At 47.7% G+C, this 286,236-nt stretch overlaps 3 protein-coding genes and 2 long non-coding RNA genes across 7 annotated transcripts; 2 read left to right on the forward strand and 3 right to left on the reverse strand.

Annotated features, from left to right (window-relative positions):
* Positions 1–3,444: 3,444 nt before the first annotated feature.
* Positions 3,445–161,135, reverse strand: ITPR1 (inositol 1,4,5-trisphosphate receptor type 1). The gene is made up of 61 exons (XM_053989142.1): positions 161,060–161,135; positions 153,064–153,171; positions 149,378–149,448; positions 121,266–121,381; positions 117,778–117,864; positions 116,920–117,078; positions 115,987–116,085; positions 115,383–115,466; positions 115,154–115,300; positions 113,854–113,949; positions 112,786–112,830; positions 109,804–109,955; positions 108,830–108,929; positions 108,232–108,392; positions 107,361–107,502; positions 106,719–106,877; positions 105,976–106,148; positions 105,606–105,725; positions 104,342–104,536; positions 100,355–100,606; positions 97,560–97,701; positions 96,445–96,598; positions 95,440–95,627; positions 93,748–93,886; positions 93,513–93,571; positions 92,975–93,136; positions 92,704–92,874; positions 91,714–91,779; positions 90,868–91,005; positions 89,249–89,374; positions 88,690–88,890; positions 86,871–87,122; positions 86,213–86,338; positions 85,410–85,538; positions 82,392–82,512; positions 81,133–81,317; positions 80,121–80,269; positions 79,149–79,260; positions 75,401–75,427; positions 64,662–64,697; positions 63,098–63,148; positions 59,720–59,852; positions 58,590–58,780; positions 44,895–45,075; positions 44,047–44,300; positions 40,019–40,219; positions 38,782–38,892; positions 37,392–37,487; positions 36,819–36,941; positions 35,737–35,841; positions 34,617–34,809; positions 31,816–31,938; positions 28,925–29,100; positions 28,093–28,257; positions 26,185–26,380; positions 25,562–25,663; positions 23,469–23,608; positions 21,887–22,052; positions 20,692–20,852; positions 9,534–9,695; positions 3,445–4,820 (listed from the first exon to the last, which is right to left on the reverse strand). Exons 1-61 carry the CDS (start codon positions 161,083–161,085, stop codon positions 4,731–4,733), a joined length of 8,295 nt encoding a protein of 2,764 aa, XP_053845117.1. The 5' UTR covers positions 161,086–161,135; the 3' UTR covers positions 3,445–4,730.
* Positions 161,136–170,359: 9,224 nt separating this feature from the next.
* Positions 170,360–172,064, reverse strand: LOC128814011 (uncharacterized). The gene is made up of 2 exons (XR_008439249.1): positions 171,874–172,064; positions 170,360–171,756 (listed from the first exon to the last, which is right to left on the reverse strand). It is a non-coding gene; the product is annotated as an uncharacterized LOC128814011 (long non-coding RNA).
* An 838-nt stretch (positions 172,065–172,902) lies between these two features.
* On the forward strand, positions 172,903–195,444 carry SUMF1 (sulfatase modifying factor 1). 2 transcript variants are annotated; one of them, XM_053989284.1, is made up of 9 exons: positions 172,903–173,124; positions 175,150–175,323; positions 176,997–177,071; positions 185,338–185,420; positions 187,905–188,027; positions 188,554–188,668; positions 189,479–189,592; positions 193,135–193,194; positions 194,602–195,444. In XM_053989284.1, the coding sequence occupies exons 1-9, from the start codon at positions 172,903–172,905 to the stop codon at positions 194,710–194,712; spliced, it is 1,077 nt and encodes a 358-aa protein (XP_053845259.1). In that variant the 3' UTR covers positions 194,713–195,444. The 2 variants fall into 2 exon arrangements, 1 of the variants encoding a protein (XP_053845259.1); XR_008439201.1 differs by lacking the exon at positions 194,602–195,444 and adding an exon at positions 190,044–190,170 and having other exon boundaries at positions 172,922–173,124; positions 193,135–193,200.
* Positions 195,445–198,429: 2,985 nt separating this feature from the next.
* LOC128813868 (histone-lysine N-methyltransferase SETMAR) lies at positions 198,430–202,789 on the reverse strand. Of its 2 annotated transcripts, XM_053989286.1 has the most exons (3): positions 202,302–202,789; positions 200,951–201,092; positions 198,430–199,664 (listed from the first exon to the last, which is right to left on the reverse strand). In XM_053989286.1, the coding sequence occupies exons 2-3, from the start codon at positions 201,026–201,028 to the stop codon at positions 198,876–198,878; spliced, it is 867 nt and encodes a 288-aa protein (XP_053845261.1). In that variant the 5' UTR covers positions 201,029–201,092; positions 202,302–202,789; the 3' UTR covers positions 198,430–198,875. The 2 variants fall into 2 exon arrangements, with proteins under 2 accessions (XP_053845261.1, XP_053845260.1); XM_053989285.1 differs by lacking the exon at positions 202,302–202,789 and having other exon boundaries at positions 200,951–201,221.
* LOC128813869 (uncharacterized) lies at positions 202,561–203,442 on the forward strand. The gene is made up of 2 exons (XR_008439202.1): positions 202,561–202,650; positions 202,783–203,442. It is a non-coding gene; the product is annotated as an uncharacterized LOC128813869 (long non-coding RNA).
* The last annotated feature ends 82,794 nt before the right edge of the window (positions 203,443–286,236 follow it).

Below are 286,236 nucleotides of genomic sequence, written 5' to 3' on the forward strand. Positions count from 1 at the left end.
CCTCTGTTTGTGTCGGTTTAGAAGAAAAAAAGCGTGTCCAAGCTACGTGCTGACAAGACTTGGCGATTCTGGATGGCAGGAGGGGTACGAGGCTCAGCGCAGCGAGTACTGGAAAGATATTTGTCACTGCAGATTCTGCTTGTCATATGCAGAGATGACATGCAGATCTCCCTCTGACAGATTGATAGTCATTCCGAGATGCATCCACCCACAAAAACCACAGACATGCTGCTTGACTCAAATCTTGACTTTAACCACAACTTTGTGATGCAAAACTGGTGGAGTTTTTGGTACTTTTTGTTAAAAATGAAATCTTTATAGGGGTTTTCCAGCATCCTTGCTAGTTACTAAAAACAAACCAACATCAGCCTACTGGATGGGACAGCTCAGTTTACTCGTGGGTGGTTTTGACATTCAGCTCATTAACATGTTTAGTCTGAAAGAATGTTGGAAAGGTAGTAAATAAAAAATCGAATGGAGAAATACAGCATCTCTCCAGAAGTTACTCCTTATGTTGCAGTGACAATGCCAGTTTCACTTAGAAGGAATATTTGTCCTGATTTCACTCCAAATACCCACAGCTCGTCGTGAGCGAGCTCAAAGCCTGGTCAGTGTGTTTGTAGAAGTAAATGCACCGTGCTGAGCGTAAAGGTTACGCTCTGTGCTGGCCGGGGCCAGGAAGTTCACAGCTTCACGGAACTTCCAGCGCGGCGTGGGAGAACCTGGGCACGCTGGCCCACAGCCAGGGAGTCTCCCAGGGAAACGGGGAGCCACCCCAGTCCGTCAGCGTGAACTTTGCGTCCCCAGGTAGGGAAGGCACTTGACGTGGAACTGGCTTTGGCTGTTCTGGCACGGGGTGGCTCCACAGGCGTCCCCTGCGACCTCCTGTGCACTCCTGCCTCAAGCTCTGGGATGGCCCTGTGGAGCAGGGACGTTGGACCAGGTGATTCCTTCCCACCTGACGCATTCTGGGACTGGACGTGTGCCTGGAATTGCAGCCAGTGGGTCTGAGAGTGCAGAGAGCACACATGGCAGTGTCTTCAGCTGCTTATGTTGGAAAGGGGAAAGGGAAAGTACTCCAAATAAGTTTCTCTTGTTCGGAAACACAATGGGCAATTTAAAACCCCTATTAGGCATGTGTGTAGGAGCATTTCCCATCCGGGGAGACCAGGGGGATTGCTATGGAGCTGTATTATGACTTCCCTGATATCAATCAAGCCCCCATTATGTAATGAGGTCTCCATCATGCGCGCCCCAGTGCGAGGCCCCGCCGCGAGCTCCGAGGCTGCAATCCCAGCTCCTTTGTCCTGCCCTCTGCCAATTTGCTGCAAAATTGAGGATGAGGCTTGAATTTGCCATTGTGGTGGTGCTGGGGCCGTGGCTGTGCTTTCAGAGCAGTTATTTGCATTGCCTTGATTAGCATGTCACCTGCTTCATTAGCGGAGAAAAGGCTCCTCCACGCACTCAGCCAGTCATGCAAATTGAGGAATGCACGGAGATCCTTCCCCTCTAGGACTTTCCATTATTAGCAAAATTGGTAGATTTGGTTTGTTCCTTCCTCCTCAGAAGGTCACTTTTGATTTCCACCTCCAAATGGAAGATCTTATTTAAGAGACAAAGTAATTGTGGTCCCAAACTTTTAACATCCAGCAGTGCTGTTTAATGAAACCTGATGCCAAAGGAAAACCCAGGTGTGTGCAAGGCAGGTGGAACCTCCCTGGTTTCAATCTAATCCTTAAACCAACAGCCATCTGTCTGTCACCCAATCATTAATTTTACTGGATGTCAGCAATGTGTTTTTAGAGCAAAAAAGCTCCCTCCTGTGCAGGACCTAAACTTACGTTACAGATACCTCTCAGGTTTTGGAGGATTTTTTTCACTTGAGAGTCCAACAATTGTGAATAAAGCTTTTTGTGATGTCAGAGATACTCCGTTTTTGTGGAAAAGAGTACCCCAAATGGGGAAATTAAACAGATCCCTCACAGAGCTTTTCTTTGAGATCACAAAGTTGCCATGGGGCCCCAGATCTCAGTCCAGAATGGGAAAGTCCTAACACAGATTTGATGTCGGAACCTGCAGGGACAGAACCACCAGCAGCCCCAGCAGGGTTTTCACCATTCCCTGTCTCTGCTGGCACAGCCAGAAAGAAAAATGTAAAAATGCTTAGGAAACCCAAGAATGAAAGAAGAAAAAAGGAAAAATGTGATGGTCATGCACGAAATGTCACTGCAGAAATGAATCTGCAGACATGAATGACCTGTTTGTGGGCTGAGGGGAGGAACAGAGTCACCTTCCTCTGCTGACCAGCTGACACAGCCTCTGCTCAGGCTGGGGACACAGCGTGACCTCCTGAGCCATCTGTGCCACCCCTGGAACCACCCACCCGCCCACACAACTGCATCCCCGCTGCCGGGGTGGTGGCTGTGCTCTGCTTCTCTTGCTGCAGCTGCACCCGAGGGAGAGAACCTCCCTTTTTGCATCTCCCCACAGCTCCTGGGAAGGCAGAGCCGCAGCGAGAGGCCCGGGTTCCACCCCGCTGGTTTCACACGGATCACAGAGCAGAGCAGGGCTGTGCCAGTGCTGAGGCGCTCGGTGGTTCTGCCTTTTTAAGGTAAAGATGAAGCAACAGCACACATCCTCAGGGGTGCCCTCTCAGGCTGTGCTCAGCCGCCTCCCTCTCACCTGACTGGCAGAGGCTCTGGGAAGGCTGACAAATTTGTGTGTCTGCTTATCCCTGGATGGCAGGAGGGGAAGGAGTGAGTCAGGTACGTGTCTCTGCTGCTCAGGGAAAATGAAATCCTGCTCCTCCACCGCGCCACGCCGGCGGCAGCCGCAGCGCCGCGCTCCCTCTGCACACGCCTAGCTGCAGAGGGGAAGACAGATTTGCCAGGAGATATATATGGAAATACATGTGATTAAGGAGTCACAATCTCACCGATAAATCTGGCTGGGAGACTGCCCTCCTTCCTCCCTCCCCCTCGGGTGCCCTCCCGCTGAGCTCTCCTGATGACCTGAGCTAGGGGCACCCACCTCAGACAGTTGTGTGCACTCACCAGATTAAAGATGATTAATTGTACCAGGTAGTTCCTGCTACATCTTAATCAAATACACATAATCAGCAACGCTCCTGTGCGCACGATACTTGGAGCTGGAAGGGTTTTTAACTCTCACATGCTCCAATGACAGCCACAAACCTAAACTATCAGTGGGGAGAGTGTGAAGTATCCCAACCCAGAGTGACCACAGGTGAAGATCCCTGGGTGCCAATGCCTCTCAGTGCTGGAGGAGGTTTTAAAAAAATCAACCTCTGGCCCTCTGGGTACTGGGAAAAGTCCCATCCTTACCTGCCAGGCCTCTGTGATGCCACATCCCAGGATATGTGGGTGTGACAGAACTGTCACACAGCACCTTGGAGGGGACACAAACCACCAGCAGCCTCTGACCGTAGAGTATTTTGCATCATTTATTTAAATACCTATATTTATGCATTTACAAATTTTCATAGCTCTGTCTGTAGCTTTTTTTCTTTTTTTTTTTTTTTCCTTTTGTAGACAGTATTGCAGAGAATTCAGCTTCTGTAAAATGAGGTCCATGTATAAAACTATGCAGCGGATTGGAGGAAAAAACCCAACCAAACAACAACCCAACAAGTTTCCTTTCACACTCTGGAGAATCAGAAACCAAAGAAAGTGGCCGAATGAAAGGGGGCAGGGAGAGGAAAGGGTGGGACAGAGCAGCCTCAAACCAGTGGCTCTCACACAAGCATTACACACATCAGTGCTCAGCTACAGGACACGTTTCAGTCGGTGCAGTGCCTGTTTGCTAAAGCTTTAGCAGGCACATAGGTCTCTAATGAAAAAATAGAAGGAGAGGATCCCACACACTGAGAATGCAAAGCCTGGACAGCCTCGGCTCGGTCCTGGGAGACTGCACCGACTCGCCAGCAGTGCATCCTCATTCCAAACTTCATTTTGCATAAAAAGTTCCCTTTAAGAAATCTTAGCATTTAAAAAACCCGGTGTCTGAGCTCTTCTAGCCTCAGTACTCTAAAGAAATCTCTTGAAAAATACCTCCTGCTTTCCTCACTCGGAAGCTTCAAAATAAGGTTTTGCTTTAATCGATATCAATTGAACAGCTCACGGAGTCCCAGCATCATCCCTGGGAGGAAGAGGCAACAAATATGGCATTGCAAGATATTTACACACATGGTACAAAAATGTCCAAGGGTATGAAAAAATCACCAGTTACACAATTTTGCAGCAGCCTCATTTACACCTGTAATTTTATACCATTTATTACATTGTACTAACACACCAGATCCAAAGATGTGCACTCCCTTTAGGACATTCAGGAGTTCCAAATATATTGTGATTGCATAATTCATATTGCACAATTGTATAAAAACATAAATACTAGCTATTCTATTCTTTTTTTCTTTTAAATACAAAATACATGTCACATAGTCAAATAATCTTTTCAAGTGCAATTCAGGTGCTCTCTTAAGTCCTTCCAAGGAAAAGGCAATTTTGATAGTTTTGGCACAAAGTTTAACCTCTGTCCCGTGCCAACAGTTCTAATCACAATCCACGCGCCCCCAGCTTGATAAGAGTAGCAGTCATATACATCTAAGTATAAAACCAGGGTATGTACAGGATGCACAGAAGGTTCAGGGAGCAGCCTCCGGGCTGGGGATGTCTGGGGTGTCCCGGAGGGGCCGTGACCCTCCCAGCTCAGGCTGGTTGCTGCTGCAGGTTCACATTCATGGGCGGGGGGTGTCCAAGGAGACCGATGCGCTGCTTCTGCTTCCTCTGCTCTGTCATCTGGAAAATTAACAAGTTTGCTCATTAGGCCTCGGCGCTTCCTGTGCGTCAGCTCGCCCAAGGGCCTGTTGTGCTTGGCGTTTGCAGCGGAGCACTGGCTACAACCAGCGCCTGCTCCCGGGGCAGGGGGTGACTCCAGCCCTGGCATGGCCACGAGCCCGTCTGTGTGCCCGGACACTGCCGTGCCAGGGACAGCTCGGCAGAGCCCGGCAGACAGCGGGAATCGGAGCGGGGAGCAGCCTGCAGAAACCTCCCCTGTCGGGAATTCTCTGTAACCCGTCCAGCAGAGGGGGCGGAAAAAGGGGCGAGCCCTGCAGTCAGGCTGGGAATACCCTTGCCTTTGCTGGAAAACACTGAGCACTCCCCGCTCATCCCCAGTGAGCCAACAGCCCTCCCCATCTGCCAAGGCAGGACTTAACCACCTCACTGCCACATATCCCAAACTTCAGCATCCCCCATCTGCTTCCCACTCACTGAATAACGTTCTCCTGATCGGTGAACCGTGAACGGCAAGTGGATCACTGTTATTACTGATATTGAGAAATGGCCACAATCCAACGGCTCCACTCTGCTTTTTTAAAACTGTGAGAGGTTTCTGACAAGTTACATAAGCCACGTAAGGAATGACTCTGGCTGGGCAGGGTCTCGGGAGCCAGCAGCTGGATCCCACAGCTCCTGGCGCGTTGTGGCTGCAGAGGAGCTGACACATAGGATGGCTCACAGGGAATGCCAGGACAGTGCCTCATCCCTGCCCCACCGAGGGCACCTGGGCTCCCCCAAGAGCCCCCACAGCCTCAGGGTCAGCACACCATGATCCACACTCCCATCCTGCTCCTGCTGCTCCTTCCAGCTACAGCCACCATTTAACTTCTCCAGTTTTTGCTGTTTAATGACAAATGCCAGCCAGTGTCACTGCTTGTGGCAGCAACCCCAGGTGAAGGGAGGTGGCGTGTACATGTTGGGTTCATTTGTAACACACTTGGGATCATGGAATTGTTGAAGTTGGAAAAGACCTCCAAGATCAAATCCAACAGTCAAGCCAGCCCCACCACCATGGTCAGCACTAAAGCACTTGAGTGCATCTGTTTAAAACCCCAGTTCCAGTGCTGATGGAGTTTCCCAGCTGGGGCAGGGCCAGTGGCTGACCTCGGGTCTGGAGTTCTCTGTGGGGAATGGGATTGCTCCAAACAGGCAGTGCTGGGCAGCCTCCACAAGGCTCCTCTGCTGCACACCCCACACCTTGCTGTGTGCCCAGTGGCACTCCTGCAACCACCAGGAAAAGGGCTGAAACACCATAATTCCTCTTGAAACCGTAATTAACCTTGACCTGAGCCCAGCACCTTGCTCACTGCCTGGCCCAAGGGGAGGCAGAGCTGCTGTTTTCCCTCTCCCCAGGGCTGAGAGCAGCCTCCCGAGGCCAGGGAACACCTCCTGCTCCTCTGCACGGCTGCTGGAATTCTCTCCACAAAGAGCTTCTAACGCTTCACAGGGAATGGGAGCAGGAGGAGAGGGGTCTTCCCAGAGCTCTCTGAACACGCACACAACCCACTCCCTGCTGAACCTGAGTGTTAAACTGCTGCTAAGATAACCCACAAGTGGAAATGCAGAGAGGCCACAAGGACTTGGCTTAAAAATGCCCCTTTACATTAATTATCTTCCCTGAGCAAACCGAGAGTCACGATTTCACACTGCCAGTAAACTGATTCAGAGGACACATGGAATAAAAATGGAAAGAAAGAGGAACAATGAAAAGGGACTGTAGGAGATATTTTTCAGGCTGTGTAGAAAAGGGATGGTGCTTTAAAAAAAGGGAAAAATAAAGCAACCGACCATAAATAAGAGGGAGAAATGCAATTTTAGTGTCAATGCAGAACATTATTAATCCTGCATTACGCTTAATGCTGTGTGGAGGGCACAGGACTGCAGGAGGGAGCAACTTATTGCCACCACATTTTCTGGAGAGTGAATCTCCTGCAAAAGCTTTCCAGTGACAGCACACCTGGGCTAACAGGCCATAAAAGCCAGGCACAGCGAATCCCCAGGGAGCTGCCAGGCCCTGGAATTGTGCTGACAGGACCCAAACACTGCCCCCAGGGGTTCAGCTGAGCCAGGCCTGACAGAGGCAGCCTGGCTCCAAAGGTTATGGTGAGTTGGAGTCACCTCCAGGAGCAGGGCACCAGCTGGGGCAGGAGCAGGATCCCTGCTGGACACAGCACCTGCCCCTGGGGCTGCTGGCACTGAGTCACCCTGAGCCACACCTGGAGCCCAGGGGGGCTGTCCCAGCCAGGGCCGGTGCCCGTGCTCAGTGACACCGAAGGAGGGGCTGGGAAGGATTTCTGGGTGATTACATCTAATCCCCTGCTGCTGCAGACAATTATGGTGTAATCTTTTCACACAGAATTAAAGTGATCAGGATTTTAATGGCTCTTGGTGCACTTTGGGGAAGGAGGCGGGCTGGAACTCGGCTTCTAATAATTAGAGTCTCCAGAAACCTAACGAGCTTGAAGAGCAAATGAATGAGAGGTTTTCCCTTTATTTAATTACAAGAAAATAAATACAAATAAAAATTCCCTGAGTTAGTTTCTTTCCTGGAGACAGTTCCTGATCGGGAGGAGGAATATACTGGCTTTGTCACATAATTGGAGCATCCTGCATCTTCAGCAGGGCTCTCAATAATGGTACTTAGGGGAATTCCTAAAAGCTATCACCACACTAATGAAGCTGGTTTCCTCTCTTGCTTTTACAGTCAAATAGCTCTCTAAAAGCTAAACCCTTCATTCTTATTTTCACAAAGAGCAAGGAGAGGTTTTAGTGCTTGGTCAGCCAAGAGGGCTGCAAGCTTCAGAAAGAAATGTGTCGTGAGGCTGTGGCCAGTGGGGAGGCTCCTGTGCCTGCAGAGCACTTGGAGAGAGAGCCTTCAGCAGGGAGACACAGGACACATGGGGCAGGAAAATTGTTTCCAGGCAAAACAGCCAAACCACTGCCCGGCAAGAATTAAAGCCCAGACAAAAGAGCAACTGCCTCTGCCCTCCATCCTCAGACCAGCTGGAGCAAGGGGCTCTGTGGCACCGTGCCTGAGAACTAATTACAGCCCGGGGCAGCGAGGTTGTCACTCCCTGTCCCCCACATTAATCCCTTCCTTGTGCTCCACAGGGTGCTCGGGACAGGGCCCAGCTCCAGCCCGAGTGCAGAGCGTGATCGGAAGGAAGGAGCTGATCTCGGGCAGTGCTGGCTGCCAGGGCCTCCTGACAGAGGAGTGGCTCATGGAGACACCCAGCCAGCCCAGCAGAGATGGGCAGCAGGGATGGCATTGGTGTTGGGAGAGGAACTGACCCAGAGCTGCTGGGCCATTCCTGCCCCGGGCAGCTCCATCCACCACCCAGGTGCAAGTCAGCAATTCATCTTAGCCAGTGCCAATACCTACATCAATTCACTAATTGAACCATCTGGCTCAGGTTATTAATGCACAGAGATAAGCAGCCACCACATACAGCTCCTGCCAGCACAGGCAGCCGTGCTTTCCCTGTTCCCTCCAGTTAGGCTGGAATCCCCAGGGACAACACCAGCTAAAGCCCTGCTGCCTCTGTCTTTCACAAAGCCATCGCTGGGGCTGGGCTGGGCACCAGCCCCCCGATGTCCTCAAGCCCAGCCAAGGCAGAAGCCACCCAGCTCTGGCTGCAGAGAAGCTGCTGCACCAGAAAAACCCTGCGAGGTCTGCGGAGCGCTCGCCGCTTCGCAGCAGCAGCGTGTGGTGCAGGGCAAACCCTCCTGGGGGTGTGTGAGCTGCAGGCTGAGGGTGGCAGCAGCCAAATCACATCTGCACAGCAGCACAGCCGCAGCACGGAGGGACCAGCACCACCAGTAACCACTCGAGTGCTCCTCCAGTTTCTCGGTGGGTTTTGAGGTGCACACGGTGACACAGCCCTTGTGTCAGTGTCACACCCTCTGGCTGACAGGATCGCGCTCAGCTCTTCGGGCTAAAACCCCAAACAACAACACCACCACCACACACAGGCTCCCTGCACCAGCCAGGAATGATTCAAGTTAACTCTGGTGATTTTTTTAACACAAGTTTTCCCTTTCTGATGTGGCCACTCTGGAACTCTCCAGCTGGGTCAGCACCAGGCAGGTCAGCTGGAGCATGGGGCTCTGGGGGGACATTTGGATTGTTCACTTCTTTCCTAACCACGAGTCACTCTGGGGAAGCTCTCCCTGGGGTCGGGAGAAGCTGTGGAGCTGCAGAAGCCCAGCTGCAGGCGGGGCTGGCAGGAGCCTGTGCTGCCCATCACGGTGTGTGGCTGTGGCAAGCACATTTCTCTCTCTCTCAGGATTTTTTATTGAGGTGCACAGAGAGAAATGAAAGAGAAAACAATTTCTATTTCTGCTCCTTGTTTTTCTCTTGTGGAATGTGTTTGGAGAATTGTTTACCCAGAGTGAGTGCTTGGTTGGATCATGGTGGATTGTTTGGGCCTGATGGCCAAGTGGATCTACCTGTGTCTAAACTCTGGAGAACAGGGTCACGAGCTGTGAGTAGTGAGATATGATAGTTAGAGAAAGTAGCATGTAGTATTTAGTATCCTCTTTTATATAGCATATTAATGTATTATAACATAATTATAATAAAGAAATCATTCAACCTTCTGAAATGGAGGTAGACATCATCATTCTTCCCATTGGGTTCGCCGACATCTACAACATGTGGCCGCTCCTTACCTGATCCTTGAGCTCTGAGAGCTGCCCAGAGAGGTTGGTCACGAGCTTCATGGTGGACTCCAACTTCTCCTGCAGGTTCCTCAGCTCGTTCTGCTCTCCCTCCGAGTCGCTGCTGACCAGTGACATGGCCCTCATCCGGGGGAACCAGTCCAGGTTTCTCTCCTGAGGATCACACACCAGGGCACAATTAGCGTTTGCCATGTGAAAACCTGCCCCCAGAGCACAGCACAGAGCTCTACAGCCACGGGACATCCCTCGGATGCAGCAGCTCTGTGCTTATCTGTAGTTATCTGCATTTGCATCTCACTGGAAAGTTTGCAAAGTGCCAGCCCGAGGCACTGCTGGGAACTGGGGCTGCTCACTGTGGCTTTCCTCCCCAGCTACTCATTGTCCCCAGCCCTTGCTCCCTCACATACACCTCAGGATAAATGCACAAACACTGGACATTAAACCAGCCCAGATTTCACGTCTGGGCAAACATTTCCCAGTGCTAGAAATCCACTGCCATCTTACAATCTTCTGATTTGTGTTTGAGGAAGATTTTCTGCTTTTTTGGTCAGGCAAAGCTTGGCTGTGCTCTCTGATAAAAGAAACCAAGTTCTGGAAATGCTTCCATAGCTGAAATGCTTCCCTTTTTAATGAAAAAGATCATATTTTAACTGTCTGGTTCAGGCTAAAATGAGGGACAGATACATTACAATGCACTGCCTGTAGAGTTTTCCTTGAACCATAGAAAGTCTCTCATAGCCCATGTTTAAGTGTCAGTCAGGAATGTCACTGGACACACACTCAGGCTGAGGAGCCTGTACAGAGTCGCACAGGCACTCGTGTACTCGCCAGAGATGTTAAAAATAAAGGCAGGAGCGGAACAGAAAGCCACAAAAGAGGAGGAGGGGTGCACCCCACGTCCTGACACCTTACAGTTCAACATCAAACTGGTTTCCCATCCAGTCTGGTTCTCCTCCCACGCTGGAGATGTGCTCTGAAATGGAAGCTGAGATCAGGGTGTGTGTGCTCTCACAGGTGACACAGCTGGGGAGGTTTGAACACAGCAGGCACAGTGAAGGATGACTGCATTAACACCAAGGGATGCTGTTAATCAGAAATCAATCAGCACTGCTGATTAACAGTGACCAGAGCTCACCCCACTGGCTGGCCAGGCTCTTCTCTGGGCTCCCAGCTTGTTTTTGCAGCACTGCAAACTCCTGGCTTTTTGTCATTCCCTGCCTAAATCTCCAGCTCCAACCCCTTCCCTCCATGCTCCCCCTCATTCCCAGGAGCATCCATCCTGCTTAATCAGGGCTGTGCACCTCTACAGAGAGCTCCAGTCACATCCTCTCTGCAATTCAGATGCGATGCCAAGACTCATCAGCTTAAATTAGCTGCTTCTGATGTGCCTGGAGTTTCCTTTTGCCAGGATGAGAAGGCAGAAAGCAGGCCCTTTCCCATGCAGGCACCACAGCATTCCCACGTGATGCAGAACTGCCAGGAAGGCTGTTTGCTCCTGATCTCTGTTTACAGGGCAGATGGTTTCTGCTAATAAAAAGGGGGGAAAAAAATCATCTATGTACAAAAAAAAATATGCCTTTACCAAGACAAGTGCCAAAATATTTTGGACTTTAGGAAACGCCAGTCCCACAATTAAGGTTTAATAGTAGGAACAGGCAGCACTGCACTGTGTTCTTCCAGCTGTAGTAAAAGCCTCATTAGGGAGGAGGGGGCAGCTCAACATTTGCGCTCAGGTCCAGCATCTCCCACCCAGGGAATACCAACTACACCAACTGCACTTCCCCCTGCTCCTCCAGGGAAGAAACAAGGGCAGAGGACGAGGAAAATTAGAGTGAAATGCAATTTATATTGGCAGAATTGCCTGGACCCTCAGGCTCATGTCCTGAGGTTTCTAGGCAGACACAAGAGCCCCGAAGCTCCTGCCTGCCCCTTTCTTGCTCCAGAAATATTGTCCTTGTTCCCAAAAACCTTCCTAAGGCCATCCCCAGAGCGTTCCCAGGCCCCATCCTTGAGAAGGATGAAAGGGATGAGGGAAGCACCAACTTTCCCTACCTGCAGTGTTTCATAACAAATACCCCAAGCACTTTCCAACATTACTCTGCAATTCTGGCCAGCGCTGCAGCTGCTGCAGAGGCTGTGACTTGATCTTTCCAGGCCCGGAAGGTGAAATCAAACAGCACCCACAGCTTCTGCAGCCTCCTCAGAGCTTCCAAACTCGCTGGGTTTCTGAAAGCCCCAGCCCTCAAAGTCAGTAAATCTTGGCTTTGATTTGAATAAAACCAACAAAGCACCTCTGGTTCTCATGTCAAGGCTGAAAGATCAAAACCAAACCGTGCTTCACATGAACTCCACAGGCTGGGGCTGGGGAAGGCTGAGGACAAGGACACACAGCCCCTGGGTGCCTCTGAGCTGGGGGCCAGGGCTCACAGTTCAGCTGGACCTGGCAATGCCCTGCTAAGTGCTGACCCACCTGGAAAGGGTTAACAGGCACCTGGAAACTCCCTGTGCAGGGAGAACCTCAGGGAAGGACCTGGACATCCCCTGGCCACCCTGACTGGGCTGTGCTGATCTGCCTCCCCATTCCCACGGCTGGTTGGCACCACCCAAGGCCAGGATTTATCTGGACATGTCCAACTGCCACCCAGACAAGGGGGTGAGCACCCAAAGAGGCTGGGAAAGCACGGGGACAGAGGTGCAGAGAGGACAGAGGGGAGCTGCCAGCACAGCAGGACACAGCTCTGCCTTGTGCACACACTCTTCATCCTGGATTTCACTGGAAACCTCGAGCCTGTTCTTCAGCCTCCCCCAGCCCTGCAGAGAGGAGCAGACACAGCCCGTCCCCGTCCCTGCTGGGAGTGTGGGGGTGTTTTCTTTCAAATAAATAAATATTTAAGCAGAGCCAGCACCAACGGAACGGAGCAGGAATGCTGAAAGGTCAGGGGATGGTGATCCTGCTGGGCCAGCCTGGCTCCCAGCACTGCCACTCAGGGGTCAATAAAAGATTTATATCTCCATGATCCAGTTTCTGCTGAACTTCAGCTCAGCCCTGGGATGCCTTTAAAGATAAGGCCTCACGTCTGTCTTGGGGCTTTGGAGGTGTTTGAGAGGCACTGAGTGAGCCTGGAGAGGGGAGGCTGCCCGTGCTCCTGTGCAGCTGCTGGCACCCACACACCGATGCCCTTTGCACCCTCTGCCCTGGGATGCACTCTGCTCCTCATTCCCAGGATCCTGGGGTGCACTCTGCTCCTCATTCCCAGGATCCTGGGGTGCACTCTGCTCCACATTCCCAGGATCCCAGGGTGCTCTCAGCTCCTTGCTGTTCCCAGGATCCCGGGATGCTCTCAGCTCCCCTTCCCAGGATCCTGGGGTGCTCTCAGCTCCCTGTTCCTAGGATCCTGGGGTACATTTGGCTCCCTGTTCCCAGGATCCTAGGGTACATTTGGCTCCCTGTTCCCAGGATCCTGGGGTGCTCTCAGCTCCCCTTCCCAGGATCCCGGGGTACATTTGGCTCCCTGTTCCCAGGATCCTGGGGTACATTTGGCTCCCTGTTCCCAGGATCCTGGGGTGTCCTCAGCTCCCTGTTCCCAGGATCCCAGGGTGCTCTCAGCTCCCTGTTCCCAGGATCCTGGGGTACATTTGGCTCTCTGTTCCCAGGATCCCGGGGTGCCCTCAGCTCCCCACTCCCAGCACGGGCACAGCCGCCGTGCTCAGCAGCCGGAGCGAGCGCAGCCGCCGCCGGAAGGTGGCTGACCACAAGGGCTGGGTTTCGGGTTGCAGCTCTTTTCTAGGTAAAGTTGGAAAAGTCCCTGTTGTAAGACAAGCACCAGCGAGTCTCACCCACGGGGGGGAGGGTGCTGACCATCCCTGCTGGAAAGGCAGAGGAAGCTGCACACGCCATTCATTCTGAGAAGCGCCGGCTCCTCCCGGCTTCTGCCGAAGAGTTGGTTCTGAGAAAAGGCTGAGAGGTGACCTCAGCACGAGCTGTGCCAGGAGAGGCATCAGCTCTGCTCCTCCTGGGTCCCCATGGAGCCTGTGCCTCAGCGTTACAGGGTGCTGAAGGGCCAATTCAACCCTCTCCAAAATAAATCCCTACAGCTGCCATCAAAGGGCTGCCCAGCAGCATCATTTACAGAATCACGGAATTATTTTGCTTGGAAAAACCTCCATGATCACCAAGTCCAAGCTGTGCCCCATCCCCACCTTGTCACCCAGCCCAGGGCACTGAGTGCCACGTCCAGTTGTTTCTTGAACACAAGCAGGGAAAGGCAGCAGCAGCAAATTTCAGTTTCTGTCATGGGAAGTTAAAAATCAGACCCACACAGCTACAAAAGAGCTCTGTGAAGCACTCTGAAAACGCATCTGTTTGTTTGTGGTGAGATGGGACTCCTCTTGGGTCTTTCTTGAGCTTCCTGGAAAAATCCCCACATCAGGTTCTCTCTCTGCTGCAAAGGGCTCACCATCACTTCTTCCACACCGAGCTGCACTTCTCCCCTGCATAAAAAGCAGCACTTGATGGTGTCTCCCCCTCTCCACACTCAGAACATTCTCACCTCCTCACACGCCCCGTGCTGTCCCACAGGAGGCTGACAACACAAGGTTTAGGGTGCAATAACCTCCTTGTCTCTGTTAAATACCCAAGTGGTGCTTGGGCTGGCGCAGAGCAGGGAACCCAGAACACAGACACCATTCCCAGAGGTTGGGGATGAGCGTGGCCCTACACCCTGAGACAGCTCTGCTGTGGGTGACTCGCTGGAGCCCAGCCAGGCACCACCCAGCCCGATGGACTGTGTAGGATGGGGTTCCTGAAGGCCACGTCCAGCCTCCCGACAGGACAGAGCCATCTCTCCACACCAACCTCCCCCGGGCTGTCGTGATGCCACTGAAGTAGGGCACGTTACGCCTCCACAGCTGGGCAGGACAAGCAATTCCCCAGCAGAGGCTGAGCTCCACAGCTGGTGGCAGTGGCTGCTGTCACCACATCCTCTTGCACAAGCGTCCGTCCGAGCGCCCGCGGGGTCAGGGCGGTGACTCAGGGCCGGCCTCGCCCCAGCCCTGGGCCACCTCCTCGGCACACTCGGCCCCACGGGGCTCTCTGGTCCCAGCAGTTTGTGTTCCCAGCGCCTCACCCCACGGTTTCCAGGCAGGAGCCTTCCCCCTCTGCCAGGGCGCTGGCGCTGCTCCAGGAGCAGGACACGGCACCCACCCTGGCAGCTCTTTGGGATCCACCCAAAGCCAGCACGTTATGCAAACATCCCAGAGCTGGCCCGAAGCCTTTCCTTCTGCTTTCATCCACCCAGGCCTTGCTCACACACACGCTCAGCCCAAGGGAAACCTTCGCCCGGTCAGCTGGGATGCCAGCCCGAGATTCCCAGCATGGACACCAGGTGCTTTATCAGGGAAGATCAAGCACTGGGCCATGTGGGGTTACTGCCAGCAGCAGGAGGGTTTGCTGCAGCCCACACCATGGGGCAGCCAGCTCACACACTCCAGAGAATCCCAGAATGGGTTGGGTTGGAAGGGATCTTAAAGCTCATCTTGTTCCACCCCCTACCATGGGCAGGGACACCTTCCACTGTCCCAGGCTGCTCCACGCCCTGTCCAGCCTGGCCTTGGGCACTGCCAGGGATGGGGAAGCCACAGCTGCTCTGGGCACCCTGGGAAGATGAGGTTGACCATTCCTTTCTCCCAGTGCAGCTCCTGGTTTGCACCAAGGGTGGAACAAGTTCCTGCCCTGCGTGAGCACAAAGCTCAGCCCGTGCCTATGACACAGTGTTTCCAGCAGCCCAGGGCCTGCTGCCAAACACTCTGGGCTCTTCCAAGCCTCTGCCATGATTTCTTCTTTAACCCTGTAATTATATTGGCTAACTCTGGGCCAGCTATCTCAAGATGCAGCTTGTTGGGAAGTTACCACCAAACAAAGCACTGTCAGCTCCAGGTCACATCCTGACCTCCTTGGTCTTCCTCCTCCTCCTCCTCTCCCAGCCTGCACCAGTATCACGGTGACTGGTAGCCCCAAAACCCCAATTTCCTCATCTGTAACCCAGTCATTTGCACGGGCTGCTCGCTCCTGTGTCTGCAGCTGGTTTGCTCAATATTGATATGACAAATCTCTCCTATTTGACTCTGCCTGAAGTACAGGATTTCCAGGCACAAATGACAGATGAACATAACCACGTTTCCAGCACTTTCTCAGGCTGTAATTTCACGTACATATGTCTTTCACCAGTGCTGGAATCATTAAGGGCCTTTTGGAATGCTTTGGGTTGGAAGTATCATGGACTGCCCCTTGTCATTCCTGGGGGTGCTGCCGTGCAAAGCCAGTCTTGGCCATCTCCAGCTGAACTGGGTTTCATGGAGAACCTGGGACACGGCCACTCCTCAAAGCCATTACCACTGGTGAATGCCACGTTCCTGCTGGGTTTCAGAGCACGGTGACTGTCCCTGCTGGGTGACTCCTTGGGAAAGGCTTCAAGTCACACTTGCACTTCTGAAAGGATGCAATTTAAAAGCCTGACACTGATGGAATCTCGTCTTCACTTATCAGGAGGCTGTGCCTTGGCAGCAGTCACTCAAGCCCAGAATCAGAAATGCTTTCCTTTACAGGACAGAGCTCAGGACACCAAGGAAAAAGCCCAATAATATACGTAAACCCCCAAGATTGTACACAGAGGTTAGCTAAGGTACAAAGGGAAATCTATAGCCTTCATTTCTATTCCAAATTCCTTTAAGGATACCTGTGCCATCACTCCTATTTGTAAATGGTTCCTTTTCAATGACAACACAATCCAGATTTGGAACTCGGTGCCCTCGATCATGGGAACTTGGGCAACTGTGGCACCTCTGCCTCATTTCTGTAATAAAGGTTGGTAATGACACAGATCCTGCTTGGATTCAAAACAGGGGGGAACTGCAGGAGCTAGTTAGGAAGCTCCCTGCTAACAACTTTTCCAAAGCAGCCTCTATTTTTTGCTGAGCACATCTGCATGCACAGCCCCTGACGGCCGTGGCTCGTGCCCACGCTGCTCGAGGGGCAGAGCAGGGGATGCAGGAGTCGGGCATGCAAATATTTGTCTGTGCTGTGACAGCCCATGCAGCTGCCTGCAGACAGCTTAGGAATGCACACAAACCCCGGGTGCCTGTGTGGTTTTCTCCTTACCGAGCTGCAGAGTGAGAGCTTTTACATGTTCTAAATGCCTGCACACAGCTGGCTGTGGCAGAGCCCTGCCAAGGCCCCGGTGACAGCTGAGCTGGCAGGGCTGCTGTGCTGCCCAGGCTGCCACAGCAACTGCAGGCAAAGGACAGAACTCCAGGAGGAATTCTCAAGCCAGGATGGGAAGATAAGACATTTAAATGAACTAATCTGCAGGGAGTTGCACGGAGTTCACATGAGTCATTTGGGTGTGGATGTCAATGTCTGGCCAAGGCGATAAGTGGATCCCCCCACCTCCCACACACAGGGTGTTATTCAGACATCACCTGATCTTCCTGGTGACTGCAGAGCCTCCGGAACCGGGGCTTTTGTTCCTGGGAATCACGGGAGGCACCCTCAGCATCCTTCCCCATGAACCCTGCTCCGAGCACGGACCCAGCCCCTCTCTCTGCAGTGCCCCTGTGCAGGATGGGGCAGACACATCCCTGCTCCAGCCAGGAGAGCTGCACAAACACCAGGAGCTGAAGATCATCTCTGCTCAGAGAGATGTTTCCTCACATCCACAGCACTGTCGGAGCCATTCCACTGATATTAAGGCGGTGGCTCAGGGATGCACTGCCAAGGGCAGCTGCTCCATGCCAGGCTGCTGAAATGCATTTGCCATCTCCTGGCACCCATGAGGCTGCCAGGGCAGGGTGGCTCAGGGCAGCAGTGGGGTGTGCACAGCCTCAGCTTCCCCCAGCCCATCCCCTGAGCATCTGCAGCGATTCCCAGCGAGGATTCCTGAGATACCCCGAGTTTTACATCAGCTGTGGCAGCAGGCACACGCTCCCCTCGCTGATGAAAGGGAACATTATCCCTGTTTACAGCGGGAGGAATTCCAGCCTCTATCAGCAGCCTGGACCTGCAGCTACAAGCCCAGGGCAGCCTGGCCCTGCATGGGGCTCAACCAAACCAGTCCAGATCCCAGAGCCACCAACAGCCCCAGACTGGTCCCAGAACAGGGTTTTGGGAGGGAGTGAGAGTCACAGCAGCACTGTCGGAACAGTTTAATAGATTTTACTTGACAGAATCCCAGACTGGTTTGAGTTAAAGCTCATCTCATTGGGCAGGGACAGCTCCCACTAGCCCAGCTGCTGAGGTCACATCACTGCTGGGTTTTTTTTAATGTTGATTTTTTGATCAGTCCTCAGTGCCCTGAACTCAACTCTGTTTCCAAGTGTACCTGTTGACTTCTTTCCTCGTGATGTGTTTGAACTTAGTGAGTTTCTGTCTGTGAAGAAATACAAAATTCACCAAGGAATTGTAGTTAATAATTCATTTTCAAGGCTACAATTTCTTTTAATGTGGGGCCAGGATTGTGAAGGGTGCAGGATGAATGCTATGGGCCAGATCCAGCTCTGCCATACCCAATACAGTGGGAATCCTCAAAACTGCCTTTCTACACACATTATTTTTAGACAAGAAAGCATCAAAATGCAAGATCACTCTTAAAAGTGCCTGAATATTCACTAACTGCATAAATGAAATTATCTAGGATTCTTTTGATACCACAATGCTTAAAATATCTTTAAAGCACTGTACAAGCAGCACTGGAAGCAGCTCACAAACTGTCAGTGGATATAATTTAAGTGTCCTAAATTCTTTATTTTTCTTTTCTTTACTGTTCTGTAGCATCGGAACAACCCACAAACACTAAATGGCAAAGGCAATTTTTTAAAACTGTATTTTCTTAATTTTTTTTTTTCTTTCATTTACCGAGGGGCAGAAATCCAAGAGTTTTCTGAACCAGTATTTTGCTGGGAGTCAGAGCGCAGGTGAAACGTTTGAGGTGTGTTCTGCCACCACAGTGGGACTTGGAGCACATGATGCTTCCTACCCCAACTCCTAAAAATGGGTACAAGCAGCAGCTGAACGCTGGTCCCACGCACAGCCCGGGGAGGACGTGCCCCATCTCTTGTCACTATCCAAGATGTTACAGTGCCACCTTCAGTCTGAAATACGGGAGGAAAATCCCTTTAAAAGCCAGCCATGCCCCAAGGAGGCTTCCCAGGAGAGGCTGGTGGCTGCCACAGGAACGAGAAGGCAGCACCTCCACAGTGAATCTCTGCCTTGGCACTCATGGAATTAATTTAATTTAAAGCTGTCCTTGGTCTGTCTCTCTGCATTCATGGGACTGTGCCCTGAGAGGTTGAGGAGTCCCCATCTCTGGAAGTGCCCAAGGCCAGGTTGGAGCAGCCTGGGACAGTGGGAGGTGTCCCTGCCACAGCAGGGGTGTCACTGGGTGGGATTTAAGGCCCCTCTGACCCAAACCAATCTGGGATTCTATGAACACAGAAAGCTTGGGGAACAGATGAACCAGGCCCCACCCAAATAATCCCTAAAAACGCCTTGAACAGGAAAAAAGCCCCACTTCTGACTCCTACAGCAGCATTTAAAACAGGTCTGGTAGAGAAACAGATTCATCATGTTTTACACCCAGATTTTAGGGCAGAAAAGGAAGTTCTAATGTTAAAGGACACTGGGAAGAAATTGATTTTCAGAGTAAACTTTGCCAAATGGCTCCTCAGAATACTTGGACTGCAGAGGAATCCAGAGTCAGGGCACAGCAGCCTGAGCCTGGGGCAGGGTGGTGACAGAGCACTGAGGTGAAATCCACATTTCCTGCCTGTTCCACACTCCTGCAGTTACACCCCACATTCATCAGCCCTCACTGAGACCTGCTCTTAGATCTTCATTTAAAACTGGCTCATGAAATGCAAAACCCCACCAACTACAGACACACTCCAAAGCTCTACCTAGAGCACATGGTTACATAAAATTGCATCTGCATGAGACACTCTGGCTATGCATAATTTATCCCTACTCCCATCCACACACAGTAATTAGCCCTTGCTGACACTTAATGAATGGGAATTCTCATAAAGGTTCTCCAGTTTTTGTGCTTCATGCAAACATATTCAGTGACTAATTTTTGCTTCTTATCTAATTTGAACCGTTCATCTGAAATAATGAATTGGTTGCCAACTGAAACTTTCTTTAAACTGGTTTTAACAACAACAAAAACACAGCACAAAACCATCCTTTAGAAGCAAAAGCACAACACAAAATTGTCTTTTAGAAGCAAAAACCCTTCAGAAGTGCAGTGCTTCCCCCCTGAAGTCATGCGTGCTGCGGGGGGATAAAGGAAGGGAGCAAAATAATCAGCCAGACTGGAAAGCAGCAGTGATGCACTTGGTTATCTCACTGTGCTAATCCTCCATCAGGTGACTGCTCACAAGGTTTCTTTAAGCCCTCATTACTGAGGTAGAAATCCAGAAGCAGGACGGACACTTTGGTGACCCCAAAATAACACGTTTGACCTCGGAGAGGGCTCGGGGGGATTTTCAGAGCCACCCCGAGGGAGGTGGCACCTCACAGATGTGCTGGGAGGGGAGGCAGCAAAGTGTTCTTCTCTAAAGAAATCACACTGAAATTCTATAAATCAAACAGCTTTTGCTCCCCAGCCAGAAGACACAAATTAGTGACTGGGCTTCGGATGTAATTCCAGGAGCTCTGAACCTGCAGCTTGGCAGAGATGAGGCTTTTAATTCTCTCATTAAAAGCCCTTCCAATTGAGTAGACATTAATTGTAGTTTTTCACAATAATAGGCTCAAATCATATGACAACAAATCCTACAAGTCAGTTGGAGATATTTATACCAGGACAAGTTATAACCTGTTGGTTGTGCTTCAGATACTTCCACCAGCTTGAAAATACTCTCCTTAAATGTGAATTTAAGGCAGAACAGCTTCTGTTCTCCTGATCCAAGCCACGGGGAGTACCTGGCTGTCACCACTCACTGTCACCTACTCCAGCACACACACAGAAGGCTCTGGAGGCTGGGAAGTCCCAGGTACATTTACAAAATAAATTAAATGCTATACAGAGCACTGTACCAAATATTCCACTGGATTGATCTAATCTAGGAAAAAAAAAAATCAAAACTCCAAACTCACCTTGATCATTTCTGCCACGTAACTCTCTGGTCCTGTGTATTCTGTGGAATCTTTGACTTTCACTAAGACAATAAAGCACAAATAGTGCCACATGTTGTGCTCTTCCTTAATGTGCTCTTCAAAGGTGACTGTCTTGTTGTCAAACTTATCTCTCTCCAAACCTGCGAGAGGACACAGGGAGAACCCTGAGTGTTTGCCAGCTGGGGACCAGGAAAATCAGCTTGAGGACAAAACTGATTTCTAAAGTCTGCTGCACTTCTGCAAGTCACAGTCATTCTGGAATGGACACTGAGTATCAGGATAAAACGTGACAAACACCCAGGAAGAGGAGGGAGAAGAGAAGGGAGAGGAGAGAAGAGAAGGGAGAGAAGGGAGAGAAGAGAAGGGAGAGAAGAGAAGGGAGAGAAGAGAAGGGAGAGAAGAGAAGGGAGAGAAGAGAAGGGAGAGAAGAGAAGGGAGAGAAGAGAAGGGAGAGAAGAGAAGGGAGAGAAGAGAAGGGAGAGAAGAGAAGGGAGAGAAGAGAAGGGAGAGAAGAGAAGGGAGAGAAGAGAAGGGAGAAAGAAAAGAAAGAGAAGAAAAAAAGACCAGATGAGAAAGAGAAGAAGAAAAAGAGGAGGAAGAGAAGGAAGAGAAAGAGTAAAGTGTAACGAGTACTGCTTATATTTATTATACATAACAGAATAAAATTGGTTAAAAAAGGCAACAACCCTGTAGCAAGCAGTTTGTTGGATTTCATAACACATCTCCTATTTTTGGGCAAACTGATAGCAAAAGCAACGTTTGCTCTGCAGCAAATTTCCAAAGGTTATCCCGTCAGGCTGTGTGTTATGCAACATGGCAGGACCATGTCAGTCAACCACAGCACCTCCACTCCCAACCTCCTGGTGGGAAAAGCTTCCACAGGCATGCTTGGAAGAAATGACTGCTCATAAAAATCTCTCCTGTTCCCATAGGAAACTGTTCTTCGAGGCAGAGGAGAAGCAAGAACTGAAGTCTTGAGGAAAAATGGTATCCTGAGCATTCCCCATCTGGTCCTGCTGCCAAGCTGCAGTGCACGTGGTGCCCAGGAACATGAACTGGCTGAGGAATGCAAGGAGGAACAGCCAGCAATTCAAGGCTTTTTTCCTCTGAGCTTGCAGCTATCCCTGGCTTACCCAGAGTAACCCCTTCCTGTTAAGTGTGTCTCCACACTTACCACAGATAAAGCAAGTTGTTTTTAAAATTTCTTCTTTCTTCTGTTTTTCGCTCCTTAAATCAGCAAAAGTGTCAATGATCACCCCAAAGATCAGGTTCAGGACAATGATGATGACCATGAAGAAGAACAACAGATCATAGATCACTCTAGCAGCAAAGAGAGGTTCCTGCAAGAAACATTTTGGAATTATTAACAGCCCAGTTAGGTGCACATCTCAGCCTCATTACCACCCTGCCCCACACCCCTTTGCCTGAGATTCTCCACTGCTGATGCTCTCCAAGGGGAACTCACAATTCAAAACATTAAATGAAACTAAAATGCAAAAATCACTGAAAGAAAAGTCAAGTTAGTCAGCTGCCACTGTGGGATCTCTGCAGAGCTGCTCTTCCTGTGTCCAAGACTTTGGACTTCTCTCACTTTCACAAGAGAAAAAAAACTCTTCTCTCCCACACTGAAATTTGTTCTCTCCCCTCCCTGAAGCCCTTCCAAATGATACCCTAATATTAATCTGCAGTATAGCAACAGAGGATCAGTGTGGACCATAAAGTTTTTTACTGGAATTTAATACCATTAATTGCATTTAACAGCCATGTAAGCTGGACTATCGAGTACAGATTCCACATTTACTGTAGGCCTGAATATCAAAATATCCAACCCCCATTTTCACAATCATCCTACCAGTCAAGTGCCAAACTTATTAAGAATTAAGTAATTTTGAAAGCTAAGTTTTAGAAAAAAGCTTTGAAATGTCAGGTAAAACAGAAAAGCACGGCTCCCTAGGTGGCTTTGGGAGTGACAGCCTGAGCCTCAGATCACAGAACCACCACAGAATGGTAAAAAGGTGGGAAGGGACCTTAAATCCCACCCAGTGCCACCCCTACCATGGCAGGGACACCTCCCACTGTCCCAGCTGCTCCCAGCCCCAGTGTCCAACCTGGCCCTGGGCACTGCCAGGGATCCAGGGGCAGCCCCAGCTGCTCTGGGCACCTGTGCCAGGGCTGCCCACCCTCACAGGGAACAATTTCTTCCTAAATGATGGACACAAAAGCTTAAACAGCAGTCAGACAGGGAGCCAGAGGGGTGTTATGGAAAATTCCTGCTGCTTAGCCTGGTCCTCACTCTGCTGGCAGCTCCAAACCACATCATCCTTCCTCCCCCACACTCCCACCAGCCCAGCCTGGTCCCTGTCCTTCCTTCCCTCCCATTTGACACGTTAGCTCTCCCTAGGGATGCTCCCACAAAAGCTGGTGCCACTGGCATCCGCCAGCCACCACAGCATTTTCCTGAGCCACCTCACGCTCCTCCCTCACTGATCTGAACTCATCTCCTTCCTTCAGCTCCTCAGCTCCCAGCTCAGCCTCTTGGCTCCCCCATCCCTGCTCTTCTGGCCCCACTCTGGCCATCCCACAGCTCTGAAAGCCTGGGAGGAGTGGCTGGTGCTCAGTGCGGCCCCCAGGGATGTCACCCCAGCAGCAGAGCGTCCCTCTGCGTGTCTGGAGAAGTGCACACACACCCTCCCCAGCAGAGCAGATCCCAGCCCTGCTCAGCAGCACTCCTCCACCCCCAGCCAGTGGTAATTTACCTCTTTGGAAGGTTTCCTGAGCACATCACCTACTCCACCCCCGCTCCTGAGCCCGTGACTCAGAACAGTAACAATGCACATCAGCAGCGTCTCGCACGTATGCTCCTTGTTCTCTTCCTCCATCTCCTCAGTGAGCAGCTCTGGGAACACAGCAAGCAAAGACACGTTTCACAGCCAAGATTAGCTCTAAATCCTCCTCTCCATTCTTTGCTGGGTGTGCTCTCTCCCCCCCTCAGACTGCCAGCCTGTGCTGCAAATCCCTGTAGGTTCATTCCCCAAATAATCACAGAACAGTGTGGGCTGGGGGGACCTCTGCAGATCACCCATCCAACCCCTGCCCAGGCAGGGTCACCTGGAGCAGGGACACGGCCAGGTGGGTTTGGGATGGCCCCAGAGACACTCCATGATTCCCTGGGCAGCTGCTCCAGGGCTCTGCCCCCTCCATGGACAGCAGCTCTTCCTCATGCTGAGGCAGAACCTATTTTAGTTAATGGCCACTGCTCCTTGTCCTGTCACTGGCAACCACTGGGAAGGGTCTGAAGCCATCCTCTGACACCCCTTGGGGATATTGTATGGATTGATGGGATCCCCTCTCCCTCTTCTTTGGACTAAACAGGCCCTGAACAGTCTCTCCCCATAAGGGAGATGCTCCAGACCCCTCCTCATCCTTCCCTGGAGCCTCTCCAGAGCCACCCTGGGAGCAGATCTCCTCGCTGCCCTCCTCTCCCCACCACCAGTTTTCTTTTGTGCCTGAACTGCTGCCTGTGCCTGGGTGCAATATCTTTCCCTCCCTGCTCGCATGCACAGCTCAGCTCACCAGATGCCTGTTTATACAGAACCCGAGCTTTTTGACAGCTCAGAGGACAAAGTGTTGCCTCTTCCACTCTCCCCTGGTGCCTGACAGATTGCACAGCCTTTGGGCTGCACTCAAAATGGCAACTTCCACTCGGAGCTTTCAAATGGCTAAAAGATCAGTGCTTGTGGAAACAGCACACCTCTTCTGACCTCCTCTTCGCTCGGCTCAAGGCTCCAACTTCACTGCTTCGCTTGCAGAGCTGCTAAAATCCACTCCCTAACCTCACACGCCCCCCCCCTGTACCCATTAAACATCTCACGGCTTTCATTTCATCACAAAAATGCTCACGAGCAGATCCCACCTTCCCACAGCCAGCCCTGGAGAGGCCCCAGTCCCTGTGCAGCCCTGAGATAACCAAAACCCCACAGCAGTGGCCAAATATGGGGCACCATGAGCACCCCTGACCACACAAGACCCTGGCACTGGGCTGGTTATTTGTGATACAAAAACATCCCTGAGGTTTCCTTCCTGCAGCCAGAAAGAAGGAGCTGAAAGAAGCAGCTTTTCCTGCAGCAAGGCTGAATTTTACTGTCTCAGAGAGGACCCCTGAGCAAAGCAGAGCCCTCTCCTCCTGTGAGCAGGGGCTGGTGGCCATCACTGACCTTTGATGGCCATGCAAGAGCCGCCCTTCCCAGAGAAACTGGGATGTTCTGTCTGCCCCTCCCAGCCAGCACCATAAATCTCCCACATGGAAATTACATTTTCTAGAAATAAAACTGGAATATTTCAATACCCAGGTAATATCTCACTTTCTTGATCTCCAAACCCCCCAAACCTACCCTCGTCTACTTAATCCACCGAGCACTTCCTGCCATGATATTAAAACAGTTTCCTTAGTTTGAGATAGAACAACGCTGCCAATAAACCATATTTCACAGGGCATTATCCTCTGAGATCACATTTAATAGCCTCATGTTTTAAAATAATAAACTTTGCAAAGACGCAAACTGCATCTCTTCCTTCTGCAATTGATGCAGAAAATTAAAGAGTATGGCAGTGTTTTATGAAGTCTGGTTTAGTTGTAAGTTTCTCTGCTTTAGTCACTTCATGTAACAGATGTTATTTGTGCTGCTGGCCTAAATTAATCCTATTTCAAGTTAATCTCGTGATAGCTTTGTTCTCAAATTTATTGCATAGGATTTTCTAAAGGAGTTCTTTTAATTGAAGGTGATTAACTAAAAAAAAAAAAAGAGTGAAAACTCAGGGTGTGAGTTAGGAATCCCAGAGAGGTACTTACGGTCGGAGGGAATGATGGAGGAGCAGTTGTCACTGCTCCCAGCCTTGCACACGTCTGAGTAGAGGAACTCGCCAGTCATGGTCTCACCTGGCTCTGTGCGATCTGAAACCACAAAATGCTGCATCAAAGGATGCTTCAACACCTTGCAAGGTGACTCCTCGGGTATTAGGGCTCCCCATCATACTCAGTGTGCAATTACAAGGCATTCAGAGCAGTATCTTACCCTAGAGATTTCAGCAGTGCACAGTTACTTCCCGATTTACACATTCCATGGCTTTCAATTCAACCACAAAAGCATTTTTATTTCACAGAATCCCAGATTCACTGAGGTTGGAAAAGACCTTCAAGATTCTTCACTTAGTGGCTGATGCCCCACTTTGTCCCCAGCCCAGAGCACTCAGTGCCATGCCCTTGGACACCTCCAGGGATGGGCACTCCAAACCTCCCTGGGCAGCCCCTTCCAAGGCCTGAGCACCCTTTTCCATGGAGAAATTCCTCCTGCTGTCCAGCCTGAGCCTCCCCTGGCAGAGCTGGAGCCCTTTCCCCGTGTCCTGTCCATGCCCTGGGGAACAAGAGCCCGTTATCTCTGCAACACAACCCTGCAACAAGCTGCTGGCACTGACCTGGCAGCAGGGTCTCGTTGGGGAGCTTGTCCACCTCCAGGATGAAGTCATCCTTGAAGAAGAGGTAGCCCACGATGGAGAACAGGTAGACCAGGATGAGGGCCAGCACGGCCGTCAGGATGATGGAGCGCCCGTTGCGGGTGACGCTCTTGATGACGTTGAGCAGCGTCTCCTCCCGGTACACCAGGTCAAAGAGCTGGGGACAGCCAACAACAGCACATGGAGCACCAGTGTGGGTATTCTCAGCTCAGTCAGAGAGAAAGAGAAAGGTTTTCTAACCAGGCAGGAGCCTGGGAAACAGTTGGGAAAGAATGTAAATAATTCTCTAATCTATCTTGTTGTTCACATTGTTTATAGATATGTTCTGCCTGTGCATCATTCACTGCCCACCAATGGTGTGGGGTGTTTTTACTCTAAGACCAATGAAATTAGTCTTCTCGATGTTCTCTATATATAGAGCGGTGCATTTGAAATAAATCAGTGGTAGATTTGAAATACATTTGAATAAATAATTCTCTAATCTACCTTGTTATTCACATTGTTTATAGATATGTTCTGCCTGTGCATCATTCACTGCACACCAATGGTGTGGGGTGTTTTTACTCTAAGACCAATGAAATTAGTCTGCACGATGTTCTCTATGTATAGAGTGGTATATTTGAAATAAATCAGAGCTCATTTTCTTTGCCTCCTGATCTGGAGCTCTCTGTTCCCGTCCTGCTCGACGGTGTCACACCAGCAGCACTGTGCCACCGTGCCCTGGGCCGTGCACTCAGGAGCAGCAGGAGCTGAGGCAGCTGTGCCCTCCTCTGCAGCAGCCCCTCCTGCCGCGGGCAGGTGCTCCTGCCTCAGTGCTAGACACACACCAAGCTGCCAGCACAGACTGCTAGCTGGTTTTTGTAGTATTATCTACCCCCTCACAGCCTCCAGACAGCTCACTTCAATTTGCTGTTTTCTTTAAAACTTAATTTATTGAGCATTTCGTTAAATAAGCAATGCTTTTCCCCCAAAATGTGTGTTTAGATTTCTCTGCTGATGCTTCCTTCATTTTTCACTGGGTCTGGGACAACCCACAGCAGAGCCCAGGCAGGTTGTGGCTATGCTGGTGGATCACAGGACAGGTATTTGTTAAACTGGACCTCCATGAACACAGCAAATAACCAGCTCAGGTACCAGAGGATGTGGCAAACACTGATCAGAGCCACAAAGACAGCCTGTTGTGAATGGGATTTCAGCTTTGCTTCAACAGTGACACATCTCCACCACCACTGCTTCAGTGTTATTCTAGAAGCATTGTGCTGTGCAAGGTGAATCCCACCCCAGACAGAGGGAACACGTGTGCCAGGATCCCTGTCCATCCCTGAGGGCTGGAGCCTGGACAGAGCCATGGGGACACTCCAAAGTCACCCCGCTGCTCAGAAAGCACAGACACTGTGTTAGAGTTATTGATGACAACACAGCAAAGCATCACAGCCCCTCTCATTCTACCCCATGGCAGGGACACCTTCACTGTCCCAGGCTGCTCCCAGCCCTGTCCAGCCTGGCCTTGGGCACTGCCAGGGATCCAGGGGCAGCCCCAGCTGCTCTGGGCACCTGTGCCAGGGCCTGCTCACCCTCAGAGGGAAGAATTTCTTCCTCAAATCTCATCTAAACCTCTCTTCTTTTGGTTTAAAACCATCCCCCCATGTCCTCTCCCTGTCTGTCTGTGCAAGAAGTCACCCAGCAGCAGAAGGGATGTGGCAGGAGTCCTGCTGTCTCCCACAGTAACTAAAGAAAAGCCCCAGTCTGTGGCTCTTCCCAGTGTCTGTTCAACGGTTTCCCAGCAGAAAAGCAGAAATTTTCCTGGCTATGCCCAAGATGGGACTTCACAAACAGAGCAGATGTTCTGAGGGCCAAGCCAACACCCACCAAGAGGCTGTAAAAGAACTCGTGCACGAAGAGCCCCAGGGCACAGATCAGCAGGTACAGCAGGTGATAGAGGAACTCCACGTCCATGATCATGGCCTTGTATCCTCGCGTGAAGGTTCCGCAGTTACCCACGAAACTCATCAGGAAAATGATTTTATTACAAACCTAAGGAAAGATCAACCATAAATTAGATACAATAGCAGGGAAAAGAGACTGTTTTTTCAAGCTGGAGGTAGCTTGGCACCTTGCTGGGCAATCCCTGCCAAGGCCTGACCACCTTTCATGAAGAAATTCCTGCTGGTGTCCACCCTGAGCCTCCCCAGCCCAGCCTGGGGCCGTTCCCTCTCCTCCTGTCCCTGGGAGCAGAGCCTGACCCCCCTGGCTGTCCCCTCCTGGCAGGAGCTGTGCAGAGCCACAAGGTCCCCCTGAACTCCTTTTCTCCAGGCTGAGCCCCTTCCCAGCTCCTCCAGCTGCTCCCCATCAGACTCACAACGCATCATTTAGTGAGCCTCACACAACCCCACAAAAACCGAGGCACTTTGGGTGAATAACCTCGTGCTTTAGGTCACAGACTCCTCCCCGTGCCTGTCTGAGGTTGGAGCTGTTCCTACACTGAGCAAAACCTCAGAGCTCTGTCTGGCAGCCTGGGGGAAGCAGGATTAAAGGAACAACTCAGAGCACCCCCGTGAGGAGCAGCCCAAGGAGGGAATTACTCCTCCCACCAGTCCCACCACCGTGTCCCAGGCTACTTCTGCTCCACGTCTTCACACCCAGCTAAGGAACCCTTACACAGGGGGCAAGAGGAGGTCAGAAAAGCCCCCTGGGTTCTTACATTGAACGCTCCCAGAAGGAACAAGGTGGGCTGCAAGCCCACGGAGAAGATGAGCCGCAGGATGGTGGAGGCGATCAGGGCCCGGATGCCGTGGGGCTTGGGCAGGGCGATGACGATGGCCAGGGAGATGAGCATGGCTGTCCACAGCAAGCCAGACAAGTGGGGCTCCAGCGTGCCTGGGCAGAGGCAAAACAGAGCCATTCCTGCACAACCAAACCGAGCAGACCAGTGCCATTTGTTCCGTGCTGGAGCATCACCCAGCCCACAGCCTCCAGCAGGCTTTAATCACCAGCTCCTTCCTAAATCATCCTGCAGGTGTTAAGTGCTACAGCATCTTCATTTTGGTGCTCACACCTGAGTGCTGAGGGCCCTTTGCAGCCCCTGCTGCTGTGCAGAGGCAGTGCCTGGGCAGGTGAGGACACTCCCACTGATGTGCTTTAGGTCAGACCCTCGCTCCCATTTTTGGCACCTCTGGCTATTTCTGGGTCTATTTAGACTGTCCCCTGAGACTGGCTGCTTACACAACACTGAGCCCGTGTAGCTAAAAATACACTTCTCTGAAAGAGCCATAAAAAAGATCCAGCCCAAAACACTCCGATTTATGCAAAATGTGAGACACCTCTTTCTCAAAGCTGACTTAAATTTTTTTTGTCTTCAAGCAACTGGTTCCTCAACCAACAAAAAAGCAAGATCCCCCAAATTTCACAGCACTCTGCAGCCCTTCTGCAAGCACATTCTCACAGAACTTGTGTCTGACTGGCAAGATCCTCACTCAGGGCTTTCTCCCCCTGCTCCCAAATTCAGGCAGCTTAGGAAATATTACTCTCATCTGACTACCACGAGCAGCCATTTAATCTTGTTCCAAATCACTGCAGATGAATAAAGACAGAAGAGGATGGATGGAAATTAAAAGTTAATAAGCATAAAGTTGAACAGCTGTTTTGGCTGCCTGTTTGGGCTCCTGGAGCTGTCACACAGCACAAGGTGCAGAGCTGGGAATGGAGTCACTGGGTGGGAACAAGCAACAGCACGGGGAGGGACAGAGGAAATGTGCAGCAGCTCATTTAGGAACGGCTTATCTAAAATCTAAAAAAGATTTATTGGGAATATATTTGCTTTCAGGAGTTGCAGCAGCTCCCAGCAGGCCTGGAGAAACACCTGGAGTGAGTGAGGTCCTCGGGTGCTGCCTGGAACACCCACCTGGGCCCAGCCCAGAACCCCAGGCTGCCCAGCAGCACCAGGAGGGCACTGCCAGGACCTCACGGGACCCAGCTGTGCCACCTCAGGGCAGAGCAGGGCCCTCCCAGGGCAGGGAGGCTGGCAGCAGCATCCCTGTCCTGGCACACGGAGCTAAGGGTGGTCACTGCTCAACTGCTGCACCCAGCCTGACCCCAAAGCCTTGCTGGGAGCACGGGGACTCCCTGCACAGCCACAGGCAGGAGGAACACGCAGCCAGCACGAAGTGCTGCCTGTCTCTGGAATTCTCACCATTCCAGTACCGAATTCCAGGCATCCAGTTTTGTTTCTGCTCCTCAAGTCAGAAGTTTTACAGCTTCTGCTACTGTCAGATGCTCGTCAGCTGCTCAGTTCACCGTGTCTGAGCAATTCAAGACACTGACAACTTCCCCCAAACAGTCTGTTTGGAAGAGTGGTTTTTTTTTTTTTTTAAGCTAAATATAAGATACACATGTATTTATTTATTTTACTTTTTGGTTTCCAACTAGGAGAGGAAGAGCTTTTATCAAAATGTTACCTGATAAATAAAGAATTTCGAATATGTAGGGTAGGGCATCTTCAAAATGCCAAACAATTCCCCCCACAGTCTTGCAGTTTGTAATCTCAGGGAACTCATTTAACCAGCAGCTTTCCTGGCAGCCATAAATTCAGAGCTTTTAACTTGGGATCTTTGCAACTAGAGACAGAAATTCAGTTGCTCTTTGGGCTCCTTAGAACCCTCCAGCCAGGATCTGAGCTGTCCCCACTCTGCTGACACTGGGTGTGACACTGAGGAGCAGCAGCTGCAGCCACAGCCTGGCAGTCCTGATGGCAGAAGGTAAAACTGTTCTGTTCCCCCTCTCAGGAGCTCTGGAATTTGGTCTAAAACATTCCTCTGACAGGCTTTTTCAAGATGCACCCAGGGAAAAGGCTCCTACCCAGACATTCACATCGTTCTGCAAGCGATGCATGTGATGCTGCTGAGAACATCCCTGCGGATTCCCCGGGGCTGCAGCCCTGGGGAGAGGCTGGATCTGCTCAGAGCTCACTGAGCTGCCTCTGAGAGCCACCACGGACCTGCCACTGCTCAATCCCACGGTGCTATCCCAAAATTCGAGGTGGGAACGTGGCACCCTGCTCCCCGTGGGGATCCTCTGCTCCCCACACCCCTGGGGCAGGCAGTGCTGCCAATGGGCTCCTCTCCCTCATCCTCCACGGATTCCTGCTGCTCACTGCCCCCCTGCCAAGGCAGGATAATGTCTCCCACCCCCAGCACTCAGAGGCCTCCTGGAGCACCAGGAAAAGTGTGTGGAAAATGCCATTAATAAACTGCAAGCTCAAGGAAAACAACGCATTCAACATTTCGCCTATTTTTAGCTCAATCCTTAATTACAGGACTTTAAACTGAAGTAGAACAGTCAAGCAATTAAAGGTGGATGTTTATGTCAGGTAATTTTTTCCCCTAGGAAAAAGCATGGCTCTACATTTTCCTTAAAAGTGCCTCAAGAAAGAGTAAGAGAACAGCACAATTTAAAACAAGGCAATGTAAAAAGCCAAATTCTGTTCTCCTACCGCCACTGATGCAAACAGCAGTGCACAGACACGGGTGGGGAGAGCAGAATTTGGCTCATTACACCTTATTTGTTCACGTGGTTTTTTAGGTTGAATATCAGTACCTCCTCGGATTCCCTTGAATGGGTAGAAAAATGCCACGAGCAGGTTCATGAGCACAGCCAGGTTAAAGGAAATGCTGCTCCAGAAGGACATGTTCCGAGCACACCAGTACAGGAAGGGCTGAGCTGAAAGAGAGAAAATGATTTCTTTTTAATGGAGAGTTGAGTAAAAATAAGAGGTGCCTATTAAAAAAAAAAAATCACCACTAAAACAAGTTTGTTTCCAGTTTGCCCAAAAGCACAGCATCAAAAGTAATAATATTCATGGCTTATTCTGAAGTTTTTTAATTATCCTTCATCTTGGGGGCACTTCAAGTTTCCTAGATAGTGTTTTAAGGCAAAGGATCCCTGTTTCAAACATGGTGCAGCAGCAGCAGCACGAGAACAAGCTGTGAAACTGCAGAGATCAAGCACTTGAGGCCTCCCCTAAAAATATACTTTGTACTCAGAGTCACACCAAGAGCAATTTGGAGGGGGAAAACGAGCTGCAGCCCCATCCCTCTGTGTTCTGCTGCTGCCAGCAGCTCACCTGCACCACACAGTGCCACCTGCAAATCCATTTTCTGCTGAGAACAGCCCAAAATAGCCCCAGAACAAGCAGGGGGTGAAGCTCCCTGGCCTTCCCCCTGCCCTGGGGGCAAAGGACTCAGCACATCTGCAGAGAGCTCCATGTACAATCCAACAGCACATTTAAATCTTTAATGTTACCCAGAAATACTTCTCAAAAGTACTCCTAATTCTAATAATCCCTGCAGCCAGAACCAAGAGGCAGAAAGCAGAAAGATTCCTTTGCTGAAGTGGTCTTGAACCCCATGAAAGCTGCCTTGCAGTAATTCCCTCTGCATCCTGGCAAAATCCCCCTGATTTTAGCTCCTGCAGGCTTAGTGCACAGCAAATTGTGTCCTCCTGAAATCTAGAGTAGAGAAAAAAATCCACTAAAAAGAGGGAAAGTACTGTTTTGCCCTGGTGGAAGGAGGCAGCTTGTTTAGGTATCAGGGAGCAAAGAAAAAGCTCTCAGTAAAATTGAGGAGCAAGCTGAAAATGCAGACTTTGGGCTGAAGGGCAATTTATAACATGCACCAGTTCTGAGCCTTGCAGCAGCCACCACCTTTCTCCAGAAAATCCCCTCCTCTAACACCCCCAGCTAACAAAGGGGTAAAGAATTCCACAATATCTCAATGTTTTCTATTTCCTTTTAACTGGAAGAATGTGCAACCAGGTTTAATTAATTTATATGGCATTATGTAAGGGTGATTATAAAGGTCCAGGCTTAACTTTAAACCTTCCTTTGGTGATGGACACTGACTCTCTGTCTGTGTGATGCATCTGCCAGGCTTTGGCAGCTCATTTCTGTTCTTAATTAACAATTAAGAGATTTCTGGTGCTCAGATTATGGGCCAGCACCATGAGCTGAAGGGAGAAGTACACAGGTCTTTATTTTAGAAGTCTTTTGGAGGGTTGAATAGACTCTAACTGGCATCACGTGAGCACACACAGCACTGCCAGAGGTCACAGCTCCAACACAAACTACTGAAAATGTGAGAAACAACTCTGCAAACGCAAAAAAATCACCCAGAGGCCAGACAAGACCTGGATATTAGAGACAGAATAAATGATTCCAGGTTTTTAAAGGAAAAAAAAGAAATATTCTCCACTTCTACAGGTGGATCTTGGCTAATTTGTGGTCTGTTGTTAATGATGGATGCCTTCACAGCTTGCTTGGAGACAGCCTCGAAGACAAACTGACTCAAACAACAACAACAACAACAAAAAAAAAAAAAAAAAAAAAAAACCCAGAATATATGGATGCTGTTGAAGTTGCAATTTGTTTATGATGTCACACTCCTGCATTCCTTGCAGAGCTCTGTGATTTTTGGAAGCAGTCCCACACCTGCCCCAAGAGGGGGTTCCAGACAGGTCCTGCTCTTGCACTAAAAGCTGGAGTGGAGCTGATGCAGGGCAGGGGAGCAGCAGTGCTATCAGAGGGCAGGGGCTGAGTCCAGCAGGAGGGAGCTGCCTTATCTCCCCTTTCACAGGGTCACTGCTGGTCAGATCTCAGCACTGCCCACTGAGCCCCAGCTGCACATTCAGCCTTCAGCAGAACAAAAGTATTCAGCAAGAAGGTTTACTGGGGGACATGGTGGCACTGTGTGAATTAAAGTACCATTTTTGAGGGATTTCCCAGCTGCCAGTGGGAACCTCAGAGGGAAAATCAGTGCTTGAAAACACCTGTGTTCAGACATTTTAGCATCACAGGGATGGAAGGGACTTATCAACCTGTCAGCCAGTCTACTTGCCAAAAAAGGATGAATTCTACTTTACAATTACTCAGAAATCCATCTTTAACTTGTTCTTGAAACATCTCCATTCCTAGAGATGCCCTAAGTCCACAGCATCGTTATGGTTGGAAAAGGCCTTTACAATCACCAAGTCCAACCTTGCTGCATTCCCCTGCTTTACTCCCCCTGCATCCAGCACAGGCCACTGCTCTCTTCAGCTGGTTCCTCCCCTTTCTCCTCATCTCAGCTACACCTCCACACATTTGTTCCTTCCTGCTGGATCTCAGAAAGGACGTCCTGTGCTGCTCCTTCCCACCCTGCCCTGGCTCCCCTCCAGAGGGTCCCTGTTGCTCCAGCATTCAGCCTGCCTTTATCCCAGCAGCTGCCACCTGCAGAGGAGCAGCTCTGGCACACCATTATCGGGGTTGCTGCCACGCTGGGGAACCACCTGCTGCCCAGCCAAGGTTTCAAACCCCAAAATCCCCACCTGAGCGCTCCGCCCCACGTGGAGCAGCACTGACCCACCTCGCAGTTTCTTCTGCCAGTTCATCTCATTGAAGAGGTCCTCAGACTTGAGGAAGAAGTCGTTGATCTTGCTGCCCTGCTCGTCCCTCTCCGTGGTGTAGTAGATGCGCAGCTTGGACTCCTTGGTGAGGAACTCGCAGATGCTGGGCACGGGGAACACGATCTGCTCCATGGTGCGGTCCGACCTGACAATCTGCACAGCAGCCTCATCAGTCCTTCCCACTTCTAAATGCTTTTATTTCTTGGTTTTCTGCCTGCTTTGCTCTCCCTTTCAAACCAGCTACATGCAGACGCGCTTGCAAAGAACAGCAGCTCGACACAGATTTCATTTGATTTACCTTTCAGAGCAGGGCTACATTCAGCTCCAGAATTGTAATTTCTATGCTGTGGTCTTATGCTGGCAGTACTGGTCTTAGCTGGGATTTCCATGGGGCCCAGAGAATGTCACATCAAAGCTGGGATGCAGTTCAGAGCAATGTGGTGGCCCAATTCAAGAACGCTGGCAAATTTGAGCCAAATTTGGGCAAGTACAAGGAATAACAGTGATATCTGTATTGCTTATAAGAGAGTTTTGGGAAGTCACAGAACCATGGACTGGTTTGGATTGGAAGGACCTTAAAGCCCATCCAGTGCCACCCTTGCCATGACAGGGACACCTCCCACTGTCCCCCAAGCCCCAGTGTCCAACCTGGCCTGGGACACTGCCAGGGATCCAGGGGCAGCCACAGCTCCTCCAGGAAATCTCCGTTATCTGTGAACATTTTACTTTTACAAAGCTCTAAGATGGCACATGAGGCCAAACTGTCATTTGAATCCAGAAAGAGTGGCAAAAAGCTATCACAAACTTTCTGGATTCAGCAACAGCACCGGCCAAAATGTAACAGAAGCGAAGCCACACTTCCTGCTGCCAAGAGAGCTCTGCTCAGCTCCATCCCCGAGCCCACACATGACAGCTCAGGAATAGCTCCCCCCTGCCACTGCCAGGGAATTAAATAAATAACTCTCCCTGTATGCTCTGTACCAGAGACAACAGTCCACACACAGGCAGGCAGAGCCATGGCAGCACCACGAAAATGCCCCCAGGGCTGCCCTCCCTGTGCTCAGCCCTGGGGTTCCCTACCTCGATCTGCGCCGTGTGCTTGGCGTAGAACTCCAGCGCCTCGTCCCCCTCGATCTGACCCCCTGGCTTCAGCATGTTCTGCAGCTCTTTGTTGTGACGAGCCAACTAAAATAAAGGAATGCACAGGGAGTGGGAGACACCAGATGTCTCTCTGTGATATTAAATTTCTGATTTTTGGCATAAAAAAAGAAATAGTACGCAGTCAGCTGCTAGGAAAGGGCAAAGTTGACAGAAGGCTTGTTCTGTTCCAACCAGACACCCTGCAGCTCTATTTTGGGAGCAAGTCAGAATGATTCAAATATGTATTTCTTTAATGCCAGTGTTGTACTCCTCTTTTCCTCATCCTCTCCCACCCTTTGCCTGGAATCTTTCTGATCCCACAGAAATTCACATTCGGTCTGTCCTTCTACACCACCCTAACCCAAAGGTGTGCCCATCACCCAAGATCCAGGCAGGGACAAAGAGAAAAATCTGCATCAACTGAGCAGCAGATGTACAGAGCACTGCTCCAAAAATGCTGCTGGATGCTCCAAATTCACCCTGCAGCACAGTGAGGGTCTGTCTGCTCAGATGCTGGAGGAACAAGAAGTCTCTAATGCAGTGAGAGATGTAGCACCAATATATTAAGTAGATTTAGATATAGTTTTCTCCCCTTTGGTTTTTTACCTCTCAAATACACATTGTATCAGGACAATGGCTCTGCTTGGCTCCAGCAGAGAGAGAATGTGGCAAGGACCGAGATTTCTGATTACACTTTAATTGATCTGTGAGTAGAATTTCTTTGGGAGTATAAAGTAACCTTTGATACAGCTGAAAAATAATACACTGCTGCTCAGTGCTGCCAAGAATTGAGCCACGTGTCCTCAGGAACTCAGTCCAGAGCCTGCCTGCTTCCCACGATAAAAGAAAATTCCCAAAATTTTCTTGTATTATACTATTTTTGTTTCTGATTAAAATTAGGATTTGCTCTGATAACAAGAGTATGTGCAGTGAGCCTGCCTCAGAGATGAGCCATGAAAACAGTTCCAGGGAAAAGCAGACTCTGGCTTTTCCCAGTTTGTGGCTCGTGGTGGAAACTCTACCTGATGAGCCAAGATATAAATGTTGTGTCCCACGTTCCTGGGAGACGCCGCGACATCTTCCCCGTTCTCTCCATCCTCAAACTCCACTTCTCCCTGCAGATAAGCCTTCTTGATCACTTCCACCTGGAGAAGGAGGCAGGCAAGGAGAGGAGGCTCAGGCAAAGGGTGGAAGCTGCTGAGGGCAGCACACGCTCGGCGCTCCCCCGGACGGGAACGGAGCACAGCTGGGACATTCAAAGGGAGCTCAGTGGGTTTCCCAACACCCAGGATCAACTGAACTCAGCTTCAGCCCAGCTCACTGCCTCAACAAACTGAAGGTGACGTGTTCCAGGCCACCCTCTCTGCACCTGTGTCACGTTCTGAGCCCGGCTCCAGCGCAGCCCTGCGGACGAGTCAGTGGTGCTCGGGCTGTGCTTCGCATCTCCTGCTTGAGCTTTCACCAGTTCGTTCATGAACCAGCCCCAAAACCCTGCTAGGGCTCACTGGACAGCTCTGGGGCCACAAGGGATTGTCACTTCTCTGTCTCCTGTGCAAGTGAAGAGTCAGGAGCCGGGGAGGGAGCCCAGGACTCACCAGCTCCTTGGGCCTCATGTTGTAGAGGATCCTCTCCGCGTTCTCACTGTCGTGCCTGCTCTCCATGATGGCCAGGAGCAGCTTGGAAGCGTTGTTCTGAGGGCAGGGAAAAGCAATGGAATCACTGCCAGGAGCCAAAAAAATGAGGGTCCCCAGCCTGGGTGGCACCACTCTGCTGCCAGGAGGGCTTCAGGGACACGGGTCCCAGGGCAGCAGCCACTGCAGGCAGAGTGTGCCAGCCACCCACCCCAGGGCTCTCTCAGCCTCACCTCACCAAGCCCTCCCTCTCCTCTCATTACTGACCTACACAACTTAACAGGATTTTTTAGCAGTTCATTCCCCAAATCCTACTTATTGAAACACATCCAATTAACCCCAGCCAAGGTTTAAATTTCTGAAAATGCTGCTGTTTCATGCTCGTGTTGTTTTGTTTTGATTTAAGGATACTGCAGTATCACCACAAGCTCTGAGCTCCCAAATGGTGCAGCTCAGCTCTGCTGAAGATGCTGCTGATTAAATCAAGGGACAGCCAGGGCTGAAGACACAGATGTGCTTTGCTGCTTTTAACTGAAATCACTCTGCAGTCTGCTCACGCCAGGGAACACAGGGAGGAAATGGGAAACTACCACAAGGCACCAGACTACTTTAATACGAACAATTAAGATTAAAATCCATCATGCCTGACAATAAAACCCAATAAAAGTATTTAATTTTGAAGTATAATGCTAATCGAGTCTAAAAGCATTTTTTATTTACAATAATAAAAAACCCACATTACCCATAATAATGGTGTGAGTCGGCAACGGAAATCAAGGAGACACTGCAGTGTCACTCAGGGCAATAAGTCAGAAAGGAAATATTTCTCAAGCACAGGCTGAAGCAAGAGTGCTCTGAGACTGCTGTTGCTAGAGGGGAACCTGCTCGAGTGTTTTTGTGTTTTGAAACCAGCAGCAGGGCTAATTATTTCAGCATTAATATGGACAGCCATAAAGAATTGTTGATTCAATGTCAACCTATTAAACAACACCAATAAAGTGTTAGGAAAGTAGTTGCAACATGAGAAATTTCACTTCCACTGTCCACGTAAAAGCTCAGCAACAACAGAACAGGTTTCATCAGCTTTAGGTTTTTTTACAGGAAGTGATTTTAGGATTCCTCAGCATATTCTGACTGCCTGCATCCCCCAGCTGAGAACTGGTGGCTCCAAGTCATCATTTCAAAGACGAAATACCTGTGACAAAGAATCTTTGGGCACTGCCTGTAGCTCAGTGATGTATACAGTTTTTGGGCACTGATGAATGTTGGGATATAACAAGCACCCAGATAATTTTAACAGTAAAATCATGTTTTATCCCACTGTCAGCGTGCCTCGCACAGAGCATTCACTTGCCTTCAGCTCCAACACGAGGTCCATCCTCTTCTTTCCCAGAGGGTTGATGTCATTGAGAATTAACGCCGTGATGATGTCAATGCCGTTGGACTCGTGGGTAGCAATGCAGTTCTGTCCAAAGAAAAGTCATCAGGCTTCACTAATTACCTGTACTACAAACACAGCCCGGGCTGGTGACCCCTCCAGAGCAGCAGAGTCCCCTCTGTCATCACCTCCTGGGCTGCCCGAGCTGGAAAACTGCACAGACAGCTCCAGGCAGTGCAACAACAAAAGATTCAAGGCATTTTGTTCCAAGCTTTTCCTCTCCTCAGCCATGGTCCTACTGGAGCCCCTGGCCTCAGGAAGCATGGAGAACCATGCTGATAAATGAAGCATTTCCATGCCAAAGTGTGCAGGCTGGAGGAACAGTGTTTTACTGAGATTAGGGAGAGTTTTCTTTATTATAAACATGCCAATCAACACCTACTTCAGTGCTGTCTGCACAAAAAAAGGGAATTTCCATAACCTCCTGCCTACCCTTCAGCCCTGCTCTTGGAATGCCCTGTACCTAAAATGTACAAACAGCAGCTTGCTGGCTTCAAAATCCAGAGAGAGCCCTGCTCTGTCACTGAACTCCACACTGAGAACACCTAAAGGTTTTTAATCCACCTGATCCAGAGAGCAGAGGGACACTGACAATTCTCCCTGGCATGCACAGCCTCACACATCCTCTTGCAGAGACAAGAAGTGCAGAAAGGTCATATTCCAGGCTTTCAGGACAATATTATGGTCCAATTAATAAGGAAATGGAGAGAATAAGCAGAAACTGGCACAGGGTGCCCAGAGCAGCTGGGGCTGCCCCTGGATCCCTGGCAGTGCCCAAGGCTGGTTGGACACTGGGGCTGGACCTGGGACAGTGGGAGGTGTCCCTGCCATGGCAGGGGTGGCACGGGGTGGGATTTAAGGCCCCTCCCAACCCAACCCATTCTGGGATTTTATGAAGTACAGCAATTCCCCACTCTCCCTACCCAGTCTACTGAAACAGATCTTAGCAAAGCAGAAATATTTCTACTGCTTTGAGTGCTTCGACTCCTCAGAGGGGGCCCTAAGACAAGTTGATTATGAGGAGTTTATAAAGGAAAAAATCCTCCAACCTGGGGGGGAAATGAAGTGGGCAGTGTTGTAAGACAACAGCAGGCTAGCAGAGCTGGGGCCTGGGGAGAAAGGGGGGTGCATTTCCCAGCTCTGGGATCATTACCTGGTTCTCATGGCAGGGCCCCTGACAGTACTCAGTCAAACTTTCCAGCGTCTGGTTGATCAGTGCCACGTTCTTCTCGTTTATATACAGACCCAGAAGTCCAAGTCCCCCAGTTGTGCTCCCACAGATGCAGTCCAGGAACTGCAGTGTCTCACACACCAGGTTGTAGTTTGTCTTGTTGTTCTGGCAGCGCAGGAAATTCTGTGAGGAGAGTGTCAAAGCCATGAGGGAGGGGAAAAACCATGCAAAATGCTCTTTGGCTGATAGTATTTATTAAGTTCATCCATCCCCAATTCCACTGCATGCTGGATTGCTCTGGCTCACTGTACAAGCACTTTAAGCCTCTTTCCAGGGCTTATTTGCAATGTGCTGCTCTCTCCTGAGCAGCTCGTTGGCCTCACGCTGTACAGCAGTGAACAGAGTGCATCCCATAAACAGAGAGATCCATCAGAGCCTGACACACCCAGCACGGAACAGGCACTCTGGGAAGCTCTCTGGAGCCTGGAAGCTTCACTCCACCTGCTGCACTTCCCTCCAAGCATCACTCAAGGCTCCCTCCTCCCAGACCTCTCTTGATTCCCTGGCTGGGGCCTCACAGCAGCTCCACCTGCACAAGAGGGACCTGAGTGCACACCTTGAAGGAAGGTTCCTTAAAATGGAATTCTCCCCACTGCATTTCTTTCCATGTAATTATTGTGATTCCTGCTTGAAGCTGCTGATTAGGAGCAGCTCCTCTAATGAAAAGCCAGATTTGCCACCGTGGATTTAACAGCTTTCTGCTCTCCTATATTCCAAATGAAGAAAAGCACCAAACCCACCCAAAACTGAAGGACAACTAATGAAAATCCCCCAGTGACTCAGATGCTGTTTGCCAGTGCATTCCCAGCAGTGCTGCAAATATTAGCAGCCACTACCACTTGCTTTTCCCTGAAGTTTCAGCAGGAAAACTCTTACTTAGCTTAATTCTAGCAGGTAACAACAATTCCAGAGTGAAAAAGCCCTCAGAGGAACTGGAGCCATGGAGTATGGAAGCAGCAGGGTCTTTCCTGCCAGCCCAGAGAGCAGCACTGGTCCCTGGCTGTCTCTGCCTGAGTCAGACTAATGAGTCTTTCAAGGCAAACAGAGAGAAATTGCAGATTCAATGGAAGGCGAAGCTAAAAAAGGAAAACGCTGTCTATGAATGCAGACTAAAGGTGACAGTGATTCAGCACATTTCAGCTGATTGCTCATTTAGTATCCTGACTCCTGATTACCTTGTCAGAATGTAAAAAAGGTTGATCCTACGGAAATCGGAGCTCGTGTCTTCCCTCCAGGAAAAAAAAGCAAAATGAAAGGATAATACCCGAAGTGAGGGAGTAAAATGCTCCCTGGCTGCTGCACAGCATTTATTCTGATTGCAGCTAAGCTTGTACCTGAGCTCCTTGATCCACAGTCAGTAAGGAGAGAAGAGGAATGAGGCACAAGACACTGTTAGGTTGAAACAAGGGGAAGGGAAAAAATTGTACAAAACAAACCCCTGCCGCACTGTGAGAAACTGCCCCAGGGAGTGTCTGCTGCTGTCTCAGCCAGGACAGAGGGAACTCTTCATTTTCAGTCACCCAGAGCACCTCACAGTGGGAACACAGCTCTTCAGTGCTGAGTGTGCCACTCCACTGCTCCCCGTGGGAATGACCCTGCACCCAGAACCAGCAGCCACAGGCAGATCCAGCTGGAACACGTGGGAAGCCTGCATCCACCCGCTCATCCCAGTCCTTGCATTCATCTGGAGAAGGTACTGCAGCTCCTCCAGCCCCGTGGGGGGCTGTGGAGCAGCATCCACACGGAGCAAACTGGGGCTCTGTCTGGGAAGGGAAGGGCTGCCTGATGCAGAGGGCACAGCACTGCAGCTGCCTGAGCACCCAGAGCCTTCCTCCTCCTCCTCCTCCTCCCTGAAGCACAGGAGCTCCTCCAGCATGACTGGCACTGCCCTGTGCTTGCCCATCAGCTCCCACAGCTGCCAACAGCCTGGAAAGGCTCGGTGTGGCCAGCACACACCTGCAGCAGGCAGGTGATCCCAACTCACTTCCCATTCAAATGTAATGTGCAGTTCTGGGAGACACTCAGCTTCCCGGGGAGCCCTTCCCTGCTCCTTTAGGCAGCGACTGCAGGGAGTTTCTCTTGGCACTTTGCAGGGAGCTCAGTTACACGTACCAGCTGCAGACACCAAGATTTTGGAGGATCAGACACTTCTGCCTTCCCTTTGGGGCTGAGAGAAGCACAAACCTCGAGGCAGGCAGGCAGCAAGAGGATTACGCTGGAAAAGCTGTTCTACCTTTTTTTTTTTTTTCTTTTTTCTGTTACAAAAAGAAATCCCTTTTTCTCTCAGAGCTGACTACAACTACCTGCTGTTTGGGAAATGGAATTGTTCAGGACGGGGAAGAGCTCAGGCCAAGTTTCTGCACTGGCTGGAATTCAAGCGTGCTCCTATAGCTGCACTGGCGGATCCTGTGCGTGCGGTTTGGAGCCGCGCCACGGGAACCGACACCGCCAGCGGCAGGAAAATCCTCTGACAGAACACACATCAAAGGGCTCTTTTTCGTTAAAATGAGAGAAAGGCTGATGTATGTAACCTGGGCACTCAGAGATGCTCCCGGAAGGTTTCCGTGCAGCTGGGATCCCACGTGCTGCCGGGGCATTCCCGCTCAGAGGAAGCGACTTGGCAGCTCTGCAAAGCTCTCACGCAGGGTCCCACGCTCCTGCTGGCCACGGAACAATGGGCAATCACGGCAATTATTGCTCTTTATGAGGGCACTTAGCACATTGTACAGCGCCTCACCAGCTCCTCGATCCCGACACGGCAGCACTGAACAAAAATCATCTGAATTGCAGCTCCATTGTAAGGGGGAACCTGCTCTGGGCTCCCTGGAATTCTACGAACACGTCCCAGGGCAGCACAGGACACCGAGGCTGCCAGGACCTTGGGACACGGCCAACTCCAACCCCTGTCACGAGGCAGCTGGAGCAGAGCCTGGCCCGTCCTCTCCACATCCCCCATCGGGTGTTTGCACACATGGGGGAGAGACCCTGAGCCTTCTCCTCTCCAGCCTGACCTCTCCCAGCTCCCCCTGCCTCTCCTTGCCCATCAGATGCTCCAGTCCCATGGTCATCTCTGAGACTCCCTGCTGGACTTGGTAACCCAGGTCTGGAGCCAGAATTCCACATGGAGCCTGGGGCACCCAGCTTGTTTAGGTGCATGTCCAGCTTGTTCAGATGTTTCCCATCCCAATTCCCCACCAAGGGTAGGACTCCCTTGCTCCAGACCTCACCAGGGTCTCAGGGATGTAGGGCTGGTGAAGGCCAGTCCTACCAGTAAGGGGCAAAGTGAAGGTGGCACTGAGCTCCCTGACCTTCTCCATGTGCTCTGTCACCAGGGGCTGTGCCCATTCTGCACCTCTGCCTATCTCCCCCTCTGGATACAACCTAGAAATCCTTCTCATTGCCCTCCGTGTCCCTCAGCAGATTCACCTCCAGCTGAGGCTTTCCTAACAGCTTCACCACGTGTTCAACTCTAGCTAGGTACATGGACAGAGCCAAGAAAATCCAGGAGAACCTGGTTACTGGAAAGTTAAGCTGAAGGCTGATGGAATCAAAGTCCCAACACCCTCTTCATTTTCCTACATGATCTTTCTCTCTTTCTTTTTTTCTCTTTCTTTCCCTCCTCTTTCAAAAACAAATCAGTAACTTCACAGTACAACACCTGCTTGCTTTCAACATATACTTTTTAAAAGCCCCAAGAAGTGTTGACCCCACCACCTTTAATGTATGTACCTTTCAAAGACCACTGGATAACTGGATTTGCTCGTATCAGCCCAGCAAGGTATAACAAGGTATAAGTACTTTTTTTTTTTTTTTTTTGGATTAACGTCAAGACCAAAGAGAATAATTGGTCACATAATCCATTTAAAAAAGGCCTGGGATTAGGGATAATGGTGTGGCAGCAGTGAGTGCACAAGGCACCCTGAGCACAGCTGCCCGGAACCAGGCGGTACCTGCAAGTCCCGGTTGTGGTTTTCACAGAGCAGCTGCAGGAAGCGCAGGATGGGCTGCATGATGGAGATGACAGCGCTCATCTCCAGCTCATCTTTGCTCTTGTCTGCTGCAGCCTGGGCTCCCTCCCCTGCTGAGTAGTGCTCCTCGGGGTCGGCCTCTCGCCGGTACGTGGTGTACGCCTTCCGCGTGGCCGCAGACGCCTCCAGCAGCTGGTCCCGCACCTCCTCTGTGATCTGGGTCATGGGCTCCCTCACTACAACACACCAGGACACAACTTCCTTATGAAAGCTGGATAAGGAGGGCCAGGAAGCCTGTCCACACGTTCCCCTGGCAGCTTCACCCAGCTGTTGAGCAGCAGCTCTTTGGTGAGTACGTTTAGCGTAGGAAGGGGCTCGTGCCACACTCTGCACCTCGTACACCAGCCACAGCAGGGTTACACTTCTGGGGATTAACTGGTTAGGGAACACACATCTAGCACTAGCAGGAGTTATGGTAAAAGGACCTGCTTCAGAACAAAATTGGGATTTCTTCACTTATTGTCAGAGAAGGCACTGACCACAACCCACGGCCTGGGGTTGTTCTTATGGATCAGATTTGGGCAGCTTGCCATGAGACAAGGCAGCAGAGTCTCAGCTCAGAAAGGCTTTTCCTCATTTCAATAGCACTCATTGAAAAACCTCACAAATGGATGAAGATGGGATGAAGCTCTTGAAATCCTGAGCCAGGGCACCACTGACCTCTGAACTTTGCTCTGTGGGATCAGAGATCAGAGCATTATTGCATCAACCAAAATGAGGTCAAAACACAAACTCCCTGTCACTTCAGATGGGGAATGACTGGGGATTACCTCTTTTCCTGTTGGGGACATCTCTGTCCGAGTCTTCATCTTTCTTTTTGTTTCCTAAGTCACTGGTGTTGACTGTGACAGTTGCCTTGATTTCTTGCTGTGCCACTTTCATGCGGTCATAAAAAACCTTAAAGAACTTCTCAGATTTCTTATCTTCCGTCAGTCGGCAGAAGAAGGAATGCTACAAGAGAAAAGGAACAGCATCTGTAGCTCCACACACAGGTCTGAGTCCAGACAATTCCACCTTCCTGCACTGGTGTGGTATCCTGCAGGACTGGGAGCTTCATTAGTTGTCAGTAAGCTGAAACTCACAGCAATGGAAACTCGTAGTTTATTGTGAGGCAGCCCCAGTGGCTCAGCTTGGTTAAGCCCCTCATTAACAACTTCAAATGCAGATTTAAAGAGAAGTGAGGGCAATAAATCACACCAGGCTGATACAATTGGGTAGCACACCTCACTCTCAACAAGGGAGATATGGTAAGTACCAGGAATTAAGGTAAGGAGAAGGGAATTCCCTGTAATTTGATTATCAGTGCAGAAACAAAAGGGTATGGACAAAATATAGAAGAAGAACTGTCCTGCCTTCCTACCCTCAAATCCAAGGGACTGTGACTCACAACACACAAAGCCAATGTTAATCACAGTCCAAAAATGTACAAACAGGGTGATCCCATGAGGGACATCTCGTGCTGAGTTTCCCCTGCCCTGCCTGCAGCCAGCTCCTTAAAACTCTTTTTAGTTCCCACTCCAATATATCTTTAAGTGACAGAAAAACTCAAAGCAACTGACTACTTTTAAGAAGGTTTGTTACTCTTCTTCTGCACATATGTGCACAGAGACAGAAAGTTCTCCCTAAAATCGAGGAGAATACAAATCATGTACAGGTCAAGAAGGAGCCAGCACAGTGAGTGATCAGACAACTCCTGATGAAACCAATATGCTGTTACATAAATCAGGACCAGAGCTTAAACACGACTGAAGGATGAACTTGTAAGTGGGTCACCTTATGCAGAGCATTATGAAATTAGTTAGCATTCTGCAGCGGCTCGCCATCCAACAGCTTTACATGATGAATAGGAATGAAGCCTGATTTATTGAAAAAACAAATTAAAATGGGAACAGCAATATATCCTGCCCGCTCCGCTGCGGAGCACACGGGGCCGTGGCTGCTGCTGCCTTTGATCACTCCCCAGCAGCTGCACGGAGAATGCACAGAGTGACTTTGAACACTCCCAGAGCTGTGCCTTTCCTTACAGACAGAGCAGCAGTGTGGCTATTTAAAGAACGTGGTCAATATTCACGAGATATCCCTCCCACCACTGCAATACCTGCCCTTAGCACTTCAGGTAAACTCTGAAGATTGTGTTTATTGCTGGTGAACCCGGGACAGACATCCCAAATCCAGCCATGCCAGTAGCCCCTCCTGACACCCACCCAGAGGGTCCAGCAAAGCAGAGGTGTCAGAGCACTGCAGGCCATGCCCTCTGCCCCAACACTGCTGGGCCTGTGATGTGCCCAGGGTGACCTGGGTGCCCAGTTCATTTATTAATATTGGTACAGTAAAAATAAAATATCTAATCCAAAACTTTCTATCAACAATTTGAATGTTTTCTCATATTGTTTTCCCATGGCTTTAAACTGAATGAGGGCTGACTTAGATTAGATATATTCAAGAAATTCTTCCCTGTGAAGGGGGCGAGGCTGACCAACAACCCCTCAATAACTGGGTGGTTGAGGCAGCCAAGCCTGAAAGAACTCTGTGACTTGGTGGCTACAAGGACAGAGAGAGGAAGAGTTTGTATCTAAGGATATCTTAGAAATTTCACTCTACAGAGACTACAAATAGTAACAACAACAATAATTTACACACAGACCAGCAGAAACCACGGGCTCTAGAAAGGCCAAACAGTTTCCAAAAAATCTGGTTGTCAGGCAGCGATGGCCATGACCCAGCTGTCACATCTGCAGAGCCCAGACAGGAGGAATTTCCCTGTGATGAAGCTGTACTGAAGGAAAAGCCTTTTTCTGATGAACCACACCAAAGAAATACCTTTTATGAGAGTAATTACGTCTTGCTGACAGACTTGATTTTTGTCGTCTTTTCAAGCTTCTTAACTGAGTTTCCACTGCACTTCAGAGAAAAAAACCCAAATGAAAGGAGCATTTCCAGTAAAGCTTTTTGTGCATGCTGCACATACACTGAAGGGGTGTCACCAAATGATTGTTTCAGTTTAGGTCAGGATGCCTAACACCTTCACACATATGAATCAACCACATGCCAGCTCCCAAAGATACTGTATTTTAAGAGGTGTGATCTTGCAAGTTGCGCTTGAGCAGGTAACGGGTGGTGATAATTATGACAGAAATCCTAAAATCTTATTTACAGATATAGCCTCAAAGGAGAAAGTGGAGAAATCTCCCTTTTTAAAACGGAAATCGAGTGGCCATTTTAGAGCACCGTCTGCTGGGGTCCTGGCTTGTGTACAGACACCATGGAACCACAGGCTGCTGAAAGAGCAAGTGTGGAGGAACAGCCAACCTCCACACTCCTGTGATTTTGAGGAACAGAGCTTTAAACACAGCCCTGACACTGCAGCATCTGACACCAGCCATCCCTGAGGATCCACTCACCATCGCACTGGGGTCTGGGAGCTCCTAAGAACCGACTGCAGGCAGGGAACTGTGTCCCATAACAAACCAGCAGGGTGTCTGGCTGTCCCAGCAGGGAAAAGCTGTCTGAGAGGTGCTGGAGACACAGCTCCATCTGGTACTGGAGACACGGCAGTGAAGGCCAGAGAGGGATTTGTGACAAGGGCATGGAGGGACAGGACAAGGGGAATGGCTTCCCACTGCCAGAGGGCAGGGTAAGATGGGGTTTTGGGATGAAATTCTTCCCTCTGAGGGTGGGGAGGCTCTGGCACAGGTGCCCAGAGAAACTGTGGCTACCCCTGGATCCCTGGAAGTGTCCAAGGCCACGCTGGAGCACTCTGGGTTAGTGGAAGGTGTCCCTGCCTATGTCAGAGAATTGGAAGTAAATGACATTTAAGGTCCCTTCCAACCCAAAGCATTCTGGCATTCACACATTGTGAAACAGCATTTTATGTCAACCCTGCATTGTTAATGTCTGTTAAGTCATTGCCCCTGCACAGGGGTTTGCCCCAGGAACTCAGGCTCAGCAAAGAGCTTTACAAGTGCCCCCAGCCCAGGGAAGCCCAGCAGATCTCCCGAGCACAGCAACCGCGACAGCGCCGAGATAATGGGCTGGTTTAATTAATTAATTACACAGCCTCGGAAGGAAACACAGCCCCACCCCATGTGAGCAGCACGAGTGTCTGGCAGGACAGATACTCACTGGGAGCAAGGACATCACCACAGAGCTCTGCATCATTTCTAAGGAGGGAGCAGCCACCTCCTGCACACGTTCACGCTTTCAAGGGGATGGAAGGAGAGCCCAGCACAGGCATCACATCTGCAGAGCAGCTCCTCCTGACATCCAGATTACAGCACCACAGAGCAGATCAACTGATGACACCAGCTACCTGGAGGAATAACTTCCTTTCCTCTCCATCACCCAGCTGTGTTCCTCAGGGATTCCAGCCAGAAGCCTCATGCACAGCAGGACATCCCCCTTACACCTCTGCCCCTCCAGTGCATCCCCTCTGGGCCAAAGGAGCTCAGTAAGCAAACCCCATCACTACCCATGACTTTATCTCCTGGCCCACACCACAAGTGGCAGAAGAAGAGCTGCAAATCCACAGATGGATTTCTCTGGAAAAGAAACCAAAGGTCAAGTTCCAGTGGCAGGACCTTGACCTGCTACAGCCCTGCCCACCCTGGAGCAGCAGCAGCCCCTCGAGCTCCCTCACCGACTCTGCCTGTGTTTCCTGTGGGTTTTTTTGAGAAAAGAATCCTGTCTTTCTTGAGCAAGTGTCAGAGATGATGAACTACGTCTGTCTATGGTCTGTGCCAGTGGTTAACAACTGTTAGAAACATGTGGTTAAGCTCTTTTTCATGCCACTAACTTCCAGTCACTGATGTTTTTTTAAGTCTGTGTCTCTTCTGTAGTTATTCCCAGGAACTTGGTCTCCTCTTCCCTTCTGACTATTTACATACTCTGTGAAATGTTTACCTAATGTTTCGTGCTAAACTGAAAATACCATTTTTGCTTGCTGACTTTTTATTCAGCATTAATCTAATTTTCTGTGGTGGGTATTTTTTGGCATGTTCTTAAATATTGCAAATCATTAACAAGCTGGATTGCAGAACCACATTAAAAAAAATAAATCACCAAAGAATGGGCACATTTCCTGGCATTAGCATTTAATTCTAAGACCTTTGACATATATAATATACACAATTTCTAATGATGAGTGGAAGAGAAGCTCAGCTAACTCCCCAGCAGTTGAGGGGGGCAGGATTATGGAGGCAGGATAACCACAGGGCAGGGACAAATGCTCCTTAACGTGTCTCTCATAGCAGCAGTCAGTAACAAATTGGATTTTAGCCAGCAGAACTGACATCTGTCCTGTGGAGAGTGAAACCACACAGCACAGCAGTCTGGTACCTTTGTGTAAGGTGTACAGAGGACAGACCCAGGTAACTAATCCACTCTAAATGTAACTAATCCACAGTGAATTTAATGATGAGTGAGCTTGTGCCCAGTGTAGGATTGTTAAATGGGGGAAAAAAAAAAACCCAAACAGGCAGCAGCTGAAGGCAGCTGATTTCCAGCTCTTACCTCTGAAAGCCTTGCCAGTTTGGGCTGTGTGTGCTGCCCCCTTTACTGGGAACACCTTTCCCCACCCTGTCACCTGGCTCTGCCCCCACGTCACGACTGTTCTGCCAGCCAAGGAAAGGAACAACAGTTGGATTGCTTCTCGTGGAACAGCTCGACTTTCCACCCCAGACTCGCTCCAGGCTGGGCTGTCTGACTGATCCTGGGAGAAGCAGCAGCAAAACCCAGCAGTTTTAAGCAAAACGCTGGGTTTAAGCAGGCTCTGCTCAGCTGTGCTTGCTCCCCACGAGGGGTGGCCTGGCCCGAGGCAGCCTTGGCTGCGGGAGCCACTCCGAGGTTGCCGTCAGCCCACGGAGCTCGGAGCGTTCCCGGGGCCGCACCCTCCCTTGGATGTTTCATCAGCCACCAAGCCCTGCCAGACCATCCCAACTCATCCCAAAGAATTCCCCAGCAAAACAAGCTTTTGATTACCAAGAAACCAGGGAAAGCAAAGCCCCAGCAAACACCCCAGCAGTTAAAGCAAACTGCTTTAACTGTCGTGTCCTTCCCCGTTTCCCTAATGCCAGTGAACAGAAAATACCCCGTGAACTTGGCGAGCCAGGGAGATTGCAGAGAGGAAAGTCCCTGCAGAAGGAGAAGAAAGCTCAGTGATCTGGCTTCAACTCAGGACATTTTATTCCAACACTAGAGAGAAATCATTGCAGGGACCTCAGCTCGCTCGGGTTATCCAGCCAGGCTGCCAGCACCAACTAATGCAAAACTTGTGTGCTACTTCATCTCTGCAGGAAGCTTGCCACCCCCAGACGACTTCTCAGAGCTGGACTACTTCAAACAAGCCACATTTTAAGGAGAACTGCACTAACACAAGAACTGAATTAAGCACAAGTGCCAACCCTCTACATTCTGCCTAAACATATTGCGAGGGCTTCCACTGCAGAGAATTCCAACCTAACTCTGCTTTCGGTCCCTCCTCATTTATTTATTTTAAATATCACTAATCTCTCTCTCTCTCTCAATCTCTCGTACGTCCTGGCTCGCTGGAGATCCATCACTTTGGGCATGAGTGATGGATATCATTAGTCTTGCATAGCTTAAGGAAATGGCAGCTGAAATATTTCACACTGAACATACTTCACAGTTTGAAATAAACCCATAAGGAAAATCTGCCAGAACACCTCAATTGCCTGTTTTTTTTTTTGCAAACTGTAAAATAAACTTTGTCCTGAAAGCAGAAGGAGGACTTCCCAGCTCTATTTTCCACAAATAAGACAAACTCTCCCTGCCACGGGCATCCACTCTCCACCCTGCACAGCTCTGCTCTTTGCTGGGGGTTCTACCCACTTATGGGAGAATGTTTTTTGGGGGTGATGAGTGTACAGAGCCTGACCTGTGGAAATGCTTGCCTGTCCCTACCAGCTTTAAATGAGACCAGCAGCACAACAACACCAAGAGCCTGCACGTTCTCCTACTGCAACACACAAAAATCTTGTTGCAACTTAAAGACATTTCACAGAGGAAAGCAAGAACAAACCTCACACAGAGACAGCTCCCTCACACCCTCCAGAGCCAGTAGGAGCCCTTGGAAGGATGAGGTGACACTGGTGGAGGCACAGTGGGGGAACAACAGGCACAAACATCACTGTGGGGTCTGGGCTCACAGATGGCCTCGGGAGCTTGGGAGACTCAGGGTCTGCCCTGCTGTCAGCACGGAGCTGATTTGGGTTCCCTGTGGGAGCACATGGAGCTGGGTCACTCAGCTCAGCCACGGCAGGAGCGTGGATCCCAAATCTCATGGCAGGAGCATGGATCCCATTCCCCAGAGGAGAATCATGGATCCCATATCCCATGGCAGGAGTGTGGATCCCGTTCCCCAGAGGAGAATCATGGATCCCATATCCCATGGCAGAATCATAGATCCCATTCCCCATGGCAGGAGCATGGATCCCATTCCCCAGAGGAGAATCATGGATCCCATTCCCCAGAGGAGAATCATGGATCCCACATCCCATGGCAGGAGCATGGATCCCATATCCCATGGCAGGAGTGTGGATCCCATTCCCCACCAAACCAGCAAGTGCTGCGTAGGTGTGAGAAACAAGGAAGTCTGCAGACTCCCCAAAAGAAAAAAAAAAAAAAGTGTAAGATCTCCTTGAGAGACAGAGGAATTAAAGAAAACCATAGCAACAAGTCAGTCCACCTACCCAAACCACCCACCCACCACCAGTTTCATTTGCTGACGCACTTCAAAAACAAGCTGGCTCCTACCCGCTCTGGAAGGTGAGCAAGCCCTGAGAGCTCATTAAATTCCCTTCTCAGCTACTCTTGTGTGCCTGCAGCTAGTGAGCAAGTGGGATATAAATAGAAGTTATATAACAGCGCTTTGTTGATTCCTGTGCTTACCAAAAAAAAAGGCAGCATGACCTTGTTTTGCTGAATAGCTTTGCCTCTGCCTGCTCCGGGAGGACTTTAATCCTGCTAGGGATCATCTAGAAAGTTTATGTTGGACCTGGATCCCATGGAGAGGAATTGGGAGAATTGCCTCCCTGCTCGCTCCTTGCAGGACCAGGATCCCAGTGGAATGCTGAGAGGATTGCCACACAGGAGGTGGTACCCAACCATGAACACCACGAGGCCACCAAGGCACAGCTGAACCCTGAGGTAGAGCCTCTTCTTTTTTTCCACCTACACTGCTCAACTGCACAGATGGGCACCTCAGAATCCAGCAGGAAACTTCCCTTTGGGAAGAAAAGACTGGAGGATGTTCTGCTCCAGGAATTCTGATGGCCCAAACATAGCTCAGGAAGCAGCAGGAGCTGCAGCTCAGGTGCAAAGACGAGGTGCTGTCGTTGCCACCTCACCTCATCCACCCTCAGTCTCACCTGTGCATCCCAGCGCCCCGAATGGAAACGGAATCTCCCCTGCAGGAAGGATTCCTCACACTGCATGATCAGGGGGCTGGGGTTGTTTTGAACATGGTGGCATCCAACAGCTGAGGGACACTGAGGCTTCACCATGCTAAATACATTAAAATAAACGAGGAGAAGATGGGTGTGCTCCCACAGGCTTGGCAGCCCCGTCTCCTTACGTGCTGGGGAGCATCAGAAGATCAGGACAGAGGTTCCTCGTGGCTACTGCAGGGCCTGTGCCTTCTCTGGAAGGCAACTCCACTGTCAAGGAGGTCAGGATTTGCACAAGGTTTCCTTTTGGAGGGGGCTCTTCCAGAAAAGGGCAAGATTTCTGCCCACAGTTGATGATGCAGGTCCTTATCAACTTTTTTTTAATGTCATGCTCATGACGTAATCATAATTTTAAAAAGGTGTATTTTACCTTGAGAAAAAACACATTAAAACAGCGAAAGACACAGGCAGGTGATTGCTTAACACGTGCCAAGAGTCTGCTGGTTGTGCACTGGTTTCCTAAACAGGTATCACTAAAACAATATTTAAAAAGATAAAACATCCTGTATCACAGAATTCTGTTCGAAACAAACAGAAAAATTAAGACTTGTTTTATCAATGATCAAAAGTTTGCAAGTGCTACTTAGAGAAGTTTAGTGACCCAAAGACATTCTTGCCTCTGCAGCCTTTGCCATCGCATGCAATTGTCTGTGCTCACTGATATCTATGACTGCTGCAAATCTCGCAAGAAATAAAGCCGATTTTAAGAGTCCAAACCACAAATTAAAGCACTATTGTGTCACTAAGCCAACATTTTACCCCACCAGTACTCCTGTAATGTTTTGCAGAGTTTCCCCCCTGTTTTGCAGGGCAGTTGCAGCCACATAAAAAAAGAAACTGTGTTCCTCCAAATAGGACATTCTGGTCACAGTATTTCACAGCCAGTGCCACAGTGAGCTCAAGGATACATTTGTCTTGAAGTCTCTGCTCTCTCAATGCCAAGGGCTGTGGCTGACCAGCACCAGTGGCTGGTACCCCCCAGCTCTGGGCTTCCCTGGGTCCCCCCAAGTGCCAGAAACACAAAACTGGCTAGCTCTGGATTCAATTCCTTTTGTGCATCAATCCTGCAGTTATGTAACAACTGTCAATCACCTCTGGACAGTCGGAGGCACAGAAAAGGAGACCACAATTCACCCTGGGGGAGCCTCCTCACTGGTGGCACGAGCAGAAATGTTGAGAAAACGTCAACTGAGTCCAAGTATGGAGCAAGACCGGGTTGGGATGGGAGAGTTGTGTGAGCCCAGGCCAGAACTTCCTACCAAGCCTCGCTGATGAGGAGCTGGCTGCTGAGATTTCTGTGTCCATGGCACCTGCTCCAGGGACAGCACAGCCACAGCCCCCAGCCCCAGGGGGCACTCAAGGGAGGGCACAGGGATCCTCAACCAACGAGCTCTGGAAGGTCAAACAGCTCGAAGCCACAAGCTTTTTGCACTGTCACATCCCAAAGGAGCCTGGTGAGCTCCAAGCCACCACTCCACACGGCACGGATTCCCTCTGGCTGTGCTGTGATGGAGGCACAACTCTCCAGGTCATCACCACCAGCTCATCGGTGCTGTCTCGAGCCAGGGTGGCCCCTGGTCCTCATCCCCCTCCTCAGCTGCTTGGGGACAGAGAGGGCTGTGCAGCACATCCCACCATCATCCTCTGCAAAGAGCAGCAACTCTGCTCAGATGCCTTAAAGCCAGGAGCAAATCCCACTTCCTGAAAAAAACAAAAAATCACCTTTTCCTTGCGTGCCAGCTCCCACCACCCCACCCTCTGCGACTGCAGCCCACCTAGGGGACAGCAGTGGGCAAAGGGGAACTGAGGCACCAGCACTCTCTGAAGTGGCGGAGGTGCATTGTGTCACCTCGGGGCAGCGCTTAAGAACTGCCTGGAACAACCAATGCCATCAACCTCATCTTACCTCCCCCTGCTGAAAGCACCAACATGCGCGTGTGGGTAATTTGTCACGCAAGCTGACTTTTGAGAAGATCCCTAATTAAAGGAGCAGAGTCTCCGTGGAGAGGTGTTACGTAAGGGACTTTACTTGCCATTAACTTCCACCGACCAAGGAAACCCGAAACCCGGCGGAGGTGAGGCGGAGTAAGGGCACACGGAATTTTTATTTAGCAGATGAGAGGGTCCTCAGCAATTTCCTGCACTGTCACTCACTCGCTGTACCAGAGGAAAGCCTGGCCGTGCTGCCACCAGTGTTCATCCCTGCCCCAGGGGACACACTGCACCCACCAGAGCATGCCTTGCTCTGGAGAAGGGAGCCCGAGGCAGCACCAGGACAGCAGCCAGGCACTGGCACCGGGGAGCAGGGCAGGCTCAGCCCTCACCCTCTGGAGCAGAGCGTGGGGCACCCCCAGGGCTGCTCAGAACTGCTGAGCCGGCGCTCCCCGGGGGGATGCTCGGGGTTACATAAATTAATAAAGGGGTTGATGCAATTTGCAGCTCAGTGAGTTGCAGCATTTGTCAAGTTAATTTGTTGTCTGGTGCTGACCCCGTGGTTCCACCTCTGCTTCTGTCTCTGTGCAAACCAGGGCAGGCTTCCCACTGAAACCCAGGGCTCCTGCTGAGCTGGAGTGACAGCCACCACAAGGTCACCACCATCCTGCTCCCAGAGACCCTGACGGCGTTTCTAAGTTAATTCCAAAAGCTAAAGCCCAGAAAGTTTCCACCCAGAGAGCTGGAAGCGGGGCAAAGACCTTCCCAGAAGAGCTAATTTGCCACATTCACATTCACCCCTGCAGCAAAACACGGAGCAGCGTGGGATTCAGGGTGCCACACACCACCAGCTCAGCCTCCTTCCTGAGGTGAACCAGGAGCCTTTTCTCTTGTCCTGCTTCTCCCCCACATTCATTTTCCTAACAATACAATAAAAAGCCCTCCTACCAATTACAATAAGGAACGTTTCGAGATTTGCTTTTCTGCTGGAGTTGGCAACCACCTACTTTGCCTACCCTTAATACTGGCCCTGCCTGCACCTAATGAAACAGCAACACCTACTGCAGTTATCCCTTCCCAGCATCATGGGGATCTGCTCTCCCACTGAAGCTCATGGGAGTTACCTGGGAACTCCCATTATTAACCATATTACAATCATCATGTGCAAGTTCCTGTGTGTTGGTACAAACCTTCTCCTGCACTTCAGGCGGAATCAATTTCCCGTGTGAAAACCTGGAGTTAAGAAAATGCCGTGCAGGGGTGACACATTTCTGGCTTTGCTGCCAAAGAGCCTTTTTTACATAACCTGTCCCTATCCCACCACTTTCCTATTCTCAAAGGCCTGTAGATAGAGGCAATTGAAGTTCAGTAGAAATTATTCAAACTGAGGACAGAACAAGCTTGTTTAGAGCACTATCAATCAACAGCTGCTAATAATAACAAAAAAAATTGTGAAATGAAGATAACCTCTGTTAGACCTTAAAGACAAAGCTGGCTGGTTTGGCTAGGTGAACTTTGCCAATGACAAATGCATCTGATGCAAAATGAATATTAGTCCAGAGACTGGGGATGACTCTTCCACTGGCACTTACTGGAAGCTGCAGAAGAACTGCAGAAAATCCACTCTGCAGAGGTTGCCAAGCCCTACCTACCCACTCTGCAAAACTTACCAAAGAACATTAGAGAAAGACTGGGAGAAAACACAAGGAAAGTACCAGGTTAATTTTCCCAAGTGCATCTTGTTTCCATAAGCAGCCAAATCTTGCAGCGTGCTTTGTAAAAATGAATTCCTGCTAAGGGGAGACCATCACTTTGCTGCACTCAGTAAATCTTCACTGTGTCACAGCCAAAGGCTGCTGTACAAAACCAATCAGCTTTGCAGATTAGCAATTACCCACACAGCTCTCCTGAACAGCTGGGCTGCACCCAGGGCCCTCTGCACTGTGAGCCATTCTTCCTACACGGAGACAGCAGAGCTCGATGACACGAGTTCACTGTCCCAGGATACCAGTTTAACCTGGCCATCACATCACTCAGCAATTACCCTGGGAGATACAGCCCTGAAATAATGATTTTACTAAAGAGCAAGCCTCCACCTTCGCTTTGATTCCCAGTGTGGAGCCAGCTGTTCTGCCAGAAGTTAAGCTTTGTGGTTGGTGTTTTCCCCATTGGAGTTGTCCTGACTTGGCTCTCTCCAGCCCTCCTGAGAGCTCAGAGTGCTGAGGATGTGCTGTTCCTGCCTGCCACTGACAGCATCCCTTGGGCCCCCATGTGCTGGAGCCACTGCAAGGCACCAGAAAAACTCTCCTCCTACCACCAGGAGTTTAACCAACGTGGAAGAAATCCACAGAACACATCCATGCACTGATTATGCTCCTTTTTTGCCTTTTGCTACAAAGTCCATGGAGTGTTGCAGCGCGGAGTATCCACATCCCAACGGCTCCACGGGATATTTTCAATAACATCCCATTGGTGCTTTGCATGTGTGAGTAAGAGCTGCTGGGTGTGTCCGAGCCCTCAGAGCTCACAGCATTAGCTGTAGGCATCACAAGTCATTTGGTTCCTAAAACACTCTGTACTTTAAAGCAGCCCACACTCCAGCAGAGCCCCCTCCCAGCCCGGCCCGCCGGAGCACGCACCCAGGACTGCTGGCTGCCCGTCCTACAGACACCTGCCAAGCACTTATTCCTGAGTGGGAAAGGATGGAAAACAGCCACCCTGGGTTGTGGGAGCACATCTGCAGAGGCTGGAGGGCAGCAGGACCTGGCAGCAGCGCACGGTGTGGGGCTGAAGCACCTCTGCCCTGAGAGCCATCCATCGCTCCTGACCGCAGGGCTGTTCCACAGCCCAGCTCCCGGTTACAGACAGCAAATGCAAACTGAACCACCTCCCTTTGGGCAAAAAGGTGTCTTGGGAGGTGGACTGCACACTTTCCTGTTGGTTTTCAGTAGGTGAGCTGAGGAGTCTGCTTCCAACACGGATTTGGGCACTGTGGGAAGTGACTCTGCTCAATCCTTTAGCACTGAGGTCCAGCACAAGCAAAGGACCTCTCCACATCAGGCTGGAGCAGTTTGTTTTTCCTTCCAGCATGACAGTGTGAGGTTACCTGAGGCTCCCTGAGAGCTCTAAGGATGAAAGCTCAGCTTCCTTTACATTAGAGAAGAGCAGGAAATTTAAAGGAGTGACTGTCCCCCAGGAATGTTAATCCTGTCATTGCAGTTTAAGGTGACACAGGATTTTCAACACTCAATTCCCACTTGATCTTTTGCAAAGAAGTCTCATTCCAGAGCTTATATACAGGGGATTAATGAGGGTACTGATTAGAGACAGAGTGAAGGAGCCCAGAGACATTCCCTGTCCTCTCAAGGGAAGTTTGCTTTGAACACAGGAGGTGCTGCTGTAGGGATCTAGTGTGTGTTTCAACCACAACAATCAGTTACAACTGGTCAGGACTCAGCCCCAGAGACAGACTGCAAACACAACACGTGCAGAGCTAAACAAATAACAGATCACAGATTCAATCATCTTTGTGAGCAAGTTTTGCTGTCGTAAGGTTTTACTTTCCCTGCGGAAGAACATAAGGGCTCGCTGGTGTGTGATCATCAATCCACACCAGGGACAATTTTCTTTTAGGGGAATCTAATCCCTACTGAAAACACAGAAAGGAAGAACAGGGAGATTGCTGGAAATGGTGGTGGTCTGGAGTTTACCATACACTTATTTCAAATTCCAGACTGAAATTTAACAGCTCACCGTAAAAGTCGCTGAACATGTTACAGTTGCTTAAGTTATTTGTAAGAGCAGTCAATAACTTCCCTACAAAGCTGTTTTATTACACATTCCTCTCTATTGCCCTGGGAAAACACCTCACATACCCAGTGCCCGTGCAAACATTCAGTAAGTTGACTTTTGCATGGCAGACATTAATATTTCCCTTAATTACAGGTCAAAGATCATTCAGATCATTTCCCCTCCCGCCTCCTTAACCCTCTCAAATTTCCTGGATTTCATGAAAACATTTCCCTTCCCGACACAGTTCAGTCACAAGATGGGAGTTTTCCATTTCCCTACCTGTATCGTGGTGTTCCCACCTTCCAGCAGGGCAATGGCCAGCAGGATGCTCTCGTGGAAGACTCTGTCACTGGTGGCATTCATGATGAGATCTATGACCAGGTTGGAAGCACCTTCTTTATCCAGGTGGCACTGGACATCTGCCAGGCTCATCTCCCCTCGGCTCACTGAGCTCGACCCAGAGCTTCCTCCTGGAAAGGTGGTCAGGAGAAACAGGTTGGCACTGACCCCGTGGGGATGGCAAGGCCAGGTGGACAGGGCTTGGAGCAACCTGAGACAGTGGAAGGGGTCCCTGCTCATGGCAGGGGGTGGAGCAGGATGAGTTTTAAACTCCCTTTCAACCCAACCCATTCTGTGATTCCATTAGTGACTTTTTTAGCAACGGCCTCAAATGAAATAAACTTCACTGTACAACTGACTTCAAATGGAATTTTTGCCCATCCTACCCCACAATCTCTGCAATACCACGAAATGGTTTTCTTTCAGAAATGGTTAATAATCTGACATCCTAATGGGCACATCTCCTAGATATTATTGCAAATATTAAATAGATCAGGATTTCTAAGCGCACGCACTCAAAGCAATGTCACAAACCTCAAGCCATCCCAAGGCAGTCGCTGAAACGTACAAAGAGCTCTGTCTGCTACTTTTGCTCTCAACTGCAGTCACCCACGTGGATGGTTTTACTTTTTTTGGGAGCTCATAGACAAAACCATGTGGGAAAACATCTTGATTTGAGCCATGGGGTGCTGACTGGTCAGGAATACACATCCCCAGGGCAGGGGAAGGGATGAGTGTTGTTTTGATTTTTTAAGATTTTCTAAAACCTTTTAAGTTTACATTTTCGTAATGAACTTTTTCATACAACTTATGGTAAATAACTTATTGTTTTACATTCCTCTACAGAGGAAGAAAAATTCAATAAACTAGTAATTTATCCAGTACCATCAGAGAACTAACACTTTCACCCTCCAATCCACCATCGCCTTTAGAAAACTACAGACGCTGAAGTCAAAAATAAACTTACCCCTTTATTTTTTTTTTTTTTTTTTTTTTTACTTCCACAAGAACAAAAACATACATCGTGTTTTCTCAAGCCCTAGGTAACAGGTGAGCAGAGCGTGTCCTACCTCCCGGGCCGGCCTTGCCGGGGCCGCCGGCGGACAGGGGCCCGTTGCCGAAGGCGGTGAGGCTCTCGCGCCGGCCGGCCGCGCGCACGTTGCCGTAGTAGCGGTTCACCAAAACCTGCCTCAGGGCCTCGCCCTGGATGCAAAGAGCACAAGGAGATCACGATGGTTGCTCCGTGAACAAGCCAACAACCCACGTTCATTGGTGCTGCTACCAGTACCCTTCTTGCGGTGAGGGAGCAGGGAATGAAACCCTGGAGAGGTGGAGAAATCCACCGAGCAGCCCCTGATGTGCTGGGACACTGCAGGGGTCTCATGGGGCTCAATGAGATTATGGGCTCCCCCATGCAGCACAGAGACAGCTGCAGTTCAGGTTTTGTGTACAGCTTTCTAGACAGATTTAATTTTCTCAGAGGTTCGTTTTAATTAAGTTCTATTGCCTCGGTCTTAAATGCAAAGGAGTTGCATCTGTGCAGCACCAACACAAAACCAAGATGGATTAGAGGAACACCAGAAATGGTTTTAAGAACAATTTAATCTCCTCACACCTCTCCTGTTTTGCCATCCCACCAACCCTGCAGGGCTGCGTCCCTCCACCTGACGCGATCCATCAGCCGCGAGCGGAAACCCGAGCGATCCCGCTGGATCCCGGCTCTTTGTTCCCTGCTGGCAGCTGCCCGAGTCACGCCAGCCCTCCCAGCCCAACAGCCAGCACTGCACGGGGCAGGTCCTCGCATAACCCCAAATCCCGGAGCTCCGGCACGGCCCCAGCGCCAGCCAGCGGGGATCCAACACCCGCAGGTGGAACGCCGCCCCACTGCCGTCACTTCAGCCTCCGCAGGAATTCCCTGGGATCTGGGGAGCTGGGCAAAGCTGGCAGCACTGCCAGCACGCAGGGATTAAGGGATTTTGGTAAGGTCTTTGTGCACGCAGGAGACCTGGGGATTATTGTCACCGGGAGCTCCTGCCCTGCTAATGGCAGCGTGGTTACAGCAGCACCGTCCCGGGACAGTGCTGCAGAGGGGAGGGAAGGGCTTTTCTGGGGATTCAGGGGAAAAAAAATATACCTAGTAAAAAATAATTTCATATTAAAAATATGTCCAATGAACTAAAGCATCTTATCTTTAATTCCATTGACAAAACATGTGCTTATTGATTTTCAGTTATAGTTCAAATTAAATTGTTTGTCTGACTATAGATTCTGTTTGTCTGACTATAGATTCAAGGTGTAATTTAATAATTAGCTGTCATAAAAGTGAAGTCTTACTTTCTAAACTTTCACGGAGGCCTTCAAAACACAAGTAAATGGAACAACATAAATGTGCATTAATTAGCTTGCACAGAACTCCAGCACTGCTGCAGTCCCACTGATTTTATACACAGCTGGCACTCAAAAAAGTCACTTCAAGAGATCCTTATACCCCAAAAGAAAAAAAAAAAAGACAAAAACCTGTCTGATAATCAAGTTCTTTACCAAATTTCAGAAATCACTTCCACACATGCCTGAGCTGGTGAGGGATCTCTGCCCTCCCCACAGGGCTGGGGCTCAAGTCAGGGCTCCCACTGCCACCCTGTCACCACAATCCAGCAGCTCAGAAATGGTTCCTGTGGAGTCTCAGTGTGAAAGCTGCAGCACGGGAGCTGCATTTCATGGGATCAGATGGGAGGGAGCAAGCGTCAGGGAACAAAATAAACACAAGGTCAGTGTTCCAACCAGCTGCTTCCAAAAGCTCCCAAGCAACTGAAAAAAAGGAAAACTCCTGTGGAAGCAGCAGTAGGAGGAGATGAGCACTTCTCCAAGGGGCATACGCTTCCCATCACCGCTTGGGCCGAGGAGTGAACATGTGGGAGAGGCAAGAGACAGCTCAGGAGCTCCAGCAAACCTGTCCTGGAGGAGCTCCTGCGACTGACAGAGACATGAGAGTGTTTAGTACACGAGGCAGTGCTTTATCCACCTCCCTGCCCCCAGTCTGGCAGGTGAGGGAGGCTACGTGACAGAACAAGGCCAAGCCAAACCAAAAAAAAAAAACAAAAAAACCCTGAACTACATCTTCCTTGTACATGGGCACTGATTGGAAAGGCAGCTTGACACCCAGATGGGCCCTAGGACACACATGGCTACAAGGGAGCTCTCACATCACCTTTTTCCTCGTCTGTTGAACTAACTGGCAGCCATCCTGTCAAATGGCATTTAAACCAGGGATTTTTACTACTTACTACAAAGATAACACATATCCAAGCCTGGAGAACAGCTGCTAGCAAACTCCACCTTGCCTGAATTCAGGAGGGCAACTAAAGCTCTTGGAGCTGCCCCTAGATTCTCCTTCTGGAGTGGGAGGTGGCTTCTATTCCATGGTCAAAATAGTTGGAGTGAGTGGAAACCTGACCAGGACAGGCACCTCTGGTGTCTGTAGGTGTTGTGTATCCAAAACAAGACAGATCACCAGAAAATACAGCAGGAACAAGTATCAAGCAGTTGTTTCTAGTCAGAGTGTGCTGATCCAGTCACCAGCATTTCAAACTCTAACTGGGAAGAAAAGCTCTGGTTCCTACAAGTTTATCCAAACCGTGGTTTGGATGGTACCAGCTAACAAAATATGAGTATGTGATCAAAGCAGAAGGGATAAAAAAAATAAGTGGTATTTAAGAAATGTTCTAATTAATTCAGCTGCAATGCTTGGCTCCAGAACAGTTCTTTAACCATCCTGTTAGTGCTGTGCACCACTTTGACGAGGGCAGTGTGCAAACAAATAGCAGATGTTTGGCAGTAACCAGAAAAATCAAATATGGTACCTAGGAAAAAACCCAACAGCGTCCACTTTCATCTGCATTCACGCCAGGTAAAGTAAGAGTAAGTCACACAGAAACATCACTGTCCATGCATCAGCAATGCAGATGCAACACACAACTCTAAGTGACATCAGAAAACCTGTTAGAAGCTTTAAAACAGAGCATCTTCAATATTTTAGAGTGAAGCAGTTTTAAGTTGCTGCTGTTGTGTTCCCAAGAGCAGAAGAAATGGAGAAAGGGACCAGCAATGCTGATTTTGCAGCTTGGCTGGCTAGAAAGGGGTGCTGTGGCCAGGAGCCAGCTCCAGGAGCACTGATGAACGTCACTTCCCAACGGAGTGATCAGCACCCACGGGGAAGGTTTTGACAGTGGGAATGGACCAGACCAGGACCTGAGCTCGATTCGGAGCAGCCAACCACTCGTCCCTTCCATGTAACCCCAGAGAAGGGGCTCCAGCACCTCACTCTGTCAGTGTGGCTCATTTTTTGGATTTTCCAGCCAGCATTTAACCCCACAAGTTTCTTACATGACTTGCTATTCACAAGGGAAAAGGAGAGATGAGTTCTGAACGTGCTTGACTGCTGTACGTACCCTTCTATGATCCTCCAGTTGCCTCTGTGGTAGAGTTTGATCAAGCTCCTGCTGTGCGTGCAGAAAGTTCATTTTAAAGCAGAACAACACTCAAGAGAGACCAACATCTCGGCACTCACGGGGGATACTGGGGGAGTCACAGCTGGATGCGAGGGGGGAGATGAGGGAGATGGACTGACAAGCCATCAAAACAGGACACCTGCCCTCTGCCAGCCCTGGCCCCTGTGCTCTGCCACCCTCACACACCCCCCTGGCATGCAGGTGTGCCAGCAGTGTTGGGGAAGCAAGGCGTGTGTCTGGTGCCACAGCTCCCAGGGACACACACGGCTCTGGGGGGCTCAGCCCACGCATGCCCATGCACAGACACACAGGAACACCCCCCCAGCCCGCTGGACACACACCGCGGGGGCGAGGGACTCCAACACACCCCACCGTGGTCACTGAAACTCATTTGAGACCGGGGAGGGCTTCTGGCCCAGCCTGGGGGGCTCCCTTGCAATGGCCAGGAGGGCAGTGGGGAGGCACCGAACTGCCCCTTGGCACGGGCACGTCTCCAAATCAAATCTCTCTCACTTTAGATATTCGTTTCCAGGAATGCGACTTCCACTTTGCAAAGCTGAAGCACGTTGGGGTTTTGCTGCTTTAAAGCATCTGAAAAGGTGTAGAGTAACAGCGCCATACAGGGACCAGGAAAACCAGGAGCCATCTCCCACACATCTCAAATCCATTTGATGACCACTCAAGAGTTTCAGGTTACATTTAAACACTATTCCACAAAAGTTACAAATACAAAGGCCTAAGGCATCACAAACACTTCTTTTTCTACATCATCTCACATTTATAAAAACTTCACAGCTCAGAGAATCAACACTCTCCCAGATTTAAACTTCATGTTGTTTCATTTAGGTTTGCACTGATTTGGCACCCAGTTGTACAATCTACCAATGCCATGTCCAGATGTCCCATGAATTTCAAAGGAATTTAAGATTTGATAAATTTTCCTGCCTTCTTTTTGGCAAATAATCTGCTTCATGCACATAAAGGACACATTTCTACATAGCCAATTCCCTCAGAACCAGTGGCCTTGACAATGTGCAGTGACCCTGAGCTTGTCCACTGGGCATTTTAAATGGGACACCAATGGCTCTGGAGTTACGAAGCTTCCACTAAGAACTTCTGCCACCTCCCTTTCCTTAAAGTATTGAAGTTTTTAAGTATGTGAGGCAAAGGGAAAACCAAATTCTGCATTAGGAGCCAAAATGAAATCTCATTTTGCCAATGTAGGAAAATTTGAGAGGAGACTTTGCCCAGTGCCACCCTTAAAGAATAAAGGAAATGGCTGAAAGGAACACACTTAGGATTAGCTTACACATTTTTTTATATTTTCAGACTACCACACTAATGGTGTATTGGATTAAGGCACTTTAACAAATCTACTTATTTCCACTGTCTAACACCACGCAGGAACACACATTCCACAGGGGTTTTTACCAACAAGACACTCCACTAGGACTACTGAAACACCAATATTTGTGTGCTGTACAAATATAGGTGGCTGACACACCTCTACAGGGCTCTCCGTTTCTGGAGCTTGCGGCAGCTAGTTGAAAGTAAAATGCAGAAAAATTAGTCATTCCTCCAGAATCCTTCATCCCAACAGCAATCCAGTGGTCAACAGCGAGGGGAAGGGAGCTGGCAAAGCACTTGACTTCAGCTGAATCACCACAAATGGATTATAGCTGTAATTACTGTTTACACTCTCCCACCCTGCTCCTAAAAGGGCCACATTTGGCAAATTTCGTGGGTATCCTTTGAACACCCCAAACTGCTTTGCATGAACTCAGAGGCACAAGCAAAAAAATGTAGTTGCAGGTGCCCAGAGCACTTTTGGGGACCACACCCCCAGGATCTGTCACTGGAATGCTGCACATCCACCCCAGTGGGGAGGAGAAGGAAGCCAGGGAAGCATATCACAAAGGCAGCAGCCTTATAATTTTAGCTTAAAAAAATGTATTCTGTGGATTCTCATCTATAAACATACTTTTCTCAAGATAAAAGATACACGACACAGCACCAAACAGGAGCAACGAAATAAGGGCCTGAATGGTGACAGCTTTTCAAATTTAAAATGCTGATCTTCAACTGAAACAGATGAAGACAAGTAACTTTTATCTAGTCAAGCACAGACACACAACAGAGAGCTGAACATTCAAACTCAACTGCCGACTTAATTGTGGGGAAATCGCTGTAACTTCTCAGGAGCAGACTCCAGGAAATAACACTCTCACAATCCTGTAACCCCAGTGAGCCAGGCACTCCTGGCCACGTCTGCCACAGGGACAGACAGACCAAGGCAGCACAGACTGGGGGAGCACCCAGCAAAGGCAGAGGGAGGCCACAGATGCAGCAGGAGGAATAATGAGACTCCACTTCCCAGGAAGGAGCTCTGGGAGTGAGCACTTCCCCTGCAGGGGCTCCTTGGCCAAGAAAAAGACCCTTCTCCAGTCTCCTCCCAAGGGACTTTGCTCCTGGCCAGCTCCCATGGCCTTTGGTGGTGGCTTCCTTGCATTGTCACCGCTCCTGGACACGTCTCAAGCATGCAACCCCCTTGTGTGGCCAAGTGGAAGCAGGGAGGGTTTAACCCAGAGCAGCACAAGTGAACAGGAAGCAGCTCGTTCCTGCAGAGGAACACACCGTCCTGCCCTGCCCTGCCCTGCCTGCTCCCAGGCTGCAGCCCCGACAGCTCACGGGGAGCCTGGGCACATTGTCCCCACTGCACAACTGTGGCAAGCACATTTCTCACTCTCTCAGGATTTTTTATTGAGGTGCACAGAGAGAAATGAAAGAGAAAACAATTTCTATTTCTGCTCTTTGTTTTTCTCTTGTGGAATGTGTTTGGAGAATTGTTTACCCAGAGTGAGCGCTTGGTTGGATCATGGTGGATTGTTTGGGCCTGATGGCCAATTGGATCTACCTGTGTCTAAACTCTGGAGAACAGGGTCACGAGTTGTGAGGAGTGAGATATGATAGTTAGAGAAAGTAGCATGTAGTATTTAGTATCCTCTTTTATATAACATATTAATGTATTATAACATAATTATAATAAAGCAATCATTCAGCCTTCTGAAATGGAGTTAGACATCATCATTCTTCCCATTGGGTTTGCCGACATCTACAACACACAACCTGCCTGGGGCACGGGAAACATCCCTGCCTTCCCCAGGAGCCAACAGCAGCAAGGAAACCAGGCCTGTTCCCCTGCAGGGGAAATGAGGTCCCTTCCTCCTGGGGAGGGGACACTGAAGCTGACAGGTCAAGTGGACACGACTGCTGGACTCAGGATTCCAAACAAAAGTTTCCTTCTGGGCACTGGTACAGGTTTCCCAGAGGAACTGTGGATTTTCCATCCCTTAAAATGTCCAAGGCCAGGCTGGATGGAGCTCTGAGCAGCCTGGGACAGTGGAAGGTGTCCCTGCCCATGGCAGGGGTGGCACTGGATGAGCTTTAAGGTCCCTCCCAACCCAAACCAATCTGGGATTCCTGGGCTGATACCTTGACCCCATTTCAACCAAACATGCATTTACATTTTGGGGCTGAACAGCAGCACAGATGAAGAATCACATAAAATTGATAGTTTGCTCCTTCCCAAGCTAAAATTACAAATTCCAGCTCACAAATTCCTGTGCCCTCCCTCTGTGGCACAGACAGCAGATCAGAGCCAGCCCCACACACTGACCTGGGAGCAAAACCACTGCCCTGGGCAATGCCCACGTGGATCACCCACAGCAGCACAGCCCTCAGCCATCTTCCAGCAAGAATATAAACTCCAAATCCTGAAATTGTTATTCTTTGAGTCAAAATGGGGTCAAATAGCAAAGAATTATTGAGCTCTTGTTGCTGTGCTACACTTTGCACTCTCCTGTGTGTGCTGCAACAGCAAAACACCCCCTTATGCTTTACAAGGATTAAACAGGGTGGTAGAGCAGCCCAAAGCAGTAACTTTCCAAGATTTCTTGCGCCTCCATATATTTCAGCTCTCCAGCTGTAAGAAAGGGATGGTTTGGAGGGCAGAGGCAGGTTTGTGGAATACCAAACACAGCCAGGTGATTAGCAGGACACAGTGGACAGCTTTGAAACTGGAACCCAGTGGGTGGCCGGGTCAGAGTCCAACATCTGTGCTTTTCACAAGCAGTAGGGGAAGGTCCTTTCAACTTGCTGAGCAAAACCCTCTCTTCCTTTGAAGTTTCCACTCCCCCAAGGCTGGCCAATAAAGCACTCCTCACGAGCCATGACTGGAGATGCACAATCTCTGACCCTCTGGTGACCGGAGCGCTTCCAGCATCCACTTCCCCAGCAGAGGCCACGTGTGCTTCCCAGAACAGACTGTCTGACTCAAGAGTGCACGTATGGCCCTCAAAAACCACCAGAGCACGTGACAGCTCCAGGGTGAATTCACTGCATCTCAGTTCCTGAGATACAGATGAGCTCCCCACCCTTTCCCTTTACAGTCTGGAGGAGTTCTTCAAAGTTTTAGTCTCATTTGCTTTCAAAATAACAATCACAATGAAAGTTGCTGAATCCTTCCTTCACAGAAAATTCAAGCTGTGATAGAGTAGAAAAGGTCTGAGGAAAAGCAGAAGGATTTTCATTCAAGTTTGAAGCATCAGAATTGCTTTTCTCCACTATTTTTACCCAACTGTGCAGTGAACACCCAGACCACGGAGCAGTGAAAAGGCCTGAAATGCATTTAAAAAGGCTGGTGGAGACTCCAGTTCACAGACTGGGGCTGCTCCAGAGAGTGGCTTCAGCAGAACAGGCTGGAAAACACCTCCCATTTTAATTAATGAGAGGGAAATAATCTGATCAGCAAACTCACATTTGTGTGACCACACATTCAAAAACCTGGTCCTCTTCAGCCTCACCAGACTTTGGAATTTTGACAAAATAATGGACAAACCAGCATAATTCCAAGCACCAATCTCCTACACTCCAGGCTGCCCCAGAGCCCAAAGGACTGAGAGGTGACAAACCTCAGCCTGCTGAACTGATGACATTTTCCAAACCTCCAGACAATTCCTTCAGGTCTCTCCAAACATCCTCTCTCCTGTCCTGGGAGGTCCCTGAGCTCAACACTGAGCACTCTGAGGAAGCTGAGCCAAACTCCGTGGATTTGGCTCCGTGGACAGACAGTGGTGAGGAGCAGGATGCCCTGGGCTGTGCAGGAAGTCGGGTTCCATCACTGAGAGATCCCTTCTGGTCCCGAAATCTGTGAATTCAGGAGCTGACCCAACTCCATGCATATGGCATCTCATTACCGGGGTGGCACGGGGAGACGTTTGGCAGAGAGGAGGAAATAAAAAGGGAAAACACAACTGCAGAGTCAGCCAAATTGCACATTAAGCTTTTGATAGCCAGGTTGTACATCCAGATGCGAGGAACTAGAGTGAACATCTCAGATAAATATTATTCTGAAGCCTCTGCCTCAGCTCCTGTATTGCCATCTCCAGTAGGAGCTGGAATTCCAGTGGGAATGGCTGTTCAGATTGAATCCTGCAAGTCCCTTTCCACTTTTTCCTCCTTTCTCTGAACTTCTCTGCTCTTCCCTTTGAAATACCATCAGCTCTTCCTTGAAAGGCACACAGCAAAAGCATCACCTTGTCTGATTCGTGGCAACAGACTAGAGCACAAATTATGTTGCTGTCCTTCATAAGTCTTAAAAATACCACAGAACTCTGTGCAGCCTCCTTGCCAAGTCCCCTTTGTAAAGCCAACACTGTTACCTTGTGGAGCTGAGGAGAAATTTGGATAGGGAATTTCTAGCCCCTGCAGATGATCTGTAGGTGTTTGTCAAACAAGCATTTGACTTGTTATGGAGAAGTTTCAGGGCAGAGGGGAATAACTGGGACCCAGGAGCACTGAACTGCTTTGACAAACTTCCCACGTTCCATTTCCCCCTGCACAGACGTTGCCTTTTCAGGGATGGAGGATCTCAGACCTGCCTAAACCAGGCAGCAGCAGGAGATGTGGGGCAGCACCTTCTTCTGGCACAGGTCCCCCAGAAGGCACGGGGGATTTTGGGGGGCAGGGGCAGCCCCCAGCCCTGGCCCTGTCACACAGCCAGGCAGGGACAGACTGAACATCCTCCCTCTTCTCAGGGATCTGTGCACTGCCAGGCGAGGAGGTGGCAGATCTGCCACAAGTGCCTGCGCTCCAAGATCACCAAGATCTACCTAGGGGAATGCCTTCCCTCATTTTCCAGAGTTTTCAGTGGAGAAATCATGTTTTAACTCGGGCTGGGACTTTCCAGGAGCTGGATCTCTCAGTCTCTGCCCTTCAGCGGGACTGCAGCCACTTCCTCCTCTTTAAATCCTTGATCTTGCAGGACTTCTACTGAATCCAGTAAGAACTACCTTCACAACACATTTGACAGCAGCAGTTTTAATCAGCAGTAAGATGGTATAACTACTATTTTCTTGGTGACAAGTAACTGTAAGAAATGTTCCAGGCTCCTTTTCCAAGGAGCTCACCGATTCCAGTCCGTGTTAAAAAAAAAAAAAAAAAAAAAAGCCCTGTCCAAAGATTGCAGGATTTCTCAAGGGGAAAAAAATATAAGGCAGCCCACAAAAATTTATGAGTGCCTGCATTTCCTCTGCTTGAGACATAACAAGTGAAGCACTGTCTAAGTGCAAAATACACAAGAGAAATGACTGCAGAGTAAGATCTCTACAAGGAAAATAATTTCCAAGTGCAGATTTCCAGCTCTGAAGAGGTTAATACATTTCCTAACTCCAATCAAAAATGCATAAAACAGCACATATTTTGCACCTTAGCCATTGGAATTTCAGTTTATCATAGATAAATAGCAGGGAAAAGGTTAATTCAGGCAACCCCTCTGAACCAGCATTTTCAGTTCCCTTTTCACCTACTTGAAACCTCAAGACTAATGCGAAGAGATGAAAAAACCCCAAACCTAAACTCTACTGAGTGGGTCTGCAAGTGCATTTTACTGGATGGAGCTGCCTGTAGATGTATCAGCTGCATAAAGAAGTGTCACTACTGAAAAAAAACAGATAAAACACCAACACAACCCTAAGAAAATAACTAAATAACTACAAGGGAAACTCCGGGCCGGATTTGGTTGGGTGCTTGCTGGCCCATACCCCAGCCCTGAGGGCTGGGGGAGCAGCAGCAGAACACCCCCATTTCACCCTGGAAAACAAAACAGAGCTGCAGTGGTGTGGGGTCAGGCTGGGGGAACACAGCACCCCCATTTCACCCCAGGAATTTAAACAGAGCTGCAGTGGTGTGGGGTCAGGCTGGGGGAGCAGCACAGCACCCCCATTTCACCCCGGGAATTTAAACAGACCTGCAGTGGTGTGGGGTCAGGCTGGGGGAGCAGAGCACCCCCATTTCAGTGTGGAAATTTCAACAGAGCTGCAGTGGTGTGGGGTCAGGCTGGGGGGAAGCAGAGCACCCCCATTTCACCCTGGAAAACAAAACAGAGCTGCAGTGGTGTGGGTCAGGCTGGGGGGAAGCAGAGCACCCCCATTTCACCCCGGGAATTTAAACAGAGCTGCAGTGGTGTGGGTCAGGCTGGGGGAACACAGCACCCCCATTTCACCCCGGGAATTTAAACAGAGCTGCAGTGGTGTGGGTCAGGCTGGGGGAGCAGAGCACCCCCGTTTCACCCCGGGAATTTAAACAGAGCTGCAGTGGTGTGGGTCAGACTGGGGGGAAGCAGAGCACCCCCATTTCACCCTGGGAATTTAAACAGAGCTGCAGTGGTGTGGGGTCAGGCTGGGGGAGCAGCACAGCACCCCCATTTCACCCTGGAAAACAAAACAGAGCTGCAGTGGTGTGGGTCAGACTGGGGCGAAGCAGAGCACCCCCATTTCAGTGTGGAAATTTAAACAGAGCTGCAGTGGTGTGGGGTCAGGCTGGGGAAGCAGAGCACCTCCATTTCACCCCAGGAATTTAAACAGAGCTGCAGTGGTGTGGGGTCAGGCTGGGGAGCAGCAGCCCAGCCCCAGCTCAGGGCTACCAGCACAGGCTGCGGGCCAGCCCCGGTGCCTGTAAACATCCCCACCGCCTTTATTGGCAATTACTGCTGAAGGTCACACATCAGCAGCGGGCCTAAATTCCAGGAAAAAAAGCTCTTCTTATGTAACTGCTGCCTGAATGTTGGCAGGTGCCCAGCGGAACAGCTCACTGCAATGTGGCTGGGAGGGGAAAAAGGAATATATAAAAAAAAAAAAAAAAAAAAAAAGCAAAGTAGGCCATCTCACAGCGCGATCGGCATCCTGCGCGTGCCACCTGCAGGTCAGCACCAGCGGGGCCCGGCCTGGCAGGCCACCAGAGATCCCTGGCTCCTCCAGGACGGGTGTGTTTCAGTAGCCAGGACTGGCACTGCGGGTGGAAACTGGGCCACGGTGTCCCCAGAGGGCAGCGCTGGCCGGGGAGGATGGGCAGGAAGGTCCTGTCCCAGCGCCCCGCAGGAGCAGGAGGGAGCCGTGCTGGGCTGGCCTGGAGCGCAGGGAGCCCACGGTGCAGCTCAGCATGCAGCAGCAGATCTGCATTTGCATCACGCCCGCACTTCTCAGTGGGCTGAGGACTGCATTAACAGCAAATTAAGCTGTTGTGTCGAATGACAAGCAGGGTTTAGCTCTTGCTGTTGTGTGGAGATTCACACTTGGTGGCACTCGGGAAGAATTCACCTCGGCCCTGAAGCTCTTCCCTGAGACAGCAGCACAGGCTCCATCAGGATTAGAGCAGCTCCAGCCCAGGAAGGAGGCCACCAAGAGAGACTCAGCCCAAGGGCTTTTCGGGACAATGCCCTGCCTTGGGGTTTTGGCTTTATCACCTGAGACATGTCAAACACACCCTGCTGAGCCCTTCAGCTCCTGCTCCCACCCCATGCTCCAGGAGAGGCAAAGAGCAGCCACAGCACAGCCCAAAGGCCAAACTCTGCACTCACAGCTCCCCAAAACCAGGAGAAAACCAACACAACCCCAAAAACCAGGAGAGAGCCAACACAACCCCAAAAACCAGGAGAGAACCAACCAACCCCAAAAACCAGGAGAGAACCAACACAACCCCAAAAACCAGGAGAGAACCAACACAACCCCAAAAACCAGGAGAGAACCAACCAACCCCAAAACTAGGAGAGAACCAACACAACCCCAAAAACCAGGAGAGAACCAACACAACCCCAAAAACCAGGAGAGAACCAACCAACCCCCAAAACCAGGAGAGAACCAACACAACCCCAAAACCAGGAGAGAACCAACACAACCTCAAAAACCAGGAGAGAATCAACCAACCCCAAAACCAGGAGAGAACCAACATAACCCCAAAAACCAGGAGATAACCAACACAACCCCAAAAACCAGGAGAGAACCAACCAACCCCAAAACCAGGAGAGAACCAACCCAACCCCAAAAACCAGGAGAGAACCAACCAACCCCAAAACTAGGAGAGAACCAACCCAACCCCAAAAACCAGGAGAGAACCAACCAACCCCAAAACTAGGAGAGAACCAACACAACCCCAAAAACCAGGAGAGAACCAACCAACCCTAAAACTAGGAGAGAACCAACACAACCCCAAAAACCAGGAGAGAACCAACACAACCCCAAAAACCAGGAGAGAACCAACCAACCCCAAAACCAGGAGAGAACCAACCCAACCCCAAAAACCAGGAGAGAACCAACACAACTGTGGTGGGACACAGTTCCTCATGGTTTGGGTTTTCTATCAATGCTCCACTACTCCTCCTTGGAAAACTGCAGCTCCTCCCTGTCCCCCCTTTCCAGCACAAAGGGAATTGCACATAAACCCCCAATGAAAGTGTGAGTTGGGACAACAGCACCACCTCTGCTGTTCCCTTCCACTCCACTTCTCCAGCACCCAAAGCCCTCCAGCTTAGCCCAAAATTGTCTGGGGCTGGTGCCAACCCCACACTCAGGGCATTTCCTACCACTGGGTGAATTCCAGCATTATTCACCCACTTCCAAAGGACACTCCCTTCTTCACTCACAAATACATTAAAGAGGGTCTGTCATGACTTTCTACCATGGCTTTCACTAACAAACACATGGATCTCCTGGCATTTTTAACAACCCACTGCTCGCCGGGATTACCTTGCAGGACACAACTAAGATAACTCAACCTACATAAAAAAACACCATGAAATCAACAGTTACTTCAGTGGAGCTCCCCGAGGGAACAAGGAGCATTTCAGCTGATCCAAACAATTAAAGTGTGCACAGTTTTGACAGAAAAGCAAGCTAATAATTTTACTAATAATGCAGAGTTTTGTACTCTTTGCCCTAAATGGTTACACTTCCAGGGCTGACCGGGGAGAAAAAAGGAAACCAGAAAACCCCAGGATTTCTGAGACTTGCCAGTGGCTCCAGCTCCATCTGAATCCCTTTCCCTGTGCAGCCAGTGCTCAGTGCTGATGGTTATACACACACCTGCTCCTTCCCTGCACTTGCTCCATTAAGGAGCAATAAAATTCCTCCTTTGCAGCCTCCAGACCAAATCCTAAATTGCTCTGCACGCTCTGGCTGATTTACTGCAGGCAAAGACAGCACATCACAGCTAGAAACCAAAGGGGAAAGAGTTTCACATTATGACTTAATTTGCAATTAAACAATTCAACTTTCTCTCTGAAGTTTCTCCAAGCTAAAATTATACATATACACAAGTGCTATTCTGGGAAGCTGCAGCAGCACATCATCCAAATGACCTGGCCTGGTAAAAACATTTCTGTGCTACAGGTTAACTTCTGGAAACCAGAGGAGGCTGCTGGTGTGTATGCCCCAGGTTAAAAGGGGGGAAAAATTGGGTTTACTAACAAAAAAAAGAGAAACAGACAGCAGAGCACCTCTGGAACACCAGAGGTGTGTGTGGAGCTTGGAGACACACCTGAGATCTCATCCCAGCACAGTTCAGAGGTGATGGCAGGGCAGTAAATGAACTTGTGCAACAAGAAATTTGTCTTTTAGGTCAAAATCAGACTCTGGGCAGAAAGCTGTGATGGAAAACCAGTTCTTAGGGAAGGGACCTTCAGCTCCAGCCCTAAAAGCCCCTCCTGAACAGAAAACATCCTCCAGGCCAGCCCTGGGTATGTGCACAGTATTTGTCCACTTTAGTGACAAATAGTTTGGCTTTCAAATCCACTTCACCAGGCAAGGTCCCCAAATATTTCATTTTCAGAATGAAGTTTACCCAGTGAATCCAGGTGATTAACATCAAAATTAGCAAGTCACACCATAAATTGCTTTCTGTAGATTTCATGACCTACTCCACTAAATAAAGGTCAGAAATGCTTTAGACATTTTAAGTGGTTGAGCTTTGTTCCAAATAAAAGGCTGGCTTGGGAGAGAACACAGGAAACAAAGCACTGAGAGGAAAATATTTCTTCTTTCCGTGGTATTTCAGTAAAATAAGGTGCCAGTCAATCACTTTCTCAGTATTATACATTTATGCAAATTCCACACCCACACCAGGGTTTTTTTGAGCTGATGAGGAAGTTGCACAGCAGAGGCAGCTCAGCTCAGCTGCCTCCACCCTGCACTGCTGCCCCGACCAGACACTCGGCTTGTCAGAGTCCTTGGAAAACTCCACGTCAGTTAAACTCCAAGTTTTCCCTCAAAGAGGGTTTTTCACGCAGAAAGAGCTTCCCAAGTCACAGATTCCTCAGGGTTACACACCAACCACCCCCTGGCCTCGCACGCAAAGCCCACTGAGGCACAGCAAGGGCACTGCAGTGCTCTCACGAGCTGCAGGACTGTCACTTTTCCCTTTTTGGGAAAAACAGCAGCACCATTTCTGCACCAGGACCTGCCCCTCCCCAGTCCCACCTGCACCCACCTTCCTCCAGCTCCTGCATGGACACCACTAAAGCTCACTATTTAGCTTTCTAAATAAGAAGAAATAACCCCTTCACATATGACACAGGAATGGTGGCCAAGTGCTAAATGCTGACTGCTTAGAGCAGTTCATCCTCCAGATCTGATCCTAAACTTCCCAGGATCTACCCTGGCACCAGCTGATTGCAGACTACCAAAAATGATACGATAACTCCATTTGGATTAATATTCCAAGAAATGACATATGGAATTAGTTATGGTAACTGTTCCCAGGATAGACACACAGCAGACTGAAAACTCCACTAATTCACTGACACAGGCACACACATCAGAACGCTCAGTGCTGCAGAGACAGGACAGATCACAGGGCTACTGGTAAAACAAACACCATAGAAACAACACCGGGGAAAAGAAATAAAATTAAAACCTCAGCATTATCCAATTCAATGGTAATCTGCCGGGAAAGAAAGAAGGGGAAGAATTGAAAGCAAGGATTAGTAAGAGAAATGAAACATAAATTTCATGTAAGGATCTTATAAATCATTTAACACTTTAATGCTGCAATCCAACATTATTTCTGCAGTGGGCACGAGGAACATCTGCCAGCGCCGGGTTAGGGAACAGACACTGCTGGGAAGGCTGTGCCAGGCAGCTTGGGAGGCAGGATGTACCCTGGCTTTGTTCCTGTGCCAGGGACAAACCATGTGGGCTGGCTGACCCAGAGCCAAGGACTTCACCCTTGGGCACGGGAGTGTCACGAGCCCTGAGCAGCAGCAGCAGCAGCACAGGGGCTGCATTTCCACTCGGGGAGGAAAAATGGAGCTTTCCAAACGAGTCCTGCAGAGCTGAGGCGAGTCAGCTGGTAGGCACCCGGAGAGACGTGCATGAATGACATGTTTCAGCACAGTGAAAAGCTTGGGTCTAGCCTACACTGTCAGTGTAGTGCAGTTTTGTGCCTATTAAATACTCCACAGTATGCTCCCCGTCACTGAGCCATCCTGAGCGCGTGCCAAGCGAGGAGTCTTCAGCAATATGGGAAAATCTGAGCCTTCCCACAGGCTCCTGTACATCTGTGCTCTGCCCACGGGTTCTGCTCGCTGCTGAGGAGCCCCAGCTGTGGGAGCCAGCCCTGGGTGACAGGAGCCCCGTGTCCCCCTGCACTGCCCACCCTCCTCAGGGCCACGGGCCAGCAGGGTGAGGTGTCCTGTGGGCTGGCAGGGTCAGCAGGACGAGGAGGAGCCCATCCTGATGTAAGTCAGGCTGCCCCAGAGAGCACCACGTGGTGCTGCAGCAGAACTGGACATGGGTGTGGAGGGACAGCTGAGAGCCCTGGCAGAGGGACAGGACAGGGACTGACAGCCCTGCACTGCCAGAGGTTCTCAGGAAGGAATGCTTCCCTGTCAAGGTGGGGAGGCCCTGGCACAGGTTGCCCAGAGAGAGGAGGGATGGTGTGGCAGGTACATTCTGTTCTCTTTCAGAGTTTTTTTTATAGAGGAGCACAGAGAGAAGAAAGAGAAAACAATTTCTATTTCTGCTCCTTGTTTTCCCCATGTGTAATGTGTTTGGAGAATTGTTTACCTGGGGTGATTGCTTGGTTGGATTCTGGTGAGGATTGTTTGAGCCTGATGGCCAATCCAACCCACCTGTGGCTGGGCTCTCAGAGAGGGGCACGAGTTAATTAAAAAAAAGTAGGTTTGTGGTTTTAGTATCTCCTTTAAATAGTATATGAATGGATTATAGCATAGTTATAATAAAGAAATCATTCAGCCTTCTGAGCTGGAGTCACACATCAGCATTTCTTCCCCCCGGGCTCACCTGCATGTACAATAGGATGGCTGCCCCATCCCTGGAAGGGTTCAAGGCCAGGCTGGGCTATGGAAGGGGTCCTTGCCCAAGGCAGGGAGGGAACTGGGTCATCTTTAAGATCCCCTGCAAGCCAAGCCCTCCCAAGGCTCTGTGAGGTCAGTAAGCTGCTCACAAGGGCACCTCCATGGATGGAAGCACCTCTAGGTAGGGACTCCAGGATTTACAGCGGGGTTTTCACAATTCAAAAGGGGTTTTTCCTTCTCTTTTTTTTTTTTTTTTTTTTTTGTTATACTACAGGATGATTTTAAAAACAAAAGGTGCTGCCTTTTAGGTGGTGACTAAATTCAGTTCTCTGAGTCACAAGGGAGAATAAATCCCACTGCAGTGCTCACAGCCAGACAGTAAAAGCTGTTCTACTACTACTCACAGTCTATCTGTGAGAAATCAGCTGCTTCTTCCGACTCGGAAATCACTTCACAGGCAGGCATATCCTGACTCCTTATGTAACTGAGCTACTGCTTCAGAAATTAACGCTTCTGCCACACTTGGAAGATTTTTTAGCATCTTGTGGGGTTCTCCGTGGTCTGAATGGTGCAAGGTATGTTAACTGCAGCTTCTAGAAATACTGCTTCATCCAAGTTAGCTGAATGAAGTCTAAGAAACTCCTAGAAATTGATTTCCATTTTGGAAAATCTCTCAGTGGCAAATTACGTTTAAGGAAAACTCTGAAAGCTCTGATTTGGGTTTCACTGGTGTCTAGCATATACAATATGCATCACACACTGCTTTTAGTGCTTAAGGTGACCTTGGGCAGTGGCTCCTGGCTGTTTCAACAGGAGAGGACACACTGGTCTGCTAGAGAAGGGCAAGATGTGATCTATGGCTACACGGAGTCTGCTACACCCCCAGTGCTGAACATCAGGAAATACCAGCAGCCACTGGAGGATCACCAGTCCCACTCCTTTCCCAGGAGCAGAATGGCCACAGCCAGCCCCTTCCAGCTGGGATGTCTGAGAAGGGACCTTGAGGAGAGGACAGAAGGTGATGCCCCAGCACAGGGCATTGACCTGCAGGACTGTCACTGTCCTCTGTCCACTTGGGCAAGCTGGCACCTGCAGTTGTGCCCTTCCCTGCTCCCTCCCCATCCCACAGGGATGTGCTGCTTTCCTGCAGCTGGCCAGGGAACTCCCTCAAGCCCGTGAATTCCCTCAAAGCCACTGCTGCTGCACAGGGAGACAGTCCCAGGCTGGAGCTGGGCTGGGCTGGCAGCACTGGAAGAGCCTTCCTGGCAGGGCAGGGAGCACAGCCCTGGCCATCCCTACCCTGAGGGCATTTTCCTGGGAGTCTCCTCTCCCTGGCACTGCCTGTGCTGCCCGGGTGTGCTGGGAGCAGCCCACACGTGCACACCCACGTGTGCCAGGCTGCCCTGGCACCACCTGGTCCTGCTCCTGCTTCCCAGTGATGCTCCCAGCTGGCCAGGATGCTGCAGGTTCCTCTGCCTGTGGAGCATCTCCCTCCCTGGCAGCTGCTACAGACGATTCCTGCTGCTCTGAAACTCTGATCTCTGAAGTTTTTGCCCTTTTTGAGCATGAGGCAACAGCTCCAAACCCATTTGTGGGGGAGAACTGGACTGAGACACCACCTGCTCCTGGGCAGGGCCTGCCAGGGGCACAGCACAGCCTCCCCCATCCCCACTCCCAGCTGCTCCCCAGCCCCTTCACTGCAGGCTGTGTTCCTCTGCACCACTGGGTGAGGCATGGGAAGAACCTCAGCTGGTCAGAATTCCAGGAGAATCTCCCAGTCCCAGTCTCAGCTGACTGTAACCACTTCTGGAAGCACAAACAGATGGGTGCATACACACTCTCCTGATGGAAATAAAGAATAGGTCTGTACCTACAGGAAAATGTTCCTCTCAACCAGTCAAGGGCTGTATGTAGGAAAGGGAAAGAAGAAACATGGGTGGGTGTACAGAGTTTCCATCTATAAACCACAACCAGATTACTCAATTGTACACAAATTCAAATTAACTACAAAACACCCTCTTGTTGCAAGGTTACGTGACCTGAAGAGTCACCTAGACCCGGGAAGCAGATAAAGATGTTACAGCCTTCAGAAAAAGGTAACAAAATTGGTATTTTAGAGTGCCAGTAACTGCAGGGATTAGACTTAAACTTGCCAATCTCAAGAAGAAAAGCAACAGAAACAAGCTTAACTTCAAATATGATTTGAAAGGTATTAGTTGACTAAAAATGTTTTGTCCCTGCTCCAGCCTAGAAGTGCTTACACATACAAAACAGCTTGAAAAAGCAGTTTTATTTTCCTTTACTGACTAAAGCCAGTGTTTAACAGAATGATGGACTGTACCTTACCTTTTCTCCATAGCCTCTATCTTTGGTCATCATTTCCCTGAGCGTCTGTAATACCTTAATGCACAGTTTCTCCTCATTCTCCTCCAGCAGCTGTTTTGTGTGCTTAATTAACCTGAAAAAAAGCCATCAATCAGGTTAGTGCAAATATTCTAAAAATGGGGTAAGATACATGTGCTTATCTTCACTGGTTTATGCTGCAAACAAGGTTTATCAACATACTGCTACAAACCATTTTGGAGCCTTCTCTCCACAGCAACACCTGACAGCTTCCAGGGGGAGCTGTGGGCAGGAAAAGAGCCAAAAAATCCCTCTGGCTGCAGGCAGCAAGGAGTCAGTGGGATCAGGTCCTCCAGAACAACCAGTTAACAGTAAGAAATCTATTCCACTCAGTTAAAAAACAGACTGAGAGCCCTGGGGAGGCACAATCCCAAATCTATCCCACCCAGCACTTGGCACTAACTCAGTGCCCAGCTTCCACAACCTCTGTACAGAGCCCACCCCTCCAGGAGGTGATGGGAGATGCTGGATCTGCTCTGAATTGCCCTCTAAATGCCCTTGTAATCTTCCCCTTTCCTTCCCTCTAGCTGTGGTGATGCCCATGACAACAGCTGATCCTGAGGTATTCACCCAGCACCTCAGGAACATTCCTGGGGTGAAGGCACATATCCATAACTGGATCAGCTCAAAATGTAACTCATTTATACAACTGCTCAGGATGTTTGCATCCTGCAGCAAACAGACATTTTTAAGCATTGGTTGGGAGAACATATCAACCAGCCTTTCCCCTTTCCCAGAAGCAGTTTTTCTTCCCCACCAAGGACAAACTGCCTTGACCATATTGCAAAAAACTGATTTTTACATGTATTTCAGAGGATGTCAAGTATTTATCAATCTGGGCAAGAGGGTTTCATTCCACAGGGCAAGGGAAGACTGGGAAAAAGCAAAACAGGCCAGACCTCTAAGACAACTTACTTGCAAATGAAACCTCCACTTTCACATTTCCTCCTGGCATCCGTGTTCTCAGGGAAGAGCAGCTCAGGCCTGTGGAGCACATCCACCAGCACTGACAGCTCTGCCTGGACCAGAGGGCGCAGGCGATCCTCCAGGGCTGACACTATGTCCTAGGAAACAGCCACAGCCAGGTTCAGACAAACATCAACGTCACACACACACATTTAGAGCTGAAGTCCTTACTGGTGGATGAGGGACAGGACAATTAGGTCTGTCCTGCCTGAATGAATTAAAAAGACCTCAGGGTTTGGGTCAGGTGAGGTTTTCAGTTTTGCTGTGCCCCTCTGTCGGAACCCAAGGTGTCCCTCAGACACTCTTGGATGTTCCGGGTCCAGGGCAGAAGCCTCTGAGACCCTGGCAGGCAGCCAGAAACCCCTGTGGTTTTAAATTTGACCCATGGAACAATTTACCAACTTTGCAGGAAGAACAAGAAATCACAAAAGTTTAGATATTATAATAGAAGTAATCACAAAGTGAAAGGAAGGATTTTTGAGTGCTGTACAGGGGGGTTTAGGCCTTGTACAGAGGGGTCTGAGTTTTGTACATGGGGGTCAGAGGTTCTAAGATGGAGGGATTTGGGTGTGCCCTGTCCTCCTTCTTTCTCCTCCTATCCCCATGTTCTTGGTGGTGTTGGCACTCCCAGATTGGTTTAGAGTAGAAAGCCACTGTTCAATATAGGTGATAGGCATTGGGGAAAAACTATAAACATTTAATAGGTAATGTGTGATATAAAAGATGGCACCAGCCCTTGGGCAGGGGAGACGCAGAGGGAGAAGGAGTCAGGGAGAATGCCAGGGAGTCTGTGTGCCTTGAGATAACGTGCAATAAACTGCCTTGAGACCACACGACTGAAGACTGCTGAGTCTTTCTTTGAAGGCACGGGTTGGAGGAGAGACTTTACCACCACCCGGGGTCACCCCAGTCTGGGGAGATTCCGACACCCCTGCAGGGGGCAGGGGGGCTGTGCAGTCACCTGTAACCTCTCGATGATGTTCCTGTAGTCCCTGGAGGCGGCGAGCACCGAGTCCCTGCGCGCGGCGTTCCGCGCCGTCATCCGCCAGTTCATGGCAGTCTTCTGCACGATGTTGTGGGACTTCAGGAACAGGTTGTTCACCTGGCTGTCCAAGTCCACGGGAATGGCAATCGCTCGGCTTTTGGCTGCAACAAGCCAAATCAGTGGGAGCTGAGACCCTGAGCCCATGAACCAGCACAAAGGTCCATGCAGTCCCTTCCTTCCACAAATTCTCCTTCCCAGGCTGAGAGCAAACAGCCTCAAGTTGCACCAGGGAAGGTTTAGATTAGACATTGGGAAATCAGGACATCAGCAATATTTTCTTTTTTTCCCAGAAAGGGTTGTAAAGCATTAGAAAGGGCTGCCTAGAGAGGTGGTCAAAAAACATTTGTATGTGTCACTTGAGTTCGTGTTTTACTGGCGACCACACTGGTGGTGCTGGGCTGGCAGCTGGACTTGACAAACCATAAGAGATCTTTTCCAACCTTAAGCATTCCAGGAGTCTTTGAGTGCATTTTAAAGAGGGCAGTTCTCAGTCCCCGTGCAGGGTCAGGCCTGGGCAGGATTACATCTAGAGGCTTCCACACCTCAGAGCTGTTACTGTTGTTAGAAGTGTGGGAGTAGGAATCTGTGCCTAAACACACACCCCCAAAAAGCTCGTGCTGGCACACGTGGACACACGGCAGCAGAACTTGACCCCAAATCCAGTACAAGCTACTCTTGTGGACACTGAAAGCGGAGCAAACTTATGGGCAGGAGTGGCATTTCCAGCTGCACCAGGGAAGGGTCAGGATGGACAGCAGGAGGAATTTCTCCATGGAAAGGGTGCTCAGGCACTGGAACTGCCCAGGGAGGTTTGGAGTGCCCATCCCTGCAGGTGTCCAAGGAAGGGCTGGAGGTGGCACTCAGAGATCTGGGCTGGGGACAAGGTGGGCATCGGGCACAGCTGGGACGGCTTTGCCAGTCTCAGCAATTCCATGAAAACCATCAACAGGACTGCAGGGATCTCTGAGGTTAGACAGAGCAAGCACTTCAGGTGACAGTGACAACACCCAGTGCTGAACCACGATGATCTGTCAGCCTAAGCCTGGACTATGAGTTACCCCAGGTGGCACCTGCAGGACACAAACCGCGCCGTCCCTGCGGCAGGACGACACACCAGCAGCCAGCCCTGGATGGCCCCACTGGAGCAGGCAGCTCTGCTCACCCCCTCTCCTTACCTACGTCAGAGAGCACCCGGATGCAGCTCTCCACAGAGGCCTTCTGGCTGGGCATGAGCCAGGTGCAGTGGTACACCCTGAACACCCCCTGCAGCAGCTGCACGAACACGGGCTGCCGAGTCTGCAAGGCAAGCAGAGCACAGTCACAGCCTCGCCCCAGAGCAGGGCTGAGCTGGTCCCAGCCCCAGCTGGCACTCTCCAGCCCCTTCCAGCTGGTCTGCAGCACTTGTTGGGCAACTCCCCGTGGTGGAGGGTATCTACCATGGGATCAGCAGCTGGATGGGAAGGGTGGGAACCAGTGCTGGAAGGGAAACATGAAACAGGAGCTTCTGCAGCAGAAAGCCCTGGTAATTGAGGCCTGACTAAGCAAAGGAAGTGAGCAGTCACCTTCATCTGTTTTATCAGAGCTATCAGCAACCCTGGCACACAGATTCCTCTTTTAGTGTTGACCAGCAGCTGACTCAAGAGGCCACAGGTAAATGGGCTTGGCTGTGTGACAGCAGAGCTCCAGAGTTGGGAACTCACCATTGCCAGCATTATTAGCTGGAATCCCCTTCACCAGGAAAGCAGCCGTGTGTTATTTGGAACACAGGCAGTGGTGAGTGGCAAACACTGCAGCTGCTACGGATCAGCCAAAATCAAGGTGTGGTTTCACCCCTGAATTTCACAAGGTGATCTTCCACTACAGACAGGTGAGCTGCTCCAACACACCCAAGCCCATGAGCTCTGTTCCTTCACCTTTGCAGCTGCCCAACAATAGTGACCAAAACTCCATTTGGTTTTGTACAGTGATTACTTAGTAGAACATATTACAACCTATTAGAGGAAATAGCATTTTAAATATTTCAAGCTGAGATGGAATACCCTGTTTTCACTAGCTATAGAATGTTTCTATCAGCTACAGGAACTACACCACAGTGCAAACACCACAGGACTTAGGAACCAGGGAAAAAAATACCTCATTTATTCTGGCCAACAGTAAAGCCTGTTTGCAAGAAAAAAGTGGAGTTAGAGTAAAAAGCCAAATCTATTAGCTAATTAAATCTATTAGATTAAGTAAATAAAACACCATTACAAAATGTACAAGAGGAGAACCAAAATTCAAGCCCCCAGAATTGCTAAGAGGCAAATACCCATTATCCTTTCTGGAAATAAGCCAAACACCAAAGACCATGGCAAACAACAGCATTCACCCAGGGCCCTGAAAATACCTGCATGTTTGGATTTAAACCACCCACGCATTCCTTTCAGTTCATGTCTCAAGACTTTCTGGTCTTAAAAACCCTTTAAGATGTTTCATTTGCTTAAACAAGGTCAATAAATGAAATAAGAAATTTACTCCACGTCCCTCATGTCTCCTACTGCATTTGGGAAGGGAAACCTTGGGCAGCAACAACTTTGGAGGCAAACAGGCTGAACAATGTTTGTTAAAGAGAAGCTGTGGGCAGCTGTCCTTTGCCAAGAGATTTGTGTTCTCCTAATTTTATGCGACTTGAACCACATGATGGATGGACAAGGTGTTCCCTGAACTAGCAAGGCTGACTCAGGGCAGGAGGAATTTCAGTCAAACAAGCCCTGACATGAAGGAGCAGGAGGCAAGAGGAGGCTGGCTGGGATGAGAAGGTGCAGCAGGAAGGGCAGGGAGGGGCTGAACCCAGAGCAGAGTGGCCACATCCCTTGCCTACAGAGATCAGCCCACCTGCAGCACCTCAGGGGGGAGGAAATCCCACCTGGAGCAGGGATGGACACCGGGCAGGTGGGACAACAGCCTGTGCTCCTGGTGGGGGAGAATCCCTGGGTATAGACAAGAGTATTGACAGGCAGGAAAAGGGAGAGAAACCACTTTTAACTTGGAGATGCAGAAGAAAGATGAATCTAGGACGAGGCAGATCTATCAACTGAGATGGGAAAAGAGGTGAACCAAGTGACTTCATCTTGCTAGACAGAGGGGGAGATTGAGAAACTAAAGAAAAACTGCTGATATAACATTAACAGATGGCTAAAATAAGATGGCAAGATGTGCATTCAAATGCTGCATCTCAGAGATGACAAGTGAGAGCAGGGCAGCTCAGGTACACGGCTCGGAGGGAAGGGCAGAGCCTGGGGACAAGGCCACAGTCTCCATTTCTCACTTCTTTGATGAGCACAGAAGGTGATGGGCAACAGCAACCGAAGCCACCTGGGGAGCAAATCAGCTGCTGCACTGCTCACTCAGGTGAGGTCAGAGACAGGCAGGGGTAGGACTGGATGAGCTTTGAGAGCTGGAGATTGCACTGCAAACACCTGCCTTGGGCACTACCAGGTTGCATCAAGTTTCAACAGCTGCCCCCTCAACCTCCTGCCAGAGCTGCCAGACACCTGACCACTCCACCCACACCCTCCCAGAAAGTTATTTATGCATGAAGAACAGTGTTATCTCTGTGCAAATATAAATATTAGGGCAACATCCTGACTGTGCTGCTCTGCTGTACCAATCTCTCCTTCACAAGTGTTCCAAGCTCCTCCTTCACATTTCCCCAACTTCTGAACTAGGCAAAAATCTACTCAGTGAGACACATGAGAGCTTCTGGATTTTTGTTCTGAATCCTTTTTTTTTTTAAAGGGCAATTAGAATCTTTCTGTAAAATATTCTGTCCTTAGTCAGTCACCCTTGCTCCCTCTGTGGTGTCTGTGGCAAGGGGCTGGATGAGATGGGCTTTAAGGTCCCTTCCAACACAAACCATTCTGGAATTCAATCAAACACAAGAACTCTCTACAAAAGACCTTGGTGGTAGCACAGAGTTGAATCCACTGATGAATTAGTGTGACACCTGAGCTTTTCTAGAAGAACATTTCTACTGTGACCTACGTGTTTTTCCATTTCTACAGCAAAAAGACCAGCCTGGTCACCAAGAACTGCGACCTATTTGCTCCCCGATGACACCACCCTGTGTTTTGCACTGTAAACGGCACCGGAGTGGAAGGAACACAAGTGCCCTGGCAGTGCTCTCCCTGCTGTGTCCCTGTGCACTTGCCCACCTGCAGGGTGGTGCTCTGGTCGGAGAAGGGGGAGCTGAAGAAGGTGGTGACGATGCTCATGACGATCTCGGTCACGTACTTCTCCAGGACGGAGTCCGCGTGCTTCCTGTCGCTGGTGTTGTTGCAGGCCTGCAGCACAAACCAGAGCAGGGTCAGGGGCAGCTCACCAAGCTGAGACTGGAGTGCCTCAGTCTCAGAGTGGAGCCACTCTGGGGCTCTGCATCTCCAGCCCACGCCAGAGCAGAGCCAGTGCTGCTCCTGCTTTGTGCTGGCCCAGAGCACGGCTGGGGGAGGGAAAAAACCACAGTGTCCTGGAGGAAGGCAAGAGCAGGATGGGGAGGACTGAGGTGTCATGCTTTCGTATGGGGAAATACTTGGAATCCCAGGCAAAAAGCCATATGGCCAAATAAACACCAAGCCTGGAAAACAATCTGTCCTGACCTGCCAAAAAACGCTGAGTGCTGCTCAGGAAGGAGCTCAGTGAGGCTGGCCAGAATAAGCAGGCCAGGTGGCAGGACAGAAAAGGAGCTGGACAAAGGAGCAGGGTGTGGAACCTCACTGAGCTTTGGTTTGGGCTTGGATTTTTTTCTTTTAAAAAGGAAAATATGAATGTGTTCCATGGAATATGACTAATGAAATCCACAGGCACAAGGAAAAGGAGGCACATATTTGCAGGAACAGAGCATTCAGGGTACTTATTGCCTTGATGCACTGGGATCTCTCATCCTTACTGCTCTGGAATAAAGAGGTTTTTAAACCTTTAAACGCTTTCTGAATTCAGTTCCTTGGTGCAGATACATTACCCGACAGATGTCAACCAGGAAGTTCTCAAACAGCTTCCACATGTGATTACTGGTGTAAATCTCTTTCATTTCTACTTCTGTGTCCACATAGCAGTGATTCAAGAAGTTGATGTATGCTATTTTGACCTAAAAGTAGGGAAAATAATTCATAAAGAATAAGAACCTGAATGGTGGCATGAATGAATATCATGTCATATTAAAAGTGCTACACAGATCTTTTGGAATTCTACTTCTTCCTTTCACTTAAACACTGGTGAAATTTAATGCCATGAATAGCAAGACACCATCCAATAAAAAACCACCAGGATTACTGCAGACAAAACGTCAGCATAATAATAATTTCCAGTTCTGCAGAACCATCTGTTCAAGGTTAGCAGCACATCCATAAACCTCTCTGCCTCAGGAACCCTATAAAATAACCAAGTACAGCATCACATTCCCACTTTCAGGGTAAGGAGGAAATATAAAAGGATTTAACTTGACTATCCAGGTTGGCTGGGAGTGCCAACAGCAGCAGCAGGGGAGGATTCATTTCCCAGCTCGCTGCCCACCTGCAGCAACCCCCTTGCCAGGCCAGACCCAGCAGCATCAACCCTCTCTCACCCAAACCCCAGCACATTTCAAACACAAACAGCCCAGCTCTCCTCTAAGCCCTCACCTCAGGTATGCAATCCTCGTGGGTCACCACCCTGACAATGTCATCCAGAGGGAGGAGGGAGTTGCATTTGATTTCTGTGTAGACGTTTTTGCCCTCTGTGCACACAGCCAGCAGCTCCACCAGGTGGATGTGGTACATCAGGGGGCTGTTCTCATCCATCCGGTCCCTCTCCGACCTCATCATCTGCACCAGGGTCTGGAAGGAGGCTCTGTCGTTGTAGAACACCAGCACATCTTCCCCTGCATTCACCAGCTGTGGGGCAAGGAGAACATTCCATCAGCAGAGCCAAGCCTGGCATCCCCCCACAGCATCCCCCTCGCTGGGGGCTGTCCCACTGCTGCTCCCCAGCCCCTCAGGGACACAGGAGGGCATTTCCCATTTAACTGACCACTTCTGAACCACTGAGGAAATTCACAGCCAGTCCAGCTGCCTGCTAGCCAGAAGCTGTGCCGAGAAGTTTGTGACTTTCCATTTCACATCTGCCACCCCAGGTGACTTCCTAAGGCAGCTGTGGACAGCCCTGTGCTGGTGGAGAGCTGCCCAGAGATGGGAGGACTGCAGGGCTCACTCCTTCCACCCTTCCCAACAAACACCAGCCATTTTCCAAGGCCAGGGAGTGACACATCAAGTCACTGAAGATTTCCCATCAGCTTCACATTTGACACCTGGCTGGCCACAATTTCAGAGCAGCTCAGACCTCCTGGAACTCCAGGAAGGGAAGGAGAGGGAGCAAACTGAGCCCTGGTTCAGGCTGGGCACTGCTGAGCACACAGCTGGAGGGATCCAGGGCTGTCCTCCCACAGGGTTTGGGAAAAACAGCAGGGTAACATGTAGAAAAAAAAAACCCAGGGCAGCTGCTGACCTTGGGGGAGCCCCTTGCTGAGCACCTCATACTCAACCAAGTGTTGAGAAGCTCATGGAGCTGGTTTTGAGCTGAACAACAAAATACGAAAGATTTTTGATCCACCCATCAGGACTGATGCTCAAAAGCCAGATTGGACAAATCTGATCCTGGGGCTCCCCCTGCTGAGGAGGCCAAAACATTCCATCAGATGTGCAGATCTGCCAAACACATCCCATCCAGTATCTCCTTAAAGGCATTAATTCATCCTTCTCTTACCCCTCTCTTTTATCCTGGCTTCCCAGTTTCCTCAAGCCAATCCTCATCTTCCTCCCCTTCACAATTGAACAGCTGAGTAAACACATCTTGCTAAGACTGTTTGGCAAGGGCTTGGAGAGTCAGGACAAAGGGGGATGGCTTCAAATTGAGAGCAGGTTTAGATGGCAGGAAAAATACAGGTGGTGAGGGCCTGGCACAGTTACCCAGAGAAGCTGGGGCTGCCCCATTCCTGGAAGTGCCCAAGGCCAGATTGGATGGGGCTTGGAGCATCCTGGGATAGTGGAAGGTGATTCTCTGGTGGTTCTTAGATTTCATAAAAAAAACTCCCATCAAAATGTTATCATGGTGAAATTCTCCTTCTGCTTTAGTGATCTTGAAATTAAACTACTTTTCTCCAAGCCAATTTTGCTAGACAAAGGCACCCTTGCTTCATAACCCCACCTACATGCTGCTGGGTACAGGCCTGGGAAGTAACTCGTGCCATTAACAACCAACCCCTCGTTACACCTGTGAGTCAGGAGCTCAGAAAGCTTTTGGTCACAAAAAGCCTGAGCTTCCTGGGAGCTGTAATGCTCTTTTTGCATGGTGAGAGCTGTCAGCTTCTTGGCAGTCCCCGAAGCGAGAGGATCAATTTGTCATGTTCACCAACTGCTATGTGCAAACTTCTGTTCAGACCCTGCAAATCTCTGCAGCTCTCACCTCAGCCATTACCATATCTTGGCATTTCTTAATGAATTTCCCCTCTGCCTTGACGATGGTCTGCAGGAACTTGATGTACTGAACGTTCCTGCCGTGCGTCTCGATGCAGTGGACAAAGTGCTGAACCACGCGCTCGTTGATCTCGCTGCAGAGCTGGAAGTTGTTCATGAAAATGTGCTGCATTGTCACTGCTTCCAGGATCTGATGGAGGGCATGAAAGGGAGCAAGAGATCAGAAAATCAACAATCCACCACATCCCCACTGGGCTTAGGGTAAAGCCAACACTCCTGCAAGCTGAAGGGAACTTTGCTGAGGACCTCAGCTTTCAACACCACTGCTCCTATCTCAGCCTATTTTTCACTCCAGCCTCTTGAACTTTCTACACTGAAACTGCCCTAAACAAACATCTTGCCAACTTTTGAGGCTTTAGAATGAAAACAAAATGTGACCTCTTCAACCACTCTTGCAACAGAATAGCCCCAGAGGTATCACCAAGGACAGTTCAGTCCTTTCTCTCGCTAGAACAAAAAAATAAATCATGGCCTGAGGTTATTCTTACCCCTGGGTTAAGGAACAGGTTTATGTGCTTGTGCAGCAAGGCCTGGTTCTGTTGGTTCCCAGCACAGAAGTTCTGCAGGAACTCGTGTGCAAGCTTCATTATCTCCTGCATCCTCGTGTCTTCAGCCTGGCATTGCATGACAAAGAAGAAGGGGTTAAAAAGAATCCAAAGGTTCACCTTGAGGTGAGCACAGGATGAGCCACAGCTCCAGCAAGGGAACTGTCACGTCTCTCACACCCTGAAGGAAAACAAACCTCCACCCAGTTCACAGACGTTTGGGATGAGCTGGGCCAGCTCCACGCTTCCAAAGAGCGTCAAAAATAAAGCCCATAATAGAAATTACAGTGGTTTATTCTCTAAAAGTGCCTATTCCACAGCCAGGCCTGCCAGCAACGTGCTTTAGTCACTTCTACTCCTCTGAACATCCCAGCCCCTTGGCCAAACCACACATCATCACCTCGGGGCTGCCCAGGAAAGCTGCCACGTCCGCTGCCGCGCCTTCCCGCAGCCACGGACGGGGAAGCTCGTGGCAAGGCAGGGATGGAAAGTTGCTTTTGCACCAGCTCAGCCCCATTTATCTTTACTGGAACCTCCACGCTCCTTGCAGCCTGCCAAGCACCGCTGAGGAACCGGTGCCCTTCCTCTGACGTCAGCGTGGATTCCCAACCCGCCGACGGCGGGAGCCGCACGTTGCAAAGTTACTGTCTGTTTTTATTTTAAGGAATTTCGGATCTTTCCAAGGGTGAAACCCCTTCCACACTGCCTGTCTGATGCACATTCACACGTAGGGGAAAGAAAGGTGATGAGAAGGTGCTGAAGGATGTTTCTGCTGCCAATTTTTTAGCAAAATATGACGCAACAAACCGCGAGAATCAACATTAATCAAAGCTACTGTGTAGAATTACTGGTTCTCAGCAACCTGATGAGTTTGGAACAGAGGACAGCAGAGTGACCAGGAAACTGTGAAGAGGTGCCTCACCTCTGTACTGATAAATACCTGTCACCTGTGATTAATGAGCAGCCAAGGTGATGACCTTGGGGTGTGCTGTGTCAGCACAGCCCGGTGCTCTGCAGGCTCACAGGCACAACCCAGGCCCAGTGGGTCCAACCCGCACAGCTGCCGAGTGTTAGCCCTGATTAGGCTAATTAGGAGCACCACACCTCACCTGGAGAGCCAGTGGGTATTTATTCACCTCTAAGGGGGAGTTGAGGACTCTACAGCTGGGGGAGGGTCTGTATCTACTGCTCATAAAACCCCTGGGGGACCAGGCACCCTCCCTTCCCTCCTTGTTCCCAGGATGGTGCTCACACAGCTGCCTCACAAGGAGGGTCTTGCTTCCATCAACACAGCTTAACCTCAAGGCAGCACCTGCCTCACATGAAAAGCACAGAGCTGAGCCTTAATTCTGAAGAACAACGTGTGAATATTTCTTCAGGCAATCTCTATATTCACAGGCTTCAGATAAACAGTTTGCCCGAGCTCCTTATGTCCGAGAGTGGGCATTCTACAGACTATGAGGCTACATAAACCAGCCTCTGTGCATCCAATCTACAGGGAGGAGGTTCAGGAAGATTCAGAGGAGGCGTGAAAAGCCTGTCATCGTGACACAAAGCCCCACCTTCTCGTAAGGGATCTGCAGCAGCTCCAGCACCACGGCGTGAGCTCCCATGTTCCTCAGGAGTCGCTGCTGCTGCTTCCTGCTCTTCCTCACCGAGGCCCCCTCCTGCACGCAGAGCTTGCTGAGCCGCAGCAGGATCTGCAGGAGACACTGGCCTTAGAGCCCCAACTCTGGCTTTTCTTCCAGAGAACGCCAGGTCCCGGAGAGCAGCAACAGGGACCAACTCATCTGCACGGAGCAGAGCGGCTCCGGGCAGCCCCTCGTGGCCCAGGCTCCATCCGTGGCATCTGACTAGGGCTGCTGGACTTGGATGATCCTTGTGGGTCCCTTCCACCTCAGGATACTCTACAATTCTGAGACTCTATGCTCCTGCAGAACTCAGCCATGTCAAGTGAACCCAACATCAAGCTCCACAGCAGAGCCACAGACACACCTTCAGCTCACACCACACCAGCACCACAGCACGTTCTTCACCTGCTATTTTCTACATTAAATTTCAACAGCACAGTGGCTTTGAGTGCAAGGTACTCAGGACAGGGCAAATTAAATGGCTTCTCCCCTTGCTTACTGCCTTTGTAGTCCTTAACAATAAAAATATTGTGTTACCATTGAAACAGCAGCCAACGTCGCGTTTGTCACTAATCCGTTCTTAAGGAAAGAATACACACGTCGTGCTTATTCTATCCTGGCTCCTCATTCAAGTTGGGATTTGTTATTACTCAGCAAATAGTTTCCACAATGGCAGAGTGACTCAGACTTTCCTGGGTGCCTCCCTCTGACTGCAGCTCTCCAGAGCTCTGTTACTCATTTACACTTCCAGTGAACTATCAAGAAGCAAAGTTTTACCTCTTTTACTACCCGGTAGTTGTAGCTGCTAGTACTTTCAGGCTTTTGAGACTTGCTGTGACCTTCCTGAGGATAAAATCAGACAATTTATTAGTAGCTTATACTACTGTCTACATGAAGGCTAAAATTACCGTTCTAGGATAGCGCCCGCTCTCCTCCTGGGAAGGACTGTCATCCTCCAGCTGACAGCCTCAGAAAAATACATACAATTATCCTGTCAAGTCACATTGACCTCTAGGACACAAAATAAGGTGAAGGAGGGATGATTTCAGAGGCAGCAACCTCCCATCCTTTGCCTGTCACATTCTGTCTCTAATCAAGTCTCCCCTCAGAAAAAAAACCCTTCCTTTCTCTCCCTCTCTATTGTTATTAAACTGTCGCTGCACAAATACCAAGAGATTCCTCACAGCAATGTGTACAAGAAAAGCAACAAGTGGATTACTTGCATTTACTTCCAGCAATAAACGTTCCTAAACCAGGGACTGCTTCTTGGATCCCCTCATCCAGTCTTCCCTATTTGATTGCAAATTATATGGATGCAAAAGATGCTCAGAGAGTTCTAAGCCAGATGTGCACGTGGGGAAAATCCTGTGTTATCAGGTGGAGATAAAGCACAGTTCTCTGCTGTCATTTAATCAAGTGCCATGACTCGAAATGCATCACCTGAGCAGTTCACAGCTCTGCCCTTACCTTACACTTGAGGTACTTTTGATTGCACAAATCCCTTGCCATCGGTCAGTGCTGAAGTGACACAGCTGGGGAGCCAGAGCAAACCCAAACCAGCCCTGTCAGACCCTAAAGGCAACACCTCAGGGGCTGCTACTGGGCATCACCTGGCTCAAGTTCTCCTCTCATTCCTGCCTCAACCTGAAAGCAGTAGAGAGAACCTCACCCAGGCAGTGTGCTGGGAAGATGGGCCTTGTCACAGCTCTGACAGCAGCTACACCCTCCAAATACCCCCCCAAATTCACACAAGCACAACCCAATTACCTCTTTCTTCTTGTGCTCGTTTTCACCTGGCACACTGTCCATGGCCTCATCAGGACCTTGGCCTTTGTACACCCAGAGCTCAGATTTCTCCACTATTGACCTCAGCTGGTCCAAATCTTGTTTGATCTGCTTGTAGTTGTCAACATCTTGGCTGGTAACGAGCAGTTGAACCTTGAAGGGAGGCAAAGCCATTAGTTGCACAAGAAGGGCTGGGCTCAGCTGCCATAAATGCATTCAGATGAGGAATAACCCTCTCCAGACACACAGGTACCTGCTTGAAAGCCTGAAGGACCTCTTGTCTCTGGCTGAAGTGCCTGAAGAGCAGCTGCAGTGCACCAGACACCAGGGGAGGGTAATCGTGCATCGTTAAATGCAGCAGGACCCGGAGGAAAGTCCTGCCCCCGTGATCATCCAAATCCAGAGGGGTGTTCTCCTCACTGGAAACACAGCAGGAGTTAACCAGCACATTAGGCTGAGGGTCCCAGCAGCTTCTAAGTCCTCTTAGCAGTGGCAGAAAACCTTTTTTTCTTACTTTTAAATAAGGGGGAAATTGGATTGAGATTTCATTGCAGCATCAAGCTGAGATGCAATAATCCTGCACCTTGGCTTTCACCCACAGCACAGAGCCCTCCCCTGATGATCCTTCTGGCTGAAGAACCCCAGAACTGCTCCTTATCTCTGCATCCAAATGGACCCTACTCTGAGCTGCATCAAGGCCACTTTAGGAAAATGAAGCCTTCTCCCAGTCCCCACTCCTTGGGAGCCCTCCAGCCCGGAACTTCCCTCGATTAGCACCTGTGAAGAGATACTTTCCTTCCACCAAAGATCCCCTCAGCTTGTTCTTCAATGTGTTCAAAGTCCAGGGCTCCTGAGAAAAAAAAACAAGACAAATACACGAGGCCAGAGTGGCAGCAAAGCTGTTTTTCCATCTTAAAAACACTTCAAACAGCAAATGGGGAGCTGAAACAATCAATCCATTAGCCCCTTGAAGAGTCCAGAGTCTTCCCTAAGCCACACAGCCTCATTCCTTGCCAAATCACCCACCTGGTACATTAGCTGGCATTTCCTGACTACTGCTTCCAGTGGGGGATTCGGACATCTGGGCATTGCTTTCATCAAATTCATGCTTAAATATACAAAGCAGGCAGGAGATCCTGTAGTCCAACCGCACGTTCAGAATAAACTGATGACACAGAAGTAGGAAAAATGTTGAAATTATCTGTGTGTTTCCACCACATCTACAATTCACACAAAGCACAGCTACCAAAGTGCAACATGAGCAGAGCAGAGATGTGGATTTAACCTGGAAGAGTTACCCAGAGTGGTGAGGGGCTGGCACAGGGTGCCCAGAGCAGCTGTGGCTGCCCCTAGACCTCTGGAAGTGCCCATGGCCAGGATGGATGGAGCTTGGAGCACCCTGGAAGGTGTCCCTGCACATGGCAGGGAGTGGAACTGGATGAGCTTCAAGGTCCTTTTCAACACAAACCATCCTGGAGTTCCATCTTTCCAAGATATGCAAATGCCTCCTTCAAAACCCCCAGAATTCAGTAATATTTTCCAGGGATTTCAACGAGCATGATACACATAATAAATACTGATGACTAAAGCATTTTGGCAGGGTTTTGGTGCCTCGTTCCTGTGTGATGCTGGCATCCTCACCCCGGCCCCCAGGAAAGGAAAGCAGCGTTTCCACCTCCACCCTGCACACGTGCTGCTGCTCTCCCGGGGCGCTGGGACACAGGAGCAGGATGTGAGCTGCCAGGAGCCAGGCTGTGCCACACAGGTCACCACTTCAGCTGGGCTGGACCAGCTGGTGCCACAGAAACCTCCAGCCTAGCAGAGACCACCTTCTCCACGGTCTTGCTCTTGAGGAAGGAGCTACAAAGCCAAGAACACTCGGAGTTCTCGCAGCTTTCGGGGAGAATGTTGAATGCCAGGTTGGATGGCCCCTGGTGGCAGGGAATACTGGCACACTGAAATATCCCCCTGCACATGCCAGGCCACGAGACAAGCTCTGCCTTGGGCTAAAATAAGCAATCTTGCAAGGAAGCAATGGAGCCTCCCCTGTGCTGCACCTGCTGCTGAGGGAAGGGCAGAGCTTCCCACGGGGCACGGGGAAGGAACACCAGGGCTCTCCTGCTGCTCTCCTGCCTTTGCCCAGCAGGCTCTGGCAGCATTCGGGCCCCCAGGGCCTTGCTGATGAAGCAACTGAGCACAAAGAGGACTCCCACACCCAGAGAGGGAAGATGCATCTCAGTGCAATTAATTCTCAGTCAATAACAAGTTAAAAACGTGTGCATCCCAAAGACTTTGGGGTGAGCAAGTGAGAAAACCAGAGAAGGAGGAGAGAGAGAGGCTGGCTGTGCATGCTGAAAATACATGTCAGGCTGATGGCTCTGCCAAGAGCAGTCTTGAGATCTCCCCATTCCTCAGGGCACTTGAGATGGCCCTACAGACTCAGAGAAATTGGGAAGACAACAGGGTGGAAAACAACAGCTCTGCCTCAAGCCAGATACTCACAAATCACTGCTAAACACACAAATGTCTACTGCAAACTTTTTTCTAATAAATTCTTTCAATAACGGCACAATATTGTCACAAACAAGTTGAGAGCCCTGTGCCTGACAAGGTCACCCTGGCAATACTTTCTAAGTTTGAGAGTCAGAAGTACATTAAGAGGCAGCAGGACACAATTAATGCTGGAGGACAGCACGAGGAGCTGCATCCACGTGGTACCTGCAGTATCTCGATGATCTTGAGCTTGGTGTCCATGACCAGGATGTCCTCCTTCTCCGGCTCGCTCTGCTTGACATTCCCCTCGGGGGCAGCTGCCAGGGGAGTCATGGGCAGGAACCCCCCGCCCCTGAGCACCACCTGGGTCATCAGCTCCCCCACGCCGTGGATGGACCTCATCACATTGCTCCCTTCAGAGAGGAAACACCTAGGGTTAGCGTGCTGCAATGGGACTGCGCTAACAGGGCAAGGGCCGGCCACGTCCTGCAAAGGGAAATTGTCTCAACATCACACATCCACACCCTGGGGACAGGGGAAGCCCACAGAAGCACTGCAGTGCTTGGAGAAGCCCCCTGCCCTCTCCCATCACGGGCACCACTCAGCTCTACTGCATGGACAGAAAGATTTCCAAGCACAGCATCACTGGCCAGGGAGGGAGGGGACTGTCCTGCTCTGCTCGGGGGCAGCCTCACCTCCAGTCCTGGAGGCAGTTTTGGGGGCCAAAATATAAGATCTAAAGATGTTAGAAAGCACCTAAAGGAGGCTACAAAGATGGGGAAGGGACTAGAGGAGAAGTGATACGAGGAGCAGCTGAGATCTCTTGGTCTGTTCAGATGGGGCAGAGCACACTGAGGTCAGACCTCACTGGGGCTGCAGCTCCCATCTCTGCTCTGGGACAGGGACAGCACCCAGGGAAGGGCTGGAGCTGGGCCAGGGCAGCTCAGGCTGCAGCTCAGGAAAAGGTTCATCCCCAGAGGGTGCTGGCACTACCCAGGCTCCCCAGGAATGGGCACAGCCCCAGAGCTCCAGGAGCCTTTGGACAGCGCTCCAGGGATCCCAGGGTGGGATTTGGGGAGTCTGGGCAGGGCCAGGGGCTGGGCTGGGGGATCCTGGTGGGTCCCTCCCAGCTCAGGATGTTGTGTGACTTCATTGTTCCACCCCACAGTGACATTTTGAGATGAACCAGAGCCACCCAAGACCTTTCTGTCCTCCACCTTCCAGCCTTACCTTTACTTTCCTCGCCTTTTGCCATCTTGGTAATAGGGAAGATGGTAGTGATGTGCACACAGTCTAATATAGCAAGGAGGATTTTGGTTAGTCTGAGGAGGTCACAGAAGTTGTAGAAACCAAAATATATCAGATTTCTGGCTAAGTTAACAACCTACCAAAATAACAATAAAAAGCCTGATTAATACTAAACATTTTGCTATCACAGTCAAGTTGTCTTAACACAGTGACAAGATCAAGAACCTGGCTGAGGGTCATATTTATCACAATATCTGGGAATTCTGCAACACTGTCTAGTTCTACATCACAGCAGAAAGTTTTCTACTTGCCTACAAATACTCCATTGCTTGCAGTTAATGAATGTCTGTGTCTGCAACTGATATTCTAGAGCTACAAAATCAAATTGTACTTGTCTCATTATAAAACAGGGCAAGACTAGAGGGAAGGTACAGATAATTTTTATCATTGTCTTTCAAAAAAGATTATCAGACCCATAAAGCTGAGCTTTGTAACTTCCAAGCTATAAAGTTTCCCCACAAGTCCACCCCATAAAGACCCACATAAAAATATCACATACAGGGCAAATATTTAATGTAGCCCCCATTATTAGAAGTATATGACATCAACTGTATTTTTTACAGAATATCACGGCTTTTCTTAAATTAATGGTTATTTGTTGCATGGATTTGCTACATTTTATTTGCACAGACTATTTTAACAGGTCAGTAAGTCACAGGACACTTTTTCCTCTTGGTGAACCATCACTATAAGCTCTGGAGACTCTCTGTGCATGCAAAGAGTGCTTAATTTTTGAGATATTTATTCCAGTAAAGCCTGGTTTTGCAATAACACTGAGAGCCCAGAGAGTAAACAAGGCTGCTGCAAACTTCAGATATAAACTGACATGCTTTAATTGTATTTTTAGAACCATCACTGCAAACTCACAAACTTCACTGGGGTTACTTGCAGGAGCAGAAAGGAGCCAGCTGAGGCTCAGCAATCACTAATTACTCTCACTAATTACTTGCCAAACTACCTGGTGCTGAAAAAATAGCCAACATTCCACCAAAAAAAAAAAAAAAAAGAACAGGATAAAATCAGAACTGGATAACTACCTCAAAAGTGAGTTTATTTTTCTCTTTATCAGAGAAAGGGAACCTCTGACACACCACATCTCTTAAATATTCCTCTACAAATTCCATTGTTTGTGCAAATCTCTCCTTAATTTCATCTTTGGAAGTTCCACTGCTATCATAGCTGAAGAGGGGAAAAAAAAGAACAAAACAAAAAAGAAAACAAAACAAAACTTAGCATGCAAATACACAGGGCTCTTTTCCCCCCAGTACAAATTTTCATTGGTTTGTCAAAATCTAAGAGAAGCTAAAGGCTGGTAAATAATTTATCCAAACGAGGGAGTCAGGACACTGACACCAGAATTTCCTGGCTTTTGTTGATTTATCCCATATGCTCATTAGTAACTATTTTAAAACATCTGAGAAAAACAAAAAAAATATAATTTTGTCCCAAAAACCAGAAAAAGCAACCCTCATTCTTTGAGTGGAAACAATGACAAGTGATGTGCAGCACTGAGGAGAATGGGTGGCCAAGAGAAGCTGAGTGGGGGCCGTATTTTTCCTCCAAATAAAACCAATACATATGCAAAGCAGATATTAATTTTTAATATAAACTCTAGGGTTTTTTTCTCAGGATGTGCAGAGTGACTTTGAGAAGGACAATCCCACCACCTCCCACAAAATACTTCTGCTTCCTGTTTGATCACTTATCACTGGTGAGCTTCTGCCAGAGCTAAAACCATTTGGTTTTATATTTCAGCCTTGAAATTTGATTTATTATTTACTGCATCTCTCTCAGCAGAGAAAATCAGGCTGGCAAGGAGGAAAATACAAGAAACCACTGAACACCAGCATTAACATTGACAAGACTTAAATTCCTAAGATGTAACTTCAATATTAGATGTTCATTTTCTCCAACTGAAAAAAAAATGAGCTCTGATCAGCTGAGCACTATAAAAATTTGGAATTATTAATTACAGAGTTAATACCAGTGGTTAAGAAACCATGTGCCTGCTCCAGCTGTGGCTTTGTGTAGGTTTTTGAGCACTGTGCCAGAGGATTTTCCACTGGATGTTCAGGACCTAGTCCTCGTTTGAGCATCTTCCCCCTTGCTCCTGCTGGTGGTGGTGAGCTCCCATAAGGACAACCTGTCCTGAGGGGAGCACACTCAGAGGAAATGGAATCAAATCCGGGAGTTTCAGAGAGATTTTAGTGAAAATGTCTTCAATGGAACAGGGGGCCCGGGGCAGTGGTGGGAGCACCATCCCTGAAGATGTGTGGACATCCAAAGATGTGTGGATGTGGCACTTGGGGACACGGCTCAGTGCTGAGCGCTGGACTCGAGCTCAAAGGGCTTTTCCAAGCTTAACAGTTCTGTGGTTCTCCAACCAAAAGAGGCAGGAGGAGAGGTGAATCCCCCCTGCTCTGCCCAGCTCCACATCACATTGCCCAGACACACTGTGACCACTGAGCTCACCCCACACACAGGGAGCTTATTCAATTCTCACCAACACGCCATGGGGTGTTTGATTTATTTACAAACACCAACTCTATAAACAACCCATGACTTCAGGGCTGGTGTTGCCTTAAAACCCCGCAGCTGTTGCATATGGTAAAACCTTACAAAAAGAAAAAAAAAGCCTTGTAAAGTCCTGGCTCAGGCCTGGTGCTTGGGCTAAGCACAGCTGATGGCTGGGCTGAGCAGGATCTGTGAGAATCAGCCTGCACATCAGCCTGTCCGTGAGAACCAACCCACACCTGGGAGAGGAGGGACTGGTACCCACGGGAAGCATCTTTTACCCAGGAGACAAGAACACAAACACCTTCAGAGAAGAAAGTCTTTGGCGAGCTCTACAAACTACTAACCAATGAACTGAGCAGCAACAAGTCACCAACGCATTAGAATTAAACATGGTACGTTCAGATAAAACACGATACCTTCAGTAATCCACACAACCACGAGCTGTGACGAGCAAAGAAATAAGAATTAAACAAGAAGCTTTCAGAAACCCATACAACCATGAGCTGTGACGAGCAAAGAAATAAGAATTAAACAAGAAGCTTTCAGAAACCCATACAGCCACGAGCTGTGACGAGCAAAGAAATACGAATTAAACAGGATGCTTTCAGTAACCCATACAACTATGAGCTGTGATGAGCAAAGAAATAAGAATTAAACAGGATGCCTTCAGTAACCCATACAACTATGAGCTGCAACGAGCAAAGAAATAAGAATTAAACACAACACCTTCAGAAACCCATACAACCATGAGCTGTGATGAGCAAAGAAATACGAATTAAACAGGATGCCTTCAGAAACCCACGCAGCCACGAGCTGCGACGAGCAAAGAAATAAGAATTAAACAGGATGCTTTCAGTAACCCATACAACTATGAGCTGCGACGAGCAAAGAAATAAGAATTAAACGCGATGCTTTCAGAAACCCATACAGCCACGAGCTGCGACGAGCAAAGAAATAAGAATTAAACACAACACCTTCAGTAACCCATACAACCATGAGCTGCGACGAGCAAAGAAATAAGAATTAAACAGGATGCTTTCAGTAACCCATACAACCACGAGCTGTGACGAGCAAAGAAATAAGAATTAAACGCAATGCTTTCAGAAACCCATACAGCCACGAGCTGCGACGAGCAAAGGAATAAGAATTAAACACAACACCTTCAGTAACCCATACAACCATGAGCTGCGACGAGCAAAGAAATAAGAATTTAACAGGATGCCTTCAGAAACCCCCACAGCCACGAGCTGCGGAGACCAAGGGCGGGTGAGAAGGCGCCCCGTGCACCTCGGCCCTGCCCCGGCGCGGCACTCACTCGTCGATGGCGATCTCGGAGGGGATCTCGGACCAGAGGCGGGCGTACTTGACGGGGGTCACCTGCTCCTGGGGGTCCCTGTCCACGTGCATGTGCAGCATCAGGCGGCAGAAGGAGGCGCGCAGGTCGTAGGGCAGGTTCTCGTCGGCCATGCAGCGCAGGATCAGGTCCACGTCCAGCTGCCCCGAGATCTCGTTGATGGCCAGGTACTGGCGGTCCAGGCACATTCGAGCAAAGAGGTTCAGCTGGTATCTTCAGGGGGAAACAGGAGAAAAAGAAGAAATTACATGATTTAACTTAATGTGGGCTTGAGGATTACGATTTGATTTCCTGTGTAAAGTATTCACAGGAAATTAAATATACTATTAACTATACTGAGTATATAAGTATATATATACTATATATGTGTATATATATATTCTATTTATAAGTATATATATACTATAGTATATATATATATACTATATATATATACTATAGTATATATATACTATATATAGTATACTATATATACTATAGTATATATATATACTATTAAATATACTATTAACTATACTAAGTATATAAGTATATATATTATATATAAGTGTATATAAATACTATATATAAGTATATATATACTATAGTATATATAGTATATATATACTATATATAGTATACACATATATAGTATACTATATATAGTATAGTGTATATATATATATACACTATTAAATATACTATTAACTAAGTATATAAGTATATATATACTATAGTATATACCTACTAAGTATATTAAATATACTTCAACTAATGGTTAAAGTACTATACAATGTACTTTAACCATTAGAAACAAAGCATATATAACTATATCTAAAGTATACTTTATGCACATAAAATATACATAAAGCAAAGAGGTTCAGCTGGTATCTTTGGGGGGAAAAGGAAAAAAAAAAGAAAATTATATGCATTAATTTTTGTAGGGTTGAATATCACCATTTAATTTCCTATGTAAAGTATATATAGCTAGATATACAATGTACTTTAACCATTAGAAACAAAGCATATATAACTATATCTAAAGTATACTTTATGTATATTAAAATAATATAAGCAAATATATATATATAAAAGCAAAAAAAAATATATAAAGCAAAGAGGTTCAGCTGGTATCTTCAGGGAGAAGATGGGAAAAAAATAATTATATGCATTAATTTATGTAGGCTTGAAGATTATGGTTTAATTTCCTGTGTAAAATATAGATAAATATATATATACAATGTACTTTAACCATTAGAAACAACAAATATACAAATATACATATATAAATACATATAAAGTATACTTTATATACATAAACATATATATAAAGCATATATATAAAGCAAAGAGGTTCAGCTGATACCTTCAGGGGAAAACAGGAAAAAAAAGAAAAAATTATATAATTTAATTTATGTAGGTTTAAAGATTGAGTTAATTTCCTGTGTTAAGTATATATAAATATATGTACAATGTGCTTTAACCATTAGAAACAAAGCATATATAAATATATAAAAATAAGCATATATAAATATATATAAAGTATACTTTATATACTTAAAAATATATATAAAGCAAAGAGGTTCAGCTGGTATCTTCAGGGTGAAAAAAGAAAAAAAGAAATTCTATGATCTCATTTATATGGGCCTGAAGCTTTAATTTCCTGTGTACTGTAAAGTATATATAAATATATAGACAATATACTTTAACCATTAGATACAAAGCATATACATAAATAAAGCATACTTTATATACATAAATATATATATATATAAAGCAAAGAGGTTCAGCTGATATCTTCAGGGGGAAACAGGAAAAAAAGAAGAAATTATATTATTTAATTTATAAATTATATAAGCTTGAATATTATGATTTAATTTCCTGTGTAAAGTATATATAAATATATGTACAATGTGCTTTAACCATTAGAAACAAAGCATCTATAAATATATATAAAGTATACTTTATATACATTTTAAAAGTGTATGTATAAAGCAAAGAGGTTCAGCTGCTATCTTCAGGGAGAAAAAGGAAAAAAAGAAATTCTATGATTTCATTTATGTGGGATTGAAGCTTTAATTTCCTGAGTACTGTAAAGTATATATAAATATATATACAATGTACTTTATACATTAGATACAAAGCATATATAAATACATATAAAGTACACTTTATATACATAATATATATAAAGCATATATATAAAACAAAGCATACAAAATATAAAGCATATATATAAAGTATATATAAATGTATTTAAAGTATACTACAAATATACTGATACACCCTTGTGTATTAAGAGAAATAACATTACATTGTCTAGTAATGCAGCTCCATCCTTACTGTGGAAAGAATAAAGCACTCAAACACAAGCAAACAGTGGAACAACAGAATAAGTTAAGCAGCATAGAATAAATAACACAGAATCACTGATTAAATATCATAAAATGACTGAAGGCACTTTAAAGATGACCCTGTTTCACCTCCCACTGTCCCAGGCTGCTCCCAGCCCTGTCCAGCCCAGCTTTGGGCACTGCCAGGGATGCAGGGGCAGCCCCAGCTGCTCTGGGCACCTGTGCCAGGGCTGCCCACCCTGCCAGGGAGCAATAAATAATGTTTTTTTATGAAAGCTGCAGCAGAATGCAAACAACACTTGAGGCAACCCAGCCTAAACACTCAAAGGCTTCCTGCAGATGCTGCAGCCACGCTTGCCCCTGAGGCAGCGACACGGATGGGTGCACTCATCCAGAATTAGGCTCCTGATGAAACAACTACTGAGCTCTGCTCCCTTCAGTGAGAGAATTGGTAGGGAAAAACTGAACTGCAGTCCCGAGCTTTTCAGTCCAGAGTGACAACTCGCCCTCGGCCATAAAGCACGTGCCCACAGGCTGCTGCTCAGTACTGGCAAGTGTGAGGCTTCCCAAAGAAAGGAAGATTTAACTGAAAGCAGATTCCTTTCATTTTTAGTACTCCTCATGGAATTTAACCAAGCCATAGCCTAAGCCCTTCTTTTAAGCATGTTTGAGGTATAATGTAGACTAAAAAATAATCAACACTACCACTGTTATACCAATATATATACACACACCAAAATTTATCAATTCTACTTAAAACCAAGCAAAATACCTACTTTGAAAGCAAGTATGTTTTAAAAAACTTTTATCTAAGAGGTCTCCTTTTGAGCTCCAAGAGGCTCAAATAAAACCAGGTATTAGGAATTCTGCTGCAAGGATCATTTCAACGAAAGAAACAATTCAAAATAAAATGGTTATTTAAACAAATAATCTAGTTGTGCTTTCTGCACTGCCACAACTGAGTCTGTCAAATGACTCTCAGGGGTTTATAACCCAGACACAGGAATTTGGTCTGGGCTGAAACCTGACCTGACTATGCCAAGAACTCGGTGTCTTGTCAAGTCATCTGGAAACCTCACCCGTGTCAGAGCTGCCCAAAGCACAGCTGGGCCGTGCAAACAGCTCTGCACACCCTCCACACCCAGCCTGGGGCACCAACACAACTTCACGCTGGTGCTGCTGGGAATACAGGACCACTGAAGGTGTGGAGAGAAAGCAGGAGGCACAGACAACAGCAGTGACTTCTTGCAGACCAAAAGCAAAGCCATCTACACACCCAAATCCTGCAATCCCCAAGTGCTCCCTGAGCACAGGGAACCCAGTGGTCACCTGCAGGGGATTTTCCAACATCCACCAGCAGGAAACCAAGCCCAAAGCGCTTGGGAAATGCAACACACTCAAAGCCTGAACTACTTTTTAAAAATCAGTTTAAACTGGCTCATGTCAATACCCAGACTCCTCACCACGAATAACTTTGTGCTTTCAGCTCTCACTTCTGAGAGACTTGACCCTCCCTCTCTGAAGGCTGTTTTGAGCACGGAACAGGAGCACAGCCTGTGCACGCAGGCCTGCCCAGGCAGCCCTGCTGAGCCCTGAGCTGCCCTGTGCTGTTCACCTGTAGTAGCTGAGCACGTCCCGGTCCTCCTTCTGCCCCTCCTTGGCGTCCTGGGCCAGCTCTCGGATGCTCTTGCTGCGGATCTCCTTGCTGCTGTCCCTCCAGAACAGCCACACTTCCTCCTCGTCCTCGCCAACTTCCAAGGCGTTTTCTCCACTCGACACTTCCTCGAATTCGAAGCGTGAGAGCACCAGCCTGCCAGGAGAAAGGGAGGTTACATTCCAGACCCACATGCATCCTTCACATCTCTTTTAAGACACTTGCTAAAATGTATCTTGCCCTTTCAGCAGTAGCATTTTACTACACCAAATCACTGGGGTGTATTACTAAAAGCATTATAAGCTTTCCATTCAACCTTAAAAAGATGAACATTTTGGCTCCTTTCAAGTGAAAAAGATGAAGAAACAAGGAAGTTAAAAGACACATAATAATGGACCTTCAAAACCTTCTATACAGGAGAACTGATTCAAAGATCATTCAGCAGACCAGGAAAAGATATGGGAAAGAAAAAATTGATTCATTCTGTATTGCATAAATGCCAAATGGATCAGAACTTCTTTCTGCTTATGTGATGAAGTAAGTAGAAATAAATCAGCTACCAATACTAAAAAGGCTTCCAGCAAAGAAAATATCAACACCTGAAAAAAACCCAAATTAAATGCTCAAGGACAAATAAGTGATGCACCAATATTAAGAGCTCATGGAAATAAATACAACCTTTATGATTTCATGGCAAGAATTAAATGTGGAAGTATACTCTCAGCCATTTGTGTTTTAAATACTACCTGCTTCCCCTTTGCAGTATTTTGATAATGGTTATCTATTCCCTAGTACAGATATTGAATAAAGCCATCTTTACAAACAGGATTTGGTGCCTGCTATGAGGCCTCAGCGATGGCAGAGGAGAGCTGGAGACCCAGACCCCACCTCAGTGGGAGGAAAGGTGAGCAGAGCTGGAGCAGCTTCAGCTCTGCTGCCAGCTGAGCTCCCTCAGAGCTGGGGGAGGAGCAGAGCAGGAGCCTGCACACCTCCCTGCAAAGTCTGTGTGCTTTGGATAAACGGGAGACACCTGACAGGTCTCTGCCTGCGGGGCTGAGGATGCACCTGGCACACACCTGCTGTCCCCAGCCCTGCTCCCTGCGCTTGAAGAGGATCCCACATTTAACTCCCTGCTGCCCTGGGACGTGCCAGCAGCCTGCTCAGCTTTGCACCACCTTCCTTCTGCTTCACACCAGGAGAACCATCTTGCAAGGCACGAACTTACTTGGTTTCAATGAGAATGTCTGCGTTGGCTGGGTTCAGCACGGCCTTACAAATCAGCTCCTGTGTCACGGGAATAGACTTGTTCATGGAAACGCACAGATCCGAGAGGTAATCCAAAAACCTGTCGGAAAGCACGAGCCAAGAGGGTATCAATCACTGTTGAGATCTAGACTGAAGCAACCTACATTTCAGGAAGCAAACATTCAGAACTCCACTTGAACAGTGCAGAGCAGGACTTGCTGCCCGAGGGGACGGCAGGGCGAGTGCCAGAACACAGTGAACTGGCTGTGCTTCCTCCTGAGCAAGCTGGCAGGTACAGACTTTTCCCAGAAGGAGAAGGGTAATTACATATTCAGAAATGCAGCTCTCACCTGGGCTCCCTATTTTTCCTCACGAGACTCACAAAGGTGTCAATCTCAGCAGCTGTGATGTGCTTCTCCAGGAGCTTGCGGTTGTTATGGAGCAGGGCTGTGATGGTGTCCTCAGCCAAGACATCGTAGCCAATCTGCTTCTGCATGAAGCCAAACTGCTTGGCAATGTATTCCTTCAAAACACACAGGCAAGGAGGAAGGGGGTGTAATTAGCCCTCAGAATTTGAAATAATAACGGCAGACAAGGTGGATGTTTGTCAATACCGACACTCCAAGGAGCAAGTTGGGTTAGATCCAAATTCTTTGTGTGAAAGAAAGCAAACAATGACAGACAACCTTAATGCCTCCATCCCTCCCCTCCCTCCTGGGCTAGACAGCAGCAAGACATTTATACTTATCTGACAGGACCTTGATTTTAATACATGGCAACAAAAACTGAACAGCCTTAATTTACAGGGCAGCTTTCAATGGAGCCTGTAGTCAGCAAGAGTGAACAGTCTCATAATTCTCCTCTGTGGGACAGTTAGAAATTTTGTTGTTTTCTTAAATTCCACTTAGAACCAGTGCTAATTACATTATAGTCTCTGACAGATAAAAAACAGAATGAAACTGAGCAATCCCAAAACCTCTTGCTGACTGTGCAGCCACAGCAGAGCAGGGTTTACTTTACGGGATAAAGCTTTTTTTTTTTTAATTTCAGCAGAGGAACCACGCCAGTGCCATTGATCAGAGGTATTTCCAACCTGATTTTTCCTGTAGTCCTGCTGGGAGTGCCTGAGCACCCTGTAGCAGAGCCTGCAGATGTGCCTGAAGGGCGCGTGGCGCTGGTCCCCCAGCTCCTCCAGCCGCAGCATCGGCCCGTCCCCGCTGTCCGTGAAGGGTGCTTGCAACAGCTTGAAAATCTACAGATTTGGTAAAAAACACAGACACGGCCCCATGAGGCACTGCCTTCTTCTGTCAAAGCTCTGTGCCTTTGTATTTCGAAAGGTACATCAGAAACACGCTGCAGTCACCAAGGTTCTTGGCCATGGAGCAGCCCGGACAGAAGAAGCTGATCACCCTTATTCAACACCATCTGCTGGAATTTCTAGTTCCAGCAATGGTGAGCCTACAGCCCACTGCCCAGAGCCTGCTGAAAACTGGAAACTCAAAGGACCTTTTGGTCCCAATAATTTGAGACTGAAGTTTCACAGAGGCACAGAACAGCTTGGGATGGAAGGGACCCCAAAGATGATCTTGTTCCAACCCTCTGCCACACGCAGGGACACCTCCCACCAGGCCAGGCTGCTCCAAGCCCAGCCCAGCCTGGCCAGGTTCTCTGTTACCAGGTTCTTTTTTCCAAGAACTCTTCTCATAGGCAGAGCTCAGAGAAAACCCCAGCCTACCTGCTTTAGAATATTCTGCTCCCTCATCAGCTTTTGCCGTTCTCTGTTAGGTTTAGAAAACACCACCTCAAGGACGTCCTGGCCAGAATTAGTTCCACCAGTAACAAAGTAGACCAAATCCTCCAACAGTTTGGTAACAGATCTACGGAAAAGCCAGAAGCTGTTAACATGAGAACACAAATTCTCTGTGCTAAAAGAGCAGTGCCAGGGTAAGTTTACACAGATTTCTAAATGCTAAGTGAAAAACGAACAGCATTTAGAGACTGGATAAAGCTCAGAAGTTTGCACTAGAACTTAAAATTAGAAACTAATGCTCCCCCATTGCTGCAGCCTCACTGTCCAACAGCTAAACCAGAGCAGCAGCAAGGCAAGAAAATCCCTTTAGGACAACTCTACACTTGCCAAGTTCTATTTGGCACTTCTTTCAATTGCCACAAACCATAAATCAGGTGATAATCTCTGCCAAGGCCAAATACAAGGCACTGGCTATGGAAGCACAGGGGCCCTGGTGTGACACAGCCACCCCGTGCTCTTTTTGTGTGGCCACATTTTCACAGCACGGTCAGAGGATCTGCAGCCAGTCACATGTTCAGTCCTCACAAGATGGATTAGGAATTCCCACACTCCATTTGCAGAGGTATGCTGGGGATTAGTCCCCCAAAGCTCGCTACATTTCTCATGCTCTCACTTCACAGAGGACAAGGAGGGCTGGACAATCCAGGCCCGAAAACCTCCATTATGGACACAACATCAAATCTCATCAAGGAGGAAACCAAACCCTCTTCTATAGCTTACTCTGATAAAACTGTCAAAGAAACAGTTACTGGCTACAGGAAACAACATTATCTGATCCCAATTCTGGTTTCCTTACCTTCTTTCATTCTGGGTTATTGTTCCCTTTTCCAGCTTGCCAGCAATGGAACCTAAAACTTTACTTGCATCATTTGCAAAATCCAAGTCCCGAACCTCTGCAGGCGAGACTGGCACTATAGCAAAAGCTTCTTTGTCCTCCTTCACTGGAGAGGTCCCAATCTGAAACGCAGAGAAGCTTTATCAGCAAACCCAAAGGCAGGAACAAAGCAGTGGCTCACACTCGGTGATAATGAAACAGAAAAGCCACACTGTGCTTCGGCAGCACGGGAGCACTGCTGAACCCAAACTCTGGGAACACTGTGCAAGCTCAAAGCTGTCCCTAAATTCAAAGGAGCAGCAGGTGAGAAGGCAAAATGTTGCTGCAGCCAGTGGAAAAAACACCCTGCTCCTGATGACTGTTGTGGAGCAGAAGCTGAACAGTGTAACTAGAAAGCTACCATGAAACTGAGCCATTAAGAGCAAATATTTTGCACAGGCACTGTTCATTACTGTCACATGCTCGGTGTGTGACAGGCTCAGGGAGAGAAACTCCTGCCAACACTTCTGTGGAAGTAGAGGAATCAAAGGGTGTGCTTACACAAAGTAACAGAGCTTACTTTCAGCATCACGGGTTTCTCCTCTTCTTTATCAATAGGGATGTTGGTGCTGTGAACCCAGGTGTTGGTGCAGAGGTGCCTGAGCCTCACGTAGGAGTTCCTGAAAGAAAGTCAGGAGTGCCCCAGCATGAGTCAGCTTCCCAGCTGGGAAGACTTTGCATTGCTGGGATTTTGAGATGCTGGCAGGAACAAGTGGAAAAGAAGTGTCATCTCTGTCCACACTGCATACCACAACTGGAACAACATTCTAAATGCCTTAGCTCACTCTGAATTCACCTGAGGAAGGCTTCTTCTGTAATGAAAGAGATTCTGCTCTGAAACAGAACCACAGCCACTCTGAGCTGCTGTAACTCAGCTGCTGCACAGCAACAATCTAAACCTCTTGCCATCCTCACCTTTCCACTGCTATGAGCTGCCAGCTTCTCCCCTTACCTCTGGGGTTTTCAGCCCAGAACTCCCTGATACTCCAAAATATGGGTACCTGCTGATTTAGGGAGCTGCTGAATAGATGGAACCAACTTGCTGTGCTTTCTCAGTGGGAACAGCAGCAAAGTGTGCAGAATGTGGCACTTGGAAGGGTGCAGCAGCTTTTCAACAGCAAGAGGGGCCACATGGACAGTAAAGAACACACAAACAACAGAAAATCCAGTGCTGAATAGCTGGTGTGACATCCTGACACAATGCAGACAGGTCACAGGAATGAATGCCTTGATAGGACACACAAGGCTTTTAGTCTCAGGTCATTCCTGGCAAGGAAGTCACTTAGGAAGTCACTCAGTCTCAATTTTCCCCATCTGTAAAACGGTGTTCTCTCACTTATACCTCAATTGTAAAGCACTCAAGCCAAGCTTCAGGCATTTTCTAATTATTTATCCATTCATTAGAGGAGGAACCTGATTCCAAAGCATAAAAGGAAGGCAGTCTGGGGCAGCTGTACTCGAAAAACCCACAGAACCCCTCAGAGGTCGCCGTACCTGGGGACGAGGCTGTCTCCTCCCCGCAGGGTGGTGGGGTCCAGCTCGAAGATGGAGGAGATGTCGTTGCCCTCGGGCACGGACACCAGGGAATAAGCCATCTTCTCCTGGGCCCCCCGGCCCCGCCGCGCCGCCTCCTGCTCGGGGTCCAGCTGTGGAGAAAGCCCAGAGCCTCAGGGCAGCCCTGCAGAGGCACCCACGCAGCCCCAGACACACGGGGGAGGCACTCTGGACATGGGGCTGGGCTGCAGGACACCAGGAACACAGACAGCACTCCTTGCTTCCCCCGGGCTAACTCCTGAGTGCCAGCACAGGAACTCCCCCTCCACACAAAATTCACGTCTCACAGACAGTGCCAGAAGAGACAAACCCCCCCCCAGCCATTCCCCTCACACACACTGGGAGCTCTGACTGGCTTCTGATAACACACATCAGCTGAGATCCCCAATCCTCACACCACCAGCTCTCCAAACATACCCCACACATGGCAATTATCCCTCTAACCACGTCATTAATGAGCTGAAAATATAAAAACCCGGCCACATCATGTACCAACAACCTTGCTGGGAAATAATCAGCTTCAGCAGCAAAAATGGGACCCACATCCATCAATCCCAGGCAAGAGAAACAAAAAGCCAATCAAGGAGTTGGAAGTCCTGCTGCTCACACTACAGCCTGTGCTGCTCTCAAGCACAAAAATGTGTTCCAAAGGCCATGGCAGCAGAAGGATCTTTATTCCCAAAGTTCCAGCAAATCCCCAGCCTCCTCCAGCAAAGTAAAGATAAACCCCCAGGGCTTCAGATGAAAGGACAAAAGGGAAGGAAAAAACAAAGATGAACTGAGGAAAAGGAACAACAACTTTCTGCAGATCTTTTCCTGGGGAACTCCCAGCTGCTTGCTGTCCTGGCACGCAGGAACCAGCTGTCCGTGCACAACCACCTAAATCCTGGCTGCAATTTTCAAGGTGACCAAGAATCCAATTTCTCAGCTTCTCTGTGATGGTGGCACCCAAGGGTGTCAGCACGCAGGCACCTGCCTGTCAAAGTCCTGCTGTAAGGCACTGCCATCCTGGAGCAGATGGAAAAGGTATCCAGTGTTGCTTGTGCCTCAGGATACTCCCAAGTTAACATATTTGCAGTCAATGAACTTGGCTGCAAAGCAGTGACATTTAAAGTCTGATTTTGTACATGGGAACAGGCAGTTATCTGTGTGGAACAGAAATACACTTTGGGAGTGTGCCTTCAAGGGAAGGAGCAACTCTACACTCAGAGTCCATCTGGAGAGAAATTCTGGGAGAAATTCGCTCACTTGGAATGAATTCTCTGAATTTCAGCTGTCTCCTTCATCCCCCCCAGCAAGGGGAGGGAACACAGTGAGGGGTACAGCTGCTCTGCACTCACAGCCTGTCCCCTGGGAGACAATTGGTCACTTCTTCAAAGTGGGGGCAAAGCTGAACACGAGCAGTAAAGCAGAAAGCAGGAAATGGGGCAATTCAGGGAGCACTGAAATTCCACCCCAAAGGTGACAAGAGCAGCCCTCTCTGCTGCTGGAAGGGGGAGCTGGCACCTCACCCATGCCCATGGAAACCCTTCCTGCACAGCTCTCTGAGGGACAAGGAGAAAGCAGCAACAGAACCACTGAGCTGTGCACAGAAACCCTGCAGGCAGCTCGCGCTTGGACCACGCTGGAGTTTGGATAAAGTCGGATAAAGCAGCCTACACCCTCCTGTCACCAGTGAATGATAAACGATGTGGCAATTTCCTGTCAGAGCTGAATTATGTGCTCCTGGTCCTGTTCTTGCTGGTCTGTTTTTGCCATCTAGTGGTAAAAGAGACAGAGCAGGGAAAAACCAGAGAGCTGAGACACTGCGTGCATGTTATCCATGCACATGTCAGCAGGACACATCCCAGGAGCTGGGTGTCTACCCAAAGCCCCTCAACACTGATAAACCATCAAAAAATTAACCCAGCAAAACACCTCAGTACTGGATTCCCCCCACACCCCAGGCAATAGCTATGGGTGGGGTTTGTTCAGGTTTTTTTTGCCATGTTTACTGCAGTCAAGCTGCCAAATGCCACCAAGAAGTAATCAGGAAAACAGCTCAGTATCTGAGGGCGAGGGAAGCATTTTAATGGCCAGGCTGTAATGAAAAATCCTTTTAGGAGGAAAAATGCACCCTGCAGGATTTCCAAGCAGCACATCCATCTCTTAAGGACGGAAGGAATAGCTCTTTGTCATACCCAAATGGTGCAAATACTCCATAATACAGGATAAATGACCAAGAAAGCTGCATAAGCCTATGATCAAATGCAATTAAATAAATAAAATCCACAATGCAAAGTGCTGTTCCAGTTTTCTCTGTTTTCAACTCCTGAAGAAAATGCTGTTCCCTCTGACACCCAAGACAAGCTTCTGTCAATACAGAGCACCACACACTCAATCTCTGACACAGCAACATTTACTGACAGCACAGACTGGCTCCCACAGGAAAACCAGAGGAATGGCACTGGAATCTCCCTCCCCCTGCCATTCCTGCTCGGTTATCCTGCTTCCCTGAGACAAGGTACAATAACAGCAGATTTGCTGTTTAACACAGAGGTCAGACAGGCACAGCACTGGGGGACATTCCCTCAGGGACAAGTCCCATCTGGTGTCACCTTGAGCAACTCGATTTCCAGCCCACGGCAGGACAGTGCTCCAAGGAAGCAAAGGTTGAGGAAAACAGGAAGACAGAAAAAGATGCCACAAAGGGAGGAGCTGAGGGGGGTTCAGGTAATGTGTTAATTCAGTTCCAAGTGGGTTGTTCTGCACTAAGGTGTCAACACCCACTCCTTGGACAGGCCTTAAAAGCCTCCAGAGCATTCTCAGGTTTTTAGTTTCTTCACTAAAGCCTGGACCAGCTGTGCACCGGCCAGGGCAGCCCTGGGGCTGTGCCAAGCCCTCCTCAGACAGGGGCAGGACCATTCCCTTGCCTATACTTACTGAGGATTGACACTCCAGGTCATCTTCCTCATAGTCAGGGTTTACCTGATGGAACAGAATCACAGGCACGTCAAAACTCCAGCACAGCTGCAAGTGGCAAACAGCCTGAGCATCACCTGAACTCTCGTGGTCACCAGTGCCCTGCACTGCTCCAGCCATGCAGGGCACACTGCCCACACCCAGCACGGCTCACCAGGCTGCAAATCAGTTAAATAACCTGCAAACAGGCAGGGAGATTCATCTCCTTCAGGAGAATCACTACAGGAGCAAGAGTAGAGAGTTAACCAGTTCATGCTTTCTTTTTGTTGTTTAAATTCCAAGTGGAATTTCCAGCTAGAAACTACTGGCTTGGAGAAATCTTTTAGAACAAACATTATTCTAACCAGGGATCAGGTGAGCAATCTCCTCTGGGATATTCTTGCATGATCTAATAGCATGTTTTTGTTTTGGCTGATTAGAAAACCCAAGATTTACTGGAAAAGCTCTACACTGGATTACTACTGAAAAGGATTTGCTGTGTGCATGTGACAAAATGCTTCTGGTTTTCCAATCTGCTTATCAGAGGAATATAAAATGAGATATTTAATCTGGACTTTTCTCTATCTGCAGTTCTTACAGACTGAAGTCAGTGTTTTAATTTTATACTCAGTTCTATGATTCTGCTCAAAAATCAGTGATTCAAGAGAAATTACCAACACTTGCATTCATTTTCCCCCAAAGGCTCTCAGTCATTTACCATTTATTCATCAGTCAATAAAGTCACATTGATTCCAGTGCCCACATGACAGGATACTATTTAGTGCCTATTCTTTGCAGGAGAAGTTCTTGACTTTAGAATTCACACAAAAAGTGTAATCAGCTCATGACTACCCCCAAACCACGATATTCTTTCAGCTCTTTCATCTTATCTCCTACATTTAGCATCTGTTTTTGTATTAATCCAAATGACCACTCTGCTCCCCTCCCCGTGTCCGGTTTCAGGGTGGGAAATGACAGATTTTTGAGAAGGTGTCAAAGGAGGAGAACACAGTGCAGGGGCAGGCAGAGGTGCCAGCCCAGCCCACGTACCTCTGCTGCCAGGTAGTGCCCCGTGGCCAGGTGCTTGAACCTGAAGAGGCTGTTCCAGTAGCCAGCTCCCCCCCGGCAGGGATCGTGCTGCACCACCTGCAGGGACAGGGAGCACACCTGGAATGCAGCACAGACCCCCCCTGCCCGGCAGCACCTGCCTCATTTCATGGGCAGGGAAGAGCAAACACAACCAGGGGCTGAGAAGAGACAAAGCCACCTTTTATCTGTCGCCAGGACTGTGCAGGGAATGCTCTGAGCTGGCTGGGAATAGTTCACCTCAGTTTGTGAATGAATTAAAGAAGGTGCTAAGTGCATGTGTTGCCAGGTCAAAAACCCCTAGAAAAGGCAACAAATCCATTACCCTATGGCTGTAACTAAATTTTTGGCTGTTTAAAGTGGATGAGAGAAGACACCTGGAAATACTTCAAATGCAACAATGCTGTACAAAAGAATGAATATTTATATTTAGTGACAAAGTGGGGCAAGCAGAGCCTCCAACACCTGTAATCCCCCCATACTGGCTGCTCTGTGGGTACATCTGACTCCTAAAGAAAACTCACCACAGCTGACCTATTCCTTTCAGGGAAGAACTCTCTCACCTGTCCAGGTAACACGCATGGAGAGTTACCACAGACTGATAACATGTCAAAGTAATGCTAATTACAGGCAGACTTTCATCTGAAATACAGGAGAAGCTGAATGTCACAGCAGATATTTCTGGAAAAGGAATATAAAGACACCTATCCACCATTACAATTTATTTTTTGATTCTTATATGCACTTCGTAATTGAATCAGATTTAAAAATCATAAACCAACGCTAATAATACCAACAGATTGAGGCTATTTTCAGAAGCCACTGATGGCCAAGGTGTTAGTCACTCTGTTTAAAAGCCAAGTGAATTTAAAAAGCCAGTTCAGACAGACTAGCAAGGGGCTGCAGCCTCCTATCAGATGAGGATAGACATAATCACATTATTCCACACCAAAAATAGAGCCTTCAGTACACTCAGCAGGACAGTGGAAATTTTAAGCTGTTGTTAAACTTCAGTGGGTGGTAGGAGAATGACTCCATTGATGTGTCTCTGTGCTCTTTTCCTGAACTGTAAAGCACCTGAACTGGAGAGCTCTGTGCTGCACCATCAGAGAGCAGAGCTCCTGTGTGACTGTGCACAGCAAGTGAAGCCATTTCAATTTCGACCTGTAACACCAGGAAAACTTCACCTAAAACGAGAAACCCAGACAGAATGCTCCTGAACAGGAGGAGGAATTGTTCCCACCAGCCTGGGTGCAGTCCTTACCTCCACCTCCCACAGGGCTTTGGAGCTGGTGGCAGACGTGGCCGACTGCCTGCCCGTGGTCCTGAGGAACACGTGCTGCTTCTTCCTGTGCTCGTCACACGTCAGGAACTTCTCCTGCTCGGCGTGGAACAGCCTCACCACGTCCCCCTGGCAAAGGCAGGCAGCAGGGTCAGCAGGGGCAGTGCCCAGCAGGGCCCCAGCTGCATTCAGCCACAGCTCTGCCTCTCACCCCCTTGAGGATGTCGTCCTTGTTGTCGCTCCATTTCATGAAGAGCACGATTTTCCAGCTGGTGTTGCAGTTCACTGAGTTGACCTAGAAGGAGAACGAGACCATCAGTCCCACTGTCCTGTGCCTGCACAAGATCCTGCCACGAGCAACTGTCTGATTTTTTTAGACAATTTTCACCAGAACACTGCGGGCCTGGCTGCATTGCTCTGGAGAAGCAAAGTCTTTTCTGTATCTGCTCCAGAAGAAGGAATTCCAGAGCTGACTTGCTTGGAAGCCACTTGTTACACATCTGTGCTGGTAGATTATTTAACTTTCTTCACAGTGACTAGTATGGGGCACATCACTGTGCCACAACTCCTGATTCTGAAGGAACAACTCGCTTTTAGCCAGCCATGCAGAAGAGATCAAAGTCAAACCTCTGCCAGCACCCAAGAGAAAGCAGAGCTCCAAGACTTTTAAGTCACTGATCACCAGGATAACCATTCCTAATAAGCAGTGCCATGGGTACCAACCAACTTGCTGAATTCCAAACCATGTACAAACAGCTAAGCTGAAGCACAGAGAGGTTTGTACAGCTGCTCCAGCTGTGCCAAAGTCCCCTTACCTCATTGCATCCCGGATTATCCACAAGCTGATGGCTACTGGCATGGAGAGGCTGGCCAGCATTGACAGGATTCAGGACTACTTTGTCTCCAATGACAACCTGCAGAGAAGTGCAGCATCAGACAAATTTGCACCCTGAGAAAGTTCTTTTCCTACCTTTTTTTTTTTTAAATGGGAGCCATGGGAAGAAATCACTTTTTTGCAGTCTGGAGAGATGCCAGTCTGAGTATTCCACCAGGATTCTGTTTGGCTCAGAATTCAGCTCACTAAACTCAGTGACTGAGGCAAAAACCCCTATGCTACTGGACTCAGAGCCTCTCAGAAGAAGCAGTCTGAGTTCTGGTACAACGGGGCTACAGGATAAATGATGGCTGATGGATAAATTCACCATGTTATGTGACAAATACACCTGGCCTGAACCCCAGAGCACACTGAAGCTTATGACCTCCTGGTTTTAGGAAGATTCCATGCCCAAGTGACTCAGCTGTTGCAAAGGAAGGGATGAAAATGGCAATGCATTTAAAGATTTCCCATGAGCAGGAGCATTTCACTTCCTTATTACCTCACTCCTCATATCCAAAGTGATGACGAATTTTGATTCTAAGCTGACAACACTGAAAACCAAGATGCTAATTATTCCTTCCAAACCTCCTGAAGGTTCCTGAACACTTCCTACCATTTTGAATTGAGCAGGAATTGTGCAAGGCCAGCCTAATTAGGTCCCTTATTCCCTCCAATGTTAGATCATTCCACGTTTCCAAAATGCAAGTTACCATAGCAATTTTCCTCCCCCTCATGACAGCATAGCAAAAAGGTTGTTCCTGCACCATCATCACGCCCTGGGAGACGTGTGCATTGCATTAATTGCAAGACAGGCCTCCCAAGTGCAGGCTGTGCCCAAGGGATGTGTGAGGACCCTGCTGCCAGCACTTACACTGTCGCCGATGGAGCGCAGTTTGTAGAAGGGCTGGATGTAGAACCAGGAGCCTTCATTTCCAGCTTCGTCCAAGGTCACCCTCATTGCATTCTTCTCTAGCAGAGCTGGAAGCCTCTTATTTACTGTTAAGTATTTGTTACTTTTTAAGTGAAGCAGCTAGAATAAGAATCAGAGTTCAGTTCTAAGAATGCTCCTCTTCCTCCCCTCAACAACCCGAGCGTGCATGAGACAACTGCAATGCGACACAGGAGTGCAGGCTGAATTATGTACAAACTCTGATGGGCCCAGGCACAACTGCACTCACACGCAGAGACACAGAACAAAACACCTCCAGTTCACCCAGCTGCCCCCTTGCCCAGCTAGGACAAGCACATGGAGATGCCCTCATCGCTCTACAACCACCTCTTCAAAAAAACCCAGGAGCAAAACTCGTGAAATGTTGGGGACTAAGTGGCTCTTGCTTTGCTTGGTCTCATCTAACAAAAAATTGTCACTATTTCTATTGATTTTCTTCTCTGTGTCAGTTTATGATTTGTGTCAGCATTTCACTGTGAGAGGATATTTGGTGTTGTGCATGTGCCACTCCCAACAACTCTAAATGAGGGCTCTAACAAGGATTTCTGAAGAAAACAATCAATGGTGACCTCAAAACTGAGCACAATTAACCCATGATAAAACACTGATCTCATCACAGATGTAACACCCAGGCCCTGCTTCCCAGGATCCCACTTCAGAGCATGGTGAAACCTGGCAAAACTACAGACTCCTGATCATCAATTCCAGAAATCTGAAGTCCACTGAGCAGGGAATTTTCAATTAAACCCTCTCCAGCTTGCACAGATGTTCACAGCCTACCTGGATGACATTCCCATACTGGATGACTGTTCCCAGCAGTTTTCTGTTTTCAGTTTCGTTCTGTTTCTTTTCCAAATCTGCTGCATGCTGAAATTAAAGGAGAACAGTTCAATTGCTGAGTGTTTTAGAAAAGGGGTTTTATGAAACTCCCTTTTCTTCAAGATTATTTCAAAGGACTGGAAAAACAGCGAGCATCTGAAAGAGCCTAATTTCCTCTTTTTCCAGCTTCCAACAGTGTAATTTCCAATTCCCTTTTTCAACTGTTTGGGGAGATAGACACACATCATTTAAGTAACCCATAATTTGGATACAATTGGACAAAATTCTGGAATACAACATGAGATAAAAAGCTCAGACAAGATAGAAGGCAGATACCTAGCAGGGGGGAAAGGTGAAAAAGGGATGGGTAACAACGCCAGCTAGTAATTATATTTTCCTTTCTACTGACTTCTACAAAAATTGAATGAAAGAACCTCAGCTTTGATTCTTTATTTTCCTTTGCCTATAGAGGCTCCACGCCCTCTGCAGCTCTGGATTGGAGAGTTCCCCACTCCCCACGCCTGGGCTTGTGCTCCCTGAGGTGATGGATCCTCTGGGCCACAGCTGAGCATTCCTGCACCACACTGACAGGGAAAAGAAAGGGGAAACCCTTGCAAAATTGAATTATTATAAGGACACAAAGCCCTAATTAAGAATTAACAATGAGCCTCTTGCCACTGTTGTTTTAAACGTGAGCTACTTGGCCCAGGCTGTTTTTAAACAATTTCATTTGGTAAAGAACTTCTTCACTTCACAGGAAAGATGATGTTTTGAATTAAAAACAAATCTGGTATTTGCTTTAGCTGCTATCTGGAGATGGAGAGCAATTTAAAATTGGACTTTTGAGGAGGCTGAGCATCAAGGATTATGGTTTGGTTCTCAGGTCTCAAGGACTGTGGTGGGTCCAGGTTTCTCTTGGAGGAGAAAAGTGCCCACAGTTCCTCACTACAGTGAGGTGAAGTAGCAGGACAAAGTGAAGTACCAGTACTCACTCAAAATGTGCTATTTTCAGATGCTGTGCTAGGTATGAAAACTGGCTTCTTACTCCTGGAGAACCTGAGATACAGCTGCTCTTTCAAATCCAAAATGGTATTCAGTCATGCAGTGCAACACCATTTTCTCTGTATTACTAAAATACAACTTTTTTGCTTGACTTGCAAGTACTCTGTCAAGAAAAGGTTTCTTCAAGACACCAGAGCCCTCCCAAATAACAGCAACCACAGCCAAGACTGACCTGCCCCACTGGGTGCCACATTTATTATAAAAAAAAACCCAATTTTTTTTTCTGTGAAAGTCCAGCTAGGACTTAGGATGTACTTTAAAAGCACTCCCCAAACCTGACAGTCACTCCAGGAGAACCACTTTTCTGGCCACTAGATGTCAGCTCCTCAAGCAGCTCGGATGCTGCGACCAGAGAGAGACAAGTGTCCCAGATTTGAAATCCCTTAAATGGCATTAACTTAAAATAACCTGACCTCAGCATGGAGCGCCCCATGGCAGACAATAAATTCCACCAGCAGACAAACAGAAGCCAAAAAAGGCAAGTGATGATGATGAACACATCTTGCATCATCAGCTGCGTTGGAAATGCAATGCTCTGATAAAGAAATCTCATCCTGGGCAGAGCTCACAGCTGTGAGCACAGGCACAGGGGTTTCCAGCACTCCGTGGGCCAGCAAGTGGGAAAGGTGACACATGGACACACAGGGCTGGCAGGAGGAAGTTCTGATACAGAGATGTCCATGGGACACAATTATTTTCAAGCCCCAGATCACTGCACACCTGATTCAGCCCATCAGACTTCATGTCCAAGTGATGCAGGTTGAATAAACCCCAATAAAACTGTAAGGAGCTCAGATCCTTCCTCCAAATCAAGCAGGTCTTGGAGGGACATTTCTGTGCAAACATTACTGGGCTCAGGCTACTCCTGGGAAAATCTCAGCCTGGAAAAATCTCATCCTGTATTTCCAGGACCCTGGCAGAACAGGGTCAAGTGTCAGATGAGCAGGGACAGGTCCCAAACACCTGCACTGGGATGTACTTAGGGAAGGGGAGACAACTCCACATGAGAATGCAATCCAGGGCAATGCCAAAGCCTTTTTCTTCTACATGTTCCAGTACTTAGACTCCAATTTCCATTAAAGCCCAGGATCTCTCCCTTTTCCTGATACACCAAGCAGCCAACCCCAGAACCACCATCACTCTAAACCTGCTGCCACAGCCTGCTTCCCTTATCAACATGAGAAACACGGCCCAGGTGAGGGAGCTTTGTGCTACCAAAATAGCTTTGTCCCTGCCAAGCTGATACTTTTGGGTTATAAATACATTTCTTGGAGCAGAAGGAGTCCACCAGTGGGTCTTTGTGAAGTGCAGAGCGAGGCAGCCATATGGCAATCAGCAAGTGACACTCTCCTACGGGGCCATTTCGTATTCCAGGCTACAATGAGCTTAATATAGGCTTAAAGAACCTAAAAATATTTAGAATTGTAATTTTGACATGAAGTACTCCAGCTATGTAATTTTAACATAAACACTGAGTTTATTTAACTCTAAAGTCAACAGATGGTATTTAAGTTAAGTTGGCTTTTTTTTATATAGGAGCTCTAAAAACAGCAATCAACTGCCTTACTGAGTTTTCAGCTGCTGAATGTCAACATTTTACCCAGAAAATATTAAATACTGCAAGCTAATAAGGAAGGAGAGGCTGTCTGGCCTTATAATTACTCTTAATTGCCCATCAACCTTTCCATACATCAACAGCAAGTGATGTTTGTTTGAGCAGTCCCAATAGATTGATCAGACCAGCAGCTCCTGGTTTCCCATGCTGGGGGCTGAGAATCCTCTGTGCAATTGTTTCAAGGGTCCCTTTTTTATGCTTTTAACACCCAAAATGCTCCCCTGGAGCACCATTATCTCCACCACAGGTTAAAGACAAGAGCTCCCAGGCCTACCCCAGTATCATGGACACAGCACTGGGGGACACAGACCTTGAGCAGGAACAGGAGGGGGTTCTGCCCACTTTCTGTGGCACAGACAGAACCCAGGGAACGGCTGGAGCTGCACCAGGGCAGGTTTAGGATGGGTTTTTGGGAAAGGTACATCCCCAGAGGGTGCTGGGCACTGCCCAGGCTCCCCAGAGAATGGGCACAGCCACGAGGCTGCCAGAGCATTGGACAACACTCCTGGGGACAGGGTGGGATTGTGGGGGTGTCTGTGCAGGGCCAGGGAGCTGGGAGGATCCCTGTGGGCCCCTCCCAACTCAGCTTATTCTGTGATTTTGCCATAAATCAGAGGACTGAGGACTTGGAGTGAACGTCTCCAAAGGAATCTTGCGCGCTGATTTATTTCCCCGTACACTCGGTGTCTCCTCGTTAACTGTGCCAAGCTGGCTGGAAATCCTTGTTTAGAGCAGGATGGGTGTGAGGAGGGCCCTGCAGAGGGATACTCACGTGCAGCTTGTTGAGCAGCACAGCATCTGTGGTGCTGTTGGCTCCTGGCTTCGCCGCCTTCCAGAACTGCTTCTGCGCCGAGTAGCGGTTCATGGGACATAGCTTGAACAGGCAATCTGGAAAAACATGCAACAAACACAGGCATGGCTTCAGCCAGTCATAATCATCTGGAGTCTTGCTGCTGACGCTCTCCAACTATTCCAGCGGCAAGGAAAGCTTTGTAAACAAATTCCAAAAAGCTCCTGATCAGACGAATGCTTTTCTGAGCAACAGGAATGCTGCCCCATGCATGATAAAAACTAACTGCTGCTGCCAACATCTGATGCAAGACCAGAAAATTTATAACTTGTCCCAGTCAAAAACGGTACCAGACTAAAATGGGAACATGTTCCGTGTGCTTTCCCAGGCAAACAGACTTGGTTTCTGCACTTTCAGCTTGGAGGTTTTGTACTTCAGCAGGTAAACTCTGTCAGGATGGGGGCTTTTTGCTTTGGATTTTTTCACTGCTGCGGTTGTCAGTTTAGTCCTTAAATCAAATCCCTTCTATTACTAGGGAAAACAGGGCAAAAAATAGGAGAAACTCCTCACCTAATGAAGTGGCAGCAGCATAAAATACCCTCAAAAAACAGCCTGCACAAGCACAGACATTCAAGGCATGGCTTGAGGTAACATCAAACCCCTCAGGGTGTCAGGTTCTATACCCAGTGCAGCAACACAGTTTATTTAACATTCTGCCTGGCTAAAGTCAGGAATCACAGCTCATTAGTCTTATTAAAAATACATTTCTGTATCAGAGATGCTAACTTATCAGTAATAAACCCACATGAGCTGCAGTGACTGTTTTTCCTCCTGTCGTCGCTAAGCAACGGAACACGCAAAAAAATAAATTCAGCTATTCAAAGGCAGCGCCTAAAGTAGCAGCTCAGAAGTTCAAACAAAGTGCCAGAAGAGCCAGGAGGCTGTTCCCAGCCTCTCTGGCAGCAGAGTGGACATCAGGCTTCAGGCTCCTCGTTCACACGGCCTTTCTCCAGGCTCCTGGTGATCCCTACAGCCAAGCACCACAATTTGGGAAGCAGCCAAGGTGGGGAGAAACCCACCTGGGGTTTATCCTCAGTGCCTGAAAAGCAGAGCTGCTTGTTCATGGATATTCTGGATGCACATCAACCAGAAAGGGAGACATCCCATGCTGGAGACAGGTCATGGCAGCTCAACTTCAGCATGAAGTTGCTGAAGGGGCTGAGAAAGACCTTGGTACTTTCACCTCTGGATGCTGTTTGAGATGGACAACGTCACTCTTCTCATGCCTCTCCTCCAATCCATCCCCAGAGCACACCAGGCATCATCAAACACCTTTCACAGAAGGGCAAAGAATCCCAGAATGGTTTGGATTGGAAGGACCTTAGAGATGATCCCATTCCAGCCTGGTGTACCAGCCCAGGACCCCAAAAAGAGATCCAGGAGGAGCTGGGTACGGCACTGCGGCCCTCTGACAGTGCCACTGGGGAAGGACAGGGCTCAGGGCACGAGGAGGGAGACTGAGCTGCATCTCTGCAGAAGCACTCAGCTCCACTTCATCCCCACTGCCAGCCTGGGGCTGCTGAGCCACCAGGAAAAGTGCAAACCACACTTCGCAGGTTTGCGCTCTTCACCACTTTTTCCATTTCCATCAGGATGATTCAGAGAGATTGACAGCACAGCAGAGATTCAAAAAGCCACTGCGGGCTGGCACTTGGAGCTAAGACTCTGCATTGTAAGCAACACACCAGTTATAAAATTTTCTATTTTTGCTTAAACCATCAGTTCACACAATGACAGCAATTAACACACAGAACTGCAGAGAAGAATTAATTGTATGCTAGATTTAGTCACAGTGCACTTCTTTCCATCCTTTTCAGTCAAGAAAGTTGTCAAGTTAGGCTTAACTTCCAAATTGTTAACTGCAAGTAACCCCCTCTCCTGCCTGAAGCACCCAGAGAGGGCTGCAAGAGTTTGACCTTGTCCAATGCAAGAAGGGAAGGCATAACATGTTTTCCTTAGGTTTTCTCCCTAGAAACAAAGCTACAGCTCTAAAACAAACAATGAGAAGCACCTGATATATTTATTTTCTAGTATTTGTTCAATGAAATCTATTTCTGAAGTGCTTGAGAAGTTCAACTTTGCCTTATTCGCCTTCATATGGCCACCAAATGTATTTCGCCACAGGTTAAATTACAAGAACTGTATGGCCAGAAGGCTTTTAGCTCTCCAGACCCCGCTGCCTTGGATGTTTACAAAGTCAAGGATGTGCTGGCTGAGCACCATCGTGGTCACTGATCTGTAACCCATAGTCCTGATGACTGTGCAAGATAAACCCGTGCTTGTCAGACACCATCCTTATGGAAGTTAGCTCTATTTCTACAACAGGAGCCAAAAATCCAAAGCCAAAAATGAAAAGTCAAGCCAAAGCAGCCCAAAGCATCAGCTCTCTGCTCCACTCAGTGATTCAAGCAGCTTTAGCCACATAGGAAAGGTGATAAATAAAGCAATTACTGCACAGTAACGACATCTTTTTATAGACTGTTTGTTGCATATTAACCAGGAAGGAATGCATTTTCCTTTCAGATCTTCATGATACGCAGTGAAAAATGGCAGAATTGCACAATGAGGTAGTATAAAAATAAAATACTACGTCACTGTTGATGAAATGATGATACATCAAGCCCGAGCACCCAACAAAGGTCCTGCAGGAAAAAGGGATTGCATAATCCTACACCACCCCATCAGGATGATGAATGCTACACGGGCACGCATTAAATGTGCATTTCAACGCTTCCCAGCTAAATCCTGCTCTTCCGTCAGCGACTGCTCTGCACGGAACGAAGCGAGGCTGCAACTGCACCACGCGAGAGATGAACGCTCTCACTGGTGGGACATCCACAGCCCACGTGGGCCTCTGCCACCTGCAGCTCCCCGAAATATCACAGCGAGGATTGGTTACCCTCTGCATGCACCAGCAGCACAGGGGAGTTGGCAAAAGGATCCTGGGAAGGGTAGAAACCCCCGTGTTCCAAAGTATTTTGGGGTTCAAGGAAGAGGGAAGCTTGCCAGCAATGTTATTCCAACTGCCTGTTCCTTCTACCCCATGCTTTTCACTTGCTCTTCTCTCTTCTACATTCCCTTCTTGACTGTGCTCCTTCCCAAGCCAGAAGATTCCAAACTTCCAACCCTTCCCTCCGGTCCAAGCCCAAGCAGCCACATCTCAAATGCCCAACTTTTGCTCTCACAGCACAATGAACAACCTGACAAAGACAGCTTTTTCTTTTTCTTACAATGGATTCCACCACATGGGAATTTAAAGTCACATTTAGGTAGTGCATTAATAAGATTATGTGAGAATATAATGAAAGACTTGTCCAAAATTGCAAATTTGCAAAAAGGTTAGAGAGGCTGAAATGATAGGAGAAGGGAGTTGAGTATTTCAGAGCCCACTCAAGACATCATCACCTTTTTCACACAGAACTGCCTAGAAATACCAAAGTCAAACATTCTCATGCAATTCCAGTCTCCCCTTCAGAGGCTTTTCCCACTGTTTTGGGCATTAAATGTTGCCACTATGTCAGCTCTACCCCTGTTCTGTGAGGACAGCTCAGAAAGCTCCTGAGCACACACTGCTGACACCCAAAGGTCAAATGCCTTTCAGGGAAGGGCAAAGATTCATGGAACCATGGAATGTTTTGGAGTGGAAGGGACCTCAGAGCTCATCCAGTGCCACCCCTGCCATGGCAGGGACACCTCCCACTGTCCCAGGCTGCTCCAAGCCCCAGTGTCCAGCCTGGCCTAGGGCACTGCCAGGGATCCAGGGGCAGCCCCAGCTGCTCTGGGCACCCTGTGCCAGGGCTGCCCACCCTGCCAGGGAAGAATTTCACCCCAATCTCCCATCCAGCCCTGCCCTCTGGCAGTGGGAGCCATTCCCTGGGTCCTGTCCCTCCTTGCCCTTGCAGTCTCTCCCCTGTCTTTTCTGTAGCTCCTTGAGGCACCACCCTGGCTGCTGCCAGAGCTCAGCTCAGTTTTGGGGGCCCCAGCCCATTTCCCTCCCCCTGCCCTTCTCCAGCACACCCGTTCCAGAAAGATCTGGAAGCAGCTTCAGCTCCAGCCAGGCTGGTTGTGCAATCCACCACTTATCATTTTTTCCAACTGCCTATTTTAAGCGCTTAGGAGAAGGTCTTCACCAACTTTCCTGCAGTTGGAGAGAGCAGGAATCAAATACTTCATTGGCAACAAAAAGGTGCGTCGTTATTTCGGGTTTGAAACCCAGACTCTCCAAGATGCCAACTGGAGAAAGGTAAGAACCAAGAGAAATTACTCCCCCTCACAAAAATCATAGTTTAGGTTGCTTTCAAATGAGGGAAATCTTATAAAGATGAAGATCTTTAAATAAGTCACTTACAAATCCACTGAATATTTAGCACCAACACAGCTGTTTCTTCATTACTTGGAAAAACCAAACTCATTTTTGCACAGCAAAACTAAAATTAAAAGAAAACCAGCAATTCCCTGCTGAAATTTAGCATTTTCTCTTCAGATTTTTCTATACTTAGATACCTGATATTTTCCCTAGGCCAAAGCCTGCTCACAGGAGAGAATAAACACACTGATAGTGTCTTTTCTTTTAAATATGAAAGAATAGAAGCAATGAAGAAACAACGTAGCTGGCAATGATGGACATACTGTAAACAGAAGTTGTTGACTTTGTATTTATGAAATTGCACAGCTTTAATACACTCACAAGGATGGTATTGCTCCACAAGATGACGAGTTTAAAGACAAAATGAAGACCTCTCTTGTGCTCAAATGTAGTATTTTCACACAGGAGACTTAGAGAATAACACAAAATGCATGTATTCAATCACAGACAAGTTTCACCTTTTCAGAAACCCTTGGATTACTCCATCATCTATTTTATACTTGTTCCCTCTGAGATTTAAAATTAATAGATGACAGCCTAAGAGGTTCAAAGAATATAGAACAAAAGCAGCTACAGAACTGTGTTGATTATTAATCATTCCTGCATTTCCAAGAAGAGGGAGAAAAAAAGAACCTGATCCTACTGAAATGACTCTCTTTGTGATGAGAAGACATCCTTTCATTTTCAGTCGGCAGTGATCAAGCTCTGCTGGGAGCACAGGGATTTTGTGGTCCCAAAGGAGCTCCAGCCATCCACAGCTCCACCCCAGCAAGAAACCAAACCTGGACCCTGCACATTCAGCCTGGTGGAAGAGCTCAGCTGAATTCCAACCTCGTGCTGCCATTCCACAGGTGGGGAAAGTGAAGCACAGGTGAGCAGGGCACTGGTATGGAACAGGGAAATCTGGGGCTGCCCCTGGATCCCTGGAAGTGTCCAAGGCCAGGCTGCACAGGGCTTGGAGCAGCCTGGGACAGCGGAAAGCATTCCTGGATGGCAGAGCTTTAAGGTCCCTTCCAACCCAACCCATGCTGGGATTCAATCCCAAGCCCAAAAATCCTGTAGCAATCACACCCCTCTGCAAAGCAGCCCAATCACTCAGGAGTCAAATCCTGAACTAATTACATGACAGAATTTATTAGCGGTCTCTGCTGTGCTGACGTCTGTTACCTCCCTGCTTTGTGCTCCTGCATCTTGTGTTTCAAGGGCTTTCAACACTTGGCTTTTTAAAGCAGAATAAAGGGGGAAAATCACCCTTGCAACCAACATTTAAATTGAGAGCGTGCACGATTTGTGATCTAAATATATTTTAATTTTTATGTTAAAATAACCACCCTCAACTCCCATCTGCAAGACATGAGGGTAACCACCCTCTTGCTATTATATTCATTTATGCAAAGCCCTACCAGTGTGAATTGCTGCTTCATTTGTTCAAGCTGTAGCAACACAGGAAATAATGTAATTGTTATTAACTTGGAGCTGAGGTATCAAAGCAAAAGGAGAAGACTGAGCAGAGATTTCAGAGAGAGAAAAATTATCCACCTGAGAGCTGGACGCTGAATATCAATGTATGCTAAAGCTGACCTGAGAAATGCACCTTTAAGTAAACACCTTGTGTTCCAAAGAGTTCAGAACACACCAGTGTTTGTTTTATTTCTACACGTAACCTCTTTGGTCTCCTTCAAAAAGAAAACTGCTACTCGAAAAGAGAGAAATATTTAGACACTGGATATACAGGCAGTTCCAAAAGGAAACATTTGCAGGAAAGACCAGATGCTTTTTTCTATCTCTGGTACTGAGGGAAGATGCTGCGTGAAAACACAGAGCCAGAAGGGAGAGCAGCACAAGTAGAAAGGAAAAAAACCCTAAACCCCACTGATTTAACTACAACATACCCCATCTGACATCCATTCAGGCTAAAAAACCAAGAAAACCATTCCTCTCCTTGCCATCACAATGGATGACGTGTCCCTGGATGGGCAGCGCTGGCTACAAGAGATCTGAGATGGCAAAAGAGAGCAAGTTCCCTCAGAGAAAGCTGCCAAGGACACAGTGAATGCACCAGGAATCCCTGCAAGCTTTAAGGTACAGCCTCATTCATGGACACAATGGGTAACTTCAACCAGGAGAAGCTACTTAAGAATAATCTCTTTATAAAGCATCAAAGCACCTTGATGGCTCCTGGCTAATAACAGATACAAGTCAGGAAAAAAAAAAAAATCTCTTCATGTTGAGGAGAGGGAAAAAGAGAGGAAAAAAACCTCAAGTGAGGGGTTCAGAGCTGCACACATCAATGTGAGCTAACCCAGGATCCCAAGGAAGCTGCTGGTCCCACTGAGGGTTTCTGTGTCTTACCTCAGCTCCAGCTCTGGTCCAGCATGAAGAGAAACCCTGAACAAGAGGTCACCTGGACAAACTGAAAGGCCATCCCTTTCTCTCCCTCACAAGCACTGAAAATCAATTTTTACACACAAGGAGAAGGATTTCTATGAAGGGAATTCAGCAAACTAGTGTCATAGGAGTTGCAGAAGCAGTTTGAACTAAACTGTTGTGGCTCCAGCCTTTGTCCCAGCCTGAGAGCTGGATCCTTGACCCAGGAAGCCATTCCCAATCCCCATTTCAATAGTTTCCATGACAAATCTCCCTGTGAGACACCAACACAATTCTCAGGACAGGAACCCTGTGACATTCCCTCCTCAAAATCTTTGGGTCTTTTCAGTCTACATTTCACCCTGGCAGTAAACCAAAGCATATTTATTTTCTGGCCGAATTTCATTTAATTTTGGCTGCTCACCCCTTGGATTTCACTCTCACATTTGCTTCTTCACTTGCTCCTGCTTTTCCGGATGAAAGTTCCTGCTGAAAACAGGGCAGGAAGTGGGGGCAGGAGGCAGGGAAAGCTTGGACTGTCTGAGCACAGGAAGAACAAGGAAGATCAAATTTCAAACCCCCTCTGGAAGCGTCAGTGTTGACCAGCATGGAAAGAATACTGTCGTGCTATTAGACAGAGCTGACTGAACAGCATAATAAAAGTCACTTCTATTTAAAAACATTTCGTGTGTGTTTCTCAAGGAATGAACCACCACAGCATCACGCAAGAGAAAAGGCAAAATTTTTAGCTGTTCGATAAAGCAACTCCATTTTCAGCTCTTAAATGGATTTGGCTTAAAGAAAAACTGCATTGCCAAAAAAAGATGGAGGGAGATTAAATAAATATTTGATAATATCATTGAGGTCTTGCTTGGAAGAATGGAAGAAATAATAAAATTGAATTTAGTGCTTCAATTTTTTCAATTTTGCGCTAATGAAGCGCTTGGGATCCCTTGCCTGCATTGCTTATTTGTTTCTTTCCTTCTGCACCAGGTGCTGCCCTCCTGAACTGGCCCACTGCCTCCTGCAGAATTCCAAACGCAGGTCCCCAGGGCTGGCAGCCCCTTGGAGAGCTTCCTCAGCTCATCCCTCCCTTCCAAGGGCAGGATCAGCTCCATTCCTGGCCTAGCACCCAAAGGGATCCCTTCCAGCACTCCACTATTCCTGTATCCAACCCATTCATTTTTACAGTTTTCATGCCATGATTTTCTTCCCTCCCCACATGGACCTGGCAGAAGAGAACTTCTCCCTCTCCCAGCAGTATCTGCAGGCTCCTCTGTCCCACAGTTACTGAGATGCAAGACTGGCCAGGGGCGTTCCTGCCCGTTTCCCTCCTGGATTATCTCTCATACCTTTCTGGAAGTACAAGGAACTTCACTTGAGGCTCTGTCAGAAAGCAAAACTGGAAAAAAAAATAATTACTATTTTTTAGCAATGCTTCTTTTTCTGTATTTTTCAAGGCACTTTTTGTCACAGCACAGCACTGACAACTCCTTTCCTAACCACAGTTCCCACACCACGGATCCTTTCCTATCTCACTGCCACATACCCACCCTCCTCCTCTCTGGGTGCAGCCAACTGAGAGCAGTCTTTGACAGATTCTGAGAGAATTCCCGAGCTGGTGTCTCCTCTGCAGAGCTCACAGAGCACAGCCAGCTGTGACCAACACTGTGGGCAGACATGGGCAGCACCCAGGAGGTTTGAGCTGCCACAGATGCTCAGCCTTCCAGAAACTGGCTTAGTAAAGCAGAGATAAATGCAAAAAAAAAAAAAAAAAAAAAAAAAAAAACAGGCCTGCCTTAACTCTAGGAAACAACAGCCTGGAGCTGAGCAGAGTCCTGCTGCCCAGCTGTGCTGCACTCCCAGGCAAACCCAGCAACACACCCCTGCCCACATCTGTTCTGAGTCTGGAAGTTTGATTCCTTGCTTTCTGTTGCCGGGCTTGAGTCTTTCACCTCCCAAAGGCCTCTCCCTTCCCTCCACTCTAAACAGTCCCCATCCTTTTTGGCAGGGGCCCAGAGATGCTCTGCTGAGCCCTATCAAGTGATGCAGCTCAATCTGTCCAAGCTCGCTCCGGCGCTGGGCGCCGCTCCCCCTCCCGGGAACACAGCACGGAAAACGCCAACAAATCACACAGCTAATTAAAATCTGGCCTCCAGAACGTAATCCTGGCGCTGAAGGATGCACTCTGGAAGTCATTTTAATAAGCAGGTTATGCTGACAAGGTGTATATACCCCGTAAACACAAGTGCTGCCATATATTGGCTCTGCAGCAGCTAAGCAGAAAGTAAAACAGCCAAGCACTTCTGAAAAGCACAATATTCCAGTCTGACAGCACTTAAGAGTTAAGCTGTGCCAGCACCGCTGCTGAAACACAATCCACGGCTTCAGAGATCAAAAACGAAAGTGGAAAATAGTCCCTAAACTGGTAAAACAGCCTCTTCCAGGCCAGGCTTGGGAGCTGTGCGCTACCAAATAAGGGAAGCGAGCGGCGGGAGCCAAGGCAGCAGAGCCACGCTGGATCCGGCAGCGCAGACAGCTGGGGCTGAGGGATGGATGGGAAGCAGCCAGCCCCGCTGGGCTGCACTGCAGATGGGAAGAACAAATGTTCCGTGGCCCTGGGCGGAAGCAGAGCCTGCCAGGACAGGCTGCAGGCGTTCACCCCGCTGGCAGCACATCCCCAGGGGTCCGTGGGGCTGCCAGCAAACACACACCCCAGAGACTGCAGGAGAGACACCCATGGGGCACCTGCCACCTCCTGAAGCACCTGAGAGCCACAGAACCACCTGGAAGAGACCTCTGAGATCATCGAGTCCAACCCAGCCCTGACACCTCAACCCTGGCACCCAGTGCCACATCCAGGCTTCGTTGAACACACCCAGGGATGGTGACTGCACCACCTCCCCGGGCAGCCATCCCAGAACTTCATCACTCTTTCCATGAAGAACTTTTTTCTAACATCTAACCCAAATTTCCCTTGGTGCAGATTAAGACAAAGCCTGCAAGGAAAATCCCAGATCCTGGGGATGGCTCTGTGTGTCCCACAGGGATGCACTTCATGGAGCTGCCCAAGTGCTTCCACACAAGCACAAACACGGAGCTGCTAAAGAGAAACTGCTCATTTTTCAACTTTAGCTGAGCTGTTGTTTTCCTCTCTCTTTTTTAAACGCATGGATGTAATTCAATTTATTTTTGCCAGCTCTACTAGCAAAAGAAGCAGAACATGCTATCATCCATCTCAGGGATGTTTCATACACGCTCCCAGTGTGAGCCTTCTGCAGAAATAAACACTCTGTTAACTTGGTGTCTATTTTCCAACAGACAGAGCAGCTTCTCTGGCTCCTTGGTTTATCACAGCTGAGGAGAACAGGCTGTAAGAGCCCACAGGAACACCAAAACTTCACAGGATAAGCCCAGGAGTTAAAACACACCTGCAAAGAAAACCACAAGTTTCACTTCTTTAACTCCGTGTGCGACTACAAAGCAAAGAAGTCTTGGTTTAGGTGCTGACAATGCCTCCCTTATTGCCCTGAAATCCTGGAGACAAAAACACCCAGCAAAAAGAAAATCCTGTGTGTGTGCCTGAGAACTCCACAGAAAAGAAATGCATTCAAGCTGCTTTGTGCTACAGCTATTTAAAAACTTCCTTTTCCTCAAAGAACAATAATTAGGTATTTTCAGTGTTTTCAGCCATCTTTCAAGCTGCCTTACTGACACAATGATAACACATGAATCAGTGAGGGAGAACGCTGGATTCAGAAGTGATGGATGGGCTGGGAGAATTATTAAATAACACCAGCTGCACCACTGAAAGCATCCTACACTTACATCCACCCAGAGTCAGCAAAGAGTCGTCTTGGCTCACAAATACCACCCCTGTCAGTAGCCTCAAAGCAGAAATAACCTTCCAAGTTCAGAAAAATGAACTGAAATCTTCTTTGAGCACTGTCTGTTCCTCTCCGTTCTCTTCCTTCATTTGTTTCAATCACTGTCTTGACTTCCAATTATTAACTGTATCATAATTGCATTAGAACTGTTTTCTGGTTGTGTCAGGTGGTCCAGTCTCTGCTTCCAGATCTACACCAGTTTTGTGCCTTGCTTTGCAGGATTTCAGGTTTCAGATTAATTTAATCAGTTTTCGGATGGATTCTTCCTTTTCTGCACAAAATCCTGGCATTCAGAAACAGCAGAAGCAACCAAAAAAAATCTGATTCTATTGCACAGATTTGATAATATCCATTTACAACTGCGGGTCTGCAGAGCAGGACAGAGCCACAGAGCAGGAGGTGAAACCCTCTGGTGGGGACATCCTGAAATGGTGACATGAGCCACACTCAGATTTAGTCCCACAGAAGGACCCAGCCCTGGTGGTTCCACAGCCAGGCTGGAGCATTCCAAAAGCTCCTGGAGCCCTCTCTGGCTCGGCTGTAAATTGAGGAGGAGTTCTCAGAACTTCAGCACACCTGAGCAGTGCCACTTGCTGGTTCCAGCCCCTAAAATCCAGCCCTGGCACCCTCGGCTCCAGGAGGGCTCAGTGCCCCTCACAGCTCTCCCACAGAGGTTTAAAACAATTCTTCCCAGATTTATGACCCCAGAGGAAAACTGCAGCAGCACGAGGCAGCACCGGACTGTGCTACTCACCTGCAGACCACAGGAATAATTTTTACCCACAACAATTCCAACCTTTGGAAAAAACAACATTCTCAACTTCTTAATCCAACAAGCAACTCCCACATGATAAACCAGACACAAGTTATGAAATCTGGATTGCAAGTGTCCTTGGTATTAGAGATGCTCAAAAAAAAAACCCCAAGATTCAGAAATAACTGTTTCAGCAAATCCCAAATGAAACCCAGGCAACTGATGTTATCCAAAGGCTCCATCATGCAAAGTGCAAACTGTCCTGATGAAATATCTGAACCTTATTCAAGATAAATGGCACAAAAAGAATAAAAATTCCCCTCAAAACATCTGAGCATAAGGAAGTTATTAAAAAAACCCCAGAAAAACTACATGAAAAAGATGTGAAAGCTGATTATCTGCAGTTTCCTGAGCTTTTCAATCTGGATGAGCACTTGGGACTTTCCACGTGTATTTCCCATTTTACTGAGCTGCTGTGAAGAGGACACCACAAGGAGAAACGAGGTAAATTTGTCTGCCAAGTCTCTGGACTTTTAAAAGGTGAACTTTACAATACCAATCATGCCTTCTCTTTGCTCAATGAAAGCATTCCAGAAGTCTGGCACTAAATCCATTATTTTTTATTAACAAGCACTTATGATACTACACGTGAGTGAGATGAAAAACTTCTTCAAGCAAGGATTATGGGTCTAAACCGAAGATATTGGCTGTCACAAACTCAGTGAACTGTATTTCCACCATGTCCAGCTCTTGCAGAAACAGAGAACCATTAATGCACACAAGTGTCACTGGTGCCCCGTGGCAGCGCTTCCACCGTGCAGATTTCCCCTCCTGCTCATTCAAAAAGCTTTGAAGGCTTTGGTGAAGCCATTGCAAGCGTGGTTAAAAACGTGACAAAAACTCCGTATTTGAGGAGAAACTGATGAGCTGCTGGAGAATCACGCGCACTGCAGAGCAGCTGCTGAGCCAAATCACTTCCCTGACGCCGAGAGAATAATTCCTGTATTTTCACAGGGCAATACTGAGGCTGGAAGTGTGACAGCAGCTCAGAGCAGGGACAGAACACGCTGCACACAGGGATGGAACGGGTTTGCTACTCCAGCCCTGAAGTGCACTACTACAGACACTGCCAAGTGTTACAGTTTCCATGCACATTATCTCCATCTCTTTGATATAACATGTCTGGAAAGTTGTCATCAGCTTGCCCACACTCTCAGACACTGTGTCCCACGTCTGGGGACACGAATGACCGCTAAATTGGGAAAGCTTCCAGCCTGCACTCCTGGGCTGCTCGTGGATTCTGAGTGACTTCAAACACCCCAACCCCACCCCAGAGAACAAGATTTTCTTACCAAACATCCCCGCGTGGTATTTTCCTAATAAATACACCCAAACAGCTGCTGAGTACAAGCCTTAAGCCATATGCCTGTTACATACACAAATCAACTTTTTCACTAAAAATATTTAAACTGAAGCTGTTGACAAACCCCCTGTGACGGAGCAGATGGATCTGTCAGTTCACCATCAGAACACCCTTTTGCTAGATTAAAAATTCGCAGAGGACTTTCTTTCAAAGCAACAGATTAAAAATTCGCAGAGGACTTTCAAAGAAACAACAGAGTTGTTCTGCACATCCTTGAAGGGGCAGAATCACGGAATGAACCAGGCTGGAAAAGACCTTTGAGATCAAGCCCAACCTCTGAGCAGACACCTCCTCATCAATTAAACCCTGGCACTGAGTCAGGGTCTTTTAAAATCAGTTTAAATCGTCCAGTCTCTTCTTAAATGGGTTTAAACAGTGCAGAAATGCACACAGGGTGGGCATGGAACGTGACTAAACCCAAAGGTCCACGAAGGCCACCATGCCCATGAGGCCATCACCTCCTCCCTCCGGAGCAGGGCAGGGAAAGCCACTTGGCTCACGTGGGAGCTCCGTCCTCGCCCACAACCCACGGAGCTCTCCCCGAGGGATGCACAGAGCTCTGGACAGCACGAGTTCCCAGGACTGCCTGCAAGAGCAGCCTTGCTGGAGGATCCTCCCCCGCTGCCCTCCGGCAGCTGCTCCTGCCTACTCCCACCCCACGCTCTCCTCCATGGCAACCCTTCCTGCACGGGGGGGGAAATTTGGGGGAGAGAACCACAGCAGAGCCAGGGCAGCACCCCAGCAGCTCAGCCCCGGTGTGAATTCCAGCCAGAGGTGGCACTGGCAGCCCCAACAGCCCCAGCTGGCAGCTGGTGGTGGCACCCAGCACAGCAAGCCCTCCCAGGAGCCTGTCAGAGCTCCACCACGGGCGGATGAAGAATTCCTGTGGATCCGTGTCTGAGGAAAAGGCTGCTCCACTGGACAGCTTCCCTTCCCAGCCATCACAGCTATCCAGCCCCTATCGTCTGTTCCTGCCATCCTCGGGAGTGTTAAGCAGGGATAAAAAGGTTACTGCAGCCCCACCACAGCCACGTGGCTCCTTCCTGGACACTCCACTAGCTCTGGTTTGTGTGTGCTTACACGGGATCTGCTCAGAAATTCCCTCTGGTACATTCAGGAGCTCTCACTAGGTCGCCTGGCTGCTTCAGCAAGAGCTCTGTCCAGAACCAACTCTCTCCACAGCATTCCCAAAGAGCTCGAGGCCATACAACAGCACAGGGCAAATCTCACTCCCAAGAACATTTAGTGTTGTACAGAGGAACTCAGCATTATCTGGAACAAAAATCTAGGTAAGCGCACCTTTACACTTGCAAAATAATAATATTTATAAACAAACGTTCTCCTTTCCACTTACCAATATCAGGGCACTATGCCTTTACACTTTAAAAATCTAAATATTGGCAGCGTGGTTGAAATTAGCACAGTGCACAAGATACTGCCAGTGAATTATCCACCAATAAAAACAACGTTTGGAGGCGGGAGAAACTCTGGGAGCTTCCACCACGCGCCACAGAACAGATATTCAAAGTAGCTGAGTCACTGTGGTTTTCTGAAATGAGCCTCCAACCAGGACTTGAAGGAAGGAACATTAAGTGACAGGCACTTCAAAATCTGTCAGATAAAAGTTTTTCTTTTTAAGTTCCTAAGTTTCTCCGTCTAAGGCTGCAGCTTCTTTACTTCACACTTTTTTTCCCTTTTATTTTTAGTTTTTGAATACTTTGATATCTAGCTCCCAACACAATGTTTAACTTCAATCCTGCATTAAACATCAGAGCAAGGACTTCTAAAAACCCAGAGCAGACAGGCAAACCCAGCAAAGGCACAAGAAAGAGCAGCAAGTGTAAACAGTGCAAACACCTGGAGGGAACAGAAGGTACAGCAAGATGGAATTAATTCAGTGTGAGATGCAGAGGGCTCCCCTCAATCCCTTCCTGGTTTTAGGCAGGAATAAACCTTGGTGAAGGATCACGAAGATCCTCAGGACAGCACTAATCTATGCAGCCAGCAGGTATGAAAATAACACTGGAAGCTCAAAGAAAGGAATTTCTGCTCAAAAATCCCCTGTCCCTGGAAATGGTCTGAAAACAAGAACCCATGTTTATATATTTTTTTTTCCCCAAAGAACTTTGTTTTTTCTCTGAGGTTTTGGGATGTGCTTCTTTTTTTCTGCTGAATTTCAGAAAATGAAAAACTTGGATATTTTCATATCTTTTCTCAGTAAGGGATTCATGGAGAAGCTGGAAGAACAGAATATTTTCTCCTGCTCTATTCTGAACATTGCTTTACTCATTAGTGGGAAGAGTAAGAACTCCATGTGGACTCCACATCTCAAAACCTTGCTAAGATTTTTCCTCCCATCTTTACACAACCCCCCCCTCTCCATTTAGTGGGTGCACAGGCAGCACAGGGAACTGTGACACCCCTCTGGAAACACATCCTGAATCAGCTCAGCCTCAGCACAGCTGCAGGGCTTCCCCTCAATCAAACACCACATAAAGGCACAGATTAAATCACATTCCTTTACAGCTCTCCCTGCTACTCCTCTGCCTTCAAGGTCCTCCCAGTATTGCTCAGCACTGAGCACTGGGAACACTGAGCAGCTGTGGTGATGCCTTCTGATCTTTCAAGGTAACTGCACCTAAATACTAAAAAATAAACACAAAAACACATCCTTCCCAGTTATTTTTGCATCAGATAAAAACTACAAATTAAATGTCAACCGTGATATTCAGATTAAAAGGAGCTGCTGTGAAGTATTAGTGGATATTCAGAGCATAAGCTGCTACAATTGAACAAAAAATCATCTCTATATGTTGTACTCTTTTCTCCCACAATGTTTATTTGTTTCTACATACATATTGAAATATATACATGAACCTGTAAGGAGACTGCAATACAAATAAGCTGCTAAAGCCCAGAGTTCTCTGCAGGCAAATTCTGATCCCAGTGCAGAATTGTCATCTGTCAAGTTGCCCAAATCGTCTCAGAACACAAAAACTTGCAGCATATGACAGGCTGCATATGGAAAAAATTATATTTGGGATTAAATCTTATAGATCATATTTGAAGGATCTTCTCCTCATTGTCATTTTTCATGACCAAGGCCATCTGCCTGGCAGGGAGTGGGAGGAAAAATTCTTCACTTATTTTAAAGCTTGTCAATGCCAACCAAGAACGTTATTTGTAAAATCTATATTGCCTTCAGCTTTACCTCCAGTCCCCAAGGCAGGAGCTCAGGGTGCTGCCATCCCTACTTACTGTGGATGCACTTTGCAGCAGGGAAGGATTATTCTCCCTACAGAGCCACCACCCCATAACACTGCAAAATGCTCCCAGAGCAAACACACAATTCTCATTTCCCAGGAAAACGTGGTGCTCGAGTCACTCTTACAGAACCTCAATTTCTGATCAGTTTTTGTGGCAATCACCTAAACAGGGGACGTGATTTGCTTTTCAACCAACAAGGAAAACGCACTTCTGAAGGTCAGAGCAAAGTAAGTCAACACTACCCCCTGTGAAGTTGCACTAAAGGCTCCAAAAAGCCTCTTTGCTCAATCCTGGAGTTAAGACATGAGCAAGAAGTCAAAGGCACCTGGATGCATTTGCCATAAAAATCCAGTTAAATGCAGATGCAAATGCTGTGGTTGAGAAAGGCTGTGCTGGAGCCATTTGTGATCACAGATGCACCACTTGGTGCTGGTAAATCAAAGCTGGGAGTCTGGAGCATTTGCCAGATCAGCACTGCAATTCCTGCTTTTGGGAGGAGTTTGGGAAAGCACCAAAGTCAACACCCAGCTCAGCCCTCCCTGGTCCTGTCCCCCCCTTCAGAGGAGACTGAACTCTTCCTCTCCACACTGCTACTGGCCACACTCTAATAATGCTGAGATTTATTCTTATTCCTCTTTCTCTGACAATAAAATGCAGCTTCATGGCAGCTGAGGGCTGGAATGCCCAACCCAAAGCAGCCCCTTTGGACTGGCTCCCAGAGGTTTGGGCCACCACCAGCCCAAACCTCTGCCCTGGTGCTGCTCAAAGCCAACTGGTGCTGGCTGGAGATCACGTGCTGCTCCAAAGGGAGGGAAAGCATTTTTGCAGCTCTAGCTCAGACTTTTTTCCTTTTCAGGATGGCTGCTCCCTCATCCAGCTCCCTCACTTCCTCATGCCTGCACGTTCTGTGTTTATTTTTTCCTTGTATAATTTTTAACCTCGACAAATGAAAGGGTTGGCATTCACTAAACACAAGGTCTAAGTGCTACCAGATTGCTGCTGCATAGCAGAGCTCTCTGTATCCTCAATAAAACCCAGCTCAGGCATCATTTGCTCTGGTTCAGGCAGGGGAGGATCCTGTGGCAGTGTTTTCAGCACTGTCATGGTTTCTCTGCTGTCAGCAGAGCTTGCAGGAGAGTTCTTCCTCTGAGCACCTCACTGAGAGCTACAGAAAGGCTCTTCCACCGCAACACAAGGAGTTCTGTTTTCACTGAACTTCTGTCCATTACATAACCAAAACAGATGATAATTGCCAACACTGAGGGCTCAGTGCTGACTGTTTTCACAAATTAGGAATGAAGAAGTGTTAGCCCTAGCACACAAGTCCCTCGAGCTCCTCTCTGACTGAATAGTTGTTCATCAGAATAAAATTTTCAAGGAACACTGCAGTCAGTGTCAGTCTGCAATGGCTATTCTGGTGTTTCCACACTCATGTGAGACATAAGGCTTCTTTTACACATTTGTCAGGGGCCACTAAAGCCAATCCAGGATTTTTGCAGCTCCCTACCCCCAGCCAGCCAGCTGCCAAGCAAGGAAACAAACAGTTTATTCCTAAAGATCCAGTCAGGTGCTTTTCAAGACTGACCTCCAAGCAGCAAATTCCTCTCTGGATGGCAAAAACACGCAGAGCAGTTTTCAGAGACAAGAACCTTCACCAACAGCTCACTTGTTTCCTGGAGTTTGGATCACAAACTTTCAAGTCAGACTGGAGGTTTCTATACACTCAGGCCCCAAATCACCAGGAGCTTGACAGATCAGCACTGGCACCTGGATCTCCACCCAGCAATGTGAAGAATGCAGCTGGAGGTGCTGGAGGACAGGGATCACACTCAGGTGTTGACACATTAAGTGCCACACTTCATGCTGAAGGATGAACCCAGATCCTGCAAGGAGAAGGGCAGAATATTCCATCTCCAGCAGTGTGGGAAGGGAGGGAGATGCATGTGAGTGGCACAGGGTGTTTGCTCAGGACACCTGGCAAGGTCTGCCTGCCACCACAGCACATTTTCATGGCTGGCTCTGCTGGCAGCCTCACCACTTTCCTTCTGACTGCTCTCAAACACAAGCACTCGCAGCTGTACCTCCCTGAGACACCACCACTGCAGTCAGGACTCCTGCTCAGTGAGAAACAGGCTGCCCAGAAAATCAGAAGTGAAATTATTTAACTTCTGGGTTGGGTTCCTCTTGGACTAATGACTTCTATGTGGCACTTGGATACAGCACCTGTAGGGCCTCCTTGATATGGGTACTTTGCATATTTATCCCTTGTCTTCTTAAGTAAATAACCTGGACTGAAAATATTTTTGAACTGTAACTCATTTTGAAGTATAAAGCCTTATTTTTTAAATAAAAGAATTGAAGTTTTTCCTATAATTTCCTGCTACCGCAAGGAGCACAGAACTTCATTGTGCCCTAAAAGCAAGAGAAGGAAGAGGACACAAAACAGACTGAAGAGTTTGGCACGGATGAGCTCCCCAGGGTGTCACAGGGCATTCACCTGCTCCTCTGAACAACCAAACACCTCATGACCACAGCAAATCAAGGGATGAGAGGAAACCCAACCTGGCCACAGAGGCATGTCAAGGGGAAAAAGCTTGAGAGGCCAGATGTGGCTCCCTAAAGCTTTCTGGGGAAGGCAGACCTAAAAACAGAACTCCTGAAGCGTCAACACGCAAATCTGGATGTGGCTTGGATGATCCAGGAGCACGGATCACACCTTCCCTGTGTGCTCATCAGGAATCATCAAGCCAAGGGGAGCCAAGAGGCTGAGCCCTGCAAGTGTCAGCACTCCCCAGCTGCAAACGCTTTTCTGAACCAAACCTGAGTGCATTTGGCAGCAAACGTTTGTGCTCCCACACACCCAGCACAGCACAGCCCACAGCTGAGTCCTGGGATTGTCTTCAAGGGAACTACAGCTGCTTTTGGCTGACTACCAGCACTTTTAACCTCAGCCACAAAGCCCTGCCACAAGAGGTGATGGTCCACTGGCAACTGTAACTCACTGGCTAGCAAATTCCAAAAGCCCCCACCAAATTGGGAAGCATCATTTAGATGATCCTTGTCTAAAAAGCTTTTCCCCGTGTGTCTTGGTGTCTCAAGCACCCAACAGCAGGTGAACACAGCTCCAAAGAACTCCAAACAGAAGTGAAGAACAGACAGCCCACCCAGCCTCCCACCCTTGCCTATTTTGTATTTTTTATATTTATACCCAAATAACCAACTTGCACATAATAGAACAAGAATTCATCACAGCTCCTTGTACTGCAAAGAAACAAATCTTTGGCTCCAGGTTACCACAGCTGGATAAAATCTCACCCAGGGCCAGGTCAGTGAGCCTGGGCACAATAAATGCACTCTCAGAGAGGTGTTCTGGACTGCCAGCAGGATTTTACATCCCACACTTTACCTGAGGCTTTCCCTTCAGGCTCTCGGCACTTTAGATAATGAATGTACAGCTCAAGATGTTCCCAGTACCTGGGAGACCTCTGTCCTCACACACAGGGTTTTTTTCCACACAATTGCTGACATTATCCATCTGTCTGTGTCCTTCGAAACGGGTGAGACTCCTTCCCCTGCAGAGCAGAGGCTGTGCTGGCAGCAGACACAGCACCCAGCCTGAGGTTTACCTGAAGGTCCTCTGCAAGTGCTTGGCATTGATGAGACTCCCCAGCACCTCCGCCCTGCCAGCTCTCAGAACAGACTCAGTCTCTCAAAAGGAACAGAGCAAAACCAATGGGGTGCACAGAAGAACACACTTTACTACTCTAAATATTAAGTGAACCACAAATTTTAATAGCTTTGCTATATTAAAAGATAGGCACCAGTGTCACCCCACCCCCACAATTCATCAAGGCATTTCACTCCCTTGGGCTCTTGTGACTAAGTATAATATTTCATTAAATATCCTGTTCATACTGGCTTATGTACTAGGGAACACACTAATTTTAGAAAACTGATTAGCTAGTTCTTTCTAACCGAATGTTATTGTAGCTAAGGTCAGATTTTGCACTGAAACTATGGCAACAAAGCCACAGTATTCTTTTGTCTACAAGGTTGGGACCAGGTTTATTAACAGAACTGCTCTACTTAATAGCTCAGCATTGCTTTTTGGCAACCCCTTCCTCAATCCTACCTGAAATACCCTGAGCTTTCCACAGGGAAAAGGCTCAGACCTGCAGGAGTTGAGAAAGAATAAGTGCTCAAAAGAGCATTTTGCTTATTTCTCCAGTTCTGGGCACAGTCAACCCCCCTTGTCCCACACAGGGACACCCAAGTGCACAGATCAAACTTCTCCCCAGGAGAGAGATAATAATAAATTAAATCCCCTCTCCTTCCTCTGCTGTACCTGAACCAACAGATTGGGTTTCACACAGCGTTCCAGTTATGCAAATTAATGGCACCTTCTGTTTCAAAGGGGCTTTGCTCTGCCTTCTTCTCCATGCAAAACATCCCAGAGGAAAGCACTTGGAGGCCACAAGTTGGCAGGCAGCTGTTTGGCCACAGGACTCCAGGACAGAGCAGCAGGGAAACACAGCCCAGGCAGTCTCTGTGCTCACAGAGCCAGCTCCTCCTCTGTCCCCAGCTGTCACACCGAGCTGGACTGTGCCACACAGACCCTTCCCATCCATCTCAGCACCCCATCAGTGGGACACAGAAAAAATCCCAGCCCCTTAATGAAGCCAGTGATTGCTCAGCCAGTCATTTATCTCTGCTAAGCACATCAACACAGAATCCCTGTGGCAGGCACATTCTTCTCTCTCTCAGGATTTTTTCATAGAGGAGCACAGAGAGAAGAAAGAGAAAACAATTTCTATTTCTGCTCCTTGTTTTTCCCATGTGGAATGTGTTTGGAGAATTGTTTACCTGGGGTGATTGCTTGGTTGGATTCTGGTGAGGATTGTTTGAGCCTGATGGCCAATCCAACCCAACCCAACCCAATCCAATCCAATCCAATCCAACCCACCTGTGGCTGCACTCTCAGAGAGGGGCACGAGTTGTGAGATCGATATGGGAGTTAGAAAAGTAGGTTTGTAGTTTTAGTATCTCCTTTAAATAGTATATTAATGTATTATAGCATAGTTATAATAAAGAAATCATTCAGCCTTCTGAGCTGGAGTCACACATCAGCATTTCTTCCCACTGGGCTCACCTGCATTTACAATAAATCCCTGAAGGTTTTGGGTTGGGAGGGACCTTAAAGCTCATCTCATTCCCAGCCTGCCATGGCAGGGACACCTCCCACTGCCCCAGTCACTGCCAGCCCTGTCCAACCTGGCCTGGGACACTGCCAGGGCAGGCACAGCTCCTCTGGCTAACAAAGCACCACAGAGTCAGGATGTCTTTGGGGTATCCTGGTCCTCCAGCACAAATAATTTCCCACAAACTAGAATGAACCCTAAGATATGGGTTCATTCCTTGTCTGGCTTCACAGGCCAGTAAGGAACCACTGCAAGAGATGTGGGAAATGAAATAAAAACAGCTTTCCAATTCACCCTCCACTATAAAAAACCCAACCAACCTTGCCATTGATTCCTGCATCCCCCCAATCAGGGCGTCCCAAGCCTTAGCAGATATAAAGCAAACTTGTCTGCATGGAAAAGCAACACTTCCAACTTCCCAGCATTTTTTTTTTTAAATATCTAAATGCTGCAGTGACAATTGTCCCCAACATCTGCTTGCATGTAGGCTGCAGTGGGCTAAAGTTTCACAATTCAGAGACAGGATTCAGGATTTCTTCATCTTATAAAGGGCAGCAAATTCAAATGCATACAAGTTGGCAGTTTTCTAGAACAGCTCTATAAATACTGAAAGATTCCTCATCAAGGCAGCAAAATGTATTTCAGATTTAACTACATCCTAATTCAGCAAGACTGAAAGATTTTTTTTTTACTCAAAATGCTCAATGCTTCAATTTTGAATTAAAAAAATTATAGGCACAACAACAGACTGTATTTTTATCATTTTTCTCTTCCATCAAACAACTTAACTTATTTTGATTTTACACTTCTTGTTTTGATTTTATCCTGTTTGAAAAGGGGGTGAGAGGCATCTTTTTCTTTTTATGGTGTTTGCTGTAGAACAGAAGTTGTTTGGTAGGTATTCACTATTATGCTCCACTTTCTACTTCTGATATTCAGCACGGGCATTTTAATCTGATTTGGACATCTCAAAATTGGAAAGGAGTTTCTATTGCAAGTGATGGATGTCTCTGCAAGAAGGCTTTGGCCTCAGCACTCAGGCACTCCCCAAAGTTCTGCTTCCTGCACGACAAACAAATCCTGCTATTTGAACTGCTACTATCAGAGGGGGAACAAAAAGCCATATTTAGACTCTAGTTTAAATATTTCTTAAAGGAATCCAGGCACTTTAATTAATGCATCCAAGCATTTCAGCAGCATAAGAAACTCCATGTTCAGAAGGAAAAGAAGCCCAGACCTGGCTGTGCAGCTCAGGTCTATCCCATGCTCTTCACCATCACTCCAGCTCAAACCTCTGCAGAACACCCACTCCAACACAGCTGAGAGAGGCAAACAATTCAGGCTATTTCACATCCAAGTTTTAAAAGCTGATATCATCCCCTCCACCACAGCAGAGCAGGAAAAGTGTGCGTGGAGAGCACCAGGCTGCCCACAGGAGCCTCAGGCTGATCCTGATCCCACAGAAAACTCCTGCTGAACACAGGGATTGGCACTGAATCACCCAAAGGGCACTACCTGCTGCTCATACTCCTCCAAAACCAACAGGCAGAGAGACCTGGTTATTTTTTCTTAGCTTGTTTTTTAATTTTTAGAAGTGTTTGGGGAAATTATGTCTGTGACCCTCCAGCTGAAAGAATCCCTAATCTCAGCCCTGATGCCAAAGCATAAACAAGCTTGCCCTGGCTAAATAAGGGTAAATAATGTGTATGTGTGCAACAGAATTCCAGAGCCTCCAGCAGACCTGCATGAATCACAGATTTCCTTCATATTTTTTCCTTCATATGGAGTTCCCTTCATGTAACACAAAGCAGGAGTGGGGAGGCTTCAGATCAGCGATAGCACAGCTACAAAGGACAAAATAAAAAATATTTCTGCCGGGGAGAAGCACCTTGACTTCATCAGTGCTGAGCACAGGCATAACTCGAGAACATCCATCACAGCTGTGGATATTGGGAAGGAATTGTTGCCTGGGAGGGTGAGAGGCCCTGGCAGAGGTGCCCAGAGCAGCTGGGGCTGCCCCTGGATCCCTGGCAGTGCCCAAGGCCAGGTTGGACACTGGGACTGGGAGCACCTGGGACAGTGGGAGGTGTCCCTGCCCTGGCAGGGGTGGCACTGGATGAAATATAAGGTCTCTTCCAACCCGAGCCATTCCATGATCCATGGTAAATACAGCTTTTATCCCCATATCATTATAAATTAAAGCTGCCTGGGGAGTTCCTCCTGCTGCAGCCCCGAGGCTGAGCCCCCAGGGCTGGCCCCCAACACCTGCAGAGGCAGCAGCCACAGGAGCACGGCGTGGATTAGGATCAAGAGAACAAACAGAATTTGAACTACTCCTCTTCTGCTTCGCCATGAGGGTATTTTAAGTCTAAGATATGGGTTCATTCCTTGAACATCTTGCCAAAAAAAGAGTGTTGCCCAGCAACTACTAAAACAATGTTCTGGAAGGAGGGAGCTGCTGGACAAATTAACCCAGTGAGTGCCCTTTCAGCCAGAGTTTCCAGCAGCTATTGCAGAGCTGCTGGAAGGCTGGCAGGCAGCTCTGCATCCCAAATAAAGAGCTGCAAGGAATTTCCTGAGAAGCCTGTCAGACAGACTGTTCTGCTGTAGTAGCAGCGTCTTGCATTAAAACAAACACGTTTGGCTTCGCGCGGGGCCGCGCTCCAGCACGAGCGAACACAAATGAACCTCGGCGAACGCGCGGTCCAGCTCACTGAGAGCACAGACCAGCAGCTCCAGCCCCAAAGCAGCAGCCCCGGGCTCTGCTGCAGCTCCAGCACCACGGCAGGGCTGCGTTTCACTGCGGGAATAAGGATCTCTGTGTTGTGAATGATCTCCAGCGGAACACGGGGCTTCAGCCCAGCTCACGCTTCCCACATCAGTCCATGCACGTTAAAAGGAAATGCATTTACAGCCACTCTTCAGCCGCACAGTCACACTCAAAGATGGCAATTAGTGCTTAATAAAAACATCAGATGTCTTTTCTGTTTCAAAAAGTGCAGATAACTAAGGGAATGTCACACTTTCTTTTTTTGGAGATTCATACAAGTAGGATTTCTTCCAGGAGTCTCATCTGTACACAGTACATTTACAACACTTAAGTAAAAAAAACTCTTTTGCATATTAACATTATTAACAAAAAAACACCCTAATGAATGCACTCTTCAGTCTTCACATTTTGAAAAGCAGTTTTAGAGGACTTTTGAATTGTTTGGAGCTGGACACACGAAGGGCCAGAGAAATGCTGTACTTGAAAAAAACCCAAACACACCCAAACCACTGTATTTAAAGTGGACATAGAAAGCCAGAATTAAAAAAAAAAAAATCCACTGAAATATTAGACCATAATTGCCATACAACCTCAAACCACTGACCACAGGTGCTAAATAATTCTGCTTGGGATGGAAAATAGTAAGAAAAAGAATCAGCCTTCACACCTTCCAGTGATCAAATGAATATTTTAAGATTTTAATGACCTAGGGGCACCACAGCATTTAACATGTGAAATAAATGCAGGTAAATACTCACAGGAGTGAGTGTGCTGCACTACCTTCCTCTGGAGCTCTTTCCAACTTCAGCACTTCACTTTTTTTTCCATCTAATAACCCTGGAATTCTTTTTTAACCATCTCATTTAGACTTTTACTCCACTCTCCAACTCTGAACATCACCCCCCCCAACTCTCAGCTGCCTCTTGCACCTCACCCTCTCCAGGGCTCCCCCACCACCAGCTCCATCTGTGAGTCAATTTTCCCCACAACTTCTGTCAACAAAGGCAGTCCTGGTGTCCCCAGGATCCCTCTGCTCCTTCCCTGCTGTCCCACCACGCTCACATCCCCATTCCCCCCGCTGCCTCCAAGCCAGTCCTTCCCCAAGCAGTGAATTCCCAGCACACAAACCCCACCTCAGCTGGGAAGGGGCTGCTTTTAGGAGCACATTGCTCAGGCAGGGCTATTTTCACACCACCAGCAGGTTACCAGTGTTCAGTGACAGAATATACTCACACTGAAGCACTGCTGCCAAATCCCTCTCTGCAGGCACAGGGATGGTGCACACACACCCCCCCACTCTGTGCACAGCAGCTCTGCTCCATTTCAAGGGTCTCAAGTAGAAAGAAAATCCTCCCCCCCCCCTCTGGAGCAGGGTCTTGCTGCTGCCACCAGATGCAAGGGATTAAATGTAGCCTTGGCAACATGACTTTTTACAACCTGAAGCACCTGTGGTTAGGGGAAAAAGCAGGGTGGATTCATTCTGCCACTGGATAGACAGGCTTGAGTTTCACACTGAATTTTCTTGGAGTCATCTGTGCATATCTAAGCAGTCCATCTTGCTTCTAGAGATCTCCCCTCACGTTGATTAAGCATGAAATTTGTATTTACAACAGTTTTACACCTGCCCACGGAAGACAGATCTGCTCTAAGAAGCTCCAAATGAAACTTCTCAAAAAATGGTACCAAAAAGAAGATCCCCAGGCCTGGCCAAAGGTGAGAGGCTCAGTGTCCCTCCCAGGAGGGGACTGACCTGCACCTGGACACCTTGGAGCACAGGGACATAAACCAGGTCACACAACCACAGAAGTGTTTTCCCAGTCCTCTGTAAGGGCAGAATCCAAGTCACTTCCATTTGATTCATTTTCTTCTTGCTCCGAGAAGATTTTTGAACATTCCTTCATAACCACCAGTGCCCGACCCCACTCCTCAGGCCTGCAGCTGCTGTGATGACCAGCATGATTCACAGGATGGTTTGGGCTGGAAGGGACCTCAAAACTCATCCCATGCCACCCCCTGCCATGGCAGGGACACCTTCCCCCATCCCAGGCTGCTCCAAGCCCCACCCAACTGCTGCATAAAAATGGAGTATTTTCCATTTCTGGTGAAGATGAGGTGATAAACTCCACTATTACTTCTTCTGAACATATTTACCACAGAAAGCATTTTATCTCAGACTACACTCACCAAGTATGTGTATAAATAAGAGAAAAGCCTGCTAAAATTTTATGACTTTTGTTGCCATTTAACATTAAGCATAAACCTCCCCATGAAAGCTTCACTGAAGTAACTACAAAGGTTGGAAAAGGTTCACACCATTCTTTCTCCCTGTATAAATTATAAGTAATATGAGAACATTTACAATGTCTAACCACGGTGTTTTATGTCAGACAAATGTCTCTCTGTACTTGCAGTTCCTAAACTGTGCTAGCAAGAATTGCCTTTTTCTCATTCTTTCCTCTCTCTCTGTCTCTCCCTCCACCTCCTTCTGCACCCAGCAGTCTCAGTCAAACCTGCCTTTATTCTTCCACATGATTTTAGCATCAAGAATGCCTCAAAAGTCAAGGCTCTGCTCCACATAACATTGTTCTTTCTTGGAGACCTTACCACTGAATGCTGAAACTTCCCCAGGTTGCCTCTTTAGTGTTTCAATTATCAGCTCTTCAGTTTTCCAGGAAAAAGGGAGAGAAACCAACAAGAGCTCACAGATTTCAGCAATATTTTAAAAGGAGAGCTTCATTATATGCGACATCATGTCATGGCAAAAAAAAAAAACCCAAAACCACCCAAATTACAGCAAGCAAAACTAGCAGTACAGACTGTACATGATTTTCAAGGGCAATCACCTGCAGTTCTGACCAAACCTGAATAGAATTTTGGTGATTCTGAGACCCTGATAAAGGCAAAGCATAACCAAGGAAAAAAGATTCATCCAAAGAAACAAGACACACAGTTGCTGCTACACCTGAAACGATAAAATCCAGACCAAAATTGTAGAATATTTGGCTGAGTTATCCTCTGGGTAAAAGATGCTGAGAAAAAGAATTCAAGATCTTTGCAAACAAAATCCCAGCGAGTGCTTCCCTTCCTGTTTGAGGCCTTTCTTGCACAAGTCAGTCCTGGCCAAACTGAAAAGCTGAGCACTAATTTCTTATCATTGAGCATAAGTTTCCTGGCAGAATGAAAGCAAAGCCCAAGGTAGCTCATGTCAAATTAGGTCAGGCAACAATAGTTGTGGCAAACACTTGCTCCTTTTTATTTTCCTCTTCCCTGAGGTTTGGTACTGGGTAATTAGAAAGAATGTGTGATAGAATGGAGAAAAAGAAATGAAATTCCCAGGGATTGCGAACATTTGGACAGATCTGAAAGGCAAACAACTGACAACATCAACCCCATCCCCTCACGAAGCTTTCTTCATTCCTGGCTCTGGCTGGGACAGAGTTAGTTTTCCTTGCAGTAGCTGGTAGAGCCACATTTTGGATTTGTGCTGGCAGCTGTTGCTAACACAGGCACGTTTCAGTTACTGCTGAGCAGATCTTTGCTCCTCACCTCCCCTGCGAGGGCTGGGGGTGCAAGAGGAGCTGGGGGGCACAGCCAAGCCCAGACCCTGGGCATCACATCAGGACACAGAGCTGGGAGTGCCTGTAGAGGTGGCATTTGTCTTGGCCCAACACCTGCCTGCCCATGGGAAATGGGGAATCAATTCACTCTTCTGCTTTGCTGCTGCAGGAAGCTTTTCCTTTATCTACCAAACTGCTCTATCTGAACACTCTTCCCCTCCCAATTCATCCCCCATCCCACTGGGTGGGGCTGACTCAGGTTAGACCACCACAGTCCCACAGACATTCAACACACACATTTTTGCTTGTGAGCTGTCATTCATGGAAGAAGATGACACTAAAATATGCTCCAGAAAGCAGGGAGGTCAGAAACTGTTACACATCACCGCACAAAACGAAGAACCATTTCCAAGCAGAAGGGCAAGGAGCTGTCTGACCAACTTACCTCTGAATTTTTTGGGTGGGTTGTTAAGATCACCTGCTTCTGGCTGTACAACACACCGATCATCCACAAGGCTGCAAAGAAATGAGCAGTGAAGTGAGATTCCATCCCCCTGCAGCCCCTTCCATCCTCGCCAACAAAACCAAAGTCGTTCACTCGCAATATTTCATCCGAGTGGCCACTTCAGCAGAAGACATTCCCCAAATGCCAACTTATGCCAGATCTCTCCAAGAAGCATGCAGCTAATTTTTACTGTTGCCCAGAGCTATGCTCCTGGTAGGTGGGACAATAAATAAGTCATTGCTCCTGTGTTCTGCATCATCCTTATGTCCCCTGCTCAAGGTGCAGACAGAACAGCCCATATTCTAGGGAGGTGACAGACAGCCTCAGGACAGCTCCTGCCTCTTGGACAGATTTGAGTCACGCTGCAAATGTGTTTATATGAATAGAGAACAGGAAAATATGACAGCTATGCAAACTGGACACCGACCCTGTGGCCCCTCAAGTATCAAGAAATGGCAGGGACGGTCACTGCCACAATAAAAACTGACTCCTGAGAGAAAAGAAGGCACAAATGTACCCTCCTGCTCAGCAGCCAAACACGAGGTGAGTTGAGGGATTGAGCCAACCTCCTCCTGTTCTGCCAGGAAGAGAGGGAGCTGGACAAGCAAAGCCAAGAGATTCCAAGAGGGAATGCCAGGACAGAGCTGCCTGTCCCTGCACAACCCCCACAGGGTCAGGTGAAATCCCACAGAATAAAAGGGAATACTTAGGAAGCCCTTTGTTCCCACTGCTCTGCCTGAGCAGCTTTGGATCAAGGTGGAATTGGGCTTTTCCCAAGCACTGCGTCCAAACTGGAAAATTGCACCTGCAACCAAACCCTTTGGGGTTTGATTTGATCCTAAATGACTCAATTTGGCCCCTTACAACCAATCTGTCAAAGAGGCTTTCTACACAAACGTAGAAAGTAAAACTCCAAGGTCAAAGGTTTGAGAGGTCCATTCTCATGCAGAATCAACTTGAGGAAGACTGAGACCTAGAATATGAGAGTTGTTCCTTGCAGAGGCTGCTCACATGCAGGGAGCATCTGGAGACAACAATTAGAGAAAATAAGGAAGTGCATGAAAATTAAGAGATCAGAGAAACTAAGAGGGCTCAACAGTTTTATGCATCTAAAATTTGCGTATGCAAACATTCAGAGTGAATTGCTTTTTCCCCATGGATTTTCTCCCTACTCAGTACTGTATATATATATAGGTGCTCCAACATGAATGGTATTAACATTAGAGCTGAAGCACCTGCTTCTGGTGAACAAAGGGCCAAAAATATCAAGGAAATAGGTTACTCTGATCATCCCATACAGATAATCTCAGTGCAACATATCCCTCTCATCTGAGATTAAGTTGAAAAAAATGAGGAACTTCCCAAACTGGTAAGAGGAAAATTTTACAGGGTGAGAAACACGGAAGAGGATATATTGTACACCAGTAATCATCATGATGACAGCACTGAGTTTGGGAAACAGCAAGAGTAAAGCTCTGATTAAGCAACATGTCATAGGAATATTCAATAGGAAGACTCTTCAGAGATTTAGGACAGCATTAGAATGTAGAGTGGGATCTGCTCCTCAACCTTCAGGAAGCACATAACAAGTCATTACACATCGTTATGACATCAGACTGTCAGAACTCCACATGGGCTGGAGGACAATTACACCAAATCTTTCCTTTGCTGCTTTAATTTTCTCCAGGACAAAGACTAAATTAAATATGGGACAAAACTAATTTGATTACAAAGGCTTATTAAGATGATAACGCATTTCATGTTTCACATAGCAATTAGGATTTCTGGCTCAAATTAGGCTCAGAGATACGTGGCCATTACAGAATGCAGTTACCTTAAAACAGCACTAACCAAATCAAAGAGGAGGCTCCAACACTGAGGGGTCTTTAGGCCTGCCATGAGAACATCTCATCAAGCCTAGGAAATACACGTGCTTGGGGCCTGTCATGTCCACAAGGACTACCCATGGTGAAAAACATCAGCAATGCCATCAGAAGCCACAGCCACTGCGTACTGTTCATCATGCACCGCGTGGGATTCCACATGGCATAACAACTTTCTACTTGGTCTGGAGTCATTTACTGCCAAACTCGCTTCAGGACTGGCAGGAGAAACGATAGGCAGATGTAGAGGATAATTCATGTTGCCAGTGTTCAGCAGATAGTATTTGGCCCGTTACACAGCTGATCCAGGGCTGCAGAGTGCACGTGTCATATTTGACGAGGACCTGGGAAATTTGTCAAATACATTTGCCAAATACTATTCGACCAACCCTACTTACTACATCCCCTGCTTTTATCATACCTTCTCTCCTTTCTGGCAGCATCCCATATTTTCTTCTCTTTCCTATAATAGATCATGGTGCATCTTCAGTGTCTGCTTCCTTCTCTGCCCCCTTATTTTCCAGAATCCTAATAGCTAGAGGACTAAACCTACAAGTTAGTTTGGAGTCACTCAGGTGAGATTCCAGCCCATCGCCTCCTGCCGAGGCACTTACCAGGATGCTGACTCTGTACCCTGCTTGGGAGCTCCATCTGGACTGTAGGCATCAAAAAAATGTGCTGTGACTGTACCCACCCTGAGCCCCTTAGGGCTACTGGAAATGAGGAAGAGCAGGTTGTGTGTGTGCCCCTCGTTGGGCACAGCCCCATGTGCCACACGCTGCTCCCACCCATGGCAACAGGGGCCAGAGGTGCTCCTGGAGCTTCTCACCCTGCAAGGGGCTCCTCCCCAAGCAGCACCCAGCTCCTGATGTTTGCAGAGGTTCCTCCTCAGCAGGATCAAACATTCCCTGGCCCTCCTCAGAGCTGCCTTCCAATCCCATGGCCCTGCTCTGCCAGCTGGTGCTTTTTCCACGTGAAAAAGTTTTTTCTTTTTTTTTTGGGTTAAGGAGTAGCATTCACTTCTCCCAGCTCCAGAGCACCCGCCCGTGTCCTTGTGGAAGGCAGCACAAAGGGGCTCTGTGGGAAGCACAGGGGGCAGGAGCTGGCACAACACAGCTCCCACTGCAGCTCCAGAGTCTGGCAAAGCACAAGGGTCAAAACATCTTCTCCTTTGATAGGAGAAAAACTATTTTGTTTGTAGGAGAAACCTCAAATTAAACCTCAATTTTAAGGCCAAACTAGCTGTAGTGGTGAGTTACTGGTATTTAAGCCACTTGGCTCGGGGATTTGATTTATTTTTTTGTTAGATATATATCATTTTTACACTATTTCCATTGCCTATGCTACATCCTTTGTGCAGTCAGCAGAGTGCACTGGGGTCTGTTCATCCCTGACTGGGGGAAGGAGCAGGGAGGGACAGACGGGACACACGGACAGACACGGGACAGACAACAACATGAAAATCATTGGATTGCATTCATTCCCCTCCAGCCCTTCACCTGACCAGGTTCTTCCTCCCCACCAAGGACATAAAACTGCACCACAGCCACGGATACACTCTCCAGCCTCCCAAAATCTACCTTGCCATATTCACTTTAGGCCATTTTTAAATTCAGGGCCAAATCTATCCATAAAGCTCCCTTGCTTTAGCCAGCATTCCCTGGGATCAGGCTCAGGAGAGCTAGCTGAGCTCTGCTAGTCCTTCTTACGGTGTTTTTAATACAAAAGAACAGCTGTTCTTACCCCAAAGTGCTAATAAATCCATTTGTTGAGCCCTCTGCATAGAGAGAACAAATATCTCCAATATGAAGGAAGCTCGACATCTTGTCAGTCATCTCTGGCTTACTGCCCCTGGAAGAAAGAATAAAGAATAAAGCACAACATTAATCAGGCAGAATTCTTTGGTGCAGCTACCAGAGGTTACAGCAACAGAAGCCTTTGCCTTTGATTGCTGGTTTGTTTGAAAAACCGAGCAAGTTCTCGCAGAGGAACTTCAGGTATCAAAGAAAACCCAGCAGGCCAGAGTGCTTGCTTGGAAAAATAAACCAGGGAAAAACAAGCAGCTACTGGCATCCCATTCCACGTGGGACTGTTTCACAGGCAGGCATTCATCCCAGAGGATGCTGGATTTCAGTGCAGCTGCACCAACCCATTCCATCCCACCTGCCAGAGGGAGAAGGGGAGAGGGGACTGCTTCAGTTAGAGCCATATTTGTATCTAAATTATGCTTCTTTGCCACAATTCAAGGCAGGTTTAAACATCCTTTAAAGGTTCTCCTTTGTGCTGGAATGGTGCTCCTGAGAAATTCAAAATATTGACTGGATTCATGGCAACATTTTTGGACAAAATTTTGACACGACACCAGCAGCCTCCTGCTTAGACCTGCAGTCCCAAAACCAGAATTAGGTGAAGACCCACTCAGCAAGCCTGACAACAGATTTTGCATGTTAAAACAAAGATTAATGTTTTTCCCAAGTCAAATGCTTTATCAGGAAACCAAATCCCTGTGAAATCAGTAATACTTCAATCCTGGGTTTAAAATACATGGCTTAATGTAACACTGAGGAGACAGACACTGAGTGTTGCCAACTTCAGCTGTATTAAGAACTTGATTTTCTCTAAAGCCCCAAGTCCAAATGACACAGAATCCACCTGTCATTTCAATAAATATAGAAAAAAAAATTGAGTTTCAATCTGTCACAGCAACAAAGAGCCAACACGAGCCCGGATAAAAAACCCAACGGAACAGATTTTCAAAGACCTCTTTCCCAAGCCTGTTTACTGGTTTCCTGGAGATCCTCCCAAGCCCTGCTTTTTGATCACCGAGTTCAAAAGGCCCAAGCAGCTCCTGTGCTTGAGGTTACAAAGAGCAGGAGCACCAAGGCTCTTCCAAGCTGCTCCTCCTGGCAGCCAGCACTGCCCAGGGCCACGCTCCCACAGCTGAGGAAAAAAGAACTCAAAACACCTCCTCCGTCTCTCTCCATCACACCCAAAGAGGTTCTCAACGGTCTCGGAGCAGAAGAAGTGAGCAGCAGGAAATTCTGCTTATTCTAGAGCACAGCCCTGCCTGTAGAGGGATAAATATCCCCTTTCCCTGGACATTATCTTGTTTACCAAAAGCATAAGGATCAGGTTGTTAGGCAAGCTTGGAGCTCAACAAGGACAAATTCATGGAGTCCTAAAAGGTGATGTTTGCAGCTCTGAAAGGGCAATAAAAACCTGAAGCTACACTTTTCTTCTGAAAAGCTCCCCCTCCTCACTCTCAAAGGACCTGTGCTGCTGGGAATACCAACAACAACTTTCATTATTATTAAATCAAAGCACACCACAGACATTTTACCCCCACAAATCTGTGTCACAGGCACAATGAAAAGCAAATCCAGGAAAACCAAGAGATAACAGGCCAGGCTGACAGGTAAAGGGGTCTCAGCTCCTCTGGAATCAAATCTGGGTGCACACAAAACCAAACCCTTGGGCTCCAGGCTGCTTGTTAAATGCCAAGTCCTTCAGCCACTGCATGTTGCACAGTCTGATCCCGTTCTTTCTTGAAAAGTGGACAGAAAAACACTGCTACCTATTTTAAGATCTGTGCCAAGAAACATACAGAAATATGCAGAGTGACTGAATTAGCAGCACTGGAAATACAACTTTCCCCATTTCCTGACTTGGATGTTAAACTACCAACTTCAGACTGAAAAACTTTTCATCCCTCAAAATGAGGCTCAGCCCTTAATTAGGACAGCCCAAAGTAAAAGCTGTCTAAGCCAACAAAACCCACAGATACACCCAAATTAACCCTTTCCACCTGGCATTAAGGTTTCCTTTCCAGGCTGATGGGGGGATTACTTTTTCCTCACAAGAGGCAGATGTTCACCACAGCTGTTCCCAAGGGAATGTGAAAGTCAAAATTACTGACTTCCATCAGAGATTTTTTCTTGTCAGGGAAAAAAAAATATCTCAGACCATTGCCCAAAACCAGGCTCAGGGATGGGCATGCAAATTCCTGCATCACTTTCCAGGATACAACCTCAATTCTCTCACATTTTCTTCACCGAGGAAGACCCCACCATACCATGAAATTGTAGCTCTGACATATGGTGATAGTGTAACTCCTGAAAAAAGCTCCTCTGCAATTTACTGACAATTCCACTAATAAAATTATCAGCTTTACCCAGAACCATCACAGAGTTCTGGAGATCAGAAAGGTGTCAGGTTAAGCCTGGCAGCAGTTCAGTGAATTGAACAGCTGAGCTCTTCACCAGATCATCCTCAGAATTCCTGGCTGAGCTTGCAAAGGCATCCCTGCAGAGCTGGGGTTGGGGTGCAGCCTGGAACCCCAGCCTGTGCTGCTCCCTCCCAGGAGAGCTGTGCTCCTCACAACTCCAGCTTGGCCGGAGTCAGGCTTTACAAAGGGCTGATCTGGCTACAACAACCTTCTTTCCCAAGGCTTAATCACCACGTAAATCCTCACTGCCCCTTCTCTGGGATTGCTGAATACTTTTCTAACAGCCATCAGTGCGATGTCATCTCCAACACACCAGGAGATGTTCCACCACCTCGGGAAGCAGGGAGCCAAATCCCACCGGGGTGAGCCTCTTATAAAATACTGATTTATCCTCAAGCTTCCCCACAGTCAAATTGAACACTGGCTACCTCTATTTTTTAATAGCCAAAACCAGTCCCACTGACACCTCTATTTTTTAATAGCCAAAACCAGTCCCACTGACACCTCTCCCTCCAAATGCTGCTGCTCAGCTTGGCCAGGGCTCAGGACCTCGCTGGACTGGCAGATGGAGAAAGGGACTCAGTGACCCCACAGGCCTCCCCACTCAGGAGGGAACAGAGTCATTGCTACACTGAGTGAGCTTCAAAGCTTTTCACAGTCTCCTCACAAGGGACGAACAAAACCACTCCAGCTACTGGCATCACATGCTGAATGATCAGCCACCTCAAATGGAGCTTTTTCCTACCTCTGACAACTGGGAAATGTGGAAGCAAAAAAGTGGAACTGGAAAGTTTTTAAGAGCAAAGTTCCCAGGTACCCAGTTTGAAAACCTTTTCCTAAAAGATGCTGTCAACAACAGCTGACCACGCTAATCCTCCCAAAATCAGACCTCTGTGGGGGTCATTTTTGATTATTTTCTCCAGCAGGACAAGCCAGAAGCGGAGGCAGTAAAAATCTGTCAGCCTTGGCACATTTATCCCGAGTTCACAGCACAGGGAGGCCACAGGGACTGAGGAGAGCAGTTCTGCTCCTGGGCACGTCACTCAGAGCATCCGTGGGCGTCCCCCTGGCTGTGGAGGGGACACTGCCCTCCCCAGGGCACTGACCACAGACAGGGACCACCATCAGAACTCCCTGGAAGTGCAGGACAGGATTTTCACACCCTGCCAGTACCTGGCTCTCCTGGGTACAGCACGATCACGCTGCTGGAAAGGCAATTGTGCTCCACAGACAAATATAACCATTACCCCACTGTTTATTTATTTGAGATACGCCAGTGCCAAGAGCAACTGATTTATACTAGATGAGGGGACGGCCCTAAGAGAACATTTGCAGTTATTCTGTGCATAATCCCAGTTTTAATGGCACTCTCACAGCCCTGCAAGAGGGGATTCCTGCAGGAAATTCATCCTGTTCCAGCTGAAACACGGCAGCGTTACCCAGGGAGCGCTGTCCTCCTCTTCCCCTTAAACACTGCAGGAAAACAAGATTCCCTCTAGGTAAACTCACTTTAAAAAAAAAAAAAAAAATCAAAGATGAAGCACTGATAAGCATGGCATTATCTAGCAAAAATGAAGGCAGGTTTTTCCAAGCAGCTTAACTCAGGTGGCAACCCAAGCTGTAAAAATAATGTTCTTTTCCCACTTTAACAGACAGAAGGACTTGCCAGGCTACAAAAGAAACGTGAACTAAAAGTGGGCTGTACATGGAGAAGTTAACTATATTTGCCCACAGACATCAAAAAATTGCTGAGATATGAACACATTCTGCAGTATTTTTTTAAGCCCTGAAATCCTGAATCTTTAAAATTCTGTTGGTGACTGTTTCCTCATGTCTATATCAAAGTGTCTCAGTATGTTTAACTATATACAGTTTATCTGCACAGGAAGACAAAAATCAAGTTTCTGTTTAAGAAACTGACTAAAATAAATTCTGCTGGATTTCATGTGAATTTCAAGAAACTGACCTACAAGTTTTTCTGCCAGCTCTGCTCTATGGGGCTGGATCTGAACATGCATTAGCTAATTTCAGGCAGAGAATTAAAGCCAGGCAAACCTGCTATTCAGCCCAGGAGTTTCAGCACTTTCCCCCCTGTTCTGGCGAGCACAAATCTGCACCACACCAGCACGAGTTTCATCTTCTGACTGAACAGAAAGTGACCCAGCTAAGGGTTCAGTTCTGATTATCTCCTAGTCCAGATTATTTTGTGTGTACCTTCAAAACAAGCTGCTCTTCCTACAGTGAAAAGGACTGCACAGAACCGGTTCTGAAAGGCAAAGGAAGGGTTTGGACAAGCCCTTGATCACGGTTTGTCCCCAAAGGCAAGGAGAAGCTCTGCAGACCCAGAAGGGTTCCCACCAGCTCTGTTGGATTTTAGGGCACAAACAGAGCATATGCTCAACCTAATGGCCTTGAATAAGCCAGGATAAGCTTAATATAGTCCCTGAAATTCAATCCTTTTTCTCATGAAAACACACTTCATACCGGCAGTTAAAGCAGGATTAACGGTGAAAACACCACGGAACCAAACCGACTGCTAACATCAAACACCTAATGAGGCAGCTGCCTTTTGAAACGCTCAGAATGGGAAATGCAACCGCTTTGCAAACATTCCACGCTAATTTCTCCCATCACTCATCTCACTAAGTTGCTAAGTTAGAAAAAACAGGTTCCAAGAGCGACGCTGGGAGTTTGCTTTCCTTGAAGAGCAGAGTCAAGGCCCCGTTTGAAGTCCCTCCTCACAGGGACTGTCTGTGACAACATCCCTGCCCTCTCATTCCTCATCTCGAGCATTTCTGAAAAGGCTTTTGCAAAGAATTCAAAGCTACTTCCCTGATTGCATGTCTCGCACGTCTGCTTTGTGTGGGATTTTAATTCTTTACCCCACGACTGCAAATCCTGTTTGTAAAATAAACCAAGCCCAAGTGTGTCTTATTGCTGACTGCTTGATTCCCAGCAACTGGGATACAAATTATTGTGTCTTTCTAAAAGATGCTTCTAATGATGCTCGTTTATTGCAAGAAAAAAAGCTCCTTGCTGGGCCCTGCAGTCCCAGGATGCACTCAGGTCTCCACTGGCAGATTTGCATCGTGGTTTAATGCTCAATTCAATAAACACTGGCAATTTTATATGTGCTGGTACCAAAACTGGAGCAGCACTTCATCAAAGTCTTTTTCACTATCTCGGTTGTTTAAGAATAGAATCTCAGACTGTACTTAAGTGTTTCAACTTCATTACTGCCGACAGGAAATTCCAGAGTGAAAGTTTAATTCTCTTTCAGTTTTTGACAGAAGCAAGACCAGAGTTTAAGGGTAGAGAGACAACAAAGAAGCAAACACAAAGAACTGCTTAATGGCATAAGCAGAATCATCCAGAAATTAACAGATCTGAGAACCTCCAAGACCAGGTAAGCCTGTGTTTGAATTAAATGGAATCGGGTCATTAATATTGGTAAATCAGGCCAAGCAAGTTAACATTTTTTTAAATGCGACCAAACACTGTATTATCCTGAAAATCCAGTGCTTAGATAATCTGGTAAATCCAAATTTTACAACATTACTTGGCTGAAAATTTGGTCCTACAGACTAATCAAGATTTCATGTGTTTTTCTGGATAACACCCACAGAGCATTCTGTATTTTCACAGGTGCAGCTAACTTGAAAATCTGAACCCAAACCTGATGTTTCTCATTCAGTAAAAAAAGGAAGGCTTCCTCCCTGAGGACGCCAGGAAAGATTCCTAAGAATCCCATTAGAACAGCCGAAGAAGGGAGGAAGTGCTTTATTTAAAAGCTCACCCAGTGAATAATCACCGTGCTGGGGCTGAGGACAGAGCTCTGTCATCTGCAAAGCTTCTGCCTTAGCAAATGTGAAAGGAGCTCTTTGCACTCGCCAGGGAAAGGCAAATAAAGGGATTTTGGGATGTGGAGCGGGCCATGTCCTGAACGCCAGGATCCTCTCACCTGCAGTGGGACCCAGCACGGGGACAGCGCTGGGAGGGCTCAGCACTGCTCATTTTATGCACATGGAGCTCCATTTCAGAGATTACCCTTTTAAAAAAAAAAACAAACCTATCAGTGCAGTACATCTATCTACCACAGGATCTTGTTTTCCCTTCAGCTGCACCCTTTCATGTCCAGGGGGCTGCTATCTGCCACACATGGGCGGCTGATGAGCCGTTAGATTAAGGAGGAGAAATGCACTTTCGCAGACCAAGTATTTCTCCTCCTGACGCTTAAAATGCAGCAGATTTTTTTTTTTCCGTCCAATTTCCAGGCTGAACAGGCAAGATGGAGGCTGGGGAAGAGGGGAAGGAGGGAGCAGCACAGCACTGTGACTTTCTCAAGGGCATGCAGCAGGTCAGACTCGGGGCCCAGATCTGAATCCAGGTCTCCCAAATCCCCATCCACCAGCACACACTCCCCTCTGCTCCCAGGGGGGAGATCAGACTCGCTGCACATCTAATCAAGCACACGCTTCCCCTTCCTCTAAAAATAAGTAGGAAGAGGAGTGTAAATTCACACAGCAAGATGAGAGGGCCGAGTTAATGACATTCTATTCATACTATTTGCCACTCCACAGATAAACAGATTTTTTTTATCATATCAGTGACAAAGTTATTCCGAAGTTACTATTTCATAGGTGCAACGGCAGTTTAAGAAAACAGATAAAGCAACTCATTTCAGTAACTTTAGCCTCAATAAAACCTCAGTACAGGAAAGCAAATGTGCACAATGTTCTTTTCTCCTTAGAAAGGGCGCTTGCTTTTTTTTTTTTTTTTAATTATTTGCCCAGTGCAACCAAACAAGCTAGATACAGAAAATTCAAGTCAAAAGCATTGAAGTTCCCCTCTGACAGCAATCCCTTACACAGCAGCCACTGACTGAGGTAAGAAACATGACTGACAGGTCCTATTGACAGCCATCTGCAGACAGCTGGAAAAAGAAACTCTATTAGACACACACTGTCAGGGGAAAAAGAACATTTCTTTTGTTCCAAACCAAGTATGACCTGACAGCATCTTCTTAATCCCGTTAAAAGTAAGGAGCACTTGCTGAAGCTGATACTTCCTGAAGTCCATCCTTGCTGGCTCCAGCCCTGCTGGGAGGAGGCAGCCTGGACGTCAGCCTCTGGACGAGGCCCCGACGAGCACACAATGTTTTCCAGCGTATTTCTATCAGGAGAGAGCTGGAACGCGCCGAAAGGACCAGGACAACCAATGTCGTGGGGAAAGAGAGCAAGCCTGGTTTATTACACCAGCTGGAGTTTGGCCAAGGAACAAGGATGGCCAGGGAAGAAGAGGGTACGGAACAGTCCCAAGGGCACTTTGTGCGGCCAGGTACCTGCTGAGGGCTCACCACAGCAGGGGCTGCTTCCTGCACCCCGCATCAACCCTCGGCACCCTTCAGCAAACCCAACGCTCCCTGAACTCAGCAGCCTCCATCCCCCTGCAGCTGCTCATGCCCTCTGTCCCCAGTGCCCGTCCCCGCCGCCCTGGCCCCGTCCAGCACCGCACCTCGGCGGGGGCTCCCTCTCCTCCATGGCGGGCCCGCTGTCGGTCTCCAGGGCTGGGCTTGGCAGGGTGTCCCCCCGGCACACCTGGGTCCCCTCTGGCAGAGAAGCCAAGGCCTGTGTCCCGCTGGGCAGCCCCTGCAGGCTCCGAGGGCTGTGCTGTCCCCGAGGCAGGACCCTCCCGGACACCTCCGCTGGCTCGCGGCTCTCTGGATAAAACCTCAGCGCCCGGGACAACCAGCCCAAGAGGAGGAGCCACTGCCAGCACATGATGAGCACGTGTGGAGAGCCACTGGTGGCCAAGGGACCTACTTCGAGCTCCAAAGCCCCGATGGGCCGGGCTGCGTTACAGATGAGGGCTCCAGTTCCCAGGCTGGCTCGTACCTGTTGGCCTCCCAACTGTAATTTTCCAGAAGGCAAAGGTTCAAAACACTGAACCACCCACGAGCATTAGCATCTGAATCTACTGAACACTTCAGAGAGGAGCAGCCAAGGATCGCGGAGTTATTTTAATCCGACGTTCTCAATTAACCCTTCGGATCAAGCGCCATCAGCCAGCTGAGGTCGGTGCCTGCATCTGTGGCCATGTGCTTCTCCTTGGAGCAGGAGGCAGATGGGACAGAGCTGGACTGCAAACAAAGCTTTCTTCTTCACAGCTCCTTGGCACATTTCTGAATTTCTGAAGAAGTGGACAGGGTAGGCCAAGGCACAAAAGAAATGTTTATACAAGTTTCATGCAAAACTGCTACTAAACAATTGCATAAAATAAAAAACAAAGCACAGCCTTTGAGCAGCGGCCATTTTTTGGCCTACTATGATCAGAAATGTCTTCCATGTGCATGCTCAGAGATTATCATCTTCTGACCACAGAAGATCATGCACCAGATGAGCAGAGGATGAACTGCCTGTGTCCACTGTGACACTGGCTTCAACCAACCAAGCCTCCTCCCTTAGAGCTCAGCATCACATTACTCCAGAAGCAGAGGCATTACCTAACATCCTAGGCCAGAAACATCTGGCATTTCCATTTCTCAGAGCTATTCCCCCTCCTTTGATCACAGAGTCACAGACTGGCTTGGCTTGAAAAGGACCTGGAAGGTCACCTCGTTCCACTCCCTTCCACTAGGCCAGGTTTCTCCAAACCCTGTCCAGCGTGGCCAAGGACACCTCCAGGGAAGATCATCAGTGAGATATGAACACTCAGCTTCCTCCAGCACTCTTCACGTTGGCGTTCTGGCACGTGAGGATGCAATCAACATTGCCACAAGCCACAAATCCCCAAGTACCACAGCCTTCCACGCACATTTCCAACCCATTTTCTCTCCAGAGGGTTAACTTAGGTATCAGCTGACATTTTATTCTCCACAGAATGCTGCTAGGAAGTTCTGATCCAAGTTTTGACAACCAAAACCACAAGCATGAAAATGAAACTCCTCTGAGTTCGGAATCCACAGCTGAATGTTGCAGCTTTCCTCGCTTGAATTACAGTTCCTCTAGTTTCTATTTCATCTTTTTCACAGAATACAATCCCAGAATGGTTTGTGTTGGAAGGAACACCTTTATGTTGAGCAGGGACACCTTCCACTACCCCACATTGCTCCAAGCCCTGTCCAGCCTGGCCTTGGACACTTCCAGGGATGAAGCAGCCACGGCTTTTCTCAGCAAATTTGGTCCCATAAACCACAAGCGCCCTGAAGACCTGGAAATGGACTTTCTCAACAAGTACAGCACAGGCAAGAATCACACAAGGAGCCTCCGGATGCCTCTGCCAATCTAACAAGTACTTGCAGCACCCTGGAAAGAGGGATCTGCCTCCATCCCCAGCCACTGCCTGCTCGTGCCAAGACACAGAACGAGGCAATAATTGCTGTAGTCCTTTTGTAGCGTCCGTGGGGAGCAGAAATTGGACAGGAATATCGAGCCAGATCAAAGCTCGTGCAGTTCTGGCATCCAGCCTCGTGCAGCAGCCTCCAGGAGAGGCTCGGCAGAAGGGCACACACCTGGAACAGCCACGGGCACAGCCAGCAGCCGGCCCTGCAGCACAGGGACACTCTCTACTGCTCTTCCAGCCTCTAAAGCAGCACCTGTCCCCACCCAGCACAGGCCACTGGATGCAACTGGGCAGCTTTTGACACCCCAGATTTTGATCACCACACACCAACAGCACAAGGAAAGGCGCCAGGCCACCCAAGCACCTTCACTTTCTGTTGCTATCTTAGCAGAAGAAACTAATTTGGGACATACAGGAATGCAGATCCTTAGGAATCGGGATTTACACCGCAGTCTCATTGTGGCAGAGATGTTACATTTACATAACCTTCTAGCAGCACATGATTTTCTGCCTCTAAACCCTTTGGCCTCCATAAGCTGCTTTGCTGAGGCCGCCTTCCCTCACACTCACCCACGGGCGAGCCAGCAGCTCGTCTACCAGCTACTACAGAGCCACTACCCTCATCCCACCTCCCACGGGAGCCTGAGATTCCTCCTGGCTTTAAGACAATCCTACAACTACAACTATCTTGTATTTCTGGGGTAATAATGTCTCAAAGACTCCCAGTACAATTTGCAAGTTGACAAGTCAGGTATTCCAAAGGAGTCTGCTGTGCACTGGGGAACCACCAGAGCCAGGATCACAGGATCATGGAAGCTGGAGAAGACCTTCCAGGTATTGAGGTGAACTGATAGCACGGTGCCCACCCAATCATGTCAGGAAGAGCCACATCTGCTCAATCTTTGAACACCTGCAGGGATGGGAACCTCACTGCTTCCCCAGGCAGCCCATTTCAGTGTTTGATTACCCTTTCAAGTGAAGGTATTTTTCCTAATATTTAACCTCAGCCTCTCTGGCCCAGCCTGGGGCCTTTCCCTCTCCTCCTGTCCCTGTTCCCTGGAAGCAGAGCCTGACCCCCCTGGCTGTCCCCTCCTGGCAGGAGCTGTGCAGAGCCACAAGGTCCCCCTGAGCTCCTTTTCTCCAGGCTGAGCCCCCTCCCAGCTGCTCCTGGTGCTCCTGACCCTTCCCAGCTCCATTCCCATCTCTGGACACTTCAATGACACTTCCCAGCTCCAACCCCTCAATGTTTTTCTTGCACTGAGGGTCCCAGAGCTGCCCCAAGGCTGGAGGTGCCCCAGCAGTGCCCAGGTCAGGGACAGGCACTGCCCTGGTGCTGGTGCCACACCAGTGCTGGGACAGCTCAGGTGGCATTGGTCTCTTGCCTGCCTGGGCACAAACGAGCCCAGGTGGCCAAGAGCAGCTACACCTGCTCCAAGAGCTCATCAGAACAAGCAGCAGCTGCTCTTGTGATGGCTCCAGTTCAAGGGCAGGTACCAGACAAGGGCTCAGGATATCTGGGATCTGCTTTAATCCTGCTTGACAGCACTGAACAAGAAGTTCCACCTCAATGCTGTCCATTTCAGCGATTTACCAGGAGAGACCAGCTCATCTGACAAGAGGCAGCCAAAAGGAGCTTCTGCTTCCAGAACACACTTCTGGACCATCCCAATTTGACCATCCCCTGGGGTTGTTCCCTTTTCTATGGCACACATGAAGTACTGGAGGAGCTGGATTCCCAAAATTCACCCCAAACCTGCCATCCCTGCAGGTGCCCTGTTCTCTTGCTCGCCACGCTGTCAGGGACATTCAGTGCTGTCCTTACCAGAGGAGTTACTACAGAATCAGAGCAAGACCTCACACCACACAGCAACACGCTGTGGTTTGCAACTCTCCCTCTAGGCTGCAACAGCCTCGCTTGTGAGCTGCCAGGACTTGAGATTATTTCTTCATTTCAACTCAATTCGTGCATTTTCTAGACTACACCACACCAAAAGGTTTGTTGAGAGAACATGAGAGGATTGGTGCTGCTGTGGATAAGGTCATGTTACAGAACCACTGAGGTTGGAAAAGAATCCCAGGATCATCGAGTCCAAGCTGTGCCCAATCCTCCCCTTGGTCCCGAGCACTGAGAGCCACATCCAAGTGTTGCTTGGACACCTCCAGGGATGGGGATTCCACAGCCTCCCTGGGCAGCCCCTGCCAATGCCTGACAGCCCTTTCAGTGAGAATTCCTCCCAAAATTACACTTCTCATTTACAACCAGAGATCACAACTGTCCCCTACAGCCCCTCCACTCTGTTCATCAGTCCCAGGACAGTTCCATTCATCCAAACCTGCAGCTCCACCAACCACCACCAAAGAAATAAACCGAATGCTCCCCCTCCTGTGCTCTTCTCTAAGGCCTCCTCCACCCTCCAACGATGGTGTCAGGATTAGCACATCTCACAAAAACCATTTCCCCGAGCTAAGCCCCACCCCATGATTGCAAAGGCAAACCAAACTTACTCCTGTTTGTTTACTTCCTAATTTATGAAACCTGGTAAGAGGAAACTATTTTCAAGGCTTAATCAACACTGCAAAACAAGCAGATGGGGGAAAAAAACCTCATCTAAGCAAACACTTTAATCTTGGGGAAATAAGGTATTTTAACAAGAAAAACCCCTGTTATTGACAAACAATGTTTTCTGTTAAAGAAAACATTCGAAATAATCAGCTCAGCTTGTTTTGAAACACACTGGAACTGTGGTTTTGTTTTCACAGCGATTCCTTGTTTTGGTTTAGGCACACTGAGCACTGCAGCTTCGCACCAGCTCAAGCTGCTGAGTCCCACAGTGCTCAATTCCCACGTTTGTTTCACCAAGTGTCCTGTTAGCCCTGATTTTCTGGCCTGATGGATGCCACCAGCCTTCCCCACTCACTGAACAGCCAGTGCTGGGCAGCCAAAGCTCTGCTCCAGCCTGCAGTGCTGTTCCTGCTTACACCAGCACAACCACCAGGCACTCAGACCATGGAACACTTGCTGTGTGAGGAAAGTGGTGTAAATCAAGGTACAAAAAAGAAACCAATGAGAAATCCAGCGCCTGGTAGCCCATTAAGGCGGCCACAGAGGAAGCACTGAGGGGAAGGAAGGGATGTTGGCCTCACATGGCATCCCACACTGCCACAGCTGAGCCCTGCAAGGAAAGCAGCTCCAGCACGGGCCTCTGGCCTGGGCTCAGAGTCAGCCAACCCTCTGGCTCAACGCGCCTGGAAGTCCTGGGATAGCAGGCTAATTTCTGAGCCCAGGAAAACAACCTCAAAGGCAAACAACTAAACACACTCTAAGAAATAAAACACGTGCACAGGTACCGACCCTCACTAATAAACAAAGCCAGCGGCTCCCAGCACGCACTACTCCCCACACGACTTGCAGTCACTAAATCTTCATCAGGCAAAGATCTGGATTGTATTAGCCGCGTTCTCCCTTCCTGATTTGCGAGCAGCAGGACCGCAGCCCAATCCATCCTGCGGCTGAGCAGGCACAGAACCGTGGCACGGCAATAAATTCAACTCAAGCCTTTCACCTGTTGGAGTCCTTTCAGACGAACTCCTGGCAGCCAGAGCGAACCCACCTGGGGCAGGGAGGGGAAGGGCTGCGCCAGCCGCAGCCGGTCCCGCCGCACGGAGCATTTCTCCCTGCGGGGAAAAGCCCGCACGGCGAGCCCGTGCCCCGCCGCAGGAGCCCCCAACAACCCGCGGGAGTCGGGCGCTCGGCACGAAGCCGTGAAGCCGCTGGGGACTGTGGCAAATCCCACGTACACGGCATGGGGAATGCACATGTGCCCCCACCCCTTCCCCCGCCGAGGTCCAGTTATTGTAGTCCAGGAAACGGCCAAATATTTGGCCTGTCGGGCCAGTCACCGGGACCCTCCGAACCATCCACCCACGGCTGCCCGCTTTTTGACCATTTAAGAGGAAGATCGCCCACAGCCAAGTCCCCACCGGCGCTCACAAGTGTTTACATAACACAAACATCCCTCGCAGCCGAGCCCCGAGCACGGGGGCAAAAACACGGGGAAAGTTGGAGCGGACGCGCCGCTCCGCTGCCGAGCCCGCGCTGCTCCAGGGGACGGGACCCCGCTCCGGCAGCGCTGCAGGACCCGCCGGGACGGCGGAGGGGTCTCCGCCCGGTCCTGCGAGGGCTGCGGCGGCCGGGCATCCCCGCCGAGCACGGGAATGCATCCCTGCACAGCAGCGGGCTGCATTCCCGGGTATCCCCGCCTAGCAACGGGCTGCATCCCCGGGTATCCCCGCCCAGCACCAAGCTGCATCCCTCGGGCTGCGGGACGGGGCTGCCCCGACGGTCACTCACCGCCTCCCTGCCTGCCCAGCCGTGCCCGCTCTCTCCCGGCCGTACCTGGCTGCGGAGGCGGCGGGGCGGGCTATGGACAGCTCGGCAGCTCCATTTCGGCGGCGCTCCCGGTCCCGCTCCCGGAGGCTGCGCCCGCCGCCGCCTTAGCCGCGCGTCCACATGGTCACTGCGCTCCGCGCCCGCCGCCGCGCCTTAAATAACCCAGGAGGCACGCCGGGTAACCGAGTCCTGCCGCCGCCGCAACGCCGCGGGGGCGCGTCCCGCAGGACTACAGCTCCCGGCGTGCCCCGCGCCGCGCTCCGGGCGGGGGCAGCGGACAGCGGAGACCCACCGGGTCCGTGCGGTCAGGGACGGGGATGGACCCCCGGGTCCGTGCGGTCACTGCTGGGGATGGACCCCCGTGTCTGTGCGGTCAGGGACGGGGATGGACCCCCGGGTCCGTGCGGTCACTGCTGGGGATGGACCCTCGGGTCCGTGCGGTCAGGGACGGGGATGGACCCCCGGGTCCGTGCGGTAACTGCTGGGGATGGACCCCCGTGTCTGTTCGGTCAGTGACAGGGATGACCCCCGGGTCCGTGCGGTCAGTGACGGGGATGGACCCTCGGGTCTGTTCGGTCACTGCTGGGGATGGACCCTCGGGTCCGTGCGGTCACTGCTGGGGATGGACCCCCGGGTCCGTGCGGTCACTGGGGGGGGTGGACCCCCGTGTCTGTTCGGTCAGTGACGGGGATGATTCCCGGTTCCGTGCGTTCAGTGACGGGGATGGACCCCCGGGTCCGTGCGGTCAGTGACAGGGATGGACCCCCGGGTCCGTGCGGTCACTGCTGGGGATGGACCCCCGGTTCCGTGCGGTCAGGGACGGGGATGGACCCCCGTGTCTGTTCGGTCAGTGACGGGGATGACCCCCGGGTCCGTGCGGTCAGTGAGAGGGGCGAACACCCCCCGGCTGGGGACGCGGATGTGTTTTGGTCCCGGGGGCTCCGCACGGAGCCCTGGAGCGGGCAGGGGGTGAGCGTACGGGAGTAGCGGGCACAGAGGCTGGGAGAGTAAACACTGGGTAAACACTGAGTAAAGCAGGAGCCAGCGCTGTTTGTGGAGCGCAGAATAGCGGGGAGGTGAGGGCTGAGGTGAGCACCTGCCTGCACAGGTGCTGTCACCTGTGCCGTGACTCAGGTGCGAGCCCTTGGCTGGGCAGAGTCACGGCTGCTCTGCCGGAGCGGCTCCAAACTCTGGAAATAGCGAGTGTCACTGGAGTTCTTCACTAAAATTACAGCATGGGGGTATCACTTATGAAGTACCACAACTTCAACCAGAATGACCAGCAGCGAATAAAAAATAGCAACATTTCATTTATTGTATTATGTAATTATTTGTCCTTAAATATTAGCCAAGGTTATTCCCCACAGTTCCAGCCTAATTTTCCTGCCCTCTGTGGCTGGCTGGCAGCAGCCAGAGCCATGGCTGGGTGCAATGTTTGCCTGCAGAACAACTGTATCGCTTTAACTGGGATTTAGGGGAAGGAAACTGTTCCCTCGGCTCACTCTCACGCACGCCCACCTGCTGCCGTGGGTAACAGGTAGGAATGGTGGCCAGCTCCTCGCTTGTCTCCCTCTCTACAGCAGCAGGATAACGCTGGTGAATGGGAACAAGCCCAGATTAGCCAGTTTGGCATCCACATAACTTCCCCTGCACTGGCTCTCCATTAAAAATACCTCCAGAGGAGTCATAGCTGTGGAGCAAGGATATGCAGAAGCTGAAGGCTGTGACTCAGGAACTGAAGTGAAGGTCAGAGAACAGAGTTTTATGGGTTTCCTACAGGGCTGCAATACTACAAGCCATTACTCATCAGGAATTTGGCAGAGTAGCGGTGCCTAATATCATTAGATAATCCTAATGAATTCTTGTGTAATCAAATCTAATCTCTGGATGGCTTCAGCAGGCGGAGGCTGTGAGTGGCTCCAAGGCAGTGACAGAAGGGCTGTCACCAGAGCCAGGGGCAGAGCTTTGCCTGCTGAGCACCTTGAGCAGCTCTGCAAACAGTGTGCCTTAAAATAGCTCCAGCACTGAGGCATAAATCCGAGCAGCAGCACTGGGGGAGAACACTGAATGAGCTGCCCAGGGGGGGAACGGAGGCTGCCCCTCTGGAGGCATTCCTCTCCCAAATGCCAAATCCCAAAGGGCACATTTTTGCTTGGGCTACGTTTGATTCTGGGTCTTGGTCAGTTCTTCAAAGGCTGAGGAGCTCACAGCATCCCAGAATGGTCCGAGTTGCTCCAAGCCCCATCCAACCTGGTCTTGGACACTTCCAGGGATGAGGCAGCCACAGCTGCTCTCACTGGGCACCTTGTGCCAGGGTCTCCCCACCCTCACAGGGAGCCATTTCTTCCTGATATCCAACCTAAACCTATTCTCTGTCAGCTGGAATCCATTCCCGCTTGTCCTGTCATTACATGCTCTGATGGCCCCTCACCAATTTTTGGGCCTTCAGCCAAAAATAGTGACCAAGCTCTGCGAAGAACTTGCTAGATTTTGAAAGGGTGCTGGCAAAGACAAGATCATCGTGGAAGTTTCCAATGCAGGAGAACGTTTCCATTTGTCTTTAGGAACTTGCTCTGGGATGCTGCTGCAGGCACAGAGAGTTCATGGGGTTCCTATAATCTTACAGCATTGAAAAGAGGTAAAATTGTAGAGCAGGGTGAGAGTGGGAAAGGTCACCTTGGGAAGGACCAGAGTATCCCCTTAAGGGATTTTCCCTGACAATGGGACCTACAGGAGGCAGCCCTGAGATGGGAACAGAGTCCTGTTCACTCAGTAGCAAATGAGGGCTGGGCTTGGGGCCCACACACCCCCAGAGGGTCAGGGGAATGAACTCAAGAATTCAGAAAGGAAATAGTGAAAAAACACTACTTGGTAGGTATCACTTCAGCCCTGGGAGCTGCACTATGAATGTTTGGCCCAATTTCACATGTGGTTTCAGTCACAGGAAAACAACTTGTGAGGGATTTTTATATCTTGCTATGGGAGTACTTTGTTCTTTTTCTCATTTTCAAACCTTTTTCTGCTCCACTCCTACTTTATTTTTAGCAATTATGGAAATTCAGCACTGATGAAAGATGTTAAAATGAAGTTTGAAGTCTTTTATTTGCTTTTTATTTCGATTGCCTTGTTTTACGTTGACAAATTTACAACTAACCATTGGCTTCCCTGGACAGTTTTGGAAACATTGCACCTCCAGCCTGCGGGGTGGATTTGCACGGGTTTTGTCTCTGCTGTTTTGGTTTTGTCTCTTTTGTCAGCTGCAGGTCAACAGCCCTGGAAGAAAAAGGAGAGCGGAAGATATTCCAGGACTCTGAGGATCAATCTGTCTCCTCTTGCTCATGGCTGGTCTTCACAATGGGGAAGATGATCCCAGAAGTTCCCCGTGCTTAGGGAGATCCATGCAGGCACTCAGGGATGAAAAGCACTCCTGACAAATGCTGGAACACCTCAGCCTCTCAGTGAAGTGCTGGAAAATCTCTCATTCCCATCACATTTTAATAACAGCAAGATCAGAAGCGTGGGGACTCGGTGTGAGGAGAGAAAAAAACTAAAGCTGAGCACAAAATGATCCACAGCAGCAGAAGTTCTCCAAGTCCTCAGGATCTCAGACTGAAGTTGGATGTTGCTCAGAAGCAAACTGTAATTATTTCATCTGTTCTCCGGGGAGAGTAAGGAATATGAACCCTCCTGATGGAACTACACAAATGATGCACACCAGAATTCCAGGGAAACGAGCCATGAGAACGAGTGGGCAGGATACACTAGAGAGCTGTCCCAGCTCGTTGGAAATCAGCTGATTTTCCTGAATTCCAGCACCACACAGCCAGAATCCCAGGGCTTTATTAAGGGGAGCTTATCCTGGCAGAGTGTTTTCAGTTCTAGAAGCCTGTAGAATTTCTGCTCTCGCTTCAGTGAATTGTGTTGGGAAATATTTAGCAGGAGAAAAGTTGGATTTAACTCTCATTTCCGTGGCCATTCATTCCTTAACAAAGGGCAAAGATCACTGCATCAACGCTAAAGGAATATTTCCATTTTCCAACCCCAAAACAGCGAGGGTTGGTTGTATAATTAAGTTTGGAGTCATTTGTTTCCCTGCACTCTGATGCTTTTCTGGAGCCCATCACAAGGCAAAAGGACCTAATGATGGCTAATTGGAATTCGAATTCAATTGGAATTGGAATTCCCTGTGGGGCCTCCCAGCACTGCCATTTTACACACAGCAAAACTTCACAGAGCAAACACATTCGAGTGCAGCTCCTTCCAGCGCTCACACACACCAAACCATAAACCCCCTCCTTCACTCATGCTTCTCTTTGCTGCCAGTATGAGCCAAAATGATATTGAGTATTTTGAATTAGCATCCCGCAGGATGAGTAAAGATCTATTTCAGCGTGGGGGATGATGTTCCGTTGACAGTTCTGAACAGAAGCTCCCACAAGAAAGTGAAGATTTTACAGAATCTCCCAACAGCTACAGTGAACTGCGGGGAAAAATGAAGAACACAGAGTTGTGAGTTCCCTGCTGGACAGCGGGAATCCCAAAGCACCCTTCCAGGAAAGGGCCTGGCACCACGCTCTTGGCGCCCCTTGTGAGACACCTGTATGGCCATTTGAGGTGCTTTATGGACGGGTGACATTCCCGTGGGCACTTGAGGTGTTTACGTGGATTGCGGAGTTCCCCGCTCGCTGCTCTCTGCACCGGCGAGGCCTCAGCGGAGCGCTGCTCCAGAGCCTCCAAAAACGCACACAGCTCTGCAGGGAGCCGGGTGGATGGGGACGGGGGGACAGCGGGGACAGGGGGGGACAGAGGGGTCAGGGGGGTCAGGGGGGACATGAGGGGACAGGGGGGATAGTGGGGTTATGAGGGGACAGAGGGGTCAGGGGGACACGAGGGGACAGGAGGGATAGTGGGGTTATGAGGGGACAGAGGGGGACATGAGGGGACAGAGGGATAGTGGGGTCACGAGGGGACAGAAGGGATAGTGGGGTTATGAAGGGACAGAGGGGGACGGGGGGGACAGTGGGGTCAGGGGGGGACACGAGGGGAGAGGAGGGATAGTGGGGTTACGAGGGGACAGGGGGGGACATGAGGGGACAGGAGGGATAGTGGGGTTATGAGGGGACAGAGTGGGACAGTGGGGACAGAGGGGGACAGTGGGGTCGGGGGGGACACGAGGGGAGAGGAGGGATAGTGGGGTTACGAGGGGACAGGGGGGGACAGTGGTTGATGCGTTGATGTCCCTGGACATGAGGGGACAGGAAGGATAGTGGGGTTACGAGGGGACAGAGGGGGACAGTGGGGTCGGGGGGGACACGAGGGGACAGAGGAATAGTGGGGTCACGAGGGGACAGAGGGGACACGAAGGGACAGGTGGGATAGTGGGGTCACGAGGGGACAGAGGGGTCGGGGGGGACAGAGGGGTCAGGGGGGACACGAGGGGACAGGAGGGATAGTGGGGTTACGAGGGGACGGGGGGGACATGAGGGATAGTGGGGTTACGAGGGGACAGTGGGGTCGGGGGGGACACGAGGGGACAGCCCCGGTCCCTCCCCTCAGGGCGCGGCGCGGCCCCTTTAAGACGCCCCCGGTCACGTGACCGCGCGCGGCACGTGCCCCCGCCGCCAACATGGCCGCGCCCAGCCGGCCGTGGCGCTGCCTCCTCCCGCTGCTGCTGCTGGCAGTGCGAGTGGGAACGGGCATGGGAACGGGAACGGCGGCGGCCGCCGGGACCCCCGGCACCGCGGGCTGCGGCTGCGGCGCCGGCCGGGCCGCCGGGGACGGGCGGGAGGCGGCGGCGCGGCGCTACTCGGCGGCGGCGGGCAGCGGGCGGAGCGCCGGGCGCGGGCCGGTGAGCGGCGGGGCTCCCACCACCCGAGGGACCGGGCCGGGCCGTGGGGCGGCCCCGGCGGAGCACGGCCTCCTCCGGGATAACGCAACAGCCGGGGAACTGCTGTGGGGAAACTTAAGTTAAATTATAGGCGGGTGGGCCGGACCCCTGAGGAACTGGGCCTGGGCGCGGGTGCTGCTTCTGGCCCCATCTCGCTCTTGCCTCGCGGAGAGAGCAGGAAAAATGAGGGACTTCCTCTCCTGCTGCCTCTGTTGTGATGCTGGGGAGCTGCGTCAGCTTGGGAAAACCTGTGTGCGACAGGCAGTGTGGGAACCTGCTTCACAAATTGGAGAATATTTAGAGAGTTTGAATTGAATGATCCCCGTTGTGCTGGGGATCCATGTCACTGATGGTTTTTTTGTGTGACAAACCTGGGCAGTTCACTGTGGGTCTGGAGGATGAAAATGTCCTCTGACCCTCTGTGCAGCTGGCAGCTCCAGCAGTAGGTAATGAAAGCTAATTCCTGCTGGTTTAAGTTGTGCTCACGGCGTAACTTTATGATGCTCAGCTAAAAAAGATCTTTACCAGCTGAGAAGTGAGAGAAGAATTGGCCTCTGCATCACCCACAAACAGGTTTATTTATTTCTAGCATGGTTTTAGAACTGGGGAGCCAGCAAGAGTTAATTTGGCACATGGTTTTAGCCCAGTGAGCTCTGAGCCTGGCTTGGAAACCTCTTCAGGGAGATGTTTCAGCTCCTGAGGGTTGAGGAGAGATTAGGAGGGAGGAAGTGGTGCAACTTTGCACCACTTGGTCATTTCCTAAGTCCTAAAAAATGTAAGCAAGTTTATCCTGAAGCCCTTTTATGGAGTCAGTTTCAGTCAGTCTGTAAGAGCTCTGATTCTCCTCAGTGGAGAAAGTTACGAGGACACAGCCAGCCTCAGATGTGGGTAGCCTGAAGGAGAAGCTGTTTGTAGCACTTTTTACGGGCCAGTGACAAGTTGTGTGAATTTTAGGTGTTGCTGGGAGAGCTCCAAGCAGGAGAGATCTACAGTGGAGAAGAAACACGGAAATGGGATGAGTAAGGTGATGCCAAATACTCACTCCCCTGCCCTGAAGAGCCAGGAGAGGTGCTGGGAACTCATTTTCTGCTCCTTTGCTGCCCTGGCAGTGGTGTAACTGCAGGAAGAACAGCAAAGTGTAACACGTGAAACGTGGCATGTTTCTCCTCACGAGAGCACAAGCATGACCCAGAGTTCATGTGAGAACTGGGGATTTGTTCCCAACTGCAGTTCTGCTTGCTGTTTCCCCAAATGGGCTGGGCAGAGTGCTGTTTCAAAATCACCTGCACAGATGAGGAGCAGGAGGAGTAAAAGCAGTGAAACGGAGATTTTTAGAGTTAGGTTAACAAAATGAATTGAGCATTTATAATTTAGCTTGTAGAGTTATGTGTTGAATTTTAACCTTTTACTTAAGAAACCTCTGCCTGGTACAAAGGGCATAGGAAAATGCAAATTTCTAGAGCTTCTTGCATAAAGAACAATACCAGAAGAGGCAAAGAACCCAGGTAAAGAAGCTCCTCTGTCTCCAAGCCCATCAGGACTGACAGACGTACTCAGATAAGCACCAAAGGACCAAAAGCGCACGCGCAGAGAGGAAAAGTTCAAAATCTCAGCCATGAGGAAGACCACAATCTTCAGCCTCAGGACCACCAAAGACCCCTGTATGACCACCACAGCAAACCAGGCGTGCCCAGAAGGGCGTGGACTCATTTAGTGTGAGAGGCGAGGACAGGCGGGGCCAGGGGTTGAATATGCATGAAAAAGTTGTGCAGTGTATTACATATGGAACATCTTTGGGAATAAAGGTGTGGGTCAGACTGAGGCTTGGGGCACAAGTTTTGGAGAGCTCTCACTTGTGCTGGGTGCTGATGTACACACCCACTTCATAACTACCCCAGGTTGTGGAGTCGATTTATTTATCCCGGGTATCGCTTCAGCAGCCTCAGTGGCTCACTGTGCCTCCCCTCTGGGGTGTTTGCTGTGCAGATGGTGCTGATCCCGGGAGGGGTGTTCACCATGGGCACCCAGGAGCCTGAGATCCAGCAGGATGGAGAGGGCCCTGCCCGCAGAGTCCACCTGGGCAGCTTCCTCATGGACCAGTACGAGGTCAGCAACCAGGACTTCGAGAGCTTTGTCAGTGCCACGGGCTACGTCACTGAGGTGAGGCACCAGGGCTCCTCTCAGCTGGAAAATCCCAGCTGGAAAGCATTGGCTGCTCACAATACCTGTCTGGGATTTGCACACTCCAGTATTTCTGAGGGAGGTGGTGGGGAGGAGGAATTGTCTGGTCTTGCTGTGGCTGAAAGGACAGTCAGGTGTTGTTGTTGTTGTTGTGTTTAATAATTGCCACCTGAACTCACATCTGTCCTGCAGCCTGGGTGATGCCAGCAGGTCTCTGCAGGGCTTTTTGGGGTGGTTTCCTTGGGGTTTTTTGATGTTTGGGTCCTGGAGCTCTTGGTACCAGTACAACCAGGTTAGATTTTCCTTGTCTTAGAGAAACCTGGAGAAGGGATTTAACAAACTGAGATGGACTCTGCAGGCTGGCTCAGCACAGCTCCTTGCTGGTGACAGAGAGCCCTGTGCCTAAGGAGGAGACAACAGCAACTGCACTGATAATTGTGTGCCTGTTGCTGGGAACAATGGACTAAGAATATGTTGAGGTTGCTCCCAGAAAGGAGCCACCCGTGCCTGGAGCTCAGATCCCTCCTGACAGCTGACTGTTCCTACACAGCTTTGACAAAGCCCTGACAGCCCTTTTAGGCAAATGAAAGCCTGAGTAATGAGCAGGTCTCAAAGGAGGCACTTTGCTGAATTCACTTGATCAACTGGTTCTCATTTGGAAGGCAGGATCCTCTGGCTGGATGAAGAGCTTCTTTTGTCTACTAGTTCTGTTTCTTAGCTTGATAATTATGAAAAAAGGTGGTTAAACTATTTTGAGTTGGAACAAAACTTGCTTGTAGCAAACAGCAGCTGGGATGAGCACGTGTGTGGTGGGTTCAGTGTGGCATCACAGAATATCCTCAGCTGGAAGGGACCACAGGGGTCATCAACTCCAACCCTCTGCACAGACACCCTAGGAGTCCCACCCTGTGCCTGAGAGCGTTATCCAAAAATTCCTGGAGCCCTGGCAGGTAGAACTGCATCATGTGGGGCCTGTGGCAGACTCCATGGCTCAGCTGCTGTCATTGAGTGCTCCACTTACACCTCCTCCCTCTTTTTTTCTCTTGGTATAATGTGGTGGGATTGGTGGAAATTATTTGTATTTTTTATTCTTTTGGATTGTTATAATGCTAGATAGGAGGACTGAGTTACTTTTAGCTCTTTATTGTTGTAGCTTTATTGTTGTAGCAGCGATTTAAAACATGGTACCAGTGAGGATGGAGCAGTAAGTGACAAGGCTCAAATCTTTTATTGTATTTCCCAAAGGAAAAATAAGAGGAATGAAACATGCCCTTTCATATTAGACTGATGACTGTAGCATTTGAAAGCAGTTGGGACAATCAGAACTGCATTTTTAATTAATAAAAATAAAAACATGTGCAGAAGCTCAGTGAGCTGCCATCTGCCCAGTGGCTGCTGAACAAAAACAACATCCAGAGGAAAAAATAATTTCTTTTCTGTTCCAAAACAGCTTCCTTGAAAGAGAACTCATATTCACTATTAGAATTTGTTTGGTCAAAGGTTGGACTTGATGGTCTTGGAGGTTTTTTCCACCTTAATGGTTCTCTGAATTTTCTTATCCTTGATAAAACGAAGCTGTAAATGTTGAGTGTGGTTCCAAGAATAGCATTCCTTTGATGACATAATGCTTGAATCCTTTGTTCTTTCCACAGGCAGAGAAGTTTGGTGACTCTTTTGTGTTTGAGGGGATGCTGAGTGAAGCAGTGAAGGCTGACATCCACCAAGCAGTGAGTAGCACAGCAGGGGGAAACTCCCTGAGCAATCCCTGGGCTCTGCTGGCAATCACAGCAGGGAAAACTGAACTCTGTGATGTCCCCAAAACCAGGTGCACAAAAGGGGATTATGGAAAAGTGTTTGGCCAGGAATCATGGGCTGAAGTGGGGAGGATTTGCAATCTGTTCTCTGTCTTTTTTCTTTAAAAAAACAATTAAAAGCATCAATTCCTGATGAGGAAAAATTGGTATCAACCCCTTGCTACCTGAGAAGTTCAGGCTGAGTCTGTAAGATCCTTATGTTGTGAATGGCTGGAGTTTATGATGTTTCCTCCTCTCTAGAGGATCCTGTGTTCATTTGCTGCTTTTCCAGCTCCCCTCATCCCCCTGGGCGTCCTGGGAGGGGCAGTGCTGACCCCTCTGGAGCTGATCCAGTTTTCCTGTTGAGTGAAAGTCAATATTGGTCTAAAAAGAAAGAAAGTTCTGTAATAAATCTTCCCTGCCCTCCCTTTCCTCTTTTTTTTTTTGTTGTGAATGTGTTGCTGAGCCTTCCTCAGGCTTCATTTGCCTCCTCCTTAACAGGTCAGGTCCTCTTTGCAGCTCTTGGCAGATAAGCAGATTGTGTCCTGTCATCTCCTGGATGAGTTGATCTGCTCTGAGCACAGGTTTGGACAAAATCACCTCCTGAGTCCCCTCCTGTCAGAATTATCCTCAGCTCTGATGGGGCACAGCTTGATTTTTGTGTTCAAGGGGCAGCCTGAGAGATGTGAGGTTTCAGGAAGCCCTGTGTGAGTGTGTGCTCTGAGGGACTGGCAAAGAACGTGGGATTTGGGTTCCTGCTGCCAGGGAAGGAAGATTACAAGTGCAGTTTGTAATCTTTTAATTCAGGACTAGCATTTGTGCACTGGGAGAGATAAGGCTAAAATTGCAGTTCCCACCACTAGCATAACTGATGCTAAATCCATCCATGGATTTGTTCTGCCTTCATAAAAATAATAAAAAATACAAATTAAAAAAAAAAAAGAATGGCTCATCCCATCTTCCCAACAGTCAACATTGAAGAAATTCCTTTTCCTGTGTAGCTCTGTGTTGCAGATCCCTAAATCAGTTTCTGTGTTTTAAAACAAACAAAGAAACCCCAAGAATGCTGCTGTAAGCTCAGCCTTGGCAATTTTGTAAACACAGAGTGTTGGGAGCCACTTTCCTGAGCATGTCAGCCAAATTTCCAAGTGTTGGCTGCAGTGCTCACAGGACAAGTGTTATGCCAGAGGCCTGGGATGGAGCCCAAACTGGTCTTTTTTGGCTGCTGCTTTATGAAGGTTTTCTGGAGTTGTTGAAAGTAAACTTGCTGTTAAAAGTCCTTTCAAACCTTCTTCAATCATAACAATCAGATGAATAGCAGAAATAAGATATAAATATTGGTGTGTTACTGGCACTGAAAATCCCTCCAACCAACCAGTGGGAGAAAGGATTGTGGTTTTCCTGTGCCTCGGGGGCTCAGGGGTGTTTTGACAAGGATTTTCTCCAGGTGAAGCACAGGGATGTGAAATGTGAATGTGAATATAGGGGAAGAGCAACAGGAATGTAAATTTTTAAAGCAGTATTTCACATGCTGTGGAATAACTGGGGAAAGGTGAAAGTGGAGGTACCAAACAAAATAATTTATAAATGATGAGCTGGGTGTGTCTCTTGGGGGTTTTGCTCTGTTTGGCCACTGTGTCTTCTCCAGTTCTCAGAGCAGATTTATCAGAGCCTCAAAGCCACTGGCTGAGGGCAGAGCTGGGGCTGGTGGCAGCTCTGAGCAGTGACCCAGCTGAGCTCACAGGGTGATTGTTGGAGCTCTGGGTGTGCCTTTCCTGGAGGTGAGGTGGGCTCCCAGATAGCCACTGACAGGAATGTGGGCTGGCCTCAGCCTCTGGAAGGGAAGCAGTAAAAAGGGGTGTAGCAGCCAAGCATGGAATTGTTGCAGATTTCTGGGAACTCAGGCTTTAGTTTTGGCCTCCAAGTTTGTGGTGGTCACGTGGCAGAGGGAGGATTTAGTGCTGTGCCAGATGAGGGTGTTGCTGATGGAGCAGGGGAGGGCTCCTTCAAATGGAAAAGGATTTTGTAGGATGAGGGGGGAAGGTCCTTTGAAGCTGAAATTATTTGTGTGGGCTTAAAAAATTATGAGAGTTTCACATCTTCAATTTTGCACATGCAGCCTGGAGAGGAGAAGGCTCTGGATAGACCTTGGAGCCCACTCCTGGGCCTAAAGGGGCTCTAGAAGAGGGGGAAGAGGACTTTGGAAAGGGCCAGGACAAGGGGAATGGCTTCCCACTGCCAGAGGGCAGGGCTGGATGGGAGATTGGGCAGGAATTGTTCCCTGGCAGGGTGGGCAGCCCTGGCACAGGTGCCCAGAGCAGCTGGGGCTGCCCCTGGATCCCTGGCAGTGCCCAAGGCCAGGCTGGACACTGGGGCTGGGAGCACCTGGGGCAGTGGGAGGTGTCCCTGCCATGGCAGGGGTGGCTCTGGAGGGGCTTTAGGGTCCCTTCCAACTCAAACCATTCCATAATTGCATTTTCTTCTGCTCTTGCCAAGCCCTGCAGGAGTGTCCTTGCTGTCCTGGTACCATGGAGAAGGGAACCAGGATGGCACAACAGGAGTGCAGCCTCAGTCTTTGCTCACTGGAGAGTAGTGGGGACATTGTTATTCTTGGCTTGTGGAAGCAGAAGCTCCCAGAAAAATTAATTTTTGCTTCATCACCAGATAAATTCTGCACTGAAGAGCCTGAGAGCATACAAATGTGTGTGCTGCCTTTGTCTGTGAGGGTATGGAATTTTGGGTCTGGAATGCAGTGGAATTGGCTCACTGGCAGCTCAAGCAAACACTGAGTTCTGGCCAATCCAGAACTGTGGGATGCTACTTTCATCCCTGCTTGTATGGAAATCTCTGCAATTTGGAGCTGTGCAATTTGCCTATTTCACAATCACCCCAAACTGAAACATTTTGCATTTCAGCTGAACATCTCAAAGCTGAGAGGAGCCCTGGTTGCAGGTGGGACAGCAGTGCCAGTGTGGGCAGGGTGAGCTGTTCTTGCAGTGCTTCAGCTACTCCCTGCAAGGAGCTGGAAGATGGAGCTGTTGAACTGTTCCTCTGTGGGCTTTTGTGCTCTACTCCCACTGCTGGGATAAAGAAGGATGTGCAGGAATTCTCCCTGGGAATTGCCAGGAACATTAGCCCGTGGTTATCAGAGCTGCAGGGTAAAGCAGGGCATGGTTTGTGCCTCAGGATAAATCTGTGCACATCCTTTCCTTACAGCTCATGTGCACTTGGTTATTGGAAAAAATGCCCAGTTGGAGTGCAGATTGGGATGTTGGCTGGAAATTAGACTTCCAGAGGTGTCTGCCTTCACCAGGAGTATCAGTTCCTCAAAAGAAGCTTCTTCTGATTCCAAAACTTGCACTTAATGAATCTGACTGGATTTTAGCATCACGTATTTGTGGTTGTTTTTCTTGGAGGATTGACAGGGCTGTGAAGTTTTACCCTGTCTGAACTGAAGTTCAGTGACCTTTCCTTATGCAAAGAAAAGGTCCCTTCATAAAAGTGCTTGTTTCCAATCAAGTCTGAAATATTTTTGCAGTTGATGACTTATAAAGCAAAATCAAATATGTGTTAAAGCTGCTGCCTTTCCTTGGTGTGCAGTTTCAAACTGCTGTAAAATACTGGATTTTAAGGCAGATAATATTCAATATTAAACAAACCCCCTTGTTGCTTCCATTCCTGAGCTCGTGAGGGAGGCCATTAACATTAGAAATTAAGAGTGAGAACAGATTCTTCTGTAATTAGAGCTTTGGGGGAGCTGGGACTTTTAATTGATAGAATAAATAGCATGGGAATTGCAGGAGCTGGCAAAATCAGGTATTCACAGAATCCCAGGCTGGCTGGGCTTGGAAGGGACCTCTGGAGATGCTCTAGTCCAGCCCCTGATGCAGGTGTGAGCTACCTGCTGGACAAATCCTCTGCTACCTGCTGGAGAAATCCTCTGCTACCTGTGAGTTTGGGGTTGTGTGGGGCAGAATTTCCCAGTCCTGGCTCAGTCCTTGTCCATAATTACAGCAGGTTTGTTCTCTGTGGGGACAATGAAGTGGATCCATTGCACAGTAATTATTTTTATTTCTTAAACTTCTCACGCTACTAAAAATGTTCCATTTTCTGTCTGCCTCTTTCTTCAGTAGTTCATTAATCAGTGCTCAAGGTTTAGGATCTGGCTTAGAGGAGGAAGAACTGTCAGAGATTTATGTGTATCTGCCTTACATGGATAAAATAAAACCTCATCCAAAAATCACGTTCTTTACTGAATAACAAATTTTTTTCTCATGTCCTACCAATGTTAGCAAGATACTTTTTCATATTAAAGATGTACAGAGCTCAACACCATCTGATTGAAACAAGTGGTAACCTATTAAGTGAGCTTCTGAACTGGAGTGGTTTTTTTTTAAGAACCCACCACCTAATAAATGATTCTTAAAGTGGTTTCCAGACTTGGGCTGCTTTTCACTCAGAATCTCTTTTCACACAGTTAATTCTGAAGTTCTTCATCTGCGGTCACTTTTGGTTTTTTTTCCAGCTGTTTATCCTGATCTGGTGTAAGGCTTTTAAAATATTTTTATTAAAATAGCATTAGAATGCTGTAGCACAAAAAAAGCTGATGTTTGGTGCTGTATGACTGGACAGCAGCATGAATTTGTCATCATCTTGTGGGCCTGCCTTAAGGTTAAGATCCACAGCTTTGTTATTTCAGGGGACTTGCTACTTGATGGAAATGCTGGAGCACGAGCCAAGATGAGCTACTCTGTTGAGTTTATTTTTGGTAGTTTTTCGGGTACATAAATCTGATTTGAATTTGAGATTTGCTCAAGTCAGGGTTGTTTTTCTCGAACGTGGCCTGTGACATGTTAGTGCAAGACAAATAAATGCTTTTATGGCTATGGGCTGAGTGGCTTTGGGGTAGTTTTTAGGGGTATTTTTAGGTGGTTTTTAGGGGTTGCTGCAGCGTCAGCAACAGGGTAATGCTGACAAAGAAACTCACATGGTGATGATCCCCACTCTTAATTTTTTTTTTCTACATAGATTTAGGAAGGAATTTTCTTCAAGGTAATTGTGAAGTAGTTTAAAAATCTTGACATTGTGAGGTAATGGAGCAATTAAAGCTGGGCTGTCCCAGCCTGCTTGGAAAGGAGAATGGAATACTTAGGAGGAGAGTTTTCTGCGGGCTGTTAGTGGGAGTTCAGGCTCCAGCTCTGCAAATTGCTCCGCCCCGGTGCAAAGCTCGTGGGCTGGAATTAATTGTTCGAGTTCTTCCCAGTGTTAGCACACTGGGCTCTATTTTCACAGTTCTCTGGGTCTGTAAGAAGCAGAAGAGGGAGTTGTTAAGGTTTAATCCTGGAGGGGAGAGCTGGATAATCCCCGTTTCCAGCTGGATCAGACCAAATCAAGCCTTTGTGCCTCTGCTTTGCTCCGGGAAGCGTTTCCCTGTGCACGAGGGTGTGAGGATTGCAGGACAGGTGTGGGTAACCTGGCACAGGTGACATGCTGCAAGAATTAACCAAAAGGAAGGGGATTGTCCTCTGATTTGAGATCTGTCCAGCAGCATCTGCTGCCGTTTGGACAGCAGGAATCTGTTGCCAGTGCACAGAACATGTTTCGGAGGGAAGCAGAACGTGAAGTGTTATGAAAGTAACTAAGCTCATTATTGGCAAGGGAGGACTTGGCTGTATTAACTGTGATTTTGTAATATCTCTGTCTAATTAGCTCTTCTCCTAATTAGATTTAGGACAATTAAAAGCTTTAAAGACTTGTGAGAAGTTCTGGGAGAGAACTGTGGATTTCAGGTAGGAGATTTCTGGAAGGAGCAGCTCGGGGTGTGTTCACCGGAGCCAGGGGCTGCCTTAGATGAGTCTCCAGGTCATTCTTGCAGGCTCTTGGTGCTCTCCCCATTATCCCTGTCCCAGCACTGCATGTGTGACTGCTCTGGGTGCTCTGCAGAGCCTGGCAGCCATTTGGTGCTCAGCTCAGCAGAGCCACAACTGGGAGGTGTGCACACGCAGTGCTTTCCTGTGGAGAGACATTTCTCTTGGGTTAAAATAAACCAGCCTGATTGAAAGCATCTGCTTTTTCTTTTGCATCACAAAAATGTTTTCCAAAATTAAAGTCGTCTAAAGTGTAAATCTTTGCAGTCTCCAGCAGAGATGTTTTTATCCGAAACCCAGCAGTTTAATTTACAAAAATATGTTGTGCTTAGAAACTGTCGAAATCTTTCTTGTGATCTTTCAGATTTTAGCTTTAGCAAGTGGTTCTGCTGCTCTTTTATTTTCCTTAAATAGCTGTAAAATGCTAATTTTGGATTTCTGTCCTATTTTCAGTATAGTTTAAAGGTCAAACCTTAATATGGGCAAAGAATTGGTTAAATGGGACTAGTTTTAAACCTCTTGACTGTTGTATCAGTTTAGCAGCCCTGTCACTCTGAAGTTTTAGTGCTGAGAGAGTTGGGCAGGGTATCTGCAGGAGGGTCTCATTTTGGGGTTTGGATGCTCAGTAACAGAGCTGTAATTCCCTGTGAGAGATCAGATATTCCTCATGCTTTTTGCCAAGGGTGGTGGCTCTGCCTGGGGTGAGAATGTCCTTTGTTAGACACCGAGCCAGAACTGGGGTTGGCATTGTTGGCACTGTGCTTGTCGTGCTGGGGAGGGCAGAGAGGGTCTGTAAAAGCTGTCATTGCCTGGGGGGTCCCACTGAGGGGGACAGCAGAGGACAGAATGTCTGGGTCACCAGCAGGCTGCTGGGATCATCTTTGTTTCTTTGGTGCTTAAGACTCGGGTGATCCCTTTGGAAAGGAGGGTGTCCACACCATGTGTGAGCACCTTCCCAGCCTGGAGGAGTCCTGCAGCCTCCTCAGGCATTTCACAGCCTTTCCCCAGGGCTCCCAAAAGCTCTGGGCTCTGCAGCTGTGCTGGAGCAACAGCTCTGCAGGCTCTAGTCCAGGACTGCTGTTGATTTCCAGGGAGCTTTTAGATTCCCAGATGTGCTGTAGGCAAAATCTGTGTGTGCTGAGAGGGAAGGAGGGAAAGGCTGTCAGGAGTGTCAGAGCACAGCCTGCTGAGGTGCTCTAAACCCAGGACAGTGTGTGTTTGGGTGCTTGCTACTGAAATATCCAAGTGAGTGATTTGCTGTATAGCCTGGACCAGCGTTTTCTTGACAATTTATGTGTGACATGGATCAACTTTTCTCCCACACACATGAAATTACATGTTCTGTTGAAGGATGCAGCTTCCCCCTAGAAGCTGCTGCTAAAATTGTTTGACCAGACTGATTCTGGGTCTCCTCAACACCAGCTTGCAGTGACTTTTTGGACTTTGCTCTGAAGGTTTGGTGAGTTAAAGGTAACACTCTTGGCACCTTTCCTACCTCTGTGGATAACATTTGACAAAGTCAGTCTAGGGCTAACCAGCCTGTTGTTTACCTCCTAAAGCATTCCAGGCTTATTTCCTCTGATTTTTGTTCTTTATGGTTGTTATCTCTGTAATAGGAGTATTTTGGAAGCTGCTGGAATAAACCCACTGCTGATGGGTGGCATAAATGTTCCTTTCTTTGCCTCAGTGAAGGCCCCATTATTAAAATAAGTATTTCTAAGTGAATATGAATCAGAACAGTTAAGCATTGCTTTGAAGCAAGCCTTATAGAAGAAATCCTTAAAGAATGTTTTCCAGGAAAAACTCCTTGGCATCAAAGCACCAAATTTGGAACTTCTGGTTTGAGAGAACTACTCAATGTCTGCATTGCTGCAGATGATTTTGGCTGTGTGATGTTTCCCAGCAAACCAGCTGGGGAAAAAAAAAGAGAAAGGCTCCATGCCTCACTTCCCTTGTGTGGTTCTTCTGTCTCCACCTTCTGGAAGCTGAGAGCAAATAATTTAAAATCAGCTGAGTGGGTTAATGACCTGGAAAGCAAATGTGTTGGAAGATGAGTGTTTGACCCCCAGCTACAGGGCATCATCAGGGGGTTATTTCAGTGATGTCAAAACACTGAGTCCAGGGAGCAAATAATTAGGGTGAAAATGCTCTTTAGGCCAAAATAGTTTTTTTTTTTTTTCCTCTCTGTAGGTTGTATCAGACTGAAGTCAGCCAGGAGGTGGAATTCACACAGGCACAGACTGGTTTGGGTTGGAAGGGATCTGGTGGCTTTTCAGAAAATCCCTTAGCTGGGAATTGAATTGTCCTTCCCTGCTGCTCTTGTCCTTTTTCAGGTGGCAGCTGCTCCCTGGTGGTTGCCTGTGAAAGGAGCCAGCTGGAGGCACCCTGAGGGCCCAGACTCCAGCATCTCCAGCAGGTGAGCAGTGAGCACCCATTCCATCATAAAACACATCAAAAAACAGGGCATACCCCTGGGGATCCCACCTGGAATGGGGCTGCAGGAAAGGGCTTTTATTTAGTCACCTGTTTGCTGCTGCTGCTTCTGGGACTGGTTTCCCACCTCCTGATGTGTTCCATGGCCATGGTCAGTGATGGAGTCACAAAGGTCTGATTGAGCCTCAGAGTTGTTCATTTTTGTGTGCCAGCAGTGAAACACAGCAGATCTTCCCAGGGTCACAGACTCCAGACCTGGCTTTGGAGAGGAGGAACCAATCCTCACTGTGTGCACACTCCAGGAGTCTGAGTAGTGTGAACTCTTCCATGTGGGATTTGGAAATCTCTTTCTCTGGCAACAGAAGACTGAGGAGTTTTGTGCATTTTTTACTGTGTTCTATGAAAAATCAGTTGTGACTATCTAGAACCTCTGAATGCTTTGAAAACTCTGCTTTTTCTTACAGTTAGTGCCAGCTTTGCCTGCACAAACCCTGGAACTTGCTGATCCTTGTCTTCATACAATTGCTTTCCCTTCTGAAGAGGAATGAATTTTAGGCCTAGAAAATCAAATTACTGTCTTCATTTGGGACCTCTAACATTGCAACTGCTCCTTTGACTAGGCAGGTGTCAATGAAGTTGGCACTTTATCAGCTAGTGAAAGTTTAACAGCATTTTGAAATCAAATCAGACTCTCTAGCCTAGATCTAGTAGGTTTTTGAGTCCTCTAAGGACAGGACTTTGTTAGTGCACCATCATCTGATGGCTGAAGTGCTCAGTAACGAGTTATCTGCTCTCCAAGGGCAAGGGAAGAATTATCTGAGGCAAAAATAGAGATAATAGCTGGAGGCATTGTTAGGGGGAGCCAGGAATTGAGGTCAGAGCCAGCAGACAGGAGCTGGCAACCTGCCATGAAATTCTGGGCTGGTGCAGACCTGGCCTGGCACAGCTGCTGGGAACCTGCCACGGGGAAGTGGCCCCATGGCTTAACAGGGAAACCTTGGATTCTTCAATGGGGCAGGAAAGAGAAGTTTATAGGAAGTTCCTCCCTCTCCTGAACCCTCAGCTCTGGGAGCATCTTGATCTGTTGGAGGCTTGGGTGGGGAGGATCCTTCTGCAAGAATGCCTGGGCATTTTTTTTCCTGTCTTTTTCTGGAAAACGAGACAAGGATTTTAATGTCAGTCCTGGAACCAAACCCCATTAAAGACGGGAGCTCTTGTGTAAGCTGTGGACTGCTTAAAGCACCTGAGGAAAATCACTTCCCAGCTAAATTCCTCCAGTGTGCTGGACAGGGTGCTGCAAAAGCTGATAGCGTTGGTGAGACTCTTCTCATGTCAGCTCTCCCTCAAAGCTCCACAGCTGACAGCAAGGACAGGACCCAGGGCAGGAGAGGAGCCACAGGGGAGGGAAGAACAGTCACCATGAAATGGCCATGGGCATGTTCCTGTTGAGAATCCTGCCTTCTGGCTGAGATGGCCCTTGCCAGACTGGTTTGATGCCAGATGCCCTGTGCCAGGCTGGTTTGATGCCAGATGCCCTGTGCCAGACTGGTTTGATGCCAGATGCCCTGTGCCAGGCTGGTTTGATGCCCTGTGCCAGGCTGGTTTGATGCCCTGTGCCGGGCTGGTTTGATGCCAGATGCCCTGTGCCAGGCTGGTTTGATGCCCTGTGCCAGGCTGGTTTGATGCCCTGTGCCAGACTGGTTTGATGCCAGATGCCCTGTGCCAGGCTGGTTTGATGCCCTGTGCCAGGCTGGTTTGATGCCCTGTGCCAGGCTGGTTCGATGCCAGATGCCCTGTGCCAGGCTGGTTTGATGCCCTGTGCCAGGCTGGTTTGATGCCAGATGCCCTGTGCCAGGCTGGTTTGATGCCCTGTGCCAGACTGGTTTGATGCCAGATGCCCTGTGCCAGGCTGGTTTGATGCCAGATGCCCTGTGCCAGACTGGTTTGATGCCCTGTGCCAGGCTGGTTTGATGCCAGATGCCCTGTGCCAGGCTGGTTTGATGCCCTGTGCCAGGCTGGTTTGATGCCCTGTGCCAGGCTGGTTTGATGCCAGATGCCCTGTGCCAGGCTGGTTTGATGCCCTGTGCCAGGCTGGTTTGGCAGTGGTGATGCTGCAGGTGCTCAGTGCTTTCCTTTGGCTCTGCAATCACCCAGGTTCCCCCAGGGCAGGGTATGGACAATTCTCTGCTGCCTCCTGGGTGCTGCACTTGAGAAACCACAAACCATAAATAACTGGAGAGCTGGAGGTGGCAGCAACACGAGACAAATAGAAGTTAATTATTTTCTCCTCCTGTTTCCCTCTGATGGCTGCATTTCCTTTCCAGCATTTTGCTGCCTTTCCGTAACTGCTTTCCTGTGAAGTCACCTGTAACTCCTGTGTGCCCCTGTCTGGGTGTCACATTGTGCTGTGCAGCCCTGAGGCTGCCTGGTGCCCTGAGGCAGCCTGTCCTGTTGATTTTGTTCCCAGAATGGACCATCCAGTCCTTCATGTTTCCTGGAATGATGCCGTGGCCTTCTGCGCGTGGGCAGGGAAGCGGTTACCCACGGAGGCTGAGTGGGAGTACAGCTGCAGAGGGGGCCTGGAGAACAGGTACCTGTCCCAGGGGACTCCCTGAGCAGGGGCTGGGAACACAGGCAGGGCTGGTGAGGGATTTGTTACCCCCAGAACTGCTCTGCAGCCAGGCTGGGGGTGCTCACCTGGGGAGGAGAAGCTCCAGGGAGAGCTCAGAGCCCCTGCCAGGGCCTGAAGGGGCTCCAGGAGAGCTGGAGAGGGACTGGGGACAAGGGATGGAGGGACAGGACACAGGGAATGGCCTTATGAAGAAGGAAGGTCGTTTTAGATTGGATATTAGGAAGAAATTCCTCCCTGGAAGGGTGGGCAGCCCTGGCACAGGTGCCCAGAGCAGCTGGGGCTGCCCCTGGATCCCTGGCAGTGCCCAAGGCCAGGCTGGACACTGGGGCTGGAGCAGCCTGGGACAGTGGGAGGTGTCCCTGCCATGGCAGGGGTGGCACTGGGTGGGATTTAAGGTCTCTCCCAACCCAAACCAGTCTGGGATTCTGTATAACTGACTTTTAATTAACAGTGTTTGACAGCTGCTCTGTTTGTCTTTCCTCAGGCTTTTCCCATGGGGCAACAAATTGCAGCCCAAAGGGCAACACTATGCCAATATCTGGCAGGGAGAATTCCCCACCAACAACACGGCAGAGGATGGGTACAAGGGCACTGCACCTGTAAGTGTGGCTCAAAGACAATCCAGCATGTGGAAATGATCTTAATCTTCTTAACATTAAGTTCTGTCTTCAGGAGGATGAGCCCTGTGCTCTTTCATTTTAGATTTTAAGTTGCATTACATTTCACTGCAGGCTTGAGCATTATCAAGGGACTCTTTTACAAGCTAATTGAAAAGTAAAGATTACTTTCATTTTAACTTCTAGTTCCTCTCAAACTGACCTCTTTTCCCCCTTCCCAGTCAGTTTGTAGTCAGAAGCTGAAGTACTTTCTGCCTGCACTTCTGACCTCGCAGTTTTGTGAACTCAAAAATCACACAATAATTTAAAAGAAATTAAACTTCCACTTTTTGGGGAAAGGTTGAGCCTGTCTAGTATAACAACCAGAGTGGAATTTTAAAGGCAATCAAGAATGTGAATGAATTATTTAATGGTAGTTGAGTAAATCCAAAAGTTTCATCAGAAGAGGAGTGTACAGGCAGGAGCTGGCAGCCACCCTGGCTTTTCCTTGGTGGGAGGAGAATCTGGGCCAAGTCTCTAATGCCAGGTGTGTCTGCTGGTCAAACAGTGCCTCTCTGGAGAAGCTCAGTCTCCAAAACCAGCCAGCAATGCTGTGTCACACTGGAACAGGGTGCTGAGGACACAGAGGCGACCACAGCCTTCCATCCTGTTTGATTTACACGCAGGATGTAGAAGTGTCCCAGGTCTGCACTGCTGATCTGGTGCCTGATTTTGAGGTCCCTCAAAGTGCACCTTGAGCAGACTCAGGGCTGTTTGGTGTGCTGACAGAGCTGTGTTCCCTGTCCTGTGCAGGTCTCTGCCTTTCCCCCCAATGCTTACGGCCTCTACAACATGGTGGGGAACGCCTGGGAGTGGACGTCGGACTGGTGGGCTGTGCACCACTCCCCCCAGGAGCTTCACAACCCTGTGAGTGTTTGCTTGGCACCGTGGACAGAATCCCCTCTGTGACCAGGGTCTCCTTGCTGTTGGAAAACTTCCTGTTCTGTGCTCCTGGGGTGGGGGTTTGGGAGCATCACGGCACAGCTCATCCACGCTGGAATTGCAGTGCTCTGGTGCAGTTTTTGTGTTGTTTGGTTAGTTATCCACACATGGTTAGCCATTGAATGCTTCCAAACTGGCCTCATATTACAGAAAACAAGAATTTATGGAATGACTTCCTTAAAAAATGGAAAGTTTTCAGTTCATTTATGTTGCTACAAGCTGTACTTATTTTCCCTCTCCCAGGCAGAGAACAAACCATCATGAATTATCTTTCTGGCTTCTGGTAGCTTGTTTTAAACTGAACATGTGATAAAACTGAGTTTTAGGAGAAGTCACCAGGCTCTGAGAGGTGAATGTTTCTTTTCCTTTGTGGCAGGCAGATGGAGGTTCCTGCAGAGTGAGGGGTCACTGATGCTCTGTCTCAGCAGATTCCAGTTCCAGTGTTAGATCTGCTCCTCTCCCAGTTATCCAGGATGAGTCAATCCCATGATTTATGAATACAAGTAAGGCCACATAGTTTGTCGCTCAAACCCCCACCAAATACAGTGGTTTTTATTTGCTAACAACTTACAAAGCACTTTCAGGTTTATTTTTACTCCTGGTATTTCCTTGTGAAGGCAAGATAATCAATTAAGAAACCCCCACAACAATCTCTGTGCAGAACTCCATCCATTCCTTGTAACCAATCCCCAGCATAGCCCAGATCTCTTCAGTGCTAGAAAGCTGCTTTGAAGATTTTGGGCGTTAAACTAAATATGTTAAAAAACTTTGCCTGTGCTCTGACCCTCTGGAAGAATTCAGAGTCTTCTCAGCCCAGAGAACACATCCTATATTTAGGTTACACTGCCTCGTGCTCTGCAGAGACTGAAGAGCTGGGCTCTGATAGCTCTGGTGCTAATCAGTTCTAATGTCTCAGAAGATAACTGCAGCCTGGCTATTTTGGGACACCTTTTCACAGGAGGAGATGCAGTTTCCTTACCCATTTAACCAGAAAAACCCTTTGGAATTCACTTTAAAGTGCTCTGCCTCAGACACTGGATTCTGACAATGAGTTTGCATATGAAAAACCCCTAAAAGCCTCATTGTTAACACCTGGTTTTTAAATACTTCCTGAAGTGTCTGGGCTTAAAACTTCAGCAAATTCATGGAATTGAACAGAGCAAAATTCACAGGATAATTGTTCCCCACCATCACCTTAATCCAGCAGGGAAGTGCTGCTGCCTTGGCATCATCAATACCAGAATGTCTCAAATAAATAATTATAATGAAGGTGCCTCACTGCAGTAACAGAATCCCAGAATGGTTTGGGTTAAATCCCACCCAGTGCCACCCCTGCCATGGCAGGGACACCTCCCACTGTCCCAGGCTGCTCCAGCCCCAGTGTCCAACCTAGCCTTGGGCACTGCCAGGGGTCCAGGGGCAGCCACAGCTGTGCCAGGGCTGCCCACCCTCCCAGGGAACAATTTCCTCCCTAAAAATGTAACTGATCCTTTAGCAGAGAGAGCCAAGTGTGTGTGTGTGAGGTCCATCAAACCACGGTCCCTTTAGGGGTTATTTTGTGGTGCCTTCTGGCTCTGATTTTTTGGTATGAGCTGCAGTTCTCTGTTTGAAAACTGATTTCTCTCAAAACAGAGTAACCATGTGGCTGTGCACTGAAAATCACCGTGCACCATCAGAAAGCATTTGTTCGATGTAATGAAAGAAATACAACTTTATTTTCATTAACAAAAAAAAATTCTTTTTTTTTTAGTAACTTTTAAAGGAACAATCCTACTTTTATGAGCTTTGGCAATGGAATGCACAAGCACTTACGTAATCAGACTGGAATATGGCTGTTGCAGTATTGTAGTACAGAATAACCTTGTTAATTTACAGTAAACTCTGGGGTTTAAATCTGGGATCAAGGTCTGGACAGCTCTGGCCCTTTGCACCAATGTCCTTCCCCTTCAGTACCAGCTGGTGCACTTCTCCAGGTCAGGCCATAGAACAATGGTGCTTGATAGAACAGAGATTTGCTTGTTTTAATCAAATGTGACCTTAATTGCTGGGCTGTGATTAGCTTTTATAAGGGGAAGCACAGCCAAGGCAGTTTCCTTCATCTATAAGTGAGATATGTGCACAAGCAAATATTAACACTGCAAATGCTGATGATGTCTGTTGGTTTTGTGATTCTCTGACATCTTTGCCAATTGTTTTATGATTTTAAATCAGTGATTTTAAATAAGAGAACGATGTTTTGTAATTGAACAGATTTATGGAGGACACTACAGCAGATTTCTGCATGTGTGAAGTGTTTTGGGGCTGTAATCCTCCTTCAGAGGCTGTGGTGGTCAATTCAAGTTGGTTTTTTTTTTTGTTACCCCACAACCTTTGATGCTCAGTTTTTGCCTGGTGGAAGATCTTTGTAGTTAATAAAAAGATGCACTTATGAGCCTTTGGTTCACACACTGCTCAGTACAGGTCAGCCCTTTGTAATTGCTGACCCATGGCAGATTTAGGGCTTTCTAACCCTAACCAAAAATGTTCTCTTCGTTTAAAGAAGTGTCTTTGGAGCCAGTTGCACAGATTGCTGCTCAGCCCTGCAGCATTCAGGGGAAATCCTGCTCCACAGCCCCATTGTTCTGCTTTGTCTTGTTCCCATGGAACCTTTTTTTAGGTCCATTTTCTCCTGGCTTCCCTTAAAATGAGATTACCAGGCTGGGTGATGACTGTGCTGGTTAGAGGCTTATCTCAGAGCAGGGACTGTGCATGCAGGTGCTGTGGGGACAATTTCCAGAGGCCTTGCAGTGGGAGCAGGGCTGTGCTGTGGAGGAGCACCCAGGCTTGGAAAGAGCAGATGCTGCCTCAGGGTGTGGCTTTCCTTGAGTATTTGTGTGCCATTAAATGCCAAATTCTTTTTCACATGTATAAATTTTGGCAATAAACGTGAAGCTGCTGCAATTTGAGTGGTGAACTTTCACACAAAGCTGTCAAAGTCAGGGGGTGCAGGCAGGAGCTTCTAGAGTACCAACATCAACTCTCGAGGTTTTCTGACAGTCCCTGGGATTTATGTTCAGTTACAAATGCTCTTCTGGGGTAGATTCTTCTAGAACATCACCCCTGGTAATGCAGACCTGGGTGGGAGACCACTGTAGCCCTTGAGAAGGGTAGGAGGGTGGGATCCATGCCAGGTGTGACCAGGGTGGTCACTGAGGAAAGCTGGAGCTCATTTCCTTCCTGGTAAAATCCTCTTTAGGAACCTCCCTGTCACCAGGCATTATCAGTGGGCAGCACCTGGAATGTTCAATATTTGCAGCAGTGGGGAGGGAGCACACCTGCAAATCCTCTAGGGCAGAATTATTTCAAGCTGGTTCAGACACCACTGACATCTGTGTCTGCAATGTTTATGATTGCTCCTTCTGCAGCTCCTTACTCCCTGTAATCAGCAGTTATTCCCTGAGTACTGACCAGTGTCCTCCTCTCCCCAGAAAGGGCCGTCCTCGGGCACGGACAGAGTGAAGAAGGGTGGATCCTACATGTGCCATAAGGTACTGTCCTCTTCTCATGTTCCTCCTCCCTCTGAAAGCACTTGACCATGATCCTCTGACAGAGTTTCCTGGCAGCCTGTCAAGGGGTTTCATGGGATTTATGAAGAGCAACACCTGATGTTCCTAAGGACCTCTTTTTGCTTAGCTTGGAATTAAAACAAGTAAGTTTTTGTAATCACTATGGGTTTTAGATGCAGAACTTAAAATTGATGGAGGCTTCTAATGGTGTTTTCGTGATAGAGCTTGAGTGATACTTGTCAGAGTAGAAAGTATGGATGTGACTTTGTTTTTTAAGTTTTAGAATGGCTTTTGATCCAGAAAGGATATGGAGCTCTGAGTAATCTGGCCTAGGGAAAGGTGTTCCTCCCCGGGGCAGGGAGTTGGGAGCTTTAAGGGCCCTTCAATCCCAAATCCTTTTATAATTCCACGGTTCGATGGTATCAGGTGTTTGCAGAGCTGGCTGGGAGATGAAGTGTTTCAGCTGAGTTGGTGGCATACCTGAAAATCCTTCAGAACTGCCAGCATGTCACCACAGAGTGATGGCTGTTCATGACACAAAATGGTATTTTAAACTCTGCTCATGCAGTGCTGAAAAGCCCTCATTGTACATCTCCTGTTTCATTAAAGCTGTCCTGTTCTTCCCTTGCAAAGCCTGTGGCTGGCAAATCACTCTCATAATTAGATTAAATTTTCTGCAGTGAGATCCCATTTTCTACACTGATTTCCTTCTTAGGTGAAATCAATGTCAGATGTTAATTAGCAGTTTTGATTAAATTAACACTGGAATAGGCTCTTCAGTGATGAATAACATGACCCATTTTGAAGGTTTGTGAAGATTCTAGTCTGCCCTAGTCTTTTTTTGTAGGTGATAAAACTAGGCTGTGTATCAAGACAAAACCAGTGACTACTGTTAGTACAAGGGCTCTTTGTCTGCTCAGACTGATCTTTGTGTGCTGGTGCTCTTCTCCCTCTCAGAGCTGACAGAGCCTGAAGTTGCACCTTTTTCCATCCCATCCCAAAAGTCTGGCACCTCATTCAAGGAAATGTTTCCAGGCTGGTGCCAGTACCTGTCCATTCCAGTGGGGCATTAGCACATGGATACACTGCTCAGCCTCTGAGGGGAGGCTGAATGGTTGTTCTGGCTTCTTCCCAGAGCAGGAGAGATTCTTGGCTGACACTTTACAGACACTTTGCTATTCAGTCTAGTTTTTGTGTCAGCTGGTGTCTGTGTAGGCTTCCCTCATTTCTAACGCAGCGATTTCCATCCGTAGCACTTCATCGATTTGTCCCACAGCGATGGCAACGTTTTGCTGTATTAATCTAACTAATTAATCTATTAATCTAACAAGCTGTTGCCCGAGGAGCCCCAGCTGTGCTAAGAAGTTCCTTTTCTGTGTTGCTGTGCAGTCCTACTGCTACAGGTACCGCTGTGCAGCTCGGAGCCAGAACACCCCCGACAGCTCCGCGTCCAACCTGGGCTTCCGCTGCGCCGCCGACACCGCCCCGGGGCCACGCTGAGCCACGCTGACAGGGCACGTTCCTCGGGCACAGGAAGGGCTGCATCCCACCCCAGGGAGAACAGACGTGAGCAGTGGCCCTTGCTGATGACACACAGTGGAAAAACCTTGCTCGAAGTTCCTGCTGAGGGAAGAAAAACCAGCACCACTCAACAGCGCTTGGAGAGCCTTTGTGCTCACGAGCAATCTGGCCTGGATTTAAAGCCTGACCAGGGTGTTTTGGATTCAGCTGGAACAAAACTGAGCAGAAACATGCCAATCATGTTTTTAAAGGTTACTTAATCCCAGAATTAGGCTGGAAAAAACCTTCAGAATTATTGAGTTTAACCCTTAACTGATCACCACCTTGTCAACTACAACAGCTCCTCTTTAGGCAAGATCTTTATTAATTACTTTTATTTATGTAGAGCTTCTACATTCAAATGCAATTATCAAAGACTTCATAAACTTCTAGACAGCTTTAAAAGAAATTCTAAGCAGTTAGGAAATTCTAGGCAGCTCTGAGAGACAATGAAGGAGTCAAGAGTGAGGGCTGGGAGATGACAGCTCTCCCCACAGCTCGCCCTCTGTTACATTCCACTTGCAGTGAAAATCGTGTCCAGAAATGGGCTTCTCCTGGGGAGATATTTGCTGCTCTTTAGGAAGTGCCTTCTGCAGCTGAGGGTGATGATCCTCAGGGTGATGATGATTAGAAATCTTTTCCTATTTGAATAAAATATCAAGCATTTGTTTATGCCAAAGACTTTTATTGATGGAAAAACAGAATTTCCTTTGAATTTCTTGGATGCAGTGTAGGCTTATCTTAGGGACTTGGAAAATGCAAATCTGGCCTCATTAGAAACTGAAGCTAATGAATGATTCCACTTGAATAAAAGTCATGGAAGTGATGGCAGATGGAACTGTGAGCCCTAAGGCCTAATAGGGTAAATTTCTGAACTGTTTTGTTGAAAATAAAATTCCTCACTGAAAAGGAGAGGAATTTTAACAAGTGAGAAGGGAAATGGGAACAATTGAAAGCAGTCTCGTTTTGGGATCTGCATACAACAGTGGATTCACAAAAGCCTTGGCACTGATGCTGGTCCTTGCCAGTGTTGTCTGTGCTGTAGATAATTTGGGTTTGAGTTTAATGCAAATCCATCACGTGGCAGCTCCTTCTGCAGTGGTTCCATGTTGAAAAGATGGCACAGGAGAATGCCTGGGCAGGCCTTCACCAAACACCAGCCTCCAGTGGGATCCAGGTAAGCCCAGCAAGCAGAAAGATCTATCCCAGGACACAGCATGACGTGGCACAATATTGAGATATTGACAATCATTATTGCACTCAGAGGAGACAGGAGGAGGGAGGATGAAAGGAAGCCCAGAGCCTTTGGAGCTGTTTGACTGGATTCACTGTGGAAGAACACACTGAGCTGTGAGGGGCAGACTGGGGCTCTGAAGCTAAAAGGAGTCTGAAGGAGAAAGTGAACAGAAATTCAGCAGATATGACAAAGAGTCTATTTCTTTCCTAGTTTCTTGACTAGGAAAGAAATAAGGGATTTTTTTTTTTTAGTAGGATTTTGGTCCACTCCCCCAGGCAGCTGCAGTGCCAAGGCATGGTGGAGTATAGTGCTGTATGGAAAAAGGCCACTAATAACTGTCAGGATGATTTAGAACTCAATTAACAATTATTTCGTTTTTGCAAGGCCTTCAGTGTGGCTGTTTTGAGCAGTCCAACACTGTTCCTCTGTTCTGAGCTGGGGAGTTTGCTCTGAGCAGATAACTGGGATCAGGTCACTCCCAGGAGCTGCAGCACTGGCCTGGGCTGAGGGCTTGGATTGCAGGGACAGAGGGCTCAGCTGTGCTCCTGCTGTAGGGCTGTGATCAAGGACCAGATACTGCTAAAGGTGGCTGGTTTTTTTTTTAATCTGCACTTCCTTAACTACTCAAAATCATGCCAAGTGCATACTCATAACAGGAAGGTAACAAACCGTGCTGTCATCCTGAAAATGAGGAGTGCAGATGCTGTAACACTCATCTTGAAACTTTTCTCAGGAGGGAAAGAGGAAGTGGATTGGATAATCTGCTCCCAGCCCTGTGGTCTGAAAGTGGCTGGTGTGATGCCTTTTCAGGGAGAAAACCAGATAAAACTTTCTACCCAAGAGACCTTGCAGTCCAGGCTGTGCCCTGGAATCCTGTGCATTCCAGGGTATGGGATCCAGGGAGTTTCCCTCCTGTAACAGCAGGAACCCTAAGAGGCAAGAACTGAAGTTAATGTCCACTCAGCCTGTAAACTACTTCTGACAAGCAGCTGAAATCCTTTGGAAGGTTTCTGTACTGACAGAAATAACACTTAATGATTAACCCGAGGAGAAATCACGTGGAAATGTTTATCTTAACATAAACCCACAGCTGTGTCTAAACCCCAACAGCAGCAGGAAGGCACTTTAATGGGAGAGGTTAACACTGCATGGTATGAAGGAAGCAAACACCAAGTAGGATTTTGTTTAGTAAATAGCAAAATGTCCTTTATCCCTGGTCAGTATCAGGTTAATCAGAGTGGTTTGGGTTGGAAGGGACCTTAAAAAGCTCATCTTGTTCCAACCCCCCTCCCCAGAGCAGGGGACCTTCAATTCATTCAAAGCTGCATCCTTGAATTATTCTGATCATATTTCAATAAGAAAGTAAATCTCCCAATGAATATTGAAATATTGGTACTCATTACTGCTCTTTGAGAGGGGCAGGATTACAGAGAGCTCCCAGGTTTTAGCTGTTTGCCTGGATTCCTTGTGAAAGAGCACACTGAGTTGGGAGTGACAGCTCAGTCCTTCAGTGGCACCAATCTTTCAGGTTCAAATCCAAGTTGTCTGTAATTTAAAAATGAAGTTACTGATCACCTGCAGAACAGCTGATCCCCATGAGATGTACTCCCTTGTGCGTGTTATTTCAAAGGGTATGGAAACAGGTAAAGATCCAGCTGTCCAGAGCAAATAATGGAGGGTTTGTGCTGCTGATGGCACAGTGTGACATGAATAAAAAACTGAATTGCAGTTTATCCATCTTAAGTATCAAAACCAGCTTATGTGAAGCTGCCTTAACTTGATCTTTGCAGAAAGGAAGTGAAGGAACGTGCAGTTCAGAATGTACCTGTGTGGCAGTGCATCCCTGGGGGAAGGAGGTGCTCAGAAAAGCCCTGCACAGCTGTTAGAGCCGGACAGGGATGATGCAAAGAAAGTGGAAAGGCCAGGCCTTGCTTATTGCTGCCTGGCCCTGGAGTAGTGAAAACGTGGATCAGTTAGCAGCTGAAAGGACCCCTCGTGCATCTGTCAGCTGTCCAGCACAGAACACAAATCTGTTGTTGTTCAGATGCACTTCTGTACTTCTACTTTCAGCAGGCTGTCAGCATTGTCCTGCTTCATGCTGCAGGGGCTGCGTTTGCTTCTTGAACATGTACTGGGTGCTGGGCAGTAACAAATGTGCTGCTTGTTGTGATTGCAGAGATCTGCTGGGAGCAGCCTCGAGGCTGAGGAGATTAAAAAAGATGGGATGCTGTGCTCCTCAGAGACTGCTGTCCTGAACCGCCTCAGCAGAGCTGAACGGGAGTGAAAGAGCCAGTCAGTCACAGCTGCTTTGGGCATGCAGCTACATGGGACACACCAAGTATTAAAGCTACTCTTTCCTTTTACATCAATAAATAGTAGTTAGTATGCTTTGTGGAACAACAAAAAAAAATTACAGCAAGTAGTTTAAAAACAATAATTTAATGGATTTTAAGAACCTAATGCCTTTCTTGCAAGAGTTGTGGTTCATGGTGTTATTTTCTTGTGCCACTGTCAGTGACTTTGCTTGCTGCTATCGTGTCCTGTCCACGTACAAGTGCCAAAGGTACAAATTCTTTCTGAAGGGTACAAACTGAGAGAGCTGCTTTAACATACAGCAAGCTGTCAGAGGAAAACCAGACAAAAACACCAGGCCTGGCTTACTCACTGATTTTCAAGACTGGAGCATCTTGAAGCTCCAATATTCCTTTGTACTATCCACCTTGAAAAGGTTTTTCCATGAAATTAGTCCTCGAAACCATGTCTCTGCTGCTCTTCAAAGCCACATGTGCTTCCTTGTTGGAACAGAATGAGTTTGATTTAACTGCTAGAGAAATCAGTATTTTTAGGTGTGTTTAAGGCTGAAAGGCTACGGAGAACTGGCTGGTGTGGAAAAGAGGGAGCTGTCCCAAGGTAAGAAGGAAGCACACGTGCGGGAACCACAGTAGCAAGGTTTTCTCAGGCTGTTCTCTTCCTCCAGAGGTTTGTGTTCTCTGCTGGCTCCTGGTGAATTATGGAATCTTCCAGAGTAATCGTATGAAAGTTCCTCTCCAGCAGAAATATCAGCGGCTGCAAAAAGCGCCAGTTTGGGCACCATGGAGTCAACTCTCACTGGCACCATGAAGAGATTGGGTTCACAGGAGTGGTTCAGGAACCTGCCCACGTTCCCGATGCGGGTGGGATCCACGAAGGTCTCCATGACCCGCCCGTCGTGCAGGTGCTCCCTCACTGCTATGATGTAGTTTGGCTCCTGTGGGCTCTGGGCCTGGATCCTCCTCTGGGCCTCAGCAAAGCCCAGCACCTCCCCAGCATACTCGCACACGAAGCTGCCCCTGGGGACGGGCTCCAGCGCGCGCACCCCCCAGCCCTTCCTCTGCGTGCGGAACACCTGCAGCCGCAGCTGCAGCCCCCGCTGCACCAGCCTGTTCTGGCAGCCCTCCCCACAGCAGCACAGGCTGTTGCACTCAAACACGGGCCTGGAGAAGGGCTGCTCGTGCTGCTCTGGCAGCCCGAGGCGCGGGCTGCTGCAGTTGTGCCCGCGGCTCAGGCAGGGGCACTCGGCAGCCGCGCAGGAGCTGCTGCGGCACGAGCAGCCCGGGAAGGTGACTTCAGTGGGGTCCAGCTCTCCGTCGGCTCCGGCCACGCTGTCGGGGCTGTACTGCAGAGAGAACAGCAGTCAAAGCCTTGGCAGCAAGCACTGCTCGAAACCAGAACGTTAAAAAAGCTTGTGTCTGTAAATGGCCGAGCCCAGAACAAAAATCACGAACGCTTCGCTTTTCTGTAAACTTCCAACTCAAACTTGTCTGAAATGTTTAAAAGAATACAAATCAGATATTCCATATAGACCAAAACCCAACTGATAGTCTCATTAGTGCCTGAATTTCTCAAAATAGCCCCCTGGCCACAAAAAATGCTTAGCAGAAAAAAATCAGCTCGTTAGACTCTGCTAGGTACCATTTTCATTTATAGTGATACTAAAGATATTTATTTATGCATGTATTTATTTGCAGAATTATCAAAGTATTGTTAAAGTAGTTCTGCCCACACTTCAAAATGCTCAATAAGTTACTTCTAAGGTTAATCTATAGCTCTTCAAGCCACAGAATTTCAAACACACAATTATGTTAAAAATGAAGATACTTCCAATGTATCTCTTCAACTTGTTGTATCCACACTTCCTCCTAGTTCTGCTAGAAAATCATATCCTCAAAATTACACTGATGCCCCCAGCAGGTGAATGGTTATAGAACCACGGAGCGTTGCAAAACAAAACCTGATAGAAACTGCTACATTTGGAAACCAAGATACAAGGACAGCCACGGGTGTATTTCCACTCCCTTCTCAGCATTCAGCTTTATTTAGAAGCCTGGAGGATGTGCTATCACTAAATATTCCATTTCACAGCAGCTTGTACCCGGCGGTTCGGGGTGTTGTGAAACATGACAGTAAATCTGCAAGTTTCTTTTTTAAATAAGCATCAGCTTCTCAGTCACTCGGCTTTATTCAAAACCAAGTTTAATGTTCCTCAACCACCATTTCGGTAAAATACGGGCACACCACGCAATTCAGGGAGATTTGGGTCTACAAGGATCACAGCTTAATTTTTCCTCAAGGCTTATTAGAAGCTTCTCCAATCTGGTTTGTATAGACTCTCTGATACCACTGAAGCAAATTCCTGGGCATCCTGGAGTGACAGGACAAGCAGGAACAGATACAAACTAAAAGACAGCAGATTTAGATTAGATATTCGGGGTAAATCTTCCCTGTGAGGGTGGGGAGGCCCTGGCACAGGTTGCCCGGAGAAGCAGCGGCTGCCGCATCGCCGGCGGTGTGCAAGGCCCGGCCGGAGGGGCCTGCAGAGAGAGGTGTCCCTGCAGAGGGAGGTGTCCCTGCAGAGGGAGCTGTCCCTGCCCCGCTCTCTCCCCGCTGTCCCCGCCCCGGTACCTGGAAGGCCGGCGGGGCCTCCCCGGGCGGCCACAGCGCCACGGCCACGGCCTCGCTGCCGCCGCTCAGATCCGCCATGTCGGCGCCCCGCCCCCGCCGCCAGAGCCCGCACCCATTGGCTGCGCGGGGCCGGTGCCGCTCGCTGATTGGGTAGGGGAAGTGATTGACTGCTCGGCGAGAGGGCGGTGCCGTGTGGCACGGTCCCACCCTCAGCGGGGCGGGCGCTGTGAGGGAGCCGCGGCCCCGCCCGCCCCCGTCCCACACCGGCCCCGCTCCCGTTCCACACGGATCCCGGCCCCGCTCCCGTCCCACACCGGCCCCGCTCCCGCTCCCGTCCCACACCGGCCCCGCTCCCGTCCCACACCGGCCCCGCTCCCGTCCCACACCGGCCCCGCTCCCGCTCCCGTCCCACACCGGCCCCGCTCCCGTTCCACACCGATCCCGGCCCCCGTCCCACACCGGCCCCGCTCCCGTTCCGCACCGGCCCCGCTCCCGTTCCACACCGGCCCCGCCCCCGTTCCACACCGGCCCCGCTCCCGTTCCGCACCGGCCCCGCTCCCGTTCCACACCGGCCCCGCTCCCGCTCCACACCGGCCCCGCTCCCGTTCCACATCGATCTCGGCCCCGCCCCCGTCCCACACCGGCCCCACTCCCGCTCCCGTCCCATACCGGCCCCGCTCCGGTTCCACACCGGCCCCGCCCCCGTCCCACACCGGCCCCGCTCCGGTTCCACACCGATCCCGGCCCCCGTTCCACACCGGCCCCGCTCCCGCCCCCGTCCCACACCGATCCCGGCCCCGCTCCCGTTCCAGGCCGGCCCCGCTCCGGTCCCGCCCCGCTCCCGTTCCACACCGGCCCCGCTCCCGCCCCGGTTCCTCTCCCGTTCCACACCGGCCCCGCTCCGGTTCCACACCGATCCCGGCCCCCGTCCCACACCGGCCCCGCTCCCATTCCACACCGATCCCGGCCCCGCTCCCGTTCCACACCGATCCCGGCCCTGCTCCCGTTCCACACCGGCCCCGCCCCCGTTCCACACCGCTCCCGGCCCCGCTCTCGCCCCGTTCCACACCGATCCCGGCCAGTCCCCGTTCCACACCGGCCCCGCTCCCGCTCCTGTTCCACACCGATCCCGGCCCCGCTCCCGTTCCAGGCCGGCCCCGCTCCGGTCCCGCCCCGCTCCCGTTCCACACCGGCCCCGCTCCCGCCCCGGTTCCCCTCCCGCTCCACACCGGCCCGGTCCCGTCCCCGCCCCGGTCCCACTCCCGCCCCGGTTCCCCTCCCGCTCCACACCGACCCCGTCCCGTCCCCGCCCCGGTCCCACTCCCGCCCCGGTTCCCCTCCCGCTCCACACCGGCCCGGTCCCGCACAGGGACGCAGCCGCCCTCGGCTGGGTGCGGGGAAATGCCGAGGCACCAGCTCCGCTCCCTCCCTACCGAGGCTGCGCCTCCAAACCGCGCTGTCGCTTCGTGCGGTGCGTGTGGAGCGCTCGCATCCATGGCCAGTGTTAATCGCAAACCACGGAGCTGCGTTAATTCCTCACGTGGCGCTCAGTCCTTGCTTATTTTGAAGGTGTTCGGGTCTGCAAGTTTGTTTTTTTTTTTAAAAAAAAAAAAAAAGATCCCGAGCCCTCGTGCAGCTGAGGCAGTGCCACATGCTCCTGTCCTGCAGATGGGAACAGCCATGGCCATTGCTAAAAATAGGTTAGAAACTGTTATAAAACAGTTAATAATTGTTGAGCATGTACTGCTAAAAAATTGTTTATTATATTGTAAAGGGGATAAAAGGGTAGTTAAAAGAAATACAGTACTCAATGCACTGTTTTCCACCTAAAGTGAACCACTCCCCAGGCGAACTGAGCCAGCCTGGACAGAACTGTAATGGGCCAATAAAGCACCTTAAACCTTCATGCAAATGAAGGATCCCAACAGAAACCAATCCAAAGGAACAAGAACAGGATAAAAAGGGGGCATCCGTGTTGCTATTGGACACGAAATGAGCACACAGAAGCTTGGTAAGTTCAAGAGAGAAAAAAGAGCTAATTTTATTTCTGACCTTGCAGTATATAGAATTCCAAAAGCGACAGTGGATTGGGGGATGAAATTGCCACCTCTCCAACCACACTGGTCAAACCAACATCCATCAATTCTCTCCCCCCACAAAGAAGAATGCAAAACAATCATTATTTACCTGAACAATGCGTGAGAACTCCAGTAGAAATATGTAAACATCAGAAGTCATGGAAAACTCTTAAAAGAGCTTTAAAACTTTCAGAAGAGCTATAAAAGAAAACTTAACACTTTTAAAAGTCAGGGCAACACATCCGAGCCAGTGAATCCGTGCTGCTCCACCTGGAACATCGGGGGCATTGCTGCTCAAGAAAGGAAGGAGATCCAGCGCTGTCGCTGCAGCATCCTCGACAGGAATGCTCCCGCTCCACCCGCAGAGCCCCTTGCTTTAGGCCTTGTTACAATAAATGCTGAATTCATTTAGTACCCAGAGCGTGTTCCCATTTCTAACAGCTGGGGGCTATGGCTTTTGGCAGGGCATCATCCAGCCAAATCCGTGTTCTGCGTGATGGGAGACACAAATCCATGGAAACAAGTCGTGCCTTGGGATCACACACTGGGTTGGGTTGGAAGGGACCTTAAAGCCCATCCAGTGCCACCCCTGCCGTGGCAGGGACACCTCCCACTGTCCCAGGTGGCTCCAAGTCATGTCCAGCCTGGCCTTGGGCACTGCCAGGGGTCCAGGGGCAGCCCCAGCTGCTCTGGGCACCTGTGCCAGGGCCTCCTCTCCTCACAACCAAGAATTTATTCCCAATCTCTCATCTAAACCTGGCTCAGGGAAGTCCTGCCTGTGCACTGTGTGACCTTCTTCTAAAGCATCTCACACCATCTGTTTCTGAGCTGGAAACTGCCCAGCTTGTGCTGCCATGCTGGGGCTTCCATTAGCTTTTGTATTTACCCCAGCTCAGGTGTTTTGCGTTTGAGGTTGATGAAGCTGTTACATCATTTCACCTGCCTTTTTCCTTTGCTTGAGCCATGTGTTTCCATTTGGAACTCAATTAGCACACCCATAAATAAACCCCCTCCTTAGAGCTGAGGGTCTGAAGTTTTTGGAGTGTGTTCTGTGCCCCTCCAGGAAGGTGTTGCTTGTGGCTGCTTTTCCCTGTGGTGGTTACTCACCTGGCTTTTTTGATCCCTCTTTCTGCACTATTCAAGAAGTGGAAAGTTGTTGCCTCTGGTGTTTCCTTCCTCCTGTCTGGAAAAAGGAGCTGAGCAGCAGCAGGAGGAGAGTTGCTGGTGAGTTTGGACAATGAAATCACTGTTTATGTGGGCTAGAGAGTTGATGTGAAGGTAAATGAGAGTGTTGTTTGTTGGGTAATTGAAAGGATTGTTTTTGCACTGAAAGAGAAGGGGCGGTATGGAAGAGGCACTTCTGGAGGTCTGTGCTTCCCAATGTCTGGCCTATCTGATTTTGGGGAAGACTTTAATCAGTTTAAAGTTGTGCTATTTGTGCTTTATTGTTGATCAGAATGTCCGTGGTGGAAGGGTCTGAACATAGCCTGTGGTTCTGGGTTTGTGCACCCACAGCTGCTCATGGTGCCTCCTTGGGGTGGCTGCTCTCACCCTGGCAGTCCTTCACAGATGGGGGAAAGCAGATCAGCTTTAGGAGAGATGCTGGAATGCTGAGTGATTGGTGATGTTAAAATGTGCTTCAGCTTAGGGCTTGCTGTTATTACCAAGCTGACCTTTAGATCATGACACTAATTTGGCTGCTGGTCCATAGTGCTGGATGGAATTCCCTACCACTTGGAGATGATTGAAGTAACAAGTCATTACTCTGTTGTAGAAGAAACAGGTTGCCTGTATGTACAGGAGAGGGGTTTGGGAATCTGCAAAAGGTCATGGAAAATCCAGTGTTTTCCTCCTCCTTATCTCACCCACAGCTCTGTTGTGTTGAACTATGAATGTGTTAAAGTGTTAAGAGGTCCAGGGTGGGTGAAAAATGAATAAAAGCTCCTTTTCATTTGTTATGTAAAATTGTTGTTGAAGGACAACTTAAAATGCAGCTGGAAGAGTGAACTGGAAGTGAACTTTGTGATGCTGATCTGAGGCACCTGGGACTTTCTTTTGCAGACTCTGTGATGAGACTGCAAATCCCTTTTGCTACATTATACATATTAAGCTGTTGAGCTTTCCCCCATATAAGTAATACTTTTGTCTCATAAATCACTTTTCTGACCCCCTCTCTGCACTTCTTTGGGTTTCTTAATTTTCTTCTGAAAACTGGAATTTGGAAGGTTAGCTCTGCTTGAGCTGTCAGTTTGTGTCTCCACCTCACTCCATGGAATTTTGGTGGCTGAGGCTGTTTGTAGTACTAAGGTGGTGGAGCTTGAGAAGTGTGAACCTGTGGCGTATCAACTGCACTTCAGGGAGGTGTGCTCAGAAACCTCGGTGCAATCCCAGCCTAGGGGAAACTAGATGTAAAACTTTCCTGTCTTTCTGGTAGGCAAAAGGCCCAGGAATCAAAGATTCCAAATAGGTGTGGTGGAAGCTAAACTGTCCCAAGTGATAAACGCAGAATCCCGTGTGTTTCTGGTGTCACCGTCAGTGCTCTTGGGGGGTCTGGTGCAGCCCTTTCTCCAGCTGGGAGTGTTGCCAGCTCTCCATCAGCTCAGCTGTGTTTTCCTTGTGCTGGTTTTGGCCCCAAAGGGTCCCGGTTTCAGGGCTCTCCTGGGGAGAGTGATCAGGAGACTTTTGCTAGAGGAGCCTCATTGGAGCCTCCCTTTGGCTTCCTAGTTTCCTGTGGAACCAATCTCTGAAATAATAAGGTAGTCCCTTTTAAGTGTTTTATTTTACATTGCACATGGTTTCTCACTGACTTTGTTCTGAATAGCCTATTCAGATAATGAAAGTTGCTATTTTACATTAAAAGGCAGCACATTTCCTGTGCGATATACTGGAGATGCCTCCTGAGGGGTTTTTAAAATTGTGGCATTGAGCACAGACATTCCAAAGGGACCTTAGTCTGTCATTCTCTGGCTGTGAGTTTTAACTGCCTTATCTGTCTCTGCTTTAGGCTGTGTCTCCTTCATCCTATAGTTAATCTTAGATACTTAAAAAAAAAATTCCCTTATTTAAGGACTCTTCTCTCTGTGCTGCTCTCCTTTTCATGTCAGGATGAACTTTCCCTTTGGTTTGACCTTCATTTATGGATCATCCTCTCCATCAGGTTGGTGGGCAGGTACTCTGAATCCTTCTGCCAGCCTCTTTGGTGTCTATTAGAATATTGATTTGCAGGGAGTGAAGTATAAAAAGTCAATATCCCACTAAATGGAGTAAAGTGACACTGTTCTAAGGCTGGACAAATCCAGAGTGGTGCCTGCACACTGAGGTGGGGTTGGCTGGGCAGGTGAGATAAAGCCATGTTCAGGTGTGTTCATGGCAAACAGCCACACTTAAAAAGTGTTAATCATGCAAGAAGGTGCCTGGATTTGTTAGAACACCTGCAGTTTATTTTTCACTAGTGAAGCAGTGGGATATAAGTGTTCTGCAGAGCATTTAGACCAGATGTATGGACAGGAGCAATCTGACGTGGCATAGCAGTGCCTGCCCTGAAGTGCTCAGGGAATTGTGGAGACACCAGGTGTGAGTATTTTGGTTTTTTGTCAGTATGAGGAGCCTGCCACACAGAGGTGATGACTGCAGCTCACCCACCTGCCTCAGCAGTCTGCCACTCAAAGTGGGGAGCTCCAACACGTATTTTTGTGTTGCTCCCTTTTGAACCATTCTCAGAGCAGTCTGCAGCTATTTTATCGTGTGCTCCTTGTGCATCGGAGCCAGCCACAAACACCTGATTGACCACAGGTGCAATTCCTCTCTGATTAAAGTGTAATAAACAAGTTAACACGTGCTGCTAATTGCTTAGCTGGGAAACCGAGGTTTGGCTGCTTACAGCTCAATTTATTTGTGCTTTCCAGGCTGTGCAGTCCCTGGCTGTGCCCTCTGGCTGGGGTTTGGGGTGCGTGGCTGTTTGGCCAGTGCTGCCTGTTCACTGCCAGGCTCGTTCCTCATCCCCGGGGGGAGCTGGGGGCTCGTTCCTCAGCCCCGGCTCCTGCTGCGTGCTAATGAGCTGCCGAAAGCCTCCCAAGGAAATGCACGCTGCAGCGAGAGCTCTGGTGATGGGGTCTGTAAATCCCGAGAAGGAGAAGTTGGAGATCCGTTTATTTAAGCGTGCCTTAGCTGCGCAGAGAGGGCTGACCTTGGAAAATGCTGGGTTTGAATAACGCAGTTTATCAAAATATCTCCAAGTGCTTTTGCAGAAAGAGATGAAATTTGTTTCCTTTCTTGTACAGATAAGAAAACTGACGCAGGGACATATGAAAAGTTAAGCAGTGGCTGAGCTCTTGGTTATCACAGGGCTCTGCATTTCATCCCTTCCCGTGTGCTCTTACAGCGTCGATTGGGTAATAGGAACCATAAATCTCTCTGCCAATACACGGGCACTCAAAGTCTTGACTTTGAGATGAGTAACAAAGTTTTCTAGCTCAACATTTTGTCACATCCTTGGATGTAAGCAGAACGAGTTGGAGCAATGAGAACAATTCAGCTCTCGCCATGCAAATGGATTGCTCATTAATAGTAATGTATTTTGGTGAAAATTAGTCCTGATGTATTTTCGGTGATTAAATTCACCCCTGTTGTGGCCTGGCAGCAGCAGGTGAGCCACTTGCAAAGACCAGATGGACCACTCATCTCCTGGCTAAAACTGTGCTGATGTTTTGCAGGGAATCTTTCCTGATGTTTTTGTTATTAGAGAAAGCCACAGAACAGCCTTTTGGTGAAACAGACCTCTGTGTAACAGTATTTCTTCAAAAGAAACTCATTACCAAGTGAGACACAGAACTGCCTCCCAGACTGGACAAATTTCTTCCCTTTGAAGTGCACATCAAATTCCTTCTGTGCTCCCCATCTGCCTTGTATGAACAAACTTCATCTGACATCGGTGACCTCTGGCATTTCCCTCTGGCTGAGGGAGATGTATTTGCACACCACTCAAGTCTTTTATGGACTACATATGTAAGGGGCAGTTCCAGGGGACTGCAGGCAGTGTTGAAATGGATGTCTCAGTGATACAGCAGGCTCAGCAAACTTCTGCTGCTTTCTCTTAATGTGCTGCTGCTTGCCAGAGGCAGAGCTGCACGTTCTGCCAGAGTAAAGGGGGCTGGGAGAGGATGCCCGCGGCTTTGCTGTCCTGCCTGCCCCCTGGATGTGTTGTGCAGCTCCTGCGGGCTGTGCCTGAGCAGGGCTCCGGGTGGTGGCCGCTGTGACACGGTGGCTGCTGCCTTTTCACAAGGCTGTGCTGGCAGTGTGCTCAGCCCCTCGGGTGGCAGTGCAGCAGCTGGAGCTCTCTTGTGCCAGAGAGGGCTGTCCTTGGCACGCAGCTGGCTGTGCCAGGGCCCCGTGTGCTGTGGGACACTCAGCTCAGGGAGGTGGCACTTCAGTCCCCTGTTAGAGCTGGCAGTGGCACCCTGGCAGCAGCTCCCAGGGTGGCTGTGTGAGGTGCCCAGGGTGCGAAGGTGGCTGTGTGCTGCTGCTCACAGCCTCGCTGCCAGCTCTCAGAGCTGGTTTGGGGGTGTTAATGTTTCTTTCAGGCGTTTCCTCAGCCTTTACACCGCGCATTTCCTGCGTATTGTGCTGCACGCTGGCAGGAGGGGTTTGATGTGTCAGGGTCTGCAGTTCTGTTGTGTTTCGTGAAGGTGAATTCTCCATTATTCAGGGTATTCCCCAGAGCCCACCTCGTTTTCCTTTGAGACATGACTTTGCCATCCCTGCTGAAGATAACTGGGTCACAGAAAAGGCCAGGTGGGCACCTGGAGGGTATCTCTGTTTATCCTTGGGGTGTGGATGTACACATTTCATACTGTGTTTTCATCCCAATTGGCCCTAAAAGGCTGTATTGATTCAATTTCTCTTCTCAGAGAATCTAGATGCTTACTTTTTTTCCCAGTTCACATCCCTATGCCTCTTAAGACAATGTGTAATGAAAATTTCTTATGTGTTTTTTTTTTAGCTTCTTTTTTAAAATAAATAATTTAGTTTCCTGCTTTTGATTTCTCATCACTAGTGTGGCCTGGTGCCTGGAACCACTCAGTTTGGAGTGGTTCTTTTTGGTGGTTTGCTGGCAGTTGTGAGTGCTTCATCTTGCAGGCTAATGCCTCTCGAGAACTACTGGGATGCAAGTCATCTAAAAATGCACAGGGGCAAAGGCTGATGGAAAATATTAATGCTTTGTGAATAAATAGAAGGTTGAGTGAGGGATAATCACATTTATCTTGAGTGGGTCAGGCTGGAAAAAGTCCTTCTAGTTCTCATCACAGGTAGCATCTTGGTCTGAGCCGTTCCTTTATTGAATGATTTAACAGTAATAAAACTGGGTTAGGGTTTGTTTTTTTTTCCCCCCCACAAGCAACATTTGCTTAGTATATTACAAATTTTTCACTGTGATGGTTCTGTGCTGTTTATGCTTTCAAAAAAATTTAATGTTGCATTTTTTTTTTCCATTTGCTTTCTTCAAAAAGAGATGTTTTGAGAATAAAAATGTTGCTTACCTTGTCCTGCTGCTCCATAACTGTACTCTGGCTTATATGAAATCCATAATTTTTCCTTGTTGGTAGGACAACAGAAAAGAGAAAGGTGGAATTAGAATAGGAATACAGATTAATGTTAACTGTGTGTGCTGTGGTTAAATAAATCACTTAATGATCACAGAATAATAATTCAGTGTGGCCTGCAGTCAGACAGGATGCTTTTAAGGGGGGAGGAGCTGTATAAAGAATGAATTATGTGTGTTTAATGTAGTATTTCACTGTGATAGTAAATCAATTCCCCTCATCAAATTACCCAAACAAATTTATGAGTGTGAATCCAGGGCAATTAATAAACCATCTTCCATTGGACTGAGAGATGTAGTTTTGTGCTGTAACCTTTAAATACAATTTATCTCAAAGGCATAATGCTTAAATGCTAAATGTTGCTTCTCAAAGGAAACTTAGGAAGGAAGGAAAAAAAAGTTAGCTTATGTAGGATTTCAGTTTCTTCAAAATTAATTACCCTTCAGAGCTATCAATTTTGATGTAATCCCTCAATTTTTATCTCAATGTGATATGCAAAACTGGTTTTGTGTGGCTTTAAACTGACAGAGAGTAGGTTTAGATCAGATATTGGGCAGGAATTGGTGCTGGGCAGTCCTGGCACAGGTACCAGAGCAGCTGGGGCTGCCCCTGGATCCCTGGCAGTGCCCAAGGCCAGGCTGGGCACTGGGGCTGGAGCAGCCTGGGACAGTGGGAGGTGTCCCTGCCATGGCAGGGGTGGGATGGGTGGAACCATCCTGGGGTTCTGTGGAACCTCTCGGTGCTGGGAGTGCTCCCAGTGCCTGTCAGAGTCCAGCACATCCCTCTGGCTGCCCTGGCTGGCTCCAGACCCTGGCAGGGGGCTCACAGACCTTGGCACAAAGTCAAAAACACCTGTGGCTTCCATTTTAGCCCGTGGGAAAAGCTGCCAACTTTGTGTGAGGAATTACAAACCACAAGGGTTTGAGCAGTGTGGTAGTTGAATTAACACAGGGTGGAAAAGTAGAATTTTGGGGTTTTTAGAATGGGGTTCAGGGGTACAAAATGGAGGGATTTGGGCGTGTCCTGACCTTCTCCTTCTCCTTGCCCTCCATGTCTTGCTGTGCTGGTGACACTTTTCTGTTGGTTTAAGGCACAGACACACTGTCCAACATCAATGACAGACATTGGCACGTTATTGTAACCACGGCACACGGAGTTTTTGGTATAAAATGTGAACACTGCCCTGAGGGCAGACAGAATGCCACGGCCGAGCTGCTGGGCAGAGCTCAGCAGGGCAGAGAGAGAATGTTCTAGAGAAGGGAAAATAAACAACCTTGAGAAGCCGACCCTGCACATTCAGACTCCTCCTTTGGCTGCACGGGCTGGGAGAACAAGGACTTTTACACTCTTGGGGTCATCCCAACACCCAGACCCTGAGGGTGCCCATAAGTGGGAGCAGGGAATGGGCTCTCTGTGCCTCCAGGCACCTGCAGGGCTCAGGCAGTGCCAGCACTCACAGCAGCTGCTCCTGAAGGTACAAATCCAACCCAAAAAACCAGTGGGAGGGTCTCGGGGATGTTTCTGGGCAGTCTCCAGGTGGGAAGTGAACTTTAGGAATATATCCCTGAGGTGATTAGTCCTGCTCTGGCTCTGACCTCCACGAGCCTGTCCTCTGCCTCCAGCCCCCATCACTAAGTGCTGAGCAGGCAGAGATGGAGGGAATGCTGTTCCTGTTTGGAAAACATCTGGAGCTCTGCTTTTAGTGCAGCATTAGCTGGATTTAAAGAGTGATGCAGAGCAAGGTCTTCAGTTCCTCTCCCCGTTACCAGAGTGAAAATAGTGATAAACTCCTGTAATACAGATCAGCAAAATAATCCTTTGAGGCAGCAGTCTGTCTTACTGATTATTCTGATGTGATTTAGGTGTGTCCAAGGAGGTGATGAACCCTGGAGGGAGGGCTGGGCTGCCTGCTTGGCCAGGCTGCTGTGGGCTGGCCAGCTCTGAGCACATTACATGAAACGTGGACACAGTGAAAAGCAATCTTGCTTTCAAAGGATTGTTGGTGACCTTTAAATTAGGGCTGGGAGTCTCATCATGAAGTGCCAGGGCAGGAGACATGACTTACTCCCCTTTCCCTTGGAACTGAAAGGTTATTTTCACTGAAATTACCACTTTTTACAGAAAGGTCAAATCCATATAGCTGCATCTCGAGGAGGCAGTCAGTGACCTTGTTTATCTCCCAGTGTTTGCAACTTCATAATTCTGGGTGTTTTTTTACAGATCTTGCTGTTGTCATTCTTTTATAACATTGCAAAGAGCCGTGTTTGATGGGCTCGATGTTGAACTGCTGCAAATTGTTTCTGTTCACTCAGATGGAATAATGGTAAATGACCCTGGTGCTGGGCTTGGGGCTCTGTAGGAGCTGTTGTTTAACTGCTTCTGGCTGCTGTCACCCTAAAAAACCACTGCTTGCAGCCTCTGGTTTAGGGGTGTTAGCTCTGTTGGGCCTGCCAAGGCTTTCTGTTGTGTATTTTAGTTGCTGACTTGCACATAGTTACAGAAATGATAAATGAAATTTATAGGAGTGCCACGGGATTTCACTAGGACTAAATCCCCAAATTGTTTTAGGGGCTTGCTCTTAGACTAGATTTTACAGCTCTGTGCTGAATGAAGAATCTCTTTTCCAAAGGCTTAACAAAGGTTTTTAGAAAATTAAGAAACCCAACTCCCTGCTATTTAGGTTATTTGTCACTTTATATACTTGAAAGAACCAGAACTTTTAATCATGTTTTTTGTCCATAAGTCTGAGGGTAATTTGATATTCTTTTAATCAAGTGGGTAAAATCTTGAATTCGGAGTAGTGGTTATGTGCTGCTTATGTAAGCTGGCTAAAAAGAGTAACTAAAAATTAGTTGCTATCTTTTGTACAAAAATTTCTTAAAAAAAGAGGGGGTGGAGTGGGCTAGACTGTATTTAATTTTCCAGCTGTTTGCTTTTTAAAGTGTCTAACATTAAGTACAGGTACTGAGAGTCAGGAAAGTGAAGTGGCTACAGCCTCCTCGGCTAGATTTTCAGTCTGTTTTTGTTTGCCTTGTAGGAGACACGTGTCTCTATGTTTATAGCTCCTGAAGTTTTGCCCCTGTTAACCTAACGAGACAGAAGAAATTATCTAAACATCTGCCAAGAGATGGCGGTGCGATGCTGCTCCATGTGCTGGGGGAGCTCTGAGAGCTGGCAGCACCTGAGCCTCCTTCCCGAGGCTCTGGGTGGCTCTCCTGGAACAGACCGACATTTATCAGTTCATACAAGCTGTGCTTTGAGAAAATCAGCGAAATTTAAACGATTGTCTAAAAATCTGCTTAAAACTGCTTTGCAGTGCTCTGTCAGCTCTGGGAAGTTTCGCTTCTGCCCTGCATGGATGTACATTTCTTAACGTGTGCTTTGGCTGGGATAAAGTTAATTTTGGGCTTGGTGGCTGGTTCTGTGCTGTTTCACTCAAGAGAAACCCAAAGGCAGCTCCGAGGCTGGCATCATTTCCATCCCCTGACAGTAGTGGTGCAACACTGATTTCTGTTGCAGGCAATGTTAAAGAGGATAATTCTTAGCCCCAAAACCAAATCCCCTTGCATTCCTGCTAGGTGCTGTATGGATTCAGGCCAGGCAAGGCTGGCAGGGACAGATAATCCCCCTCATGTGTCAGAGTTACAAGGCAGCTGGTGGGAAAGCCCTTCTCCTGTTCCCCTCATCTGTTGTACAGCCCTGTGGCTATTGGACATGAAATGAGTACACAGAAGTTTGGTAAGTTCGAAGAGAAAAAAGAGAGTTTTATTCAAACATCTAGTATTGATAGAATTCTAAAAGTAACTGGACTGGAAGATGGAATTACCACCTTTCCAACCACACTGGTTAAACCAACAGTCTACCAATTCTCTCCCCCCAGAAAGAAGAATGCAAAACAATCATTATTTATATGAACAGTGTGAGAACTCCACTAGAAATAAGTAAACATCATCAGAAGGCTAAAGGAGTTTTATGAGAACTTTAAAAACTTTCAAAAGAACTATAAAGGAAAACTTAACACTCTTAAAAATCAGGGTAACATCACCCCACATTCCAGGCACAGAGAATGCTGAAAAACTTCCTTTTTGCCTGCTGAATGCCAAAGTGTTTCTTGGAGCAGGTGGGTGAGATCAGAGGGCTCCAGCTGCAGAGTGTTTCCCTGTTAATCTGGGGTGGCCTGGGTGTCTGCAGGAGGCTTTGCTCTCTCCTGGGGCTGTGTCTGTGTCTGACAGGCGTGGGTGAAGCCTCTGAGTTTGGCACTGCTGGTACCTGTGGGAGCCCAGTTCATCCCTCTGGCTGCCCTGGCTGGCTCCAGACCCTGGCAGGGGGCTCACAGACCTTGGCACCAAGTCAAAAACACCTGTGGCTTCCATTTTAGCCCGTGGGAAAAGCTGCCAACTCTGTGTGAGGAATTACAAACCACAAGGGTTTGAGTAGTGTGGTAGTTGAATTAACACAGGGTGGAAAAGTAGAATTTTGGGGTTTTTAGAATGGGGTTCAGGGGGTACACGATGGAGGGATTTGGGCGTGTCCTGACCTTCTTCTCCTTCTCCTTGCCCTCCATGTCTCGCTGTGCTGGTGACACTTTTCTGTTGGTTTAAGGCACAGACACACTGTCCAACATCAATGACAGACATTGGCACGTTATTGTAACCATGGCACACGGAGTTTTTGGTATAAAATGTGAACACCACCCCAAGGGGGTGGGAATCTGTCACAGCCTGACCTGCTGGACAGACCACAGCTCCTTGAGGAAGCATGTTAGAGATAAGAGAAAATAAACGACCTGGAGAAGCCGACCCTGCGCATTCAGACTTTTTCTTTGGCTGTGCAGGTTGGGAGAAAAAAACTTCATACAATCTCGGGGTCATCTTGACCACCAGACCCCGAGAGGTTCCTTCCTGTACCTCCAGGTGTGGTTTAGTTCCTGCTGCCAGGCAGAGGCAGGCTGTGGGTTATAAGTGTTGGATGTTGTGACTGGGGAGAGAAGCCCCTGAGCAGTGAGAACAGCCCCCGTGCCCTGCCCTGAGCCTCCAGTGTCCCGTGGGATTCTCCTGGGCTGTGCCAGGGACACTGGACACTGCTGGTGTGCTGCACTGTCACCTGCTGCTGCTGAATGGAAAGGATTCCATTCAGGCTGGAAATGAGTTCATGGAGAATGTCCCTTTTCAGACAAGTATTAGTAGGGAAAACTCTTCAGTTGGTGCCATTTGTTGCTAAAATCTGAGGCTGCTTCCATGATACTGTCCCTAGACTGTGTTTCCTCTGTTCACATGGGGTATTTATCATAGCACTATATCAGGACAATTTTGTAGAATTCAGTCTAAATTTTCTATGTTTTAACATGACCCAATACTGCTTGCTAATGTCTCCATTGCTAGAACAAATATTTCATACTTATTCCAATTTTATAGCTTTTTCTGATTTTCATTGAGTGAATGTGAGGTTCCTTACCTGTGTACTTTTTGTCTATTTTTTCATTTACTCTTGAATTTAATTGGTCTGAAAGTTTTAATATACACTCCAGTCATTCTAAACACATTCTTCACTTGAGGAAAATGAAAGAATAACCTGTGTAATGAGTGAACAAAATTTATAACCATTTGAAAGCTAAACCTGAACTCGTGTGTCCTTCCTGGTGTCTGTTCCAAAGCCGTGACTGGAATCATGCTCTCGGTGTCTCGGTGGGTTTGTGTCTCTGTTCAGCTCCAGTGCGGATGGCTGGCAGGAGACCAAACGCTGGTTCTTGGCCAACAGGACATGAAAGTGGGAAGCTAAACTCTGAGCAGGAGTCCAGAGAGGCCTGGGCCTTGATCCGTGTCAGCAGAGGCCGGTGCAGCTTCAGCACGCTGTGCTTTTTGCTTTATAACCACATCAGGAGGATTTCAGAAAGGAGACGAGTGAAGGACGGGAGAAGAGAGGGCCAGAGGACAAATGACTCATCAGAGATTCCCCAGCAGGATGTGGCAGAGGATTCAGGTCCTTTGAGTGCATCCTGATCTCCTTGCCAAAGTGGCACAGCCAGAGCAGAGCACCCAGCCCTGGCTCTCCTCAGCCCTGGCTCCAGCAGGGCTCTGTTCCCTCTGTGCTCCAGCCACGCTCCAGGAAATATTGTAAATGCAGGTGAGCCCGGGGGGAGGAAATGCTGATGTGTGACTCCAGCTCAGAAGTTGAATGATTTCTTTATTAGAACTATGCTATAATGCATTCAAATATATTTAAAAGGAGATACTAAAACTACAAGCCTACTTTTCTAACTCCCAACTCGTGACCCTCTCTGAGTCCAGCTACAGGTGGGTTGGATTGGCCACCAGCCCCAAACAATCCTCACCAGAATCCAACCAAGCAATCCCCCCAGGTAAACAATTTTCCAAACACATTCCACATGGAAAAAACAAGGGGCAGAAATAGAAATTGTTTTCTCTTTCTTTCCTCTGTGCTCCTCTATGAAAAAATCCTGAGAGAGAGAAGAATGTGCCTGCCACAAGGAAAGGCCCTGGGACTCCTTCCCCTGGCAGCAGCAGCCTTTTGGTTAGACCTGGTTTTACAGAGGAGCGAGCATCATCTTCAGCATTACACACCTTTGTCATTTTTGTGCTGTTCTGGGGGTCTCAGAGCAAATATTCCCTCAATTCCTGTTTCTGGGGAATGATGGGCTGTGTGTTGGGCCAGACAGTGCGAGGCTGCTGTGCCTCATCCCACGGAGACTGGGGCACAATGGCCAATCTGTGTTCCCACTCGGTCCAGATCAGATGTGCTCAGCATTTGGAGTCTCCCCTGCTCGGATTATCTGCACATATGCCAGGGTGGCAGTGTCTGAATGATTTCAGTGCAGGGGGGCAGGGGAGAAAAGCCTTTTGTTGGGGGTGTCTGTGCAGTGTTTGCTGCCAGGGATGGATTATTGAGTAGTGACTGAGTTTTGTACACGTGCCTGGACAACCCCTGGGGCTGCTCCTGAGTTTTTTAGCTGATCCCTTCATAAACCTGAGGTCCTGGAATTCCAATGAATGAAGAATATTATTGTTACCATCACAAATTCAGTCTGAGTATTGAGAAACTCTTAAGATTAAGGGGGAAAATGAATTCCCAATGATAAGAAAACAGAATGCAGTTACCAAGGGCTTTTTGCCATCTGTCAGCATTGTGCCTACATATATATATCCCCAACCTCTCCAGTCATTTTGAAAATCACTTTTTCCATATATTTTCATGGAGTGCTCTGTTCTGTACCCACTTAAATCTTATGCTAAAATCCGTTTTGTTTACATTGCATATTGTATATTCATCCATTGCTGTATTTTCCATACATGCCCAGAATATTTTTGGGATTTCTTAGGATTTGTTCTCACTTCAGAACTTTTTACTTCAGGCAGCAGTTAAGGGGTAAAGGAAAAAAAAAATCACTTGACCTAGTTATGGAACTAAAGCCTGCAAACTGTACACTGGTGGGGAGTCTCCTTGCTGGAACTGTGCATTTTGATTCCTGATTGGCTTTGTCTTTCCATCTGCTCATCTCATCTGCAGCTCCTGCACTGTCTCTCACCGAAGCTGTGATTGCTGGTGTGTTTTATTGTGTGCCAGACTGTTGGGGACTGGCTGCTGACTTCTTTCTACTCTGCTGCTCTGCTTTTGTTCCCCTGACTCAGATCTGCCACTCTCAGTTCCTCTCTCTTGCTCTGACAGACACTTTCCTTCCAGGGAAAAGACTCTGACAAGATTTTTATAGAAAGTAACAAAGCCAGAATACTTTTTTGCATAGGATCTACTTTTTCCTGTAGCCTTTTATCTGAGTTTGCTCTTGTCTTCTACCTTCACAATGTCATTTCAAAACTTTGTGTTTCCTGTAGTTCTTGTGCATAATCTTAGTGCGATTTAGGATGTTTTCTGTTAGGGTTGAAATACCTTTTCTTTCCTGCTTGTGACAATGAGCTGAGCAGTGCTTTGAGCTGTTGGTTGGATTTTTTTCTCCCCACCCTTGCCCTCCATCAGGTTTGTTCCCTCCTCTTTGTTGTGGAAGTGTAAATGCAGAGCAGCCCTAGTGGCTTGTGCTGGGTTTCACTGGGCCACCAGCTCGAGTAGAGACCTGGCTGCTGGGGTTCTTCCACTAAACACATCACAAACAGAAAATGAGTGGCTCTGTGATTTTGTGTTTTGAGGGAGGATGCTGCTGTTCAGGCTTGGGCTGTGCTGAGGGGGTACTCCCAAAGTGACTCCAGGATCTAAGTACAGACACAAGCTTGGTATCACAAAATGCTCTTGTGGTTGTTTTTTCATTCCAGTCTCCTGAGAAGGATGTACACGTGGTAAAGGAATTTGACTAAGTAATTAATGTCCAAGATTCACTTTTTTTTTTAAAAAAAGGAGCTTAGATCTTTCTACTCTGACAATGCTTCCCTCCCTCTTCTCACACTCCCACTTTCCACTGTTTTCCCAGGGGCTTCTGAAACATAATTAAATTCTAAGTAAATTTTCCTATCACAATTGGCACACAGTGCTATTGACAATATAAACAAAGCACACAAATGGTTTAATGCAGGAGAGAGAGAGATAACAAGAGGGGGGGGATCAGGCCTGCCTTGCTCGCAGGAGCTGCAGCAGAAGTTTTGCATTTCCAACCTCCTCCAGCACAAACCCAGTGGTTTTGGGCAGGTTCAGTTCCAATATCCCTCACCATCAGTCACAAATGCAGCTCTTCCTGGGGGGGTGGATTGTAGCATGGAATGAACTCTGGCTTTTGGGAGGCCATGGCACTTTTTGGCTTTCAAGGGTACAAATTGGATCTGTGGCTATTTAAAAACAGCTATGTTTTTAGAAGAGAAAAGTGATTTATCCCTGGGGTCCCAGTGACTCCCCAAGGAGGAGCTGTCCCATTGCAGTCAGGCTCTGGTAGCAGCTTCTGCTGTGCTGGCAGTGTCTGCATGTGTTTGTTGCAGCATGGGGAAAAGTGCCATATTTCATAACAGATGCAAGTTTCCTATTTTCTGTCAAGCACTTGGACTCTTTCAAAATGGCAGAATAGTTGTTGGACCAGTTTAATTGGTGAATCACCACTGATTGTCACTTGTCTCTACAAAAATGGATCTCAGGTGATCCAAATATTCCTCACTGAGATCAAGAGAATTGTGGCAGTTGACACCAGCAGAGGATCTGCCACTGAGGGACATCAGCCTGGCTGTTTAATTACAGAAATTAAAACATGTTCCTATAAACTTGTTTGTGAATGATTTCCCATAACTCACTGGTTTTGTTTCACTAAATTTTGAGTGGAATAATAAACTAATATTTTACTTTAATCAAGTAAGATTCATAGCCTAGTGCTCAGTACTGTAGTGTGCAAAAAACTCTTAAGCATTTAAACAAAATAGGAATTGAATTAGTGAGACACTGAGCTTTAAAAAAGGAGTTCTCTGTGTGTGTGAGGTATCTCTGCTTCCATGAAGACATCTGGCATTTCAGCTTGCTCTGCATATTTGGTGGTGTGGAACAATTTAAAGCATGTTATTTTTGAAATATGTCATCTTGCAGTGGCAGAGGAGAACATAATGACATTGCCTGTGACATGATTTGCAGGCTGAAATTCTGTTAGCCAGTGTTGCCCTGCTGGTGGAGAAGCACCTGCACTTGAGGATGTTTTTAAATCCTTATAATTAGGGCTGCTCTGTAGATGGAATAATTTCCCTGTGGTGTCAGTGGGTGAGATGGGGATGGTGCAGTACCCAGTGCTGGACACTTCCTGTCATTTCTAAGGAAAAGCTGATTTTTCCTCAGCTGGATCTAAGTTCAGCTTGCTCAGACTTGAAGCCAAATCGAGTTCCATCAGCTCATCTGCTGAAAGAATGAGAAATTTAAGAACTGCTTCAGATGTGACAATTGCCATCTCTAGCAGGTTGTTCTGTCTCTGAAGTGAGGGCAGCTTGTGCAATGCTGTTACAATTCCAAGCTCTGGGCAGTGGGAGCAGCAGAAGTTCCCATCTGACATCCCCTGGCTGTTTGGGGTTTTCTGTGGAGCAGGCTCTTGGCTGCAGAGTCCTGGAGGAAACACCCAGGGGCTGGGGAGGTGGCCCAAACAGTGGGATGGGGGTCTGCAGGTGGCTGTGTGATGTTTTATTCCCCTTTTCCTCTTGGAAGGGAGAGGACCTCGAGCTTGGCCGTTCCTCCAGCCCAGGTTTAGTGCTGCTTCCAAGCCCTCCTGTGATATTTTGCCTCCCTTATGCCTTTAAGAGGCGAGGGAAAAGCAGCAGCTGAAAAGCTGCTGAGCAGAACATTCCCTAAATTGCTGTTCCAGAGGCTATAAAGGAAAGAAGACCCTGAGGTGACCTACCTGTGTTTGGTTCCTGCTTGTAGCACTTGCTGTGTGTTGTGTGGTGTTGGTGTAGCAGGAACAGCAGCGTCCGTGCTTTTCCTGGAAAAGCAGAGTGAGAACAAGAGAAAAGAGTGTTTACAGTAAAGTCAAAACGTGACCTGGGCTGCTTGTGGAAAAATTCCAACGGGCTTCAAATCTGGAGATGTTTCCTGACAAATTGTACTGGTGTGTTCCAGGGTTAGTGTTTTTGTAAGTGTAAGTTACTAAAAGGTCTGGAAACGGTGAAAAGCCAACTTGAAAGTTTGAGGGATACATTTAAACCCAGACCTGAAGGGAAAAAAAAAAAAATATAACCGTGGCATTGACTGTCTGTGATAAGGTCTCTGAGATTTTTCTCAAATAATTAGCAGGGTATAAATATATCAGTTCAAAGAAATGTGCAAATCTCTTCTGACAAACATTATTATCCAGAGGCTTTCTTTTTATCTGCAAGCATTGTTTCTTGTGCATCCATGGTTACTTACACTCCCAGAAGGGGAAAAAAAAAAAAAGAATTCTCTATTCCTAGGTATCGTGTTTTACCTCTGGCTAGAGCTGTGCTATGGGTGAAAGAGTTTTTCTGCATAATCTATCCTGAGAAACGGTCAATAACTAAACCAGAGTAAAAGTTAATTACCAGCTACTTGGTAAGGCCATTAAAACATGCCCGGGGGAAGAAGAGGCCCTGGAGATAAAAAGGAGGTAAGAAGTGAACACTTCTCAGTAGGATTGTGTGTGTGAAAGGGAAGAGAATAGTTCATGCACATGAAATAAAAGAAGGCAGAAGTTTGTAACTCAGTGGTTAAATATGATCTGCTAGAGACCTTTTAGTTGGGGAAATAAAAAGGTTTTATCGCAGGTAATCATAGTGTGGTTTGGGTTGGAAGGGACCTTAAAAGTCACCTCGTTCCACACCCCTGCCAAGGCAGGGACACCTCCCAGAGACCCGGGTGCTCCAAGCCCTGTGCAAGCTGGCCTTGGTGCCGTAGAGCAGGAGCACACTTGGGATTTCGTGCTGAGCAGCTGCTGGGAGTGTCTGAGGAAATCCAGCTTTTCCCAGTCTGCCAGGAACCCCTGTGGCACACCAAGCAGCGTTGCCTTTTCTCTCGGGGGTTCCTGTGTCCCCTTGGTTTGGTCACGGCGGGGATGGCCCTGGGAGCAGTCTCAGGGTCTGGGTGTTGGGATGACCCCAAGAGTGTAAAAGTCCTTGTTCTCCCAGCCTGCATGGCCAAAGAAGAAGTCTGAAATGCATAGGATCACCTTCTCAAGGTTGTTTATTTTCCCTTCTCTAGAACATTCTCTCTCTGCCCTGCTGAGCTCTGTCCAGCAGCTCGGCCATGGCATTCTGTCTGCCCTCAGGGCAGTGTTCACATTTTATACCAAAAACTCCGTGTGCCATGGTTACAATAACGTGCCAATGTCTGCCATTGATGTTGGACAGTGTGTCTGTGCCTGAAACCAACAGAAAAGTGTCACCAGCACAGCGAGACATGGAGGGCAAGGAGAAGGAGAAGAAGGTCAGGACACACCCAAATCCCTCCATCTTGTCCCCTGAACCCCATTCTAAAAACCCCAAAATTCTACTTTTCCACCCTGTGTTAATTCAACTACCACACTACTCAAACCCTTGTGGTTTGTAATCCCTCACACAGAGTTGGCAGCTTTTCCCACGGGCTAAAATGGAAGCCACAGGGGTTTTTGACTTTGTGCCAAGGTCTGTGAGCCCCCTGCCAGGGTCTGGAGCCAGCCAGGGCAGCCAGAGGGATGTGCTGGGCTCTGACAGAGCAGGAGCAGCCCGGGCAGCTCTGACACTTCAGCTCTGAGACAGGGGCAGGGACACTGGGCTGCCAGCTGGGAGCCCGTGCACTTTGGGATTTCTGCTGTGTTTAGCAGCAAAAACAGCAGAAGGGGGATGATGGGGCGAAAACTGACCTCTGAGATACTTTGCTCAATTTTAGTGTTTTGCTAATGTGCTTTTTAGTACGAGTTGAATTTAAGTGCTTGAGGAGGATGCCTGGATCTTGTGCAGCCTAGGTAAGAACTAGCCCCATTCTGTCACATAGTCTGTATTTTAATAAGCCTTGTGCAAGGAGTCTGTGTGCTCCACAGCAGAGCAGGGCTGACCTAAGAGACTTGTGGGTAATAATTCATATTCTGTAATAATGAGTTTTCTCTAGCTCTCCTTCCTGCTTCCCATCTGCCTTAGGTTTTTCACTGAGTAGAAATTAAAGATCCTGTAGATCAGAATTCACATTCTGCTTGGTGTCATACAGGACAAACATTTGCTGTGGGACGGGGCACTTGACCTGCTGTTGCACTGAAGGTGTGCAGGGAACCTCCAGGGAACTGAGGCCTTCCTGAACAGGAACAAAAATAGTGAATTTAATCCTGAATGTTTAGGTAGGTCCTCATCAGTGCACGGGCTCAGTAGCCAGCTGCACTCTCAGCCTGGGGTATGTGGGCAGTGTTTTCCTGCCAAGGGAGATGTCTCATCCTGCAGCTCCAGTGGGATGAGATGCATGGAAATAACAAGCACAGTGAACTCTGACTGCTGCTGGTGCTGCAGGAGCTGTACAGGGGGAACACAAAGCACTGGGGGGCTTGGAATGGGCTGTCACTGTGGGCAGCTTTTCCAGAAGCTTCATGTAAAGGCTGAGTGCTGCCAGAGCCTGAAGGGTGAGGAGGAGACAGAACCTGGGGAAAACTGGGATTTCCTCAGGTGGGAATTTGTAGGAGGCCTGGAAAGCAAGTTCAGGCTGGGAAAGGCTGCAGAGCCAGAGCTGGGCTGCTGTGGGACTGCAGGGGACAAAGGGGAGAACTCCCTCCAACATCTGCATGGGAAATGCTGTGGGTATTATTTCACTATTGCTTTTTAAAAAAAATATTTTAAATAAAAATATTTTAAAATAAAGCATTATTTCACTAATGCTTCATGCCAAAACCAAGTAAATGTGGCACTTTGTGGTTTAGTGTACCTGGTGGGATTCAGTCAAACATTGGACTTGATCTTGGAGGCTTTTCCCAACATCAAGGAGTCTGTGATTTAAATTATTTGGATAGAATCTATCAGCTGGTTGATAATTTGGACCTGAGCTTTCTGGATGTGACAAAAAGAGATACGGAGCCTGAAAGGCAACAAGAGTTTTGCAGTAAAGGAGATTTCCCTAAAACAGCTGCTATGATGCAAGGGACAAGTGGAGCTGAGACATGGCATTAGGGAACAGACATAACTTTTTTTAAAGCATTCTCTAACACAAAAGAGTCCAAAGAAGTAATTTTAGTTGCAAGAGCCTAATTAAGCCCTGTGATGTGAACAGAAATAGCCAACTCAGAGCAGTAAATGAGGCTGTTCTGGTCCTGGGAAGTGCATTTGGCAGGGAGCAGAGCAGCTGAGGCGGGTGCAGAGCCCTGGCACAGGGGGCTGTCAGCTTGGCTGTGCCACTGCCTTGGTTTCCCTTCTCTCTGGGCTGCAGGCAGGGCCTCCAGTCCTGATCATGAGCTAGGCCAAAGGCAGAGTTTGAGCTGATGAGGATGATGCACTAACTACTTTTAAGTAATGCTGTCAGCAAGGATGAGAATAACCAAGCAGCTTTTGGGTGTACAGGTACAGCAATAGGTGTTTCTTCAGGGTTTAGACACTGATTTCTACCCCATGACAGTTTTATCAGTTGATTTTATTAAAAGCTAGTTCAGAGACCATAACAGAAGTGAGATTTGTGGGAAAAGGTTATAACCTTAGCACTACAGAATGTGGAACTTTCTGTAACTGTTCTCCTCTGCATGCCCTTGATGCACTGTGGGATTGGAGCTGGGCGAGTTTCACCCAGAATTTGGGATTGAAGGTTTGTTTCCCCTTGTGATCCATTGCTGTTATGTCAGTGTTTGGGTTGAGAAGTCTCTTCTATGAAAAAATAGACTTCATGGTGGAAGGTGGCAGCAGTTTAATGCCAGGGAGCTGCTGAAGGGCTGTGCAGGAGGGTGACCCTGCCTGGCTGGGCTGGCAGCTCCTCTGGCCCAGGAGGTTCTGATCTGGTTTTAGCTGCCTCTTTACTTCCATGTTTTTATGGCAAACACAGAGGCAGATGTTGTAAGCATTTCAAACAACAGCTTGTTGAGCTCTTTGTGGGTATCAGGGTCTGCTAGAGTGGGAGCCAGCAAATTCATTATTGAGAGAATAATTTTTTATGCTGTGATGATGAGCAGGTTCTGTTGTGGAGTTGTGTCTGTTATGCTTCAGAAGCCAAAACAAATAATCTGAGAGTCCTTTTCATGATCTTTTTGGGGTCCCTTTGTGTGTTATTTTAGTAAGGCTGGTGCTCAGCTAGGCTTCAATCTGAGTCTTGGCCCATGTTTCCTGCTGTCCTGTCTGGGGAAGCAAAGCACAATGCCTGACTTTCCCAGGCTTTGTCTTCCCAGTTTTTTGTCTTACATGGAAGCTCCTGGTTTGGAATATACAACAAAAATGAATTTCATTTATGGTAATACATGCCCAGCACTCCAAATCCCGAGGGAGGGATTATTAAGCTTGCATTTCTTCATTGTTAATGATTCTCCAAAGGTGATGGGATTAGTTATCTTAGGAGCATGAGGTAACTGCTGTTTTTATTAGTTCCTGGCAGATGGCAGCTGGGTAATGAATGTGGAGGGAGCAGCATCTCACAATCCCAGGAGTTCAAAAGAGAATTTTTGGTCTCCAGAGAGTGGAAATGGGCCTGTTCAGCATCTGTGAGATAAGTTTCTGCTATCCATTGGAAATTCTTTTAGCCAGGAAACCATTGAGTGATGAAAATTACTGCTTTATTCTGCATTTCTCTGACTTCTCTGGGCTTCACAGAAAATCTTTCTTAAAAAGGAAAATTTGTATTTATCAACTATTAAGTTCAGTGTGAGTTTCTTTTAGGTTTATGCCAGTGGAGCTTCTCTGGACAATGTCTGGAGTGATCAGCAATAATGGGGCTTTTCCCAGGCAAGCACTGAACTGGAGAAACTTCCACATATGGGAGGAGGAAAATGTCTGAACCCCTTCTATATAAATAGAAAAAAATAATTTACCTTTTCCCTTCCTTAGCCTGTGTTATTAATTTAATATTAATTTCATTAATGTGTTTTCCACATGGAGGCACAAGAAGGGAGCCACACAAAACCTCTCCATGGTTTTCCATGTGCTGCTCCAAGGGAGCTCCACTGCTCTGGAGCTCTCCTCCTCACCCCTGGAATCTTTCTGCCCTCTCCCTCCATCTCAGTTCCACTGTGGGTTTCTCCCTGGGCTAGGGACACTCTCCATACTTCACAGGAATTCCAGACACAATTTTTTTCCCAACCATTTGCTATAATTAAGGTGGAACACTCTATTTTCTTGGCAAATAAGAAGCTCAAATCCATTTAAAAACCATATTTCTGTGTCTCTCAGCATTGTTTTTGGGGCAGCATTATGGTTTGGGAGAGTTTGTGGTCACTGAATACCAGTTCCATTTCTTCCAGGGATTTTCTCTGTGTTGCTGGACAACCTGCTGTAGATAGTCTGAATCTGTAAAAAGATGATGCATATTTGCATTTATAAAGTGCAATAAGGCCCTTTTAGAAGAGCAATGTGTGTTGCAAAGCAGCATTATGATGATTAAAAAAGAAAGATGATAACCTTGAAAACGCCCATCTAGAAACAAAATTGAAAATACACCCTCTGTGTGGGGGTTTAGAGAAGAGGATTTTTTGCTTAGTCTGGTGACTCCATTAGTTTAAAGACCACTTCCATGTAGCCAGCAAAGATTATGCCCCAGAGCAGATGTAGAGTTTGGAGTCCTGCTGTGGTGAATCGTCTCTTCAGAGCTTGGGTTTGCTGGCAACAAAGAGAAGGAAACAGCTGGAGAAAGCTGTGAGAGGCTTTTGGGGGTAGGCTTCCTATAGATTATTCTCTTAATTGCTCTAGCTGAGCACACAAGAAGAAAGGCAGAGCCAGGGGAGGGGTCTTTATGAAAAACAGGTCCTTTCTGGTAGCTGATTATTGCCCTTCTGACTAGTGTGCTGTTAAGGGCCAGCTTGGCTTCTGCATTGCATCATTTAACAAATAAAAAAAAATCACAGCAATCTCCCCCTGCCACCTTTCACTGTCTCGAGGTGTATGGTGTTCTAATTGCTACTGGGTGAGGAAAATATTCATCCAAGCTCTGGGTATAAGAGACTCATTACAGATTTCTATTTTCCATCTCTTTCAGGGGGACTGGGCAGCAGTTTTTTGTCAGGCCAGGGAGCCTGAACTTGGCCTGGTTTGTGCTGTGTGTCCATAACCCCCAAAGGCAGGAGGACTAATCAGATGTGGCTCGTTATCACTGAACACTTGGGAAATAACGAAGGGCAGGGACTCTCTGGCTGCAGTTGTTGAGGGTACTTGTTGAAAATAACAGAACACAATAATTCTCCAGGATGAAACCCCTGTGATTTATCAGTGTTGCGTTTCTGTCTGATACAAAGCTTTCTCCTGCAGGCTCAGCTCCGTTTTGTGCTTGCTGCTTCCTTTTAAAGTCCTCTAGATAATTAACTAATAAACTAATTGCAGTCCAGCCAGGGTTTCTAGGGGAAGTATACTCCTGTTAGATAGAGCAAGTAGGTGCCAGTGGGATGTGGGCACCTGACTCGTGCCAGCTCTTCTCAGGCTGTCAGGGGATGGCTTGGGCTGGAAGCTGTGGAGCTGCCCGGCCCTCCCTGACCTGCTGGGCTTGTTCCAGTTTTCTCCTGGGTGCTGTGTGTACCTGGCAGCCCTGCCATGAGGTGCTGCCAGCTGGAAATCAGAAAAGAGACACCCAACAAAGTCCTTGCACGGAATCGCTGTTTTCGTGGTTTTTGCCCTGCAGGAAAGGGCTCCAATTTGGAATGAACGCCAGTGAGTGTTGGTTCTTTGACACAGATGAACCAAGTCCGTGTGTTTTCAGCACTGGTTCAGGGTGTTTTCACTAATAAATCCAGCCCCCTCAAGAGGCACTTCAGTGAAAATCCAATACAGAGTTCTGGAAGCTGTTTCTGCCCTCAGACACAGGGAGAGTTTAGGGCTATGCCAAGAGAAGCAGTTCCAAATCTGAGCACACCTGGGTTTTGTTCTTTCTCTCTGCTTTTAGCTCATGAAATCATGTAAATGGCTTTATGCTTTTTCAGTCTAAGAGGCTATTGCAGAAAATGAGTGGTGTTTTGGGAACTGCTGAGTATTTGCTGCTCTTCTTTTTACCACTTAATGAAGCTAAAATGCCAGCAAGGACAGACCAAACATGGCCCTTGCCAGGTGAGAAGCACAATATCCCAAGGAATACTTGGAAGTGTTTTAGCTGGGACTGTGGATTGAAAGAGGAAGTCCAAGATGCCAGTAGAGAATTGCAGGTTTATCTGTGTACTGAGATTTTCTGAGAAAATGGTAGGGGAAAAAAAAGAAATCAATGTATCCATCGATTAAGGTACTGAAACAGAGAAATGGAGGGAATACATAAACATCCCAAACAGTTTGGTGGATGACAGCACACTTCATCAGGGACAGGTGCAGTGTTCTGGGAAGCTCCTAATGGTTTTAGAGGGAGGGGCTGTTCAGTGATGTACTGTTTGCCTGGAAGCTCCTTTGGAGATTATTATTGGCTCTTAATAATTCATCTTTAAATGATTAAAATACATATGTGGTAGTTTTGATAGCAGCTTTAATTGCCTCCACTGAAGGAGAAAAGCTCCTAGGAAAGTGTGTGGGGAGGTGGGGCTGGATCTCTGTGAGCTCCTTCCCTACAGCCAGGACCCCACATTGCTGTGGGGCAGTGGTGGCAATTCTCAGGGCAAGTCAGGAGCCTCTGGCTGTGGATTGGGAAGGTGCTGGACTGGGCTCCGTCTCTCAGCAGTGCCTCCCTGCCTGGATTTGGTCATTTGGGATGGGCTTCAGCCTCCTGTGCTGCTCTGTCTCCTGGGGATGGTCAGGAATCTGGGGAAATCTGTTTTTTGGAAGCAGGGCATCAGTGATAGGTTTCTGTATGGAACTGCAGTGGGTACAAATCCCTCTTCTCCTCCACTCTGCATGGTGCCTTTGCTGTGTGTCTTGGGGACTGCTTTGTACAAGTAGTTTACTCAGTGCTAAGAGTCCTGTATACACATCATTAATTTCTTCTAGTATGGGATTTGTGCTCAATTCTTTATTTTCCTATAACAGCCAATAAATATTCTAAGCACCGTGCTAAGGAGTATTCTACACAGTGAATTCTCAACCTTTTCTACTGAAGTTGCTCTACTTATTAGGGAAAACTCAGTCTTTGAGAGAGAAGTGATGGAAAAGAGTGATTATAGCCAGTGGGGTAGAGGACTCCCGGGATGGACAAAGTGAGGTGGAGAGAGCCTGCATTCTAATTGTGTGCCTCCTGAATATTTATTTATGCAAAAAAGCACAGGTTCAGTAGGAGAAACAGAACAAGGTCTTTCTCTCAAGTATTCTAGAGATCATCTTTGATGCCGAGTGATCACAAGTGAGAAGGAAGCAGAGTGAGCAGTGGGGCTGTGGGTGCTGCCCCAGCTGCAAGGGACAGCAACAGGGACAGTGTGTGTGAGCCAGCGGTGCTGCGGGAGCAGCACAACCCCGGGGCTGAGCCTGGGGGCTCCCAGCTGCTGCTGGGGGAGAAAAGGGGGCCAGGGAACTGAGAGCTGCTGTGCTCGGACCCGGTGAGTGCGGCAGGGAGGGCAGGGACAGCGACCCTGGCTGGGGTGGGGAGCGATGTCCCAGCTGGGGTGGGTCCCCAAGAGTGATGTCCCGGCTGGGGTGGGTCCCCAAGAGCCATGTCCTGGCTGGGGTGGGTCCCCAAAAGTGATGTCCTGGCTCAGATGGGTCCCCCAGAGCGATGTCCTGGCTTGGGTGGGTCCCCAAGAGCAGCAGTCCCAGCTGGGGTGGGTCCCCAAGAGCCATGTCCTGGCTCAGAGCGGTCCCCCAGAGTGATGTCCTGGCTGGGGTGGGTCCCCAAGAGTGATGTCCTGGCTCAGATGGGTCCCCAAGAGCCATGTCCCAGCTGATCTGGGTCTCCCAAGAGTGATGTCCTGGCTCAGATGGGTCCCCAAGAGCCATGTCCCAGCTGGTCTGGGTCTCCCAAGAGTGATGTCCTGGCTCAGATGGGTCCCCAAGAGCCATGTCCCAGCTGGTCTGGGTCTCCCAAGAGTGATGTCCTGTCTGGGGTGGGTCCCCCAAGAGTGATGTCCTCGCTCAGATGGGTCCCTGAGAGCCATGTCCTGGCTGGGGTGGGTCCACAAGAGTGATGTCCTGGCTGGAGCATGTCCCTGAGAACAATGCTGCAGGTGAAGGGCTCTCCTCTCACGGCTGTACTGAGGAGCCCAAAGAGAGAGAATTGCCCCAGGCATTGTCTTTGGTGAGGCTTTTACCTGGGAACCTCTATCAGAGGATCACAGAAACATTAAGAAAAGACCTGCAAGATCCTCAAGTCCAGCCTTTGAGCCAATACCACAGTGTTCAATCAAGCATATCGTGAAGTTCCACATGTGCTTGATTTTTGAACACTTCCAGGAATGGTCACTCCATGCTTCCCTGCCAGCCAGGTTTCCTGGATTTTGTAGGAGTGTGGTCAAAAGGTGCCTCTGGACAAAATGGTTTTTTGACATGAGAGTTCTTGTTTCATCCAAACAAGAATTCCAGCGGAACAAGAATTGCCTTTTTTTAATCTGCAGTCGTTCCATTTAGGTTTCAAAACCCAAAGAACCTTGTTCTCCACCTGACCTGAGCTCGGAGGTCACGTCCTGTGAGGAACAAGATGGCCCTGAGTGTTTCTCCTGATGTCTTGTCCCCTCGGGGAGCTGCTTGTGTGCGGGAAGCCCAGCGGGCAGAGCTGCAGGAGCTGTAAATCCTGGAGCTGCCTGTGGAGGTGTGAGGGTGTTTGCAGGAGCACAGGGCACGGCTGAGTATTTCTGTGCTGAGACAGAAATATGGCAGCCTGAGGGAAAGCAACAACAGTTTTTTAAATCCCGGGCTTTATTTAGAAGAGCCTGTAAGTATTCTCAGTTTGTCTGAAACCCTAAATCTGTGCCTCGCTTAGCCCCAGCCCCCAGTGGGGGAATGGAGATCAGTTTACATAAGTTTTGTCACTGAAACGTTGGATTTATGCACTGTAGTTAAATCAGATTTACGGGACGCCATTAACTCTGAGAGAATGACCCAGAGGGATATAAAGAAACTTCAGCTGAGGAAATATTTTATTTTAGTGTCTGGAGGAGTTTTACACCTGACAGACACTTGCACCCTTGTGCTGCTGAGACTCACAGCGGCGTATTTCTGGCTGTAGAGTTAATGAGGTTGCTCGAATGCATTTGGAATTCTGTGGCTGGAATTGGCTGGAATTTGGCTGCAGACAGCCAGGTTAACCCCTCCCCACTGGAGCTGGGGCTCCAGAGCTGGCAGGACTTGTTCCCTGGGCTGGGGAAACACCAGTGTGCCTGGTGTCCTGCTCCTGGGGGGCAGGTGGCACCTTCACAGCCTGAATTTCAGAACAGCAGGTCGGTTTTAACAGCAGTTTTTATCATCAGCAGATACCAAATAGTCTCAAAGTATCCCTGCTCCTCGTATTGATGTGTGCAATCAAGGGAACCTGGTGTGATTTCACAATGGAATACTTGAAAGCTGCAAGGGAGGAAAAGATCCTTCCCCAGTTTTCTGTCTGGATGTGTCCCTGTAAGCCAGGAGCTTGATAGATCCCATCATCTTTCCTTCTCCCCACATCTGAAGCTGCGGGGGTTGATGAAAACTGTGATTATTTAAAAACATAGCAGGAAAGGGCTTTTCTTCTTTCTCTCTCTCCTCGCAGGCCAGAGAGCTGCTGGTTATTCCCTTGTGCCAGCCAGGTCTGGAGACTGCCCAGGGGCAAAAAGGGGAAAAAATACCCTGATCTCTGTGGGCTTGCAGGGCTGAGCTGTTGTGTGCATGATAACTCTGAATTAATTAGTGCCTATCATGCAATTCCCTGTTTAGGCAAATATCTTATCCTTCTATTTATTCTCCAAATTACAAAGGAAGTTACTTAGAGGGATGTTGTTCTTCTAGAGTAAAAATTACATGGAATTAGTAGAGCAGAACATACTGTGGAGGAATTGTGGTACATATTTAATTCAAGACAGTTCTACATCAAATAGGGTAAATTATTAAATTGCATCAAAGGAAGCTGTGAAATTTTATGAATAAAAAAAAATCAGTGTAGAATGATTATAATCATGAGACGATGACAGAAGTTTTTGTCGTGATATACTGATACTGTGCATGAAAGGCAAAGAGACATTAGAAAAGTTGCCAAAGCAGAAATTAGATTGCAGTTATGGGTATATTGGCTGGGTTTGGGGCTGAGGACAAGATTTTAAACCTTAGAAAGCTCTGGTATTTGCAGCAAAATAAATAGCCTCATTTGAAAAGGCAAAGCAAATCTTGATTAATCCTGCATAGCGAACAGGACATGAACTCGAGATACTGCTATGAGGTTTGTCATCATTTTATTCAAATGTGACCTCCTGGGAGAAGCAATAAATCCAGCACAGTGGAGCATTTAACTTCAAAAAACACCTAGGAGGCTGTTTAGACATAATTTTAAAGGATCATCTGAGAGTATAACACATTCAAGCACAGTGATTTGGAAAGGACACCAACAACATAATTAGAAAATGAATGGAAAGAGAAAAGAAGGAAAATGTAAAGAACACACATTCTGATTAATTTCAATTTAAAACCACAAGAAAAGCTGAAAAAAATGAGGAATTGACAGTCTTAATGAAAAAAGGCAAAGAACATGCTCTGAAAACGAGGCTTTACCAGCCTGGTACTCCTGTTTTGAGTTGAGGTAATGGATGATTGCTTGGTACTTTACCATCCAAGTCACTCTCAAGGGAAAGAATGTGCCAGTAGAAAAGTAAGTGCAGGATTTGCCTTTGCACACAGTGTAGGGAAGCTTGGGGAGGCTCCCTCTCAGCTCCTTTTCTTGTGGGAATAGTCTCAGGAACTGTCACAAATTGATGTGTGGCAGGAGATGGTCAAAACAGTCAATAAAGGAACCAAATGACAGGAACAGATGGCAGCATCCTTGGTGAAAAAGGAACTTAAAAGTGGGCTATTAACTGTGGAGTAACCTGTCACTTAAATCAGCCTCACTGCTCCAGAGACAAAAAGGACATCCTTCATGGGAGGGAGGAGGGGAGGTGATGTGGGAACCACAGGTGTGGCTTCTGTACCACCTCACTGAGAGAGAATAAAGATTATCAGACACATAAATAAGCACAGAATAGCAGAAAAATAAAACTTTCCACGGGATTCATGCCTGGCAAATCAGATTTGTCTGAAGGAGTTAACTGATGCATGGATAAGAGTGGCCTAGTCAAGATGTGTACATTAATTTTTTCACAGCACTTTCAGTGAGGTCCCTTAAAAAAAGCCTTTTATTTATAGTGTAAAATGGATTAGTAACTTGCTAGTAGATGGGGAAAGAGAAGGTAAGAATAAAAGTCTGAATTTGAATTGAGGAGGGTTTCCATGAGTCAGACAGATCAGATTTTGGATTTGTGCTGGTCACTTTATTTGTGGCTTGATCAGCTTCTTCCCTGACCTGCTCTGTCAGTTCCCAGGTGCTCGTTTTAAGACCTGGTGATGATACTTGGAAAACATCTATGGGGGAGAGGATGTTAATTTCCAAGTGTATGTTCTGTCACAAGGAGTTGCCAACTTAAAACTATTTTTAAATTATGTTTGTGGGCAGAGGGTCAAGTGCTTCCCACCATTTCAGGGGATGAGCAGCTCTGGATTTCTGGTGTGAATGCTCTTGTCCTGCACTCGTCAGGTGTGTGTTTATCTGTGCTGTAGACAGACATGCTCACGCCTGCTGCAGTGTCACTGACCTGTGGAGACAACCCCAGAAAGGTTTTCTTATTTGAGCACAAAGTATTTGAAGCAGCCAAACCAGTCTGAGTATTTTCAGCTGTGCTGGAAGAGCACAAATGAGAAATTTGCTTCTATTAAGGGAAACTGTGCACTTTGCAGGAGCAAAGCACGTCCCAGCTGCTCCTGTTCCTTCCAGCTTTCTCCTTCACTGTCAGAGCCCAGCACATCCCTCTGGCTGCCCTGGCTGGCTCCAGACCCTGGCAGGGGGCTCAGAGACCTTGGCACGAAGGCAAAAACACCTGTGGCTTCCATTTTAGCCCGTGGGAAAAGCTGCCAACTCTGTGTGAGGAATTACAAGCCACAAGGGTTTGAGCAGTGTGGCAGTTGAATTAACACAGGGTGAAAAAGTAGAATTTTGGGGTTTTTGGAATGTGGTTCAGGGGAGAAGATGGAGGGATTTGGGTGTGTCCTGACCGTCTCCTTCTCCTTGCCCTCCGTGTCTCGCTGTGCTGGTGACACTTTTCTGTTGATTTAAGGCAGAGACACACTGTCTAACATAGATTATAGGTATTGGCACAATATTGTAAACAGACTATACATAACTTTTGTTATGAAATGTGAATGCTGCCTGAAGGGACAGGCAGAATGCCATGGCCGAGCTGCTGGACAGAGCTCAGCAGGGCAGAGAGAGAATGTTCTAGAGAAGGGAAAATAAACAGCCTTGAGAAGCTGATCCTGCACATTCAGACTCCTCCTTTGGCTGCACGGGCTGGGAGAACAAGGACTCTTACAATCTTGGGGTCATCTTGACATACAGACCCTGAGACTCACCTCCGAGGGACACAGCTGGTGCAGAGCTCAGGGCCAGACTGCACACACTCAGGGAGTGAATTCCCTGGTGGTGCTGGCTGTGCCCTTTCCCCCTCCCTGGGCAGGGAGGGGTGGCAGTGCCACGCTGGCAGTGCTGGGTGTGCTCTCTGAGCTGGGGCAATGCTGTCCCTTCTGCCCCCCTGCTCTGACAGCCAGGGGTCCAGGGCTGGCATTGGAGCAGTGAACTGGTCCTCCCCACGTTCTGCACAAGCAGCACTGGGGCTGTCAGGGCAGCAGAGCTGGGCAGGGAAATGTGGGATGCACAGCTGCTCACCTGGCTCACTGCTCTGCTGCAGGGAAATGTGGGATGCACAGCTGCTCACCTGGCTCACTGCTCTGCTGCAGGGAAATGTGGGATGCACAGCTGCTCACCTGGCTCACTGCTCTGCTGCAGGGAAATGTGGGATGCACAGCTGCTCACCTGGCTCACTGCTCTGCTGCAGGGAAATGTGGGATGCACAGCTGCTCACCTGGCTCCCTGCTCTGCTGCCTGCACGGTGCAACCATCACAGAGCCAGCAGTGCTGCTGTCACCTCCTGGCTCTGGAAATGGGAATGTTGTGACAAACCCTGTGTTAAGGCGTGAAAAGTTATTTATAGCTTTCCACCTGGAATAAAACACCTCGTTTGAGTGTGGAGGGCTAAATATTTTCTGACACTGTAATGAACAGCCTGGTTGACAGGAGGGTTGTGGTGCTATTAATACACAAGTACCTCTGTCTCAGGGAGTTTTAGGCACCTTTGTTTGGAGCTGTGGGAATTCATAACTGAAAGGCAGAAGGTTTACATGAGATTTTGGGAGGGAATTCCTCCCTGGGAGGGTGGACAGCCCTGGCACAGGTGCCCAGAGCAGCTGGGGCTGCCCCTGGATCCCTGGCAGTGCCCAAGGCCAGGCTGGACACTGGGGCTGGAGCACCTGGGATGATGGAAGGTGTCCCTGCCATGGCAGGGGTGGCACTGGGTGGGATTTAAGGTCCCTTCCAACCCAAACCATTCTGTGATTCTGTGATTAATTCTAAGGGATGCCACATCAAGGAGCTCTGATTTGTTAATTCCCCCTGGGTTTGGTTGGCATGAAGCTCCCCAGGGCAGGCCCTGGTGTGCAGGGGAGGCTCCCAGCCCGAGCTGGGGGTGCTGGGCAGGCAGGGATGCTCTGGGCTCTGCAGGGAAGCAGCAGCAGTGTGAGGAGGAGGAGGCAATCACTGCTGCACGGTGGGGCTGGCAGGCAAAGCATGCACAGGGACAAAATCACCACAGCTCCCTTCAGGTAACTCTGGCCCAGCTCATGAAATCTGTCAAAGGTTTGTCCTTGAACATTTAAATCTCCTCGGAGAGGAAGATTTCATCGTGCCACTCACAGATGTGTTTTCTGGCTTTCAGGGCTTGTCCTTGGGTTGTCAGCAGCGCGTTGAACAGGAATGTGGAAACTCTTGACTATCAGCAATGTCCCTCGCTCCTGCTGCTGTCTTTATATAGCTTTCTTTTCCTAATATCTGCTACTAAAATATGGTTTGGTTTAATTAAAAAAAAAAAAAAAATCTTATTTTTTGTTCTTGACCACCTCAGCCACTAAATCCTACCTTCCAGTTCTAGTTTATTGCTGTAAGTTATCTCCATGCCTACTCTTTTTCACCTTTAAAAGAATTAGAAAATGGAAAATATCTGTATTTTTTGGCTGAAGTCATGTCAAGTCTCTTTTTCTATAATAAAAAGTTGCTAGTTGATGCTGTAATATTTTCAGCTTTCCTGGACCCCTGCTCTGAAGCAGTGTATCTCTGTACATGCATAGAATTAAATTTGGAGTTGGAAAACTCGGTGTTGAGTGAAGGAGACTCAAGCAGTGCAAAAGCAAAGGCAGCGCTCTCTGGAGTGATGGATTTTGTGTACAATCACTGCAAGCTGTCTCATTTTGTATTCCAGTTCTTTATTAAAATCATTTTCCATGCTTGCTTAGGGCTAAATTTGACTATCCCCACTTCATGGAGGCACGCTTCCCATGCAGGCTAAGCAGGGGAAAAACCTGATGGTACATGCTAGAAATGGGATATTAAGCCATATGACTAATTCTAGTTTTGAAATATTCTTTTATTTTTATTGCTTTTTCTGGCATAAGAGGCTTATTTTACCTGACTTCAGGCTTCCCACACAAAGCTAAGTGAGCACAGTGTGGAACAGCTTATTTTAAGGTGGAAAAAGTCATTAGCTGTCTCCTGCTGAGACCTTGTATTGAGAAAGCCAAATTATAACTCACTGAAGTTTAGCATGAGGGAGAGGTAAATTATTGTTTATGATTTTACTGTTTCCTGCTTGGAGCTCTCAGCCTTGTTAGCTGAGCTTGGTCCATGACCTTCTGGGGCGGTCAGGGATGGGGCAGGGGCTGAGCTCAAAGAAGGAACTCGTTAGAACACTCAAATTAAACACTGGCTTCTCATTTCCTTGCACCAACTCAACATCCTTTGCAGAAATACCTTGCAGGCAGCTTTAGACTGAGAACACGAAATGCCAAGAATTTCAGAGTGTCTGAGAGGATCTGTGCCTGCCTGAGCAAAGGAGGGGTTCCTTGGGGCCTGAGGAAATAGCTCAGGATGCAGCTTCAGGGATAATATCCCACTACAATTAATGATTCTTTGTTTTGGTGGTTTTTTTTTTTTTTTTTGTCTTTTTTTTTTCTTTTTTTTCTTTTTTTTTTTTTTTTTCTTTTTTTTTTTTTTTATAATCCCTCTCTCTAGTTATAAATGTTTCAGGGCTTCTGGGAATATTTCATAGGAGTGGTTTCCATAGATTTCATTAGGTTAAATATATATTTGTCCAGCATAGCAGAAGCAGTTAGATGGAAAAGGATGTTCAAAAAACGATTTGTGACTCTTGAAGTTTTCATGCAAGAAGGAAGATTTTATTCATAATTCCAATTGCAGCCATGATATTTTTTTTGACTGTTACTCATTGTTTTAATGGTCTCATTGAGTAAGGGTTCCTCATGCTCTGAGAGCAGAATTCAAAATCCAGTTATTTATCCTCAGAGCCTCTGTGTTTGTTGCAGGGGGGTGTGCAAGTCCTGTGCTGCTTTTCCAGACATGCCTGTCTGTCCTGATGCAGAGGAAGGGGACATCCCTCTTCTGTGGGAAGAGGAGCTCTAGGATGTAAGGAGAACTCTAGAATCACAGAATTCATCATGGGATGCCAAGTGTTGGAAGAAATCTCAAAGCCCATCCAGTCCCACCCCATGCCACAGGGAAGGGACACCTTCCACTATCCCACATGGCTCGAGGCCTCATCCAGCCTGGCCTGGAGGCAACCTGAGAGGGAATTTGGGAACCTGTTCCTGTTGGCAGCTGGTGGAAACCAAACTACAAACGCTGTAATTAAGCCCTAGTTTTGAAATGACATTGAATTCAACTCTGTGCTCTTCCTGCTTGGAGAACAGGAGTGCTGCTGGTGTTTCATCTCTTCAGGACAGACAGATTCATCTCAAGTTGGAGGAACAGCCAAGCATCTCCTTTTGTTGAATTAGCACTTGTTATTTAAATGGGAAACAGAATAGCTTTTGTTCACAAGAGGCTCTGCCAAGACTCAGTGCCTTGTACAGCGCTAAGACTATAACCAGCATGCTGTAATACCCAATAAGTATTGAGTATGGTTTCATAAAATAAATTCTTGGCTTCTTTAACTGCAACCTGAATAGGAACAATATATGATTATGCCTTTTAAGCATTTCTTAACAAGACTTTTTTTGAGCAGTCACTGGAGCAGCAATTGGTGATATAAACGAGGGCATTAGCACTCAGACCACAGTAACAGCATCATTAAAATGCAGCTTCTGAGGTGCACTACTTTAAATTTGCCTCATTATATGTGCAATTAGGGAACAAACAATAAAATGGCCATAATTTTTCTGCAATTTCTTATCCTAACTGCCTTTTTTTAAAGCTTAATTAATGTTAAAGAAAAAAAGGAGAAAGTGGTGGGCTGAGCCCAAGTCTAACAAGCAGAGCCATCCTTTGGAGTGATGGATGAGCACTGCCTGCACACAGCCCTGAGTTCTTGTTTGCTGTGGCAGGGAAAAATGGGTTCCTGCTTTTAGATCCTGCCTGTGCTTCACCCCCCTCACTGGAGAAAGGAGCACGCTGGTGGAGCGAGGAGGGAGAGCTCCTGCCATCACCAAAGCAGCATTCCCACTCCTCCAGGGAAGCGGGAGCAGAGCTCTCGAGTTTGCTGCACGTTTGGTTCTGCTCAGATGAGATGTTAATTGAGACAGCAGTCAGACTGAGGGTCTGGTTGTAGTGTAGATACACTGCTATTTGTGTGTGAATTTGTAACCCACCGTTTTGGGTTCAGCTGGACACATCGGTGAGCTGTGGGGCTGGCACTAAGGAAAAAAACAGCAGGAGGGTGTGGTCTGGAGCCAGAGCTGTTCCAGCAAGGATTGATGGGAGAAGTGTCTTTCTTTTCATCCAGATCTGCTAGTCCTCTTCAATATTCTCTTGGAATGCCATTGCAGATGTTCCATTATAGATATTTTGATGCTATTTAGTGCTGGTAACTGCCATTTGAATAGATACTGGATTTGTGTTGGTTCAGGAGCATCTGGGAAGAACAGGGCAAGGATAACTGTGGCATCTAACAAGGAGAAATCAATGTGGGAAGTGGGATGTTACTTTAAAGCTGGTGGCTCTGGAAACCATGTGGAATGATGCTGTGGTGTGGGACAGGAAGCAAATGATACTGGGATAATTGGAACTGCAGAAAGGAATTTAGAGCAGAGCACAAACAATTGCCAAAGGTAAAACCAGGACGTAGGATGGTTAATGCTGCTGATGGAAAAGGCCTGAGGAAGATTGGATAGATGGAAATACTTGAGAAATGTTCTCTGTGTAATTAAAAAGATGACCCAGGTACGTTCTTGTACAAGTGGTGGAGAAACTTGTGTGATTTCTTTGCAGATAGCAAGGCAAATTTATTTTTCCAGCTAGTCATGTTTCCAGGAGATTTTTATCTGGTAATTGTGTTTGTCTGCAGTGTGCAGATTGATGGGGAACTGATGCTGCTTTTCCTGTGAGCTCTGGCAGAGTCAGGGTGCTGGAAGGTGTGACTGACACACTGATTTTTCAGGTGTTGCCTTCAGGAACTGCCCCTCCCCAAAACAAAGAAACGAGAGAGATGAAACAGGTGAGTTCACAAATACTATCAAATGCTGATAGCTGAGTATCAAATACTCAGAGTATCAAGCAGCTGTGCAGTGGGGATGTTGTGAGATATTTTCTGTGCTTGGTTAAATATCCAGACATATCCAAATCTTCAGGAATGAATATAATAAAATATACTAAGCTCTCTTTATAACCCTTCAAGTACAGAATGAGGACTATGGAGAAAGTGCCATTAAAATTGCATAGACAAAAAAAAAAAAAAATCTTGCCATGGAAAGGGTTTAATAATTTTGGTGTTTTTTTTTTTTTTTTTTTTTTTTTTTGCTAAAGGGAAAGAAATCAACCAGCGGATGTAGGCTCAGGTACTAAGTTTAAATTAGCTTAACTTGCTGATGCCTTAAGACTGGGGATTAGTGAATTTAATTATGGGAGCCAGGAAGCACATTAAGATAACATTGGGCCTTAAACTAAAACCCACAAAGCAATGAAATTAAAGTTGGTGGTTTGTGTTCCATCTTTATAATGTCCTTTTCTTACTGTGCTGTAAGAAAGCACTTCCTGCCCCACGTGCCCCTTGGTGAGAGCTTTTGGGGACTTTATTTTAATGAACAAGTGACCTTTATGAGCTTTTCCTGTTGGTCTCTTTGACTGTCACAATGTACATGGACTAAAATCTGGTTTGCCCAGTGCTGGTGCAGCTGCCATGGTCAGGTCATCTTCTCATTCTGCTTCTTGCTGTTACAGCCCAAGTCAAACTTGAACAGGTTGTGTGAGGGCTTCAGCAAAGGATATTTGACTTTCTGGTGGAGACAGGTTGTTAGTGTGATGCTGACAGAGCATGTGAGGAAAAATCAGATTTCATTCCTGCTTTGCTTCCACCCTCCTGCTCAGCCTGGTCTGCCGTTCATGACTGGGATTTGTGTCTGGGCTTTGTATTTACTTTATATTTTCTAAGAGAGACTCAAGATTAAACCACTTCAAGACCACTTTTACAGGAAGTTCCAATTCTGAGTCTATTTTCTGATGAATTATGCAGTACTGACCTTCCTCTCTCCAACACAGGATGATGTTTTTTTTCTTGTCTGTATTGAAGTCACACACCCCTAAGTCACACTTAGAGATCTTTTAAGTCTCACAAGGCTTCTGGTTGAGTTGTGACATTAGAAGTTAGAGGCTGAAGTTGACACTTGGGACTGTCCAGACTTCTGGTCACATGGGAAATGGGACATTACCTGGACATTATCTGACTCCTGAGCTGTTACAGGACCTCACAGAGCTTCTGAGCCAACATTGGTCTCCTTTGTCTTCCAACAAGAAATTATTCAAAAACCTCCTTTCCCCATGTTGTTTGCTAAAGTTGTCTTTATTATCTGCTTAACATCCATCCCTTTTTAAAATGTGTTTAAAAGAACTTATTCCAATAAACATTTTATTCCCTTTCAGGCTGGTGGCTTTTCAAGGACCTTGTGGAAACTACCAAATATGCAACTTTATTCTCTTGGTATGCTAATTTATTCTGTTTTCACTGTGTATTTCAGAGTAATTCACTTGATTTTTGTTTCATTTTGTTCCAGATAATTAAAATTGTAAAATAGTTTATGTGAATGGGACAAAAACACTTGGGTCATTCAAACAACAAATTAGTCAGCCTGGCAGGGAGTGCAGGAGAGCAAAGGGATTATCCCCCTGCTGGGCCAAATGGCTTTGATCCTTCTAGAAGCACTCCTGATGCTCCCTGTGTGTTAAACAGTGCAGTTCCAGGCTGAGCTTTCAGTGTTTCAGGCTTGGTTTGGGATGCTCCTACTTCTGGGACACTGCAGTTTGGGAATGGAAACATTTTACTTTCTAATTAACAAGTAAAAATAATTGAAAAATAGAAATTAACATTCAAAATATAATTTCCTGTATTTTACAACCTGTATTTTACCATTTGAGTGCTGGCTACCAAAGCAGGTTTGGGGCTCAGGCTCTTACCTGGTCCATCAACACAAAGCTGGTCCATTCACCTCCTGTTGGCCCATTTGTGTCAGGATCTTTTTGTGTCTTGGGTCTGGGAATGTTTGTCAGTGTTTGGCTGAGGGGATCTCATTTTGAACACTGCAGACATTCCCTTGCACTGTGCTGGTGGCTGTTTTGGGATTTGGTTTTTAGCTTTATCCCTTGGAATTCTGCTGATTGAAAGCCTGGGAATAGAGTCCCAGAATCCCAGAGTGGTTTGGCTTGGAAGGGATCTTAAAGACAATCTAGAAAATCTTGTTCCAACTCTCTGCCACAGGCAGGGACACCTTCCACTAGTCCAGGCTGCTCAAAATCTGTTTCCCTGCTGCTGTGTGAACTTGGGGATCATCCTGTGCATCAGAAATCCTTCAAAACTGCTTCCTTAAATAAGAATTCCCATGTATGTCTCCTGCAGGATGGCCTATTCTAGAGCAGATCCTCCAGCTTCCTTACTCCCTTTTTAAGTTCTGTGCTCTCAGGCATAGGAAGCTGTTGCTGTTTTTGCCTCATTTGTGAGGGTTAAGCTTGGCTTTGAGCAGTCACGTCCCAGTTGTGTTTATCCCATCCTGCTAAAAGCCCTTCCGTGCTTCCCTGCCTCTGGAGTGCTGGACGAGGTGGGAGTTCCCTGTCAGGTGTCACTCCCCAGGCTGCTCTGAGACAGAGTGAAAATTTAACAGGGTAGAAATCTATTTAGATTTAGGTGAAATGTGCTGTTTTGAGCTTGCTAGCATAAGTGAAATATGCTGTTTAGTCTGGTAACTGCAGCACTAGCAAAACTGCCCCAGCTAAAGGAAAAAAACGGGAATTTCCAAGCTGAAGAGATAAGAGATAAGAAAGACTCCTCAGACCTTGAAACAGCACAGAGTGACCCAGGAGTTCTCTCTGTACTTTCTGACAAAAACTGGGTACAAGTGTAACTAGCCGTAGGTGTAACGTGAAATCAGCAGAATGAATACATGAACCTATTGTGAAACTCTATGAATATGTAAATTAATAAGAGTAATAAAAAGGGATCGAGAGTTCTCAGGGGCACGCGCGTGCCCTTTGAAGAGGAAAGATCCCTCAGACGCGCCCAGTGCTGCAATAAACATACCGTCCCTACAAATCTTTATGGGAATTGTGAGGTTTTAATTTTTCGTCCGTGTTTCAGCTGCACACAGCAGCAGCTCCTGCAGGGGATGCCTGAGCAATTCAGGGCCAGGCAGGCACCTCCAGCCGTGTCCTCAAACAGCCCTTCCCGAGATGGCCACTCCCAGGAGGCAAGGTGGGACACACCTGTCACCTGCAGGGACACCCAGCTTGTCCTGGGGGTGGGGAACCCCTTCTCTTGCCCAGTGCATCACCACCACCACCCCCTGTGCCTCTGCTCTCCTCCCCTGGCTGCCACGTTCCTGATCACACGTCACTCAGCCTTTTTGCTCCAGTTTAAGGTGGTTATTTATCGATCTGCTTTTGGCACTTGGTAAAATGCCAGTTTTTAGTATTAGCTACTGGCCTCCTTTTATTGCAGCCTTATAAAGTTTTATTGTTCCTCTTCAACGCTGAGAATGTGTAAATGTTTCTTCTAGAATGGCTTGGATATTTTGATATTTTCTGCTTTAACCTGTGAAGCTCTCATCATGAGAGATTCCCTCTTGCATTTTTCTTGCAGTGTTGGAATTGTTTTAAAAATTTGTGGCTTGTCTGGAACAGTGCTGGGAGGGAGCATGGCATTCAGAATTCCTGCAAATAAAAGTTTAATAACAAAAAAAAGTATCAGCCCCAAAAATTCTTACCCAACTCTTCTAAAGTATTGCGACAAAACATAATTTTAGAATATTTTAGAGTATTTTTTTATTAATATCTTGCTACTAATTAGCCTTGCAGCGAGGAAAAAAGTGCAGAACATCTGGCCTGGGAGTTGTTTTCCTGCCACAGAAGTGTTGGAGAGCTCTGCAGGGTTTTTGTACCACCTGGAGAAATGGAGCCAGGTGTGGGGAGAAGTGCAGAACCCATTAATAATCAGTCTTCCAGGGACATTGGTGTGCCATTGCCACTTGCAGGTGGCTGGGTGGTGATAAAGGCAGTCTGTACAGAATGTTTTCGTAACTTTGCAGACCCTCATTACTATTAGAGAGGTTTGTTCTTAAGGAATCTCTTGGAAGAATTCCAGCAGGATCACCTTCAGAGCCTGGGACATGACTCAACAGTTCTTACAGATGAGAGCTGTGAGAATATTTTGTGATTAGTTAAATATCATGTAATTTTAATTAGCCCAGCTATTCTCTATCCGTTTTCTTGGTATTTAGTTTTCATTATCTTTAGCATGGAATTGTCATTTACATTTTTGTTGTCTCCTTGTTACCCAGTGATGTTGATTAATCCCTATTCTGGTGAGAACACTCCAGCAGAACTGTATAGAATCTTTCCTGTTGCAGCTTAGTCCTGTTGCTGCCAACTTCCCCCTCTTTAGCCTGACCTGTTCCTTGATGAAAAGAAATATTTATGATTTTAAGACCATAGAAAGCAGTGGTGGTAATGGTGTGTGACCTCTGTGTCACAAAAGCTGTTACCTTTTAGTGGGTGGAATAATTGCTTTGCTTATGTCCAGCTGGAAAACTGCCACATTGTATGGATCAAAAAATACTGAAGAAATGAAAAATAAAGGGTTTGAAAACAGCTATGTAGATAATGTAAGCTGTTATTCGTTATTTAAACTTTGGATTTGAGTTTTCTGTCATTATATATGGAATTGTTGACTTTCATAATGCCAAATTGGGTAAAAAAGGATTAATCAGTTGGCAAGAGCATAAACTCTAGGAGACAGAAGTAGGTTGTGACAATGTTGAGAGGAAATGGGGTGCTTGAACTTAGTTCTGATTGTGACTGACAACATTTTGTACCCAGTTCCAAGGTTTTGGTGCCAGTTTAACTTAGAGAGAGCTGGGTTTTACTTAGCTCCATGTAGGTAACAGGGAAACCTGGCTGCAATATCCAGAAATTCTCCAGAGTGTGGGTCATCCCAAAGAGTTAAAGAAACTAATAGCATAACCTCATCCATATCCTCTCTGCCCTTGGAGTAGAGATAATGTGGAGGACTTTCACTTTAATAAACGATGTAATTATTATTTGTGGTGAGTTGCAGCTGCTGTTACAATTCCAGTCTAATTCAGCTTCCATATATCAGCGAGCAGAGAAAGTCAGCAGACTCTGTGCCCCTTCCTCTGTCTTGTGATGCTCCACATTTCTCCTGGTGAAGTTAATTGTGAATTTCACATGGGTTTTCCTGCTGAAGGCTGGCACTGCTTCCCTTGCACAGGGTGGCCTCAGCAGCACATCGGGGAAACAGAGGTTTCTGCTTTAGCTTTGTTTTAGGCATTTCCCTTATCTCCAACCCCTGCAGTCCTGCCACAATGGCTCTGGGGTTCTTTGTGTAGCAAATCCTGGCACCAGATCTAACATCAGCCTTTTCATTACTCACCTTCTGTGGCACTATCAGAGAGCCCCAGAGCAGAGGGGCTGTCTAATGCACGGCAGCAGCTTTCAGCTGCCTCTGAGCAGATGGGAGCAGGAAATGAGGAGCAGTGACAAAGATTGCATGTGTTGGATTCTTTGTCATAAATTCATCTGAGTGCTGAGTTGCTGTGTGGATGCACAGAATCAGCCCTCGTCTCATTTTAGGAGCACAATTTGTTTTATGTTTGGCATCTCTATAGCCTTTGGCTTGTCCCCGGTGGCAGTAGGAATAGAATGTAATTTTTTATAGAGCTTAGTTTGCTTTTGTGTATTTCTGTGCAGCAATTAGGTGCTTTAATTTCTTATCTCCTAAGAAGTTGTTCCTGTTCTTAGTTCTCTCCTGTTTAATCCATGCTGCTCTGCTGCAAATGTTATCACTGCTATTCAGAGGCAAGAAAGGAGTTTCACTGGCACTGTGATATAAAGGGTCAGAGATCAAACTACTTAATTCACTTTTGCATCGTGTTACACCAGGATCAGGTAAAACACGAGTCTCAGGACCAGTGCTGCTGGGTGTCCAGGCATCACTGCCCTGAAGTTTGGGTTGTAACACAGGGCCATTCAAAATTCTTCTTGTGGCTTCCACAACTGCTTGTTGGAGATGGAACAACTGGAGTTGTGCTAATCAAGGTCAGGAGAAAAGAGCTCTCACTCTGTATTGCAAGCAGGGAAATATTAGAATTGGAAAGCAAAGTGACTGTAGGAGAAAACAAGAGAATATGAATTAGGGATAATGTCTGTTGGCAGGTTTGGATTGAGTGGGCAGGCACTAGAACAAGGTGCCTGGGGGCTGGAGTCTCTGCAAGTGTTTAAGATGGATGTGGCGCTTGGGGACATGGTTTAGGGCTGGTGATGGTGGGTCTGGATGATCCTGAAGGTCTCCTCCAACACTGCTGATTCTGATAATTACATAAAAGCAGTATTTGCCCAAATTCATCTAATTCAAAGCAGCTCCTCCTTCTTGTTGGCACTGGGGGTTGTCCTGGTGGGGCACCTCTGCAAATATCCCTTCTGTGATTTCTGGAAAAGCCCCTGGGGGGTTGGAAAGCCAGGAATTGACACTGTGAGGCACCTTGAGGGCTCTGTGTCCCCCTCGCCCTGGGGACAGCAGTGGCCTGGAGTGGCCATCTGGCCAAGGCACCGTGGGTGTCCTGCAGGGGCACGGCTGCCTCAGGAAATCCAGCTGATAAACAAGCACAGTTTGTTCAGAGCCTGTTAATTCTCCATTTGCTCGGTACAAAGTGAAGAATATTACACAATGTGACCAAATATTCATACAAATAAGATCTTAAATTGTTTTTCTCCTTATGCCACCTGTTCTAGCAGCTAAGCTAACACAGAATTTGATCCTGTATTATTAGTTGCAAATGGAAACAAATGAGATGGAGCTGTGTGGCAGTGTTTTCATTCCACACCATCCATCCCACGGCAGGTCTCTATTAGTCAGGAGCAGGGGCACTGCAGGCAGGGCTGCTGCTTCTTATGCTGGTGGGCAAACGTTTGCCTTGGAGCTCATTGATCCTGGGAAGTGGCAATGGAACTGAGGCTGTGACTATTTACTTTTAGTTTGCAGAGGCTGATTGAACCTGAAGATAAACAGCATCATATTTCCAGTAGAACTATTGGATTCATAAATCCTCGGTTATTTTCTCTCTTAAATTTTCATGTTCTGTAAAGAAAAGATGGTAGATGGGGTAACCAAAATGTGGAACAGCTTGTTCAATCATCAGCAACTTGTTCAATCAGTTTCCACTGATTTTCCTGGGATGGAGTAATCCTTTCTCCCAGTAATTTACATGCCTCCAAAGTGTGTGATTCCCACGTACCAGCCTGGGGATATTTAAGGTGCAGAATTACTGTCAGAATAACCTCAGATACAAACAAGAAATTTATTTTCCAATACAAAAATCAAGACGGTTCCTTGCCCTGAGGGGTTGCTGGAGGTTTCATTGTGGATTTAATTACCAAGATGACAATTTTCATATCACTTGTTGACTTGCTGTTACATTCCTGACTCAGCACACTGGCAGCTGCTGCCTGTACTGGGTGCAAACTCATTTAAAGGTTGATGTTGGAAAACCCCTCCAAACATACGCCTGTGTGTAACTGCTGAGTACTGAAGCATAATATTTCACAAACCCCTGTCACTGAGGGTTTGCCTGTTAACAGGGGTTAGATACAACCTTACAACAAGTTGGAGAGTTGGGTATGAATTCAGTGAGCAGCTGGGACTGATGATTGTAAAATTTAGCAATTAATTCCTGTAGAACCACGAGGAGAGAAATCAGAACAGTTCTGTGTGAGAAGCTGAAGTTGGGTCAATGTTTTGTAGGGGAGCTTGTAAGGCACAGCCAGGTTGGTTTAGAAATCCCCAGCCTGGTGTGGAGTGAGGTTTGAATTGCTGTGCTGGCTTTTATATATAGGAAGAACCATAAATGTGAAATATTTAGAGAAGAATGTGACAAGCAGCTTCATCATTCTGCCTGCTGAAAGGGAGCTGGACTAACAGTTCAATAATACATCCAGTTTTGTAGTTATTAATGCTGTAATTACTCATGGTGGCAACTGTTTTCTTCTCTGTGGGTACAAGGAGAAGGACTGATGGTGTTCAGATGTTTTTGTTAAAAATGCAGTGTGCTGAGCATCATTTTGTACCTGCTTAAATCACTGCAATATCCTGGCAGTGTTTGTGCTAGGATTTGTGTAAAACTGGAGATTTATCAGTGCCCTGTGAATACTTAATAATAATAATGCTCCTGCCTGTACCTGTCTGGTGTCTTGGTCTGAAAAGTTCCTTGCAAAAGAAGAAAAGTCCAAGACCAATATTTCTTGGGAATGTTCACGGATATCCCTTTAGGCTGTGTTTTTATTGCCCCTTGTTAATACACTGAAATGGAAATGTTCTCCTGTCTGTTGTAGAGATCCTGCTCGGAAGAGCTGCAGCTGAGAAGTTTTGTGGATGATTAATAAAGGAACAGACTTGACTCATGTTTCACTCAAAGACTGAACAAGAGAGGAGAGTGTGGAAGGATAAAAATCAGAGTGCTTAATTATGAGTAGTTTCTAAAGAAGGTGTGGATTTGAAAGCCAAGTCTGAACTGCTGATTTACCACCAGCAGACGTGTGTTTCTGCAGGACCTGTGAGCCCTGACCCTGCAGGTGTTGGGTGGCACACCAGGTTAGCCTTGCATGGGAGGGAGAGTGGTCTGGGGAGGTTGTTAATGGTGCCAGGTTTTCCATCTCACACCCTTTTGGCTGTTTGCAAAGTTGTTGGCACTGTGATAACCTTTTGTCCTGCCTGCTCTGGCCCTGCCTGAGCCAGCAAAGCACCAAACTTGCTTTGTACCAGTTCCCAGAGAACAGCAGAGAACCCCTCTAAGAAAAGCACAGCCCAATAATCTCCCTGACGTGGCTTTGAAAACGTGGAGCTCTTTCTGTGCTGTGTTAAACAGTGTATTGCCATAAAATTCAATCCTTCAGCTCCCTGAGAAGATTGTCACCACTGCAGCCTTGCTTAATCTCTCATCAGATGATAGCAAATGTTCTGGCTCTGTTGTTTTTGGTGTTCTGGGCACACAGAGAGAACATCCCTGAGTCTGCAGGGGAGGGGGATAGGATTGTCCATTTGGGATGTGGAGTTTGTCAGAAGGAAGTGCAATTTATCTTGAAAACATTCTACCTGGGAATAAACACTCTTCTTTTTCCGTTTCCCATGTTGGAACAATTGCTCATCAAACAGCAGTGCATTCCATGGAAGTATCTGACTAACTTAAGGAACTCAGTCAAAGGTGCCTGTAACAATTGTCAAATGTTGTATTTTCACCTGTTTTAACTTTTCCAACCTGAAAGGGGACCCTTAGGGCTAAAGCCAACTATAATGCAGATGGTTTGGAATGGTTTCATGGGAATATGAACTATTTTACTCATCTCCATACGTTTGGTTTTAATATTTTTTTTCCCCTGGCAGTTTGCTAAAAATGAGAAAATATTTATAATTTTTCATTTTTTGTCAGGTGTTCTTTTTAATATTCCTGCTGTAAATGATTTAGTGGAGAAAGTCATCTCACTGTAGAGAAGGAAGATTCTCTCATAACTTCACTGAATAAAGGTCAGGGATTGGTGTTGTTAATGGATAAAAGAAAGGAATTGTGAAATCTCTTCTAATATTTGTAGTTGGTCTCCAAAAGGAAAGGTTCAAACCACATATAATTACCATTTCCAGGTTTTGGAATGTGCTTCTTTCTCCACTTTTCCACCTTGAGTTGTGATCTTTCCCTATTTATTTATCTGCGTTTTGGCAGATAAATAAAACAAAAGTTTTTGTGCCTGGTGCCGAGGGTGGGATGGCCTTCTCCTTTACAAAGCCCAGGACAAGGGGATGGCAGAGGAAATACAGTGACTGTCTGAGAGGAGATAGCACACAGCAAAATACCATTTTTTGGTGCAGGACAATCAGGCCAGGTCAGAACGTGCGAGGCTCATGGGAAGAAGTGACAGCACGGAAAACGAGAGCAAGGGCTTTGTGTGGGATTAACTCAGGAGGGGAATGGAGCTGCTGCCCTTCTGCCATCCTACAAGCCTCAAACAGGGTGTCTGTCCCCAGGAGTGGGGCTCTGTCACTCACCCACTGTCGATGTTCACCCTCGTGATGGGAGCAGAGCGTATCCCGGGAAAATTCCGAGTTATCTCCAGTGCTGTCTGGAACACTCACGGACATTGTTAGTGCGTGCCTGATTTTTATCTGTCACAGACAGTTACAGGAGCAGGATTTTTTTAAGCCACAACCAGAATAATTTGAGTTCCAGCTGGGGCAGCAGAGGCGCCGTTCAAAGCCTGGGGTGTTCCCAGGTGTGCGAGCCGGGCTGGAGTCAGCAGGAGCTGGTGCTGAGGTTCAGGTGTCTCTGGAAGGGACAAGGGCAGCAGCTGACAAAGTGGCCTTAATCTCCTTTTCATCTCCCTGAAATCTGGAGTTCTTTGTTCTCCTGCCCCCTCCTGTGTTCCTCAGAGCTGCTCCTTGGCAGGAAGGAGCAGTGTGGGCTCCAGCCCCTCGGGCTCTCCCTGCCCCATGCCTGCCAAGGCATTGGTGCTGCAGAGCTCCTGCACCTTTGGGTTCTGATCCAGCCCAAATCCTGGGAATAACCAGCACTTCCCACACGAGCACTACCGTGTTAACAGCAGTTATAATTTAATGTGAAAAATAATTGCCTCGAACAATTTCTTAATTGTCTTTAGGAGAAGATGCTGGTGATAATTTTTGAGCAGTAGCTGCAGAGTATGAAATTACAGAAATGCTGATACTGTTTGATCTGTTCACATTCTGTGCACCTTGTTATAGGCCAAGTTCAATGAGTAGGTAAAAATTAGAGTGTGTTTAAGACATTTTGGGCACTGTATGTTTAATAAGGAAGACTATGCCTAAGGAAAACCTTTGTTAAATTATTAATTTGAATTTAGAATCCAACTAGAAATCCAGCAGAACAGTAAATACTGGATTTGGAACTTTGGTGTACTTAATATTCTTGATAAACCTTTTTCTTTGAAAATCATCTAATTTTAAGAACAAAATTACTTTAAATTTCACTGCCAGTTCTCTTTTGCTGCCTCACTCACAGTCTGCTGCTGCTTTCAAACAGAAAATTGTTTTGACAGTGTCAAATACCGGGGTTGGTGCTGGAGTTAAATCGGATTTTAATTCCTCACTCTGCTGAAAATGAGCAGATTTGTTTGTTCACCAGTCACTTAGCACATGACCTTGAGCAAGGCTGTGCAAGGGCTACCCTTTTGGAATAGTCGTCTCTAATTAGGAGAATTTTATTCTGCGCCGTGTGCCTTGCGGGGACTCGAATCAGGGCTCTGGAAAAACACATTGCTTGGGCCCTGTGTCTGTGAGAGGACAGCCAGCATCTCATGAATAAAGAAACTCTGGCTGACCTTGGCCACTCACTTGGCAAGAAGCACAAATACCAATTCCAGCAGATGAACTTCTGCTCGTAGGTTCCATCCCAGGGCTCCCACAGGGCTGGCAGAGCAGTGGGAACATCTTCAGGAACTTCAGGGCTGCTGGAAATGCCTCTCAGAGAGGTTTGTGGTGTGCTCCTTCCCGAGGTCTGCTGGTGTTCCTGGTTTTCCTTCCTCACCCTCACACCTTACCAGCAGTGATCCTGCTCCCAGAGGAGCTCGGTAGCACATGAGAGCTTAATTCCCAGAGTAACCAAAGAGGAAAGCCATAGTAATCACAAACACTCACCACAGTGTGTTGGTCAAGAGATCTTGGGGAAATATTCAGCTGAACAAGGGCTTGAGCTGAACTTGCCAGTGTTTGGCTTCTTTGGAAGGGAAGGCAGAGCACAGCGTGGTCTCACTTGGTTTAAACCATGTGGCCACAGCAGAGATGCAGGATTTGGCTGGGAGTACCTGGCAGATCTGTCCAGCAAATCTGCACAGAAATTCTGCTTTATTTCAGCAAGGTAAAGAAATTTCTTAGAGCTTGAGGGAGCGTGGTGAGGTGTGACTTTGTTAATGCCAGGAGTATTTGGAGCTGCTCTGTCGGGCTGTTGCAGAGATGGGCAGTCCAGGAGCAGCTGAGGGTTGGTCATTTGTCCTTAATGCAGGGAGCTAATCTGGATTGATGGACATCCCTGCTGGATCGAGGCCAACGTGCCCTCCTCTTTGTTAAATAAACTCCCCAGGTTTGCATTCCATGGAAATACCCATTCCCAGTAAGGTCCATTGGGGTTTGGCCATCACTGCCTACTACAACATCTCCATCTTCCCTTAAGACTAGATGTGAAAATACAGGTAAAAAGTACTGAAATAGGTGAGGAGGTTTCTCTGGTTTTAATGCACATTAACATGTCTCTCAGTTTCTGTGCTGTATAAACAAAGAGCTTTTCCAGTAACTTGTTAGATCCCCTGCAGGTACTAAACTGAAAGGGAGTCCTATGCAAATTTTCCAAGTTTTCTGAAAATTAAAGCATAAATACAGTAAATCCGATGGGGCAAGGAAAAGATCAGCAGAATATAACTAAGAGAATACTCCAAACATTTTTACTGCTTCCATGGCTCTTTAAAATATTCTAAACCAAGCCTTGCATGCATTTCCTGCATGTCTCAAGGATAACCTGTTACTACTGTTTAAAACTTGCAACCAGTGGTTTTGCTGAACGATGAAAAGGGTTATATTTTTGTTTTTGTTTTGTTTTGGTTTTTTTTTGCTTGCATGTTTCTCAAACACAGCAATTCATTCTGGTTTTTAATTGCTCGAATAACCTCACCTCATTGATTCCCAACAAAGCCACCAGACTGACACGTCCACAAATTGGAAGTTCGGCGTGGAATAAAAGCTGGTGACAAAACCTGACTCCTTGCTTGGAGGCGTGAGATTTGTGGTGAACGTAGTTTAGCTGCTGTGAAAACCAGAGCACAGAGCAGGGCCTGTCAGAGCTGATTTTTGGGAAGGAATTGTTGCCTGGGAGGGGGAGAGGCCCTGGCACAGGGTGCCCAGAGCAGCTGTGGCTGCCCCTGGATCCCTGGCAGTGCCCAAGGCCAGGCTGGACACTGGGGTTGGAGCACCTGGGACAGTGGGAGCTTTCCCTGCCATGGCAGGGGTGGCACTGGACAGGATTTAAGGCTCCTTCCACCCCCCCAAATTGGGGTTGCTGAGATGAACCTGCTGGCTGGGGGTCTCCCTGATCTCATGCCCATGGAAGCAGCTGGTTGTGAATAACCTTTTTCGAAAGTCTGGGAGAGGTAACTGGGGCTGGCAAATCAATAGCAGAGCACTGTAAGGACATAATAAAATATGGCACAAAAGAGAGCCCTTCCTCCAGGGCTTCCCAACCTAATTATGGAGCAAATATGTAACTGTATCAGAGGCTGCTGTTGAGCTTCTAAAATTCTATAGGAAAGGTACTATTTTCTGTTCAATTAATTAATAGCAGATCTGGGGCTCTGTGTGGTTGCCACTTTTATTGGCAGGTTTATTAACTTCCTTCCTACCATAGTCATGGCTTTAATAGACCTTTTTTTAGATTTTTTTTTTCCTCTTCAAGTGGTTTTTGTTATTGTTGGGGATTTTTGTTTCAATCAGTTTAACTTAATTACAACTGTAGCACCTCAGAATCATGATGGAGGCCAGCACCATGTTACACCCAGTTAGTGCTGTGCCTAAAAGGAACAATGTGTTATGTAGTAAATAAACTTGCTTTAGGTATTCACAGAACTGAAACTTCTGGGTTCAGGGTCAGTCTGTTGGATGTTTTGCTGTCTGTTCAGTGAGCAAACTTTAGACCTGACCCAGTCACAGACAAACTAAGTAGGTGGCAAATTCCACTGATATTTGAGATGGGTGCTGAGACAGAACTGCTGGTGTACAAACCATGCACAAGCTGGTTTTGCAGGTAAATCTCACTTAGGATACACAATCTGGGCTCTCCATGTTCCCCATGACCAGTGAAATCCCCGTGTGGCCAGTGATGCCAGGGATGTGGTTTGGGGTTTTTGGTGTGGCTTTAGGAGTGTCCTGTTGGCAAGCAGCAGGAGCAGGGGGTGCCTGATCCATCTGACAGCTCAGTAATGAAGATGTTCCCAATGGAGCCAGCATGTTCTGAGGAATTGGCTGTGGTTTCACCTAAGAAAGGCTTAGCCATTTTTAAGAGGTACAAACAGTTTCAGTACCCTTGAAACAAGAGCAGAAAACAGCAGGAGCTGTCTGCCAGGCTTCCAGGAGGCTGCTGGATTGTTTGCAAATGCAGAGTGTGTTTTGTGGAATGGGAGCAGAGGTCTGGCAGGAGGCAAAGGTATGGGCATCAAAAGCAGTTATCACCCAGGCCAAGCCATATCTCTAAAGCTTGCTGGACACCCTGCCTGTGCTGTGCCACACAGAGCAGGGAATTCAGGATGGACACCCTGCCTGTGCTGTGCAGGGAATTCAGGATGGACACCCTGCCTGTGCTGTGCCACACAGAGCAGGGCTCCAGGATGGACACCCTGCCTGTGCTGTGCAGGGGTTTCAGGATGGACACCCTGCCTGTGCTGTGCAGAGCAGGGGTTTCAGGATGGACACCCTGCCTGTGCTGTGCAGGGGTTTCAGGATGGACACCCTGCCTGTGCTGTGCAGAGCAGGGGTTTCAGGATGGACACCCTGCCTGTGCTGTGCCACACAGAGCAGGGGTTTCAGGATGGACACCCTGCCTGTGCTGTGCCACACAGAGCAGGGCTCCAGGATGGACACCCTGCCTGTGCTGTGCCAGCAGAGCAGGGGTTTCAGGATGGACACCCTTCCTGTCCTGTGCTGTGCAGGGTTCCAGGATGGACACCCTGCCTGTGCTGTGCAGAGCAGGGGTTTCAGGATGGACACCCTTCCTGTCCTGTGCTGTGCAGGGTTCCAGGATGGACACCCTGGCTGTGCTGTCCTGTGCAGAGCAGGGGTTCCAGGATGGACACCCTGACTCCCTTGCCTTCACTCCCAATAAACCACCTATTCTTCTCTCACCTGCTATCTGTGCACAGGCCACACCAATTACACAATAAATTTTTCCTTACATAACGTTCTGCCTTCCACAGGAGCGAGGGTGGATTTTCTTTTCTTTCCCCCCCTTTTTTTAGCTTCTCTAGAACTTTTGTCCTCTGTAGGGAGAGGAGAAAGGGAGCAGCATTTTAGCAGGAAAAGAGAGGCTTCTGCCTGCAGATGAGCAGGGTGCAGAGTCTGTGGTTCGAGCAGCTGGAATTCTGGCTCTCTGCTTCCCAACACTTGGAAGCTGGGCTGCAGCAGTGTTAGAGGGACTGTTTCTGTATGCAATTACTGTTCAAGTTAATAATGATTTCTGGGATCAGTAACCGCTGCAGTCAGTGGTAGCTAATTCTTTGCTTCTGAGAAGGATGTACAGTCTTTTGTTACTGGCATTATGTGATTGGGATGTGGCAATTCATCTCCTGACAAACACGGCAGTGCTTAGAAATATTGCTTGTATGAGTGTTTGTACATGTATTTGTTTTGCATTATTAATACACAAGCTTTTTGCAGCAGCTTTTAGTGAATTACCGAGTCTTGACAGCAATAATCGTATTTACTTGGCAGATATTTTTTTGAATCCTGCAATGTCCTTCAGAGTTTTTGAGCTCTCATCTCTTGCAGTGCTGTTATATTTGTAGCTGCTTTTTAAAAATGCTGAGGTCTGAACTTCATTCTCTAAATGTGGAGAACACCACCAGAGGGTTGGTTGTTTTCTTTGTGAACTCTGGATAGAGTAAAAGTAGTGAGATGATGGATGTGCCCTCCACCTGGAGTGCTTACAGGTGTTCATCTGCACCACTGCTCTATAACCCAGCTGCTGCAAGCCAGAGGCTGTGGGAGGGATGAAGTCAGACCCTCGTGCTTTTCCCATTCCACTGCTCTGGTTCTGCTGGCTCCTGTTTCCCCCTCCAAACAAAAGGAGACAATTGCCAAGTGGTTGATGATCATCTCTTTTTTCCTTGCATTAACTGCTTGCTGCTGAAACTGTCTGAGCATCTGTGGTCAGATGGAATAAAATAGATCAGGAGAGCTGGAGCCCACCAAACACATTTCTACAGTAGATTGAGAGAGGAACAAATTGGGTACTTCAAAAAGCAATTCTTGGCAATCACAGTGGTGGTTTGGGTTATTTAGTAATTGATAAGCCAATGGCCTGAACTCTTGTTTGAGGATGCTGAATTGTTAAGAAGGATCTGTCTGAAGCTCCTTGACATTCTCATCAGGATTCCCACAAAATACATTAATTAATCTGCAAAACATTAAGTGTGCAGGTATTGACTGCCTCCTTATACATCCAGTCAAGAAGGTGTCACCAATTTAGGTGTCTTCAATTTATCTTTGAACTGCGCAGCATTGCTCCTGTGTCACCCCAAGAGGGCTTTGTGTGACACTGCTGGGTGTCTGGGGGATCCCCCTCACCTTCCAGCACCAATCCCTTTTGGAAAATGAGCAAAAGGAAATGTTGCTTTGTGGAGAGCAGCTCAGGAACAATGTGGGCACCTCCCGCTCTGGTCTGGAAGGAGCCAGCTCTTCCCCCTCAGTGTGCAGGGGACAAAAATGAGCCAATCTCATCACTTGAGCACCTAAAACTGCCTCCCCTAAAGCTCCTAATTAGACATGTGATTTTTCATAAGATCTACAAATGTTTTATTCTTCTGGAAACCCAAGAGCTCACTTGCTCTTCACAAGGACATGTCAGGAGCAGCCTCAACCCCTCCATCATTTGTCTTTGCCCAGATGTGGTTTGAGCTCCTAAAACTGCAGGGTTCTTTAAAAGGAAATTTCCAGACTAGAATCTGATTTCAGACAATCTAGAAAGAAAAAAAATTAAGCTTTTCCCTCTGTCCAACCAAAGTAGCAGGGGGGTTTGGGCAGACCTGTCTGCTTGTTTCCAGCTGGATAATTAATCTCCTTCTGCTCTGTCACCTGCACCATGGAAGCCTTTTGGTCTGCCATGGAAATATCTTTCTAGGGAATTGAATTACAGAGCAAATGTCCCACTTTTGATGCTTTTAGGGAGCGCTCTGGGGCCTGCCTGTGCCATCTGTCACCTGAACCTTGGCCTTGCTGATCAATGAGCACGTGCCTTATGTGCCTCCTTATCTCCCCCTGGGTGTGATTGGCAAGGGAGTGCTGAGAAACCTTCCCAGTGTGTTACTACAAAGATCAGGGTGACCCAATGAATAATTTCATTTTCTTGCAGTAACTCCAGAATGGTCTCTGCTTTTTGGAATCATTTTAACGACAGCACGCGACCAAACCAAGACAATCAATAATTAGATTTTTGCATAAAGGCAAGATATTTTAACTGGCAGATTGCTGGGAGCAGCCCAGGCAGCATTCCAGCTGTGCCTGCCTGGGCTGGGGAAGAGCTTCTCGAGCTGTCCATTCTCAGGGTGTGATGTGTTGGGGTGACCCCAAGAGTGTAAAAGTTCTCATTTCCCAGCCCGTGCAGCCAAAGAAGAAGTCTGAAATGCATAGGATCACCTTCTCAAGGTTGTTCATTTTCCCTTCTCTAGAACATTCTCTCTCTGCCCTGCTGAGCTCTGTCCAGCAGCTCGGCCATGGCATTCTGTCTGCCCTCAGGGCAGTGTTCACATTTTATACCAAAAACTCCGTGTGCCATGGTTACAATAACGTGCCAATGTCTGTCATTGATGTTGGGCAGTGTGTCTGTGCCTGAAACCAACAGAAAAGTGTCACCAGCACAGCAAGACATGGAGGGCAAGGAGAAGGAGAAGAAGGTCAGGACACGCCCAAATCCCTCCATCTTGTCCCCTTGAACCCCATTCTAAAAAGCCCCAAAATTCCACTTTTCCACCCTGTGTTAATTCAACTACCACACTACTCAAACCCTTGTGGTTTGTAATTCCTCACACAGAGTTGGCAGCTTTTCCCATGGGCTAAAATGGAAGCGACAGGTGTTTTTGACTTCATGCCAGGGTCTCTGAGCCCCCTGCCAGGGTCTGGAGCCAGCCAGGGCAGCCAGAGGGATGAGCTGGACTCCCACAAGAGAGACTTGGCTTTCTCAGGATTTCTCCTGAGAGAAGCTGTGAGAGAAGAGGAGAAAAGAGAATCAAAACAATTCTTATCTCACTCACTGCTCCCTGTTTGTGCCCATGTGGATGGATTGTGGACTGGAGATTGTTTACCCAAGGTGCTTGCTTGATTGGATTCTGGTGATGGTTGTTTGGATTTAAGGACCAATTGGATCCATGTGTGTGTTGGGACTCTCAGGAGAGAGTCATGGGTTTCCTAGTTAGTTAGTGATAGTTTTTGTTAGTGTAATAAAGTTATAATATAATACAGTATAATAAAGTAATTAATTAGCCTTCTGAAGCCATTGGAGTTCAGAGATCATTCTTCCTGTGTGTCGGGCATCCCAGAGGAGCACAGAGTGTTTTCTGTCAGGCAGGAGGGGCTGGCACGGGCTGCTGCCACTCTCCAGCTGGAGCGTGGAAAACTTGTTAACACACTGATAGAGAGAGCCCAGCCACATGGCAGGAACACGGGGAAAATCCCCCTTTGGATCACTGACAGGCACATCCTGCAGCTCAGCTGAAATGCTGCTTTGGTGTTCTGCTCTGCTGCATTTCAGGGTTTTTTTTTTCTTTTAAACTGGCAGAAACTGTTCCTTTCCGCTATCTTGCAGTTTAGAGCTTTCCTTTTGGCTGGTTTTGGGAGGTTGGGGTGACTTGGTTCCTGCTGACACATGGGATCCTCTTGGCTTCACAGGTCTGGGAGGTGCAAAAGCACTTGACAGATTCCTCCTCTCCCAGTTAGGAGAACTGAAATCCCAGAAACAAGTCAATTGCATTCAGGGCCTCTCTTGAGGGAGCTGCTCAATAATTTAAGCACACAACTCAGGTAAAATCCTCAAGCAAAGCTCTTGCCTTGCCCAGCCACAGCCACCAGCACCTTGTTCTTTGCCTCATCTTCCCCACCTTTGCCTGTGGAAACTTGGATCCTTCAACTTAAAGTGCATCTTAGAGTGATTTGCTTTGGAATCTCAGGCTCTCATCTTCACCATTTAGAGGTGTTGTTCACCATGTTTATGGAGAAGTTTTTAGGTCAGGTGAGGTAAAAGATTCACTGGGAATTACTTGGAAAACTTTGATGTTTGGGAAGGGGATGGATTCATACTCTTCTGTGTAGAACAAGGTCACAATACTTAGGCCATAATGTAGAACAAGGTCATAAACTCATTGTAGATCAGGTTTTTTTTAACTCTTATCATTATTATCAGGCCCTTTTGCAAACCTTATTTTCCAAGTGCTTCTAGAAGTTTTGTTCCTGTATTTTTGTTTTTGTTCAGTTCTGACAGCTGGCAAACACCACAGAAGAAGATCCAGTGAAGAGACAGATGCTGACTTAGTGGGTTACACAGTTTGAATGACAAACCAAGATCAACAGATCATTATTTTTCACAGCAAGCAGAGAGAAATGGCTGATTTTAGTGCCAGCCTGTGCTGATAGGAACTCTTGTGCTCCAGAATGCAGCACAACAGGAGCAGCTTTCTTGCACTATTCCAGGCTTTGCTCTGTTTGATTGCAATTACATTTTTGATATTCAGGCCAATTCCAGTTTGCCACTGCAAAAAGGAGGCTGATGACCTCATCTACTCTCACTCGAATGAGAATAAGTTGTTCCATGTTGTCAAATAATTGTTTTAATTTTCTCCATTTCTACTGATTTTTGGCTTTATTCCCAGCTTATTTAGTTGTTCAGGGCAGGTAAATTAAGTGTAGGCAAGGTTGTCTTTTACTTTCTCTTGTTATATTGTATTGTTAACTCCATGCTAAATCTTGATACAATTTAAAGTATTCTGCTGCAGTTGCATATCATTTGATGTCTTCAGAAATCCCACTGTGCCCTCAGCTTTAAATAAAAAGTATTTATTCCTTAGGAATATATAATTCAGAACAAATCCAGGGGTTGTGGAGAGCATCTTTGGAGACTTTTCCCAACATTCCAGTGGCTCAAGGATGTATCAGATGCTTTCCCTTCACCATCTTGTTATACATATCAGCACAGTGATGGTGTAGTTCAAAATTCTTTGTGATTATGAGATGGATTAAAGCACCATGTGGAAATGCCAGATAATATTTATTTAACATTTTTGTTTGACTTGCGAGGATTGGGTGGTAATTGGCTGAAGGAAATACTTATTTCTGTTTCGTTCATCGTATGTTATCATCATCAAATCTGTTCCTGTGAGTGTTTTTCACATCTCTCAGCCTGGTTTTCTCTTTGCCTTTGCTGGCCAGCTGATGAAATGCACACACTGGCTCAATTTTAAACCCAGTTTTTGACTTAATTCTTGCAGACAGGAGCTGAGGATTTTGCTCTGAGCAGCTGGTCCGGTGAAAGCTCTTGGAAAGCACAGCCACAACCTGCCAGTAACTCACAGCTCGAGGAGCTGGTGCTGCCTGTAAATCTGTGCTCTCCAGGAACTGCTTTATTGCTCTCCTGGAGAGCAAACAGTGCCCTGTAAATTCTGTCACCCAGGAAGGGCTGTTTGACCTGACTGCTCTCGTGTTCTGCTCATAAATACTCAGCCCCTCGGGGTTCTGATAAAATCAGGCTGTGCCATGGGACTGCATAAATTCAGCAGGTTTTTCTGGGACTGCCTGTTATCTTCCCAACACCTTCCCTGGCCTTGGCCTTGGATGTTTCCTCTGTAAATGATGTAACAGAACATGAATATGGCTGTGTCACTGCAGTGTCAGGACATTGGCAGTGCCCCAGCAGCTCCCAAATGCTGTGAACACAGGAACTGCCCTGCCCTGACAGTGAGGCCAGAGTCATTTACTGATGGTAACAGAAAGGATTGGAACAGGTGGCATTTCAGCACAGGTGCACCTGGTTTTCAGGCACAGGCAATAAATTGTATTGGCAGGTGAGGGATTTGGGCCCACATGTGGCTGTGTTGTGCCATCAGATGATTCTTGGCAAAATAAATCTGGATGTGGGAGTGGCAAGGCTCTGACTGGGGAGCAGAGCTCCCGACACCTGAGGAATATCCCTCACATCAGGGGCCCTGTGCCAGTGGAGGCTGCATCCTTGTGAATCCAGCTGGTTTCTCCTCAGTATCATCTTGCTTTTATTTCTTGTCAGTAAATGACATTTAATTTAAACATCCTTAATGCTTGGAATTAACCACTAATTGGCTGAGCTAGTTAGGTGTGTTTAGCACTAATCCCCTCTAAAGTGAATGAGCAGTCACTCACCTTCTGTCTGCTGACCTCATGCCATTGCTCTTAGAAGAAAATTTCTTCTAATAAATGCCTTTCAGGCAGAAAAATGTGTTTATTGGGATCTTGATAGTGTAAGTAGGCAGGAGCATGCAGGAGGATGGCCAGCCAAGCTGATCCACCCTCACTGCTGAATCACAGCAGCCATCTTCAGAATGCTTAATTAAACCCCAGGAAAATGATTGAAACAATTAATTCCCTATTGTAGTTTAGATGGCAGATTATTGAGGATGTCTTGAAGAAGCCATAAATCTGGTGCTGATAATGAAACCTTTGAACCAGAGGGTCGGGTTACATCAATAGTGATCAATGGCCAGCTGGATAAACCATAAACATCAAAAGCCTTGGAACTGGGAGGTGAAACTTCTGAGCAGCTCCTGAACCGTGTGCTCACATCAAATCATCCCCAAAGTCTGAGGCACGAGGTCACAGCAGCATGCAGTGCCTGGCAGGTGCATCATTCCCTTTGTGGATCAAATCTTGTCCCCCTGCTGATGCTTTTCCTCCTCCCTGGGATCAGCCTTTCCCAGGCACAGCTCGGAGCCTCCTTGCTTGACTTCCAAATCTGCTTTGTGCTGTTGGAGCAGCTCTGAGCAGAGCCCTGTTTGCTGAAAGTAAAGAGAAATCAGAGTGTTATTGATGGCTCAGATATTGTGACTGCAGGCAAAGACGGGGGGTAAGAAGGGCTCTTTCCCTGGTGCTTGTGAGAGGAGAACTTGTCTGCTTGTACCTGTTTGTGAAACTCCACGGGGAATTTTCCTGAGGGATTTGACAGCTTGTGGATCCATGACATTAGTGCCAAATCATCCTGGTGACCTTTGTGCACCTTCCCAGTCCCTTTCCAGATTTCAGTGGGGTACAGCCAGCAGTGCTTCTACCAGATGTGAGGGTTGGAAATGACTTCCTGCCAGTAATCAGTTCAACAATTGCATCTTCTTTTGAGAGAGCACCGAGTTCTTTAATAAGAAATAGTTGTGAGATAATGCAGTATTTCAAAAGAGAAGTTGTTTTGCCACATCTTAAATAAAGTGAGAAGTGGCCTGGGGACCTTTCAGTGGAAGGTGTTGGGAAGGGATTTGGAACAACGTGAGCTTTAAGGTCCCTCCCAACCCATACCATTTATGAGTCTCTGAAATACTCTGAAAATGATGAAGAAACTAGGCCCTGGCTTTTGGAAGAAATCTTATTCATTGTTGTGGATTTTCAAGATCAGGAGAGCCCTAATGCAAAATGAAGAGATGACTTCAAATGGTGTAGTGGGAAGGAGGTGTTTTCTAGTCTTTTGATTATGGTGCTGATCTGAATAGAAACACCCAAATCTATTTTGACATGATGATTGGAAACAAAGCTAACTCAGTTTCCACAAGTGACAATCATACCTGAGGCAAATTTATTTCCCTCTGTCATAAACCTGTACCACCCACTGAAATTAAGCCTTTTCCTTTGGTGTGTCAGGTAGGAGCATTCTTGAGCTGAATTTCAAGTGATCTGTGTCCCTTTCAGCATTCAGTCTGAATTTTGGTGGTATTAAGATGCACGGGGAGTTTGGCAGTGACTCCTCATTATAAATCTGTGCTCAGGAGCCCCGGCGTGCACAGTGAGGGTTGATGCTTGCAGAGCATATTTGTTTTCTGTTTTTTAACCTGCTCAGATTCAAATGTAACTCTGTTCTTCTTGCTGTTTAACTTGATTTCTAACAGTTGGAACAATCAAGCCGAAGGCGCCTGTTGTAACAGGGAATGCAAACCGTGGCTGGAATTTGCTAGAGGAAAACCCCACTTGATGCTTGTCCTTTAAAGGCAAAACTTTTTAAAAGTTTCCAAAAGTTGGCTTTGATCTCAGGTTACAGAATCCCAGGATCACTGAGGTTGGAAATGCCCTCCCCACACCATGGAATCCAAGCTCAGTACCCACCTTGTCCCCAGCCCAGAGCACTCAGTGCCACGTCCTTGGGCACCTCCAGGGACAGGCACTCCAAACCTCCCTGGGTAGCCCTTTCCAGTGCCTGAGTGCCCTTTCCATGGACAAATTCCTCCTGATGTCCAACCTGAGCCTCCCCTGACCCAGCCTGAGGCCATTTCCTCGTGTCCTGTGCCTTGTTCTCTGGGACCATCTGAGTTTTCCCCCCAAATCCCCGAATGCTTTGGGTCAGAAGGGTCCTTAAAGATCAGCTCATTCCAACTCCCTGCCATGAACAAGGACACCTTCCATGCCTGCTGCTGTGTGCTCCCTTTGAACCAGCTGGACTTTTATTCAGTATTCAGTGAGAGCTGAAGGGTTTTAAGCCCTGCTCAACTCATGTTTAAGCTCGATAGCCAGGCTAAGCCCTGACAGCAGAGGGATTGTGGTGACCATCAGTGGCTCAGCTGTGTGTGAAGAAGGATTTCCAGGGTGTCAGTGTGCTGGGAGAGAAATCAGCCTGCTTACAGTGGCTGTTCCTGCATGTCAGCCTAATAGAATCAGGAGACATGGCAGGAAAATAATTGCATTCTCTTTACTAATGAAAGAGCCCTTCAAGTCACCGATGGTTTTACTGCCCTAATTACTTTGCAATGGCAATATTCAGTGCCTTTGATTTGAGTTTTGTAATAACAGTTACTTGGACTTATTAGTTCTTGTGTGAACCAGGCAATCTTTTATGCAATTACATTTGAAATGTGTTTAAGTACATAAGGAAAAGTAGAGAAAAAAGAGGGAAGGGAAGTAATTAGTGAGCAGGATGGTTGTGCTGGGGGGAGATCCCAAAGGAGCCCAGAGCTGGGGTTTCAGCTTCTGCTTGTTCCTCTCATGGTTTCAGTCCCATGGTGGCTTCAGCAGCTTGAGGTCTTCTGAAAATACATCCATTTATCTAAATCAAAGTTGATGCAGAAATAAACTCCTACTGGGTGAATAGAGAAAAATTAAAGAGTGAAAAGAATTCACAACATTTTTAAACTTTGCTTTCTCAAACCCTTCTGTTGGTTTCTGAAGCGTGATCTTTGAACTGTTCCATCACTGAATTCTCAGAAGTCAGCACTGAGCCCGAGGTGCATGTTCAGCTTAACAAACTGTGTAGTGTGTCTCACTAGGCTGTACATTTCTGTCTTGGCCAGCTTGTAATTACATATTCCCACTGAGCCTGTTTTCCCATACATCAGGAAGGCTTTTATTCTGCTGGATTTTGTTAAACTCTGTGCAGAACCCAGGAACAACTGCGGGCTGTGCATTTCCAATTGTTTCTCCTCCTTTCTCTGAGTCTCTAGCCCTTTGAGATATCCATGGGGTGGTACCATGCCAGTAGTGAACTGCTGGGTTCAAAACGAAAGGCAGGCATTCCAGAACATTTTTATTTTTAGATCCTCCTTTTCTTACTCTTGGATGCTGTTCCTGCCCTCCTTCAGTGCAATTGCTTGCCAAGCCGTGCGAGGCAGCTTCAAACTGACACCCAACCACAGCTTGAAATGTGCCTTGAAATCTGTTTTAATTAGATATGAGCCATAATAATTTAATTACAGATCCACCCACTAAATTGTCTGTTTTGAATTGGAGCAGCCACTTTGTGTACAGAAACAGAAATATTTGGAATCGACACTTCGCTGACTTCTACCAAGGGCATTCAAGCTTGGAATAAAGTCCCAGAGTTCTGTGGCTGTTTAACCTCTAGCCACTAATTATCCACAGTACTTGGAAAAACTGCCAGATTTCTCTCGATACAAGTCAGCTCTGGTTGCTCCTGGGGGATGAGATGTCTGGGACATCTTGCTCTGAGGATGCTCCCACGCGCAGGATCGCCGGTGAGGAATAATGGCTGGAGCTAGGGAAGTGTCTCATTGCTTTCTGGACCTTTCCAATAAGTATTTCCCATTAATTTGACTCAAATATCCGTTTAAGAAGGAATTCCACCCTTCAGTGTATGTGCATGGAGGCTGCTGTCCATGAGGATTCCGTGCTGGGAATGGTGTCCGGCTGGTGTTCAGTTGCCTGCTATTGAGCTGGGTTATTGCTGGCAAATTGGCCACCCACAGAAAGAATGATAGAGGAATTATTGCATGCATATTAATTATATGGAGTGGGCTAGACCACTTGGGAACACAGGATCACCAGAGCTGGGTGCTGTCATCAGCCCTCACCGAGTTCAGAGCCAGAAGAACCAGGTAGGAGCAGCCAGGTCAGTTCATGGGAACCTGTGTGATTCTGCTGCCAAACCCCACTCAGAACCTTCAGACTGATTGAATCAGTCACTCAGTCTCTGTCTATTACAGACACAAACAGGGCTTGTTCAGTTCGTGAGAGAGCCGTGCAATGGCCTTGGGGGAAATACCTGCAAGCAGTCCAAAGTGACTGCCTGAATGCCCCTAAAATAATGCAGTAGGGTCAGATGGGAAACATTAATTTATTTTCTTCTGATTTCCATAAAATAAGACTTTAGGTGAATTCTTGAAGGGCTTTGTAAGTTGAAATTAGTGTCTGATGCAACCATAAAAAATATTGTGGGTGATAGCACAAATTTTCTTTACTTATTCTGGTTCCTGTCAGGTTTACGTCAGGTGTGGGTTCCTCACTTTAAAGGTAAAAGATTAAAGATAATCTGTAGATTTGAAATTATTTTTATCTTCATATTTACAGATAAAAGAGCTTTAGTTTGGTGATTTTTACGTCTGTCTAAATCCTTGAGATGTTTTATGGCTAGCTTTCCCAAAACTGTTGGACAGTTACTGTGATGAAATCCTGTTAAGGAATTTCTTAAGGGTTAGCAGTTACAGGGAAAACTATAAAATCTAAAAAAAAAAAAAAAAAAAAATTAAAAAAAAAAAAATTATCTCTGCCAGATACAAGCTCCAAAAGGAGATCCCCAGAAGGTTTGGGTTGGAGGGACCTTAAACCAACCCACCCAGTGCCATGGCAGGGACACCTCCCACTGTCCCAGGCTGCTCCAGCCCCAGTGTCCAACCAGCCTTGGGCACTGCCAGGGATCCAGGGGCAGCCCCAGCTGCTCTGGACAAGATGTTTTGTGTTGTTTCAGATGGTGGCTAGAAAGAAATCATTTGGCTTTTTTAATAAAATTTTTTTTTTACCAATTCTAATGAAAAGCTCCTTGCTGGTCAGCACCATGGTGTTGGCAATCAGGATGATTTCATGATTCATTTGGTCATCAGCTGTTGCAGGATTGGCTCAAACTGTTCATCTCTGCTGCCTCTGAAGGAGAAGGCTGGGGGGGGATAACATCTGTCAGGTGCTTCTCTGTTTCCTTGGCTACCACATCATTGAAATGCCATCTCTTTTATTGGCATTAATGAAAATCTGCTGGGATACACAACTTTGCATGATCTGCAGTGATGTCTTTGCAATCACGTGCTGTGTTCAACATTAGCTGGAAGGATGTAGCATTTTGGGTGCCAACTGTGCACCTCTCCAACAGGATGAAAATGGTTAAAGAAAATGAAAATATTAATAATATTTATTTCTATTAATTATCCTTGAGTGACACGTTTTATTTTTTTTAATCTTTCCTTCCATGACACTAATGTGGCACCAAGGAATTTTTCCCCTGAGAACTCAAGTGTGAGTTTCTTAGCAAACACCTATAATTAGGTCAGAATTTTATAAAAGGCTTTTTATTTGCATAGAATAGCATTAATTTTGCATTCTTCTATCAGATGAAACACGGAGAAGGAACAAATAATTTATTCATGCAAAACCAACCCATATGAATCATTTATTTACCTCTTCTGGTAATTTCACAAGCTTACTTTTTATGCATCAAGCTGCAAATTAATCAACATTTTCTAGGAGTTGATTTTTGTCCAGAAGAAAAAGAAGTAATAATGACATAAATAACTTCTTATATACAGGAAATCATCCAATGAGTTTGGGCAAAAAGTCTGTGCAAGTTGTTTTGGGCTTTTTTGGTGCTTTTTTTGTGGGGTTTGGGCTTTTTGTGGGTGATTTTGTTATTTTTTAAGGACAATTTGGACTCCAGCCCCTGTTGAATCATCTTCTTTTCCTAATGTGCATGAAATCCATAAAATCTCTTGGTGGGTTTGGCACCTGCAGGTCCCCCTGCTTAAACATTTTGCACTATTGCAGAGCTCTTGGTTTTTATTGAAGATAGCACTGTACAGTGATTTAAATGCAGACTTATTTTCCTCCTCACTGTCCGTTGGCACCAGAGCTTTGTGCTGGGAGCTGGAATTTTGGCTCTGGAGGGTGATGGAGCCTCGTGGGTCTGGTGGCATCACTGCTGTGCTGCACTTCAGAGTTTTAGGGTTCATATGAAGTATTTTTGTTCAGTGCTTTGCCACGTGAGACACTAGAGAGTGATTTCAGATATTCTGCAGTTTATCAAGCTTTTCTTGCCTCTTCTTAGGGTTTGGACTGAGCTTTTTAACAGAGGTTTCTGTAACATTCTCCACTATTAATGTCAGAATCATTTCCTTGCTCTGCTGTCCCAACTCTTGGGCCCTCGTTCGAGGGCAATGCAAACAGTCTGATGCTCTGTATGATGGATAATTGGATGGGTAACAAAAGCACTTTAAAGTGTATTGGCTCTTCACAAGGCCTAGTTTCAAGGGTAATTAAACATCTCATTATATCCAGTAATGTTAATTGCAGTTTTAATTTTATTTGTACACTGACATTTGCTTTGGCTAAAAATAGTGTTTATAATTGGGACTGAAAGAGAGAGAGATTTGAGCTTGGGAATTATTGGGAAGTGGAGAGATACCTGTGTCAGAACAAAGCTGCATGTTCTGATTATTCAAAAAAAGGGCATTTTAAACTCATCCAAGCCACACTGTGGTTAGTTACACTGCAATGTGGTTAACACCTTGTTTGTGTAGCTTTAAAAACACCATATTTAAATATCATATTTAAATATGTCAATGTGCCTAAAACTGACATCAGCAGGTTCTCCTTCCTCCTCTGCAAAGGTGCTGTTTGTGTCATTGAAGCCTTAGGGTTTTAGTTTTTACAAGTATGTCTAAAATCTTGCAGCTCTTACAAGTGATTTCTGCTCCCATCCCATGCTTCCACAGGAGGAAACCAAGCTGAATTACCAGGGCTTGGTAGACTTGAATTGAGAAAGGAAAAAAATGTTAATATGTATTTAAAAGCCACAAGGACAACATGAAACAGAGGGAAGTGCAAGTCTGGAAATAATTTATTTGCTTTCTGAATAATTAAAAAGTTATTGTGAGGTACGTGATAATGCATGTAAGTCCTCAGCTTGTTGACTATGCTAATTTATTCAGTGTATTAAAGTTGCCAATTAATGTTCTCCTAACAATGTGCCAATTAAACATTCTTGCATTTTATTAACCATTTCTCTTAGTCACTTTTGCCTTGAGATAAACATTACAGAGCACTTTTCACATGCACCCAGGTAACCCTGGTCAGGTTCATTTATGGGCACTGCTGGTTTGTTCCCTGGGCTGGGGCTGCCCCTGCATCCCTGGCAGTGCCCAAGGCCAGGCTGGACATTGGGCTTGGGGCAGTGGGAGGTGTCCCTGCCATGGCAGGGCTGGCACTGGGGTGGGATTTAGGGTCCCTCCCAACCCAACCCAGTCTGGGGTCCTGTGACTGGTGGAAACAGCTTTTGAAAGCTGATAATTGCAAGTGGCCCAAGACATCACCCTGTGTGTTCATTTGCATATATGTAAATGACCTGCCTGCCATCAGTGCTGCCACAGCTGCTGGATGCCTTTGATTGCCTGCTGTGGTTGTGCCAGAGAGCCTTGGTGAGCCTGTTCTTGCTTTTGGGGGAGTTATCCCAACTTCCGACATACCAGACACAGGATATTGTCAGGTGGCACAGCTGCTCCTTCTCAGACGTGTTTTGGAGATCAGCATCAGCCTTTGCTGCTGTCTGGGGGCAAATGAAAGCCTCTGAGGGGTGGGAAGTTTTTATCTTTGGAGGCACTAACAACGAACTGGAAAATGAGAGCTGAAGCGGGTTTCTGAATGAGGCGCCTGTAGCAGGAACAAGAAGGTGATTTTAATGATGGCTTTTCTGCCTTGACTTGCAAAATGATTCATCAATTGCCAGAAATATTCCTGAAGAGGTGCCCGTTAGATGAAGGATGTGCCAGCATCTCTCTCGGCAGAAAGCAGCACGGTTTGTGCCTCCTGTCGTCATCCGTGACCTTTGGTGGGTGCAGGGGCAGAGCAGGGGGATGTGGGGGGCAGCTCAGCCCCGTGCACACATCACACCTGCACTTTAATGCCTTCAGCTCTGCACCTCTCGAGGCTCCCACGAAAAATGACTTTTCTCTTGCTGCTGCTTGATGGCTTTGCAGCTTTGCTTTTTTTTTGAAGCAGCGTTGAATGGAATACACTTTTCACTGGATGGACTTCAAATCAGGTTGTTCCTTTCTGGGAAATGGAATTGTGTGGCTCTGGGGGAGTGTCCCCCTCTTCTGAAGCGATGGAGTGAGTGGTGGTTTCATGAGAGCAAGGGAATTATTTTAATTGACATAAATCATTTGCGGGACTGTCAACAGAATATTGCTCCTAATCTGCTTTTTCTGTTTCGTGTAGGGATTTCTATTTCTTCCTAAGGATTAATGCAAATCGCACATAATTACAGATTTTGGAGGTGGAGGCGAGTCCTTTTGAGACATTAAGCAGTGTCAGATTTACTCCTTCACATAATCCTTAGGCTCCCTTCTATGGAACTGTGTGAAACAGACTCAGGGAACTGGTTCAAAACGAGTTTCAAAGTTCTTGCTCAATTTCTACCACTGAGTGTATTTCCATTGTACCTGGGAGTGTGGTTCTCAATGGTGAGAGTCACTAATCTCCTTAAATAACCTAATGCTTAATATGATTGTGTGAAAGAAATCCAGCAAAGTGAGCAGCAATTGAAGCTGAAATACATAAAATCAGCTTTGTCCTTAGAAGTCAATTAAAACGTCACCAGGACAAAGGGAAATGCCTGGCTGGAAGATTTATTATCCCAACAAATCCTGCATTAAACACAAGCAGTTGATCTGCTATCAAACGTGGCTGAAGTGACAGGTGAGGTGATTGAAGTACAGACGAGTTCAAGAAGTTTTAGCCTCTCCATTTGCTGCAACTCCTCAACACAAACTCTCAGTGGTGGAGCTCACCCAGGAGGTGCTGGTGTCCTCAGCACAGCCAGGAGTTCTCCAGGGTTTGTGGGGTCAGGACACATTGCTGAGGAGCCTCTGCTGAAACTGGGGCATCTCAGATGTTCAGTAATTTACAGTCTTGTGCAGAGGATAAACTGCACCCTGCAGTAGCTCCTGGCTATGTCTGTCTCCAGCACTCCTATTTATAGCTGCCACTTTGAAGCTGATGTGGACTTAAAAAAAAAAAAAAAAAAGTAAAACCCAGCTTTTTCACTGATTCTGAAAACTGCATTAATATTAAACAGCAATTAAAAATCTTTATATGGATGCAGAGGAACACCATGAAGACATTTAAAGAACAAAAAATGTCATCCAGAAGAGGAGATAGTGCTCAGTCAAGGAGTGGGATCTGCTGGCTTGGGGCCATGGCAGGCAGCACATGCTGCTGCAGAAATTGAACTGCAAACCCAAAAAGTGCATCTTGGGCCTTGTGGTTCAGGGCAACACCACTGCTCTTTAACCTGCTTTTTTTCCTAATGTGGAACAAGCTGTCTCCTAACGCTGTCCTTCAACTTTTTTTAAACTAACTATGGAAGGAGGGAGCTCATCCTGCACATTCTTTAAGAGATGCTCCCTATTCCTATGATGGAAATTTGGAATATATTCAGTAAATAAACAGAATAGCATTTAAAGGCTGTGATCTCACAGCTAATTTATGGGGAAACAGTGGAATGAGGTGTAACATAAAGGGCTGATTGTTTTAATTGCTCTGCAGCAGTGATCCCAGGGAATTCTGTCTCCCTCCAGCGTGTGAGAACTGCAGGAGTCACAGTGAGCTTCTTGGAGCTGCAAAATCTGCTTTTATTTCAAAGTGGCAAACACACACCTGAGTGTGTCACTTACTGGGGGTCTTATTTTATACACAAAGGCATCACCTGTGCCTGTGTTCACATTTATTGCCCTTGATACTGCTCTGAAAAAGAGAGCAGGCTTAGGTGGGATATTGGGCAGGAATTGTTCTCTGGCAGGGTGGGCAGCCCTGGCACAGGTGCCCAGAGCAGCTGGGGCTGCCCTGGATCCCTGGCAGTGCCCAGGGCCAGGTTGGACACTGGGGCTGGGAGCACCTGGGACAGTGGGAGGTGTCCCTGCCATGGCAGGGGTGGCTCTGGGTGGGATTTAAGGTCCCTTCCAACCCCAGCTGTTCTGGGATTCTGTGATTCTATGAATGCACAATTGCTTTGCATTGTTAAATAGAGAAAATAGTTCTGTTCAGGGAGGATTTTTGAGGAGATGAAGGAATTATGCTGCTTTAGTACAAATTAATTGAGCCACAATTTGTAGCTTTTAGTGTGAGGTTAAACTGTAGGCAGGAAAAACTAAGTTCTCTCTAAAACTCGAGTTAAGACTAATTTCTCACTCTGAACTGGAGCAATGTACTAAATACTATATAAATATAACTAAATGAAAGATTTTATAGAGCATTAAATATTTATAGCACATCAGCTGCCTTTAAAATGCATTTTCTTTCTCTTCCTGGGCATTTTAGTCAGCTTTTCATTGCCTGTGACTGGTTTATTATGGGCTCTGTTTCTGAGCAGGCATTACAGATGCCCTTAAGTTTAAGTGAATGCATTTGTGGTGGTTGCTGTGTGATGACTGTTTTACTCTGTAAATAGACTATAAATTATGTATAGAGAATTTATGAATTAATCTATAGTATATATCTTGCACTCATAAATATTGTAGGGTACCTTGCAGCCTCTTTAGAGCTCTCTGGTGGAGATCTTTAAGTGCAGGGCTTTCCTGCTGTTCTCTTGTATCAGAAATAAGTAGTTTTGATTTTCTGCAGGACTATTTTCGTTCATCTTTTCACTTCTGCACTTTGCCAAGTGCACAGCAGAATTGTCCAGTGCGTATAATGGAGCAAGGGATATGCCTTGCTTCACCTTTCTGTTTTGAAAGGGAAATAAATCATGAGGTTCAGACCTCTGGAGCTGTTTTTTCCATTCACCTGGCTCCACTGAATAATAACACGTTTTCCCCAGGCAGCTAATTATGGGGTGAGATTAATATGGCAGCAGATTGTAACCACAGCTGAAGAGCTCAGTAACTGACTATTAAAACACCCTTCATGTCTGTCGAGTGCAGCACTAAAACCTTCTGTTCACTGGGAATCAGCCTTTTGTGCAGGGCTGTGCATGGAGGAGCACCCTGGTAGTTTGAGATATCCAAACCCCCACACACAGTTTAGCTGCCTCTGTGTCACTTCATTTTCTCTTCAGTTAACTGGGCTTAGAGAGCAGGGGGCTGTGATCTTTGGGGTGGCATCCAGAATGAGTTTCCACACTGGGAACAGCCTGGGTAAGTCACTGCTGTGCTGTGCTTTGTGGCTTTGCAGGTGCCTGGGCTGGAAGCCTGTTCAGCTGCCCTGAAAGCAGCCAGCAGGAAATGCTTTCCCTGGGAGGTCTGAGCTTTGTGTGAGGTGGGGCTGACCCAGAGCTGGGTTTGGCTCGGGAAGGGCCCAAGAGGGAATCCAGGACTGGGGCTGTGAGGCTCTGCAAGAATGCTCTGCTGTCTTGGGGTTTCCTCTCGTTCCTCTCAGTGCTGCTGATAGCAGGAGTGATTGGTGATATTCTGTGATGGATGCTTGGAGCTCACTGCATGTGTTTCTCTCATTCCATCTCTTTCCTGTCTCTCTCTCCTCTGTTGCTGTGTAGCCTCCAGCTCTGTGGGACTCTCCTAATGCTTCCCAGTCTGGAATTTGCCACCAGCCTGGCAGTGCTTTGCTAGAAGAGTCTCATTTATCCCCTGCTCTGTGCCAGGGGTGTGCCAGGAGCCCAGGGAGGCTGCTGGAGAGCAGGGTGGGCACCCCAGCATCCAGCAGGAGCTTCCCTGGAGTCAGTAAAGGACAGCTGTTAATACTCACCCCTGCAGCCCTCTGCAGTTACAAGGCTAGCCCAGATCTAAGAGAGCTTTGGGGGAAAATATTACAGGGTTAAGGCAAAAGATTCCCAAAGAAGCTCTAACCCCTGATGTGGCCCAAAACGCTTATTCCATAGGAGGAAGAGGGAAAGAGGGGGAAAGAGAGGGAACAATGCAAGAGCATGGCCTTTTCTACCCTTCTGTTCAGGAAAGGACAATTGGCTCCCAGCCAATTGGGTCCAGAGAGGAAGGAAGGGTCAGACTAACATGGTTACAGCTACAGGGGTCTCTGGAGGGGGAAAAACCATTCCCCAGAGCCATGCAACAGACAGGGAGGGCAGGAGGCTTGTTTGTGGAGGGGCTGGATACAGGAAAACCCCGATGTGGATGTCACTGTGCCCTTCCCTTCATCCAGCACTCATGTACAGAATCCCTCCAGGGATGCCTGTCCCAGGGAGTCTATTGATCCATCTGGGTTATAAATGCAGGAGGATCGCTGGGAAGATTTATCATAGCCTTGACTTACAAAGATAGTTGAAAATGGAGCAAGGCAAGTATTAGCAGTGCCATAGATTATTCTTTTTGTATTGTAGTTCTAGATGATTTATATCAGAACAATAGGCATTGGAACAATAATTAGGTTCCAGGTGGATTTGGCTTGTCATATTGCCAGGAAAAGGGGAATAATTTGATTTATCTGTAGTGGTTGATGAGCATAGAAGGTGGTGCAAAGTGAAATTCTAGCTCCAGACTTCCTCAGAAGATGAGGAATTGGGAGGTAATTGGAGCAAGGCAGGTGCCAGCAGAAGGAGAGCCCAAACTCAGAAAGCAGCTCTGTCTCTGCTCCTTTCCTGCCTTTCCACGGGGTGCCAGGAGCCTGTGGTGGGTTTTATTTGGTGCATTTGTGCAGCACTGGCAGCTGAGCCTTTCAGAGGGCTGTGCTGTGAGCAAGGACTGTGCTTTCCAGTCCATGTAGCTCAGAACAGGATTCCTTGGATGCCCAGAACGGGGAGTTTCTCTGGCCAGTTGATAATTTTGGAACTGGGGGCTTTGCTAAACCAAACTCCTCATTCCGCAGCAGTGCCTTGAGTGGAGTGATTGTTCTTCATCCTGTTTATCAGTTCCAGCTGTAAAACTGATCTTTAAGTAGTGGCTTTCTTAGTGAATAATGGAGAAAAATGCTTTTTGAAATGCAGGAGGATTTTTTTTTAATGGCCATTAAGCAAGAAAAGAAAGTGCAAAATGGAATCTTTGTGCTTTGGGGATGGATCTTCAGTTCTGAAAAGGAGATGGGGTTTGCAGGAGCTCAGCCCATTGTCAGGAGCCCCCATTCTCCTGGCTGTGCAGTGAAGGGTGTGGGACTCACAAAGGACTCAGGTAAACTTCCACAGGAACCCAAACTTGTCTGCTTTGCTTTGAGCTTACTAAACAAACCCTCTGTTATTTGCACAAAGCAGTAATTTTGCTTCCAGCTGTCTGTTTACTAAGGAATAACAAACACTCCTGGGTAGATTTATCTCACCACACGATTCTGCAGGTGCCCTTGTTTTCATATGTTTGGGAATCTTCTGAGATCATTACCTAATTTCTAGAATCTTTCTCTTTATGCATCCTGAAAATAGATGTCTGCAATGGGTTGCATCACCCAGTGAAAAGTAGGAATAAATGGCAACTCAGTGGTTGTTTTTCCAGACCCAGGAGGAGGGGCTGGGTGCATCTTGGACAGATTTTCCTTGGAAGACGTTAAATCTGATGGATGTGGTGAGGGTCTGTTTGCAGCTTTGTGCCTACAAGATTTGGGGAAAAGATGGCTGGATAAATGCATAGCCTCGAGCTATAACATGGTTTTCTGTTATTTCCTTCAGTCAAGCTTTAAAGTACATTTCCATCCTCCAAGATAAAAATCCATTTCATCTTTAAAAAAACCCCAAAAAACACTTCAAGTAAATACTCTAAAAATTGTGCATCTCCTTAGAGACCTGTGGAGAGTAAAAATCAGGAATTCAGTTGGATTTGGGACTCCAATTCTTACTGATTGTAATTGAACTAGTGCTGTTTTCCAGAGGATGAGTCAAAACAGAGCCATCAGCTCCGTGTGTTGGTTTTAGAGAGAGGCTAAAAAGGCAGAGTAGAAGACAGGGATTAGCTGGGGAGAACACGAATCTGGATTTCTATCTCACACCTAGGAATTTTCAGGAATTCTTCCACTATTAGAAAAGTCAGTGGGATGGAAAGGGTCCACAGATACTGCATGAGGATTTATCCACTGGGATTAGTGCACGTAGCTCTGGACATCAGCCAGGATGGTATTTGGGTCTGTTACTGGTCCATGAGACAAATGATTGCTGAACCTTGAAATGAAGTTTGATCAAACTCAAAGAGTGTTGAGTAAGGAAGATCTAAAAAGGAAACCAATATATTGTTATTGTGAATGCAGGTGAACCCAGTGGGAGGAAATGCTGATGTGTGACTCCAGCTCAGAAGGCTGAATGATTTCTTTATTAGAACTATGCTATAATGCATTCATACACTATTTACAGGAGATACTAAAACTACAAACCTACTGTTCTAACTCCCATATCTAACCCCTCACAACTTGTGACCCTCTCTGAGAGCCCAGCCACAGGTGGGTTGGATTGGATTGGATTGGATTGGATTGGATTGGATTGGGTTGGATTGGATTGGATTGGCCACCAGGCTCAAACAATCCTCACCAGAATCCAACCAAGCAATCACCCCAGGTAAACAATTCTCCAAACACATTCCACATGAGGAAAACAAGGACCAGGAATAGAAATTGTTTTCTCTTTCTTTCCTCTGTGCTCCTCTATGAAAAATCCTGAGAGAGAGAAGAATGTGCCTGCCACATATTATTAGTCTAGTAGCTATGAAATAGTTGAGTCTGTTTTTTTTCCCCCTTGAAATAATGACAAAATCCCAGGATGGGTCCCTGCACAAGGAGCACGCAGGGCTGAGGGCTCCTCTCCAGGCTGAGCAGCCTTTCCTGGGCACAGAGGTGCTCCAGGCCCTCCAGCATCTCCACTGGCCCTGCTCCAGGAGCTCTGTGTCTCTTTTCTCCTGAGCTGGTCCAGAGCCCTGCTTTGTGCTGGGCTTGGGCTCCACCATGGGTTGGTACCAGAGCCACCTCAATGGCACAGACACTTGTGCTCAGTGAAGATTTCAGCTCTGCCTCTCCTGTCCTGGTTTCGTTGGCACCTTCAGGAGGCAATCTTGGAGGAAAAGCTTGCCATGAGCTGCAGCCCAGAGGGGAATATCGAGCTTGCTCCCACTGCCCACTCACTCCATCAGTCTCCCTGTTGTCCTGCAGCTGGAGACAGCTTGGAGTTAAAAACCAGGTGCACGTTGAGGGAATACAATTGGGAAAATAGCAAATAGGATGTTCTCAGGCTCTTTTCTGACCCCGGACTGAAGCAAAAGCAGCAATAAAACACAATTAAATCATGTATTGATTTGTGTATTGGAGAAGAGTTTTCTCTTGAGCTACAAGTGTGATTTCAGATTCATTTCTCTTGTAATTCAGCACAGGCTAAAGGATACTGATGTTTTACAAACCGTGGCATTCTGGCTTTAGTGCAATCAGACTTAAAAATGTTATTTCATTAAATGGCGCTTTGACTTTTAATAAAAATAATGTCATGAATAATTTAAAAAGAGAGTCTTTCTCATTTGCAGGGAATATGAAGGAGAAGTTATTCATATCCCAGGCTCTAGAGAAAATGCAGGGAATTACTGTGGGGATGACACATTGCAGGCAGCTCAGAAGGCTGAGGTTTTCTCTGTATTTACAGGAGAAGTGTCAGTGCAGAAGGGCTCAGGATTCCCCACAGACCCCAGGAGTGTCCTGGAAGGATGGGAGAGGGAGCCCCTCCCTCTGTGGTGCCTTGGAGCTGGGCTGAGCTCAGCCTGTAATGCCACAGATGAAGCTGTGAAATTTCCAGTATGAAATTTCCAATTTTCACAGATTAAATTTCTAGTACCTGACAAACCCTTCTGGGTTTAAGCTGTTCCCTGTCCAATGAACGGGCTCCTCACTCATCCATCACCCAGGCCCTGCTCCTCATGGCAGCAGGAGCTGATCACCTGCCAAACAGCCTGGGAATCAAATGAGCTGCCTGAGCTTCAGGAACTGTTTCTGGAGGTGAAACCTGGTCCCAAACTCAGTGCCAGTTCCAGTGATGAAGTCAAAATCCTTCTGCTGGCCTCGGTGCACGTGTGCCAGGAGATGGTGCAGCAGGGAATGCCACGAGTGGAGGATTCCTGGCTGTGTTCCAGTGTGACAGGCACTGCTGGTGGCTGCAAAACTGGGAAGCCAGCCTGAGCTGGGGCAGGGTTTGACTCTGCTGAGTGGTGGTTAAAGGCTGAGGAGTTACCCTGGGGGAATGCAGTGAGGTGTCAGCCCAGGGCATCCTGACTGCTGCACAAACACGGCTGCACTGGAGCTGGATGTGGTGCAGGACACACATCCCCCTAATCTGTGCTTCCCAGAGGCAGATCAGCTGTAAGAGCTGGACACAAGGTAACTCCTTTTCCTTCTGATAACGCTTTTGAGAGAAGTTATCTTTTACTGGAGAGATTTATACTCTGCTGCTGAGGAAGAGGCAGTGCTGGGTTTAATCGTGTTTTCCCGCTTACACAGAAATTTAAAATGCTTGATCTCTGCTTGCTCAGGATACTGATGTGGAGCTGTGCTCCCTGTCCTGGAGGCTGGGCTGGATCACTGCTGCCATCCCAGCCCGTTCCTGGGCTGAATCCCTGCTCCATCCCAGCCTGTTCCTGGGCTGAATCCCTGCTCCATCCCAGCCTGTTCCTGGGCTGGATCACTGCTGCCATCCCAGCCCATTCCTGACCTGCTGCCATTCCCTGCTGCCATCCCAGCCCCTCCAGCAGCAGCAGAGAATTCCCCTGCTCAATGTCCCAGCTCTGGCAGCAATGGGGAGAGTTTGGGTTAGGGCTGGGAGGGAAAAACTGTGGTGCAGGGTCACGCAGGGGCTCATCACCTTCCCAGGGAGTAATTCCTTCCCTCTGGCAGTGGGAAACCATTCCCCTTGCCCAAAGAGTTTGGCTGCTGTGCTCTCGGTGCGCTCCTCATCCCCAGCACACTCGTGGAACAAAGCCAGCGTGTTTCCTTCTCTTTTAGAACTTCATGCTTCAGACAAACCCAGCCTATTCCATCCTTGGCACGATGCATTCCCAGATGATAAAGTTTTCCACAACACCCCCAGCCCTCTGTTTGGCAGCACGAAAATCCGAGGATCAGTAATGAGTGTGTATTTTTCAGGCTCCATTTAGACCTTTTTTTGCTTTGAAGGACATCAGTGTAATGAGGCTTGATGTGTTCCCCCTGTGAGAGAAGGGTTTGGTTTATAGGCTGTAAAATGAAGGTTCTTTCAGGTGTGCTTTTAATCCATATCCCTCTGCTCCAGGGAGAGAATTCTACTATGGTCTTACCACCACTCTTGTTGCTGTTTAGCATATTATTTTCTGTAGCTCAGAAAGGGAAATCTGAAGGTGGCAGACAGAGAGGTTGAAGCATATGGTATCCAAATAAAATACTATTTAAGGTGGTGTGAAACAGAGAGGACAGACAGCTGTCCTCGAATTCTAGCACTTCTCTGTGATGGAAATTCTATAAACCCCTGTCCTTTTGGAGGAATATAAAATACAAATTGATGACACAGGAGTTCCTTTGTCTATTTTTATATATAATTTATACATTTGAATGATTTATTGAGTATAAAAATATGGATTGGTAGGATATTGGCATATCTCACTGGTGATCTGCACTAATACAAAAAAAGGTGCATTGATTGAATGGGAAACACTGGAACTGAAAATGTTTTTAGTCAGTTTATAATCACACATTAAATTTTGTCCGTATTTGTTTCTAATCATTCTTAATGAACTTTGAAAAGCTCTCCACTGTAGCATTGTGGAAAGTATGAAAAGGGAATCCACAGGTTCTTTCCTTACTAAGTTCTGTCAAGATATTCTTGCTGTAGGTGCTACTGATTTGGCCTTCAGCCCCTGACATTTTGTAACTAACAAATAACTAAATAGTTATTAGTTAATAGTTCTTGAGTAGCTAATAGTTAAATCGAGTGGAGCCACGAGAGAAGTCCCAGGCAGATCCCATCACCTGGCCTGGGCTGTTGCACAAACAAGTGTTCAGCTCTTTGTGATGGGAAATTATTCCAGGTGCCCCCAGGGAGCACCAATGAGAGGATGAGTGGCTGCTCATGCAGATAATAATTATGAGAATATTAAAATGCATGTGATAAAATCTTGGTGCCTTCTCTGTGAGATAAAAGCAGCCAGGACAATGCTGAGCCTGCGCAGCTCCTCCACAACCCATTTTTATTGTCACAAAGGAAAGGCAATAGTGGAACTTGGGTTCCACTTGTGCTTATTTGGAAATGGCACATTGTTCCATCCTTTTCTTCTAATATTTTCTGTCTGCTCATTCAAGAGCTCCTCTTCTCTGATTTGGAATAACCTTCTATTTCGCAGCTTCATTAACTGTATTTCACACAGAATCTTATTAAGAGAAATAATTCTCTTGCTTTATAATTCAGATTCTTCCATGATTTCTTTACACTTGAAATTAGCTGTAACTTGTTATAATCTAAAATATTTGCAGATTGCTCCATGTGAAATTGCTATTCCAATAACTGTATGTCCAGCCTGTTTCAGCTGCTCTTTTATGAGGATGATGCTGAAGTTAAATTCCAGGCTGGACAGGGCTTGGAACACCCTGGGACAGTGGAAGTGTCCCTGTCCATGGCAGGGGTGGAACAAGATGAACTTTAGGGTCCTCCCAACCCAACCCAGTCTGGGGTGTTGTGATTTCCTGGCTGGTTTGGGCTGTGCTTCCCTTCCTGCAGCCCAGCTCCAGCTGTCTGCTCCCTCAGCACCCACAAGCACGACTTGGCCCTTTCCAATGAGCCTTTCTTTTTTCATTCCATTGGTTTAACCCATTGCAAAATAGTCTGATCTCGGAATAAATCTCAATTAACTGGAAGCCTTATAGTCTTTGATCAAGATCTCAATCCCTTTTAATTTGCAGGAATATATTTGATTCAAATTTCTTTTTTTGTCTCCTTTTTGATTAAATATACCTTTTTTTCCCTTCTTTGGGCTGCTCTGCTGTATGGTGGAGGAAGATTAATCTTCCAGTCCTCATCCTGACATTTGACCTTTACTTATCTCTTGCTAATTCTGTCAGCTTTAATAAAATTTCCCCCCATGCTGATAGACAGTGGAGGTCCTTCAAATTATTTTAAACCAGGGAGGGGGCTGAAGAGGAAAAACCAATGACCTTTAATTAACTTTCTCTAAATTTTGCATTGAAATGATTCATGTGTGCCACAGGATTTCACTGGCTAGAGATGTGGGAACTGGCTGTGTTATATTTATTTCTGCATCATCAAACCAAGCAACTTAAATAGATAAAACAGAGCAGAGGTTTCAGGTGGGTCTCACAATGTTATAATGAAAATATGGGTGGTATTTCCTGGTTCACTTTGTGTGTGTAAATACACTGAGTATTATAAAATACATTAATAACTCTTATTAAAAATATGCAAGGTTATTAAAAGATAAAAACGCTGCTGCTCCCAGCAGAGGAATAGTTTTATGGAAGGCCAGAGATGGAAGAGCAACCAAGAGCTAAAAGATGGAAGGAATGTGTTTTACCAGTGGGATTGGCTGCTGTGCTGAGATGGGAAGGGAGCAGCAGGGAATTCAGTGCAGGGCTTGTCCAGGGGCTGGTGTGCAGCTCTGCCTGGCAATGTTGTGCGCCATTAACTTGAACAAAGAAACGGCTTCTGGAAAAACATTGGGTTTGTTAATTAAGTGCTTTGCACCCTGGGAGTGGGGAGTCATTAGCTGCTCTCGTTCCCCCAAGGACACGGAGCTGTTTGTGAGCTCGGGGATGCTGGGCATCAAGGGCTGTTTATTTTCCAGGGTTAGATTCATCTGCTTCTTTCAAGTAAAAATAAAAAGATTAAACAATCAGGAACAAGCTCTGCAGTCAAATAGAAAAACGGAGCCGTTGCGTTGCCTGTAGTAATGCGAAGGATTAAATTTGCACAGAGCCTTCCCTGGGCTTTCATTTTGGGCATGGCCAGATGTTCCCAGTGTTGGGAGCTTCATTCCGAGCAGCAGAGTCAGAAAGGCTGCCATGTGCTTTGCTGGGATCGCTGTACCTGGGCTTGATGATTGACTTGGAGCCATCTCTGGAGCTCATTTGCTGGCAGCCCCAGCCAGCCCCGAGCGGGGCAGCAGCAAGGCAGAAAACTTGAGAGCAGAACCCGGCGCCGTGGTAAACATTTAACTGCTTCGTTTCACACTCCACTGATCCCAGGCACCAGCTGCTCATTTTCATCTGCCTTTCTCTTTTGTTCTGTGCTTGCTGTGGATTGGCAGTGACTTTGGTATCGACCACATCAGCTCGGGTGAAATTTTTACTTTAAATTCCGACTAAAAGTCTGAGATGACTTCACTGTTTTTTTCTTTTTTAATGGGATTCTTGTCAATTATACTGAATTATTTATAGAACTGTTCAGGCTAGCAAGAATTCCCTGTGGGAATTTCTAGTGTTTTCAGCAGATTTCCAATCTGCTGTTTTATTAAGGCACAGATCCAGTGGACAAACAAAAGGCTGTTGCTCCTTCATTAGGAAACCACTTGTTTAATGAAGCTTTGCCTTCATTTCCTGTGGCCTGTTTTGCTAAGGCCCAAACTCCACGAGTCAGTGAGTGAACACCAAGTTCTGTGTCTTCTGTTTCCTTCTAGGCCTTTAATCACTGAAAGTCACCTGGTTTGAGCACAATTCTCCCTTAATCTCATTTGATCTGAAAACAGATGTCTCCAAGTCCTGATCCTGTAAGGTCGTGAGCTAAAGAGAAGGTGTTAAAATCTGTTATAAAAAATACCCAAATGGTGCCACATCTCCCATGGCAGCACATCCCAGAGATGTCCCCAGCACTGAGAGCTGGATCAGCTCTTCCTGGGAATCGTAGAATAAAACCACAAAATTCTTCAGGCTGGCAAAGCCCTCCCAGCCTAGGGAGTCCCAGCTGTGCTTGATCCCCCTTGTCCCCAGCCCAGAGCTCTGAGAGCACTTCCAGGGATTCCTTGGACACCTGCAGGGATGGGCACTCCAAACCTCCCTGGGCAGTTCCAGTGCCTGAGCAGCCTTTCCATGGGGAAATTCCTGCTGGTGCCCATCCTGAGCCTCCCCAGCCCAGCCTGAGGCCGTTCCCTCTCCTCCTGTCCCTGTCCCTGGGAGCAGAGCCCAACCCTGCTCTCCTCTCAGGAGTTGTGCAGAGCCACAAGGTCCCCCCTGAGCTCCTTTTCTCCAGGCTGAGCCCCTTCCCAGCTGCCTCAGCCCCTCCTGACAGGACTTAGCAGTGTTATTTCAGAACAATTTTCCATGTATGTTCCTGAACTCACACATTTCCTGGCTGTGCGGCTCCGTGAGGAATAATAATAATATGATAAGGATGTGCAAATGGAGCAATGAAAGCAAACAGATGAAGTCAATGACAGCACGGTGCTGCAAGGTTGTGTCTCTGAGGTGTGAGATAATGGGGAGAGATCTGAAATACAGAAGGATTTGGAGGCTGGAGGAGAGAGAAGACGTCAGCCCTTGTTCAAAAGGGGCGTTGGAAGGATCTGTAATCTGGAGATGTTCCAGCAGCCTCTCCAAACCAGCCCCAGCATCTCTCCAGAAGCAAAGCAGAGGTTTTATCCAGGGCTACAGGAGCAAATATTTGAGCTAAGGCTGGTCTGACATGGGGCAGGGCTCCTGCTCAGCCTGGCTGAAGGATAATTCTTGTGCATGTCATTAGAGCTTCCTTTTCGTGATTTTCAGGGACCTGTGGGCTTCATTTATCTCACACTGGGTTTTTGAACTCTTATTACTCTTCATGCAACTTCCATGAATTACTGATGATATTTTCTTTAGCACAAGAATGTCAATGAACTAATTATTCAAAACAATTGTTTTAAAATGTTTAGGAGTAAGGTTTTTTCAGAAAATATGGGCTGCAAGAAATACCATGTCTTAGTTGGGATCCATGGGATTGATGAATAGTCAGAATTTGTTATTATTGTGGATGGTAAATGTTGCAGGAATCTGCTACAGGAGTGAACCTGTACACTGAAAGAATAAAAATGTAATAGTGTGAATTTATGAATATATATATAGATGAAGCCCTCAGTTGTAAAGGGGTGTTTTTCTTATGCAGATGATCTTCTGCTGGGGTAGATCTGGATGATTTCTGCAATATTATTCCTGACTTTAAAATGTCTGGAAAAATTGAGGCCAACAAATGATGGGATTTGCACTGTTTTTCCTGTGGGGATTATTGCTTCACTGGACTATGGAAATAATATCTATAAATCCTTTGGTTTCATGAAGAGCAATGTACAGAATAACTGTGCTGCAGATGGGGAAGAAAGGAGGAGGTGAACTGCTGAAATCCTGATTGATTTTGCTGTTGTATTTATAATTTAAAAAAAATAATTTACCAAAAAAAAAAAAAAAAACCTCAATTTTTTGAAGATTTATCATCATTCCTTTTAAAATGGGGCTTGAAAAGGTTCTAGCCCCAAGAGAACAATACTTAAATTGTATTAAAATGAGTACAATTAATTAACATTAATTAAAATAAGGACCTTAAAATACAGAATTGGATTGTCCTACTCCCATAACACTTGGATCATCTCTTTAGAGCTCCCACAGGTTCCAGAATCCTGTCCCATAAATCAGCAGATCTTGGGCTAAGTCTTGCTACTCTTATGCAATCTGTAATTTTTAAAATTTTTTTACTTCCCTTAAGCCTACAAAGACTCATTAAATGCACAATAACCTTTAGAGGCAGCAAGGGAGTCTCTCAGGCATCCAAAAACTGTACAGTTGGAAGGTAAATTTCCCACATGATCACCATCCATGCTAGTCACTTTTATTCCCAATTACTGCTAAAACAAGTCTCTTTATAGAATGGCTGCTCCCAATCAGGGGATGAGATGAAAATTCAGAGGATGGAAAGAGTGGAGCCTCTGCTAATTAGTGCCTGGAGGGAGAGCAACTCCCTTGGCCTGGCTCTCATTCAGCCAAGAGCTTTCCAAAAAATATCCCAAATACCTGAACCCTGCACTCAGGGCAGCCACAAAGCACAACCAGATGTAATTTTGCCAGGCTTTTATAAAAAAAACCAGGATCATACAAAGATTGTCCCACCTAAATTCAGGCTGTACAATCAATATCTTGTGAAAATACCAGGGAAGATTTGGTGTTTGAATGCTCAGGTAGTGGGAGCTTTAAGGTCATCACTGTGAAAAGGAGGTTTCCTTTTCAAACAAACCAAAAAAAAAGGCCAAATTAGGGCATTGCACACACACCAAAAGCAATATTGCCTTGGTGGTGCTGAACACTGTGTGTTCTATCTTACCCACAAGCTACACTATATTAAATATATTTAATGGGTGGAAAATGAACAAATAATATTGATGAAGGTGCCTCTGTGTTTATGCTTTCTGCCTTTCTGTGCTTCATCCCAGCATCACTAAATTCCTGACTCTTATCTGCTTATTTACAGCAAATAGGGGAGGTTTGTGCAATTTTCTTATCTGGCTTTATTTGAAACTAATTAATAATTTGCATAGTTTGAAATCTGGAGACAGTTTTGAAGAACTCAGTTTTCAGGATTCCACTTCATCCGTTCATTTTGTCCTAAAAATATTTTCCCCCACCAGCCAGCCCCCAAGATTCAATATGCATTTGAGCCAAGCAAGTGCTATTTCCTATTTATATTCAATAGAAAGTTTAATTTAGATGTTCAAATGTGATTCAGGGCAGATTGAAGGTGTGGCAGCGTGACTGCAGAGAGAGCAGGGTTTTGTTGTGCTCTCCCAAAAGCAGCTCAGGGAAAGAGCTGGAAATTGCACCCTGGTTTTTCTGTCTCTGCATTCAAAAAAATCCCCCCAAACCTGTGGTTCCTGTCTCCAGCAGGGAATAATTTCTGTCTGTGTGTTAATGACACTGAGCCTGCTGGGGAGGGCTGCAGGTCCCACCTTCCATGGGAACCCCATTTGTGCTCCACGGGGAGCCAAGGAACCTTCATCATCCTCCCCCTGGCTGCCCCCACAGATCCAGGCTGGGACTTCATAACGCAGGGAAAAGATGGGAGGCTTTTTTATTTTATTTTTATTTTAGCATTTGCCAATTGCAGCAGGGCTGGGATCCCCATGGCTCCCCAAACCAGGGCTGGGTGCTGGATGCAAATGGAACATTCTTTGCCCTTTCTTTTCTGTTTGAAAGCTCAGGAGCATTAAGGGAGGCCGAGTGTAAGTTTTTTCTCGTGGGAGCAGTGGTCTGAGTGCCTTGGCTGTTGCTGTGCTGTCAGCAGAGGTGCTGCAAGCACTGCTCCCTGAGCTGCCACAGCTTTACACGCTGCTTGCCTTGGGCACTGAAATCAGCTCTGGTTATCCCTGCAATGTCCCAGGCCAGGCTGGACACTGGGGCTCGGAGCAGTGGGACAGGGAAGGTGTCCCTGCCATGGCAGGGGTGGCACTGGGTGGGATTTAAGGTCCTTCCACCCCACCCTTGCCAGGGTTCATTGCACAGCTGTCTCTGGGGTACCCCACTGCTGGGAGCAGAGGCAGCCAGAGCTCTCAGGGTGGGGCTGGGCTGGTTCCCCCTCTGTCCCAGCAGTGCCCTTCCCTCTGTGGAGTGACCAGCTGCCCTGTGTGAGCAGCACTGGGGATTTCTGTTTGTCACAAAGCCCTGAGACCTTTGCACTGAGTTGCTGCTGCACCCAGGGACACCTGGAGCTGTGACACCTAACCTGAGAGCTCGTGCCCTGTTTGTACCTGCTTTCTTCATGGCACAGATAAAGCTTTTATCTCCCCTTCCGTGGAGCAGGAATGACAGCCAGTCATTGGCACTGACCCCAGTGCCACGGGAAATGAGAGAAAGGGTAAAAATCCTCCCCCGGAGCTTTTCCAGCAAGTGGTGTTTGCTTTCCTCCCCAGCTCTCCCCTCCTGCACGGGGGGCACGCAGCAGCTGCTTTTTGCTAATTAATGCCTCACTTCTTTTATACTTTTTATCTAATTGATACAGAAGATGGAGGTGGTTCACCGTGAAAAAGCATCAAGTGTTTTGTTGAGCTGCTGCTGACAGTGACTGTTCTGGTGCAGTGATGGTGCTAATGACAGATCCTTGTTCACTGACACTCTTCCCAGGAGAGGATGCCAGGGGATGGATAATTGGACATACTGGAACCACCTAGAAACTTTTATATCATTTTATATTGAAAAGATAATGACCATTTCTGTCTTGAAGTGGCCTAAAACCTGTGGAAAGGCAATATGCCAAAGCACATGGAAGTTGGGTCCTGTCTGCCTCCTGACAGACGTTTGTCAGAGGATTCCATGTCAATTTGGGATAAATTTAAATGTACTCCTAGCTGCATACTAATTCTGGGTATTAGTGCCTGTGACAGCCTGGCTTGCATGCAGAATGAAAGCTTATGTTTTATATCTGAACAGTAGCATTGCATTTCATCAAAAACGGAATTAAAAAATCAAAGATTTTCAGAAGTTGGGCTCTGGAGAGGCTCAAAAGAGATCCCTGCAAGCCCCACTCTCTGTGGGCACATGCACCTGGGACACTGAGGAAAATCCTGGGTTGTATTGAACAGTCAGCCAGCCCCTTTCTCCCAGCCGTGTTCATGTGAGACATGGAATTCCAGAATGTTTTGGGTTGGAAGGGTCCTCACAGCCCATCCAGCTCCACCCCTGGGACACCTGCCACAGCCCAGGCTGCTCGTTCTCCTCCGTGGTGGTTGCAGGAGTTGTTTCCCTCTGGTACGTTTTCAATCCACTTTCCTGTTCCATTAATACTTTTAGCAGCCAAAAGCAGAATGATTTCTCTTTTGTCAGTGGAAAGTGGAGAAGAATAAGGTGCTGCAGGAGAGGGGCTGCTGAGGAAATGGGAGTAGAGGAGATCCCAGTGGATCTGCTCCAACACATTGGGTATGGTGCTTTGCTCTGCCTGCAGATTTTTGGACAGGTGGAAGTGGAACCTTCCAGGGGCAGTGGATCCAGTGG

This window comes from Vidua macroura, chromosome 13 (assembly GCF_024509145.1).
Source record: "Vidua macroura isolate BioBank_ID:100142 chromosome 13, ASM2450914v1, whole genome shotgun sequence".
Taxonomy (NCBI): Eukaryota; Metazoa; Chordata; class Aves; order Passeriformes; family Viduidae; genus Vidua; species Vidua macroura.

Coding starts and splice junctions, on each gene's coding strand:
- ITPR1 (XM_053989142.1), bottom strand. CDS start 161,085: ATGGAGGAGAGGGAGCCCCCGCCGAG. Junction 91,780..92,703: donor ACGAGCACAAGAAGAAAGAG/GTAATTGGGTTG, acceptor TTTTATCCTCAG/GAAGGTCACAGCAAGTCTCA. Junction 88,891..89,248: donor ACCTGTTCCTTAACCCAGGG/GTAAGAATAACC, acceptor GCCCTCCATCAG/ATCCTGGAAGCAGTGACAAT.
- SUMF1 (XM_053989284.1), top strand. CDS start 172,903: ATGGCCGCGCCCAGCCGGCCGTGGCGCTGCCTCCTCCCGCTGCTGCTG. Junction 173,125..175,149: donor GGAGCGCCGGGCGCGGGCCG/GTGAGCGGCGGG, acceptor TTTGCTGTGCAG/ATGGTGCTGATCCCGGGAGG. Junction 188,669..189,478: donor GGTACAAGGGCACTGCACCT/GTAAGTGTGGCT, acceptor TGTCCTGTGCAG/GTCTCTGCCTTTCCCCCCAA.
- LOC128813868 (XM_053989286.1), bottom strand. CDS start 201,028: ATGGCGGATCTGAGCGGCGGCAGCGAGGCCGTGGCCGTGGCGCTGTGG. Junction 199,665..200,950: donor AGGCCCCGCCGGCCTTCCAG/GTACCGGGGCGG, acceptor TTCTCTCTGCAG/TACAGCCCCGACAGCGTGGC.